Source organism: Myotis nattereri, assembly GCF_964212035.1.
Source record: "Myotis nattereri genome assembly, chromosome: 5".
Taxonomy (NCBI): Eukaryota; Metazoa; Chordata; class Mammalia; order Chiroptera; family Vespertilionidae; genus Myotis; species Myotis nattereri.
In genome coordinates this window covers 22,297,123-22,581,855 of record NC_138080.1, presented here as the reverse complement: position 1 = coordinate 22,581,855, position 284,733 = coordinate 22,297,123, and the positions used below count along the sequence as shown (strand labels likewise).

The 284,733-nt window shown below is 51.2% G+C and overlaps 4 protein-coding genes and 1 long non-coding RNA gene across 7 annotated transcripts; 2 read left to right on the top strand and 3 right to left on the bottom strand.

Moving 5' to 3' along the window:
* Positions 1-66,466: 66,466 nt before the first annotated feature.
* CACNA1A (calcium voltage-gated channel subunit alpha1 A) lies at positions 66,467-243,691 on the top strand. The gene is made up of 45 exons (XM_081091349.1): positions 66,467-66,568; positions 68,899-69,038; positions 122,205-122,296; positions 124,650-124,802; positions 126,693-126,841; positions 128,797-129,024; positions 140,138-140,241; positions 141,596-141,711; positions 156,310-156,422; positions 157,630-157,742; positions 157,881-158,012; positions 158,306-158,378; positions 160,083-160,200; positions 160,319-160,386; positions 163,979-164,085; positions 165,890-166,111; positions 166,210-167,019; positions 177,248-177,708; positions 179,849-179,984; positions 181,468-181,597; positions 184,979-185,038; positions 185,777-185,883; positions 194,083-194,182; positions 196,039-196,199; positions 198,016-198,153; positions 199,715-199,916; positions 201,243-201,407; positions 203,791-203,901; positions 208,233-208,316; positions 215,975-216,091; positions 216,237-216,302; positions 216,455-216,570; positions 217,953-218,103; positions 221,551-221,678; positions 223,824-223,920; positions 226,387-226,492; positions 236,298-236,405; positions 236,533-236,633; positions 237,602-237,702; positions 237,802-237,940; positions 238,091-238,204; positions 239,418-239,453; positions 240,495-240,705; positions 240,971-241,218; positions 241,973-243,691. Exons 1-45 carry the CDS (start codon positions 66,476-66,478, stop codon positions 243,125-243,127), a joined length of 7,680 nt encoding a protein of 2,559 aa, XP_080947475.1. The 5' UTR covers positions 66,467-66,475; the 3' UTR covers positions 243,128-243,691.
* Positions 243,692-252,142: 8,451 nt separating this feature from the next.
* LOC308518856 lies at positions 252,143-263,233 on the bottom strand. The gene is made up of 3 exons (XR_013995962.1): positions 263,126-263,233; positions 261,202-261,407; positions 252,143-252,517 (listed from the first exon to the last, which is right to left on the bottom strand). It is a non-coding gene; the product is annotated as an uncharacterized lncRNA (long non-coding RNA).
* A 4,763-nt stretch (positions 263,234-267,996) lies between these two features.
* On the bottom strand, positions 267,997-269,963 carry IER2 (immediate early response 2). Its single transcript, XM_081093023.1, has one exon. It carries the CDS (start codon positions 269,548-269,550, stop codon positions 268,870-268,872), a length of 681 nt encoding a protein of 226 aa, XP_080949149.1. The 5' UTR covers positions 269,551-269,963; the 3' UTR covers positions 267,997-268,869.
* Positions 269,964-272,443: 2,480 nt separating this feature from the next.
* Positions 272,444-276,651, top strand: STX10 (syntaxin 10). Of its 2 annotated transcripts, none has more exons than XM_081090996.1 (8): positions 272,444-272,674; positions 272,905-273,074; positions 273,233-273,327; positions 273,402-273,464; positions 275,705-275,812; positions 275,893-275,999; positions 276,081-276,175; positions 276,267-276,651. In XM_081090996.1, exons 1-8 carry the CDS (start codon positions 272,640-272,642, stop codon positions 276,341-276,343), a joined length of 750 nt encoding a protein of 249 aa, XP_080947122.1. In that variant the 5' UTR covers positions 272,444-272,639; the 3' UTR covers positions 276,344-276,651. The 2 variants fall into 2 exon arrangements, with proteins under 2 accessions (XP_080947122.1, XP_080947123.1); XM_081090997.1 differs by having other exon boundaries at positions 272,555-272,674; positions 275,893-275,995.
* A 1,880-nt stretch (positions 276,652-278,531) lies between these two features.
* On the bottom strand, positions 278,532-284,280 carry NACC1 (nucleus accumbens associated 1). Of its 2 annotated transcripts, XR_013995980.1 has the most exons (6): positions 283,110-284,280; positions 282,843-283,016; positions 282,085-282,190; positions 281,892-281,989; positions 279,333-281,295; positions 278,532-278,833 (listed from the first exon to the last, which is right to left on the bottom strand). XR_013995980.1 is itself a non-coding variant. In XM_081090995.1 (5 exons), the coding sequence occupies exons 1-5, from the start codon at positions 284,008-284,010 to the stop codon at positions 281,042-281,044; spliced, it is 1,533 nt and encodes a 510-aa protein (XP_080947121.1). In that variant the 5' UTR covers positions 284,011-284,280; the 3' UTR covers positions 278,851-281,041. The 2 variants fall into 2 exon arrangements, 1 of the variants encoding a protein (XP_080947121.1); XM_081090995.1 differs by lacking the exon at positions 278,532-278,833 and having other exon boundaries at positions 278,851-281,295.
* Between the last annotated feature and the right edge of the window lie 453 nt (positions 284,281-284,733).

The following is a 284,733-nucleotide window of genomic DNA, read 5'->3' as shown; positions in this document are numbered from 1 at the left end:
AGACCAGACATTTCTTTTTTAAAAAAATATATTTAAATATATGATATTTTTATTTTTAAAAATATTTATTGTTGAAAGTATTGCATATGTCCCCTTTTTCTCCCCATTGGCCTCTCTAGCCCACCCCCACCCTCCACCCTCCAGCCCAGGCCTTCACCACCCTATTGTCAGTGACCATGGGTTATGCATACAAGTTCTTTGGTTGATCTCTTACGGGTCAGACTTAGAAGCAGCTCACGTCACTTCTGCCTAAATGTCATTGACCAGGACGCAGTTCTAGAGCCTCCGCCCCCCCCCCCCCCCCCCCGCCCCCAATGGCAAGGACGACTGTCTCCTTTTCCTCCTTGCTGTGTGTCTAGGAGGAAAAGAAAACAGGATCTGGCAGGCATGTAGCAGCGTCTCTGCCACAAATGAGACCAGAAAGAGAGGGTGGCTGGATAATCAAACTCCGTCTCCATGATTTGCCGTGATTGGAGAAACACACACACACACAAAGGGTCAGGAACGCCATCCATGAAGACGGATCGCACTTTAACTCCGAAGCTTTCTTATTTCATTTCACCAAGGTCCCGTTCAACATCAGAACCCCCTTTAGAAACAATATCTTTTTTAAAAAAACATACCCACCTTCTGTCCTGACCCCATAGTCTTTGACTTTGGACTCTTTTTCCCCAGCAAGTGACTCCTGAGCTGATTTTTCTTTCAAATAATGTCTCCTTAAGTCCTTGGTCCCTCCTCCAGCACAATTGGTTCTTTCCGTGCCGGCCCCCAGGCAGCGAGAGGGAGACTGAGCAGTTGTGTACTAATTACTAGGCTATCACTGTTCTTATTCAGCTGTGGAAAAGAGCATTCAGAAAACCCAAATATAATTCGCCTTATTGACATCTCTCTGTCTCCGTTTCTACCTCCCCCATTCTCTCTCCTCCTCCCTCTTCTCTCTCTCTCTCTCTCTCTCTCTCTCTCTCTCTCTCTCTCTCTCCCCCTTTCTCTGCATCTTTTGTCTGTCTCTCTCACACTTTCTGCTATATATATATATATTTTTTAAATGTATTTTATTGATTTTTTACAGAGAGGAAGGGAGAGGGATAGAGAGCCAGAGACATCAATGGGAGAGAAACATCGATCAGCTGCTTCTTGCACGCCCCACACTGTGGATGTGCCCGCAACCAAGGTACATGCCCTTGACCAGAATTGAACCCGGGACCCTTGAGTCCACAGGCCGACGCTCTATCCACTGAGCCAAACCGGTTCTGGCACTGCTATATATTTTGATTGCCTCATGTGCCTTTTTATTACCCAGTTTTGCTCCTAATGTATCCCTAGCATAGACAGAGCAGGTGCTTAAAAATATTTATTAATGAATTGATGCTCAGCTGTTAGTATTTAGCATTAACATTGCTTTCTTAAACTTTTCTTATTCTTGTGACTTGTTCCTGCCAGCTGATTGGCTCTTTCCCTCACCTCCTTCAGCTCTCTATTCAGTCACCTTCCTGACCCTACTCACCTAGGTTAATTGCAACTATTCCACCACCACCAACTTTTCCTATCCCTGTTTTTCCTTTCTTTCTTTTTATTCCCTTTTCCTTTTTTATTTTTTTGGTAATTTATCAATATAAATTTATTCGTTAACCTGTTTACTTATTATAAGGAAAAATTAATACATATACAACTGTTTTGATAAATATTTGAAGTCAAAAGATATGATGCAGTTATATCAGTCCACTTCTGTATTCATTTTTATTTTTAAATTTATTTTTAAAACATGTTTTTATTGATTTTTTAGAGAGAGTGAAAGGGAGAGGGAGAGATAGAAACATCGATGAGAGAGAAACATCTATCAGATACCCCCTGCATGCCCTCTCCTGGGGATGGAGCCTACACCCTGGGCATGTGCCCTGGGACCCTTCAGTCCACAGGCTGATGCTCTAAACCAGTGGTTCTCAACCTGTGGGTCGAGACCGCTTCAGAGGTCGAATGACCCTTTCACAGGGGTCGCCTAAGACCATCGGAAAATACATATATAATTACATATTGTTTTTGTGATTAATCACTATGCTTTAATTATGTTCAATTTGTAACAATGAAAATACATCCTGCATATCAGATATTTACATGACGATTCATAACAGTAGCAAAATTACAGTTATGAAGTAGCAACGAAAATAATTTTACGGTTGGGGGTCACCATAACATGAGGAACTGTATTAAAGGATCGCGGCATTAGGAAGGTTGAGAACCACTGCTCTAAACACTGAGTCAAACTGGCCAGGGCTAACAAATACTTTTTGTTAGCCCTGGCTGGGTGGCTAAGCTGGTTGGAACATCATCTGTACACTAAAAAGTTGGGTTCGATCCTTGGACAGGGGACATTTGGGAGGCAACAGATTGATGTTTTTCTCTCTCAAATCAACCAAAAACATATCCTTGGGTGAGGATTAAAAATAAACATATATAAATATTTTTGTTAATTTAATCATCAACAAAGGAATCACATTATTTTAACTAAAGGCCCGGTGCATGAAATTTGAGCACGGGTAGGGTTCCTAGGCCTGGCCTGCGATCAGGGCCAATTGGGGCCTTCCTTTGTTCCGCACTGCCCCCTGGTGGTCAGTGCACATCATAGCGAGCGGTTGAACTCCCAGTCGAACTCCCGAGGGGACACTTTGCATATTAGCCTTTTATATATATAGATTCTGATTTGTTTGCTGGTAAGAGAGGCTAGTTTCCCATAAATATCTATTAAGCAACTTCTCCAGGCCAGGCCATGTGCTGGGTCCAGGGCACTGGTGAGTAAAGCAGCTGCGACTTTTGTGCTTTCATGGAATTTGCCACCTGGTAGGTGTGGTGTCTCTCAGGGTCCAAAGAGGAAACAGAATCCACCCTTGCCCCTCCGCCCGGTAGTCCCAGTGAAGAGGTTTTCAGGAGAAACTTCCTTGAAGAGGTGTAGCTAGAGTTAAGGGGACACACAAGGAACGGGGGACCCAGGAGCCAGCAGTAGTGGAGAGCCCTTCTCACCCGTGAGCAGAGGAAACGGCATTGCCAGGGCCACTGAGAGCTGGATCTATGGAGGAGGAGCTGCCTGGCTAGAGGTGTCGCAGGGGAGGGACCCAGCCACTGGCCAGAGATAAGGCCCCAAAGCAGAGAGGGAGCTGGGGAATAAGCACCTCGTCCTCTTCCTCCTCCTCGCCTCCTGCTGGAGGCTCCCATTGGCTGAAAGCAACAGGAACCCAGAGGACCGGGAACGGGGGCTGCTGAGAGCAGACGAGAGCAGAGAATGGGTGGGGTGGGCAAATGAACCACCTTCTCAGGAGGCGATGCTCATAAAAAGATCAGCAAATAGTTACGAAGAGCGCGATGAATGAAACCCACAGTGTGTGATGAATGAAACTAACAAGGCGTGGCAAAATAGAACAGGGGCGCGGCAGGCGTGTGGGAGGGAAGACTCGCTCCCCCAGGGCTGTCAGGGAAAAAGACTCAGAAATAAACACGTAAACTTCCAATCGGCCAGGTCCCATTCTAGACCCTTTGGCTGTGGTGACTGGCGGGGTTTTCACAAAAAGCCCCTCTGTAGATGCCGCGATTGTTCCCACGTCACAGATGGGGTTTCCAAGGCGTTAGACGTTCACTGTGGAAACCTTGTGACAGGGGCGAGGCCCCACCTGGTCCCCATTAGAGGTTTTGTCAATAAAAACCGGGCCTGCTGTTCTTTAATGGGAAAAGTAGAGCTACCCCACGCGTTAATTCATTTGACATTTCTTGAGTTACATTGCTCAATAAAACTGCTTTTTTTTTTGTACTCAAGGAGTTTTGTGCACAGAAACAGCCAGGTGAAAGGTGGCTTATTCGGACTGTCGGTGTCAGTCATGGACTTTACTGGGCTGTAGAGAAACTACGATGCTGCAGTGGCACCACAAGGTCACTGCCAAGGTCCTCTGGGTCTTTCCCAGGTAGTCGGTCATCACACGGCTGCTGCAGCTCCAGGCATCCCGTCGGCATGTCGGGCAGGAGGGAGGTCAGAGGACACAGCTCAGCCGAGACCAGTGCCCTCATGTTTCATTGATCAGCATTGCCTACCTGGCCATACCTCCCTGCAAAGGAGCCTCGGGAATACAGCTCTGTTTTTGTTGTTGTTGTTTTAAAATATATTTTTTATTGATTTCAGAGAGGAAGGGAGAGGGTGAGAGAGAGAGAAACATCAATGTTGAGAGAGAATCACTGATCGGCTGCCTCCTGCACGCCCCACACTGGGGATTGAGCCCGCAACCTGGGCATGTGCCCTGGCCGGGAATTGAATGGTGACCTCCTGGTTCATGGGTTCATGCTCAACCACTGAGCCAAGCCAGCCGAGCTGAAGTCCTGTTTTACTGCTGGAAAGAAGGCATGAATGATTAATGGGTGGTCAAGTGGCTATCTGTGAAACCCTCTCTCTCAGTGTCTAGTATAGAGCCTGGAACATAGTAGGAGCTTAATCATTATTTGTTAGATGAACAGAGAAGCAAGGTGAACACTGTCCCCGGGAAGGGACCGGGACCGCTGCGGTCTGCCCCCCACAGTCTGGAACGTGTGGGGAAGATTTCACGAGACAAGTCCAGGTGGCTTTGAGAGTACGTTTATCTGAGGACAAACAACGGAAATAGAGATGAGGACTCTAACCCAGTGCCGGCAGAGGGGAGGGGCAAAGAGTGGGGGGAGGTAATTAGGCTTAATCTTCTTCTAGAATGAGGTGTCCTCATCCAGTTTGTCCTTCAATTGCCAAGTACCCCACCCCCACAATTCTCGTGTTTCCTCCCCTCCATCCCTTCTTCAGCTCCATTATGTCTGTCTTCATGTTCAGATGATCCAGGCCTTATTGAAGGTAGATGAAGGAATGATAAGGTTAAATAGATTCTTACACGAGGAAGAGACTTCGCTTTCCCCCATATCCTCCCTGATGGCATTTTATTGGCTTTGATAGCTGTAGAAGCTTAGTTCGGGATTTTTTCTGGCAAAATTCCCAGAGAGCAGAGTTTATCTAAACTACCTAATATGCAGCTTTTGCAAATAATTATTAATAGTTGTTTGCATTTTCATTCTTTGTAAGTGCTGCTGTGGGGTGATTCTGTAATTCAAGGGGGACGTGGTGAGTGTGGATTGTCGTCCTTACTCACACACCCCCTCCTTCGGTCTTTTCCATCTCAGCTGGTGGCAGCTCTGTCCTTAAGCTGCTCATGTCAAAATCCCCTAGGCGTCCTTGACGCCTCGCCTTCGTCCATCCCCCCGGATCCAATCCACAAGAAACACCTGTCTACTTTGCCTTCAAAATATGTGCAGAAATAACGCTCTCCGGCACCCACCTGGTCATGGCCCCCATCATTTCCCATCTGGACCAGTGTGGTTGCCTCTTTCCTAGTCCCCAGCTTCTGCATTTTTCTCCCTCTGTACTTGCTCGTGGCCGGGGGGAGATGTGAACCCCTGAGTCAGGTCACATCCCTCCTCTGCTCGGAACCCCTCATGGCTTCCACCTGACTCAGCATAAAGGCCAGAGCCCTCACTGTAATCCCCAAGGCTGTGCATGGCTTATCTTCGCCTACTTATCTGTGCAGACCACACAGGTGCCCACCTCAGGGCCTTTGCACTTGCTGACCCCTTGGCCTGGAATGCGCTTCCCACAGATTTTGTATGGCTCCTTTCCTTACTTCAAGTTTCTGCTTGAACGTTACCTTACCAAGGGGGTTTCCCCGATCAGCTGATGGCAGCTCTGTCCGTAGGCTGCTCATGTCATATCCTTTCTGTTAGCCCTCACTTCAGTGTTACTCCCATGCCCTACTTCATGTTTCTATACCGTTACTGCCATATTAAGTTAGAATGCCAGCTCTGTGAGGGCAGGTATTTGACGTTGTGCTGTTCTGGGCTATGTCATGAGTGCCTGGGACAGCTCCTGGCACACAGTAGGTGGCGTCCTTTGCATTGCAAGTGCTTTTCCCAGATCACTTTCGTTGACTTCATGACATCCCGCTGTCTTTTGCAAAGATTTCCAATTTTCACATTGCCATTGATACACATGGTTTCAGATTGTATTGGTGAATTTCAAACACCCATCAACAATCAGAAATAAACTCCCCGATCTGATGGGCTCCAAAGTGATGTTTGTCCGGAACAGGTCATTGTGAAGTTGCCAGTACGTGAGTGGATATTTATTTTTAATAAATATTTTTAATTTTAACTTTTATTTTTATTGATTTCAGAGAGGAAGGGAAAGGGAGAGAGAGATAGAAACATCAATGATGAGAGAGAATCATTGATTGGCTGCCTCCTGCATGCCCCCTACTGGGGATCGAGCCCACAACTCAGGCATGTGCCCTTGACTGGAATCGAACCCAGGACCTTTCAGTCCACAGACCAACGCTCTATCCACTGTGCCAAACCGGCTAGGGCATTAGTGAATATTTTTATATCAGGATGACTTTTGCTTCCCTAAACTCATAACTGAGCGGATATCTGGATAATGAACCATATAATGAATACTTAGCTGGTAAGGAAGTGCTGCATTTAAAATATCTTTCCACTATAATTACCCCTGGAAGCAAACTAAAAACATAGGGGGAAAAACAGACAGAAATACAACAGAATACCCACACAACCAGTGTTTGTGTTGTAGTCATAGGATAGTGGCTTAGACATTTTTTTGAACATGAAAATTACTTTTGAGAATGTGTAAAAAAATAAAGAGAAATTTAAGGAAAAGTCTCAGACTTATTTGGGAAGAAGGGAATCTGTTTGGTAATTAAAAAAAATGACTCCATGCCCTGGCTGGCTTGGCTCAGTGGATAGAGCGTTAGCCTGCAGACTGAGGGGTCCCAGGTTCGATTCCGGCTAAGGGCACATGCCTGGGTTGCGGGCTCCATCCCCAGTGGGGGGTGTGCAGGGGGCAGCCAATCGATGATTCTCTCTCATCATTGATGTTTCTATCTCTCTCTCCTTCTCCCTTCCTCTCTGAAATCAATAAAGAAATATATTTTTTTTTAAAAAAAATGACTCCAGTTTGGAGTCAGTGAAAGTTCGTAACATCAACATCCAGGCTCTGCGTCGAGTATGCTATGTGGATTATCTCATTTCATTCTCACAACCATCAATTAGGGGAATACTGGAATTTCCCTGTATAAATTAATGCATTGACCCAGAAAGGTTGAGCAACTGGCCCAAAACCACACAGCTCAAACACATGTCATGCTGCCTTATAACATCTTTGAGGCCAGTTAAATCTGCCTTGCTTCTGGCCCCACGTGGTGACTGTTTTGTTTGTTTGTTTGTTTTTTCCCAATTGGGAATTCATAACACTTTGAAACGGGTTCTTAAGCAAGCATCTTAGGTATAAGAGTGAAGTGATGTCTGTGGGCATGGAATGAAAGCATTTTCTGCAACAAAAGACACAAATGATGCTATAGGAAGGCATAAAAGAGGGAGCGAAAAGAAGAGTTTAATGTTCTGTCGAGTTAACTCATTATGTTCTCTCTGTGGGATGATATGCATTCTAATGGCCTGAACATAAATGCATTCATGTTTCTCTCTGCATGTAATTCTTAGATGGAACTTTGATTCCCTTCCAATGAGTGTTGTTGGGATTTTTTTCCTCTTATCTTTCTTTGTTTGTGTCTCTGGTGGGTCCTTCCTGCTTTTGTCTTCCTTGTTTATAGAACATCAAATGCCACCTCTGAATTTAAGTTTTAAAAATATATATTTTTTATTTCAGAGAGGAAGGGAGAGGGAGAGATAGAAATATCAGTGATGAGAGAGAATCATTGATTGGCTGCCTTCTGCACGCCCCCTACTGGGGATCGAGCCTGCAACCCAGGCATGTGCCCTTGACTGGAATCGAACCCAGGACACTTCAGTCTGCAGGCCAGTGCTCTATCCATTGATCCAAACCAGCTAGGGCAAATGCCTCCTTTGGACATGAGATGCAGTTTCACCACATGCAGTAAACATCAATGCAGCCAACATCTGTTTTCTACATCAACAGCTATTATGCCTGGCCATCCCATGCGGGGTGCCATTTCTCCTTTCATGATCCCAGGGGGTGCATACTGCCCTCATCCCCATTTTCCAGATGAGGACACTGAGGCTCAAGAGATTAAATGATGGGTCAAGCTCATGCAGTAGAACATTAGCTTGGACATTAGTCTGGAGGAACGGTATTATTACTCTTTATAATTGTTGCTGTGTTGTTCCTAAGCGAGGAAGCCACCCCATGGCTATCATTTCTGGTGCATATTTTTATACTTACGTCTTGATTTGGACCAGTCATATTTCAAGTGCTCAGTGGCCACAGAAGGCTTATGGCTACATTTCAGAGAGTGCAAGAGCCAATCTTTCGACAAGTAGTTCTAGGATTTTTCTATTATGCAATGACGCTGGGGTAGGACATCTGTTGGGGGTTCTCTGATTTGTACTCGACCTCTATCCTGTAAGCCCCTTAAACAATTTTTTGAAGAAGGAAGGGAGAAAAAGGAAGAGAGGAGAAGGGAGAAAAGGAAGAGGAAGGGGAAGAAGAGGAGGAAGGGGAGGGAAAGAAGAGGGGGAGGAGGAGAAGGAGGAGGTGGAGAGGAAGAGGAAGGAAGGAAGGAAGGAAGGAAGGAAGGAAGGAAGGAAGGAAGGGAGGGAGGGAGGGAGGGAGGGAGGGAGGAAGGAAGGAAGGAAGGAAGGAAGGAAGGAAGGAAGGAAGGAATCTTTCTCTTGCCTAAGATTTTAAAATAACAGAATCTTTCCAACTCCATTGTCTTGGTTTGCCCCCCCTCCCCCCCGCCTTCCCCAAAGTAGATCTGGAAGCAAGGATTCAACTCCCTTGGGAGAGATACTGGGACACCCAGGCAGAGGAGTAGGGAAGGGAAGAACCAATAATGGATGTGCCATCAGGCAAGTTACCACTGAGCAACTGGGACTCAATACCAGTGGGGACCTCTGGGAGGCAGCAGAGAGCCCATTCCTCAGAGTGACCACACCCTAGGACCAAGGGAACCGGATATTTATCCACCAACTTCCATCAGTCACCGGCTGAAGGATGCTCCCAGGAGCATTTAGTTCCTAGATCCCAGCCTGCTGAGTGGATACTCTGGTGGCCAGTAAAAGACCCCCCCCCCGGGGGGGGGGGCTGGCATGGAAGTCAGACCTGTGTGCACTGAATAATCATGTCAAGGCCAGACAGTGACAGCCACACACGACACACCCACCTTGTCCATTCAAAAGGCTTTCCTTTCATCACAAGCCCTCCTTAGCTGTAAGCGTGTTGTTAATTCTGTGACAGTCGGGAGCCATATGGACCGTGAGTTTATTTAACTGTTGTCATCTCGGTGACAGAAAGGGCAGAACAGCTATGGAGGGACATCGCAGATGTATGCATACATTTACGTGTAACCTTGCAAACACGTGTGTGTGTGTGTGTGTTCCCAGTCATGCCACCAAGCTTAACTCTTACCACATTTTCTGTTGTGCGTGTGTTCCCTGCTCTCTTTTTTAGCCGTTGGGCAAAACAGAAGGAAATAAAAGGAGCAAGTCCACGTTTTCCAGGGAAATAAGGCTGATCTGATTCTCACCAGGATTCAGGATCAGATACCACCCCCCCCCCGCCCTCCCCCCCCCCCCCCGCATCTCTATCCCTGGGCCCAGCCCCTCACTCTCTCTATTGGGAAGTCGCTTGTACTGATATCCAGATTGTCTTTTGTTTCTTCTCAAAAACATGAGTGATCATTTTGATAAGTTCCTGCATTCTGTGTTCCTCTCACGAAGATAGTGCACGTTCGGCCCTTCTTTGCAACGTGCCTCGTCATTTTTGAGTCACTGGGTCTCTACGGGGACCTCCCTCGTTGCTGAGTTTGGAGCCGCGAACAGGATAGGCAGGACCTTGAGGTCCCGGAACTCCAAACAGTTTAAGGGCTACGCGGTCACTTTCCAAGCGACTTTCATAAGATAAAGATATCCACCATGGGTTCTGGATGCTTTGAAATCTGGCCGAGCCTGGAGGGGCTGCCCCTAACAGCGTTAGCCAATCTCTTGAGATAGTAAAGGGTTCAGGAGTGAGCACACATTTCAAATACCAACCAACCAATCCAGGGCCCCCAGCCACCGCCTCTACCAGATTCGCATTCAGGGCCGCTGTCCACCTGCCCGCATCCCTCCAGAGCAGCGGTTCTCAACCTGTGGGTCGCGACCCCTTTGGCGGTCGAACGACCCTTTCACGGGGGTCGCCTAAGACCATCCTGCATATCAGATATTTATATTCCAATTCGTAACAGTAGCAACATGACAGTTATGAAGTAGCAACGAAAATAATTTATGGTTGGGTCACAACATGAGGAACTGTACTTAAAGGGCCAGAAGGTTGAGAACCACTGCTCCAGAGCCAGGTGCCAGACAACCAGGGCAGCTGCCCCTACGCTCCCGAGCTGCTAAAATGATTAAAACAAGCCCAGCCGGTATGGCTCAGTGGTTGAGCATCGACCTATGAACCAGCAGGTCCTGGTTAGATTCCTGGTCAGGGCACATTCCCGGGTTGCAGGCTCGATCCCCAGGAGGGGGCATGCAGGAGGCAGCCGATCAGTGATCCTCTCTCATCACTGATGTTTCTATCTCTCTCTCCTTGATCCCTTCCTCTCTGAAATCAATTTAAAAAATCTATATTGTAAAAATTATTAAAACCAGCCAATCCTAAGCCTGTACCTGCCTCACCTGTTCCTTCCCGAGGAGACCATGTAAAGGCTCCGGCCCATGTCCCCCCTCACTCCCTCTGCTTCCTGACTGACCCTGGTGCTTCCCCAGGTGCCCTGTGTGGCATGGCGTGTCCCCTCCTCCTGGGATCTGTGAGTAGAACAAGCTGTCTTTTCTTTTTTTAAAATATATTTTATTGATTTTTTACAGAGAGGAAGGGAGAGGGATAGATAGTTAGAAACATCGATCAGCTGCCTCCTGCACACCTCCTACTGGGGATGTGCCCGCAACCAAGGTACATGCCCTTGACCAGAATCGAACCTGGGACCCTTGAGTCTGCAGGCCGATGCTCTATCCACTGAGCCAAACCGGTCAGGGCTCTTTTCTTTCTTTTAAATTTTATTTTTCAATTCCAGTTTGCATTCAGTATTATTTTGTATTAGTTCCAGGTGTGCTGCAGAGTGTAGTGGTTCAACAATCACATACTTTACACAGTGGTTCCCCCCAATATTTCAAGGACTCACCCGGCACCCTGCATAGTTTTGATAACATTATTGACTATATTTGCTGTGCTGGACTTCATAGCCCCATGACTATTTTGTGACTAAGAATTTTTAGTTTTTAATCCCTTCACCTTTTTCACCTGGTCCCCTAACCCTCCTCCCCTCTGGCAACCATCAGTCTTAGAACAAGCTATCATTTCAATGAAGTGGTTGTCTCCTCAACCTACATTTTCTTTTCTTTAATATATATTTTTATTGATTTCAGAGAGGAAGGGAGAGGGAGAGAGAGAGAAACATCAATAATGAGGGAGCATCGTTGATTCGCTGCCCCCTGTACATCCCAACTGGGATCGAGCCCGCAACCCAGGCATGTGCCCTGACCGGGGATCAAACTGTGACCTCCTGGTTCATAGGTCGATGCCCAACCACTGAGCCACACGGGCCAAGCTCAGCCTATATTTTAAAACAATAAAGGGCCAACATGGGATGACAGCCCCATCAATCTCATCCCCTCCCTTCCCTCATCTCCTCTCACTCTCCACTCCGGCCACAGGAGCGTCCTCGCTGAGCTCACCCGGTGCCATGCACAGAGGTCTTGCCATCCGTGTCTCCTCTGCCTATGACACCCCCCTTCTGGTGTCTGCATCTCTGCTCCTTTCTTTCCTCAGGTCTTGACTTCAACATTCCTTCTCAGAGAGGTCTTTACAAAATAACGCCCTTCCTCTTCCATCTGACCCCCTACCTGCTCCATTTTTCTCCTAAAAACAATCTCTACTGACATGATAGATCTCACCAAGTTGACTTTTTCCCCCCCTGGTTTCTCTGCCCCAACCATAAGTTTCTTATTCCATTCATGGCTGTATCAATCCCCAGTGCCTGCGGTAAGGCCTGATACGTAATAGCTGCCCAATCAACATTTGCCAAATAAAGGAGCAAATGAAGCGGATCATTTTCCCAAGCATTCGGGTGAAATGACACACTCGACTCTGTCGTCTGTGACTTTGTCTCCAGGTAAAACTTGTTATTTCCCAAACTGAGGGAACTCAGCTCAGTTCTCACTCAAGAGAAGGCAAGACGGGAGTTTCTAAAAGCAGATGTAGTTCATTTGATGAAATTCCCCTTGCTAACTTTTCAGGATACACGTGACTATGTCAGTCAGCATTTAGTCAAGCTCCTGACTTAACAGAGGGGTTAGATGCTGGGTATAGTTTTTAATTGCTGGAAAATATAGTGAGCCTGACTCCTTTTGTTTTCATAATTAAGTGTGAGGTTCCTGTGGCGATGTGAATCGAGACTGCTTTAAGTACATTATAGGAAAATAATGATGGTTTTACTTTTGGAAAAGTTCAAATATATTCAGAAGAAGAGGAAATGGAACGGTAGCCTTCAGTGTTCCTATCATCCGTCTCCAATAATTACCAACCAATGACTCTTCGTGTGTTACTGTATCCCAACCTTCCACATAACCTTACTTTGCAAATTACAGCAGACTTTTAATTTGCTGTCATAGAACCCTGGGTTCTGTTAAAGCAAATCTCAGCTATCGTATGCTTTCACCTGTAAATATTTTAATGTGTACGTTTAAAAGCGAAGGACTCTGCAGCTGCTGGGGAAAATGGTCTGGCGAGCCCTCCAAAAATTAAACATAAACTGCTCAGATGACCCAGCAACCCACTTCTGGATGTGTCGCCCAAAGAGTCGAACGCAGGGACTTGGAGAGATGATTGTGCACCCCTGTTCGTGGCAGCATTGCTCCCGATGGCCAGAAGTGGGAGCAGCCAAGGGTCCATGGATGGATGGATGAATTTTACCACACACACAAAAGCTAAGCACTCATTTTTTTTTTTTTTTAAAAAACCCGTGATTGAGTGCTCTTCTTGCATCGGTGGCAGGACCCTGGCGGTGTTTTCCGGTCCTTATCTTGTGTTGTGTTTGCCAGCATTTAACACTGGGCGGCCTGCCTCCGGGACTTCCTGTGGTTTCACCCACCGGGCTTTCCTCCTGCCTCCTGGGTGGCGTCTTCTCAGGCTCCACCAAGGGCTTCCCTCTTTCTCTGCTTTGCCCTTAAATGCGGATGCCTCTCAGGGCTCCTTCCCAAGACCTCAACCCTCTCTGGGGCCCTTGTTCAGGATAATTTCATCCATTTCGCAGGCGTTCATTAACTGTGTGTGTTCTGATAGCCCCTGTACGCGTCTCCCGGGGAAAGGCATAAAGAAAGTGACTGCAAACTAGGTAGCTTAAAGGAACAGAAATGGATTCTCAATGTTCTCGAGGTCAGAAGTCCAAAATCAAGTGTAAGCAAGGCCACGCTCCCTCTAGATCAGTGGTTCTCAACCTTCCTAAAGCCACGACCCTTCAGTACAGTTCCTCATGTTGTGGTGACCCCCAATTTCATGGTTACAAATGGAACATAATGAAAGCACAGTGATGAATCACAAAAACAATATGTAATTATATATGTGTTTTCCGATGGTCTTAGGCGACCCCTGTGAAAGGGTCGTTCGACCCCCCAAAGGGGTCGCGACCCACAGGTTGAGAACCGCTGCTCTAGATGCTCTCAGGTGAGTTCATCCCTCGCCTCTGTGGTAGCTTCTGGTGTTGCCGGCAAGCTTTGCTATTCCTTGGCTTACGTGCGCATCACGCCAATCTCTGACGCTGTGTTTGCATCGCTTGTCTGTGTCTGTGTCTGTGTCTCTTCTTCTCCTGTCTCTTATAAGGACACCTGTCACTGGATTTGGGGCCCACCTGAATACTCTGCGATGATCTAATCTCAAGATTCTTCACTTGATGGCATCCACAAAAACACCTTTTCCAAATAAGATCACAGTCACGGGTCCTGGGAAATAGGACGTGGACAGATCTTTTGGGGGCCACCATTCAACCATGACAGCCCCCTAATATTTATCATATATATCCCTGTGGCAACTTCTCTTCTGAGTCTGGAGCCAAACAGCCAACAGGCAAATTTGTATTCCCAGCTTCCAATCCTCTCCATAAGTAAGTCCCTCTCTATCTAGCCAATCTTTGTTCCCTTCTCCCCAGAGACTGGGCAGTGAGGTTAAAGAGCTCGGCTTGCCTGGGTTTGAAATCCAGCCCTGCTCACTGATTGTGAATACAGGCAAGTTACTTGAGCTCCTTATACCTCATTTATAAAATGCAGGTAATAATAGTAACTATCTCATCAGACTGTTGTGAGGATTAAATGAATTGCTATCTATAAGTCCCTTAGAACAATCGGCCAAAAATAACAATATTATTACTTTTGTAATAATATAATAAAATGTCTAATTAAGTTGCCAGTATCTTGAGAAACGACTGTACTATTCCCCACTTTGTCTTTCCAAATTTACTGAGGTTTTAAGAAGCATTATTCTCACATGACACCTCCTCCAGGAAGCCTTCCCTGACTATGCCAACCTCACTAATCTCTCTCTTCCAGCCTCTTTGTAATATAGTCCACAGTGTAGCACTTGATATGATCAGAGTATCGTACTAGTGTACATATTAAATGGAACATTCTTTAAATTTCCCCCATATACAATGAAACCCCTCCAGTAGGACTGGGCACCTATTTGTTGCTCAATTATTGGTTTGCTCTTTGGGTAATTGGGTTAAGAAATTGGCATCAGAATCACAGTTACAGTCATTTCAAGACAGATGCCAATAGAGAGATTTGCTGAAATCTGTGAGTGAATAAGATGCTACAGACTATGCTGCAGTAACAAGAAACCCCCCAAATCCCTGTGGCTTCAAAACGACAGATGCCGATCTCTCACTCATCCGGTGTGTCCTCACAGGTCAAATTTGGGCTCTGCTCACTGTGGGACCAACCTTGAAGAGCAGTCACCATCTGGACCTCTGCTGGCTCCTGGCCGCACTGTCCAATAGAACTTCCCGGATGATGGAAATGTCCTCTCTCTGTGCTGCCCCACAAGGTGGCCACTGGCCACGTGCAGCCTCTGAGAACTAGGAAATGTGGCTTGTATAACCGAGGGATAGAATTTTCCATTTTGCTTGGTTGTAATAGTCACAGGTGGCGAGTGGCTCCTGGCTTGGACACGGCGGCTCTAGATGGATTTACACTGACAACGATACGCTCCAACACTTTCTTTTCAGTGAGCGCTCACGGGCCAGAACTATCCACATGGCCTCAGCAAACACAAGGGGGCCGGGAAATGCCATCTGACCATGGGCCTGAACTTGGAGAGGGGGAATATTTGGTGAACAGCTCTAATGTCGATCTCAGGTCTTCTTAGGGATCCGGAAAGGAGAAACATTAGTCGCTTTATTTTAGGAGAAGATAAGAAATGCGGAGCCTTAATGTAATAGTTATCTCTTGATACACAACAGAGCTACCCAAACCGAGCAGCGTGACAGGGCAGTTACTATCATCTCACGGCTTCTGTGGGGCGGGAGTCGCGGTGCCGCTCATCTGGCTCCTGTGTCGAGGTCTCTCACACGCTGCGACCGAGTGTCAGTGGGGACTTCACGCTCATCCGAAGCTGAGCTGGGGGAGGGTTCCCTTCCCAGCTTCAACGTGTGGCTGTTGGCAGAATTCAGTTTCTCGTGGGCTGAAGGATTGAGGCTGCTCTTGGTTCCTTGCCATGTGGGAGTCTCCATAAGGCGGCTCACAACATGGAACCTGGCTTTCTCTGTGAGCAGGAGAGAGAGCTGGCGGGGGCATGCAATATGGAAACCCAGTCTTTGGAACCTGATCTCAGAAGGACCATTCCTTCACCCTTGCACATTTTAAAAATATATATGTTTTTATTGATTTGGGAGAGAGGGCAGGAAGAGGGAGAGAAACATTGATCGGTTGATCGGTTGTACTCTGACCAGGGACCAAACCCACAACCCGTACCCTGACTGGGGGTCAACCTAGCAAGCCATATCGCTGAGTCACTAGGCCCCGCCCACTTCAAGGGGAAGAGGATGACAGAGGGTATGCACACCAGTAGTCAGGGAACATTTGCGGCCTAGTCCGTAGCTGCCTCCCACATTTAAAGATCAGAATTGCCAAAACCGGTTTGGCTCAGTGGATAGAGCGTCGGCCTGTGGACTCAAGGGTCCCGGGTTCGATTCCGGTCAAGGGCATGTACCTGGGTTGCGGGCACATCCCCAGTAGGAGATGTGCAGGAGGCAGCTGATTGATGTTTCTAACTCTCTATCACTCTCCCTTCCTCTCTGTAAAAAATCAATAAAATATATTTAAAAAACAAACAAACAAACAAAAAAAACACATCAGAACTGAAGTGATATTTAGTTGACAAGTTTTCACTGAAGGTGGGTAGATTGACCATCTGCATTACTTTGTGGGACACGCCTCACAGATCTATTTGACTCTAATTACCAATGGCCGCACCCTCCATGACCCTACCTACTTTGTTCTTTTCCTTAGTACTTAGCCCCCTCTGATGTTCTGGGTATTTCCTTCTTTATTCCATTTATCCTGTCTCCATTCAGCCTCACACCATAGGGATTTTTACCTGTCTTGTTACGTGCTGGGAAAACCACCTGGCGCATAGCAAGTGCTCAATAAAACGGATGAAGGAACCTTGTGCGTGTGTAACTTTTTGTAGCTATTTGTTTATTTTAACTTTGTACTTTGATAAAATTTCAGGCTGACCAAAAAGTTGTCAGAACAGTACAAAAAAATTCCTGTATATTCTTCATCCAGGTGCCCCCGATGTTAATATTAACATTTTACCACTTCCACTTCATATTCTCTCTCTCTCTCTCTCTCTCTCTCTCTCTCTCTCTCTCTCTCTCTCCTCTTGCACCATTGAGAGCAATTTATAGATACAATGACCCTTTAACCCTATGTACTTCAATGTGTTCTGAAGGGCATTCTCTTACATAACACAGCACAAGGATCAAAATCAGGAAATTAGCATTTATTCCCTATTATTACCTAATCTACAGACCTCATTCAGAGGTCACCAGTTGTCCCAATACCACCCTTTATCAACAAAGAAGACCCTGGCCCACTTGTTGGATTTGGTCGTCAGGTCTCCTTTAATCTGGAGAAGCTGCTCCGTGGTTCTGTGAGCTCCCTGATATTAACACTTCCAGAGAACATGGGCAAGTTATTTTGTAGAATGTTTCTCAATTTAAACATGATGTGACTTATTCAAATAAAGCCTTTTTGGCAGGAGGTCCCCAGAAGTCATGTTGCATCCTTCTTGGCACGTCATACTGAGTCATGTGATGCCCCATTGCTGGCGTGGTCAGCTGTGACCGCTCGCTTGTCTGTCAGGGCACTCCACTATAAAGTTATGTTTTTACCATTAAAATGAGCAATCCTTTGTGGGGAGTGACTTGGATACTATGAAATCTGCTGCTCCTCAAAATTTCACCAGTAACTTTCAGTATTCCCTGATAATACTTGCACATTTTTTTGTGCTGGTTGCCAAATTGCCTGCATCTATAACTTTCACCAAAATAAAAGCTAAAAATGCAATATGGCACCCAGTCCTGAGATCATGAAATACTATTCTCCACTCGGGAACCAGGGCTCCTTGGAGAAATGGTGAATTCTAGGGCATGGCCGTTAAGAATTACCCTGGAGCCTCTTGGAGTGCCAGAAAGTAAGGAAGCTTAAAAAATATATGGGGTCCTATCAAAGCAACATAGGTGCTCCCAATGGCCAACACTGGTAATCCAAAGAATACAATAAATATGAGTCTATACTGATATCAATAAAAGATTGAATGAATGAATAAGGGAGAAGAGACAAATCTTCCTTACAAAAGAATTCTAGCCATAACCGGTTTGGCTCAGTGGACAGAGCGTCGGCCTGAGGACTGAAAGGTCCCAGGTTCGATTCCGGTCAAGGGCATGTACCTGGGTTGCGGGCACATCCCCAGTGGGAGGTGTGCAGGAGGCAGCTGATCGATGTTTCTCTCTCATCAATGTTTCTAACTCTCTATCTCTCCCTTCCTCTCTGTAAAAAATCAATAAAATATATTTTAAAAAAAAGAATTCTAAAGAATATGTAGATACTCATTCTTCCAGAAGACAGAGTTTCACCTTCTCCTCTCTCCCACTAGGTGTGATCTGAGCTTAAGGCAGTGGTTCTCAACCTTCCTGATGCCGCGGCCCTTTAACACAGTTCCTCATGTTGTGGTGACCCCCAACCATAAACTTATTTTCGTTGCTACTTCATAACTGTAATTTTGCTACTGTTATGAATCGTAATGTAAATATCTGATACGCAGGATGTATTTTCATTGTTACAAACTGAACATAATGAAAGCATAGTGATTCATCACAAAAACAATACGTAATTATATATTCAATATGTGTTTTCCAATGGTCTTAGGAGACCCCTGTGAAAGGGTCGTTCGACCCCCAAAGGGGTCGCGACCCACAGGTTGAGAACCGCTGGCTTAATGACTCCCTTCCAAAGAGTGGACTAGAGAAGGGGAAAAACAGTTAACTTGACAGTGGAGACACCTGGGAGACACCACCTGAACCCAGTGATCAAAGTCAGCATCACAGCAATAAGTCATGCAGATGTCATGGGTCCCTAACTCACTGCAGTGAAGAGGGCGTTTCACCTCTCTAGTCTTCTCCCCACACCCAACTCCATTATCCCAGTCGAATCACGAGAAAACCCATATTTCGGTTCATTCTACAAACTGACCAGAACTCCTGAAAATTATCAGGTTGTGGGAAACAAGGAAAGAAACCGTCGCAGACTAGAGGGAATTCAGGAGACAAGGTGACCCAATGGAATGTGGTGTCCTGAATGGGATCCTGAAACAGAGACGATATTAATGGGAAAAACTTGTGAAATTGGAATGCAGTGTCGGGTTTAGTTCATAGCATTGTTCCACTGTTGCTTTCTTAGTTTTAACAAATGTCCCTGGCTAACACAAGACAGTAACATTAGGGGAAGCTGTGAAGGGCATATGGTAACTCTCTTGGGCTATCTTTTCAAGCTTTCTGTAAATCTGAAGTTATTCCAAAATAAAAGTTTACTTTAAAAATGAAAAATAAGCCAATATGGAATCAGTCTTGGTGAGTGATATTCACAGACTTAGATTCCAGGTCTGGAAGATTGACTAAGGTGATGTTTAAAAAATAGATTGTATTTTTTAGAGCAGTTTTAGGTTTACAGCAAGGTTGAGCTGAAGGCACAGAAATTTCCCCTATACCCGTCTGCCCTCACAACATGTGTAGCCTTCTCCGTTATCAAAATCCCTCACCTGACTGGTGCACTTGCTGCAGTTGATGAAGCTATACTGATTTGTCATTATCACCCAAAGTCTGTAGTTTACATTGGGGGGTCACTCTTGGTGGTGCACTTCTATGGGTTTGGACCAGGGGTGGGCAAACTTTTTGACTCGAGGGCCACAATGGGTTCTTAAACTGGACCGGAGGGCCGGAACAAAAGCATGGATGGAGTGTTTGTGTGAACTAATATAAATTCAAAGTAAACATCATTACATAAAAGGGTACGGTCAATTTTTTTCAATAGTTTTATTCATTTCAAACGGGCCCGCGGGCCGTAGTTTGCCCACGGCTGGTTTGGACAAATGTATAATGACACGTATCCATCACGATCGTCCCATACAGAGTATTTTCACTTCCCTAGAACCACTAGTCTGTTCTTCTCTCCTCCGACCCTGGCCCAACGACTGATCTTTTTACTGTCTCCATAGTTTTGCATGATCCAAAATGTCATGTAACTGGAATCATACAGTAGGGAGCCTTTTTCACATGGGCTTCTTTCACTCAATAATATGCATTTAAGGTTTCACGGCTTGATAGCTCTTTTTCTTTAAGTGCTGACTAATATTCCATTGTCTGACTATGCCGTACTTGATTCACCTACTGAAGAACATCTTGATTACTTCCAAATTATGGCAATTATGAATTAAGCTGTTATAAACATCCATGTGCAAGTTTTTGTATGGGCATAAGTTTTCAAATCATTGAATAAATAACAAGGAGTGCTGTTGCTGGATTGTATGGTAAGAGTATGTTTTGTAAGAAATCGCTAAGCAGCCCAGCCAGCTTGGCTTAGTGGTTGAGCGTTGACCTATGAACCAGGAGGTCATAGTTCGATCCCGGTCAGCGCATATGCCTGGGTTGTGGGCTTGATCCCCAATAGGGGGCGTGCAGGAGGCAGCCGATCAATGATTCTCTCTCATCATTGATGTTTCCATCTCTCTCTCCCTCTCCCTTCCTCTCTGACATCAATAAAGATTTTTTTTTAGTAATCCCTAAGCAGTTTTTCCAAGTGGCTGTACTATTTTGCATCCCCACCAGCAATGAATGAAAGATCCTGTTGCTCCACCTCCTCACCAGCATTCGGTGTTGTCAGTGTTCAGGATTTTGGCCATTCTTATAGATATGTTAGTGGTATCTCATTTTAATTTGCATTTTCCTGATGACATATCAGATAGAGAATCTTTTCATATGCTCATATGTCATCTGTGTATCTTCTATGGCAAGCTGTCTGTTAATGACTCTGGCCCATTTTATTTTATTTGTATTTTATAAAACTTATTGGGGTAATTGGTCAACATGATCATATACGCTTTAGGTATGGGTTTCTATGTTATAAGATCTGTATATTGCACCATGTGCCTACCACCCAAAGTCAAATCCTCTCCTGTCACCTTATATTAGGGCCATTTTAAAGTCAGGCTTGCTTTCTTATTGTTGAGTTTTAAGAGATCTTTTTGTATTTGGGATAACAGTCCTTTATCAGATATCTCTTTTGTAAATATTTTCACTCCCAGTCTGTGGCTTGTGTTTTTATTCTCTTGACAGTATCTTTTTCAGAGCAGAGAATTTTAATTTTAATGAAGTCCAGCTTATCAATTATTTCTTTCATGGATTGGACCTTTTGTGTTATATTTAAAAAGTCATCACCAAACTCAAGGTCATCTAGATTTCTTCTACATTTTCTTTGCTCCATTGTATTTCCTTTATCAAAGATGAGTTGATTATATTTGTGTGGTCTATTTTGGGGCTCTCTATTTTGTTCCATTGATCTATTTGTCTATTATTTTGCCAATAGAACATTGTCTTGGTTATTGTAGCTTTTTAGTATGTCTTGAAGTCCATAGTATCAGTCTTCCAACTTTGCTTTTCTCCTTCAATACTTCTCCAAAAAACTTTAGAATTAGTTTGTTGATATCCATAAAATAACTTGCTTGGATTTTGATTGGGATTACATTGACGCTACAGATCCAATTGGGAAGAATTGGCATCTTGACAATATTGAGTCTTCTTATCCATGAACATGGACTATCTCTCCAGATTATAGTGATTTTTAAAAATTTGTTGTAATTTCTTGACTGTTTATTATGTGCCAGCCATTGTACTAAGTGCTTACCTGTTTGACCTTAATTACTCCTTCCAGCAACCTGTGGGGTAAAAAGTCATGTCTCCATTTTACACAAAGAAACTGAGGTTCAGAGAGCTAAGGCACTTTCCCAACAGCACACAGCTAGCAAGTGCTAGAGCTAGGATTTGAACCGAGCTCTGCATCCAGAATTAGGGTCTGCCTCATTTGTTTTTGGAAATTTACAACATTATACCTGGAGTGACAGCCACATCCCATCTCTGTATCACTCTTTTATTTTATTTTTTTATTGATTTCAGAGGGGAAGGGAGAGGGAGGGAGAGATAGAAACATCAGTGATAAGAGAGAATCATTGATTGGCTACCCCCTGCACACCCCACACTGGGGATTGAGCCCACAACCCAGGCATATGCCCTTGACCAGAATTGAACCAGAATTCAGTCCGCAAGCTGATGCTCTATCCACTGAGCCACACTAGCTAGGCTGTATCATTCTTGAATGCTTTCATCCTGACCTGCAAATGTATGGATTATCAGATTTGGTTTTTATCATTTATACCCTCCAACTCCCAAAGATCTTGGTACTCATTCCTGACCAGTAAGTATCCAGACCAGAAGGCAGAGATCAAACTGTCTTTTGGCTGATCCATTCTTGCAACTCAACATAACTGGATTAGCTGGTAATTGTTTTAGCAGCCAAATGAATGCAATCTGCAGTTATATATTTGGGTCACTTATTTCAGAGATGTTAGCCTGGTTCAATTGAATGACATTCTGAAAGCCAGGATGGTAATCTGCTGCTGATTGATAAAACTCCAGCTGGCAGATGTGTTAAAGATTAGAACCAATGGCTGAGACTGATTTCTGGAGGGGCACTGTTAAACTGCTTCTGTCTAGGATACTAATGAGATTATAAATTTTCCTATCTGATTAACATTAGTAATTTGGATGAAAGAGGGTCAGGGGCTACCTACTTTAGTCATTTGATGATCCTATGAAGATTTCTTGCTCATCATCCCCATTTGCCAGGCAATACTAAGATTTCAATATTAGAGATTCACTCTTTGGCCAAATAAATTTTTGTAATATGTAAAGTGAATCCATAATGATAATGAACCTGGAGCCATATCACACTTTAGGTGAATGAATTAAGTTCTTTCTGGAAAAGGATGATTGAGCATTTGGGGATTGGTGGACTTGGGAAGATTCTGAGGAAGGAAAGGGGAACCCCAACATGTCAAACTTCATAGGCAAGCTTTGGGAATCCTATTTGGTGAGTGAAAATATTTCTGCCATTTTAATGGTAGTTTAATTGAAAATGTGTGTGGCTATCTTTGCTTGTCACAAAACTAGGGGTGCTACTGACATTTAGTGGGCATATGCGAAGGGTGCTAAACAGTCTATAGTACACAGGACAGCCCCAAATAACAAAAACTGTTCCACCAAAAATGCCAACAATGCCACCATTGATAACACTAGAGAATGCCACAGTAAGGCTGGTAAGTTTGCCCCTTTCACAGCAGTGATGATCAAACCTGGATGTACCCCAATAAAAATCGGGGGGGGGGGTCCTGGCCAGTGTAGCTTAGTTGGTTGGGCATCATCCCATGCACTGAAAAGTTTCCTGTTCGATTCCTGGTCAGGGCACATGCCCAGGTTGTGAGTTTAACCCCTGATAGGGAACATGCAGGAGGCAGCCCATCAATGTTTCATTCTCACATCGATGTTTCTCTCTCTCTCTCTCTCTCTCTCTCTCTCTCTCTCTCTCTCTTTCTCCCTTTCTCTCTCTAAAAATCAATAATATATATATTGCCGAAACTGGTTTGGCTCAGTGGATAGAGTGTCGGCCTGCGGACTGAAAGGTCCCAGGTTCGATTCCGGTCAAGGGCATGTACCTGGGTTGCGGGCATATCCCCAGTGGGAGATGTGCAGGAGGCAGCTGATCGATGTTTCTCTCATCGATGTTTCTAACTCTCTATCTCTCTCCCTTCCTCTCTGTAAAAAATCAATAAAATATATTTAAAAAAATATAAAAAATAAAAAAAAATCAATAATATATATATAAAGAAAACCAGAGGGAGGGAGAGCCCAGGAATCAGAATTTTTACGACACCTTGCAGGGTGGCCTGATATGCAGCCAGCTTGTCTGCTTTCTAGGCATGGCTCAGGGCATCTGAAGGACTATTCTTTGTCTTCTGGTAAAAAGGAGGCCAGATTTTTTTGTAGGGACTTTGGGGTGCAATTATCACAGACCACCCTGACAAGTAGTGCTGCCAGGTCTACATTCAGAAGCGTTACAAACATGTTCTGTTGAAGTACAACCCACACAGAAAACTGCACAGCTCTTAAGTGCAGAGCTCAATGAACATGTGCAAAATGCACAAAATTTACAAAGCGAACACACCTGAGTAATTATTACCCAGAACGAGAAGTTTCCAGAAGGCCCCATAGGGCCCCAAGGGTGGTCACTACTTTGACATCGAACAGCATAGATTCGTTTTTTCCACTTTGAATTTTATATAGCAGGAACGATATACTGTGTTCTATTGCATGTTTGGCTTCTTTGGTTCAAGATCATGTTTGTGAGATTGACCTGTGCACTTGTGTGTAGCTCCAGAGAGCTCTGTGTGTGAATGTTACATGGTATATTGATCTAGTCTATTGACAGACATTTGGGAAGGTCCCAATGTTTAGCTAGTATAAGTATGCTGTTTTCACATTTTAAGGTGTGTCTTTAGTGGACAAACATCCTCCTAACTCTATACCAAGGTGTGCCCACGCTGAGTCACAGGGTATTCAAATACTCAGTGATGGTAGAAAGGGCCAAACATTTTCCCAAAGTGATTATACCAAGTTACACTCCATCCAATAGAGTACGAGAGTCAGGAGTGGTTTTAGATCCACGTCAGTGACCTGGGCACGTTTTTAAACCTCTCTCAGCCTCTGTGTTTTATTCTGTGAAGTAGAACTTCCGTGAAGACTCAGTAGAAGCTTTACTTTGGTGGTTGGTCTTTCCTGAAAAGCTCTGGAGTCTTTTAGAAATCTGTGCAGGTGATGCTCATGCAATGAAACTCAACACTCTACTCAGGAGAGTCTATCAGAACAAGTTATATGTAAGTTCACTTTGTACGGTGAAACTTTCTTATATGACTGGCTGTTTGCATCCATTCACATGGGATAACTTTTTTTTAACACTTAAAAAAAATTCTAATCTGAGTACAATTTTAGAGAGAGGAAGGGAGAGAGAAAGAAAGAAAAAGAAACACTGGATGTGAGAAACACTGATTGACCATCTTCCGTAAGTGCCCAGACCCTCGATGGGGGCCCGAACCTGCCAACCCAGTTATGCACCCAGACTAGGAATCGAACCGGCAACCTTTCGGTACACTGGACAATGCTCAACCAACTGAGCCACTGCAGCCGGGCTCATGGGATTACGTTTTGTTTCATGTTCATTGTCATGTGTTTTTGAGACAACGTCTAATACAAATGTCATTAATATTTGTTGAAACTTCTACACACCCATCTCCTTCCAACTCTGCTCGCTTTTGGTTTCTTATCATTTTGTTTATACCTAGACAAGTTAGAAAATCTTGAAGGTGCTGTAGGCAACCTGTAAAGGCTTATCCACAGACACAGAATGGGGAATTTATATAAAGATATGTCGTCTTTTTCAGAATGTCCCAAATGAATGCAAATACTGATGGGGGGGGGGGGGGCGGGCGGGTGGTGTGTGCATTAACTAGAAATCAAGTAGCTGAGGCTTGAAAAAATACTTGTCTTCTTCCTCCTCTTCCCTTCTCACCTCCCCTACCCCTGCCTTCCAGGCTATACATTGCTTTGTGAAAATTCAGTGGTTTCTTGGTCAATCTACTTTGGAAGACAGTTGGGTGACATTGTATAAACCCTGTGACCCAGAAATTCCATGCCTGGGGCTATTCTTACAGAGATGCACGCTTGTAGGCACCCGAAGGCAAGGGTGTTTAAGGGCCCCAAATGGAAACAACCCAAATGTCCACCAACAGGATAATGGGTAAACAAACTGTGGCTTGCTTTCAGTGGAATACTATACAGCAGTGAAAGCGAATCGGTTGCAACTACATGTGACAACAGTGGAATCTTAAAGACGTAATATTGAGCCAAAGAAGCCAGCCCTCACAGAATACATACTACTGGATTCCATTTAGATAAAACAAAAAAGATGCAAAGCAGAACGGTATTGTTTAGGAATGCACAATAAGGCAGTAAAGGTATAAAGAAAAGCAAGGTGCCGAAACCGGTTTGGCTCAGTGGATAGAGCGTCGTCCTGCGGACTGAAAGGTCCCAGGTTCGATTCCGGTCAAGGGCATGTACCTGGGTTGCGGGCATATCCCCAGTAGGAGATGTGCAGGAGGCAGCTGATCGATGTTTCTCTCTCATCGATGTTTCTAACTCTCTATCTCTCTCCCTTCCTCTCTGTAAAAAATCAATAAAATATATATTTAAAAAAAAAAAGAAAAGCAAGGTTGTTGACACCATCAAGTCAGGAGAGAGATTACTGCTGGCGGGGGGGGGGGGTGTTTTTATGGGGTGCTGGCAATGTTTCTAGCTCTGGATTTGAGTGTTAGTTTTATGAGTATTTATTTCACAGCAATTTCTTACCCTGTATATTTATGCTTTAGGCATTTTTCTGTGTTTATTCAACTTCACAATATAAAAGGGGGGAATGGGAGATAAACCACACTTGCTCATGCGAAGTATATCGCCCAGAGGCCCTATCCAGGCAACTAAGACCTGGTTAGTTATCTGCTCCTGGCAGTTAGGATCTGCCAACTCGGGGGTCTTTTCAAAGATGGGGTGAATCTTTTAAAAAATAATTTTTATTTTTCAATTGCAGTTGATATACAATATTAGATCAGTTTCACGTGTACAACCCGGTGATTAGTCATTCTATCATTAAGTGATCATTCCAATAAATCTCATACTCATCTGACACCACACATAGTTATTGCAATATAATTCACTGTATTCCCTATGCCAGACTTTATATCCCCATGACTATTTTGTAACTACCAATTTGTACTTCTTAATTCCTTCCCTTTTTTACCCAGCTCCTCAAATCCCCTCCCATCTGGCCACCATCAAAAGGGTCTCTGTATCTATGAGTTTGCTTCTGTTTTGTTTGCTTATTGTTTTTTGTATTCCACATATTAGTGAAATCATATGGTATCTGTCTTTCTCTGTCTGACTTATTTCACTTAGCGTAACACCCTCTAAGTCATGTGTCTCTTTTATTCCAGCGTGCCAGGCCCCTGTGATATGAAACTTGGACAGAAGTACCCAGTTTTCAAATGTTGTCTTTTGCTAAATAGGCCACAGTTTGTGTAGAGATGGACTAATCGCACCTCTAGACACCAAACCCCTTCTTTTTAAAGTTGTTTCCTCCCTCCCTTTCTCCCTCCTTCTGCCTGCAAGATGCTGGGTGCGTCCGGTTGTCTGCAACTGAAGTAGATGGAACCCGTAGGAAAACAAGGTTTCCTCCCCGGGAGGAGGAATCTTTCGTCCCCACTTCCCCCCAACCTCCCGACCATCGGCTCTCCCCGCTCCCCCTCCACAAACTCCGCGGAGCCAGGTCCCCTCGCGCCTCCGCGATTGGTCGCGGGCCATCATGTGTCGACACTCTGGGTGGGTCTTTCTCGCTTTCAACTCATCAATCGCTTCTCTTTGGGGCTCGGCTGCCCAGTGGTTCAGACCTTTGCGCCCATTTTCCTCTTTCCTTCCTCTTCACCCACCCCTTCACACCAGTCTTATTTTAGCAAAACCTAGAGGAGGAGGAGGAGGAGGAGGCTTTTGGAGGGGGAGGAGGGAACGCCAGGCATTGCAGCATCCGGGAGCAGCTATTGAGTGGCTAAGCGACGGCGCATACCTCTCTCTCTCCCTTTTTTTCCCCCTGTTGGGAATTTTCAGGATTTCATTGCTGCAATTTAACCCCAGGATGAGGCACGGTTGAGCGAAGCGCTGCGCGCACACACACTCACACTCAAGCAGAAGAGGCAGCCGCGGGTTGATTCAGGAAGAAAAAAAAAACGGCCTCAAGACTCCTTAAAAGCCCCCCTCCGCCTCCGCCCCGAGCGTTTCCCTCCCCTCCCTCCTCTCCTTACCCCGTTGATATTTTTTACTTTAATTTTATTTTTGGGCTACGGATCTTGGACTTTTCAGGTCTAGGAACTCAAGCGAAACAAAAAGGGCGATTTCTTAATTGGGGAGGGGGAGCTGCCCTCCCCCCACCAAAGACTTGGTTTTTATTTTTTTCTAATAAAATTTTTTAAAAAATGGGCCGGGCGCACTCCTTTTGCAAGATGCCAGCCTGACCCGTACCTCGGAGGAATTTGAAGCTTCCACCGCGTCCCGGGGGGCGTCCTTTGCCAACCGTTCGCATCTTAAAGGGGGTGTGCGTTGGTTGTGTGTGTGTTGTTGTTTTTTTAAGTGCCTTTTTCTTTTCTTTTCTTTTTTTTTTTTTCCCTCGGAGTGGGTGGCCTGGGGATTGCCTGGATTCCTTCCTCGGTTATTTTTGCCTCGCTTCCCTCTCCCCTCCCCCCTCCCGGCCCCCGCGCCCCGCCCCCGCCCCCTCCTCCCGCCCCTCCTTCTCCGGGGTCAGCCAGGAAGATGTCCCGAGCTGCTATCCCCGGCTGGGGCCGGCCAGCCGCCTGGTGAGCCCCCGACCCGAGGCGCCGAGCCGCCGCCGCCCGATGGGCTGGGCCGGGGAGCGTCTCCGCAGTCGCAGCTCCGGCCGCCGTCTTCGCAGCCCCGGCAGCATCAGCAGCGGCAGCGGCGGCGGCGGCGTCTTCCGCATCGTTCGCCGCAGCGTAACCCGGAGCCCTTTGCTCTTTGCAGAATGGCCCGCTTCGGAGACGAGATGCCGGCCCGCTACGGGGGAGGAGGCTCCGGGGCAGCCGCCGGGGTGGTCGTGGGCGCCGGAGGCGGGCGAGGAGCCGGGGGCAGCCGGCAGGGCGGGCAGCCCGGGGCGCAAAGGATGTACAAGCAGTCAATGGCGCAGAGAGCGCGGACCATGGCCCTCTACAACCCCATCCCCGTCCGACAGAACTGCCTCACGGTCAACCGGTCTCTGTTCCTCTTCAGCGAGGACAACGTGGTGAGAAAATACGCCAAAAAGATCACCGAATGGCCATATCCTTTGCCCGAAGCCCGGCAGCTGCGCCTCCCCCTCCTCCCTCCGCTTCCCTCTTCCAGGCTGGGAGGGAGACCCGGGGGTTGATGGGAGGTGGGGGGGTCTTCCAGGGGCTGGGAGAGGGGGCACCGGGGAGGAGTGTGCGGAGTCTCTCCACCCCGAGCGGGGTTGAGCTACGGTGCAGGCTTGGGGTGGGGGGACCCGGGGAGTGGATTTCTCCGAAGAGCCTCTTCCAGAGGAGGGCTGGGCCCTGGGGTCGAGCAGGGGCCTTGGTGGGGCCTTTAGAGCCAGTTCCAAAGGGGTCAGGGTTCTCCCTAATGAGCCGGGGCCGCGGCCTGAGCGCACTGGCCAGGGCCGGGGAGCCATGGGGGCACTGGCTGGGTATCCTTAGTCTCCCCTCACCAGCGTTTGCGGTTGCCACAGAGCCAGAGCCCCATTCCAGCTCGCTGGCCTGTCCACCGGCCTTCCCCAGGCGGGGGCCGCACTCTTGGGGGTACTTAGAGGTTTCCAGGGCCAGGAGTGAAGAGGAGAACATGTGGCCTTCACCCTGAGGGGCCAGCACTGGCCAGAGTGGGCCGCTAGCCTGGACAGGTGGAGGGCACTTCATCTCCCATGGCCTCTCGTCTTTTGGGGTGTAGCAAGCATCCCAGTGGCCCCATCTGGGGCCCTGACCTGGAAGACCCAGTATGAGCTCTCTCGGGAGGAAAGATAGGGCAGGAGAAAATGTTGGGTCCTGCCTAGAGGGCCGTGCCAGGCCCTGGGCTGGATTCAGCTTCTCCCACCACTGGGAGCCGCGAGGGGACAGCAGGAGAATCAGCACCCATGTGGACATCTCAGGCAGGTAAACGCCTTTTTCTTTTTTTTTAAACCAAAAGATCCAGAGAAAGGTGAAGACCACATTTTCCTCTGTTCAGATGCTATCAAAATGCAGATCCCCGGTGTTTCTTTAAATCTGTGCCTGCTTGAAATAAACCTTAAGGAGGGCTTAACATCTGTTGAGATGTAGGCAGGCAAGGATGGGTAATTAGTCGGGCTCTCTAGCAGTTATCTAAGCATGACCCAGATTCCAAGGTGTGTGTGGGGGGGGACACGCACCCTGCTCCCCAGGCTGGCTGGCCACCGTGTCATGCCCAAATGTGCCACTTCTTGGCAAGGTTCCAACTGGCTGCTCTCAGTGTAAAAATGAACCGGGCTGCCTGGGTCCCCAGGACTCGGCAATGAACCCCCCTCCACGTTGCCTATGGTTCTGACTTGTACTCGACAGGGCTGGGCCTTGGAGTGGTCCTGGGTTGGTTATTTGCAGAGCACAGTGGTGGCTGGATTCACTTTCAGTGGGACTCAGTATTGAGCCAGGCTTTTGGCTTCTGGGTGCTTACATTGTCACTGAGGTTTTGGAGTGTGTGAACAGTTTACTCTGAGGGTGGTGAAATTAAAGAGTTTCGGCTGAGGCCCATCTGGAGGGGTGTACCCCTAACCACAATGGGTGCCCAAAGCAGGAGCCAGGTCTCTTTGCCTGCTAAGTTCCAACCTCTCAGAGGTCTTGTGATCACTCTGCCTGCCTCCTCCCAACCCCTGGAGGACTGGTGGGAGCTTGGAGGATGGCAAGGTGTCAATGTGTGCACTGCTCAGCTAACTCCAGGGGGTGTCCAGGAGGAATTCACTGGTCTGACAGGTTTCCAAGTTGAAAATGGCTTTAGATTGCCTTCTAGATCGTGGATTTGGCATCTCCTAAGAGGAAAGGGAGGAAGTGGAAGTCTAATGTGTCCTTAGTTCACCCCGGTCCGGCCTGAATCCTGCAGAGAGGACTGTGGGGGAGGCAGGGGATCGCTCAGGGGAGGGGTGCAGGTGACTTAGGAGTGTTGGTGGTACTTGGGGTTTTTTTTGGCTTTCTGGCTCTTGGTAGCTTTATGATGAGTTTGTGCATTTTGCTCTCTGCAGACAATTTTTGTTCTCTCTTTGGCCTGAGGCAGCAAGCACTTTATACAGCCTCACTCTAGAAGGGAAGGCTCTCCATCCCCCAGTCTGTCACAGAGCAGGTCACCCAGGACTGAGCTTTTTCCGGGAGGATGAGATGGGTGAGGGCAGAGAGCTGGGGGCCTGGATCGGGGAATTCAGGCCAGTGCAAGGAGGTGGAAACGCCGAGGAGTCAGTGTGCCAGGGCAGAATGTTGACTTCTAAATCCAAATACTACTGCCATTTAAGAAAGTGTTTACATACTTATTCTGAACTTTTAGAATAAAGTCTGATGTATGTATAAGAAAGTGCACAAGCTGAGTCCAGCTTACAAGTGTTCACAAAGTGAAGGCAAGCATGCAACTGGCACCCAGGTCAAGAAAAAAGATGCGACCAGTCTCCCCCACCCTCCCCCAGCACCTTCCTCATGCCCTCTCCCAGTCATTCCCCTACAAGGGTAGCTGCTACCCGGATCTAACCGCAATTGGCTCATTTTGCTTCTTTGAACCTCCTGTAAATGGAGTCGCAGGCTGTGTTATCTGGTATCTGGCTTCTTTAGCTTAACAGGATTCATCCATGTTGCTGTGAGCAGTTCTAGGCAGTTCCTTCTCATGGCTGTGTGGTGTCTTATTGTGTGACTCTAACACAGGTACTTATTTTGAGGGCCACTGGGGTAGTGTCTAGATTGTGCGGTTGGGAACATTGCTGTACTCGTCTTTTGTTAAACTTTTCCTTTGCATTTCTCTTGGGCCTATACCTAAGGAGTGGACTTGGCCCTGCCATTCTCTGGTACGTGTGTTTTTGGAAACGGCATTAACGAAGGGTTGTCGTTGAATCTGGAAAGCAGCTTCCTCACTGTCCTTGGAGGAAGAGTGAGTGCAGGTTTCATGAACTTGGCTGTATGCGTCCTGGGCCTAAAAGTGTTACTTACAGCGTGGCACGCTGGTGGAGGGTGCAGCCTTGATCTCCCCATGCTCACAGGCACTTGGCCATTGTGACTTCTTACTCTTCTGCACACGCATACACACACACACACACACACACTCACACACCCAGCAGTGCCAGCTTGAAGCCAGCAATGAGAATTAAGCATTCTCATTAATTTTATTTCTCTCTTCCTAAGTAAGAAAACCGAAATGGAAGTTGTGGATGTTCAGATTTACACTGCTGCTGCCTTTTGCTCTTGGAGTAAAAGCCGGGCAGCAAGCCATCTTGACCACACACCTTGGTTGCATGTTTTTGTTGATTGGAAGTCTGATCTAAAGATGGCTGTGACAGGCTCTGGTGACGGCTTCTAAGGAGCACAAATCTGTCAGCTCAAGAAGTTACATCTGCCAACCTTCCGAGAGCCCCCACTTAATGCCACTCTCTCCTTCTGATGTGCCACCAAGCGCCACTGTGAATGTCATCTTCCCCCAGTCCTGCTGATGCCAGCAGTTCTCCCACGGAGCAGGGTATAGGCATTTGGGCCATTGCAAGAGCCAAGGGCCCAGGTCTGTGTGTTTGCACGCTGGGTCTCCTGAATCGCGTGTGGATTCTGGCTTTTCATTTGTGTGTTTTGGGGATCGCAACAAGAAGCCCAGAGTCCCACCACATCAGGTAGCCTGTGGACATTGGCCGACTGGCATTCCCGCAGTTTGTTTTTTGTTTTTGTTTTTTTAATGAAAGGCTCTTTAAAGACAACTGAGAAACAGAGGGAGCTCTGGGAGAAGTTGGAGCCCATCCTGAAAAGTAGAATGTGCTAGAAGATACTTCTCTAGAGGGCAGGACAGTATGATCCCTAGGTCCTTCTACTAGATCAGCATGGCCGGCATTTTCAGAAGAGCAAAATTCTGGGAAGTAAGAATTAGCATGGCTTTTTTTCCCCCCTTTTTTCTTTTTTTCTACAAAGGTGCCTTCCCTTCTCTGAAAAACCTACCTTGAACTGGCCGGAGTTTATAGTTTTAATGTACAATCTGAATGTATCCCACCCGGTGTGCGTTTTGGCGTGTTTCACTGTAGAAATGCTAGCTGGGCTTGATAATGGGGTACTGTGCCAGCCCCCCCTGGGAGTGTTATGTGTACCTTGCTGTGCTTCTCAAATGTTCCTGTGCGTGAGGATTATCTTGTTAAAGTGACGATCCTGGTCCAGAAGGTTTGGGGTGGGGCCTGGGATTCTGCTCTTCCAACACACTTCTAAGGGTTGCCCATGCTGCTGGTTTGTGGGTGACTCCTAGGGTATCTAGGTCATATCACAGATGCATCCCGTTACTTTTTTTTCCTTTTTCTTAAAAATCAGGTTTGTTGAGCTATATTAGCAAGTTCACCCCTTTTAGCATACAGCTCTGTGAGTTTTAACAAATACATGCAGTCATGTCGCCACCACCAAAATCAAAGTAGGGAACAGTCTGTCACCCCAAATTACCCCCCTAACACCCCTTTGAGCCAGCTTCCTACTGCCAAAGCCCCTTGCTAGCACTAATCTGTTCTCTGTCCTTACAGTTTTGCTTTTTCCAGAAGGTTATATCTACAGAATCCCACCATGTGTAGCCTTTGAGTGTGGCTTCTTTCATGCAGCCTTTGCAATCCATTCATGTTGTTGTGGTACCAGTCGGTCATTCCTTTTCAGTGCTGCGTAATATTCCACGAGAGGGATGGACCAGAGTCTGTTCATCCACTTCCCAGTTGAGGAACATTTGGGATGCTTTCAGGTCGGATGATTGTGAATAGAGCCACTGTAAGTGCTGGCAGATGGGTTTTAGTAGGAAGCATTGGGAGCCTACAGTTCACTTCTCTTGGGTAAATAAGCAGCCAGGGGCAGGATTGCTGGGTTGTGCAGTAAGTATATGTTTAACTGTGTAAGAGACCGCCAAACTGTTTTGCAAAGTGGTTGTGCCATTTTAACATTCCTACCCTTGTTATCCTTCTAAAAAAGCATCGAGCTCTAAATGCCAAGGCACATGTGGCCTCAAGGGTTTAGGGTAAAGAATTGTGGGTGTGTAGAAAGTGCTGGAAGTGGTAGCATTAAGTGCCAGTCAGAGGACTAGGGAGAGGGAGAATGTTATCTGTAGCCAGGTGCCTGCACTGGTTTGAAATGTAGGGAGAGAAGGGAGTGTGGCGTGGGGGCATTGGTTCTGCTGCTCAGCTGTGAAAAGTCAAGGCTGTGAGAGCCAGGCCTGCCCCCTGCAGTCCCACCGCGCCCTATAAACGTTTGTCTAGTGAGTGAAAAAGGCCTCTCTGCCTCGTTGGCCAAATCATATGGATCTGATTCGCCCTTGTGCCCATGTTTTAGGTTTTTGATGGGTTTTAGTTGTGTGTTGGGGGAGTGGAGTGCATGCGGTTATCAGACCAGAGAAGGTCTCTGAAATTTTAGTGCTTGAGAAGCTGGGGAACAGTGGCCCCTCGTGAGTGAAGTCCTTCGGTGCCTTGGGGGTGAATGACTGTTGAGTGCTTGTGGCTTGTGGCTTGTAGCCCCCCCCCCACGTCACCCCCAAGTCGCAAACACACGTGTACTTCCTCAATGATCGAAGGCACCAGCGTGAAAGTGGGCTCCGTGCAGAGATGGCCAGAGCCCCCATCGTGAATACATTTCTGCGAATGCTAACTCAGCTTCGTAGAAAGGACTGGGTGGTGCCGTGAAAGACGGCAGAGAGAGGGGAAGCGCTCCGGACTCCGGGTCAGCCTAGGTTTGAATGACTCAGTTTCCTCGTGTGCATGATGGGAATACTGCTTCTGATAGCATCTCCCTCAGACAACTCTTGGGGAGTTTAAATGGGTCACACATGGTAAACACTCAGCACAGTGTCCTGCATGGAGAAAGCCCCCAAAATACATGAGCCATAATATCAGAGACCACTTTTATCCTAATGTTCTTTTTGGGAAACTTTGGCTTTTGGGGAAATGAGGCTCTCTGGGTACAGGGGGAGCAAAGGGCCCTGTAACTGGCCAGTTTGACTTTAGTCATCTGAGTGGGGCACTCTTCGAAGTACCCCTCGGAAGCTTTTGGAGGTAAAAATTATGCCCGCTTGACCCATTTTTCTATTTCATTTGATGTAAGACAGAATTAATTGTCTTCCCCTCCCTTGATACAAGGTGAAGGAGTTTTAAAATATATACTTAGCTTTCTCCCCTTCCCCCCATGTCCCACCACAAACTTATCTCCCTTTGAGCTTGTCAAGAGTCCCGCCCAGGATGGAGACCACAGGCCTAGGACAGCTGCTGTGGCTACCCCAGGTGACCACTGAGAGTTAACAACTGAACCCTGCTTTGGGGTTAGCTTAGGTCCCCTCTCCCCTCCCCCAATTTCTCTCTTCTTTCTCTCTTGGAAGACTAGAGAAGGCAAGTAACATTCCAGAGGAGAGGATCAGGTAGTTGGCCTCAGCAACTTGGGTTTCAAAAACCACCAAGAATGAGTTCTTGTCTGGGTGACCAGATGTCCCAGTTTGCCCCGGGTTTTAGCATCTCAGGAAACCCAGCAGTTCTAGGCAAACTGGGATGTTGGTCACCCTAGTGGTGAGTTCTTACCAGTGAAGAGGAGGGGAGCAAGAGATGGTTCCGTGGCCCAGGAAAGGGGAAGATAGGTAATTTTTTCCCTCTGAGAAAGCCAAGACTTTTGATCGGAATGAAGTTGGCTTTTGGAGGCTGCCCACTTAAGGCAGCTAATTCAAACGAGATCCCGGCTCTGAAGCAAATTTCCGGAGTTAAGTCGGGATCAAGTTTTGTCATCTCTCTTGGGTCAGGCATGACTTTACTTTCTGTTCAGACTAGGAACATCCTTGGGGCTTCCCTGAAGGGGCTCAGTGCTCAGGTTGGACCTGGAATTCAGTCAGCAGCCTCTCCCCCTGCATAACCCTGCTCACGGGCCAGGGACCCCTCTCTGGAGCCATGAAAGAAACTCAACTTGGTCACCCACCTGTCAGTAAATAATAATCACACTGTGAACTTCTGTACTCATTTTAAGCCCATGTGTATGATAAACCAACTTTAAGGTATTTTATCCAAGCAGTGTTTGCGGGAGGCCTAAGTCTGGTCTCAAAAATAAACTGTCAGGTTTCTCTTAAATGACACACATTGGGGGTGACCTAGAACTTGCTCTGGGGTAGGGGTTATGTGGTTTCTGACCTCCCAGAACTTGCCATATTCTTTTATCTCCTTGACCTTTATTATTTTCTTTATTAAGAATAATGGGACTGGGGGATGGGGGGAAACCTTCATTTGCTGCGGTGCAATGTTTGTGGCACATTGTGGAGTCCTCATAGGTATGCGACTCTCTGAGCAAGGGCACCAGGAGTGGCGGAAAGGAGCAGGATATTGACTGGAGGTGCAGCATATAAGGCTTGGGGACTGGTGACTCCGCTGCAAGTCTCAGCTCCAGTTCACTGCAGTGAAGCCTCAGTCTGCTCATCTGTAAAATGGGCACAGTCCAATGTCCAGGGAATTGTGGAAAGGCTAAAAGATACTGTGCACAGAAAGCATGTGACATGTATTATCACTGTAAACAGTAGCAAGACAGATGGATTTTAGATTTCCTGATGGGAAGAGCTGGGTTTGTTGTGGTCACCTCTCTGACCCTGTGCTTGGCACCTACAGGGGCTGAATACATAATTGTGCACCTCTCTGGCCTTGTGCTTTTATGCACCTCAGGTTTACAGCTTATTGTTTTAATTCTCTTCTGGGTTTACAACACACTCTCAATATTGTCTCCTTTAGCTTATTATTTTTTCTTATTTTAATAGAGTATGGAAACGCTGGTGGACCAACCAGCTAAGTCAAAAATTAGAATGGTGGTCCTCAGAGTGGTATCCGCAGCCCCATAGGGTCGGCATCACCTGCTCTAGGGCAAACTCCTCACTCTGGGGCATGTTCAGCATCCCCTGGTGGGCTTCTAAGCAGGAGCTGGGCCTCATCTCCAGAGTTTCTGACTCAGCAGGTTTGGGATGGAGCCTGAGAATGTGCATTTCTAGCAAGTTCCCGGATGGTTCTGATACAACTGTTCTGGAGAGCACACTCTGAGAAACCCTAAGCTTAGAACATGACCAATAACTTCACCTGTAATTCCCAACCCACCTTTTCCTCATCCCCTCCCCCACTGTACTCTCTGAAAGGTATTTACTCTCCCTTGGATTGTGTGGGTTTTATTTCCTTCCTTCCTCCCTCCCTTCCTTCCTTCCTTCCTTCCTTCCTTCCTTCCTTCCTTCCTTCCTTCCTTCCTGGTTTTATCACATGTGCCTTATAAATTTAACTTGCTTGGCTTCTGAGCTTTTTAGCCTTCTGGAACTTGTACTTGCTTTTTTTCACTCAACAGTATGTTTCTAAGATTCATCTCTCTTGTTGAGTCATTTATTTTTCTTTGTATAATATTGCACTTTGTGATGATACAACAATTTATTCATTTTCCTGGATGGTGGACATTTGGGATATATCCAGATTTTTTTATTTTATTTTTTGCTATTAAGAACAGTGCTGCCGTGATGAATAAATAATTTTTCAGTGAATGAATTCAAGGTGTTAATTTTAGTCTGTGTACTTGGGACTCTAGCTTCAGTTAGAATCAGCTGAGATTCATCAGCATTTATGGAACACCCGCCATCTGACAGGCAGTGGTGAAGGCATTTCACATTCTACTCATCATGCTCTCAAAGGGCTAGGTCATCCAGACAATCCCCGTTCCTGCTTGTTTTCTGAAAGTCAACCTGTGGTTTAGACCCATTGGTTTGTGAGAAGCCACATGGCCGAGTTGAGAGCATGAACTCTGGAGCCAGGTGGCTGGGGTTCAAATCCCAGCTCTTCTAGTCACTAGCTGTGTGACCTTGGGCAAGTCTGTTTCTGTTTCCCAGTCTATCCAGTGGGGATTCTAAACGCACCTATCTTGGAATATTAAATGAGTTATTATATGCTATTCTTAGAATAGTGCTTGGAACTTAGTAAGCTCCATATGTGTTTATAGATGGATGGATAGCAAGGAGGGAGGAAAGGAAGAAGGGAGAAAGGAAGAAAAATAGATGCATAGGATGGATGGATGGATGGATGAAAGAAAGGAAGGAAGGATGGATGGATGGATAGATGCGGGGAAGGATGGATGAGTGGACTTATTATGGTGGCCATATTAGGGATTCTCTGACCTAATGCTTGACATAATGTGTGTCACACAATAGGTGCTACAAAGTATTAGTTATTCTGCCTTTTCTTTCCAAGGTTCTCAACTCCTTTGATCTCTGTTATTCGTTGGCATGTGTCTTGTTAACCCATTTTCCTGGATGATCACCTCAAACATCATTGCTCCAAGGTATCAACCAAGGGGAAAGCAATCACAGGGTGATGGTGTATAGTAGAATTCCATGATTCCAAGGCTCAGGCAGGATTTCCCCCATCTCTCAGCAATCCTTTTTTGTGCTCCTAAGCATCTTCCCTACACCACACTGACAGACTCTCTCTCTCAATACCAGATTCCCTCCAATCTCCACAAGCTCCCCCTACTCCTTAGCCTTGCTCTAAGAGTGCCATCATTGATGAAATCAATTACAGCCAGAATAGGGCAGCTTCCATGAGGGCCTTACAAGAACTCAGAGTATATGGGTCTTGCACAAATTGGGATAGCCAGAAATGTTTATGGACTTGAATTACCTTTGGAAGAGTTGTCAGAATGCAAATTTTTAGCAGTGTGGCCTATTCCTAATCACAGTGCAGTCTTAAGTTGTGGATCACGGATGGATGATTACGGGGTAGAGGGGCACACGCTGTTAGTGTTGGATGAATGGATGGATGGATGGATGAATCTATGGATGGTTGGACAGAGAGATGGATGATAGGTGGGTAGACAAATGAATGGAGGGGAGGAAGGAAGGAAGGAAGGAAGGAAGGAAGGAAGGAAGGAAGGAAGGGAGGGAAAAATAAAGAAAAATGAATGATGTTGGTTGGATGGGTGATTGAATGGGTAGGTGGATGGATTATAGGCAAGTGGATAAAGAGATTGGCAGATTACTGTATGGGTGGGTGGACAGATGTGTGGATAATGGATGGAAGAAAGGGAGGAAGGAAGGAAGAAAAAAAAGGATGAATGGATATAGGGACAGATAGTGAATAGATTGGCAGATGACTAGACTGGATTGAAGGAGAAAAAGATGGATGGGTGGGAGAATGGGTGGATGTTGGACATAAGAGTGTGTATAGAAGGTCGGATGTCCATGTTGAGTCTCTCTAATATTTGGTGTTCTTATTGGTTTTTGGAATGGCCAAGTTCCTCCACTTATATCTTAGTTGGACCTTTCCTAGAGTCAAGTGAATTTGGCATGCTTTTTGTGAAAATATGATTGTATGCTTATGTCTCACCTCTTTAATTAGAAAGCTCCTTGATAGTAGGGGCCGGTAATTTACCTTTCTCATATCTCCCAACAGTTCCTGCTCTATAGCCTGCATAAATGTTTGTTAATTGAGTAACAATGAGAAAAACAGTGTTGCTGACAAAGGTTATTAAATTTCTGGAAATACTTGGTTTAGTTTACTTTAACATGAGTCTGAAAGTGGAATCCAAGAGAAAGCGGGATTTCTTGGATTTTGCTTCATTGGTGAATAATGGGAGGGTAGAGGGATAGATGTCTCTCCTCTGAGCGGGTTGGGTATGTGCCCCAGATTCTTACCCACTGGCCAGAGACTGCAGATCAGACATACGAGGGCCCTACATGGCCCTACCTGATCTGGTCCCTGTTTTGCCTGTGGTCTCATCTCTTCCATTGTCTACCCCTTCTGTTCTGTCTCAGCCCCACTGGCCCTGTTTGCATTTGTGTCGGCTGTTTCCTCTGCCTGCATCATAGTTCCCCCGGGTCTCCCATGGCTGACTCCTCTTCATTTAGGTCTAGCCCAAAAGCCCACCCTCTTCATTAACGGAACACCTAAAGTACAACAAAGAATAGAAAATATATCTGTACTCTCCTATCCAGAGAGAATCTCTGGAGACATTTTTTTAAAAAAATATATTTTATTGATTTTTTACAGAGAGGAAGGGAGAGAGATAGAGAGTTAGAAACATCGATGAGAGAGAAACATCGATCAGCTGCCTCCTGCACATCTCCTACTGGGGATGTGCCCGCAACCCAGGTACATGCCCTTGACCGGAATCGAACCTGGGACCCTTCAGTCCGCAGGCCGACGCTCTATCCACTGAGCCAAACCGGTTTCGGCTGGAGACATTTTTAAAATATATTTCTTTATTGATTTCAGAGAGGAAGGGAGAAGGAGAGAGATAGAAACATCAATGATAAGAGAGAATCATCAATTGGCTGCCTCCTGCACACCCCACACTGGGGATGGAGCCCGCAACCCAGGCATGTGCCCTTGGCCGGAATTGAACCTGGGCCCCCTCAGTCCGCAGGCCGACGCCCTATCCACCGAGCCAAGCCTGCCAGGGCTCTGGAGACATTTTAATATATTTTATCCATACTTTTTTATGGATATAGGCTTTTTTGAACACATTTCCACGTCACTAGATATCTTTGGCAGCATCAGGGCTACCATGTATACTTGAGTGGGCTCAACACCACAAAAGGGTATCCCATCTCACATCATAGGCCTTATAGAACAATACGTTTATTATTTAAATGCCCCAGTTGATGGAAGCTTAAGTATCTTGTTCTAGAGAAATGAAGATGTGACCATTTTTGACAGATGGACCTAACAACTTGAAAAAGGGGCATCTTATTGAAATTCACGTCGTGGTGCTGTATGGGTTGGCAGCAACCCCAGAAAAAACCGTTGTTAATATCTGATGACTTTATGGCTGTATCGTACTTCGTATAGCCGTCTCTGGTTGGTTGGTTGTTTTGCTTGTAAAGAACAGTGCAGCGAACATCTTTGTGCATGCATCTCTGTCCAAGGTTCTGATTTTCAGAATAAAATTCTGGTCTTAGGTATGGGACTCAAGTCTTGAAACCGTTGCCACCACTTCCCTTGAATCTGTAAAAGACATTTTGAGACTCGAAACTCAGGAAGTTGAGGAGGAGGAGCAGGGAAAGAACAGTGGATTGGTTTGCAGTTCTTCCTGGGCCGCACGTACAGCAATGCTTTTGAACTGGGGGACTTTTGGCAACGTGTGGAGACATTTTTGGTTGTCACGAATGTGGAGGGAGAGGTGATACTGGCATGTCGTGGGTAGAAGCCAGGGATGCTACTGAGCGTCCTAAAAATGCACAGGATAACCCTCCTCCCACCCTAGGAAAGAATCATCCAGCCCCAGATGTCAGTATAGTGCCAAGATTGAGACATCCTGATGTAAAAGATGTCACGGATTTCTTGGAGGGGAGTGGGTGGATTTAGAGTTTTGGGGTGACTTAAATTTAATTTACAGTTTCTCTTCCTTGCTGGCTGTTGAAGCCAGCTTTCTGTGAACTTTAGATCCCACACGATCAGCAACAGGCTTGCTACCAACAGATTCGTTGATGTAAATATAGATGAGTATATAGAAGGAAATCTCACCCGGAGCTGGGAAAGGTTGGCATGAAAGCTGCTGTGGCCTCCGTTTCTCCTTTCTTCTCCTTCTGGTGCCCAGTGTTTCTGTCATGTCTCACTTTCTCTGGGTTCCTGGCATGGGGAGTGCTGCTGGTGTAGACTGTGGTTTTCTGCTCCCTTGGTCCCCATACGAGGGCTTGCCCTGGGCATGTACAGGATGCAGACCCCTGGAGCAGGTGAGCTTAGAGATGGCGGAGGGGATGAGTGCATTCATTCATTCAGAAATGTTTACTGAGCACCTACTATGCGAGGTGAGGGCAGGAAGGTGGCAAGGGTAGATTTGTGCAGAGATTTCTTGACCACATGGGGACTTTTACTACAAAGGAATTCGCATTTTTCCCCTGGCCCACCTACACTCTTTGTTTTCCATAACAAAAGTAGGGTCATTTTGGGTGCTGTGTTTCCACCAACACGAGCCATGCTGCAGCGACCCCACCCAGTGATGATGTTTGTGCAGATGCCTGCAACTATTTCCTTAGGACAGAGTCCTGGAAATGCCACAGCTGGGTCATGTGTCAGGCTTAGGGCCAGGTCACAAGTCTGTGCCCTCCAACGTCCCCTTTCCCTGATTAGGGAGCCAACTGGGTTGCCCTTGATTTAACATCTCGAAGACGATGAGCCTTTTCCAGATCTGTGCGAGCTCTCTGCATCTCCTTCAGGATCTTCTGGTCACACCTTTTGCTCGTTTTTCGCTGCACAGATGTCTCGCGGGGGAGGTGGGTTGCACCAGGTTCTGCAGACGCTGAGGTTCTATGGCTCTGTTTTGGGTTTCAGGCAGTCCAGGAAGGGCTACTGAAGCAGGTTCCCTGGGTTCAAATCCCCACTCTGCTTATTTCCAACTGCACATCACTTACCCTTCTAGGTCTCAGTTTCTTCATCTTTAACATGGGTATAACATTAGTGCCTGTTGTTAGATGGTACAGATCTAGAACATTCTGTCATTCCAGGGAGTTTTAGGCAGTTCTAGCATCAGCATCTCCTGGGAGGGAGTTGGAAATGCAGAGTCTCACTCCCAGCCTTCCTGGGTCCCAATCTGCATCTCAACAACACCCCCCTGTTGATTTTGGCTGCAGTTGGAATCACTTGGAAGCTTGAAAAATCCTGATGACCCCGGCCCCACCCAAGGATGCTGGTGGTGTTGCCAGATGGGGACTGGCCCAGAGCAGGTCTGCCTCAGGGTGGCCGGTGGTGTGTGGGTTCTTGACTTTGTGCAGGAAAGATTTCACAACATGAGTCCTGGTGATTTTGAGAGGACGTTTATTGAACCTGGGGACAGTGACATAAGGAAGGGCTTAAGGTAGAAGAAGCAACAGGAGAGAGCCTGGGCAGCTGCTCTGGCTCCCTAGAAACATAGTAGAGAAGTGAGCCAAGGCGGGGCTGCTGTGAGCTCATTGGCAAGTCAGAGAAGGGCGGGGGGGCCTTGAAGACAGGTTCAGGGGGTTAGCCTGGGACGAGCTATGCTGCCCACTGCTCCCCTGGTTGCAGGTCTCGTGGGGTCCCTTAGAGTTTAGGAGAAAGAGTCCAAAGTTCATGCCTGAGAGCTGGCCTGTGTGTGTCCCAGCAAGAGCCCAAGCTGGGTCCTTGTCTTACGGGTTTCTGTCTTCTGTGGCAGAAATCCTAGGGGAGGGTCTTAACAGAATGTTCCTCAGTTTCCAGCTGTGTCCTTCAATATGTCGATTCGTCAGTATGAGCTTATGGGAGAATTGGGTTTATTCTCTGGTCAGTTTCATTACTTTTATCCTGGGTCTGTCTCGCTCTAATCAGGTTTTTTATTATATGTTCCCCTGACTTTTCGTCCGTCCTTGGGTTTGGCTGGCACACATGGCGCTGACTGGGTCTTTGTCACCTGCCTCCCTGACCCGGGCGATTTAAGCCGTGCATTCTTCTCTGGTTAGGGAGGCGGGGACGAACCATTTGCTCTCAAGTGTCCTTGGTTAGGGAAGATAAAGGTCATGCCCTTCACCGGCTGTAAGTTGTAAGTTGCTCAAATTGTTCGGCCTTGTTTAATTTCCTTGTCTCGGTTTCCCCATTCCACTTGCCCAGGAATGGTCCTAGCTTCTTACTATCCTGCCTCAGTGGGATTGGCCCAGAGCTGCCCCTGGGTGTAGGGAGTTTTGAAACCACTCCAGGGGATGCTACAGCTCAGCTCGGATGGGCAGAGAGCCCACTGGGTGGTTAAGCGCACTTGGAGGCAGGGAGACTGGAATCGGAGCTGTGCCACCTTGGGTAAGCTGCTTACCCTCTCTGAGCCGCAGGTTCTCTCTCTAAAACCAGGACTTCGCTGGCGGGGCTGCAAGGAGGAAATGATGTGAAGGTTCAGAGTGCTGAGCAGAGGGCCTGGGATGTGGATAGTAAGCACTCCCAACATTAAAAAAAAAAAAAAAAAGGTTAATTTTTAAAAATGAGGCCAGCAGCCCTGACCGGTTTGGCTCAGTGGATAGAGCATCGGCCGGCGGACTCAAGGGTCCCAGGTTCGATTCCGGTCAAGGGCATGTACCTGGGTTGCGGGCACATCCCCAGTAGGGGGTGTACGGGAGGCAGCTGATTGATGTTTCTCTCTCATCGATGTTTCTAACTCTCTATCCCTCTCACTTCCTCTCTTAAAAAACCAATAAAATATATTTTAAAAAAATGAGGTCAGCAGCCTTAGAGCTGATAGTTGGGGTGGAGGACACTAATCTCTTTTTTGATGTTCTTCTTTTAATTTAAAAAAATTGAGGTAAGAGTCGCGTAACATAAAATTAACCTTTAACCATTTTAAAGTGGAAAATTCGGCGGCGTGTAGCACATTTACAGGGTTGTGCAACCACCACCTCTATCTTCTTCACCCAAAAGGAGACCCTGTTCCCATTAGCAGGCACACCCCGGCTCCTTCCTTCCCCAGCCCCTCGCAGCTGCTAGTCTGCGTTCTGTCTTCGTGGATTTGCCTGTTCTGGTTTTGGAGGTTTTGAAATACTGCCCCCCCACCCCCCAGTAGAGGACCCTTCAGCACCCAAGTAGACCAGTGAGAAAGCTCAGCTCTCTTCTTCCCTGCGGCTTCCTTCCTTGGCATGGGGCTGCCCCCACCGGCGCCCCCCTCCCCCCCTCGCACCGGGTGGCCGCGGTTAATCCCAGCAGCGCAGCAGGCCTGTGTTCTGCTCTCCTGGGGCCTCCACAAATGAGAGGTTTCATCTCAGCTGGGGTTCTCCCAGTTAAATATTTAATAAATAAGACCTACAACGTGTGATGCTGGGAGTGTTTGATAGTGAAATTAATGAGGGGAGAGAGTCGCAGGTGGCCCACAGATCCAAGCCGGAGCCTGGCCCAGGGTGTCCTGGTGGCGCAGACCTGGGTGGCGTCTGGACCGCGGTGGGCCACACCATCCGTGTCCCTTGGCGCACATGTGCCTTCCTCTTCAGCACTGAGTCTGGCACAGAGAAACCACTTGGTAAATATGTGTTACAAGAAGGAAAGAGGGGGCGGAGGGGTGAGAGAGGGAGGGAAAGAGAAAGGAAAGATAGAGGAGCAAAGGGAGGGAGAGAAGATGAGGGAAAAAGGTGGAGACAGATGGGTGGGAAGAGGGAGGGAGACGAAGGGGAGACTTGACAAACAGCTTAGAGGGAAGAGCTGGAGAGAGGGCAAGGGAGACGATGATGAAGAGGAAGAGAGAGGTGGAGGGGATTGAAAGAGGGAGAGAGAGATGGAAGAAGAGAGGGAGAGGAAGGGGAAGAGGGAAAATGCAGAAAAGAGAATCAGAGAAGGGAGACAATATTGCCTCTGGTACCTTTCCCCTCTCCATTAGCCTTACCACCCCCCCCCCCCCATTTTTTTATCTTTCATTTCTCATTTCCTTACTCTCGTCTGCTTGCCAGCTTTTCATTCCTTTTCATTTCCTGTGTCTGTTATCTTTTCATTTTCTGTCTGAATGTTTGCCCCTTTTCTCTTTCTCTTCATAAACTGTCCCTTGGTGTGTGTCATATTTTTTTTAGTCTGTCTCCAGCTGACTGCGTGTGTATGTATGTGTGGAGAGGGAGGGGGGAGGGGGGAGAGAGAGGGGCATAGATCATTTTAAAGATCAACCATGAAGTGAATATCTATTGTACCCAAGTCAAGAGCCAGACCGCCACCATCTCCCCAGAGTGCCCCATATGCCCATCCCCATCACAACCCACCTTTTCTCCTTCCTGGGTGAACCACTTTTGAGGATTTCATGGGAATCACCCGCTTGCTTTTCTTTGTGGTTTTACCACCTAGGCATGCCTCCCTAAGCAATATAGTTAAATGTTTCGTGGTTTTGAACTTTATATAAATAAAATTACATGATATGAGTTATTTTGTATTTTGTTTCATTGGCTCACAGTTATGTTAGCAAGATCCATTCTTATTGTGGTCGCTGTGGCTCCCTCATGTCATATTTGTTCACTGATGATGAATATATGAGCGGGTTCCCTTTTGGTTGCCAAAAAGAAGCAACGTTGCTAATTGTTTATGGATGAGCCTCTCCAGGGTATATGCCTCGTTGCAGAATCACTGGGTATTAAAATTAGTGCATTTTCAACTTGGCTGAACACTGCCTACCAAAGCGTTTTTGCGAAGTGTTTGTGCTCATGTACACTCCTGCCCTCAGTGGCTGAGCGTTCAAGTGGCTCCACAGCCTCATCAACACTTGGTATTATCAGACTTAACTGCAGCCTGTTCAGTGGATGTGTGGCGATTTGACTTTGTGCTACCCAATTACAAGACAGACGAATGTATTTTAATATATTTACTGGCTACTCAAGTTTCTTCTTTTGTGAAGTGCCTCTTCATGCCCTGCCCACTTTTTTTTATTGGGTTGCTTGGGTTTTGTTTTTTTGTTTTTCATATTGATCTGTAGGTGATCCTTAGGTTTCCTGATGGAAACTGGTCCTTCATCATTATATGCTGTGCAATACAGTATCTTCTCTTGGCTTGCCTTTTGATTCTTTTTTATGGTATCTTTTGATCAATAGCAGTTCTTAATTTTAATGCGATTGCATTTAGAAATATTTTTCTTCAAAGTTTGTGGGTTTTGTATCTTATTTAAGAAAACCATTTCTACCCCGAAGTCATGAAGATATTCTGTACTGTTTCTAAAAGCTTTTTTACAGTTTTGCTCACTGTATGACTTTAACCAGCTTGGAATTGATTTTTATGTATGGTGTGAGGTAGGGGGTCTGATTTCCTTTTTATTTCATAAGCGTTGTCCCAGCACTGTTTATTAAAAAATCCATCCTTGCCTCAATAATTGATAACCTCTGTGACTGTTTAACTCTTACCTCCTTTGATCTGGTACTCAGGCAGTCAAGACACAGATATTTATAGTGTTTCTGACAACATAACTAGGCACTTGGTTACAGTGATGAATATGGAAGATGCAGTCTGCCATGGAGCTTACAATCTGGCAAGGATGACGGATAAATAGTTATAGCTACTTAATTTACAATTACAGATGCTATCAGGCCTGAGGAGGGACAAGCCCAGCATGCTCTGAGAGGAGCATGTAAAACAACCTCTCCTGAAGAAGTGGTGATCAACAGTTTTTAGTGGAACTCTGCTATAGTGGAGCAGGAGTAGTGGGGAAGATGTACTGACCAGAGGGAACAGCATGTGCAAAGGCCCTGTGGTAGATGCTTAGGAATTTGGTATTTATTCTAAAGGCATGTTCTGGCCACTGACGCAGCAATACAAAGAGGTTGTCTGTGAATGGCCCCACTGGCTGCTGTGGGGAGAATGGATTGGATGGGAACAAGAATATAAACCATGAGACCAGCGAGGAAATTATTGTAGTCCTTCAAGGAAGAGGCAGTGTCTCTTGAACTTGGATGGCGGCTATGGAGATGGAAAACATTGGTCATATTGCAAGATATTTTGAGCCAGCATGATTTTCCACCCTCTCTCTTTTGGTTGAGTTTTCTGGTGAGGAAAGCAGTTTGTGATTCTGCCCAAGGTATGTGTTCTGGAGGACCCATAGTCTTTGGAATTCTAGTCAAGAGAGTCACTGGACAATCTCTGGCCCCCAAGGTTTTCCAGAATCAGTTCAACAATGGCAATTTATTAATAATGATTGCAACAGTGAGTTGATAGCCTTCCCTTCAAAACACCTTTTAGCTGTTACCTTGTCTGTCACCCCAGCCGACGCTGTGCGATGGGTGGGGGAGAGAAACAAGGATTTTTTACCTCAGTTTTACTGTAGAATGGGGTGAGGGAGGATTGACTGGAACTCTTGAGATCACGCCAAAGGTGCTGGTTTGGGGATTGGAACCCCGTTCCTTGACTTCTGGGAGTGGAATCAATCTCCTTCATGCAGGTCACACACCAGCTCCCCAAACATACTCTTTTTGCAGATCATTTCCCACTGGGAGCTCCTGAATAATTTATAAGACCTCAGTTTTCTTGCCTATAAAGTGGGAATTAAAATAAAATAGCTACCTCCGAACTTTGTGCCTGACACGCAGTGAAGACTCATTACATTTACCTGCGTGAATCCATTCGTGTCCCCGGTTACAAGGGCAGAAAACTCAAAGGGCTTGAGCAAGAAGAGAGGAGCTCCTGGCTCCTGGGAGGGACGCGTCCCGGGAGCCACTGGGCATCGGGCTTGTTCAGATCCAGAGGTCATATGACGTCATTAAGCCTCAGCTTCCAGGCTCTGCTTTTTGAAGTTGGCTCCATCGTCCATGTGGTTGTGACATGCCATTGGTCCTCCCTTCATCATATCCAGTGTGATTCTCTTTTGCAGCCACCCTCCCAGCATTCTCAGCGAATGGTTTATTGCTTCTGATTGGCTCTGGGGGTCATGTGCTCACGCTTGAGCCAGTCACTGCAGGGAAATGGGAAATGTGGAAAGGAATGTTCTGATTGTCTTAGGTTGAGCCACATGATCGGTCTTTGGTGTTGGGGTAGAAGAGCCAACTTCATGGAACGGGGAGGAGAGACCCCTTTAAAGGTGTCTTAGGGTGTGCTAACTGCTGTAACAGAAGTAGGGAACCTCACTTCCGCCAGCATTCTGTTGACCAGGATTTCATTCCCATGGTGTATCAGTGAGGGTCTCGGTAGGAAACAGAAGACACATATCAAGAGTTGAATTAAGAGATGTGGGCAGTTATTAAAACAGAGTGCGAGAGACAAAGGGAGAGAGAGAAATGGGGAAAAAATAACTGACAGGCGCTGCAGCTTGAGGAAGCAGGCAGAATAAATGCCCCGTCTTCATGCCCTCCCATCATCTCTTGCCAGGGTTCCCCATTGTTCAAACCCGGCTGGAAGCTAGAGGATAGGTTGCTCAAAGAGGCCGTCCACACAGGTCAGCTGCCCTGGGCATAACAGGGTAGAGAAGGAAGGAGAGTGGATTCTGGATCATAGATGACAGCCAGGACCCAGGGCGCGGACATTGGTCCATGTGTGCATCCAGGAGGAGGAGTTTGGTGGACGCATCACACTACCTTTTCCACAAGGCAAATCAGGTTCCCAGGTGACAAAAAAAAAGTCTACTTTGTGGTGTTACTATTATTCTTGGTGGTGATTGTTGAGTGTCTCTCCAGGCTACTAACTACCTCCTCTCTTCTCTCCCTCACTCTGCCCAGAGAGCTGGTAGTGGGAGTCTCAGCAGGCAGTCTGTGCCTCTGGAAAGGCCCTTGGTTTGCCCCGAGGCTGGGCACACTTCCTGCCTGAGGCAAGCGACCATATTGCCGAAGGTGAAACCTAGGAAAGACCCCTCAGGCTGAGCCTAGGGAGGTGGACTGGGCCCCAGGGGCGGGAAGCAACCCTCTGCATTTTCCACCTGCTCCACCCTCTTTGGAGCCAGTCTTGGCAGCAAGAAGTAGGGCGCACTGGTGAAATTGCTGCCCAGACATGCTAACAATGGCTTGTGCCCACCCCACCCCAATCTGGTGCAGCTGTGTTAGCAATGGGTCCCAGTCTCCAGCCCCCTCCCGGGTCAGCCCCTCATCTGTAACAATGACCTGTCCCCGCCCAGCCTCGCCCACTTCTTTGAACTCCTGCAAGGTACTGTGATGACAGGCCGTTACTATGGGCTTCCTCCATTCAAGCTTAAGTGGCCTCTTCTCCCCTCCAGGGAGAGCAGAAGAGCAGCCCCTCATTGCTTCTGGCAGCAGACCAGCCAGTTTCCCGCCCTCCCACCACTGCCCACTGTGAGGAGAGCGTGGACAGACCCAAGTCCCCCAGGGCCATGTGCTGGCCCCGTCTCTCATGAGCTCCAAGGTTCCTGGTTTTCATCACCCTTTTCCACATGTTGTCAGATCCCTGCTTTCAGGTTCAAATCTCAACCACAAGGACTTGACCACACGGGCAGGTGACTTCCCCGCCTTGTGCTTCAGTTTTCTCAGCTGTCAAACAAGGACACACCAGTCACAAGAGTTCTGGACAACATGGCAGGCACCTCGCTTGCATCAATTAAGTTCATCCTCTCCACTCTCTGAGGAGTGGGAGCTATCTATGGTCATCATCCCGTGTGATAGGGAAAGCCAGGGCAGAGGAGTTCAGTAGCCGGTCTGAGGTTTCACAGTCGAGCAGTGACAAAGGTGGGATTTGAACCCAGGCTCCAGAGTCTGTGTTCTTTTTTAAAAAATGTTTTTTTTTTACTGACTTCAGAGAGGAAGGGAGAGAGAGAGATAGAAACATCAATGATGAGAGAGAATCATCGATTGGCTGCCTCTTGCACGCCCCCCCCCCCAACCCCACCGAGGGCCAAGCCCGCAACCTGGGCGTGTGCCCTGACCGGGAATCGAACTGTGCCGTCCTGGTTTATAGGTCACTGAGCCACGCTGGTTGGGCCAGGGTCTGTGTTCGTAATCTGTAATAATGATATCCTAATTCAATGAGCTGTTGAACAGATTTAATGCAATAGCATAAACAAAAAGCTTAGTCCAGTGCCCAGCACATAATAAGCACTCAAGATAGGTGTTATCATAGTTATCACTTGATATGATATAGTTATATATCAATATAGAAGTACATGCTATAACTACTTAATATATTAATATGCATCAGGGGTCAGCAATCGTTCTGCAAAGGGCCAGACAGTGCAGATCTGAAGCTTTGTGAGCCATACAGTCTCTGTCAGGCCACTCGGCTCTGCTGTTGTAGCAAAGGCCCCACAGGCAGTATGTAAACAAATGCTCATAGCTGTTTTCCAATAAAACTTTATTTACAAAAACATGCCACGGGCCTGATGTAGTATGTGCTATTATATACATCAGCATTTTTTTCTGTTACTCTGTTTATATCCTTCTTTTCCCTTCATGTTTTTTTTGTTTGTTTTGTTTCTTACAAGACAGGCCTCTTTCTCCTTTGCTCCTGTCTCTCAGGAAAGCATGTCAGGCCACTGGAATTCGCAGGCCTTCCTCACACCAAGCTCGTTTGCCTAAGACATGGGAGTGGTGGTGATGGGCCTCTGAGCACAGGCCTCTCTTCTCTCTTCCCTCCCTCATTCCCCAGCTACAAGTCACCATTTTCCTTGCCCATGGCTGATTTTCTCTGCCTCAGGATGCCCACGAGCAGGTCTGGGCTCCTCTCCCTACAGTACTGGCTCCCACTCATCTGGCTCCCACCATGCTGGTCTCTTGACTCTTCTTCAGACACACCAGCCATGGTTCTACCTCAGGACCTTTGCACTGGCTGTTCCCTCTGCATGGATCCTCCTTCATGCAGGTAATCTGTGGCTCCTCCCTCACCTCCTCCAGGTCTTTATTCGAAGGTCATCTTCTCTGCATCACCCAGTTTTAAATTGCACACCCAGAATTCCCCACCCCTCTCCTGCTTCATTTTTCCCTTTGGCACTCTCTTCTCTCTCCACTTGACTGTGACCTCCACAGCGTAAGCAGGTTTATTGGTTTTGTCCACCAATGTGGACAGGAACTAGAACAGCACCTGGCTCATAGGTGGTGGTCAATAAATGTGTGTTGAATGAATGAACTTTGGTTTTATTCATTCTTATTGCTGATTAACATTCGATCATATGGAAATCCCACAGTTTGCTTATCCATTTACCTATCGATACACTCTTGGGTTTATTTTTGTTTTGGTCATCATGAATAAAGCCGCTGTGAAATTCTTGTATCTCCCCTCAACTCTTCACTTGGTGAATCTTTATCAATCCTTTGGGTTTCTCATTAAATCGTCTATCTGCAGAGAGCCTTTCCTGGCCCAGCCCCCTTTCCTGGTCTAAATTAGGCCTTTCCCCATCATCTCTCATAGCATTTATCATGTAAAATGATATGTTTATGTAGGGATGCAGGTGGCATTCTGGCCAGAATGTCTATTTCCAGAGCGAGAAATGGAAGGGGAAAAAGACACACATATTTGTAAAACAGTTCCAGGGAGATGCTCATTTCTCAGGTTTCCAAGAATGGAGAGAGGAGAATTTATGTGGAGAGGGAAAATCAGAGGGTGCTTCTTGAAGGAGGTGGCTCTTGGTGCTCTATTCATTCATGGTCTGCAAACATGGGACGGAAAACTATGACAAGGTCTCTGAGCTCACGGAACTCATGGTTGATGGTGAAGACGACAGGATTGACAAATCCTTGTTATATGTTGTCATAGAGTGTTATACATGTCATGGGATGCCATATAAATGGCAAATAATCATAAAACTGGCACAGCAAGGCTGTGGCATGGTGGCATAGATCACACAGCCAATCCATTTCTCAGGGCACCTCAAACCATGTGGCTGCTGTTGGAGCCAAATGTGAAGGTGGGTGAGAATTGGGGCAGGAGAGAGCTGAGCCGGGTAAGATGTCACCTCCATGAGAGCTGAACTCCATCTGTTTTGTTCTTTGTCATAGCCTCAGCACTTAGAATGCTGCCTGGCACATCGTAGTAGGTACCCAGTTCATCCTCGCTGCCTGGGTAATAATAAGGAGCAGTCATGTGGTTGAGAACCTGGGCTGTGAGCTCAGAATGAGTTGGGTGACTGTCCAGCCATTACTCGCTGCGTGCCTGATGGGTCTCGGTTTTCTGCCTCTGTAAAATGGACGGGCAATCGTCTCTGGCTCATAGGGCTAGACACAGGACGCAGACAAAAGTTCCTGCCCTCGTGGGTTTACGTTCTCTTTGGGAGAGACATAGGATAAACAACAAACAAAATAATAAGTTAGATGGAACTTTAGATTTTAAGGTTAATGGCGGGGGGGGGGGGGACAGCAAGGAAAAGTGGTGGGGAGGCTAGTGCTATCTATACTAATAAAAGGGTAATATGCTAATTAGACCAGACGACCTTTTGGATGTCCTTCCAGACAAAGCCATGGTGGTGGAGCCGAGGCAGAGGCAGTTTAGGGGTGATCAGGCTGGCAGGGGAGAGCAGTTAGGGGGATCAGGCCGGCAGGGGAGAGCAGTTAGGGCTATCAGGCAGGTAGGCAGGTGAGCGAGGAGCCAGTAGTCCCTAACTGTGAAAGGGATGTCCCCCTGAGGGATCCCAGATTGGAGAGGGTGCAGGCCGGGCCAAGGAACCCTCCTGCCCCCTGCACGAATTTTGTGCACCGGGCCTCTAGTATTAGATAAGGCTTCACTGAGGAGGCGGCATCGGAGCTAAGACTTGAAGGCAGCGAGGAGGACGCCATGAGGATGTCTGGGGGAAGAGGGAACACAGATGCAAAGGCCCTGAGGTCGGATAATGCTTGGCCTGTTGGAGGAACAGTGAGAAGGCCAGTGAGGCTGAAGGGAGTAAGAGGGAAAGCAGAAGGAGGTGAGAATAGGGAGATGACAGGGCAAGGCCTTGAGGTCTGTGGAGAGGACCTTGGCTTTTGCTGTGTGTGAGGTGGGAGCCGTGGCATCTTCTGAGCAGGGAGGGATATGCCTGGACTCTGATGTTCACAGGCTCCTCTGAACACTCTGCAGAAGGGGGAAGGGGCAGGCTTTGGAGGGTGAGAACTGAAGCTGGGGATGAGGGTGGAGGTGACAGTACTGGTCCAGGCACGTGGGGGTGGGACCAGAGTGTTGGCTGTGGAGGTACTGAGTGGTTGGATTCTGACAATAATTTAAATATTTTTTATTGTGGCAAAATACATATAACATAAAATTTATCATTTGGGGTGTACAATTCAGTGGCCTTTGGTACATTCAAAATGTCATGTAATCAGCACTCTATTTAGTTTCAAATGTCATCACCCCAAAAGGAAACCCTATACCCCCTGGTAGTCACTTTATTTTGCCCCCTCCCACTAGCCCCTGGAAACCACTTTTCTGGATATAATTTGAAGGTTGATCAGTAGGATTTCTGGACAGATAAGTGGTGATGGTTCAATGAATTCACACGCAGGAAGCACTTAAGTGGCACATAATAGGTGCTCAGGACTGAAATGGCAAACATGTGTTGGCAGTGATGGTAAGCGCTTTCCAGAAGCCTTGCTCTAATGCTAAACCGGCCTGCCCGTCTCTTTGGAATTCCCACCTGCCGCAGACCAGGACCTTTCACACCTGTAGCCTGGCTGGGCAGGAGCGGGAGAGGAGTAGTCAGAAGGGCTAAGCCAGCACCATTCATTCCGGAACACCATCCAACTCCAGACTTCCCAGAACCGTGCAGGAAAACATCCAGGGAGGGACAGTGCAGCTGATGGGAGTCCTGGCAAGCCCTGGCCTCAGCTTCCTGGGCTGCTGTTACACCAACTAGCATTGTGGGACCTCCTTCTGAGCCAAGATAGTGGCCTTCAGGGGAAGAGCAAGAAGCATGCAGGTTCTCTGTGGTTGTGCCCCCACTTCCTTATGTGGCTGCCTGTAAATCCCTCCCTATCCCATTTTCTGTCCCTGTTGACCTCTCTCTCAAAGGAGTGTGAAACTCCCCACCCCTTTCCTCATGTATGTGATACGTTTTGGTTTCTAAAGATGAACCCTCTATGTATGCTCTGGTGTTGACCTTCTGGTTCCTTCCATCTCTCCCCCAATGCATTATTTTCCCTTGTTCCTTCTGCCTCCCATGCCTCCATTGATATTTCTCCTTATTAACCTAAATTTTATTCTCAACTCCTGCCATGTGCAGGGCAGTAGAGCTAAAAGACCATGGACCATATAGTCTTGAATTCTGATTCCACTTCTGCCACCTTTGAAATTGTTGGACATTGAGCAAGTCTTTTGACCTTCCTGAGTGGAAATCCTTCACCTCGCTCAGCTAATATTTCTGGCCACCCAGTAGAATGTCTCACAGTAGAATGTCTCTTGAAGCCAGGCACAGCCTTGTGACTTGCTTTAACCAATGGAGCATGAGAGGAAGTAACATGTGTCACTTCTGGGCAGAAGCTTTAAGAGTCAGTGTGTGATTCACCATGTTTCCCTCTGCCTGCCTCCACCATTGTGCATTCAGAGAGATGGAGCCTCCCTCAGACTAGGTGCTGGGCAGAGGGTGGCATAGAGCAGAGTCCCATCTCACCTGCAGGGGACACATAGCATGAGCAAGAAAATTGACCTCCAGTGTTTCCAGCCGTTGCAATTGGGGGATCATTTGTTACTGCAGCAGGATGTAGAATATTGGGTTGTAACACCTCATGATCTGTGCATGGGAGCTAGTGTTCTTGTAAGAGTTTTGTAGACTCACATACATGTAAACTTCCAGCTAACAAATGACCTCCCTTCTACGTTCTTCCTGAAGGACCTCGACTTTCTCTCCCTGTTTTTTACTCTTGAAAAAAAAATATGGGAAAGAATTGTTTGACTTTTTCTTCAAGGCGATGAATGATTTCTAAAGCCCTGGGTGTTGATTCAGACACCCTCAACCTCATTCTTCTTACAACCTTTTTCTCTTCTTCCCTCATCACTCAGCATCAGCTGAGGAATGAGGGTGTCCCTGTTTTAACTCATTCAATTTTAACTCTTGCCATTGTCACCTTCTCTGGCTCCCCCCTTTGCCTGTTCTCCTCCTGCAAATCCCACCAGGGAGATTATATTCAGGTTCTAGAACCTGCCATGTTTCTCTGTTGTCTTCCGTTTCTTGCTTACTTAGCCCCACTTGGGAATCAGTCGTAGTGGCAAATTAACAAATAGCTCTGACGCGCCTCGAGCTTGAAGACATGTACTTTTGCTCGTCTAAGCAGGATCCCGGAGCAATTGCAAATATCCTTTCCCCGGCTGTAAATCTTTCTCCATCATCGTCAGAGATTTGGGCAGGGGCAGTGCAGACCCAAGCAGAGGAAGGTCTTGGCCGAGGCTCCTTGATGTTCTGGCCTCACTGGGTGTTGTCATATTGATTAAGCTCCGGGAACCGCTGCCAGCAGCCTCTAGGATTAAATCAATAGAGTTTGCAAAAGTAAAAGCTTCTTTTGGAGGCACAGAAGATGTTGGTTTATTTTTTAATGATAAAGCTTCAAGGAGAATCGTCACAAATGGCAGGGCCAGCACAGGGAAGACCAGACAGACCCAAATATTTGGGGAAGTGCATGGGAAGCAAGAGAAGGCAATTTCATTGGGGACCTGGGGATTTCTGGGAAATCTGTTTAACATGGGGTGCCCGTGCAACAGCTGGGAGATTTGGAAGAGAAGGTGGAAGATGCCAAAAGGACTGCTGCTGAGATGTAAAAAGAAAGGAAGTAGATGTGGACTCATTCTCTCCTTCAGCAAACATTTGCTGGGGTCTTGCTCTGTGCCAGGCATTAGGAATGGGTGATGAGAATGTAATGGTGAGCAAATCCTATGAAGCGATCTTAAAAGAGACAAGAAAGAAGGGGACAGGTCTTGTGAAGTAGGAGGCAGAGATTGGAGGATTGGAGTGATGTAGCCACAAGCCAAGGAATGCCTGCAGCCACTGGGAGCTGAGAGAAGTAAGGAAGGATCCTCCCGTGGAACCTTTGGAGGGAGCTCGTACCTGTTCACACCTTAATTAATGGTGGGTTTCTGGCCTGTGAGCGAAGACATTTCTGTTGTTTTAAGCCACCCTATTTGTGGCGATTCATTATGGCGGTCCTAGAAAATGAATGCAGAGGCTCCTATGAAGTGTGAGATGCTTTGGAGAAGGCACAAAAAGACACAGTCATGACCAGAACCTCAGTCTGTAGCAGAGAGAAAATGGGCAGGAGAAATACCCCAATTCCGCCTCCCTTCCTCCAATCTCCTGCTGGCGCTTCCCGTTGGCCAAACCCACCTGGATGGCAGGAGATGAGGGAGGTCGAGAGACACAGTTCATAGAGCCAGCCCCGCCTCTCCCAGGACACCAAGCAGGAAAGGGCAGCAGGAGAATGACAAAATACACCAAAATGCATGAGAACCCCTAGAACAGTGGTTCTCAACCTTCCTAATGCCGCGACCCTTTAATATAGTTCCTCATATTGTGGTGAACCCTAACCATAAAATTATTTTCGTTGCTACTTCATAACTGTAATTTTGCTACTGTTATGAATCGTAATGTAAATATCTGATATGCAGGATGTATTTTCAGGGGTCGCGACCCACAGGTTGAGAACCGCTGCATGGATATACTAGTTAAAGAAGGCAAGATTACCTAGGATTGAACCCCAGGGAAGACGAACAGTTAGTAGAAAGGGAGGAGCGGAAGAGAAACAGTGACAAGAAAGATAGGAGGAAAACTAGGAAAACACAAAAGGAGGACATGGCCAGGTCATCTAAGCAAAGAAAAGTGGCCCAGGAATTTGGTAGCCTGGAGGTCTTCGCTGATCCTCCCTAAAAGAGTTTTGGTTGAGTGATGGGGCTAGATGCCAGCCTGGAGGGGTAGAAGAATTAGAGGTGAGGAGGCGGAGGTAATGCCTATAGTTAACTCCTTTTTTATGAGAGGGAGTGAGACATGAATTGGTGGCTGGAAGATTTGGTGTTGGGTGGGCTATCTAATGATGGGGGAATATTTATTTCTCTGAATTGGTTATTCCCGGCAATGTTCCAATATTCTACTGTCTTCTCCCATCTAATATGCTGGAATTCCCAAACGCCCATTTGAGGTTTTGGGTCATGATTTTAGTATCATCGGCGCAGGTAGGAATGCCTTCCAATGATCAAATCGTGCATGGACAATGGCACCTGTAGGTCATAGAGAGGAACAGGCTTTACCAGAGTCTTACAGCTTTTCTTTTCCTGGGGGCCTCAGCATTTTGGCTGTTGGCACTGTTTTTGACTTTGGACTTCCCGCTGAGCCCAGTGGTGCTGGGAGGGACCTTCATGGACTTGTTGGGTTTGAGTCGGGGGAACTTCTGGGTTTTGCTGCCTTTCCTGGGGGCCTTTTCCTTGGCTTCACCTAATGAGAGGGCCTTCTTCACCTTATCTGGCATCTTAGGTGCCTTTCTCGCCTCACCTGGATTTGGAGTGTCCTTTGTCTCACTTGCCTTTTGGGAGGCCCTTCTCCTTGCCTTCCCTGGGTGTCCTCAAAGCCAACATAGCGAACATCTCTCTGGGCTGGATTATCCTTTTATTCTTGGGAGCTAATTTGAAGCTGCTCTGGCTCCCCTGGCCTTGGAGTTGATGGTTTTCAGAGAAGTTCCCAGGTCTGAATGTAAGCCAGCAGGTAGAGGGCATGTATAGAGAAGACGGAGAGGAAATGGAGGATTTCACTGACCGCTGCACAGGGGTGACAGTACAATAAGACAGGAGAAGGGCTTCCCCAGTAGAGTGTACATATCAGGGAACATGGTTGTAAATTGGATCAAGAAACAGACTTCACAGCATGTGGCTATCCCCAGGGAACTTCCCTGTCCTAGAAAGAAAAGAAAAAGATAGACCCCAAGAGTTTAAACCTGACCATCTTCTGCTCACAACGTGTTTTCCTTTTTCTTTTTCATCAAGGGACTTTCATTTTGCTTGTGTGTGTGCGTCTTCCATGAATCATGCTAATCCTTCCTTGTTTAAACTTTCTGATACAAAGCACTTTCTGCATTTATATTGCGGATTTAATTTCAGGAGGAGCCCACATATTCACACTCACCTCACTTTCTTAAAACTGGAAAATACAGCCCCGCCACTCCCTGGGGTTGACTCGGCAGTTTCAGTGAGAAGGTCAAGGGTGCACCCGCTCTGACCCAGCAGTTCTGCATGTTGGAATTTATCCTGCAGGAGAAAACCTTCACAAGTGCACGAGGGGGTTTGGTCAGAGTATTCATCACACTTTTGCTTGTAATAGAGACAAACTGGAAGCGTTTAGGGGAATATTAAATAAATGATGATGCATCCATTCACAAGAACACTGCGCAGGCTTCTCAAAGAGGGAGGTCCGTGTGCGGATGTGCCCTGTGTGGCGAGGGGCACCGCACACTGCAGAAACTATGTGTCATATTCCCAGTTTTGTAAAGAGAAAGGTGATTTTGGCTGTTTGTTTCCACTCACTCAATATTATTTATTGAGCACCTGCTGTGGGTTGGGCACTGTTCTAGTTGCTGGGGACACAGCTGAGGACAAATCAGACAAATCTTCATTCGAATGGGGCTGAAATTCCAGCGAGGGAGACCACTGTCAATAAGACAAATAGAATGCCTAGTTTGTTTGATGTGAGAAGCTGCTAAAAGCAAACAGGGGTGGAGATGTTGGCAGGGTTGAGATTTGAGATCTGGCAGCCAGGGAAGGTAATATTTTAGTACAACCTGAAGGAGCTGAGGGAATGAGCCCTGCTCAGACCGGGAGGTATAGTAATCCAGGAAGAGAGAGCAGGCGATGCGAAGAACGTGTGTTGGGAAAACATTGGAAGATAAACACCAACCTGTGAGTGTTGCTTATCTCTGGGAAGTGGAATGTGGTAAGGGAATGCCATTTTTAAATGTTAAAAATTAAAAAATTTCAAATGATAAAATTTTTAAAATTAAAAACAAAAGAATACACTAGCATATTTTCCTTTTATAACTAAAGTCATTTGTTCTTTTTTTAAAAGGGAATCTTGCCGAAACCGGTTTGGCTCAGTGGATAGAGCGTCGGCCTGCGGACTGAAAGGTCCCGGGTTCAATTTCGGTCAAGGGCATGTACCTGGGTTGCGAGCACATCCCCAGTGGGAGATGTGCGGGAGGCAGCTGATCGATGTTTCTCTCTCATCGATGTTTCTAGCTCTCTATCTCTCTCCCTTCCTCTCTGTAAAAAATCAATAAAATATATTTAAAAAAATAAAAGGGGATCTTAAGGGTTGTGCAGGTGGTGTGTCTCTTCATGGTGAGGGCCCAGAGGAGAGTCAGCCAGAAAAGAAAGTGAGTAAAGTCAGATGATGGGAGCTCTGAGAATTAAGAGGAAATAAGAGAAGCAAAACCAACAGGGATTTTTTTTTAATTGAGGTGAGATGAGATTTATGTAACATAATGTAACCATTGTAAAGTGAACAATTCAGTGGCATTTAATACATTCACAGTGATGTGCAACCATCTCTTCTAGTTCCAAGACATTTCCACTTCCTGCAAAGGAAGCCCCATCCCCATTAAGCATTCCTGAATCCCCCTCTTCCTCCAGCTCATGCAAGCACCAAACTGTATTCTGTTTCTGTAGATGTGCCTCTTCTAGATGGACAAAAGATTGAAACAGCCTGGAGTCCATCAGCCAATGAGCTGATAAACAAATGGGAGTCTATTCACACAGTGGAATATTATTCAGCCACGAAAAGGAATGAAGTAGTGATACACACTACAATGTGGGTGAACCCCAAATGCATTATGCTGAGTGGAAGAAGCCAGACACAACAGGTCGCCTCTCGTATGATCCCATTTATATGAAATGGCCAGTGGAGATTTTGCAACATTTATTTTGAGCCTGATATTCAGAGAGTGGGTCACACTCTTGAATTATTTCAGGTTAGAGAGAAGGTCTAGTCATCCATGGTGAGAATGGGTGTTGATGCCTCCAGTGAAGCGAAGGGACTGAGACTTAGGTGGTAAAAAGAAGAAATAGGAAAGTTAATACTAGTAGCAGCACTTGTAATAAAAACAGTAACATAAGCATTGATTGTATGGTCACCATGAGACGAACCCCATCTTATGCTTTCCTAAGCTTACTAAGTTTTCTAATCATCACAGGAGCCAGAGTAAACAATCACAGAACGCACTGCATGCAGAGCCCTGTTCTAAGTGTATTGTGTTTATCCACTCATTCCGTTCTCATACAGCCCTGTGAAATAAGTGCTACTTTCCCCATTTTATAGAGGAGGAAATTGAGGCTCAAAGAAGGAATCTCTTCTGCTCGAGGTCAAAACCATGCCTGGTCCTTAAGCCCTTGCAGCTACTCTGCTGTATGATTTCTCATGCAGACATTTCCAGTTTTCTGAGCAGAAGCATGGTCTAGCTGCCCCGGGTAGACTTCTTTTTTCAGAACCCAAGTGTTGAAGGTCCTTGGATAATATTAAAAAAACAAATGACACATCAAATCTATTTGGTGTCGGGTTTTTAATTTTCTCTTCATTTGGTTTTCCTGCTGACATAATGAATCTCTTTTGGCCTCTATTCTGTATGTGAAAGGTAGATCTTTACACATGTCTTGGAGAGTGTTAGTACCTGACGCTGCGTTTGCTTGCCCTGCCCCAAGCTTGCCTGGGATCTGGATGTGAAAGGAAAGTTGCGCCTCGTTGTCGCTGGCCATGGTGCTGAAAACATCCCGGACAGCACCAGGGTTGCCCTTGTTAGCATGTTGTCTCTGCTGGAATCTCATACGGATGGGCTGGCGGAGAGCTCTTTTCTAGGCTTGATTTTTTGGTTGTTACTGTGTGTTAGAGAGTGTGAAGCCAGGTTCTGAACACCGCAGGCCCTTTGAATTATTGGAAGTTTAAATATTTATTAATATGACTTACTGAGGATGGCCTGATGAGGATGTGGACTAGCATGCAATGGTTGATTGGTACTACATTAAATTGTGGCAGTCGGTTGGGACTCAGGTGAAGTCTAGTCAACTTGGTCTCATCCATATGATTAAGGCCCCAGGTGTATCTCAACTCCAATTTTTAAATAAAGGCAAAACCATCCACCTTTTTTTAAAAAAAAAAATCCCCACCCAAGCATATGTTTCATTGACTTGAGAGAGAGGAGAAGGGAGAGAGAGAAAAAAAAACATTGATGTGAGAGAGAAACATCAATCAGTTGGCTCCCTTATGTGCCCCTACTGGGATCAAACCCATAACCTAGGTATGCGTCCTGACATGGAATTGAACCCACAGCCTTTTGATGCACAGGACAGCCCTCCAACCAGCTGAGCCACCCAGCCAGGGCAAAAACCCATCCACCTTTTAATAAGGGTAAGCTGCCAAGTGGTCTTCCATGACCTCATTTATGACCGTAAGCAATTATTTTAACCTCTCTGAGCCTTGCTTTCCTTATCTAGAAAATGAGGCTTGCAGCAGAACCCACCTTATAAAATTGCTGCAAGGAATTAACTGAAACAATGAGTGGAAAGTGCTTCGCATGGTGTCTGCCCAACGAAGCACTCAATAAATGGCAGCTGTAATTATGGTTGTTGTGCCTGTTAATGGCCCCATAATAGTTGATCATATTGCCAAGTTAAATTGTGGCTTTGGTTTAGTGGAGCAAGGAATACGTTCTACACCCGTACATCTAGAGCCCCGGTACCCTCCTCTCTTTTCCTGGTAATTGTGACTAGTGTGGAACTAACATGAAAATAAGGTCTGTTGGGATTTTCCCCACAAGTTCAACTGCTTGGTTGACTCAATGAAGTATCTGTTTCCTCATAAAACATCCATCAGGCGGCCCCCATAGTAGAGACAAGACCTTGATCAGTTAACAAACCTGATTTGATTTTCATACTAACAACAGGAGATTGGAAGTGAGATGGGGGGCAGGGGGAGAGGGGAGGCACCACAAAGAGAAGGATAAGTTACTTGGATATTCTGCAAGGTCTTGCTAAGGGGCTGGAACCATCAGCCATACCCACTTTGCAAATTGATTTTCCTTGATGTTCTGGTTCTCAAGAGCAGCTCCTGTTAGCAGATGCAGTCCTCCCTCCCTCCCTGGGAAGAATTGCTTGGTCGTTTCCAGTGTCACACACAGCCCCTCTCCAGGGCCTCTGTGGGTCCTTATCAATTTAATTGAGGGGGGAGCTTTGTGCATCTGTACTTGCCTGCAGGGCTGTTTGCTACCCTGCCTTCCAGGAGCCATTTCAGGAGCCAGCTTTTCCTCACATCAGGGATGCTTCTCTCCTTTCATCTCCACCCCCCCCACCCTCCCTCCCCTTGGCCTCTTCGGCTGGCTGATTATTCTGGATCCCGCTGACACAGGTGCTTTTTCACCAACCAATCCGGAAGCAGGAAGGCTCAGCTCAGCTAGCAGAGGCATTGCTCGCTGCAGCTGTGAGTTAGAACCCAGGCTTTCTAAATCCGGAGGATCAGGCATAACTTGGGGTTGGGCTGAGAAAGCCTTACCTCCCCCTGCCTGGACTTCTGCCTGGGGCAAGGCATCTCTTCCCATGCCAGAACCTCAGTACCCAGTCTTCGTGTCTGTGCCCAGTCACACCATTTTCATTTTAAGGAGCTGGTTCTGTCCTTAACATGCCCATAGAGAGTTGGCATGAGATGGAGTTGGGGAAGAGGTGCAAAAAACAGGAACCCACCCACCCTTCTTTCTTGCACAGGTGTTTATTGGGCAACTACTATACTGTATAGCATACACCCTCTTTGGTGCTGAGATGAACAAAGTAGACAAAAACTCTTGCTTGCTGCCCTAACCGGTTTGGCTCAGTGAATAGAGCGTCGGCCTGCAGACTGAAGGGTCCCAGGTTTGATTCCAGTCAAGGGCATGTACCTTGGTTGCGGGCACATCCCCAGTGAGGGGTGTGCAGGAGGCAGCTGATCAATGTTTCTCTCTCATCGATGTTTCTAACTCTCTATCCCTCTCACTTCCTCTCTGTAAAAAAATCAATAAAAAAATATAAAATCATCTTCATTATAAAAAAGATTCTTGCTTGCATAGAGCTTACAGTCTAGTAGGAGAGACAAACAGGGAAAGAAGAAAAATATAGCAGATGTTTGGGGACAAAGACCAAGGGAAAGAATGAAGCAGGGGAAGGGGGATGAAGGATCTGACCTTTGAGTAAAGACCTAAAGGAAGTGAGGGAGGGAACCAAGTAAGTCTCTGGGGGAAAGAGCATTCCAGGTGTGTGCACAGCAGAGGCAAAGGCCCCGGTGTGTTTGGGGAACCTGGAGGAGGCCAGTGTGGTTGCAGCTGAGTAAATGGGGAGAATGGAGAAGATAGGGGCAGGGCGTGCAGGGCCCTGCTGGCTGCTGGGAGGACTTGAGCTTTCGTCTGGGGGAAATGAGAGCCAAGGGAAGGCAATGGCTACTTCCACGCGCATTAAGTGATACTTTTCTTTTTGCTTATTTGTCTTATTCCAGCCTTGCTCTTGTTTCATCAGATCTTGGGTTTCTTATCAGCCCCCTTGCCTGAGTGGTAGCAGAAGATGAGGAGTGCGAATTCTCCTGGGGTCAGGACATGGAGGAGAAAGCTTGGGGGAGAAAGAAAAGCCCCCACCACTTCTTTCGGGATGACTCAAAACCACAATTACCTGGGCTCCTCCTGGCCCTGAAATAGATGCAAGGCAGCTCTTGCCAAACTTCAGTGTGCACACAGATCCCCCGAAGCTCTTGCTAAAATGCAGCTACTGACTCAGCGGGTCGGCTGGGGTCTGAGGCTCTGCGTCTCAGTGGGAGCTGCCGATGCTGCTGGTCCTTGGACCAGAAGGACCTGAGGTCGATGGTGCACCGTCCCTTCTGGGGCATTGGCAGGATGCATGGGTGCATGGAGGGAGAGGGAGATGACATTTGATAGCCAGTGTGGCTGTGTCTGTCAAGAACTAAAAAAAAACAGAAACAAGGGGGGAAGAGGCAACCTTGTTCCATTTGCCGGGTGTGCTGACTAAGGCTTCATCACTGTACCCAGCAAGCTCTGGCTCTGAAATCCAAGCGACATTGTGCACCTGAAGCCCTGATAATGCAGCCCATCAAAGTGCTGCTTGCTGCCGGCCTTCTGGGACGCTTCCTGGAACCTCAGCTTGAATCTGATGCAAAGGAAGGCACATCCCAGCTGTTTGGGGGCAGGAGGCCAGGGGGCCAGAGGAGTGAGAAGGAAGCTTAATGCAGAAGTAAGCAGGGAGCTAGCTGGCAGGGAAGGGAAGCAAAATCATCAGATTCAAATCATGATTTCAGAAGCCTCGGTAAGGGGAGGCCAGGGAAGGGCTTGGCGTTGCTTCTCTGTGTACAAATATTGTCTCTTATTTTCCGGGCTGCAGGGTGAGGCAGAATGGAGTATTTGTGCAACAGAGCCCAGCTTTGTTCTCTGTGCTCCTAATGACTGTCAGCTCGGAGGCAGGAAGCCAATCAGAGACGATCGTCGGCAAGGCTGGCTTTTGTTGGCTCCCCAAATTGCCCTGAGTCTCAGATTTGCTTTTCAGAGTATGCATGGAGTGCAACTCAGCTGTTTTCGGCTGGAGGCAAAGGCTGGAGCTGGTGACAAAGAAGGCCCGGCTTTCCTGACTTATGTAGACGTTTACTCCCAGGTTTTCTGTTGCAGACTCTGTTTTCCCACCTGGAAAGTGGGTTTATGCCCCAACTCCTCCAGCCTGTAAGACCCCTTGGTTTTGTGGAGCTTCCAAAATGCTGAGCCTAAGTCTAGAGCCAAAGAGGAGACTGAAAGCAGTTAAGTTTCCAAGGGAGAAAGCTGGGAGGAGGACAGCAGCTAAGCATGGCCAAGTTCACCAGGACCCGCTCTTCGATCCTTTTGCACAATAGTGGATTTCAGTGTTCCCCGGTGACACTTGGCAGTGTCTGGAGATCACCTTTAGTTGTTGTGACTTTTAATTGTTATAACTGGGGAGGAGAGGGTGCTACCGGTAACCAGTGGGAAGCCAGGGATGCTGCTCAACATCCAGTGCCCAGGACGCCCCCACCCTAGAGAATGATCCGGCCCGGATGTCCGTAGTGTTGAGGTTGGGCAGCTCGGCTCCAGAGTAAGCAATACCTTATGCTTTCTCCCCCTAACGCCCCTTTCTCCAAACCTAAACCTTCTTCTCAGGGTCTGCCAGGTCCATGAATCAAGGCTGCTGGACCAGGGGTGCTTCTGCAGGTCCGACAGGGGGACAGGGGACCTTCTCACTCACCAACCGACCAAGCCCTAATATGAACTGAACAGGACAGACCTTCCCCAGGTAAACTCCACCCAGTGGGTCTCTCTGGGGATCTTTTTAACCACAGGAGAGTTCCCAGGATACAGGGAGGAGTTTGCCTGGAGGGAGGCTGGATGCTGCCTCTGCAAATAGCTGTTGGTTACCTTTGCACTTTCCTGATAATGCCCTGTGATGCACAAAAGCTTTAAATTTCGATAAAGTCCAATTTATCAATTTTTTTTCTTTCGTTGCTCATGCTTTTGGTGTCATATCTCAACCGTATTTTATTTATTTTTTTTATTTTCTTTGGTTAATCCTTATCTGAGGATATTTTTGTCATTTATTTTTTTTAGAGAGAAAGAATGTGTAGAAGGGAGGGAGGGAGGGAGAGAAACATCCATGTGAGAGAGACACAGGGGTTGGTTGCCTCCTGCACACACCCCCACGGGCTGGGAATCGAACCTGCAACCCAGGTATGTGTCCTTGACTGGGAATCAAACCCGAGACCTTTTGGTTCAAGGACCTATGGTCTAACCACTGAGAAACACTAGCCAGCGCTGATGATCACCGTATTTTAAATTGCAACCCAGAATGTGACCTTTCTTGCCTTTTCTTTCTGTAGCATTCACCATCTTCTAATGTACTGTGTAGTGTGGTTATTTCACTGACTTGCTTCTCCTCACTTCTCTGTCTTACTCTCCAGTGCCCATAATAGGGCCTAGCACAGTGACGGCGAACCTTTTGAGCTGGGCGTGTCAGCATTTTGAAAAACCCTAACTTAACTCTGGTGCCGTGTCACATACAGAAATTTTTTGATGTTTGCAACCATAGTAAAACAAAGATTTATATTTTTGATATTTATTTTATATATTTAAATGCCATTTAACAAAGAAAAATCAACCAAAAAAATGAGTTCGCGTGTCATAGGTTCGCCATCGCTGGCCTAGCACATAGTAGGTGCTGAATTTCATATTTGTCCAATAAATGTTAGCGGTGAGATGGAAGAAGATTATTCACATTTTCCCTAAAAAGTCATCTGCCTGTTTTTTAGGGCAGAGGAATTACTCTGTATGAGACTATAATGGTGGCTACATGTCCAAACCCATGAACTGTTCAGCACCAGCAGTGAACCCTAGCATCAACTGTGGACTTTGAGTTACTATGATATGTCAGTGTAGGTTCATTAGTTGTAACAAATGTACCACTTTGGCGGGGGGTGGGGGCGGGGGGCCGATATGATAGTAGGAGAGGCTGTGCATGTGGGGGAGCAGGGGGTTGTGGGAAATCTCTGTACCTTCTGCTCAGTTTTGCTGTGAACCTAAACAGCTGGAAAGCTTTTCCTTAATTCTCTGATACTCCCTTTGAATATATGATTTTAGCCACCATCATAGCAAACTGCATCGTCCTCGCCCTGGAGCAACACCTACCTGACGATGACAAGACCCCCATGTCTGAACGGCTGGTGAGTGATGTCTCTCCTCTGCTTCTGTGGCAACTGATGGGGTAGTGGGAGCAGAGGCCACTCTGGGTCTTGGAGCCAAGAGCTGGATTGTGGACCCCCTGCCTGGGGAAGCATAAATATCACAACACCAATAATCTGGGACGAGAGATGCCTTCACTGTCCATCGCCAACCCTTGCCCCCGACAAGACCTGGTGTCAACCAGGTGGGGTCGGGTGAGAGTGGTCACACATTGTTCATGAAAATGTCACATTCAAACCCAAATTCTTGTGAAAAATTTGGTCCATACACCAAAATACAAAGAACAGTAAAATGAACACACACACACATACACGCATACACACACACACGCACATATATACACACACACACCCCATGAACCCATCATCCAGATTCAACAGTTGTCAAGATTTTGCTTCATGTGTATTTTCTGTCCTTTTTTTTTTATTTTCATGGTTTGTCTCAACCAACATTTCTTTTCCTTTCTTTTTTTAAAATAAATTTTACTGATTTTTTACAGAGAGGAAGGGAGAGGAATAGAGAGTTAGAAACATCGATGAGAGAGAAACATCTATCAGCTGCCTCCTGCACACTCCCCACTGGGTATGTGCCCGCAACCAAGGTACATGCCCTTGACCGGAATTGAACCCGGGACCCTTGAGTCCACAGGCCGACGCTCTATCCATTGAGCCAAACCAGCTAGGGTGACCAACATTTCATAAGGCAAATCCCAAAGAACATGTCAGTTTGTGGTCGGATACCTAAGTTTGCATTGCTAAAAAGACAGGTGTTTCTTGCATCACCACAGCTTTATATTCACGCCCAACACAAGTAACAGTGGTTCCTTGGGGTCATCTAAGACCCAGTCAGTAATCACATTTCTGTGATTGTCTCAGAAATGGCATTTCACAATTGATTTGTTTGAACCAAGATCCAAGCATGGTCTAGATTTTGTTAGGTCACTTAAGACTTTTAATTTAGAGTAATACATTCTCTCCTGTCATTGCCTTATTGCAGAAACCAGTCCAGATGCCCTAAGGAGTGCCCCACATTCTGATTTTTGCCTGGTGGCTTATTTATGATGTCATTTAGCTGTTTCTCCATCCCCTGTGTTTCCTATACATGGATGTCAGCTCCGGAGGACATTCAGAGTCCCCATTCAAACTCGGCAGAGCTGAAAACTAGCATTAAGATCCTTCTTGACCCACCCCCAGCCCCCAGCTCCTTGCTCCCCTCCTGGCATCCTGACAATACAACGGAGGAGACTTCTCTCCTTTCTGTCACTTTTAGAAGCAGTTGTATTAGCTCCAGGGTAGAGAGGGGGTTGTAAGAATCCTAATGGTTCCTAATTCATACAGTATTGATGGTCTCAAGACTTTGGAATTTTAATATAAAAAAGATAGAACCAGTCTAGCAAAATTACGATTTCAAGACCTTTTTTTGATTTTGCTAAGTGAAGAGAGTCAATTGAGAGAATAGTAAGCAAACAGTAGTGCCATGGTGAACTGATATACAAAAAAATGAAGGCAGAATGCAAATGATTGAAGCTTGAGAAACGTTATCATAACAGATGGGAAAGTGTCTGTGTAGGGACTCTGATAGAGTGGAGCTTATAGCTTCATTTCATCTATAGACCATCAGCTGGAAACCAGAGCTGGCGGGAGGTCCAGAGAGAGGTTGGGGTGGAGCGGGCAGAGGCACTGGCCCTTTGCCAGTGAGCGCAGAAGTATTTTTCCAATATTTTAGCAACCTGAACATCTGTGCCGGTGCATACCAGCTGAGAGCCATCAGAAATGTCAAATTTGGGGGGTGAGGTCGGTGCACCGGGTCCAACCTCAAAGGCCTTGAGTGATGTGTGTGACAAGTCCATAGGCTAAGCCAGCGCTTTTCAGGTAGAGTTTTCTGTGGTGATGGACACGTTCTCCATCTGCACTTTCTAATATGGAAACCACTGGAACGGTAGCTAGTGTGACTGTGAAACTGAACCTTGCATTTTATTTCATTCAAATTCATTTAAATTTATTTAAATGTAAGCAGCTAATGTAACCAGTGGCTGCTGTCTTAGACAGCGCAGGTCCAAACGGTTCTCCTTGGCCAAGTGGTGTGTGAAGCTGACCAAAAGGAAAGAGGGAGGGTGCCTTCCCCTTGTGTCTGTTTCTCTTGCAACAGCCTTCGGGCCAGACAACTCTGGGAAGGATGTGGTTGGGGCCGGGAGCCTGGTGTGTTGCAAGAGATGAGGGGAGGTGGGGACAGATCTCCAGGTGGGCTGGCGCCCTGATCCGTGCCACTCTCTGCCTAGCAAAGACCTGACGTTACCCTCTCTCCCTTCCAGGATGACACAGAACCGTACTTCATTGGAATTTTTTGTTTCGAGGCTGGCATTAAAATCATCGCCCTTGGGTTTGCCTTCCACAAAGGCTCTTACTTGAGGAATGGTTGGAACGTCATGGACTTCGTGGTGGTGCTAACGGGGTAAGCGGAGCGTGCTGTGTTTCTTAGCGTTATCTTGAATTCCAGGGACTTTGGAAATGTAGCCGCTGGAGTGGTCCAGGCCAGGCTCGAGGAAGCTGAGCCGCCATGTTCTTCTGCCTTCCTTCACCCCACCTCCCAATCTCGGCTACATATCACAGCGGATGCTTTCTGTTACAATTAGAATAATAGCTTATTAGAGTCAACTGCTTCCAAAGTGCTTTATGTGCGTCCTCTCATTTAATCCTCACAACAACCCAATGAATTAGGAAATATTAATATCCCCATGTGACCACTGAGGAGTCACAGAGAGGACTTGTCTGAGGGCACCCAGCTAGGAAGGGATGGAACTGGGATTTGAAGCTGAGATTATGTGATCGCAGAAGGCATGTTGTTAACTCTTGTGCATGCGTGGTCCTTTTGCTTTGCTTGGAGATGTCTTGCCCCTAATTTAAATTGGTTAATGTTTGTCGAGGACTTTGGGGTGCAAGAGGTAGTGGTAGGACTCTGCAGAGGACCCATCTAGATAAGGTGCAGTCCCTGCCTTCGGGAAGTCTTCAGATCTGTATACAAGGAACTATAGTTGAAAGGTGGGTGCGTATACACTTTCCATCAAGGACCCTCTATAACAAAAAATCCAAAACTAGGTAATGACAAACACAACCAAAGTTTATTTCTCTATCATTTTAAGTTCAAAATAGCTGTTCCTCATTGGCGGGCTTCTCTCCTCCAAATAGTGGTTGAGGAGCCCGGGCCTCATAATGGTTCCTCATGTTAACCCACACCTTCCAAGAACTCTGCTTATCTGCATCAAACCACAGAAGAGAAATGAGCATGGAAGGTGATACTGGGGAGGTTTATGAGCTCGGCTGGGACCTGGCACATACTCTAGTCATATGCCATCACTACAAGAGAAGCTGGGAAATTTGAGACCGTGCATAGAGAGGAAGGCAGAAGGCAAATAGATTTGGTGAAAGGCCAGCCACTCTCTGTCCCAGACCTCAAAGCCCTTTATCAGATCCCAGTAAGGACATTAACATTTTGTGTTGATTCTGCCTCCTCTGCCCACCCACTCCCCTCCCTCAAGCTAAGCCTGGCTCTTCTCTTCCAAGCCCCCTCTTTGTTGGGAGGCCTTCCTTATAGTTCTCCTCTGTGGGGTCGCAGTCCTCCGTGGGTTCCTATTTCTCTTCTAGGCTCTGTTGCTGCTCTAGGTCCTGTCTCTCTTGGCAGATGCCATGGGTCTTAGCACTCATACTGTGTTGGCTAGGCTCTCGCTATTCACGTTTTGAGAACATATGTTGCTCAAAGCAATGTTGCTTCTCACAGTAGGAGCTATGTCATATGGGGCTGTTTCAGTAGAGGTGGTCAGAGGTGAGAAGTCTGTTTTGAGGACTCTGGGATAACTCTAGCAGGTGGGGTTTCCTAAGGGACCACTGTTGGCTGTACCCAAGTCCTGTGGCTTAAGACCTTAGCAGGTTCCAGGGACATGTCATGGCATTGGGCACTTTCCTCTTCACTTGCTAGAAAACTCATCTGTGAAATGGCCCCATGGCTGACTTTGTTATTGTTGTTAAAAAATGTATAATAACCGAAACCAGTTTGGCTCACTGGATAGAGTGTCGGCCTGCGGACTGAAAGGTCCCAGGTTTGATTCCGATCAAGGGCATGTACCTTGGTTGCAGGCACATCCCCAGTAGGAGATGTGCAGGAGGCAGCTGATCAATGTTTCTCTCTCATCGATGTTTCTAACTTTCTATCTCTCTCCCTTCCTCTCTGTAAAAAATCAATAAAATGTATTTTTTTAAAAAGTATAATAAAAATAATCAGACATTCAAAAAAATGTAGAAGACAATAGAACAAATATCTGTGTATGCAAATATTCATTCAGTGAATATTTAGTGTGCACCTACTATGCGCCAGGCTCTGAGACACAGCAGTGAACAAAATAGACAAATATCTCTTCTCTTGTGGAACTGATATTCTAGTGGTGAAGAAAGACAAAATGAATGAATGAATGAGATATCTAGTGTGTAGATGCTGGTGAAGGCTACAGAGATATAATAAATCAGAGAAGGAGTGGGATGTATTATGGGCAGGAGAGCTAGAAGCCATTGGGAGGGTGATATTTTAATGAAAATCTGAAGGAGGTGAGTGAATGAGCCATGAGGACAGCTGAAGGAGGAGAGGGCCAAGCAAAGAAAACAGTAGGTGCAAAGGCCCTGAGGCTGGACTGTGTTTGATGAACAGTGGAGGCCAGGGTGGCTGGAGCAGAGTGATGGAGGGAGAGTAGAGGAGGTAAGGGCAGGGAGGCGATGGAGCAACCTACCATCAAAATGAACCTTTCTAGTACAGTTTAAGTCCCTGTGCTCCTTTTTCGGGCCCCATTCCTTTCTCTTTCCCATCTAAAGGCAGTTTCCTGAATTTTGCTTATTTCCATTTATGCATTTACAGTTTTATTATATAAATATATAAGACATACATACATATGGTACTGTTTTGCATGCTCTACATTTCTCTATAAATGTTTTCTTCTACAACCTGCCTCTTGCACTTAGCATGAGATTACTCTGATTGACAAGATAAATCTTAGTATACTTAGTATTCTGCAGTATGAACATTCTACCAGGTATTTATCCATTGGGGTTGTTTCCAGCTTTGGGCTATTTTGAACCAAGCTGTCTCCTCATTCTTGCGAGTGGATTTCTCTAGGGGCATCTACCCCGGAGTGGAATTGCTGAGTCGTGTACCATACACATCCTCAGCTTCACTAGATATTGCCAAATTGCTCTGCAAAGTGGTTGTGCCAATTTATGCTCCCTGGGGGCTGGCTTTTGCTGGCAGGGGCTGACTTGACCTTGCTGGCAGGAAGGAGCCTTAAAAAACCCTGTTTTTTTGCCCTGGCCGGGTGGCTCAGTTAGTTGGCGCATCATCCTGTACACCAAAAAGGTTGTGGGTTCAATTCCCAGTCCAGGCACATACCTAGGTTGTGGATTTGATCTCTGGTTGGGGCGCACACGGGAGGCAACCGATCGATGTTTCTCTCACACATCGATGTTTTGCTTTCTCTCCCCCCCCCCCTTTAAAAATCAAGAAACTTATCCTCGGGTGATGATTTTAAAAATATACCCTGGGTTTTTTTTAATAGCATGGTTCTTGAAACACCTAGGGAAGCTCTTATACTGTTGAGCATAAAGCAAGTCTCACTAGGTGATCAGTACATTGAAAGGTGGCCATTCAATGGGGGCAGTTTGCCAGTTGGATGTTTGTATCTGCTCCTTGATTACAACAAGGTGGTCTTTTTTCTAATTTTATGACATCTGATGAGCCTCTAGAGGAGAAATTATTCATCTGAGGCAAATAGATTCTGAGGATAGAAGCTCATAGTGGTATCCATGAAGCCTTTAAAATTGCATGCAAATTTTTCTGGTTTTTAGTTTTCATTAGATTCTCCTGGGGTCCTAGTCTTAAAACCACAAACAGTTACTGTTGTAGGTTTCTATTCCTTTCTTCTTCTATTACCCTTCTTTCTTTTACCTGCATTTTTTCCTCTTGCTTTTGTTGCTTTTATTTCTTCAGTAATCAACCACCCTTCCTTATTGCCTGGTGGTTTTATCTCCTTCAAATTCAGGCACAGAGCTCACATTTCATTACTTCAAATTTCAAGGGGCTGCTTAGTCTCCTGTTGGGTCATAAGCTAGGAACAGGGAGATGAGACTCAAAGCGCTGCAAACCCGGCCTTCTGCTCAGGGTCACTGGTGGGGAAATGTAGTAAATTCTGAACTCCATGTTCCGAGTGTATTAATTTGACATTGAGACAAAGATGATTTTTATGAGCACTTTCTGATGAACTCATTGTCTTCTCACATTTCTGAGTAACCTATAGTATTAAAACACCCATTTTTTTATGGATTACCAAAGTTTTTGCCTTCTTCTTATGTAAAGTTTGGTGAGAAAGATCTTACCCATAGATTTTTTTGTTGTGTTTCTGTATAGCTCAAGGCCTCAGAGAAAGTCTAACTGTAATTTAATCAAATTCCTTTAAAGTGGACTTTCATTGTATTTGAAGGACTGAATCAAACTGAAAATGTGTAAGAGGAATATTTCAGATGCTTGGCTATACTTCTGAGATAACAGCTTTTACTGTAATGCTCAAATATATAAAACATCTGAGGGGTCAGATACAATTGTGCAAGTTAAGAAAAGAGACTGAACATTGGCAGGGTAGGGATGAAGACCGTTGTTTCCGTATTCTCGGGCTTAGCAGCATACACGCTTGGTAAAATAGATGGTTGCTAAGCTGGGAAGTGGTGATACTTCTGACCATCAGAGTGTCCTGGGGAATTCACTAAGCTGTTTAAGGAGATGGGGACCATTGCACTAATAAGAGATAGTCAAACATTCCACTGTGACAGAAAAAAATATGGGCGAAAGAGACTTCCAGAAATGGGGGAATTAACAGAGCCCAGTGGTTAAGACCTGGGCTTCAGCGTCAGAGGGCGCTCTGCCCGTGGTAAACTTGAGCATGTGAGCTAATATTTCTGAGCCTTGGTTTTCTCTCCTGGAAAAGGGGAATGATGATAGTGTCCACCTCCTTAGGCTGTGTAGGGATTAGAGGAGGCAGTATATGTGGCGAATGCCATGAGTGCTCCATACATGGAAGTTGGTGATCTGAAGGGGAAATTAAAACAAATTCCTTTGGAGGCGTACGGTTGATGCTGCAGGTACTCCATTCCACCATATTCATCCAGCTCACGCAGCTGTGGTTTGTAGTTCTCGTGCAAGCTAGCCTCTTTGCACCTCCAACGCTCTCATCTTTGTGCACTGCTGTTGGAGGGTCTTCCACAGCATGGCAGGTGCTTGTTCAGACCCCATGGCAGATGTTGAGCACCCCCAGGAACAGTCCTTCACCAAAGAGCAAGGGCGTTCGTGTATAAATACCCTGGCTTCCCCATTGCCCAGTAGAAAACTCAGAGGTGCGTTCTACGACTTCTCAAAGGGTCCTCTGCATGATAGAATCCCAGTTGCTCACAGTGAAACTCAGTCATCCATGCCCCCTTATCAACTCCCAGCTCATTCCTTATAATTCTGTGGGTCGCCTCCCTCAAGTCTTTGTCTTGCCTCTGCTCTCCGAGGTTTCCAAACGAACCCAAGGAGCAATAGGTGGAAAGCCTAGTGCGGTGGCCGGCAAACTGCGGCTCGCGAGCCACATGCGGCTCTTTGGCCCCTTGAGCGTGGCTCTTCCTAAGCCTTAGGAGTACCCTAATTAGGTTAGTAACAATGTACCTCCCTATATAGTTTAAGTTTAAAAAATTTGGCTCTCAAAAGAAATTTCAACCGTTGTACTGTTGATATTTGGCTCTGTTGACTAATGAGTTTGCCGACCACAGGTAGTGGATTTGATGTTTCAGCACCATGGACAGCACTCGGCACACTTTATTGTATGAGGGTGTCCTCCTTTCTCCCTCTGAGCTTCATCCCTCCCCCTAACTGAGGTGAGGGGGAGGGGGTACTTAGCAGGGGCCAGATGGCCAGGTGACGTTTTTGTGTGGCTGGAGAAGACCTTGCTGTTCCTCTCTCCACAGGTTGAGGGGCTGATGGAGGTGTTGTCCTCTTGAATTGCTATGACAAACTCCAGCCGGCCTCCACAGAGGCATGTGGCCACTGCCTCTACAGTTCGCAGGGTAATGACTCCCTCTTTCCTCACCAGGGCAGGGAGGTGGCTGCCTGGCAGGCAGAGGAAATCTCAGTGGAGCAGGAAGCAAGTGGGTACCTGGGGCCCAGGCAGAGGCTGCCAAGCGAGAGACACTGTGCTTTGCTTTGTGCAGGGAGGAGATACAGGCGCTGAAGATGGTGTGTGTGATAGAGCTGTCCAGGGAGGACAGGGGCCGAACCTTACTTTCAGTGAGGTTGTATCACACAGTGGTAAAGCTGAGCTTTAGGGGAGAGGGGAGTCGTAGGAAAATGGAAACCCCTCTTTTTCTTGACTTCTCTGGCTATATTGAGCTCCTTGATGATCTCATCCAACCTCAACGGTTTAAATACCTTCTAACACTAACATTTTCCAAACTTAACATTTCCAGCCTGGAGTTCTCTCCGAGTCCTCACTTAGAGAGGAATTCACTGGCATTTCACAGTCTAGATTGTCCAAAACGGAACTCCTGAGCACCTTCCTAATATTCCCTCTTCCTGTCTTCCCATGTCATTGGATGGCAGCTCCAGCCTTCAGGGGACCCTGGCCAAAAATCCTGACACCTCTTCTCTCTCACACACCCCATGACCAATATTTCTGCAGATTCTATAGGTTCTGTCTTTAACATACACTCGGGATCTCACTACACTTCCCATCTCCATCATCATCTCTCGGCTGGGTTGTTGAAGCAGCCTCTGTTCATGTGTTTCTGCCTCTGCCCTCCCCCTCCCCCCATAGCCTGTTATCATCACAAGCAGCCAGAAGGATCCTTTTAACACATAAATTAGATCAAATCACTTTCCTGCTCACATCTCTCCCGTGGTTCCCATCTCACTCAGTGCAGAAGCCGAAGTCCTCACCATGGCCCCCAAGGACCTGTGCGATCTGCCCCCATCTCCTCCCGCCCTCTTCACCCCCTACCCTCCTCCTCGCTCACTCCGAGGCTGAAGCTGCACTGGGCTTCTCCCTATACCATGAACTCCTCAGGCGAGTTTCCACCTCAGGGCCTTTGCACTTGCAGTTCCCTCTGCCTGGCATGCTCTTCTCCCAAATACCTGCTCATCTTCAAAACTTTACTCCAATGTTCCCTGGCCCCTTACCTACGATTTTAACACTCTCCAACACTTTCTGTTCTCTTCCTTCTATTTAGATTTTTTCCCATGCACTACCATCTTCTGACAAACTAGATATTTCACTTATTCATTTCTTTGCCTGTTCCTTCCACTAGGTCAGCTCCATGGGAGCAGGGATTTGGTCTCTTCTGCTCATGATTACATATATTCCCCAATGTCTGAAATAGTGCCTGGCACACTACTGTGCTCGATAAATGTTTTTGACTGAATGAATGAATTGATGGTACCTGTGGCTTACCAATATTGAGGGCAGGTTTACTATAAAATAAACTGCTTCTCAAGGCCGACAGACCCCTAGGGGCCTGAGGACCCATGGCTGTCAGTCGGTGCAGATGAGACGGTGCTGTTGGGCCTGTGACCTAACCATTGCATGTACTGTGGTTAGAATATGCCTGCCTGGGGTTGTGATGCCACCCCAGGAGTTATGGTGTGTCTTATGTCTTACAGCTCTGAATGCTAACTTTGGGAGTCAGCTGTGTTAGCTATTGGCATTAATCAGGTGGCACAGATTTGTAGATTTGTGTGGAGGAGGGAGTGTCTGGGCCGGGGGTGGGGTTGGGGGGGGGGTGTTCCCGGGCCCGCTGCGTGTGATTGTGCAGGTTGCCCATTTAACCAGGCGCTGGAGCATATTTCTAAGCCTGTGATTCAGTTATTTGTTAAACCTTCTTTGGAAACATCAGAGGCTCATGAGCTTCAAATGCGTTACTCCCGAGAGTCCCTTCAGCCCTAGGAAGCTTTGATTTTAGAAGTCAGCGTTTTGTTTGTCTTGTTTTGTGGAGGGTTTTTTGTTTGTTTTTTAGAAGGGGGTTGTACTGAAGGGGCACGGGGCATGGCGGTTTTGTTTTCACTCTTCACGGGCACGTTGGAAGGCCACCCACAGAATTTCAGGGCACAGAACTCTGGCATCAGGGATAGGAGGGAAACCTCAGCCTCTAAAGCCCTGCTCTGGCCACTAAAATGTGGTTGATGCCGTCTCGCTCGCTTCGTGTGGGTATTCCAGGAATGTTAAATGGAATAATTATAAGACTGAGTGGGCCGGAGGGATCAGACGAGGAGGTCTTTGTGAACTACACTGAGAAGTTTAGATGGACAGGACATTTTTAAAGCCAGCCCTGGAAAGTGTGCGGCAAAGATGACTTGCCATAAAATCATTGGTATGTAGTTGGTACACAGACAAAAAGAAAAGGAAGAGTGTGATAATTACAGTAGATTGTGAGGTCATTTCTACCTGCCACGCCATTTAATGAGCTTGTTTCCAAGGAAAATGCATGAGATGTGTTCCTTAAAGAACCCAGTTCAGTTAGGCGAGTTGGGAAGGCTTTTCTCTGCAAGTAACAGACGGGGCAGCTAGAAGGGGCTTTAGCATTAAGTAGAGGTTTGTGCCTTCTGACTTAGAATTCCACAAAGCAGTGGACCAGAACTAGTTGAGTAGTTTAGTGATGTCCTTCCGTCTTCCACTCCACCTTCTTTAGTGTGTTGGATTTTGACTTCATGCTTTGTCACCTCAAGTTTGCAAAATAGCTGCTACATCTCCACTTCTCACAGCCTCATCCATGACAGGAAAGTCATGATGGGGAGAGAAAGCTTGCATTGGAGGTATTTCTCTTTTGATCTAGAGAGAAAAATGTTTCCCAGAAGTTCCCAACAGACTTCCTATTGGCTATGTATGGGTCACATGAGCATTTCTAGCTTCAGGGAAGACCAGAAACATGAGTATCGGCATTTTTGCCTTTTTATGGGAGTCTGGCTCTGCCTGTAGGTAAGCTGAGAGAGGGAAATGGCTATGGGGACAATTAGCAGTTTCTGTCACATGTGGCATACTATTCTCAACCTTTTATTTTTTATTGATTTCAGAGAGGAAGGGAGAGGGAGAGAGAGATAGAAACATCAGTTTTGTAATTCAGATGAGAGAGAATCATTGATCGGCTGCCTCCTGCAAGCCCCCCACTGGGGATCCAGCCCACAACCTGGGCATGTGCCCTGACCAAGAATCTTCCCGTGCCGAAACCGGTTTGGCTCAGTGGATAGAGCGTCAGCCTGCGGACTGAAGGGTCCCAGGTTCGATTCCGGTCAAGGGCATGTACCTGGGTTGCGGGCATATCCCCAGTGGGAGGTGTGCAGGAGGCAGCTGATTGATGTTTCTCTCTCACCAATGTTTCTAACTCTCTATCTCTCTCCCTTTCTCTCTGTAAAAAATCAATAAAATATATTTAAAAAAAAAAAAAAAAAGAATCTTCCCGTGACCTCCTGGTTCATAGGTCGATGCTCAACCACTGAGCCACACCGGCTGGGCTATTCTCAAGCTTTTATATCACATACTACTGTACACATTTTATATGCTATTACTGTCCAGGCTTAAATACACAAAACAACATATACCGTGCTTTATGGATGATTTACGGGTTTTCAAGGATATCTTTGAGTTATATGCATTTTTCCCCTTGTGCACTGACTTTAAAACCAGAACGTAACTCTCTCATGTAAAACACAGCGTTACTTTGGAGATGTGTGTTCAGATCCTGACTCTGCCACTCCAAAGATGTGTGACTTGGGGGCAAATAATTTAGTCTCCGGAGTTCTTATGTTAAACTAGAGGCCCGGTGCATGACATTGATGCACTGGGGGACGGGGGTGGGAGGTCCTTCTGCCCAGCCTGCACCCTCTCGCAGTCCAGGACCCCTCGGGGGGATGACGACCGGTCGCTATAATGCACACTGACCACCAGGAGGCAGACGCTCAACACAGTCAATTTGCCTATTGGCCTTTTATTATATAGGATGAGGCTCGTGTTAATACTTACCTCATTGGGTTGAGGTGAAAATGTAGGAATGGTGACAGCTTAACTGGAGAGACAGCCAAGAGGTTGGCTAAGGTTGGAAAGAGACTGAGCCCTATAGGCTTGATGGTGGGACAGACAGGAACCCAGAGTCAAGGAACCAGCGGGTGGAAGAGGATCAGGGAAGGAAACAGGAGATGCGTGGACAGGGAGTTAGGGAGGGAGGTAAGCCTCCTCGGCTCTGTCTATTGCAATTGCGGCAGAAGAGAGAAGAAACCCCCTGGGGCTTTGAGGCTTTGTAATTCAGAAGGAAAGAGGGTTGTCCATAGGGAGTTGGGGAGGCATGAAACCTTGGTGGCGGAGGGCTAAGAAGAAAAGAACACAGTAAGCCTGACGCTCCCCCATTTGGGAAGTTTGGCAAAGAGAGGAAGGAGGAAATATTTGGTAGTTTCTACCATGTGTGATGGGTTAGGTGGTTCCATTTGGGGAACTGCTTGACTTCCCGGGTCGTTTTCCCCTCCTTGACAAAAATTGTTTTCAGAAGGGTGAGATGGCGGGCACGTTTAGAAACACAAAGAAAATGGGCATCATCTATTTTGTGCCTCTCCATACATAAAATTCTGGCTCTATCCTACGAAGACATCTGGACCTATCTTCATGAAACACAGAGAATACATTTGGGGTGGTGGTACTCTGGGAATATAGAAGAAAGTCACCTGTGGAGCTCCCCTCTCTTGCAGAGGTAGGATACGATTCACCAGGCCGGCGGACATTGAGACACGACTGAGAGCTCTCTTCTCGGGAATGACGTGTCTGGTGTATTGTGCTTCCCGATGTGGAACTTCGTTAACAGGCACTCAGGTAGAGCCTTCAAGTTGCAACATTGCTCTGCAGCCCAGGGCATGAGCTCTCTGGCTCTCTCAGCTTGCCCTGCATTTAGGCTGAGCTGCCAACCCAGTGTCGGCAGCTGTGGACGAGAGGGCAGCCAGGATACACACGTGGAGGTTAGGACCGTGGGCTTTGGAATTTGAACAGATACAAAACCCAGCTCCACCGTTTCTAAGCTCTATAACCTTGAGTAAGTGACTGTACCTCCCCGAATCTTAGTGTCTCATCTGGAAACTGGGGGTAATAACATTCCCTCTCTTGTAGAGTTGTTTTAAAGTTTAGTAAGTTAATGTTTGCCATGTGGTGGGTTAGATGAATGGATGGTATTTACCAATGCAAGGTCTTAAGAGAGAGCAAGGGATGCGGTGCTTCTTTGGGCTCAGTTTCCTCATCTCTGAAATGGGAACAATAATTCTACCTACTCAAAAGGTTGGATTCCATGAGTCAATATCTGTAAACCACTTAGAAACTGGCACAGAATAAATGCTCACTGATATTAGCTATTATAAGACTAATAACTATAATTATAATGATGATAATAATTATTACTACTTTTCCAGGCCCACTTCCAAAGACCAGTTAGTTAACTGTAGACAACATTTGCTCTTCTTAGTTGGGGACCCAACATCCAATTTGGAAAGACTCCCGCCTTTGTGTGTCATACTGCTGGATTACAGGACCCCAAATTTAATCTCAGGTTGAAGGTTGTGGGGTGAGTGTCTCCCACCCCCCACCCCTTGGCAGTTAGGGCATGTGATTGACACTCAACAGTCACATGCTTCCCCACCCAGGAATTTGGAAACAGAGTAAGTGACCCCAAGATGAAGGGATGGTTCTGGATTGCTTTGTGGCAGCCTGCTGCCGGGGGCGGGGGGAGGTGGTGGCGGGGGGCTCAGTCTGGCTGCATTGCTCCTACCCATTTTCTGAGCCACCTCCTCTGGCCTCCTATGGATTAACTGAGCTTCCTAAAAATCCCCTGTATGCTAAAACAGCCAGACAGATTCTGATGTTTGCAACCCAGAATCCAAACTGACCCTTGACAAAGATTTGAGGGCCAATAGTTTGGCGATCCCAGGAAATGTAGGCTGGTGAATAGAGGACGAATACAGGGAACAGAAGGCAGCCGGCAAAGGTCGCATTAGCTAGCAAACGAGTCAGTGCTCTGGGCAAGTAGCGCTTACTTAATCTCTCTGGTGAACGCAGAGGCTGAGTAGAGCATGCCCCTCAGAGTTAGCCCTGCTAAGGAGCAAGAGAGCTGGGGCGGGGAGTCCTCCCCGGGCACGAGCTCGCTGGCTTTCCCGGCTGGCCCTGCGTTCAGGCTGAGCACACCTCTGTGGCCAGAACGTCGGAGACGTTGGTAGTGAGCAGTGCAGGACACAGGCACAGCATGGCACAGTGCCAGCCTTGCGGTTACGCTTGCCTAAGCCTGCCGCGAGTTGTTGCTCAACTGCTTGGGTTCCTGATGAAGCCTTTTGAGAATCAGTTCATCTCTAGGCGTCAGCCATGAGAAGGAAATGAAGCTCGTCCTGTTCTCCCCAAATAGGAAATGAGAACAGCTGCTCCCTAGGGAAGGGATGAATGAGTAGCAGCTGAAAGCCACACCCTGGACCTTCGGGGAGTGTGGGCTCCGTTGATATTCCAGAGACAAAGAACTCTCCTTCCTGGCGGGGGAGGGGGGGTGTCATAGGATTTCTGTGCAGGAAATAGCTGGGATCAGAGCAAATTAAACGGCATAGAATTTCTGAAGCTAAAAAGCCAAACAAGATCTATGTGGGTCCTCGGACCTGGGGTTGGGGGTGAGTTAGCAGCGTTTGTGATCATCTGTGACTGGCGATGATGAGTAGCATTTGTTCCAGAAAGGGAGGGATGAGGAAACCAAGCTCTTCTCACTGTGAAGTGAGAATGGCATCGTCAGGGTAGCCTTCCCCTGAGTGTAGCACAGCAACCTGCCTGTGTGTTCACGCCTGAAAAAGGAAGGAGAAATGTGGTTCCTAACGTCTCACTGTGGAGTCTTGTGTGACCTGGAAATGGGGGGGATTTTGAAAGATGCATTAGGAGTGTATTCAGTGGCAAGAAACAAAATCCAACTCATGGTAGCTTAAACCAACAGTGCTTACTTATCTATCTCATGTGACAAAGCATTTTGGAGTGGATACCAGTTGGCATTGGCTGGCATCTCTTTGATTCTTTTCGCCTCTACCTCACGGTTGCAAAATAGTTGCTGGAGTTCCTAGCATCATGTCCGCATTCAAAGCAGAAAGAAGCAGGGATGAGATGGCTCCATCCAGCTCTACCAACTTTTGTATCAGGCAAAGCAAAATCCTTCCCAGAAATCATCCATCGAGCGTCTACTCACGTCTCATGGACAGAAGCATGCCCCATGGCCATCTCTAGGTCCAAGAGAGCCTGGGAAAATACTTACTTTTTCTAACCATTCTAGAGACTGTTCTAAATTTTGATTTTATATATGATTGGAGGGTGGGTTTAATGTCATAACATTTTATTTTAAAACTCTGTCTTGCCCAGCCAGTGTGGCTTAGTGGTTGAGCATCGACCTATGAACCAGGATGTCACTGTTCAATTCCCGATCAGGGCACATGCCCGGGTTGCGGGCTCAATCCCCAGTGGGGGTCGTGCAGGAGGCAGCCGATGGATGATTCTCTCTCATCATTGATGTTTCTATCTCTCCCTCTTCCTTTCTGTGATACTATAATATGTATTGTTATGAAATAGTGCCACATGACTAACAACCCAGAAACCTATTGGCTTAAAGTGAGAAGCATTTATTTAGCTCCTTCTGCAGGTTTGCGGGATAGGCGAAGCTCAGCTGGGTGCTTCATCTGGTCTCAGTTGAGCTCTTCCATGCATCTGTGGTCAGCTGTGGGATGTTGGGTGGCTCCTCTCTCTGGATGTTGGCTCCCTGTAGACTGGTTGGTCTAGGATGGTCTTGGCTGGGACCATGGTGCTCTGCTCCACGTGGTGTCTCATCCTCCAGCAGGCTACCTTATACTTGTTCACCTGGAGGAAGCAGGGTTCTAGGAGAAGGAAGTTCACAGGCCTCTGGAGGGCTAGCTTCAGGAACGGTGCGCCCTCCCTGGCCACTGTTGACCAAAGCAAGCAATGAGGCCAGTTCAGATTCAGGGATGAGACAAGAGACCCATCTCTTAGTGGGAGAAGCAATACATCACATTACAAAGGGTGTGTATCCAAGAAGTTATTCATTGTGGTCACTGAGGCCCCAATTCCTGTCCCCGGCTGCGTTCTGGCCTGGCTTCTGTTAGCCAATGGTGCGACACCCTCCCCTTCCTTTTCATTCCTGACTCTTAGCGAGAAGCAGGGATGATGACGTGTTACTATCAGCGCATCGTTCACAGTGAAAGGGGCAGAAAACGCCAGCGGAGGTTCTGCTGAGAGTCCAGGGCCTGTCACACCGCCACCTGGGAAATAGAAGTGGGGAAGATTGCACAGCCTCTTCAGATGCCTTCAGCTTTTATCAAACCCAGACTGGATATCGGAGCTCTGAGCCCTCACGGGCAGTTGGAGCAAAAGAACAGATTTCTTGCCAGCCACATTGACCCGTAGTTCGCAGCCGCGCAGCCTGACTCCGCGTTTCCACTGGGGCTTTTGATTTTGTTCTTTTTTTAAATGTCACCCGCTCCTGATCAGAGCTACATGGAAACCTTGTTTCAGTTCTATTGCCTCAGGGGAGAGAGGCCAGGCTGGTGGGTGTCTGATGGATAGCTTTTCTCCACCCTTCTCCCTCCCACCCCAACTCTCTCTTTTTGTTTCTCTTCTTCTTTAGCTACCCCTCTTCCCTCCTGCATTTCTGGGTTTGCGGAAACCCAGGCCATTGGGGGAAGTCAACCTCAGAGTAAGAAAATGAGCATTAGTTGAGCACCTGCTGTGTGCCAGGCCTGTTACGCACCGTATCACCTTCAAGCCTTCCCACGGCTCTGTTAATATTGTCACAGATGAGGAAAACTAGACTTAGAGAGAAGTTACTTGTCAAAGTCACACAGGTAGGAAATCTAGAGCCTGAATTTGGATGCAGATCTACCCCACTGCAGAGCTGGGCTTCCTTCTGCTTACTGCCTCATTTTAGAGGGAAAGATAGCGAAGGGGACCCCAGCTTCCTCTATCAGCAGCATCTGCTCATTCACCCCAGGACCTTTGCACATACTGTTGCCTGTGTCTGGAATATGCTCTCGCCTAGGTGAACGGCTAATTCTTACTCAAATGCAGTATTTAAAGTATTTAACACCCAAGGTGGCATGGGCACTGACTAATTTAAAAAGAGGCTCCCCCACGGAATAAGTGGCTTATTTTGCTTTGGAAGACCTGTTAGGTATAGAATTCATATCTTTAAATGTTAAAATTATAAGCTACATATTGAGATGCTTACATGCAGAAAGTTACATGGGAAGGATATCAGTTGGATGTTGTCTGTCTCACATTTACACAGTCATAAGTAAATTCATTGACCAGAATAACAGGAAAACTATGAATACCACTTAAATTCATTGCATGTCTCTCTTTTTGTCCCAAGGTTACATAGTTGAGTTTGTTGATGATAAATACCAGTTGGATGCGACTTCACTAAATGCACAGACCATGCATTGCTGAGCACAGTAGTCCCCCCTTTACCCATGGTTTCACTTTCCATGGTTTGAGTTACCATGGTCTGCTGCGGCCAAAAAATATTAAATGGAAAATTCCAGAAATAAACAATTCATAAGTTTTAAATTGCATGCCGTCTGAGTAACTCGATGAAGTCTCCCGCTGTCCCACTCTGGCCTGCCCCGGACGTGAATCATCCCTTTGTCCATGGCGTCCAAGCTGTAGACACTTCCTGTCCATTAGTCACTGAGCAGTTGCCTCAGTTATCAATAACTCTTACTTTTACTTAACAACGGCCCCAGAGCACAAGCGTAGTGATGCTAGCAATTTGGATATGCCAGAGAGAAGCCATAAAGTGCTTCCTTTACGTGAAAAGATAAAAGTTCTCAAGTTAATCAGAGAGACCACATTCACATAACTTTCATTGCTGCATATTATTTATATATATATATATATATATATATATATATATATATATATTTAGTTTTTACAGAGAGGAAGGGAGAGAGATAGAGAGTTAGAAACATCGATGAGAGAGAAACATCGATCAGCTGCCTCCTGCACATCTCCTACTGGGGATGTGCCCGCAACCCAAGTACATGCCCTTGACCGGAATCGAACCTGGGACCTTTCAGTCCCCAGGCCGACGCTCTATCCACTGAGCCAAACCGGTTTCGGCTGCATATTATTTTAATTGTTCTATTTTATTAGTTATTCTTGTCATGTCTTGCTGTGCCTAATTTATAAATTAAACTCTATCCTAGGTATGTGTGTATAGGAAAAAACATTGCATATATAGGGTTCAGTGCTAGCCACAGTTTCAGCATTCATTGGGGGTCTCTGGCTGTATCCCCTGTGGATAATGGGGGAACTGCTTTTTTTAATTGATTTCGGAGAGAAAGGGATAGGGAGAGAGAGATAGAAACAGCAGTAATGAAAAAGAATCATTGATTGGCTGCCTCCTGCACACCCCCTACTGGGGATCAAGCTTGCAACCTGGGCATGTGCCCTGATGGGGAATTGAACCATGATCTCCTGGTTCATAGGGTGATGCTCAACCACTAAACCACACCGGCGGGGCCTAAAATGTTTTTAATGAAAAGGGAAGCACTTTAGCTTCATAATAATTACATGAACAACTTTAAAACTTCTAGAAGTTAATTTAGGAGAATATCTTTGAGAATAAAAAGAAAAGAAGCTCCCGAGCTTTTGTGCCAGCATCACGGTGAGGTCTAGGGGTCTTAGAGGAGGACTGGGGTGCATGGGGCCACTCACAGGACCCAGGGAAGTACATTGTTTGCTGATATTATCTCTGTCCCCAGGAAGCCCTCCTGACCTCCCATCCCCGGGCTCACCATGAGGCCAGCTTAGGTCCCTCTTTATGGGCACTGGGTGGCAGCAGTGTAATCCCTCCCACCATTGTTTTCTGGGCCAATCGCTGATCTTCTTCTGGATGCAAAGACTGAACCCAGAGTCTAGTACAGACCCTGAGAATGCAGCTCAATAAACATCTCTTGAATGAATAAATGGATGGCTGGGTGGATAGATGGATAAATGAATGAATGAATTCATAGCTGGTGGTAGAGGGCACCATGCCTTGTGGTAGGTTTGCTGAGGGATAGACAGCAGGAAGAACAGGATATCCTTAACCCAGCCTTGTTGCCCTGTAGCAGGAGAGAAGCAGCAAAGAAAGCCCAGATGCAGGAGCAGCCAGAATCCCCTACCAATGCGGCCTCCCACTGGGGCTGTACCAGCCAAGGGGCATTCTGGGAAGCCTTGGGCACCAAGAGCATCGGGGCTTCGAGAACACAGGCCCTGGGCGAACAGCCCCTAATTTCCCATTCCCTAGACCTTTCTAAAGCAGCGGCGGAGACGTGCATGTTTTTAAATTGTAGGTTCAGTGGCAAAGCCCAGTGATCAAGAGCGGGACCCTGGGGTCAGACAGACAAGGGATTCCTCGGCATCCAGCTTGGGACCTGCAGCCATTACAGTTAACACTGACATTCCCTGAGAACTGATGTGCTGCTGGTGCTGTTCTCAACAATTCGGGGAAATTATCTCATTTAGTCCTCCCAGTATATCTCTCTTGATAGGTGCTGTCGTGTCCCCATTATACTGCTGGGGGGAAAGGACAGGCCAGGTTAGGGACTCGAAGAGGGTGAGTGGCAGGGCTGGGAGGTGAACCCAGCCAATTGCGTCCCGCCCTCTGACCTCCACTGCTCTGCTGACCTCTCGTGAACCTTTTGTCTCTCCGAACCTCAGTTTCTTCATCTGTAAAATGGGCTTATTATAGCTATTTTGCAGGGCGAATGAAGGTGCTGGTAGTAATGGTGATTGCAGGTGTAACGCTTACTGTGACCAGGCTCTCTGCTCCAAAGACTTCACAAGGACCTTCTCATTCAGTCCCTGCCTCCTCAGAAGGTGTGAGCTATTCTCATTCCCGTTTCACATATGAGGAAACTGAGGCTCAGAAAAGCTGGAGGATTTGCCTTAAGCCTCATAGCTTGGAAGCAGTGGACTTGGGATTTCAATGAGGAGGCCTGGCTTCGGGAACCATGCTCTTAACCAGCTGCCCTGGAGAGTTCAGCTGGATACATAGCAACCCTTCTCTTGCTAATAATAATTACTCATTTTCCACGCACTCGGCGTGTACCAGAGGCTGTCTCAACCCTTTGCACAGATCTCTCATTTGTGCCTAACAGCGATTCTAAAGTTGGGGTTGTGAGCACCCTCGTTTGCGGATGAGATCCTGAGGCCCAGGGTCTGACCTGTCCCCCTCAGCCAGATCACGGTCACCCTCAGGCCCTGACCCAGCGCCTTGGGTACAAGCCAGTCTCCACGTCTCCAGGGGTCCATCTTCAGCTACTGTTTGAGGTATTGAATCAGGTATGACTCTGACACAAGAACTCTGATCATTGTCACCCATCCTGCCTCCTTGTCCACTCATAAAAGCGGCTTCATCCTTCCAGGTGTTGGGACCCCAAAACTCAGGCTCTCTCTCCACTCCTCTTTTTCTCAGCCCCCACCTCTAATCTATTAGGAAATCTTGTTGGCTGCACCTTCAGAATCTACCCATAAATCCCCCCACTGCCCACCACCTTCGGGCCCACCCTGGGTCTGGTCCCCTGTCTGTTCTCCCTGTAACAGCCGGAGGGTGCCTGGAGCTCCTAAGTTTAGGCACAGTTCTCCTCTGCTCAGAACCTTTGTGGCTCCCACCTGACTCAGAAAAGGCCCAAGTCCTGCCCTAGCCGGTGTGGTTCACTGGATAGAGCATCAACCTGCAGACTGAAGGGTTCCAGGTTTGATTCTGGTCAAGGGCACATGCCCGGTTGTGGGCTTGATCCCCAGTAGAGGGTGTGCAGGAGACAGCCTATCAGTGATTCTCTCTCATCATTGATGTTTCTATCTCCCTCTCCCTTCCTCTCTGAAATCAATAAAAATATATTTTAAAAAAGAAAAGGCCCAAGTCCTCCCCGTGGCCCACAAGGCCAATATGCTGGGCTCTGTCTCCTGTCAGTCCTCATCCACCTAACTCCCCTCCTCACTCACTCAGCTGCAGCCACACAGGCCTCCTCCTAGTTCCTTAAACACACCAGGCGAGGTCCAGCCTCAGGGCCTTTGCATGGGCTGCTCCTTCTGCATCTGCCTGGCACATTCTTCCCCAGGACTCAGCATGACTCCACCCTTATTTCCTTTGGGTCTTTGCTCAAATGTCCTTCAAAACTGTAACTGCCACACCCCTCTCCTGACTCTCCCACGCCCTCCACATTCCCTATGAGCTAATGCCAAACCTTATTTATTTATTTATTTATTTATTTATTTATTTATTTATTTGTATCTTGGTTATCATCTATCTCCCCCACTAGGATATCAGCCCCATGAGAATAGGACTTTTGTCTGTTTTGCTCACTGCCATGTCCCAGAGCCTAGAACAGGGACTGGCACACAGTAGGTGCTCAGTAAACCACGGATGGAGTGAATGATCCCAGAAAATGCTCCAGGGGCATCCAGCCCCTGCCCTGGTGAGGTCGCAGGTGCCCACCCCGGTCCTCTCAGGCCCTGGCCCTCCTCCACCACGTGCCATGGTCTGTTTCCTCCTGACCAGCTGGCCTCACTGTTCTTCCTTCTTTAGGAAACTTTAATTGTGGTAAAATACACAAAACCTAAAATGTACCATCTTTTTTATATATATATATATATATATATATATTTTATTGATTTTTTACAGAGAGGAAGGGAGAGAGATAGAGAGTTAGAAACATCGATGAGAGAGAAACATCGATCAGCTGCCTCCTGCACATCTCCTACTGGGGATGTGCCCGCAACCCAGGTACATGCCCTTGACCGGAATCGAACCCGGGACCCTTCAGTCCGCAGGCCGACGCTCTACCCACCGAGCCAAACCGGTTTCGGCAAATGTACCATCTTGACCATATTGAAGTGTCCGGATCAGTGGCAGTAAGTGCATTCACACCGTTGTATCACCACAATCCGTCTCTAGATTTTTCTCGTCTTCCCAAACTGAAACTCTGTCTCCTATAACACTAACTCCCCACTATATGTCTCCCTCAGCCCCTGGCAACCACCATTCTGCTTTCTGCCTCTGAATCCTGCTGCCCTAGGGACTGCATGGAAGTGGGATCAGACAGTATGTGTCCTTCTGTGGCTGGCTTATTTGACTCAGCATAGCGTCCTCAACTTTATCCATGTTGTGCCATGTGTCAGAATTTCCTTCCTTTTTAAGACTGAATACTATTCCACTGTACGGATGGACTACATGTTACTTATCCATTCATCCACTGATGGGCATCTGGGTTGCTTTCATCGTTTGACATTTGCAAATAATGCTGCTATGGATACACGTATCCATTTGAGTTTCTGCTCTCAATTCTTTTGAGGGTGAACCCAGAAGTAGAATTGCTGGATCATTGTTCTTCCATTTTTGAAAAATCAAGACTAACTCCCTGGGGACTCTGGAGGTCTCATTGACTAAAGCCTTCCTCTGACATTTTGAAACTAGAAATAGGGGCTAGGGGTACAGTGGGGGGAGGCGGCTCTTGTGTCAGCTTTTTTTAAACACACCGGGAGGAACATGTGTGAAGTCCCTCCCTCCTCACCCGCTCCTGTATCTCAAAATACCGCTCGTCTTGGGCAATGGCTGTGGCATCAGGAAGGCAGCGTGTGGCATCTGAGAAACAGTATCGCAAGTGGCTAGGAGCCCAGAGAGAAACCAGGACAGGCGCGCTGGGGATGCGGGCTGGAGATGGAGCTAATTTTAGTGGCTGAAGAGGCAGCAAGGAGAGAGAGAGAGAGAGAGAGAGAGAGAGAGAGAGAGAGAGAGAGAGAGAGGAGAGAGAGGTGCCAGAGGCTTCGAGGAGAAGTTGCTGGCTAAGTCAGCCTGGGGAAAGTAAAAGTACCAGGGGAGGACGGGGACCCAGGCCGGGTGAGGTGAAGCAAGCTGAAAGGCGTGACCCCCAGGGTCAAGGGGGACGAGTGGAATAGCGATGATTGCATTTATGGACGGTTGGTCTGTATGAGGCACTGCTCACGCACCCTGACGACCATTGTATGAGAAAGACGCATTATTATCCTCCATTTATGAGCAGGGAAACTGAGACACTGAAATAAATAACTTCCCCCATAAGAAGCAGGAAATGAGCCCAGAAGGGAGGCAGTGATACAGGGTCAAAGGAGAAACAAAGAAATATAAACAAGGGAGCCCTCAGACACATACTGTCTGATCCCACTGGGAAATCCTTGAGGGGGAGCAGATTGAAGGGAAGAGTCCCGGTGGCAGAAAGTGGCCGAGCACGTGGATTTGGGAGTCAAGGTGGATGTGGTGAAAATTCTGGTTCTTTCACTCACTGGCTGTGGGGCCTCTCTGACCCTCAGTTTCCTTATCTGGTGATGCCGCCTGTCTCCCAACATTGCTGTAAGGATGGCACATGCTCAACGGGGAGCCTGATCCAGGGTAGGTTCTCAGTCAATGGTAGTCGGGGTTTCCATTATGTTTAGGGATGATATTGGCAGGTGAAGGAGAAATTCTTTATTCATTCAAAAATCACTTACTGAGTTCCTCCTCTGTGCCAGGCCCTGTGCAGTGGTCCACAGGATGGGCCTGGTTCCTGCCCTTGTGGAACCTCAGTGTAGCCACACTGCACTCAGCAGCCTAATAATTCTCTTACATTGTGGTAAAAAGAACAGCTAGCGCCCGAGCCGGTTTGGCTCAGTGGATAGAGCGTCGGCCTGCGGACTGAAGGGTCCCGGGTTCGATTCCAGTTAAGGGCACATGCCTGGGTTGCAGGCTCAATCCCCAGTTCAGGAGGCAGCCAGTCAATGATTCTGTCTCATCATTGATGTTTCTCTCTCTCCCTCTCCCTTCCTCTCTGAAATCAATTTTTAAAAAATATTAAGCAAAAAGAAAGAAACTACCTTAAAAAAAAACAACAACTAGCACTTAACTATAAGCCAGGCCCTCTTCAGAACCCTTTTCAAAATACCAGCTCATTGAATCTTCACGAAGAGCCTATACAAGAGATCTGTTATTACACACATTTTACACACGAGGAAGCTGAGGCACAGAGACCGCAGCAAGGACAGCAATGAGGACTCCGGGTTTCAAATTTGGGACGGCCTTGGACCCCACATCCCTCCTCTTCCCCGTAAACGGTGGACATAATTGGTTAAAAGAAGGTGAATGCTTTAGAGATGGAAATCGCAGTGCCTTTTTCCCTGGGCATTGTTCCCCGCATGCCAATGCAGCACAGTGTCTCTCTGTTAGGCATTTTAGACAAAGGCGATTTTCCTCAAAATATTTTGCCAAAGAAAATCGCAAGCGGGAAAGAAATTCAGACACAGGCGGGGAGAGGAAAGCATTCTCTTGGGTGTAGATAGACTGTCCGCGTGGTTAGGAGCACGGATCTTCAGTTAGAGGCCAGTTTGCGGTTTACTGCCTCCCAGCAAGCAAGATGCTGGCACGGCGTGTGCCTCGGTTTACCCATTTGTCAGATGAGGAGAGAAACTGTCCTTGCCTCTCTCTGGTTTACTGATTTCTTCTCCAGCGGTGTCTAACCTGCTGTTAGCCAAGCCCATTATGTGTTTTATTCCTAGTGTTAAATTTTTCATCTCCGTGAGTCCTGTCTGTTCCTTTTCAAACGCGCTTCTTTTGTAGTGGTTTTGTTTTTCTACAGTAGGGTTTTTCAACCTTGGCACTAATGACATCTGGGGTTAGATGAAATCTAGCGGGGTCGTCCTGTGGTCTGTGGGGTGCTGAGCAACAGCCCTGGCCTCCTCCCACCAAATGCCAGTTGCATCTCCTCCCCCAGGAGGGACAACCAAAAATGTCTTCAGATATTGCCAAATGTGCCTGAGGAGCAAAATCATCACCAGCGGAGAATTGCTCTGTCGGCATTTCAAGTGCATCTCATTTCCTTAAGCGTAATATTCAAAGAATTCGCTTATAATCAGTATCTGATAACTTACGTATCTACATTCTTTATGGCTTTTTTCCCTGCTGTCTCTTCTCTCCTTGAGTGTCTTATTATTTCTGATTGGGAGAAACCCATATTCCTCGGACAGTGCTGGGGGGAGTTCTTTGAGGCTGAGATGAAGGTGATCTCCCGAAAGATCTGCATTTACTTATTCCAGGTGCTGGGGCACCCCCATTCCAGGGCCACCGTGAACTTTTGGACCCCCAACATGTTGAGAATTTAGGGCCCTAGCGTTTGCAAAGGCCAGCTTATAGTTCTTATTTTTCCAAGACTTTTATTTCTCTCCTCTGTTAAGTGCCAAAGTAATTTTCTTCAAAATCTCTGGGGATGGAGAGGATGGAGTAAATTTACTCCAGTTTTCTCACTCCAAAGCAGTAATTTGGGGGTCCCTCCTAATTCCGGGGGTCTCCCTTTATTTTTGTTAATAATACACCCTAGGACATGCATTGATGAGAGAGAGAGAGAGAGAGAGAGAGAGAGAGAGAGAGAGAGAGAGAGAAATATCAATCGTACACACCCGACTGGGGATCAAACCTGCAGCATAGGTATATGCTCTGACTGGGTATTGAACCTTTCCGCGTCCGGACGATGCTCCAACTATCTGAGCCACATCGGCCAGGGCTCAGGGGATCCCCTTTTAGACTCTTTGTCTTAGGTGAGCCCTGAGCTTTGCCTTCCACCCCTGCTCCCAAGGAGGCCGTGAAAAGTGAAGTAGTATTTTTCTGGGTTAGGGACATCCCCTCAGCGAAAGTGGCTTTAATGGTCTGCCCGCCTCCCGGTGGTTCCCGATTTCAGTTAAATTGGGGGCGGGTGATGATCTACGAAATTGCCAGGCCTTCGGTGCTTCAGCAAGAGGGTCTTAGAATTTTATGCAGGATTTGTGATTATTTTCAACAAGAGAGTCCGTGTGATTAGCCGGCCTGATGCGCTGCCAGAAGTGGAGGTCTGTGTGTGGATTTTATAAGATGGCAGAGCACCGAGCGCCCCACTGCTTGCTGGGCCTGTGTTTGTTGGCTATTGTGATTGTTACTAAGGATGGTGTGAAAGGGGAGAACAGTGAATTCCTGGTTAGGGGCCTTCCCTGGGGGGCAGAATGGGGTGGAGAAGTCGGAGGGCGTGGTGCACATTTCCTCGGACAGGGTTGCAGATTTTAGCCAACGTTGGCAAGGAGCCTCATTTATTTTGTGGAGTAGCGACGGGTGCCCGAAATGTCGCATTGCTCCAGGCGGAGTTTCTGAAAGAAAATTTTCTCTGAGATTCAACTGTGGTCCATGCAGCACTGGCTGCTCCATTTTACCTCCTTCTCCCCTGAGATGCACCACTCTCTCTCTCTCTCTCTCTCTCTCTCTCTCTCTCTCTCTCTCTCACCACCCCATTAACTTAATCTACGAGCTGGATACTGGGAATTGTCCCCATCCCCAACTAGGAGGTAAAGAAGAAACTAGTCCGCTAGCCCCATATCACACTTTGTGCCATTGAAATACTCAGCGTACGGATTTGATCTCCTTTCTGTTTTGCCCTCCATCCTCTGAGCTACTTGGAGGCAGGCAGCAGTTTTGTCTAGTTCTGAGTTCACTGAAGTCCTGTGCCTGGCGAGCACATGTGTTGGGGGAGCTGCTCTCTCCTGACATGCACCTGGAACAGGAATTTCGTTGGGCTGAGGCAGGTTTAAGGTCATAAGACTATGTGTCAGGTGTCCCCAAGACCACCTTCAGGTTTAATGACTTGCTAGCAGGGCTCATGGGGCCCAGTCATGCTGTGATAGTGTTTCTCACAGCGAAAGAATGCAGATGAAACTCTGCAAAGTACAAGGCGCTCAGGCCAGAATCTAGGGGAGATGAGGCGCAAGCTTCTAGGTGTCTCCTCCCAGCGGAGTTGTGTGGCCAGTGTTCCGTTCTCCCGGCAACCATGTGTGACAGCACGCATGGAGTACTGCTGACCACGGAGGCTCACGCAAGCCTTGGTCCAGGTTTTTATTGGGGCTCAGTCACACAGGCATGGAGCACCCATGCGATTAGCTTTCACTGCTTGGTCACCACCCTCAGAGATCAGACACACACAGCATGGCCCGGGGCCGCGGGTGAGCACACGCAGGGGTCCGCCCTCCGTCACCTTGTCGGCGCAAGACCCCAAGTGCAGGAAGACACCTTTGTCGGGCAGGATATTCCAAAGGCCTCGAGGTTCTCTCCCAAGAGCAAGTCGAAGGCCACTATTTTCTTTGGAATATGCAGGGTTTGAGCACTCCAGCCCCGCTCAGTTAACCCTTCGCTGCTCAGAATGTAAATCTAACCAAGTTCTTCCCTTGTGAAGTCCTCCCGAGGCGATGTGTCTCTTAGCCAGGCCCTGGAGACCCTGGGGCATCTGCCCACCTCGCCTTGTCATCTCTCCTCTCTGACTACGCTGAGTTCTGTACATCCTCCAGCATCCAGTACGTTCTCTCACTGGGAAGCCTCTTCTTCCGGTTCTGGAGGCTGGACGCCTGAAATCAAGATATCGGCAGGGCCGTGCTCCCTAAGAAGCTCTGGGGGAGGACCCATTCCTTGCTTTTTCCAGCTTCTGATGGCTTCAGGCGTTCCTTAGCCTGTGGCCACATCACTCCATTCTCTGCCTCTGTGGTCACATGACCTCATCCTCTTCTTTCTCAAAGCTCTGCTCCCCTCTTACAAGGCTCCATGTGACTACATTTAGGGCCCACGTGGATAATCCAAGAATAAGCTCCTTCTCTCAAATTCTGAATCACACTTGCAGAGATCCTTTTTAAGGTCACATGCAGAGGTTCCGGGGATTAGGACATAGACTTATTGCAGGGTGGTGGGGTGGTGTCACCATTTTAGCCCACTACACCCAGAATGCACTTTGGAATTGAACTGCTGACCTCTGGGGGCTCACCTTGTATTTAAGGCCTGGAGCGCACTGCCCCCAGCATTTGCTGTGTGACCTGGGAAAGCTGACTTCCCATGGGCTTCCTTCCACTTGCAATGTACCAATCACTGTCGTACAGACTTTACCCACATTCACCAAAGTCATTGTCTCCGTGGATAAAACCACAGAGAAATCAAGACAGGGGGGTTAAGCAAGTCACCCAAGCACACACAGTAAGCAGCAGGGCTAGGACTGGAACCTGTGTGATCCAACTCTAAATACGTGTTCTAACCACCTCACACGTGTTGTCCAAAATACTTTTTTGAGCTTCCACTGTGTGCTAAGCGCCAGGAAGGAAAAGAACATGAGACCGAGAGAGCAGGTGACAGCTGGGGGTGGGGGTCTGCCAGCCCAAGCCAGCTCACCCCTCACACATCAGGCACTTGCAGACAGAGTTGAACGAGAGCAGAGATTCTGCCACTGGTTGGGTGGAGCCTGCCTTGCTGCCTCCAGAATGGGCTCTTGGTGGACGGGTCCGTTTGGGGAGCCAGGTACCCCCACTCTCAGCTGTTGGCCGCTCTCTCCTGCCGTCGTCGAGCGCGCGTGACAGCTTTCCTTTCCTCGCCCTGCCCAGTGGAGCGGAAGCCCCTCAGGACCCGACACCGAGCGCGTGCGGCGCCGCTCCCCCAGCCTCCCGGCACAAGCTGGCAGATTGGTGGCTGGCTCCCGGCCAAGGCCCTGCAAGCCCTTGGCAGTTGCTCTTTGACTTGGACCAGTGGCTGCCACCTCCTGCAGCACCCGTCATCCGATGAACTCTTTTCATTTCGCAAAACGGAAACACTGTCCCCTTTAAACACTAACGGCCCATTTCTCTTTCCCCCAGACCCTGGCACCCACCATTTTACTCTCTGTCTCTGAGTCTGACTCCGGTAGGGACCTCATGTCAGTGGAATCATACAAAGCTTGTCATTTTGTGACTGGTTTGTTTCACTGAGCATAATGTCCTCAACGTCACATGTGTCAGAATTCCCTTCCTTTTTAAGACTGAATAATACTCCATTGTATGGATAGACTGCAGTTTCTCTATCCATTCATCTGGCATTGGGCACATGGGTGGCCTTTGCCTTTTCAGTGTTGGGGATGCTGCTGCTATGAACACGGACGTACAACTATCTCAAGTCCCTGCTCTGAATTCTTTGGGGTCCATACCCAGAAGTGGGGTTGCTGGATCATATGGTAATGTCATGTTTAATTTTTACATCCTGCATTTTTAATTAAGTAAAATGTAAAATTCTGTTTGTCACTTGTACTGGCCACACTTCAAGTGCTCAGTAGCCACACGGGGTCCGTGGCTACCGTGTGGGCCAGCACAGGTGAAGAACGTATCGTCATCAGGACGTTCATCACACGGCTCCACTCCTGAGTCCTGTGAGGAGCAGCGCCAGGCAGTAGAAAGACACGGACCGGATTCTTATAACTCAATAGCAAAAATCCTAATAAGCTAAGTTTAAAATGGGCTAAGGACTTGAGTAGACATTTTTCCAGGGAAGACATACAGAGGGCCAGCAGGTCTGAGAAAAACATTCATCGTCACTAATCATCAGGGAAATGCAATCGAAACCACAATGAGATACCACCTCGCACCTGTCAGGATGGCTGTTCTCACAAAAACAAAGGACAGCAAGCATGGAGGAGAATGTGGAGGAACTGGAACCCTTGCACGTGGTCGGCGGGACTGCAAAAGGGTGCATCCACTGTGGTAAACAGTGTGGAGGTTCCTTAAAAAATTAAAAATAGAACTGCCGTGTGATCCAGCAATGCCAATGCTGGGTCTTTATCCAAAACCATTGAAATCAGGATTTTGAAGAGAGATTAGCACTCCCATGTTCATGGCAGCACTATTCACAATGGCCAAGATGTGGAAACAACCTAAATGGCCGTTGACAGATGAACAGATAAAGGAAATGTGATATATATGCCAGTGGAATAGTGTTCAGCCTTAAAAAAAGACGATCCTACAGTGTGCCACAACAACATGGATGGATCTTGAAGACATTATGCTAAGTGCAATAAGCCAGTTGCAGAAGGACAAATACTGCCCAATTCCACTTTTATGAGTTATCCAAAATAGTCAAGTTCATAGAATTGTAGAGTAGAACGATGTTTTCCAAGGGATGGGAAGGGGAGGTTGGGGAGTTATTAACTAACAGGCATAAAGTTTTAGTTAAGCAAGGTGAGTAACCTCTAGAGCAGTGGTTCTCAACCTTCCTAATGCCGCGACCCTTTAATACAGTTCCTCATGTTGCAGTGACCCCCAACCATAAAATTATTTTCGTTGCTACTTCATAACTGTAATTTTGCTACTGTTATGAATCGTCATGTAAATATCTGATATGCAGGATGTATTTTCATTACAAATTGAACATAATTAAAGCATAGTGATTAATCACAAAAACAATATGTAATTATATATGTGTTTTCCGATGGTCTTAGGCCACCCCTGTGAAAGGGTCGTTCGACCCCCTAAGGGGGCGCGACCCCCAGGTTGAGAATCAATGCTCTAGAGCCTGCTGTACAACGTGGTAATTGTCAGTACTGTACTGTACACTTAAAGTTTTGTTAAGAGGGTAGAACTCATGTTGAATGTTCTTCCCACCGTAGAATCAAATTTAAAAAGGAAAAAGTTATTGGTGCAAAAGAGAAAGAAGACAGGAGCACTATTTGAGGAGTTACTGGGAGGATGGATTTGCCATCAGCTAAGCTGGGATGGGGCGGGGGAAGGTTAGGGGCTCTGCCTGACTCGCTGATTTGCTGCCTGCTGGTGAACAGAGCTACTGGATTGGCCGTTGAATATTTGGAGTCTGAAGTTCAGGAGGAGAAGACAGGGCTGGAGGTGGAAATGCGGGAGTCATCAGCCTGTGGAGGTTATTTATAGCTATGAAACTGGATAAGGAAGTGGACGTAAAAGGGCACGAAGGACTGAGCCTGGGCTGGCTCTCTCCATCATGAAAGCAGTTGGGGAGATGGGAGAAAATAGCAAAGGAGACTGAGATGGAGCAAATGAGGGGCCTGTGGGGCCCGGAGGCCGTGTGAGCCAAGCGTTAAGACCTTTCAATTCAGAGGGAGCGACCAGTAGCGTCAACTGATGCCAATGGGCTGACTCGCGTGAGGGATGAGAATCGACCGTCAGGTTTAGCCGCGTGGAGGTCTTCGGCAATCCCCCCCGAGCTGCTCTGAGGAGGACTGGAGGGGCAGGGCTGTTGGAGGGCTTACCAGCAGTTCTTTTTGAAGAGTTTTGCTGTGAAAGGTGGAGGGGAAGAGATGGGGTGTTCGCTGGCGGGGAAAGTGGAGTTCAGGGGTTTGTTTTCTTTTTGGAAGGTAGGAGACTAACAGCAGCTTTTATGCTGATGGGAATAACCCAGTGGGGAGGAAAAACATGATGATGCCACAAAGAAAGGAGAGGGTTGGCAAGAGGACACCTCCCGGTGGACAGGAAGGAATGGCATTTGTACAAGTGGAAGGTTTCGCCTTAGGTAGAAGCCTACACAGTCATCTATAGGAACATGAGGGGAGGCCCTAGCTGGGCACAAATGCTGGGGGGTGGGCAGTAAATACAGTGGCAGGTGCTTCTGAGAGTTCCATTCTGATGCCTCTGGGTGTGTGTTTTTACAATTTATGAAGGTCAGGTTCATGAGCAACAAACTCTAGTAATTCAGTAATTATTTGTAGGATAATTTTACTCTATTACACACTGTGCTGGGTACAGCTGCCAACAAAGACATATCTGAGCACCTGCTATACTTGCACTTCGGTTTCAGTAGAAGACACCACACATACACATGGGATTGTTTAAAGCCCAACCATCTCAGATGGCAAAATCAGGAATGATGTTCGTCTAGTCTTGTCCCCTACCTTCCACCACCTCCTCTTCCTCTTGCTATATTTTAAGTCCTTAGACTCCCCCAACTCATCCAGGAACCCCCTGCAACCCACTTCCTTACCATGATCCCATTCTTACCCCAAGGCCAACACTTCATCATTCGAAAAAGCAAAGTTCTAAAGAATCAAGATTGTATCAATGGGCCTGTCTCCATGGCAACAGTCATGAATGAGCCAAGCAAGGTAACCCTGGAGATGGCGTGAATGAGAAGTGGTCCGTTGCCATGGAGATGTGCTGAATGGATAGGCCCCACAAGCAAGGCTACGTCATGAGATGGAACAGTCAGAATGAAGTTGTGTCTATTTTCAACTCAGTTACAAAAATACATTTTAATAAAGCTCATGATCCACCTCGTTCCTCCTCTCTGCCTCCCACCCCTTCTTCACTTCCTCCTACAACTCGGCCCAGGTTCAGCAGGTCTCCTTCATCCTTCAAGGACACTCTGGGGGCTGTTCTTTCACCACACGCCTCCTTCCCTGGGCCAAGTTGGTACTCCTTTGACCAACTATTATTTTCATTTTGGGATGAACAATATTTTCAAAAACCATGAGCTGATGGGAATGATGCTAACTATATTCTTTGGGGCAAGAAGAGTTGATAAACTGGACCAACTCAGCTTACATCTGTGGGGTTATCTCACTGGGCAGACCACTTCTCCATGAAGGGACTGACATCATACCCCATGCACAGTGACATAATCTGATCACACCGGTGGTATGGAACATACATCCCAGTTTTACATGGAAACAATTTGTAAAAGCCCAGGACTTAATGCCTAACAAGATATCTGGACAACTTGGAATCCTGAAATTTACCCAAGTTCTCTCTATTCTGCTCAAAGAGCATTTCTTCATTCATTGATTCTTTTGTTTGTTCAGCCATATTTATTAAGCATTGTTGTAGCAAAGGGCTAGAAATAACTCATGTGCATCATGGGAAACTATTCAATAAACTAGGGTACATCCATCCATGGGATGCTATGGAAGCATTTAAAAAAGGAAGAAGCAGAACTCTGGGTACCCATACGAGCTAGCACGTAGAGAGCACCTATATGAAAGGCACCATTCTAAACACTGTTCCCAAACGAGTATGAACTCATTTAACCCGATAACAAGTTGTAAGGTGGATTCTGTCGTATTCCCAGTTTACAGATGGGAAAATAGACATCTCTATATCCGAGATATGTTGTCAGGCGAAAAGGGCACGTTTCGTAATGGTACATATCGCAGCTACCATTTGCTTGTAAATGCGTAGAATATTTCCACAAGATTCCACAAGAAACTAACCATTGTATTTGCCTCTATGGAGGGACACTGAGAGACGTGTAAATAAGTGTACAGAAAGAAACTTGCTTTCCATGATAAATGATGCATGTTTCTCTGAATTGCACACCATGTAAGTGTATTATCTTCCACAAAACCAATGGAAAATGGTCATTGTCTTCATCCGTTCGTGCTGCTGTCACAGAATACCACAGACTGGGTAGCTTATAAACAGCAGAAATTTATTTCTCACAGTTCTGGCAGATGAAGTGTCTGGTTAGAGCCCACCTCCTGTATCACAGTCATCTTCTCGCTGCGCTCTCACATGCCAAAAGGGGTGGGGGGAGCTCTCTGGGGTCCCTCATGTAAGGGCACTAATCCTATTTATGAGGGTTCCACCCTCATGACCTAGTCACTTCCAAAAGGTCCCATTTCCAATTACCAGCACATTGGGAGTTAGGATTTAGAAAAATATGGGTGAGCAAAATATCTTACTGATGAGAAAAACGAGGGACAGAGAAGTTCAGTGACTTGCCCAAGTGGCAGAACTGGATTCAGAATCAGGCAGCCTGGATGCAGGATCTACACAGGAAAAACAGTGCGACTGGAACTATGTGTGTACGTGTGTACATGCAATGTGTACATGCATTTGTTCATATGTGCACATGTGTGTTGTGTGCCCGTTGTGTACATGTGTGTGTGCATGAACTTGTGTACTGGGAGAGGAAAGTGGCAAGAGAAGACTCTGCAGAAGGTCAGCAGGGATCAGGCCATGTTTTCAGGGGTTGAGACTTTATTCTGAAGACATGAGAGCCATGGAAGGATTTAGAGAAGGGGTGGATGTCATCGGATTTTTACTCAGAAGGATCACTGTGGCTGAGCGCAGTGACCAGAATACAAGTGTATGTGAAGCACTCGCCCTGCCTGTGTGCAGGATGCCCACCCACCCTCTCCGTCCAGCACATTATCGAGGGTCAGGCTGAACGTCATCAAGCTGAGCAGCTCCCGCCCCCCAAGGTCAGGCAGTGAGTACCAAGTCTATCAGCCTTCTGTACTGCTCAGACGCTGAACTGAAGCTGTCCCCACTGAAGCTGGGGTCAGGTTCCCTGCTTTGAAAAGCTGGCTTGGGGAAAGAATGCCTACCCATTGGTGCCGACGTGGGCTGTGAGAGAGGAAGGCAGCGTGGATGAATCCTGATTCCACCACCTCCCTCTGTGCCTCAATTTTCTTATCTGTAAAATGGGGCCGGTTGCCCAGCCAGCATGACTTAGTGGTTGAATGTCGACCTATAAACCAACAGGTCACAGTTCGATTCCCAGGTGATGCCCTGGTAGCAGGCTCGATCCCCGGTAGGGGGTGTGTGTGCAGGAGGCAGCAAATTGATAGTTCTCTCTCATCATTGATGTTTTATCTTTCTCTCCCTCTCCCTTTCTCTCTGAAATCAGTAAAAAAACCATTTTTTTAAATTAAAATAGGGCCGGTAATACCTCACCTTGGGGAGATGCAAATATTGTAAAATACACAGAACATCACGTGACGCACTCGCCCTGCCTGTGTTTGAGGATGAGGGTAATGAGGATGCTATGTTACCAGACCACTGGCCCGAACCAGCTCCCCCTCCTGCAAGCTGTGTGACTTGGGGAAGGTCTGGAACATCTCTGGGCCTCATTGTTTCATCTGTTCAGTGAGAATACTCCGACTTCCTAGAGTTATGGAGAGAATTACTTGAAACAATCCACAGAAAGCTCTTAGAACAGTACCAGGTACCTTGTAAGCACTCAATAAGTATTAGGGACTATTGAAAGGTGATGATAATGATAAGAGTAATAATAATGTCTTTCATCATCATCATCATCACTGTTGCTAAGAGCCTCTCATTCCCTGCCCTACAATTTCCCAGTTTTCGTGGAATGGAATTAACACTTCCCCTCTGGGTGACCACAGTCCGTGGCAATGACCCGTCCCTGGGGTTTCGTTAGCTCGATTTAAGAAAGCGCTTTGGAGCTGCGTGTGCTTTGCAGGCTCCGGACATCACCGGGCTTTTATGATACAGTTGACCCTTGAGCAACATGATTTTGAAGTGCACGGCTTCACTTATGCATGAATTTTTTTCCATAAATACTATAAATGTATTTCCTCTTCCTATGATTTTCTTCACGTTTTCTTTTTCTCTACTTACTTTACTGTAAGAATACAGTATTTAATACTCAAACATGCAAAATGTGTTCATCAACGGTTATAATAAGACTTCCAGTCAACGGTAGGCTGTTGGTAGTTAAGTTTCTGGGTATTCAGAAATGACACCTGGATTTTTAACTGCGCAGGGGGTCAACACCCTGACCCTCCCATTGTTCAAGGGTCGGCTGTATATAAGCCAACGCTACGTCCTCTGGCCTGGCAGACTGAGAACAAAGAGGGCACACTTATGCTTTCTCTCCCCGCCCACCGCTGCTGTGCTCCAGGCCATGTTCTGTCCCAGTTGGGGCAGCCTGAGCCACTTGACACCCAGCTTTCTGGGCAGCCCACGCCTTCCCAAGGCAGCAGGCCTGTAAGCACATCCCTGTGCTGTTACTTAAAAACCAACCATTTGGCTCAAGCATCGGCACTGAGAAGCTTGCTCTGAAAATTAGCAGGAATCATTGGCAGGCCACTGTGAGCTCTTCTGACTCACAGTGTGACAGCACACCTTTCCCCAGGTGGCGTGCGACCGAGTGCAGTTCGGGAATCGGCTCCGCTCTCAGGTGCCGGCCCCGCACTCCCGAGCTTCCGGCAGGCACTGTGATCATTATGCCTTTAATGGACACTTTTTAGCATTTGCCGTGAACCTTGCTGTGTTTGTGTGCACATATATGCCACATACGTGTGTGCATGTGCCTATGAACCTGTTTAAGCACTTGACAAATAATAACAAAATAGAGTATTTCATCCTCCCAACAACCCGTTGTATAGGTCAGCAATAGTCAACTTTTTTCATCTCATGGCACACATAAGCTAATTACCAAATTTCTGCAGCACCCCCAAAAGAATATGCTATATTTTTTGCCAATCTGATAAAAAAAATAAGTATAATTTTGATTCATTCACACGGGTGGCTGTTGCCATATTTTAATCCTCATCTGAGGATATGTTTTTATTGACTTTGAGAGAGAGAGAGAGAGAGAGAGAGAGAGAGAGAGAGAGAGAGACATCGATGTGAGAGAGAAACATCGTTAGGTTGCCTCTTGTACATGCCCCAATTCGGATGAAACCCGCAACTTAAGTCATGTGCCCTGACCGAGAATCGAACCCACAACCTTTTGGTGCATGGGATGATGCTCCAGCAAACCGAGCCACCCAGCCAGAGCTGTTGTCATTTTTTTACTTGGCAATCTAAAGGAAAAGAGGTCAGTGCCCTTGACTAAATAGTCAGGTATTGCATGTTTTAAAAATGCTTGTGGCACACCAGTGTGCCATGGCACACCGGTTGAAAATCACTGGTGTAGATGGTAAGACTGGGTTGTAGAGAAGTTAAGTTACTGCCTCCAAATCACACAGCTGGTGAATGGAGGGGACAGGATTGATCACACCTCTCCATTCTTTTAACAGTCGCCGAGCACAATTTTGTGGGTCTGGCCATGCCCAAACACCATATGCAACATGACGTATATCTTTCAAACTAATAAACAGCTCTGCTTTTCCTTCTTGTCCAGAGTTAGTCAACTCTATAACGTGTGCGCAAACAGAACACATTCTAGACCCTGGGATTGGGTGGTCTGGGTTCAGATCTTGGCTCTCCCACTTCCTGGCTGAGTGCCTTTCTTACTGAAGAAAATGAGAGAGTTAGAAACATCAATGAGAGAGAAACATTGATCAGCTGCCTCCTGCACACCCCCACCGGGGACGCGCCCGCAACCGAGGCACATGCCCTTGACCGGAATCGAACCTGGGACCCCTGAGTCCGCAGGCCAACTCTCCATCCACTGAGCCAAACCGGTCAGGGCATGAACCCCCTTTTATTTCCATCTGTCTAATGGGAATAATCGTGGTCTCCACTTTGTTGAACTGTTGTGAGCATGAAAATGAGTTCATGTGTATAAATCTCTTAGAATGTTCCAGGCACAGAGCAAGCACTCAATTCAAATCAGCATCTATTCATTCATTCATTGATTCATTTAGCACCTTATGTGTGCCTGGCACGGTTCTAGGTGATGGGAGACCTGTGGCCCTGGATATTTAACAGGAGAGGGAGGGACCATAAGCAGTAACAGTGCTGTGCCGGAAGATGGGATGCATGGGTAAAGCAGTAAAGTCGGGTAAAGGCAGCTGGGAGTGTTGGGTTGGGGTGCGGGATACAGTTTTCAGTGGGGGGTGGTCCAGTAGGCTTCATTGGGAAGGTAACCTTTGAGCAGACCGTTGCAGTGTGGGCACGTATTACTACTATTGGTGGCACTGATATAACTTGAATTTCACCTGGACAGGTCTCTCTCGCCCCATTAATTAGGTGAGATCCAAAACTTGGCAGAGGAACCAGGACTCTTGTGTTCCTCCTAGTTCAGTGGTCGGCAAACTGCGGCTCGCGAGCCACAAGCGGCTCTTTGGCCCCTTGAGTGTGGCCACGAAGTTTCAATCGCACTGTACGTGCACACCCGCACATGGTATTTCGTGGAAGAGCCACACTCAAGGGGCTGCAGTTTGCCAACCACTGTCCTAGTTCATATATCAGAGATCTTTTTTTTTTAATCCTCACCCGAGGATTTGTTTTTATTGATTGTTAGAGAAAGAAGGGCGAGGGAGAGAGAGACATCAATCACTTGCCTGCCGTATGTGCCTAGATGGGGATCAAACACACAACCTAGGCATGTGCCCTGACCGGGAATCCAATCTGCAACCTTTTTGGTGTAAGGGACGATGCTCCAACCAACTGAGCCACCCAGCCAAGGTGAGATCTTCATGAAGGTCCTAGCCTGGGGAATGAATTCACCCACCTTCTTTCCCCCTTCTGGGAGAAGGGGCTTTCTCCCAGCTTCTCTGCCAGATCGTTGGGAAGGTATGAAGGAAAGGAATCAGAGTCATCTTGAAGCTGGTCAGATGGTGAGGAGATGATGATATTTGCTGCTGAGGGAAGAAGAGACAATAACAGATTAAACCAAACATCCCTCGCTTAAGTGTATACCTGAGTAGGAAATTAACTTCTGAAGTCCAAGCGGTAAGGGGTGGGATGGGGTGGAAGAAGTGTGGGTGTTACAAGTATGGCTCCTCAAGCTCTGCAATCTGGGCTGATGGAGGTGTCACCTGCTCCAGCATGTGGCTTCCAGAGTTACCCTACGAGTTTGTATCCAGCAAGTAGGCTGAGGGATGGAGAAGTGGAGAGGTATTTATGAGCGAGGCCGGAAAGTGAGAACTTACTTTTGCCCACATTCCATTGGCCAGAAGTAGTTACATGACACCCCCTAGCTGCAAGGGAGGTTGGGAAATGTAGTTTCTGACTAGGCATCCATATCTCAGCCACGCTATGGAACGAGAATGTGAATCTTTATTGAGAAGATTGGCATCATGTTTGTACGAGGGGTTCAGTCCAATTCCCACACCACCACCACACCTCACTATGTACCAGGCACGTTCTGAGTGCTTTACACATATCAGCCTGTTCATTGGGCACTATTATTAGTCAAACTTAACAGCTGCTAAAACTGAAGCCTAGAGTCACACAGCTAGGAAGTGGCAGAGTTGAAACTAAAATCCAGGAAATGTTGCCACAGAGCCCCAGGCTTAGCATAAATTTATTGTAGTGAGAAGGAGGCAGAGGGGCCCAAAAGTTGATGTAATCTACTTTTTGGCCACTAAGGAACTGACCACTTGTAAAAATAAGTTCAAACTCAAAGAGCTCAATCAACCAGGGCAACTATGGCCCATTGGGCCCACATCCTGGTTAATCAGGTTCTAGATCAGAGTTTCTTGGCCACAGCATTGCAGGATGTTCAGCAGCAACGATGGCCACCATCCACTGGATCCCAGTTGCACCCCACCCCCAGTCATGACAATGAAAAATGTCTCCATATATTTCCAAATCGCCCCTGGTTAGAACCACTGTTCTAGATTGTTAAATATTATTCTACTAGAGGCCTGGTGCACGAAATTTGTGCATGGGTAGGGTCCCTAGGCCTGGCTGGCAATCAGGGCCTCTTCGTTCCGCACCGCCCCCTGGTGGTCAGAGCACATCATAGTAAGCGATAGAACTCCCAGTGAGACTCCCGCGGGGACATTTGCGTATTAGCCTTTTATATATAAAGATAATATAGTACAAATCCAAGCTAGAATGACTTTGAAATTGCCAACCTTGCAAAAAAAAAAAAAAAATTTCAGGATTTCGTAAAGTCTGTGAGCAGAACTATGGCAAACTGCTGAAATCACACCCTGAAACATGCCCAGACAGTGTTCGTCTATTTAAATTTTGACAAGGACAACAGCACCACACATTATTTAAAAGAGAATGGTTTGAATATCAAAGTATCAAAACCTGGGTCATAGGTAAAAACCCCTGTGAATTTTAAAATAAAAATGTTACTCCTGAAAAATCATGATGTGGAAGTCAAAAGTGAAGTTGGGATGTTATGTGCTAGTGGGCAGTATTTTCAGGGGAAATTGCACACACCACACACACACACACACACACACACACACACACATACCAGCTTGACTATGTGTGCCAGGCACTGTGCATCCTCTCTGCTCACTGAGGGCCATTTCCCCAACCAATGTGATCATTTTCCCATAGGGTGACCTTAGGGGTGAGGCATGAATTCTTGGATTATTTTTTTCTAATGAATATTATCATTGCTGACTTCTAATGGTTGCTGTTCTTCATCTTTACACACTGTGAGTAGTTTCTTTTACTGCACCCATTTCACAGATAAGGAAACTGAGGCTCAGAAAGACATTAACTGTCCCAGGCTACATAGAGCCAGGATTCAGAGCAGCCTGGCTCCAGGTGCAATGTTTTTAACCAGTAGGCTCCATGGATGCCCCAATTCTGAGGGACCCCCCTTCTGGAACCTTCTACTCTCACTCCTCGTAGCCCTCTCCCATGGACCAGAGGCAACACGGCTCCCATCCTTCCATTAGCTGTGAAATAAGATGTGTGAATTCAAAGCTTGGGGCTTTGTGGGGAAAATGAGGCAGAAGGATGGAGATTTGAGGCTATTTTTGGCTTGGTGAGGAACCTGCTGTTACTTGAAGGAATCAAGAGATTGTTGAAGCTTCTATAGAACTTGGGGTGTCCATGGATCTGTGTAAAAAACAAGAAATAGAGAGGGGTGCTCGCTAGAGGGGTTTGGATCATTGGCCTTGGGTCGGGAATTTGGGGACTTTTTCTGCTAAGACAGAGGATAAAGTGCCTCAAGTTCGCTTTGCTGCTGCTCTCACAAGCCCTGCAACTCTTCTGCTTTTTTTTCCCCCTTCTCATTTTTGGATCCGGACTTCTGCTGACTCATCTCTCTGAGCAAAGAAGGAGGGAGGAAGTCAGAGTTGTTTCATTGACCATTTTCTTTCTTCAGTGACTCAGCTGTGATTCACATTTTAATTAATGGAGGAGAAAGACCTGATTGGTCCTCAGGCATGTGTCCAAGCACCCATACCTCCAGGCTGATGATAATAATAAACCCCCCAAACATGGGTTGCCCCAAATTAAACTATGGCTATTTCCTCTGTTAGGCCTGAGGACTCCACCAGGCTGTCTGAGTGCTGGGTTTCCAGTGGGACCCTGACCCAGAGGCAGCTGGTCTGAGGTCAAGGCAAGAAACAGAGTCTCAAGTCTCAAGCTGTTGCAGAAGGATCTTGGGAATGTCATAGCGTTTTCTGAGTTGGTCTTTGGCTGTAATCCCAGGATCAAGCTTTGCTTCCCCCTCACCGCCCCCCCAACCCCCGACCCTCAACCTCCCATATCTTGGGCCCGAGATTTGTCAGAGCCGATTGCAGGGGCCACTCCTGAGCCTTCGGTTTACCCCGAGAATAAGAAAAGTTCAGATCATCATGGCTGCTATTTCCTGAGAGCTTACTATGCATCAGACAGTGTGCTCAGCACTTTTCATGAATGGTCACATTTAATCCTCCCACTGTCCACTAAAAGAAAAAGCTTTTCTGTAATTCTCCATCCTCCCTGTGAGGCAACTGAGTTGGGAGTTTGCCCAATATAGACAATTAGTGGATATTTTTGCAGGATAGAAGCCTAGCCCCTTCCCACCTGAGAGCCGGAGTTCACATCTGCTACACTTTTCTGCATTCACCCAGCTGGAAAGAAACATTGAAGCTGACAGCTCATTCACCAGGTGCTTACTTCCTGAAACCTACCATGCACTGTGTCCTGCCCTAGGCAGTGAGGGTCCGTCCGTGAACAAGAGACGGACCCATGGCCTCATGGAGCTGAAGTTTTAATGCGCAAGTGTATTGGTCACTGTGTATTAAATAAGCTAAGTTACTAGTAAGTATATGAAATACTGCTTGCTGCTGTAACAAAGAACCCCCAACATATATAAGGGCTCAAACACAATAGAGGTTTAATTCTGGCCTGCAGAAAGCCCCAAATGAGTATTCCTTTCTTTTAAAAAAATTTTTTTCTTGATTTTTGAGAGAGAGGAAGGGAGAAGGTGTGTGTGTGTGTGTGAGAGAGAGAGAGAGAGAGAGAGATATCAATGTAAGAGAAATATTGATCGACTGCTTCCCATATGCGCCCCGACCAGGGGTCAAACCCGTGACCCTTAAATTCATGGGACAATCCGCCAACCAACTGAGCCACACTGGCCAGGGCCAGAGGGATATTCGTGAGTAGTGGACAGCTCTCCTCCAAGCAGGGAGTGGGGGCCCCAGCTCCTTCTGGATCGTGGTTCCTTCTCTTCGGCCTGTAGCTTTCAAGGTCTCCGTGCTCCATGGCATGAAGCCGTAGAAGGGGAGACTATGGAGGAGAACACCTGGGAAACGTTTCTGGGCCCGCCTAGAAGTAGCCCACATCACCTCCACGCACCTTCCACTGGCCAGAACTTAGCCATGTGGCCACGCCTACCTGCGAGAAGGGGGAATATCGTCTAGCGAGTGCCCAGGAAGAAGAGACAGAAAGCAGTGTTGCCATAGGTCCTCACTGAGAATCCAGCTCCACATCTTGATCTGTGTCACCCCCTTACAAGCCCCATTTTAAGACAATTTTAAGAGACACCCTGGTCTTTTTCCACTCACTTCCTCTTGGGTTCCCTGCTCTAAGGAGTTAGTTACTCTTGCGTTGCAAGGGGTCAAGGCAAGAACCTAGCAGAATATCTTTCACCCAATTTGAAGTCTTATTGGGAAAAGACAGCAGAGTATCCCTGCCATTTGAAGAAAGGGATCTTATACTCAAATCCCACTAAACGGGAGGGTTTAGGAACCCTCAGATGGGCAGCCTTCATGGACCATCCATTCCTCCTACCTTATATCAGTCAAGGTCCCAACAGGAAATAAGATGTACCCACCAGATGGTTTCAAATGAAGAGCAGATAATGAAGAAATTACTTAAAGAGTTGGGGCAAGTCAAGAAAGCAGGTAAGGTCTGGCCAGTGTGTCTCAGTGGTTGAGCATCAACCTATGAACCAGAGGTCATGGTTTGATTCCCTGTCTGGACACATGCCCGGGTTGCAGGCTCAATCCCCAGTGTGGGGCGTGCAGGAGGCAGCCCATCAATGATTCTCTCTCATCATTGATGTTTCTATCTCTCTCTCTCTCCCTCTGCCTTCCTCTCTGGTATCAATTTAAAAAATACAGTAGGTAAGGGATGCTGAGATCCCCAAAGGGAAGCCATTGCTATCCCTACACTCCTGGAACCCAGCAGAGACAGAACCATGCAGTAAAGACCGGGTTAGAACCAGAGAAGAAGCATAGAAGCAAGACTCCAATCTCTCTCCCTCATCTGCCACTGCCTCCCATTGGTCAAACCCAACCAGGAACCAGAGCAGAGCATTCTGGGAGATGTAGTCCACGGGGATTGATCTGTCTGGGCACAGGGAAGCTGAAGAATAGACCTGGGGAGCAAAGCAGGAGTACTCAGCACTCAGTAGTATGTGACCAGCTGCACGCCTCGATTGTGTAATCCACTCCACAATGCAACTTCAGAGTCGCACAATACAGCACAGTAGCCACTAGCCACATGTGGCTATTTAAATATACGTGTGAATCCATTAACATTCAATCACATGAAAAATTGAATCGCTCAGCCACATTTTAAGTGCTCACTAGCCACGTGGCTGTTGGCTGCCATATTGTACAACTCGAATAAAATGTTCCCACCATGGCAGGAAGGTCTCTGGGCTGGCGCAGAAGCCATGTTGAAGGCAGAGCTGTGGATGGTGGGGAAGGGGTTCTCTGGATAAAGAAGCAGAGGGAACCCGGCTGGTGCGGCTCTGTGGTTGCGTGTTGACCTATGAACCAGGAGGTCACTGATCAATTCCTTTGTCAGGGCACATGCCCGAGTTGTGGGCTCGATCCCCAGTTGGGGGCGTTCAGGAGGCAGCCGATCAATGATTCTCTTTCATCATTGATGTTTCTATCTCTCCCTCTCCCTTCCTCTCTGAAATCAATAAAAATCTATTTTTTTAAAAAAAAAACACAAGCTGAAACCGGTTTGGCTCAGTGGATAGAGCGTCGGCCTGCGGACTGAAAGGTCCCAGGTTCGATTCTGGTCAAGGGCATGTGCCTGGGTTGCGGGCATATCCCCAGTGGGAGATGTGCAGGAGGCAGCTGATCGATGTTCCTCTCTCATCGATGTTTCTAACTCTCTATCTCTCTCCCTTCCTCTCTGTAAAAAATCAATAAAATATATTTTTTAAAAACACACACACACACACAAAACCTAAGTCCCCCCCCCAGCCTCCCTCCATCCCAATAAAAGCGGAAGCCCTGGCCTGCATGTTCCCCCTCTTTCCCCTCAACTTCGCTGTGTGGCCCCAGGTGTATTGTATAATTTGCAGGTCCTATGAGTAATAATCCTTTATTTTTTTCAAAATTCCTTGATGATGATTGTTGAAGGGGGTCTTGCAGTCATAATAGAAGCCACAAGGACTGGTCCGGCCACAACATTGGTTACTGATAGGCTGATACCAGCACAAAACCCGTTTCCTCATCTTCAGTCAGTGCCTTTATTAGGTTCAACCCACATCTGCTTCCAGCCTGCTCTGATTCCTTGGGATCGTGCCAACTTTTTCTTAAGACAGCGGTCACTTTTAAATGCCTTTTCCTTTCAATTTCCTCAGGATCATCATCTGCTTTTTTTCTCCCTTTTCCTCCTCTGTCTCAGAGAAATCCGTGAACCTTCACTTTTTGCAGAGTAGTTAGAAATGAACGGGACATGAGAGCAAAACCCAGCTCGGCTGTGTACCAGCTGTGTGAGCTTGGAGCATGAATGACAGGCCCTCCCTCATAGAATCGCCATGTTGGATTTAGGGAAGTAATCTGCACTGCCTGGCCCACAGCAGGCACTCAATACACGTCAGCTTCTTTCTAAATCTGTTTAACTTTATACTGATGCGTAACGTTACATACGGAAAAGCACGCGTATGTGGGTACAGTTTGAGAAATTTTCAAAAACTGAATACACCCAGGTCACCAGCACCCAAGTCAAGAAACAAGACTATCCCCGACCTCCAGAAACCCCCTCATGGCCTGAGGCCAGCACAAATCCGTTTCCTCACCAATCACCAGTAACCCCATCCTGACGTGGGACAGTGCAGATTAGTGGAGTTCACGCGAGACCCTACTGTGTGCTCTGCCTGGCTTCTTTCCTTGGATGTATGTGAGCTCCATCCTTGTTGCTGCTGTAGCCGTAGGTCATGCATCCTCATGGCTGTGTGTGCTGCACCGCCTCTTACCCACGGCACTGGTGGCGGGCACCTGCGTGCTTTCCCCTGGGAGCTATCACAGAGAAAGCTGCTGTCTCCACTCTTCTCCTTATCTTTTGGTGACTGCTGCTCACATTTCTCTGGGAGGTTTTCTAGGAATGGAATTGCTGGGTCAAAGGGAACAATCTGTGTCGCTTTGGTGGAAATTGCCTAACCATTTCCCCAAGTGATTGGACCAGTCCAACTCCCATCTACTGTGGGCGAGAGTTTAGTTGTATTTTGGTGTAGGAGTGCTTCTCCTTCCTGTCGGAAGGGCCCACTCAGTGTCTGGGAATTTAATTGGAAGCATAGTTGTCCGTTTCTTAGAGAATTTCACTCCATCAGATATCTGGAGTGGACTGCGGGCTCTCCTTCTCCACTGACGCTGAGCTCTTTGCTTGCAAATGTGGGTGAATCTACTCTGCTGGGAAGACCGTGTCCCAGCCCGCTCAGATCACCACGTAACCTTCCTCCCTCTTCTCATCCTACTCTCGGGAGGAAGTTCCCCTTCCACTGTCTCCTTCAGCCTGTTACCAGCGAGGCGGTGCAACCTCGGGAGGCCCTATCCCTGCTAATCTCCAAATCTGCAAGTCCCCTCTCAAATGCCGTCCCCTTCTTGTCCCTGACATAGTCAGCCCATCTTTTCTAGACTCTCTTACCTGGCACTTTCTGGGGGTTTTGCATCTGCTCCCATTCCTTCTCATTGAAGAAAACACTACACTTTGAGACAGCTTCGGGAATCACAAAATAGGAATGTGCCCTTCTGTGTGGTCCTCTACTTTACAGGACAAATGAGAGGAAGAACTTGGGGCAAAGGTCAAGGCACTTGAGAGGACCTGACTGCGGGGTAAGAACCTCCCATTAAGGGAGGAGAATGTCCCAGGGAGGACGAGGGTTTCTTCAATAGAACTTGAAAAGCACAAAATCTAAAGCAAAAAAATACGTGATTACATGATAATTAAAATGTTCTGTTCCAATAAAGACATAATTCAGGGGAGAAGGGGAACCAAACTGCCTGGATCCAGATCCTGGTCTGACCATTTCCTATGAATCCTTGGGCAAATTATCACCTCTTTGTGCCTCAGTTTCCTCGTCAGTAACATGGAGAGACTAGCATCTGCTTATGGGTCGTTAGGGGTTTTAAATGAGTTTATATTTATTTTTTTACTCTTTATTTTTAAATGAGTTTATATTTATAAATCCTTTAGAATAGCACCTGGTACCTGGTAAGAACTAAAGTAGTGTTTGTAAATAGTGCATGGAATGGTAGAAGGAAAACTAACCAGGGATTAATAATGAACTGCTGTCCATTATTGTAGCCCTTAGCCACATGTGATTATGTTAAATATAAATAAATTAAAAGTAAATACTATTTAAAACTCAGTCCCTCCCTCATAGTAGCCACATTTCAAGTACTCAATAACCACATGTGGCCAGTGGCTACCATAAAGGCAGTGCCGATCAAGACTATATGAGGGGTCCAGCTGGTGTGGCTCAATGGTGGAGCATCGACCCATGCTGGTTTGATTCCCAGTCAGGGCACATACCCGGTTGCAGGCTCGATCCCCAGTAGGGGGCGTGCAGGAGGCAGCTGGCCAATGTTTCTCTCTCCCTCCTTTCTTCTCTCTGAAATCAATAAAAAAAAAAAAATTTTTTTTAAAAAGACTATATGAGGGAATGTCTGCAAATCAACAAGAATAATGCAGCAATCCCAATAGGAAAACAAAAGAATGTGACCGGGCAGATTAGGGAAGAGACCTCTGAAGAGCTAATCAGTATGACCTCGTTCTCAACATCATTTGTAATTAGAAAGATGAAAATTAAAACAGTGAGTATCTTTGGATGCCTCTTAGAGTGGAAAAAGTTAGAAAGGTGGATAAGACACTTTAATTAGGGGGGAATGTGGGACGGACGAAGCTCCTGCCTCACTCGGGGGTGTGGCCTGGGTTGTCAGGAGGACCATCAGCAGGACTGAGTCCAGTGAAGTCCAGACCCACCAGCAGTTATGCTCCCACGCCCCATCCTGGGTCGCTAAGGGAAGGGCACAGAGATGTCGGCTCCCCTACCATCTGTGGAGAAGGAGCTGGGGGCCACCTGGTGCCCATTTCTGGGGCACAGGAGGTGGGATGTGACAGATGCATCTGTGGACCCCCAGGCCCAGGGACAGCCTCAGACTGCACGTCCAACAGACCATCCTGGATGGGGCATCAAAACATGGTTCTAAGATGAAAACACAAAACAACAGAATATGCCTAACTTTGTGCCATTTGTGTAAATTAAAAATATTTATGTAAATTAAAAATATACATACTCAAAATGAAGCATGTCTTTTGCCAGAATGTATTCTAATAAAACCAGGTTAAACATTGTGGTGGGGGAAGAATGAAAGCAGAATCTGAGGATAAAAGGGAATGAATGAGTGAATGAATGAATGAACGAACAAACGATCAAGAGAGGGGCATTGCACAGACCAAAGGTGAAAATATGCCACGAAGTGAGGAAAATGTGTAACTTGACCCTCTGTATTTGAGGGTTTCAAAAAAATTAGGAGTCATTTTCCCAAGAGGAGCTACAAGTCAGGTGATATCAAAATGAACTTGAAGAAGATTGCCCCAGTCTCCTGAGTGGCAAGAATACAGGCTGCAGGGGAAGCAGTGACACTCCTAAGTACTCCTCTCGGAAAGATCCGACCCGAATCTGCAAGGGGCAGGTGCTTCTCCTCAGGTCAGGGCATCCACAACAGCCCCCATCCTCTCCCTGCTTTCCAACCATGCTCACACCTACACCTCACTCTCCTGCCCTCTGCCCCTCCTTCTCACCTGTAACCTCACTCTTCACCATGAGGTCTCTCCTGCCCCAGGGCCTTTGCACACGTTCCCCTCCTCACCCCCCTGGCACATAGAAGTTGTTACTCTGCAAATACATACTAACGTCCTGACAGCAGAGAACATAGAACTCCTTCCGCACTCAGGTTAGTGGAGGCGTGAGATTGGCTGAGGTCCCAGGAGAGGGTACGTGGGGTGATGGCGTTAACCAAGGGGCAGCACAATAGAGGTGGCAAAGGCAGACTCAGGACGCAGGCACCACATGTTAGCTGTGTGATTGTGGGCAGGTAGCCAGCCCTTCTGGGGCTTGGTTTTCCTGTCAGTGAAATGGGAGAACACTCACCTGGTAAAGATACCCGGGCATAAAATGGGATCTCTGTATGCTGAGCAAAAAGTGTACAGCCTGACAGCCAACTCAGTGATGCTGCCTGTTTCGGTCGGTTCTGATATAACTTAGCTGCAAGTAACAAAACAGAATGAAAATGGCGACGAGAGCAAGCGTTTGCGTAGGAGTTAATAAATTCCAAGCACAAGGGTACGCATTCACATAAATTCCCACACCTATAAGAGAAGTACTACTGTCATCTCCACTCTACAGCTCAGGAAACTGAGTCACTTGTTGAGTCACTGGTCCAAGGCCACAGTTAGTGACTAGAGGACCTGGGATTTGAACCCAAGCTGTCTGGCTCTCAACCTCTAGGGAGGATGTTTGTTGCACAGATTACAGGAAGCCTGGAGACTGGGCGGTTGGTTCTGCAGCTCAGCAATGTCTCCAAGGAATCTTTTCCATCTTTCCACTCTGCCATCTGTAGTGTAAAGACTCTCTGGTGTCCCACTCAGGGTGCCCAGATGGCCACCTCGCTCCACGATGCCTGCCCAGCCATCCCAGGTGGACACACAGGAAGAGGAAGGCTGGCTCCGGTCCTGTGACTCCTCAAGAGAAGGAGCCTTTCGCAGAAGCCCCCAGCAGACTTTCACTTAGGATCTGTTAGACACATGACTCAGTCATGTGACCAGTGCTCCCACGACAAGGAATCCTGGGTAGTAGAAACTATTGAGCATTTTCTGCCTCTTTCATGGAAGATGGGCTCCATCTAGCAAGGGAAGGAGTGGGGATGGCTATTGGGTATTCTTTTCCTGGTTTGATAGAAGTCTTGCCTTCCAGCCACCCATCCATCTCTTCTAGAATATACTCTATTAATGGTTATCCCTATGCTTTCCTACATTTCACTTCTTCACTATATCTTCATTCATTTATTCAACAAGCATTTATTGAGCACCTACTGTATGCCAGGCAGAATTTTAGGTACTGGAGATAAAGCTGTGAACAAAACAGATGAAAACTCCTGACCTGGCAAAGTGGAGACGCTAGAGCAGTGGTTCTCAACCTTCCTAATGCTGCGACCCTTTAATACAGTTCCTCATGTTGTGGTGACCCCCAACCATAAAATTATTTTCGTTGCTACTTCATAACTGTAATTTTGCTACTGTTAGGAATCATAATGTAGCTATCTGATATGCAGGATGTATTTTCATTGTTACAAATTGAACATAATTAAAGCATAGTGATTAATCACAAAACCAATATGTAATTATATATGTGTTTTCCAGTGGTCTTAGGCGACCCCTGTGAAAGGGTCGTTCGACCCCCAAAGGGGTCGCGACCCACAGGTTGAGAACCGCTGCGCTAGAGCAGCACCACCCAGTGGAACTTTCTGCAGTGATGGAAATGTTCTGTGTACGCAATCGTCCACGTGCGGCTGTGGAGCACTTGAAATGAGACTAATGCTACTAAGGAATTGAATGTCTCATTTAATTTAAATTAAATTAAGTATTTATTTAAATAGCTATGTGTAAGTGCAACTGAAGAACTGACTGTCTACTTTAAGTTAAATTAAGTGTATATATTAAATAGCCTTGTATGGCTAGGGGTTACCATATTGGGCAGTACAGCTCTAAACACCAAAAGATACATCACTGACTTCTCTCTCAACATATAAACCTATTCACTTCTCCCCGGCCCTGAGAAGCCCTCTCTTCTCATACCCAGGCTCTTGTTTTCATGTTCTCTTGATCTCTCCTGGCAGAGTGTCATCCCTGGGGATCAAGTTCAAACGTGTTTTGAGATAGGCAAGGTCACTGGTCTCCCCCGTGATCTGATGCCGCGAGTAATGGATGTTCTTCATTCTATTGCCTCTTACTCCTCTCCTGCTGCCCCAGAGACCAGCGACTCCGCCTTTCTCAAAACACTTTTGCCCTTGGTCCCCAGGGATGACGCTCTCTGCCAGGTCCTGTCCCACCTCTGTGACTTCTCCCTCTTTGCCATCATCTCCTGCCTCTTCTTGTCTTTCACCATGTTGCTTTTCCTCAACATTCCATTGTGGCCCTTGGCTTTTTTTTTTTCTTTATCTATCTACTCTGGGATCTCTAGTCTACCATAATCCTATGCTGCTCCTTACTCACTCACCAGATATTTAGTTGGTTCCTGGTAGGGCAGGCCGTGGAAAGTGCTTCAGGTGCTACACGAATCAAAAGGTCTCTCTCCTCGTGGAGCTGACGTTCTAGAAGAGGACGTGAATACTAAGCACAACTTAATAAACAACGCAATTTGAGAGCGTGAAGGGCCTCTTTAGCCAGAGGTGCCTGGAAAATGCTCTCTGAGGAGGCAAAATTTAGGCTACCACCTGAAGGATTTGAAGAGGCCAGCTAAGACAGGAGGGAGAGAGTTGAGGGGATGGGCCAGCATTTGAAGAAAAAGAAATGGCCAGTATGTCATGCCCATGGTAGGAAAGGCAGAGCAGAAAGTCAGCGTGACTGGAGTGGGAGGGATGGCCTGCAGGGGTCAAGGCACGGAAGGTCTTGTGGTCATGGCAGAGCTTAGATTTTATTCTAAGCTTAATGGGATCCAGTGGAAAGTTTTGACAAGAGAGTCACAGAGAACTGGCACCTCAAACTCAACGGGTCCACAACCAGCTTTTGATCTTCCTTCGAACCTACCCCTTCCTCCGTCTTCCCATCTCAATCACAGCAACTCCTTCCTCCCGATAGCCCAGGTCAGAACCCTACAGTTGCCCTGATTCCTCTCTCTCCCACCGCACGCTCCATCCTCCCACTGCAAGCCCGGGTGGCTGCTGTACTGTTTCCGTAGTGCTTCCCATCATTTGACCTACTGTGTGTTTTACCATTGTCACTCTGTTCATGGCGGCATCCTCAGGCCCTACCTGAGCACGCAGCCCATAGTAGGTGCTAATAAACCTTGTTGGATAAACAAACGCCCATCTCTCGGTGGTTCATTCAGACTAGGAAGCCGTTCTTCCCTTCCTTTTCATCCCCACCGTTGCCCTAGCCCAGTGGTCGGCAAACTCATTGGTCAACAGAGCCAAATATCAACAGTACAGCGATTGGAATTTCTTTTGAGAGCCAAATTTTTTAAACTTAAACTATATAGGTAGGTACATTGTTATTAACTTAATTAGGGTACTCCTAAGGCTTAGGAAGAGCCACACTCAAGGGGCCAAAGAGCCTCATGTGGCTCGCGAGCCGCAGTTTGTCTACCACGGCCCTAGCCCCATCCAGGGAGCCCTGTGACGGGGAGAACTGGGGTTCTGGAGTGCTGGTGTTCGGGGTCCAAGGTCTTACTCGGTGATGTGGATCTCCATGCATCAGTAACACCTCTGGGCTTTAGTGTCCTGCTCTGTAAAATGGGGCTCACTCATCCTGCTAAATGCTGGGATGCAGGAAGGAATGGATGAGCCCAGGCAAGCTCCCTGGTGCACAGCAATCAATGGCAGCTAAATATAAATCGGGGCCTCCTTTGTACTCCCACTGCCTTTGTCCTACTTCCAGCCCTCATTACGCCGGCCTGCTCTGCGGCTCCCTCCTAGCTCCTGCCCCCATCACCACCAATCTGTCCTTTCAGCTGTCAGGCTTGTCTTCCTGACGCCAACCCCAATCACATCCCTCCCCTGCTCCAAAACCTTACATGACTCCCACTGTCCGCACGACAAGACCCGCCTCCTCAGCCTCCCGTTCACAGCCTCCACTGTGCAGCCCACCGATGGCGTATGCACCACACACCCTGCGCAAAGCCTCCGCCTCTGCGGCTGCTCTTGGCCAGAGAGGCCTTCCTTCGCCTCCCCTTCGCCTTCTCCTTCCTTCTCACCTTTCCAGGGAGGAGACCAGGAGGCAGGCCATCTTGGGTGCTGGCTAGGATGGCCCTGGGCAGGAGGGAAGTTCTGCCTTTCTGAGGCTCAGACAAGTCCCGGCAAAGGCCACACAAGGAGAAAACACAGGGCTGGGGTTTAGCCCCAGGTCTGAGATTTTGCGAGCTTGGTGCTGTGCTGCCTCCTCAGACTCGGGCTCCGCAATGATGATGATGATGATGGTCATCATCATCATCATCCCAGCCCTCCTGTCTGTATTCACTTCCTCCTCATTCCTGCCTCCTACAGCTCTGGGACCAGAGGACTGGAATCTCATCCACTTACTTGTGTGGTCGTCTCTAAGGCAGGGTTGAGTTCACCTCATTGTTCCATTACGTCCAGCACAACCTGACCTAGACCCATGAGCGCTTCCCTGGGACGATGCAGCTGCTTCCTCCCCAGGTCTTTCAGCTTTTGGACTTATCCCAGGGGGGTCTTATTCTCTATGTCAGATCATGTCTCTCCTTTGCTCAGAACCCTCCATAGCTCCCACCTCACTCAGAGCAAAAGCCAGAATCCTCCCGTGGCCTGCAAGGTCTCATCACCTCCCTGCCCTCGCATCCTCCTCCTGTCACTCTGGCTCCCTTGGCTCCAGCCACACCGGCCTCTGCACTGTTCCTCAAATGCCTCAGGACCTTTGCACTGGCTATCCCTCTGCCTCGAGTTACCCCCTGACTTATTCATGAGGCTCACTCCTATCTTTCTTCATATCTATACTTCAGTGTCTCTTTCCCTGGGCCGGCACTGTCCAGGACTTTTACCACTAGCCATATGCAGCCATTAAGCACCACAACTAAAATGTGCCCTAAGTGAAGAATATGCAACAGATTTCAAAGGCTTCCTCCAAAGAAAATAATGTATAAATCGTATTATTAATAAATATTTCATGTTGATTGCCTGTTGAAATGATAATGCTTTGGATAGACTGGGTTAAAGAAACCATGTTATTAAAATTAATTTCACATGCTTTTTAAATTTTTTTACTCTCATAATGTGGCTGCTAGAAAATTACAAATTTCACACGCAGCTCTTAGTGAAGTTCTCCTGGGCATTCTTATCACTGAGTTATTTCCTTGCCAGATGGTAAAGAACCATTGCTCTCCCCAGCTGACGTTCATGTCATTACCCCCCTCATCCTGCCCCGTGTCGCTGATGTTCCCCTCCCCCCTCCCTGCATTGCTTTTCTCCCTCGTGCTCATCACCCTGACACCCAGCATATTTGTTGGGTTTATTCTTGGTGCCCCCCCCCCCCCCAGAATCTCTGTCTCCAGGACAGGACAGGGCCCAGCATGTTGTAGGTACTCAGGTAATGTTTGTGAATTCAATGAAGACTCGAATGATGCCTGTCATTTGCTCTGCACACTCTAACCAACTATCTGTCAAGAGGGGGAGAAAGTGAGATGTCGAAATAGAATGGTGTTTGAGGAACTCAAAGGAATATGACAACATTGGTAGAGGAAGAGAAAAATAGAGTAAATTGAATTGGAAGTTATTTGGGGTTGTATGGCATGGCTCCCTCCTATGCTCCAGCTTCATGGCACCATCTCGTTCCTTGAATTTACCGAGCTTCTTCCCACCCATGTTCTCTGTCTCAGCCATTCCCTTACTCTAGAAAGTTCTTCCCCTACTGACCAGATTCCTCATCATCATCCATGAGGCTTCAGCTTGAGACGGATCCTCCCTGGGTCCCAGACTAGTTACTATGACCTGCTGTGTGCTGTCAGAGCCGTTGCCTTCTGGCTCTCTCTAAGAATGCATCATACCAGTGGTGGGTTCATTCATTGTGTCCATTTTCTTGTTAAACATTTTTCTTCTGTATCAGCTCCATGGGGCAGGGAGAGTCTTGTGTGTTGCACTGCCTGGCACATAGGACATACCAGATGCACATTTGTTGATGGTGGAAAAATAGGTCCGTCCAATCTAAAATGCCATCTCTGCTCCAGGAGTAGTCTTGAAAGAGTTGGGAACAACCCCTGTCTTAGTTTGGGGTGCCTCAGAATAGATCCTGAAACAAGGATTTAGGTGCGAGTAGTTCATCTGGGAGGTGACCCCAGGAAGTGTTGATGGGCAGGTGATTCTGGTGGGCAGCTGGGATCAATCCCTCTTGGGAACACATCTTAGGGCCTTTTGGAATAAGAGGTGAGGAAGTCTGGGAATTGATCCACCTACTCCCAGCAGTCTCTGGTTGCAGGCTGCTCCCACAGGGGCCAGTCTCAGTTTTGGAAAAAGCTCTCAGTCAAAGAGATGCAGGTACTGGTTGTTACAGGCCCAAGTGGTAAGGTCCAGACCCCTGGCAAAGACTGATGACACCTTCAAATTATTTGCTTAGCCACCCTCCTCCACTGGTTTCCAGCATCTCTTGTCCATCATCTGAAGTGATGGTGACACTTTTCTGCTGAGTGGCTCCGTGGTAGCTCATTCTACATCACTTACCTTGGAAATGGACTCGTTCAGGAAACAGGTCAGGGAGGTTCCCCAAGGAGCCTTAGGAGGACCTGCTGTGGGACCCCTTTTCTCAGCAGTAACACTTTTACAAATGAGGTCTTAGTAGGTGGGGGTCTTTCCAGGTGGGGCAGGGGCCTACAGAAGGCTTGTCTTACCTGTATTTGCAAGAGTGACGCATTTTGACCTGAGACTAGAGGTCTGTGGCTGCTTTCTAGAGCCAGTGCCAGCTGGTCCGCGCCATCAGGGCCACACCTCTTCTTGGTTTGTTCATTCTTCCATTTATTTACCAGTAGCTTCCTGTGTCCCGGGCACTGTGCCAACCACTTTGCAACTATCAATTCGTTTCATCCTCACAACCCTTTGCGGTGTACTGTTGTTTGAAGTGTAGTGTTGAGTACTGTACTCTCAGGTACTGCCATCGCATTATACGAAGGGGGAAACTGAGGCAGGGAGCAGGGAAGTGACTTGCCCAACGTCACCCAGCTGGGAAGTGGCAGAACTAGGATTTGAACCCATGTAGTCCGGGCTATTTTTTAAAAATATATTTTATTGATTTTTACAGAGAGGAAGGGAAAGGGATAGAGAGTTAGAAACATCGATGAGAGAGAAACATCGATCAGCTGCCTCCCGCACACTCCCTACTGGGGATGTGCCCGCAACCAAGGTACATGCCCTTGACCAGAATCGAACCTGGGACCCTTGTGTCCGCAGGCTGACGCTCTATCCACTGAGCAAACCGGTTAGGGCTAGTCTGGGCTATTAATACTGAACTGCTTTCCTGCCAGTTGGTAAAGAGCCCCAATTCCCTAAAGGCTCTGCCACTCTCCCGTCTCTCCCCCAGTGCCCCCAGGCTCCCCCCAATCCATTCTAATGGTGGCTGTGAAATGTATTGATCATCACCCCACCACATTCCATTCCTCCTACTCCAGCATTTATTGTCATCAACCACCCACCTGTTTGGGGTCAAAAATCACGTGTTATCCCGTGAAGCCGGCAACATTAACACTGTTTTTACAGGTGACAGAACTGAGGCCCCGCAATGGTAACGTCACCTGCCTGTGGTCACCCAGCCAGTAACTGACAGCATCACACCCCGAGCACCCCGCCCACCTGTCTGACCCTGACCCTGAAACCCACCCTCTGTTCTCCACTCTGGTCTCTTTCTTCCAGCATCTTGGCGACAGTTGGGACAGAGTTTGACCTACGGACGCTGAGGGCAGTTCGAGTGCTGCGACCGCTCAAGCTGGTGTCTGGAATCCCAAGTGCGTGAGTTTCCGATCCTGGCAAGGGGTCTGCTCAGGGCCCTGGAGTCGTCGGTTTCCCCGCTGCATCTCAGGAGGGGCCCCCGGGTGCTGCCCTACCCTGTGTCGGGGCAGCCTCCGCTTTGGGGAAGCTCCCCAGGGAACCCTCAGGAACCTGGCTTCGGGTCTGGGTGAGCTCCTGAAAGCAGGCCAGGAGCCTCATCCATAACCACAGCCCCCATTTGTGGCGTGTCTGCCGTCTCCCAGGAGCCACGCTAAGTGCCACACGTCATCTCATTCAGCACTCGCAGCCCTACGAAGCTGCTAGTCCTGAAATCTCCATGTTACAGATGGGGGAGCAGGCCCAGGGCGGCTGAATGCTTTGATCAGGGTGCCGTGGCTGCTAAGTGGCAGAACCAGGAGTTGGCAAGCGCGGCCCCACGCCTGGGCAGTAACCCTGGTGGCAGTAACTGTACCCGTTTCTTGAATGCCTGTGTGGTGTACCAGGCACTGCCCAAAGAGCTTTAAATGCATTATTTTAGTTCATGATTGTAATCACCCCATAAACCCGTTTTACAGATGCAAAGGCTGAGACGCAGAAAGGTTAAACTCACCTGAGTTCCTGCAGCTTTTTGGTGGCCAGCCCCGAAGTCCATTCTCGTTCCGCCCTGCTTTCTCATTCTTCTCCTCCAGCCTCTGGCGGTGGCTGCAATATTCAGGGTCAGGATTATGTTCAGCTGCAAAAACCAAACAAGCACTGAGCTGGCCTTTTTCTGTCCTACGGCCTCAGTTACTATGTGCCAGGCACTGTTCTAAGTATTTGCCATTTTTAAACTCATTTATCCTCATAGCAAGCCTGTGATGTGGGTTCTCTTGCTGTCACCATGGTCATTGGTGTCCTTCTTCAGGTTCATTGCCATCCAGATTTAAAGCGTAGGATTTCCCAGAAGACCACCAGCAGGGTCTCCTTGTAGAACGGAGGCACTTCTAGCCAGGTGGCTGCAGGGTCCCAGCAGGTGCCTGCATCATTTTAAATTAAGAGCCATCCCCAAGCTAACACTAACAGGAGTCTGACATGTCAGGGGCTTTGCTAGGTATGAACTCCCTCATTTAACTGTGGGAGGGAGGCACGGTTGTCATGCCCATTTGGGCTACTTGACTTGTTCAAGGTCACATTGCTAGCAAGTAGATGACTAGGGCTGTCTGGCCCGCTCAGAGCAGACTTAGGTGTTCAGGTGCCCCTTCTTTATGGGGGGAGGGGGCTGTCAGGAGGGAGGGGATGAGGGAATGGAGTGTGAATAGCACCAGGGTTGTCCTCCATTGTGAGGCAAGGAGGCTGGCCTTTTGTACTCTCTGGTCAATTGTTGGGGGTGGGAGGTGGGGCAGCAACAGTCTCCCAGGTAAGGCATCTCTTTATAACCAAGGGCAACCCTGTGAAGAGGAGGGGAGCTGGAAGCCCTTAGCAGCCAATCCTCGCAGCAGCTGGAAGGTGGATGTCCCCACAGCAGAGGGGTTCTGGCTTGGCCCACGGTGCCACGCTGCCTCCATTAGCATCGCCTTCCATTTTGGACCCCTTGGGGGTAGCATAGTTCCCTTGGATCATCTCGACAGTGTCCCTCTCGTGCTAGGGTCTCCACCTGTCAGGAGGTGCTGATCTGGGCCATGCAAAGTTCTCTCATCAAGAAGCAAGTCCCAGGTTATATGCTGGAACCCTATTTTTAACCACAGACTTTCCTAATAGATAGCCCAGTGGTCACAAACATGGGCTCTGACACCACTCAGACCTGGGTTTGAATCCCGGCTCTGTTGTTTCTCACGCCCTTGGGTGAATCACAACAACTCTCTGTGCCTCGCTTCCACCTCTGCAGACGGGGATCATTTTACACGTGTGCCCACCGCATGGCGGGCTTATGCTAGAAGCCAGGGAAATTATGTCTGGTTTCTCTGGATTGGAACTGGGAGGCCGACTGCTTGCCCGTGCAGAGTTGCTACTTGTCTACATGGAGCCTTGGCACAAATGAGGAAAAGAGGCCCTTGTTGGTGGGGAAAAAAATGAGTAAAAGGCGCCCCGCTCTGAGAGAGCCACCCAGCACCTGGGCCATGGCTCAGAAAGCAATGGATTTCCACTCCTTTTAGCCCACAGGTTCATCAAATGACACAGCCTTAGCAAATACTTTTTTAAAATAAGTGCTTTTAAGAATTAAGGGGAATTGTTCCTATTATAATAATGAGGAGCCTCTGTGTGTCCTTTCTTCACCAGCAACCATCCCCAGCCTCCCGTGGGCTCTGGGTTCCCTCGGAAGCATGGGGTGGGGGTTGGGGGGGCTCCTGGGTGACTGCTCACGGCCATGGGCATCTCTCCTTGTCTCCCCAGGTTTACAAGTCGTCCTGAAGTCCATCATGAAGGCGATGATCCCCTTGCTGCAGATCGGCCTTCTCCTATTTTTTGCAATCCTTATTTTTGCAATCATAGGGTTAGAATTTTATATGGGAAAATTTCATACCACCTGCTTTGAAGAGGGGACAGGTAGGTCTGAACCTCATAATGTGTTTTTTCCCAACCTGCTCCCGTGTATTTTCCTCCCCCGGGGGACAAGCTCCTAGAAGGGCTCTGCAGGGTTCGCTTCTCCGGGAAGCTTCCAGATGCACTGCAGGCAAGACGGGGGGGCATAGCAGCACCCCAGATCTTGTTGTTGCCAGGGCCTTGCTTTGGGGTCCCCCAGAAGCTGTCCCAGGCGTCAGTGGTTTATTTGGGACGTGGTCCCAGAAAGTGCCATCGGGGGCGTGTGGAAGTCGGGGAAGGGAAGACATCTCGTAAAGGGCTGTTACCAAGCAGATTCCCACTGTGGGCAACCGGGGCTCGGTCCCATTGGGCACCTTGGGGGGACAGCAGAGGACACACAGCTCAGCGCCGTGCCCCTGAGGAGCGAGGGAGCTGGGCACTTGTTCACTGACTTCTGGCCATCACTGGTGAGGACGGCTCCCGGGTGGGCCTGAAGGTGTTTTCGGGTGGGAGCAGGCAGGGCAGGTGGCAACAGGATACGGACAGGGTGCCGGCCGCCCCTGCCAAATTCCCTGGCAGTGCCCACAGCCCACGCTGAGTCCCAAAGCAGGAAGAGGAAGGGCCCCCGGGCCGGGGTCTGGTTGCTTTCTGGGTGGTGACCTGCAGAAGGAGAACAGGGGTGACTTCCGCATGTGCCTCAAACACTCCAGCTGGGAGTCCTGGCACTGACCCGTCAGAACCAGGTCCTGGGCCCTCTCCGTCCACGCTGTGTCAGTGTCAGCCCCTCAGTGGCTGGGGCAAGAAGAATGGGTGTGGGGGCGGCAGGAGGAAAGCCAGGAGGGCCCCCCCCACACCCCGGGACTCAGCTCTGAGTCAGCAATGTGGCAGGGCAGTGTCCCCACTATCCACACACTCGGAGACCCAATAGCTTCCAGATATATTTTCCGTTAAATCCCCTGCTACCAAGAACCACCTGGAATCGGATACGGAGGGAAGCCTGTGTGTCAGGATTTGGACCACTGGCTGTCCCAGCGCAAACGGGCTGGATGGCAACGCTAGTCCTGGGTCCGGGGCTCCATGAACTGAAGGAATGGACAGAGCGACGGTGGAGCCGAAAGAGACCCCGCGTAGGAAGGAGAGAGGTTGTAGGCAGGTCTTGCTGGGAGAAGGTTCTGCCCTGGAGAGCCTTCCCACCCACCTGCTCTGCCGTGACCCCCACGCGGCTCAGCCCCCTCCCCAGGGGAAAGGAAACCCCAGGAGGAAAGGTTTATTTGAGATGCTTTTTTTTCCTTTTTTTTTTTTCTTCTTGCTCCTCCTGTCTCCTTCTCTCCTGAGCTTGTGAAGTTTGCTCAATATGGGATGTCCTAATTATTTCTTTCCCCGATGAAGAAGGTGTTAATTGAGGCAGAGCTATTTCTGCGCCTGGCCTCGTCACCAGGCGGGAATTCGAGGAGAGATGCAGGGCAGGGCCCCCCGGAAAAAGCAGCCAGGAGCAGAGAAACCAGGACATCTGGGTCCTAGATTTGGTCACTTCGTTGGCTTTTTTTTTTCCTTTCCAGCCAAGATGACACGTGACTTGGGCTTGGGTCTGAGTGGGGTTGTGAGGGGACAGGCGTGGGAGGGGCCCCCAGAGGTGGGGAGCCTCCGTTTAGGAAGATGACTGAGGAGCTCACGATGAAAATTAGAAGGCGTGTGAGTAAGAGACAGATATATACAGACACCCAGGCAGCAGGTTAATTTTAAAATATATTTATAACCAAACTCCTCAGACTCTGGACGGTTGGTTTTCCAGAAGCAGCGCTCCGGGTGTTTTATGAAGGGAGGCAGGAAGTTGAGGGGGATCGGGATCAAGAACGCCACTGGGCAGAGCCGCTAAAGATAGACACGTTTTCCGTTGCATTTCTTTGTCGTCAGGAGCCCAGTTCCCATGCGTCCAGCACCGTGCTAAATGCTCACAGAAACACAAAGAGAGCCTATCCGACTTGGCTCAGCGGATAGAGCGTCGGCCTGCGGACTCAAGGGTCCCAGGTTCGATTCCGGTCAAGGACATGTACCTTGGTTGCAGGCACCTCCCCAGTGGGGAGTGTGCAGGAGGCAGCTGATCGATGTTTCTAACTCTCTATCCCTCTCCCTTCCTCTCTGTAAAAAAACAATAAAGTATATTTTTTTAAAAAAGAAACAAGTCCTAATTTTTTTAAAAAAAGAAAAGAAACAGAAAGATAAAGTGGAATTCTACCCGCTTTCCAACAGCTTCCAAAATAGTTTAAGGAGACAAGAGCCCTCCTTTGCAACCAATTCATAGTAACGAAAACGAATGCAAGATGTTATCCCCGTGCTATGAACATGCGAGAGCTACAGCAGCCCTGAGGACGAGGAGGGACCAGTGGTCAGTGGGGTAACACGGGTAGGAACGGAGCCAGACTTGGGCACAGGGTGAAGGCAGAAGGTGCCCAGCAGAGGCAACCTTCCCAACAAACTGGTTCTCATTTCCTATAGGAGCCCATGATTTTTTTTTCGCCCTGCCCTGAGCCTTATGTTTAAACCATAGCCCCTCCACCAGGTCCAGGGTGAATGGGAAGGCGTTCCCAGCCCCTTAAACTAGTGACACTTCTGAGAGTTGTGGGCGTTAGTCTGCAGAACTTCGAGTTTCTGTTTAACTCAGCTTCAAAGGCCAATGAGATGCCTGCGTTCCCTGCTGGTGTATGTCCCTGTGCTGCGTGGAGGCTGGGGCCTGGTGCGCACAGCCGGGAGCACATGCACTGAGCTGGGTTTTCATGTAGTGGGAAGCTTGAGTTTGCACACTCAGCTGTCTGTTTTCTTGGTGGAGAATGTCACTCCCTGAAAACCTTCAGAAACGTCACTCCCTGAATAGGGTCCTCTCCCGTCTGCCGCTCTGGTCCGCTGGGGACACGCCCAGGACGTGTGCTCCACTGGCTCCAGGTGCTCACACAGGCGTCTCTCCCTCCCGATCAGCCCCTCGGAATTTAGACCCGACTGTCAGCCCCAACCCCACTTAGCCGAGAGCTGTCTTTGGTTTCTAGCAAAAGGCTCATCCTTTCGCACGTGTCTCTCTACTGGTGGCATTTTCACAATCTGCCTCCTGCTTTGTGGGGAGAAAGCTTGGGTCCTGTGCCTGAGCGTAAGTACTGTGTGTCCTGGCCTTCATCGCCCCCAGAACAGCTCCCTGAGCCCAGCACATCTCAAGAAAAAAAAAATCAGGCTACAGAAGGATAACACCGTGTGATGGACCACTTTGCCCTAATGGAATCTGGAGAACACCGCACCCAACTACCTCACAATGCACACAGCACATTTACCAAAGTTGACTGTATTCGGGACCATCGAGCACATCTTGACAGATTTCAAAAGACTGAATAATACAGAGCATAGCCACTAGCCACAATGCAATTAAGCTGGAAATCGGTAACAAGAAAGACCATTCTAAATGTGTCTGGAAATTAGGAGACATGGTTATTTGTGGGTGAAATAACAGGATGTCTGAGATTTTCTATAAAAATATTCTAGTGGCAAGGCAAAGTGTGGGAAGGGGATATAGATGAAACAAGAGTGGCCCTGAGTTGATAAATGTTGAAATTGGTGGAAGATACATGGGAGTTCGTTATACTACTCTATTTTACCTATCACTGACAAGTTGGGTTTTTTTTTTTTAAAGAGAAATACTTCTTGGTTATCCCTGGGTCAAAGAAGAAATAATAGTGGAAACTGCCAAATATTTCACCTGAACAATGATGACACATGACAGAATTTACGAGGTGCAGCTAAAGCCACACTTACAGAGCAGTTTATAGCTTTAAAGGAAGTTAATTCATCTGAAAAAATGTAGGGAAAGCAATAAAGCTTAGAGAAGAAATTCATGAAATAGAAAACAATGAATAGATCAACGAAGGCAAGTGCTGGGTTTGCTTTTAACATAATTGATAAGTTCATCCTAATAACCCTTTTTTTTTCCAACAGCATTGCATCTTCCTGGGCCCCTGTTCTCGGAGCTTTTCCCCAGGCTTCTCCTGACTCTTCTCCCTTCCCTTTCACAGACGACATTCAGAGTGAGTCCCCAGCTCCATGTGGGACAGAGGAACCCGCCCGCACCTGCCCCAATGGGACCAGATGCCAGCCCTACTGGGAAGGGCCCAACAACGGGATCACTCAGTTCGACAACATCCTGTTTGCAGTGCTGACTGTTTTCCAGTGCATCACCATGGAAGGGTGGACTGACCTCCTCTACAACGTGAGTGGTGAGGGCTGGAGGGAGGTGGCCCCCCCGGGACCAGCCAACTCCTGAGGCTGCAGTGGGGGGGACCCTGAGCCAGGGAGGCAGCCCAGGGACAACTCAACATGTTTGCAGAAGAGCAGGCCTTTGAGAATGGGCGGGGGCGGGGAGTGGGGATTGGTCATCCTCAGAGCTCTGAAGTAGGGAAGGCCCCTCGGGACATGGGAATCCAGAGGGCACACCGATGTTGAATACTTTTTCACTGTGCAGGTGTTTCAATATAATTTTAGATGTTTTAATACAGGCACTTCACCTTGCTTTATTGCACTTTGTCCATTGGGCTTCGCAGATATATTTCTTTTTCTTTCTTTTCTTTTTATTCTTTCTTGCTTTCTTTTTTTTTTATTTTTTACTATTGGAAGGTTTATGGCAACTTGCTTTGAGCAAATCTGTTGGTTTAACTTGTAAATAAGTCATTTCTTTAAACTCTCACTAAAGTCTGGGACAGAAAAGAGAGAAGATTGGGAGCAGAAGAGCCCACCTCAGGTTTTGGGTTTTGTTTTCAGTTTTACTGAGGTCTCATTGACATCTGACACTAGCGTGTGAGGTGTGCAGCATAATGACTGGACTTACATCTTTTGTAAACTGATGACCACAGTAAGTTTGGTTAACACCCATCACCTCATATAGTTACCCAGAAAATGGTTATTTTTCCTGCGATGAGTACTGTTAGGATCCGCTCTCTTAGCAACTTCCTGGTGTCCCAGACAGGAGTGATGACTGGAGTCACCGCATCTAGAGTTGTACATTACATCTTGTCTGGAGGTTTGTATCTTGGACCAGCTTCACCCAGCTCCCTCTCTCCTGCCTCTTGGTAACCACAAATCTGATCTCTTTTTCTAAGAGTTTGGTTTCTTTTGACTCCAGTGTAGGTGAGATCATACAGGATTAGTCTTTCTCTGGTTTATTTCACTCAGTGTAATGCCCGCAAGCTTCATCCACATTGTTACAACTTGCAGGATTTCCTTTTCTTATGGCTGAATAGTATTCCACGGCGTGTGTGTGACATTTTCTTTACCCATCTATTCATTGGTGGGTACTTAGGTTGCCTCCATGTCTTGACTATTTTGAATAATGCTGCAATGAACATGGGGGTGTAGATATCTCTTCAATGTAGTGTTTTCATTTCCTTTGAATAAATATCCAGAACTGTAATTACTGGATCATATGGTAGTTCTATTTTTAATTTTTGAGGAACTACTGTTTTCCATAGTTGCTGAATCAACTTACAGCCCAGCCCCACCAACAGTGCACGAGGGTTCCTTTTCTCCACATCCTCGCCATCACTTGTCTCGTGTTTTTGACGATGGTCATTCTGAAAGGCACGGGGTGGTGCCCGATTGTTCTGCCTCGGAGAGCCTTACCTTGTTGAGCCACAGACCACTTCATCATCTGATGATTTTAAAGGCATAAATTAAAAGAGATGGGATGGCAAAGGAAGCCGAATGCATTGAAATTGTTACCAAAATATTTTTTAAAACAGATCTGTGAGTTTGGCTCAGTGGATAGAGTGTCGGCCTGGGGACTGAAGGGTCCCGGGTTTGATTCCAGTCAAGGGCACATGCCCGGGTTTCAAAATCGATCCCCAGTAGGGGGCGTGCAGGAGGCAGCCAAGCAGTGATTCTCTCTCATCACTGATGTTTCTGTCTCTCTCCTCCTCTCCCTTTCTCTCTGAAATCAATAAAAATATAAATAAATAAATACAGATCTGTGATGCAGTTTTAGACTTTATAACCCATTGCCAGTGGATCTGGTGATGGTTCAGAGAAATCCCATCGTTTCTTGAGAGAATTAAGCTCAAAAGAAGTTGTGCAATATCTGTAAACTGTATGCGATTTCTGGTGGTGACAAGCGTCGTGGTTCTGTCCAGAACGCTGCTTCCCTTCATAGTGGAAGAAAATGCCCATCTCCTATGGAAATTTGGAAAGTGAAGGATTAACTTTGTTCTCTTCACATTCACAGGCTCCTTGAATTCTATCCTCAGGAGTCCCCAGGGTTCCCCCCCCCCCCCCACCAACAACAACAGTTGAGACTAAGGGACTCTCACAGGTGACTTCTTCAGTCCCTGGGCCTAGAAACCCTCAGAGGAGGTGACAGTTTAGGTGATAGGTGGGTCCTCGCAGTGGGATTAGTGCCTTTATAAGAAGAGACACCAAGCCCTAGCCGGTTTGGCTCAGTGGATAGAGCATCGGCCTGCGGACTGAAGGGTCCTGGCTTTGATTCCGGTCAAAGCCTCATGCCCAGGCTGTGGGCTCAATCCTCAATTGGGGACGTGCAGGAAGCAGCCTATCAGTGATGCTCTCTCATCATTGATGTTTCTATCTCTTTCTCCATCTCCCTTCCTCTCTGAAGTCAATAAAAATATTTTTTTAAAAAAATAGAAGAGACACCGAGAACGTAATGTGTGTGTCCATCTCGCTGTCCCTCTCTCTCTCCTCCTCCTCCTCCTCCTCCTTCACCTTCTCCTCTTTCTCACCTCTCTGTGATTTCCTATGTTTCTCTCACTGTTTATTTCTCCATTAATGTTAATTAAGAAGGCAGCAAAACGGTGTTGTAGTTGGTGATTATAAACACACTAGAGGTACTGTGCATGAAATTCATGCACTTGGGGGGTGGTCCCTCAGCCTGGCCTGCACCCTCTCACAGTCCTTGAGCCCTCAGGGGATGTCTGACTGACAGCTTAGGCCCGCTCCCCGCGTGAACCAGGCTTCTGGCTGAGCGGTGTTCCCCCTGTGGGAGCGCACTGACCTCCAGGGGGCAGCTCCTGCGTTGAGTGTCTGCCCCCTGATGATCAGTGCACATCATAGCGACCAGTCATTGTGCCGTTCAGTCAATTTGCATATTAGCCTTTTACTATATAGGATGCCCCTTGACAAATGATTGCTAATGGTTGAAGCTGATCTTGCCCTAAGCCCTTTTTCATTTGTAGATGTTCATTTTGGCCAATAGCAAAGCATCAGATTTGGGGGGACTGTAGATGACATTTTCATTCAACAAGCCTTCGTTGAGTGCATCCTGTGTGCAGGCACTCCTCCAGGCACCCAGTATATGCAGAGAACAGAGGAGGCAGAATCCCTATTTGAGAGAAGTTGACATTTTAGTGGGGGAAGCAGGCAGTCAATAAGATAATCAAGAGATACATATTTTTATATATTTGTTTTTATTTAAAAAGGGCAGATAATACCTTAAATAGTTCAGGCTCCGTGGGCCATGCAATCTCTGTTGCAACTACTCAACCTTCTGTCTAAGCATAATATCAGCCACAGAGAAAATACATCATGAATGGGCTTGGGTGTGTGACAACAAAAACCTTAATTTACAAAACAGGTGGCTGTAGTTTGCCAACTCCTGTGTCAGAAAATGATTAAAGTTCAGGAGAAAAATAAAACAGTAGAGGGGTTGTGGATCGTCAAGGTGCGAGGTTGCAGTTCTAACAAGACCTGAAGGAGATGAGGAGGAGCTATGCATGTACATAAGAGTAGAGAGACTGAGGCCAACAGAACCGCCAGTGCAAAGGTCCTGAGGCAGGAGTGAGCTTGGCATTTGTAAGGAGCCCCAAGATGGCCCATGTGGCTGGAAGGGAGTGAGTGAGGGCAAAAGGGAGCTGGTGAGTCCAAAGATGGTGACAGGTATCGCACAGGCAGAGACACTATAATGTATCGTTCAAACCGGGACAGTTTTGAAAATAAATGGGGAAAGGAGGACTCAAATATATTTAACAGTCATTACATGACCTATAATGGGTATAAACCGTGACATGCAGCCTTCCTCGTGGCCACTGTGGGCCTTTATCTCTTTCCCCATCAAATCCACCCCATTTTTATTCCATGTGCTGTGGTATTGGGTGTTCTCCTGAGCTGAGTTTTTGGTGGGTTTTTTTTACATCCTTTATATTTTTCCTGAATGAACCATGCTTTAAAAAAATCAGAGGGAAATAAACCATAAAACAGAAGGCACTTAAGGATTTTACTGGGACTCGGCCATTAATTTGTTTGACGAGTATTTATCGAGCGCTTGCTAAGCACCAGGCGCCACGCTAGGCACTGGCAGTGCTGGAATGAATCAGTACCTCCCCTCTCCTTTAAGGCTCTCATGGGCCAATTGTTATAAACATAAAGTACTATGTAAGCACAGCCAAGGGGTGAGATAGGAAAAAAGTCATTTATAGGCCAGAATAACAGGTCTAGCCCCAGCCGTGCCATCTACACTCCTTGTGAACCAGGCAAATACACTGCCTCTCTCATCCTCAGTTTCCCCATCCACTAAGTGTGGCAGTCGTAGGAATCAAGGGGTGTTTCGTCAGCTCAAAGGGTTCTATGAAAGCGACCGTGGCTGTCCCACCTGCCTCTCAATTCCCGGGAATACAGCCTGATTGTTGGAAGGAGAGATAAATACATTTCCCAGTCATTAGTATTATTTAAACAATCCACCCTCAGGCACCTAAGGTTGACATGCATTCCCCATGCAACCAACAGTGAGCAACTACTGTGTGCCACGTCCTGGTCTGGGCACTGGGGAGCTGGTGTTTTAGGGAGCAAAGAATCTGTAAACAAGTAAATGCATAAATCGACGACTGATTCAGTGTGGGAAACATGCCGGGAAGAGAATGAGATGTTTGGTTATGCTGAATAGAGGGGAAAACCTTTTGCCTGGGAGGTCTGGGAAGGTTTCTCTGAGTGGGGTTCCTTGGAGTTTAAGGTTGAGTGATGAGGAGGAATCAACCAAGCCAAGATATAGGGGAAATTGGGCTCCAGGCAGAGGCTCAGTGAACAGAAATAACTAGCTCATTGTAACCGTATATATATATATATATTTTTAAATTGATTTCACAGAGGAAGGGAGGGGGGGAGAGAGAGAGAGAAACATCAATGATGAGATAGAATCATTGATCGGCTGCCTCCTGCACTTCCCACACTGGGGATCAAGCCAGCCACCAGGGCACATGCCCTGACTGGGAAACGAGCCGTGACCTCCTGAATCGTAGGTCAATGCTCAACCACTGAGCCATGCTGGCCAGACTGTAATCTTGAACTTTACCTTTTTGGGTACCAATTTCTCCATCAGATGTACAGGAGATATCTTTTTTTCCCCACCAGCCATTTGAGATCCATATAAGGGTCAGTGAGAAAGTGATATTGGAGAAATACCTGAAGCAAACTAAGGAGATGCCAGGGTGTATAAGTCAGGGAAGCTAGGTTATGCTGCAGAAACAAACATCCCCCAGAGTTGCCAGTGAAGGAGAAGGGGGCTTTGCTTACCATGGCCACTTGGGACCTCCCTAATGATTGGAGCAGCCACCACATAGGACATTTCCACTTGCTGCCCTAAAAGCAAAGCGAGTCCCAGAGGGTCCCACACGGGCAGGTCAGTGTTCTGGTCCAGAAGTGATACAGGTATTTCCACTCACTCCTCATTGGCCACCACTTACCATGCGGCCCTCAGCTGTCCACAGGAAGACCAGGAAGGACCATCCAGCCACATCCGCGGAAAGGTGTGGTGACGGTACTAATGGGAAAAGGCGTTCCAAGCAGTGGCCCTCTTTAAAGCTTTTGGAATAAAGACAAGACGGTCTTGAGAGCACGTCCTTCTCGATACTATGAATGGTTTTGACAAGTGAGCAGGTTTCCCAGCCTTTTCCTCCTCACCGCACCCAGGCTCACGCACAGCCCACCCTGAGCTGCCCCAGTAGAGGAGACACAGGAGGGGCAGCTGTATCCCCCACATTCTCGGCTGTCACAGAACGGCCGTTTGGGAAATGTATTTCCCACTTTGCTCCTGAGCAAACCCAGGGAAAGCCCACCTCCCACGTTAAAAACCCTGCCAACTTCTTCCTCAGTGATTGCACCCAGAGCATGGACGTGAATCATTAGAGCTGGAATTGGAAGAGAACGAGTGTCTCTAAAATCAGGCAGCAGAACCCCAGCCCTCCGGGAGAGAAAAGCAGACGGTGGAGGAGGAGGGACCATGTCTTGGGATTGAGGATTTGGGCTGTGTAGGGGGCTTCGACTCACCTCTCGTTCGGTTATTCATCAGGCATTTATTGAACACTGCCTGCCTGCCTGGCATTAGGGAATGCAGCAGGGACAAAAGTCCCTGGCCCTTGTGAACTGATGTTCCCACTGGGGAAACGGAAGCATGCAGGAGAAATAAATAAGGAGATGCACTAAAGGAGGGGGAGGAGGGAGAGGGGGGATAGAGCAGGCGATGGGATTAGACATGAAGGGTGCAAGTATAAAGGGCCATCAGGGAAGGCCTTCCTGAGAAGGGGACATTTAAGCAGAGACCTGAAGGAAGTGAGGGAGGCGTCAGGCAGGAATCTGGGGGAAGGACACTCCTACACCGTCTTACCCTCCCATCGGCAGCACAGGAGGGTCCCAGGTCTGCCCTAGACTCACCTGACAGTAAAAGACCGATGACGCTTTACATTACTGATCATGCTGTTCTCTGATGAATGATCAGCAGTGCTTTCAAGAAAAAAATCGTAATCAAAGATCTTAATTACTGTAAACAGTCATGTAAATGGAGCCACTTGAAAGTGGAACCAGAGCTGCCATGCCAGGGGAACTGCCTTGCCGGTCTTATACCTCAGATCTTGGAATGTTAAAACCAGGCAAGCCCTAACCGGTTTGGCTCAGTGGATAGAGCGTCAGCCTGCGGACTAAAAGGTCCCAGGTTCGATTCCTGTTAAGGGCATGTACCTTGGTTGCAGGCACATCCCTAGTAGGGAGTGTGCAGGAGGCAGCTGATGGATGTTTCTTTCTCATCGATGTTTCTAATTCTCTATCCCTCTCCCTTCCTCTCTGTAAAAAATCAATAAAATATAGTTTCTTAAAAAAATTTTTAAAAAATAAAACCAGGCAAAATGAACTTTGGGCTGGGCCTAAGCAACCTTGTTTTCCCAAATAACTGTTTGCCAAGGTGACGAGAACACAGATACTGTGACTACTGGGCTGATGTCTTCAAGGGAACTTCATGGCACCTCTTCTCCTACATAAGACAAAGTATCATCTCTCATCCCCCGAAATCTGTGGTAACTGTACTACATGGCAAACCCGTGAACACTTCTATCCCTCAAGATTTAGGGACTTACAATGAAAAGGGGGCATTTGTAGCTGAGCCCCTTGTGATTTTAATGTCCCTGATATTTTTGGCAGCTAGAATTCAGTAATGAAATTCTTAGTTAGAACATAGGTACAGGCTTTAACTAAATGTTTCAGTTGCTTCGGTTGCCACATAGCTTATAGTCAAAGATTAAGAGCGCATGTTAGTCCCTAGCTGGTTTGGCTCAGTGGATAGAGTGTCCATTCTGGTCAAGGGCGCGTACTAGGGCCTTGTGCAGGAGGCAACCATTCGATGTGTTTTTCTCACATAGATATTTCTCTGTGTCTTCCCCTCTCTCTTCCATTCTTTCAAAAATCAATGGAAAAATATCCTTGTGTGAGGATTAACAAAAGATTAAAAATAAAAAAAAGAAAGCATGGCCGAAACCAGTTTGGCTCAGTGGATAGAGCGTCGGCCTGCGGACTGAAAGGTCCCAGGTTCGATTCCGGTCAAGGGCATGTACCTGGGTTGCGGGCATATCCCCTGTGGGAGATGTGCAGGAGGCAGCTGATCGATGTTTCTCTCTCATCGATGTTTCTAACTATTTCTCTCCCTTTCTCTCTGTAAAAAATCAATAAAATATATTAAAAAAAAAAAAGAAAGAAAGCATGTTAGTCATGTTCTGAGAGCTGCCTGCAACAAGGGTTCCGGGAGAAATGCATAAAAGTACATTTTGCCTGAGAAAATAGGAAACTATAACTAGTTAAGCACAAAACAATGAGAGCTTAAACCAGTGGTTCTCAACCTTCTGGCCCTTTAAATACAGTTCCTCATGTTGTGACCCAACCATAAAATTATTTTCGTTGCTACTTCGTAACTGTAATGTTGCTACTGTTATGAATCGTAATGTAAATACCTGATATGCAGGATGGTCTTAGGCGACCCCTGTGAAAGGGTCGTTTGACCGCCAAAGGGGCCACGACCCTCAGGTGGAGAACCGCTGGGCAGTGGCCATAGCCACATGTCTAGTCTCTGCTTTAAAGACAACGTCATGGCGCACAATCCTGAGATATTTTGCAGAACCTCAGTTCTTCGATGTAGCATCCCTTGTTCTCACAGTATAATTTTGTGTTTCTGATGCACTAATTTTTGTCAAGCAGGAGATAACTCCAGGGCCACAGGAGAATTTATAAGTTTGTTTTGCAGAAGGAGTTAAGAAAGTTGCGACCAGCTGCTGACGCTTAGGAGTCTGATACACAAAAGCCTTATCAATGACTAGAGAAACAGATTCTCTCTCAGCTCCCTGGAACTCCCCCTCGCCTACTCCCCAGCTGCATGAACACTGCCTACTTTTGCTTTGGGCGGCGGGGGGGGGGGGGGGGGGTGAATTTGAGAGATCTTGCTCTCCTGTCCTCTCGCTTTGGCTAAATAGAATAAACTTTTCTCTATTGCCAAGCACCAGTATTTACGTTTTGGCCTCCTAGCACATCAGGCACATGAACCTGAATTTTGGGAAGTGATTTGGTAACAACATGGCAATGTCAGTCTTTCAATTTTTTTTTTTTAATTTGAGTAAATTTAATATACATCGAGTTAGTTACAGGGGAATGTGCTGTTGGGCTGGCAGAGTGACTATGCTCAGGTGCATCTCTGCATAAGCACAAATTCCCCAATCAACAATCCCCCAGACTGAACCCATGACAGATGGGGGACCCTATAGAAATGTTGCCCCTTCTATAAGCTTGCTCCCTTTACACAGCAGCTCTTTAAAATAGGATTCCATATATAAAGTGCCTGTTGACACTTCTGCAGAAAGACAGTCACTCCAAAAGAGAGGGAGCGGGCATTCTCTCCCCGTGAAAAGTTCTTCCCTGGTGTATCAGTGGTTCTCACTCTCAGCCCTGGCAGCACATCAGAATACTTAAGGAGATTAGAGAGAGAGGGAGATGCATGGTAGCCACAAAACAGAAACGACCAGTGTCCACCAGGAGCGGAATGGATACACAGGTTGCAGCACATCCATGCATTGACAAAGTAACAAGCTACTGCTACACACTTCAAGGCATTGTGCTGAGTGAAAGAAGCCAGCACTGGGATATGTACAGTATGATGTCATTCAGATGAAACTCTAGAGCAGTGATGGCGAACCTTTTTGAGCTTGGCGTGTCAGCATTTTGAAAAACCCTATCTTAACTCTGGTGCTGTGTCACAGACAGAAATTTTTTTATATTTGCAACCATAGTAAAACAAAGACTTATATTTTTGATATTTATTTTATATATTTAAATGCCATTTAACAAAGAAAAATCAAACAAAAAAATGAGTTCTCGTGTCACCTCTGACACGCGTGTCATAGGTTCGCCATCACTGCTCTAGAGGGAGCAAAACTAATCTATACAGAGTTACTCGGTGTCTAGGTGTGGAGGTGAAGACTGATCGCAGAGGGGCCTGAGGGATGCTTTGTGGTGTGGATTTGTGGCTACATGTAAACGTGTCATAATGCACTGGAGTGTACACTTAAAATGGGTGCCTTTTGCCTGGCTAGTGTAGCTCAATGGTTGAGCATTGACCCAGAAACCAAGAGGCTGCTGTTCAATTCCTAGTCAGGGCACACGCCCAGGATGCAGGCTTAATCCTCTGTAGGGGGTGTGGAGGAGGCAGCCAATTCATGATGTTGCTCTTTCTTTGATGTTTCTATCTCTCTGTCCCCCTCCCTTCCTCTCTCTCTAAAAAAAATCAATTAAAAAGTGTTTTAAAAAAACAGCAATCCATGGGAATATGAGTACTTAATAAAAAACTTAAAAGTGTCTAAAAAATAAATAAAATGGGTGCCTTTTACTGTATATAAATTATACCTCAATAAAATTGATTTTTTTTGAAATATAGATATTCAGGATCTACCAGAGACCTGTTATCAAATTCTCTGGGCAGGCACCTGGCCATCTGTATTACTTGGACGTTCTCCAGGTGGTAATTATTTGTAGCCAGGAACGTGAACTGCTTAGTCTTTCTCATGTTAGCCTTTCTGCTGGGCAACAGCAGCACTGAATGTGCTTTTAAAGATGAGCTTTTAAAGCCACGTGTGGGAGCCCCACATTCTGCAAATGCCCCAGAGCTGGTTACCCATCAGCTCCCCCTCCTCTGGCTGCTGCAGCTGAGGCTTCCTCAGCTCAGAGGTTAAGCCCACGGGTTCTGGGGCCTGGTCGCCTGGTTCAAATCCCTCATCCACTGTCTAGCTCTGTGACCTTGGGCTGGCAGTTTTGTCTTTCCAGCTTCAGTTTCCTCACTTGTAAAATGGGCATGATGATAAGATTAAAGGTATCATGAAGATTAAATGATTAAATGAGCTAATGTAAATAATGTGCTTGGAAGACTCCCTACTACCCAGCAAGGACTCTGTAAATGCTGGGTCTCTCTCGCTCTCCTTGATTTTCCTCCCTCGCTCTCACTTTCTTCTTGCCACAGTGTTCTCTTCTCCATATCAGAGGAGAATGTTCTATCTGTGGACTTCTCCCACGTTGAAAGTTGAGCTGGGTGTTTCCAGGAATGTTTTTGTGGCTGACAGTGAGGAAGCAGAAAATAGAGGAGAGAAACACTCGAGGAAAAGGCTCACAGCACTGCCGTCTGGCTTGGTGATGTAAACTGGCCGTCAGACCCCGCCATCGCGCACCTCCGCTAATGGGAGAGGGACTGTGTCAGGGGAGAAGGAAGGAACCAGGGGTTCATTCGACAGGCTTTGTCTTTCCCTTCGCCTGGAGTCTTCTGGGTGTCGTGCTGGTTTGTAGGTCCTATGAGTTCTACATGGTTAGGAGGGGACTTGGTCCTTCCAGTGGTACCTCTGGGTTCCCCCGAATGGTCCGTCCTGTGCTCCATTTACCTCTCTGGGCTGCCAGAGCTCCAGAACTCCACGGGTTAAAGACATTTGGGAAATTCAGCCCCAGGAGAACCAGGAGTCCCCCTACCCGAACCGGTCCAGTCAGACCTGAGTCCAACTCGGTGTTCACCTGCCTTCCCTCCTCACCTCCCACAGAGCAACGATGCCTCAGGGAACACTTGGAACTGGTTGTACTTCATCCCCCTCATCATCATTGGCTCCTTTTTTATGCTGAACCTCGTGCTGGGTGTGCTGTCGGGGTAAGTCTTTGCTGCTCCCCCATCCTGCTCTCCTTGGCATCTTCTTCCCAGGGAGGGGCCATCAAAGCTTTGCTTTCATTCCTTCCAGGCAGGGACCACTCTTCCCTTGCTTTGGGTTAGCCAGACAGTGATTCGCAAGCCATGCATAGGTGTGTGGGTTGTGCAGAGCTGGGGGGACCCCGTGAAGGGACTCGTGGGGGGCTGAAATCCAGCCCAGACTTGACTCACCACATTTGTCCCCGGCATTGAGCTACCTCTTCCAGGGAAAGGGGAGCTTCTTCCAATGCAGACCTCTCATTCAGAAGGTTTACCCAAATGTTTCAGACCTACAACACCAGAAAATTCTATAGAATTTTACTTTCTATAATTTACATTTTTTAAAAAAAAACAATAGGTTGGGTTTCCCCCTTTCTCTGTTTTCCAAATATAAAATTGTAGCCTATAGTATGCATTTTTATGACACCAGGCCCAGTGTATGGATTCAGCCTGGCCTGGCCTGTGCCATCTCACAATCTGGGACCCCTCGGGGGATGTTGGAGAGCCGGTTTCAGCCCAATCCCTGCAGGCCAGGCCGAGGGACCCCACCAGTGCATGATCGGGGCCGGAGAGGGACCACAGGAGGGACCGTGGGAGGACTCCAGAGCGTGTCCAGCCCATCTCACCCAGTCCCGATCAGCCGGATCCCCCTGGTGGTCAGTGTGCATCATAGCGACTGGTCGAACAGTCGAACGAACGATCGGACACTTAGCATCTTAGGCTTTTATTATATAGGATTGTTCCATATCCCCAGGATTGATTTCTTTGGTTTAATCATAAATGAGTTTCAGTTTTCTTACCAACAAGAAGTCTGGGACTGGTTTGGTGACTCCTTGGTGCCATCAGGGACCTCAGTTCCTTCTAGATTTCTACTCTGACATCCTTACCGGAGTCTTTCAGTTTCATTCACAAGATGGTCATCCTACTTCCAAACAGGAAGAGGAAAGAGGAAACAGAATGGGGTGGGGCCTTACCTGGGAAGTGAGGCTGCTGGTGAAATCATCAGCTCGTTGTCTCATGAGCATACCCCGAAGCCAAGAGCATGGAGAAGGAGGGTACAGTATGCAGCCAGCAGTGATTGGCATAGCTGATTTATGGTTTGCTTTTTCCTCCGGCTCAGTGCAGTTGCTGGGAAGCCGGCAGATACCCATTCCTAGAATATTCCGAGTTTTCTCCTGGAAGACCCCACTCCACTTGTTAAAATCCTCTGCCCTCCAGAAACTTACACTCCCTAAAATTTCTGAAACAGCCAACTCTGGCTTTGTGTGTGTGTGTGTGTGTGTGTGTGTGTGTGTGCTCGCATTTTGTGCTCCTACAGGGAGTTTGCCAAAGAAAGGGAGCGGGTAGAAAACCGGCGGGCTTTTCTGAAGCTGAGGCGGCAGCAACAGATCGAACGAGAGCTCAATGGGTACATGGAGTGGATCTCGAAAGCAGGTGAGGCCCTTTCATCTTGGGGCCCAGGCACCGACATCCCGGGCCAGGGGGTACTCTGCCGTGCATGCAGTTTGGAGATGGATGAGGGAAGGGTCGTGATGGGAGGAGGAAGAGGGCTGGACTGGTAGTTCCAATTTTTAGCAACAACAATCCAGAATAAGATAGTAAAACTTCTGGGATAAAGCCAGGATAGGACTTCGCGTGTGATAGCAAGCTCTCAAACCAGACTTTGGTTTGCATCCCAGCTCTCCCACCTCCTAGCAACGCACCCTGCTTCCCCAGACCTCCGTTTCCTTGGCTGTTGAACAAAGATGGTGATGGTACCTAGCTCATCGGGCTGTTGGGGGATTCAATGAGGTAATCCAAGCCAAGTCACCTAGGAAGAGCAGCGCCTGGCACACAGTGAGCACGTTTATTTGCTCATCCATTCAAAAAACACTTAAGCGGCACCCACTGTGTGCCAGGCGCTATTCTAGGCACTAAAGATGCTGCAGTGAACAACACAGACCCAATCCTGCCCCCAGGGCTCTTATGTTCTAGGGAAAGAGACAGAAAATAGACCAAGACACGTAATGTTGGCTGCTGCCAAATGCTAGGAAGAAAAGTAAAGCGGGGCAGGAGGCAGAAAACGGTCAGAGGAAGCAAGTGATCAGAGAGGGTCTCCCCGAGGAGGTGACATCGGAGCAGAGACCTGAAGGGAATGAAGAAGGAAGCATGTGGCCGTCTAAAGAGGGTGTTCCAGGCAGAGGGAACAGCAAGTGCAAAGGCCCTGAGTGAGGAGCAGAGTGGAGTCAGAGCAAGGAAGCCAGTGTGGCTGGAGCCAAGCGAAGGGGAGAGTGGGAGGAGGGGAAGACAGGGAGGTTACGGCCTGGATCAGGCAAAGCCTTACGAGCTGTGGTTTTGTCTGGAGGGAGGTGGGGATAATTGGGCGATTGCTACTTTCGCTGAAGTGAGGCTGGGAGTCAGCAATAACTGAGAGCACATTCCCGGCTGATGGCGCTGTCGCCATCGGCCAGGGGAAGTGGTCGGGCAGACCCTTCTCCTCTCTGTCCGAGGGGCCCCATCCCCGAAGAGTCCTCCGGACACTGGAGCTTAACTGTGTGCTCTTCCTCCTCAGAAGAGGTGATCCTCGCCGAGGATGAAACTGACGGGGAGCAGAGGCATCCCTTTGATGGTAACTCTTGTGAACCTGGCTCGGGGTGGGTCTCAGGGGAGATGGGGGAACAGGCCACGTGGTCCTAGGGGCCTCCAGGGGATGGATGTTCAGGGTCCAGGTGATGCCAAGAACGAACATGAGATTGGGCCAGGGTCAGGGTCAGGGTCAGGAAGATACAGGGAATGGCAGAGATCTGCTTCCTTGGGGATTTCAGGACCACGGCAGAGTCCGCACCTTCTGGCCTCCCCTTTCTGCCTTAACCATGTGCCCAGCCTCTTCCGCTTTGTGCCGCCTTTTTTCTCATCTACACAATGGGCATGACCATAATAACACCTACTGCACTGGGTGGTTGATAAGGGTCACATCGATTCTTCCAACTAGAAGACCTGGAGCAGTGCCCGGCTCAGGGCCAGCGCCCTTTGTGTTTGCTAAATTAAAAAAAACTTAATAATAATTTCACCAAGAATCCAGCTTACTATAAGTTAAGGACGGTTGTCTCCTGCGTTAGTTCAGCAGATGGAACAGGTTTTTATTGGAAATACCAGGAGTAAGAAGGAAGTAAAGGAGCTGGGATTCCATCCCATAAGTTACAAACTGGATTTTACTATTTGGGGGGGGAAGGGAAGCGATTACCCATGGGGTTGACTAAGTCACTTTATTAGAAATTGATGCCTCAACTCATTGTCCCCTGGAGAGCTCTGGGGCAGTGAAGACTAAATACTGAGGGAGGGCAGGGCGTCCACAGTCCCAACCTGCCTACCAGGTATTATAAAGTCAAGGGGTAGACTGTCCTCATAGGAGTCCCTGTATATCCCAGAGCCCCCAGAGGGGATCCCGTGGCTGAGATCCCAGACTTAGACTGAACAAGACTTGATTTCTCACCTATACCCTTGAGCACCCATGCGACCTCCCTGAGTCCCAGTCTGCACATCTGTAAAATGGGCATCCTGTTACTTCCCACCGAACTGGATTGCCATGAGGGTGAGCTCCAGTGCCACCTAGAATGTCCCTGGCAGAGAGCCTGGCCACGAGGAAACACTCGGTGGATGTCGTTGCTGTCGCAAAAAGGGTCACGTCTTTTTCTCTTGCCATGTTTCCATTGTTGGAGCTCTGCGGAGAGCCACCATAAAGAAGAGCAAGACAGACCTGCTCAACCCCGAGGAGGCGGAGGATCAGCTCGCCGACATCGCCTCTGTGGGTGAGTCCCTCCTGTTTATCGCTGACTGCCCGGGAGGTGGGAGGTGGGAGCTGAAGGCTTGGGCACCAGGTTGCTCGGGGTTTGGGTCCTTCGTACCTGTGTGTCCTGGGCAGATATGATGATGGGAGTAACAGCAGTGCCTGTCTTCTAATATTGTTGGGAGGATTAGACTAAATGATCCACAGTAAGCATTTAGAACAGCACCAGGCAAAAAAATAAGCTCCCAATAATGTTGCCTGACATTATTCATTCATTTTCATGATAATATTATTATTTATTCATTATTCATTATGATAATATTATTCGTTACTACTCATTAAGTGGCTGCTCTTATTAGGTGCTCAGTTGTGAACAAGACAGACCACACCCCTCCCACGTGGAGCTTGCCATTTAGTGCAAGAAATAGATATTAAACAATCATTATACAAATAAGCCTGCCATGATCATAGCACTGCAGAGATGCCCTGGGCTTGGCCTGCCGTGGGAGAGTAGGTGTGATCAGGGGAGCCTTCTTGGAGGAGGTGACATTGAATTGAGAACTGAAGACTGGATAGGGCTTCACCATGGCAGCGAAAGCAGAGAGAAGCATGCAGAAGGCTGTGCTTGTCCTTGGTCATCTCAAAGGGCAGAGTTGGGAGTGGGAGGGGACACCTACCCTTTTCCTGCTTACCCCTCTTGATCGAGACTCTGTTGCTTTTGACCTTCGCCAAGGAGAATATGTTAGTGTTTGAAATGGGTTTTTAAAATTCCAAGGATGAACAAGATGCGGGGAGAGCACTGAGGCAGCGGAGCTAACACCAGACGCAAAAGGAAGAAAGCATCGAGGCTGATGGGGGAACTGTGGCTGGAACAGAGGGGAAGAAAGGATGGGAGAAGGAGGGAGTGAAGAAGGAAAGGAGAGAATTTATTATACACACGTTTCTAATCCACTGGCACCGACTATTTTATACGCTGCTTTTTTCACTCAGCCCTGGTTTATCCCCGTACTGTTGAGTTTTGACGGAATTTCCGTGGCGGCCTCATGCTCCATGAGGGTGGTTGCACCAGAGTTGCTGAGCCATGGCTCTATTGTATGGTATTTGAGCTGTTTCCAGTGTTTGCCCTTACGAGGAGCACTGCTGTGAACATTTATGTACAATTACTCCCCCCACCCTTTGGGCGTGTTTCCTTGGGGATAATTATAGGATCAAAGATATTAACAGCCTTTCAACTCATTATTCACAGAGCGCTTCTGAGTTTCAAAAACACACTGAACCCGTTTATAAACCTGCCGAGCACCCCCTTCACGGATTCCCCACCCCAGCCCTTGCGTATTCCCCATTTCACTTCCTTCCCCGGTGAAGTCAGTTTATAATGATACCTTCAAGCTTGTTTTCATCTGCATTTGTAATCTCTCGCCACAACACCCTTCCCCTTAATGGTGAACTAGTTCTCTTCACTCGTGGATACATCTGTCTCTCCTTCCAGCGAGTTCCAGGACTAGAGCTCCGTCGGTGCTCATTGCATTTGATTGGTTATGTCGGTCCTCTGTGTTTTCCCAATTAGGTTGCCTCCATTTTTTTAAATCTGATTTTTTTTAAAAAAAATAGGTAATCTTTTTTGTTCATACCACATTTATTAAATGCCAAGCACTGAAAAAAAAAATGGAGTCTCCAAGTCAGGATCTCCTCTATGAACCAGATTAGCTACCTGGGCTTAAGTAACAGGGAGATGTTATTTTTCATCAGTCATTTGAAAAAAGATGAAAAATGGTACTAGCTGATGTCAGCAAGGATGTGAGGAGGTGGACATTGTCTTACGCCATTGGCAGGAGTATAATTTGCAGTATACGGTTTGGAATTATTTAATCCTAGATGTTTATGTCCTTTGACCTAGCATTTCCACTTCAAAGCATATCTTCATGTATGCAAAAGATCTGTGGACAGGCCTGGCTGGTGTGGCTCAGTGGTTGAGCACCGACCTATGAACCAGGAGGTCACGGTTCAATTCCCAGTCAGGCCATATACCCATGTCGTGGGCTCGATCCCCAGTAGGAGGCATGCAGGAGGCAGCCGATCAATGATTCTCTCTCATCATTGATGTTTCCATCTCTCACTCCCTCTCCCTTCCTCTCTGAAATCAATAAAAATATGTTTAAAAATTTAAAAATGTTTAAAAAATATCTATGCACAGTTTCTTCTCAGCAAAATTGTTTCTGGTGTTCAAAAAGTAAAAACCAGAAGCAGCACATGAGCCCAAAAAATGGGAAGATAGTTAATGATATAATGTTTACATGCAGTGGAATACAGTACAGCCAAGAAAAAGAATGCGGTTGCTGCTGGCATGGAAAGATTTTGAAATACATTTATCAGTGTAAAAAGCAGGTTACACAACATTATGTAAAATGTATGATCCCATTTTAAAGACAATAGTAAGGAGTGTATTCATCTAAGAAACGCCCAAAGTCGTAGAGAATTTTTATGAGTTTAGCTGAGACAAATTGATGACATTGCCAGGAAGCAAGCCCTCCAATGCTCTGAAGAATGCCAGCTTACAGCTTCTTTTATATATTTGAGATTAAGGAGGGAAAGTAGGGAAGATTACATGAAGGTGAGAGAAAGCAAGGCGGGGCCCAGCCAGTGACACTCAGTGTTTGAGTGTCAGCCCATGAACCAGGAGATCACGGTTCGATTCCCAGTCAGGGCACCTGCCCAAGTCATGGGCTCGATCCCCAGTGTGAGGTGTGCAGGAGGCAGCTGATCAGTGATTCTCTCTTATCATTAATGTTTCTCTCTCTCTCTCTCTCCCTCTCCCTTCCTCTCTCTCCCTCTCCCTTCCTCTCTCTGAAATCAATTTTAAGAAAACTTAAAAAAAAAAAATTAAAAAAAAAAGAAAAGAAATCAAGGCAGGCATTTGGATTACAGGATAGTTAACAAGATCATGTGGTCCTTTAGAGGTGGTTGTGCTTCTGAGGGGTCTGAAAAAGATGTATTTCAAAGATCTGTTAACCTAGAGCAGCGGTTCTCAACCTGTGGGTCGCGACCTCTTTGGGAGTCAAACGACCCTTTCACAGGGGTCACCTAAGACCATCGGAAAACACATATATAATTACATATTGTTTTTGTGATTAATCACTATGCTTTAATTATGTTCAATTTGTAACAATGAAATTGGGGGTCACCACAACATGAGGAACTGTATTAAAGGGTCGCGGCATTAGGAAGGTTGAGAACCACTGACCTAGAGGCACAGGAACAAGGGGCAGGGCTTGCTTAAGGCACATAAACCTTTACCTAAAGCTAAAGGCCTGGGGTATGATCTCTCCAGGTAGGAGTTTATGGTCGGACCACCCTGTGAGGTGGCTTTGGTTAGAATCATTCCAGCACCCTTTCTCATCCACAAGAGGAAGGTGTTAAAATTGGAGGACTAGGCGGGATTTTCATCATTTATGTGATGCTTTTCTGGAATGTACGAATTAGTGACATGCATTGCTTTTGAAATCAGAAGAGTAATTAGGTAAGCTTCAAGTTACGTAAAAGCAATGAAGACTACTTACAAGGGATCTCATGGCTAAACAGGACAGAGAGGAATTTGGTGGAAAAGCAAAGAAAGTTTCATGAAGGAGGCATTTCTAAACTGGGCTTTATGTGGAGCCGGAGAGTTCATTGGTTCTCTAGGGCCGTCATCATACACTAGCACGGGCCGGGCGGTTTAAGCAGCAGGTACTTACTGCCTCACAGTGTTGGAGGCTGGAGGGTTGAGACGAAGGCATCAGCAGGATTGGTTTCTTCTGAGGCCGCTCTCCTGGGCTTGAAGACGGTCCTTTTCTCCCTGTGTCTTTGCATCATCTTCCCTCTGTGTGTGTGTCCTAATCTCCTCTGCTTATAAGAGCACCAGTCATACTGGATTAGGGCCCAGCCTAATGACTTCATTTTAATATAATTACCTCTTTACCGGCCTTGTCTCCAAGTACAGTCCCATGGTGAGGTCCTGGGGGTTAGGACTTCCACGTGGGGATTTGGTGGGAGGACACAGTTCAGCTCGTAGAAGGGGGCGATGCAGGAAACCATGGGAGATACTCACAGAGGGCTTGTCTGTGGGAGACCCTGCTCTTGAATGTGTGGCTGACATTAGGAAAACTCGCTGCTTGGAGAACCCAGAGTCAGGCTGGCATTTGGTTAACATGCGCTAAAGGGACGGCGAGACACCGAAGTAGGAGCTGTCAGACTGAATGAGACCTGACGGTGTCCTGCGGCACCTATTAAGAAAGCAGGGGACGCTCAGCTTTCTGAACAGATTCACAACGCAGGCCAGTGACTTGGTCTCCTGGGACCAAGCTTTCGACCAGCAAACCCACCAAAATCCAGTTTCTTTGCCTGGGAGCTCACACACCATTCTAGCCAGTGGTCTCCTACACCACCCGGAAAGAGACCTCGCGAATTCCAGGCTTCTGACAAGGAGATCTCTTCACCTTTATTTATTTCTGTAAAAAATAAAATGATAATAATAATAGCGGTTCTAATGAAATGTCCGATGCCCTGGCTGGTTTGGTTCAGTGGTTGGAGCGTTGGCCTGCAGATGGAAGGGTCTCAGGTTCGATTCCCAGACAAGGGCACGTACCTCAGTTGTGGGTTTGACCCCCAGCCCTGGTCAGGGTATGTGCAGGAGGCAGCCAGTAGATGTCTTTCTCTCTCTCTCTCTCTCTCTCTCTCTCTCTCTCCCCCGCCCCCCCCCCCCAGGCCTCATTTATAGTTGATGAACTTGTAGAACTTGAGTCATCTGTAGGAAAAGTTGAGCCATGAAGGGAAGCTGCCATCACAGCACCATCTCTTTAGAAAAAGCCAACTTCAATGATATAAGGTCCACGTGGGCTGAGTTCGTTTCTTGGGGCTGCCAGCACAAAGCACCATAAACCGGGCAGCTTAGAACAAAGCAATTTATTCCCCCAGGTTCTGGAGGCCGGAGTTTAAACTGAAACCCAGGTGTTGTTGGGGCTGTGCTGGCTCTGAAGGCTCCCGGGGGGGAATCTGGCCCGTGCTTTTCTCTTAGCTTCTCAGGTTGTCAGCACTTCTTGGCAACCTTTGGTTTGTCCGTGCAGCACTCCAGTCTCGGCCTCTCTTGCCACGTGGTCTCCTCCTGTGAGTCCCTGTGTCTCTTCTCCTCTTATGAGGACACTGGTCCTTGGCTTTAGGGCCCACGCTAATCAAGTCTGACCTCACCTTAACATGATGGCATCTGCAAAACCCTACTTCCAACCGGATAAGGTCACCTTCACAGGTGCCAGGGGTGAGGGATTCAGCACCTCTCGTTGAGGGACAGTTCAACCCATGACTTGGGCAGCACTGTTTCAGCTGACAGAACTTTCAGGGCATCGAAATGGCCCAAAATCCCCAGATCAAGCCTTGATGGTGACATGCTGCTGTCCTCGCCACGGAACTTTCCAGGCCGGTACTGGCCTCCCTGGCTCTTGACTTGTCTGAATTGAGATGTGTTTCATAATAACATACCAGATGTTGGAAAACTTAACACCCAAAAGAAAGAGTGTAAAGTCTCTCTTGAATACATTTCTATATTGATTCCATATAGAAATGATATTTTGGAAATAATTTGGTTTCATAAAATAACTTGTTAAAATTATTTTTTAAACCTAAGGCTTGCCTACAATTATAATTCCAGACCACAGAGAAAAAGTAGAGACAAGTATGTATAGAAAAACAGAGCGTGGGTCAAAGTGAGTATGAAATGGAATAAATACAGGTGACAGAACACAGCTAGTCTGGGGCCTGGCACGTAGTAGGTGTTCAGTTAATATTCACTTCCCGCTCCCTTCCTGATGACTGTTCTGCCTGTTGTGGGAGATGTCTGCAGGCCTGGGCATCAGGAAAGACTTCCTCAATGAATTGGCATGTGGGCTGTCTTGGTTTCAGCTCTTGCAGGTCAAGAGGAGATTTTAGGCCTAGTAATCATTGTATGCCAGCATCACACTAAGGTGTATGAACCCATTGATTACACCAGTGGCCCTGTGAGGTGGGAAATGTGGCTGTGCCCAATGTGCAGATGGAGGCACTAGAGTCCCAAGATGTAGGGTGACTTGACTTGCCCAAGGTCACTCACCTTGGTGATGGAGCCAGGTTTTCAGTGTGGCTCCAACAGGAATGGAAGTCAGAAGGCTCCTGCCCGCTTTGAGAGAGCACTCTCTCTCGTTCTCTCTCCCCCACTCCTCCCACACACACACATGAATATCCCTCCGTGACCCCTGAGACTTTCAAGAACCTCATTTCCCTTTGCCATGCCTGTGGATGCCTGTGAGTCTGAGCCCATCTTTGGGAGCAGCAGGGACCAGAAATACCCCAACTGGGCAGGGCCATATGGAGCTTCCCTGGGCTCTCAAGTCCTGTGGAGTGAGGCAGGTGAGGGGCCGGAGGGGAGAGCAGCCCCGGGTCTGGCCAGTGGCTGCCAGGTGGGAAGGCGGCCCCACCCTGTGGTCATATGTCCTAGGAGCGAGTGCAGCGCCGTCGCCGAGAACACGGGCTCTGAGCCAACCCAATACTTCTTAACAGTCGGCAGACCCCTCTCGGCCGCCGTTTCCTTGGCTGTGAAGTGGGTTAATGATAGTCCCTACTTCCTGTGGTTGCACTGAGGAGCGAGCAGGCTCATGTAAAATGGGTCCCGCCTGCCTGGTGCCTACTGAATGTACAGTAAAGGTCAGCTCTCATCTCCTTTCATGAGAAGCTGATTTTCTAAATGTGGACCAATAATTTCACCTTTCACAAACTCAGGATAAACCAGTATGGCCCCCGGGGGTGCCAACTAGCAACCTCTGTTTAGAATTTTGCTAATAGGAGGCGGCACCCCACAAGATGCCTGGTTGGTGGGATGGGGTTGATGAACACGCTGGGTGGATGGACAGGTGAATGGACAAGTGAAGGAATGCATGGGTGAACAAATAATAATGGGTGGCTAGATGAGGGAATGAATGAATGCACAAACGAACAGATGGGTGAATGAATGAGCAGAGGTGCCCACTAATGAATGAATAAGTAAATGCACTGATAAATGAACTAAGGAATGAATAAATGAACAAATAAGTGCACTAATGAATGAGTAAAATGAATAAATGAAAGAATGAATAAACCAATGAAGCACAAATAAACAAGTGAATGCAAATTGAAGGTTTTCAAGAAGAGGCATTTTAGAAGAGAAAACCAGCATCCAAAACTGAGCTCCCCCCCACCCCCTGGCAAACCTGCCTCTCGCAGTGGATGGTAGTTCTTCCTCTAGGTGCTCAAGCCAAAAACCTGGCTCCTCCCTCTCTCTCACACCCACACCGATCCACAATCCGTTGAGATCTACCTTAAATAATATACCACAAATCTACCTGCTCTTCATTCTTCTCAGTCATGACAGAGTCCAACCCCCATCATCATTTGCTTGGACTAGTGCAGTAGCCTCCTCCCTGGTCCTACCCATGCTCTCCACAGTCTGTTCCTCCCACAGCCGCCAGAGGGCGCCCGTGAGCACCTGTGTCAGGGCACGTCCCTCCTCTGCTCAGAACCCTCCATGGCTATGGCTCTCACCTCAGAGCAAAAGCCAAAGTCCTCCCACAGCACCCAAGGCCCTCCCATGGCCCTGCCTTGTCATCTACCTGCCCTCGCCTCCTTCTTTCCTCCACTCCAGCCATTCTGGCCTCCTTATGCTGTTTCCTAAACATGACAGGCATGTACATTCCTGCCTCAGGACCTTTGCACATGCTGTTAACTCAGCCTAAAATACTAAAATGCTATAGGTCAATACTTTCACCTTGACCACTTGATTTAATACTGCAACCTGCCCTGTGGGCCCTCCTGGGGCTCCCAATCCCCTTATTCTACTCTACTATTTACTTTTCCAAAAAGACTTTTCACCTTCCATTACACTATTAACTATTTTATTATGTTATCTTCGCTGTATATCTCCCCACTGGAGCGTCAGTCCCAGGAAGGTAAGACTCTGTCTGTTGACTAGAGTATTCAGAGCGCCTGGAACAGAGCCTGGCACACAGTAGGCACTTCATAAATGCTTAAGAGCAAAACCATGTGCAGGCAGAGGCACAGCTGGTTCATTATTCAGTGATCATTTCTAAAATGAAATGTCCATGGAAAACCAGGGTCCTATTCACGCCTCCTCCTGGAGGCTTTCCAAGCATGCTCCCTGCGGCTCCACTTTCTACCCCTGCACTGGCGGATCCTGAGCCGTGGCTCCTGCCTCATCCTGCCTCAGGGCACGGCACCCAGAGTCATCAGTCCTCACCAAGATGGAGAGACACCGAGGGTTAACTCTGGCAGCAAGAGCCGTCAGCCTCCTCATTGATACCCTGAGTCCTCATTGGTCATTTCCAGTACCATGACTTTCAGGGACAGCTCCTCGTCAGCTCCATCTCTGGAAAGCTCGGCCCTTGGGTCACGACGTCCAAGGCCAGAGTGCTTGCTGGGGAGGCTAATGGATCCCCTGGCCACAATCGGTGCCTGAGTCACACAGTTGCTTTCCTCCACAGGAACGCCCTGACATTCTCCATCCTTTCCCTGGCAGGGTCTCCCTTTGCCCGAGCCAGCATTAAAAGTGCCAAGCTGGAGAACTCGACTTTTTTTCACAAAAAGGAGAGGAGGGTGCGTTTCTACATCCGCCGCATGGTCAAAACTCAGGCCTTCTACTGGACTGTGCTCAGTCTGGTAGCCCTCAACACGCTGTGTGTTGCTATCGTTCACTACAACCAGCCCGAGTGGCTCTCCGACTTCCTCTGTGAGTACCGCCTGGCCCCGCCCCTGCCCGCGCCCTGACCCCTGCCTCACGCCTTTTCTTCCCAGCTCTCTTTCTCTAGCACTATGTGTTCCCTCTTTGGTCCTTGGCGAACCTGCCACGTCTGCAACTGGGATTGACGCCGATGTTGCTGCTGCCACAGTGACGGGCCCCAACTTCTTTGGGCCTGAGAGCTGGAAGCTCGAATTCAGGCCACCACCCCTTTCTAAGAGAGAGACATGGGAGTGCTAGTGCAGAAGGTATTGGAAGGGAGACAGAGAGGCAGAGACTGCAAGAAAGGCAGATAGAGATAGAAACACACATGCATCTCTGGGAATGTTAAAATAAATAATTTGTGGTTGAGAGATGGGGGTGCCTTAGGGCCAAAAAGTGGTCCGGTTTTATCTGCTTATATCTGACTTCTGCTTCCCCCCTCTTCTATCACACCTTCTGCTTCTTCCCCCTTTCCTCTCCTGCTCTGTTTGACTTCCTTGTATTTGGGATTCATCCCTAGAAGATCCCCTCCAGCAAACGTAAGAGCATCTTGCTCCCTCAGTGGGTACCAGGACCCCCAAGGCTTTGCCCTTCTGGGCTTATTCCCATATTCTAGGAATTAGCAGAAATAATAACAAAGTTGATGGCCAGGTAGAGTTGAGGAGAAGCAGTGAAAGGTAGACCTCTGACCAAGATTTAAAAAGTAAAGAGCCCAGCCAGTGTGGCTCAGTGGTTGAGCATCGACCTATGAAGCAAGAGGTTATGGTTTGATTCCCGGTCAGGGCACATGCCCAGGTTGTGCTCAATCCCATGTAGGGGATGTGCAGGAGGCAGCTGATCAATGATTCTCTCCCATCATTGATGTTTCTATCTCTCCCTCTCCCTTTGTCTCTGAAATCAATTAAAATAAATAAAATAAAGAGCTTTGAGGAATCAACAAGAGCAGTGGCTGGGCAGTGAGGAAGGCAAGTGGATGCCCTGGATCTGGCTGTGGCCCCTGAGTGAGGACTTAACCAAAATCATGTTGCCTTCTGACTGTCTTCCTCCTGCATTTACTGGCTTGTCTGACTTAGGTCTGTGGATTCTCTGCCCTTCTGACTTTGTTCAGAATTGACCCAGACAGCCACTGGAGACAGTTGGATCTTCAGCCTAAAGAGGCCTGGGAACCTGGTCCAGGTCACTGTCTCCTTGTAACCCTCATTGTTTCCAGTCACATTGGCTGACCCCCCCAGGACACCCCCCCAGGGGCCAGGTCTCCTTCCAAGAGCCCTGACCTAGTTCCAACCTTAGTAATTGCATTTGGTCCCCCTGGAGTCGCTTACAAATGAGGACTCTCTACTTCTAGTCTTAACCTCCTCTGATAGTCTATTTTTAATCTCCCAAATTCTCCCCACTAATCACCCTGCTCTGCCTGTCCTGGTTCAGGAAGAGCAGGTTCTGCCCTGGGCCTCTGTGTCTGTCAAGGTCCTTTAATTATCCCCAGTTGCGAAAAGTGAGACACAGAGAAGTTAAGTAATTTTCTTAAGGTCACACAGCTAGTTCATGATGAAGTCGAGATTTGAACTCAGACTCCAAGCTGTGTCTGATAACAGATCCCTGTCCTGGCCACCAGGTGGCCGTGGCCCTCAATGCCTGCCCCTACTTTGCCCTGTGACCTGAACGAGGCATTAACATATCCATTAATTGCAGGCGTCTTCCATTAGAAGGCACTCTCAGTTTATGTGCCACTAAAAAAGAAAACAAAACTGCCGTTTAAACTACGCCATGCCGATTTTCATATACACTCCAATTCCAGAAATGTCAGAATGTGACCAAAAAATGTATGTCTTAGAATCAGTGAAGTCTATGAGTTTCTCTGAGTCTCAAATTCCTCGTCTGTACTTGGTGGAAGAGGTTTCTTCCAGACCCACCAATGCCATGGACAATTCTCTCAGGTTCTGTGCATCACTGGATTCCCTGTTTCCATGGTAACTGGGGAACAAGCTTCTTGGAAACTCTGGTGGTTCTTGGAATGCACCAGATGTTATAGACAGATTTCCCTCCCTGACATTTCGGTCCTGGAGGTGCTGGAGACCCTAAAATTCCCCTCCGACACTGGGAGCTCTCTGGAGTCCTAGAAACGAAGGGAATGTTTTGATAGGAATGAGTGGGCAGGACCTTGACAGTCAGTTCAGGCCATCTCTTCAAAGGATAATATAACAAGCATCCTTGACTTTCAAACAACATTAGCTTTGTGACCCAAATTGAAATTCTTGGAAGTATGAGTCCTCTATCTTCCCTTTCTGTATGCTTTGTTCCCCTCAGAAGTCCTCCTTATCTCTCTCTCCCATCCATTAGTGAGTACCTGTGCCCTCCCTGCCCCCCTAACAAGCCCTCTCAGAAAAAGACCTCATGTTAGACAATTCTTTGCAAAAAAAATTGTGTTGTCTCTCCCAGAGGCATTTGCACTGTTATGCTTTCTCATGCAAGAACAAAAGGCTTTCAACAAAATTCTTGCTCAAGACTTTTAGACGTCAGCAAGACCGGACTTCCAGGGGGCATCAGAGAGGTTTTCCAAGTTGGAAGAAAAACTGTGCCTTAGATTGGTTCCCTGTGATGCTCCAACTCCATCCCTGACACAAGGGACTTGCAAATAGGACACCGTTATGATTTCTGTTTCTATTTTTCCTTTGGAGCTCAGGCATATAAAAGTGGGTGCATCAGCCCTGGGTGGTGTTCTCAGTGGTTAGAGCATCGGTCCGAGCACCAAAGGGCACTGGCTTGATTCCCAGTCAAGGGCGCGTACCTGGGTTAAACGTTCCATCCCTGGCCCTGGTTGGGGCATGTGTGGGAGGCAACCGATGGGCGTGTCTCTCTCACATTGATGTTTCTCTCTTTCTCTCTCTCCCTTCCCCCTCCGTCCTGCACTCCCTTACACTCTCTCTAAAAATCAATGGAAAAAAATATCCTTCCACGAGCATTAACAAAGGGGGGGAAAAAGTGGATTAATCACAATTTTTAGATTAGGACACACTGGCATCATAGGACTGGCCATTGTTATTTTGTTAGTTAGCCAGTTAGTTCTTAGTTAGCCAGTTAGTTAGTTCATTCACTGATTTGTTTGTTAGTTTTTAAAATGTAGTAAGCTCCCAGGAACCCACCACTCAACACAAAACCTAAGGTTTTGGCAGTAATCTACATCCAGCCCTTCTCATCGAACCAAAGTAACAACTGAAAGATGATGACCCCTTGAAGTTTATCTTGCTCCTCTTAAGATTGGCCTTGGGTTGGTTGGGGGCGGGGAATAATTGTCACTCCTCCCCATTAGCAGAGGGGAAACTGAGTTTCGTGGGAAGGAAGCCTCGAATAACCTTTAGCCAAGGCCACTAAAGACCATCCTCTCTCTCCCTTTCTGCCAGGCCAGGCAAGGGACAGGATTGGGATTAACAGGAAAGTCAGACGTGGTAACCCCCTCAACAGCACTAACCTTCTCTCTGTTTCCCCCTCGCCCTTGTAGACTATGCAGAATTCATTTTCTTAGGACTCTTTATGTCCGAAATGTTTATAAAAATGTACGGGCTTGGAACACGGCCTTATTTCCACTCTTCCTTCAACTGCTTTGACTGTGGGGTAAGTGCCCTGGTTTCCATGGAGTTTATTTCTGCGACTCTTACCCAGCATGAAGCTGATGGTTGGGGATACCAGAAAGGGGGAGCAGGGTCCCCCTGGGTAGGAGAGGCTCAGCTGAATGCAATAGGAATGCGAGGACCAGCTCAAACATTGGATGCAGGCACCCAGCGCTGTCAGCCACTGCCTGTGGGAGAGCCAATATGTGGACCCTCTTTGGAAAGTGGGGGTGACCTGGCCAGGGCTAGGGATTCACCCTCGAGAAACTCGTGCCCGGGAGACACATACAAGAATGATCTGAGCGGCCTTGCTTACGGTAGTCCCGAACCAAATGACCCAAATATCTCTTTGCAGTAGAATAGATAGGTGGCGGCGTATCCATGTAATGGAATTCTCTGCAGCAATGAAAGGCCGCCCACCACACCTGCACCCATCGGCTTGACGATACTGCACAAAAGGAGGCAGACAGTGACAAACGCAGACCATACCGCGTGTGCTGTTCTGCTCATCAGAGTTCAGGTGGACAAAACTAAGCTGTATTGGTTAACGGTGATACTCGAATACTTTAAAAAGGCAAGACCTCAGAAACATTATGATGAGCGGAATAACGATAAGCTGGACACAGAAGATCGCGTACGGCATCATGCCATCTACACGGAATGTGCAGAAGCAGCAAATCCACAGACAGGAAGCAGATCCGTGGCTGCCAGGGGCTGGGGGAGGGGATGGAGAGTGACTGCACGTAGGGACATGGTCTGCTTTGAGGGTGACAGAAATATTCTGGAACTAGATAGAGATGATGATCATACAACATTGCAAATGAATGTTGCCACTGAATTGTGCCCTTAAAATGGTTAATTTTATGTGCTGCGAATTTCACCTCAACCTTTTTTAAATCTAGGAAATAGTTGTTACAGAATTCAGGACAGTGGTTAAGTCTGAGGGGTCCCCAGAGGCTCCCAGGGTGCTGACATGTCCTGTTTCTTACATGGGTGGTAGCTACACAGGCACTCTCTCTGTAATTAGGTGTTTCTGGAATTCTGTGCTCACACCAGCTCTTAATAAATAAAAACAGAGAAGGGACGAGAGGGGTCTGAGCGCGGCACCCTGCTGGCGTTTGAAGGTGGGAGTTGGGTTGGGTTCCTGCAACGTTCGGGCCCAGGCTGTGTTTGCAAAGACTCTGGGCACCAGAGCCGATCCTGTGTCCTAGGTTATCATCGGGAGCATCTTTGAGGTCATCTGGGCCGTCATAAAACCTGGTACATCCTTTGGAATCAGCGTGTTACGAGCCCTCAGGTTATTGCGTATTTTCAAAGTCACAAAGTAAGTCTTTGGCGGGGGGGGGATGGTTATTGGGGCCAGGAGGGACGGGGCACCTCCAGCATGTTGGGAAGGTGGGCTCAGCGGCCGCCACCCAGGCCCAGCCTAACGCCCACCCCCACCCCCGGCCTCTGTTGGCAGGTACTGGGCGTCTCTCAGGAATCTGGTCGTGTCTCTTCTCAACTCCATGAAATCCATCATCAGCCTGTTGTTCCTCCTTTTCCTGTTTATCGTCGTCTTTGCCCTTTTAGGAATGCAGCTCTTTGGCGGCCAGTAAGTGCTCAGCAACTTCTCCGACTTCTGCTTCTCTGGGGTCTGACCCAGGGACCCCTTCAGCCCCCACACGCCAAACTCAGTGCCTCCAGAGACCGTCCTCACGCCGACTGCCCTTCTCGTGGCCCGGACGCCCTGTGCACGCACCCAGACAGGCAGGGCCCTGGGTCCCACTCAGATGTCCTTCTGGGGGACGGAGACGTGAAGATGTTGCCCTGGAAACAAGATGCTAAACTACGCCCTCACAACACCTGGGGCAGGGCCAACGGGAAATGTCTGCGTTTCCCCCACAGGTTTAATTTCGATGAAGGGACTCCTCCTACCAACTTCGACACTTTTCCAGCAGCAATAATGACGGTGTTTCAGGTACAACCCTAACCCAGCCCCGCGCCATGCAGGGCCACAGGAGAGCACCAGAACCCAGAGCAGAGGGAGGAGGAACGTGGGCAGGAGCCTTTATTGGGGTTTCCCCAGGAGGAGTCGGGGAGGATGAGCCGGTTGAGGATTGGCTCGTTTGTATAATTTCTGCGGGCTCTGGGGCGTAGATGCTGACCAGTGGTCTGGTACCTGGCCCTGGAGTGATTCGGACAGAGAATGCTGGCCTGGGGGGTGAGAGCCTGATGGGGGAGGTGGTGGAAGTGTGGGCCCTGGTTTGTATTTGAAAAGTATGTTTGGGGGCCAGTCGTTCACTATCCCTAGGAGTTAGCCAGCCTGACTCTCTCCAGGGTAGGCAAGGCCCAGATGTCAGAGCATCAGAATACAGAAAAGACATACCCGCCCTCTCCCAGAACTGCAAGACACCCCTCCCCTGTTCCAGAGCAGAGACACTGACCCTGGGCGGTCTCCCCCAACCGGCGTCTGTGCCCATGTGGGCGCATGATCTGAGGACTGGGGCGGCCCCGCTGGGACCTCCGGAGCCTTTCCAGTGGGTTCTGTCTCTTTGGAGGACAGACGGTTATGGAAAGTGGGACTTCGCTCCCCCCTTCTGGGAGAGTGGCTTCTAAATAAGACCCCGAGATGGGGGTTGGAAAGAGGACCCCATGTTGCAGAGTTCTGACCCCTCACATTAATGATTCAATCGTAGTCACCACCACCCACAGGTCCTCGGCACAGGGTCCTGGCCCAGGAGCAGCTCTGGCCCCCGTGCCACTCGGAAGTATCTGGAAACAGTTTGGGTTGTAACCCCAAATGGGGGAGTGGGTGTCACTGGCACCTGGTGGGAGGAGGCCAGGGCTGCTGCTCAACACCCACAGCACAGGGTGCCCCAGCACAGAGAACGACCCGGTCCCGAAGGCCAGCAGTGCCGAGGCCGAGAAGCCCTGCGTGGTGAACAGCTTAGCGTGTCTGGAGTTCTTTCACATTTACTTGATCCTCATGGAAATATCAGGAAGGGGGCGAGTGGCATTGTTTTACCAAGGACGTGGGCACCACCTACCTTCCTCTCAGTCACTCCATAAGCATCAGCCCAGTTTCTGCTGCCAGCACCTGCTGGCAAAGCCTGCTCTGGCCACCAGCACCCGCCTGCCCAGGCACAGCCGCCAGAGGACCAGTGAAGATGTTACTTAACAGAAACTGATTTCTCACACTTCTGGAGGCTAAAAGTCATGGTCAGGGTGTCCGCAGGGGTGGTTCCCGGTGAGGACTCTTTTCCTGGCCAGCAGGCGGGTCTTCTCGATGTGTCCTCACATGTGGGGAGAGAGCGAGCGAGACGCAGAGGATGCCCAAGCTCTGCGGTATCTCTTCTTACAAAGGCACTAACCTCATCATGAGGGCCCCACCCTCATGGCCTCATTAACCTTAATGACCTACCTTTTCCAAATACCATCTCATGAAGGCTTAGAGCTTCAACGTATTATTTTAGGGGACACGGCTCGGTCCCTCTCAAACCCCCTTATTACCTCAGGGAAGACAGTTACAGAGGTTGGTGACTTCCCCAGGGTCCCCTCCTCCTAGAAGCTGGGCTGAGAGCCCTTCACTGCGGGGCCAGGCAGGTTTGGGCCCCACAGCTGCGTCTCCGAGGGGCCCGTGGCTGAGAGGGGGGTTGGCTGTGTGCTCCTCCCTCCCTTTCAGATCCTGACAGGCGAGGACTGGAACGAAGTCATGTACGATGGCATCAAATCTCAGGGCGGCGTGCAAGGCGGCATGGTGTTCTCCATCTACTTCATCGTGCTGACACTCTTCGGGAACTGTATCCTCCGCGGGGGCGCGGGGGCACACGCCTGGATGGGGGCGCGCGGGAGGGGACCGGGAGACCCCGATGCCCAGGGTCCCAGCGGCGTTGCTTTCCCTGACTCTGGCGTCCGCAGACACCCTCCTGAATGTGTTCTTGGCCATCGCGGTGGATAATTTGGCCAACGCCCAGGAGCTCACCAAGGTGCCGTGGGTGGGAGAATGTTTCTCTGGCAAAGTTGCCACCCGTTCGTGACAGATAGGGGCCGTGCTGGGCATGTGGGGACGGGGACAGGGTCAGAGCTTTTGCCCTGGCGGCACCGTGCCAGGGAGAAGGCACCTCCTCCCCCTCAAGCAGACTGTCCCTAGTTAAGTGGATTCTACAGCAAAGGAGGTGGGAGGGGGTGAGGCACTGGGTTACAGGAAACAGATGGCAAACTCCACCGCGTACCCGTGGACAGGCAGCGGGCAGTGTCAGAGGACCTCCAAGAGATGATGCAGCCCCAGGCTCGAGGGCACTCACTCTAGACCTGAAAGGACAGGCCAGGTGGAGAATAACCCACACGGGGTCTTGGGGCTTGATGTCCATCCCCGTGAGCTTGGGAGCTGGCCGGACCTCACCGCTGACTGGTAGCAATAAAGGATTCTGGCCCTGGATGATGTGGCTCAGTTGGTTGGGCATTGTCCCAGGCCCTCACAGGTTACTGGTTCGATTCCTGGTCCAGGCACATGCCCAGGTTGCAGGCTTAATCCCCAGTAGGGGGCATGCAGGAGGCAGCCAATCGCAGTTTTTCTCTCTGATAGTCATGGTGCCAGGCATTGCTGTTATTGCCTTTTTGCAGAAAGAGAAATTGAGGCTCAGAAAAACAAAGTCACCAGCCCCAGCTGGCAAGAAAAGAGCTCCTACTGTTCATGGCACCACCCTGTGCGTGTCAGGTGCTTGGCACAGTTCTTGGTACAATCAAGTGCTCCATATAGGAGCCTCTGGCAGTCACTGGGCAGGAGCCAGGCCCTGGGCCTCGAGCTCTCATTTTATAGACCCAGTAAGGGAAGGCTGGGATTTGAACCCGGACCCGGCAAGCTCCAGAACCCACGTTCTTGATTCACATACCCTGCTCCTTTCATTTGAGTCCAGCTGGGCAGGTAATGATAAAAGTAATAACCACAGAAAGGTCTAATGGCCCTTTAATGCTGGGCACCAACCAACGTAACAGATGGGGAGTGACTGTTCTCCCCATTTCACAGATGAGGAAAGTGAGACCCAGAAAGGCTAAGGGGCATTGCCACATCGTGAGGAACTGAACAAGTAGAGAAGTGACCCCTCAAAGAGCAGAAGACAGGAGGTCAAAAGAGAATTTGGGAGGTTGGGGTGAGAGCCTTCCAGGTGAGGAGAAGCCCGGTTTTATTCGTGGTCAGCGATAATGAATCATCTGGGCAGCCCCGGGTGCCGGATGCCCCCTTTGGGGCCCGCCTCACACAGGCCAGAGGAAGCAACGCTGCTCTCAGTGACACCGCTCACACCCCTGGGAATGCCCACAGCAGGGCCTCGGGGCTGGCTGTGCACTGCACGAGGCAAGCTGAGTACCTTCTGGCAGTTTGAGAGGGGGCGAGCCAGGAACAAAGGCTTTTAGGAGCTACAGCGTCTGCCCTAACTCCTCACCAGCAGCCCCGTCATATGGAGAGAACGTGTGCAGAGTCTTCCTCCCAGCCCAGGAGGGCCAGGCCTGGGCGTCCCACGGCTTTGTGGCCCCAGAGCCTCGAGGTGTTCAGGATGTGTTCATGGAACGGAACCAAACTGAGCAGACGTTGCCAACCCTCCATCTGCCGAGCCTGGCAGGAGGGAGAGAGAGTTTCCCAGGCCCAGCTCCGACTGGGGGGGGGCGGGGGGGGTCGGAAGTCTCCACCCCCCGAAACACACGGCCATGGGCCTGGCCACCGTGGAGCCGGCTGGCATGGCTGCTCTGGGGACCGATCCAGCCGTGAGCTCATCCAAGTCATTGCGGAGAGGGGACGCCAGGAGCGGGGGCAGAGGGGAGGGAGAAAGGCAAGCTCCTCGCCTGTGAGGTGCGGACATTCTCCTCCAGACCCACATTCTTCATTTATTCCATAAGCATATCTTAGCATTTAACATGTGGCAGGCACCCCACAAGCCCCTGATATGTTTTTAGCTCATTTAATCTGCACAGAAACCCCGGGAGGTACCTTCTCACATCCCCGCTTTACGGCTTTTGTCACTCATTCAGAAGCATTTATTGAGGACCTGCTGTGAGCAAGGCCTGGTCCAGGAACCAGGGACACAGCCATACACAAAATACACAGAAGTCCCTGCCCTCGCGGCGCTGATATTTGAGTGAGAGAGACAGACAAGGGATAAAATTGTCAGATGGCGCTAAGTGCCAAGGAAGAAAGTGAAGTAGAGAAAGAGAGAGCTGAAATTTCGAATGAGGATGATGAGGCGTGGAGAGGGTCAGTGACCTGCCCAAGGTCACGCAGCAGTAAGTAGTAGAACCGAGATGTGAGTCCAAGTAGGTCTAGAATGTGTGCTCATGGCCGCACGCACTGGTGCTTAAACATGAGCGTGTCTCATACTCACCTGGGAGCTTGTTGAGGATGCAGGTAGACCCAGCCCAGGTGCTTGCGGGGCCTGGGAAACTGTATTTGCAGTGTTTCTGAGGTAGGTGGTCCGCGGTCCTGGCTCTGAGAAACGCTGGGTGTGGTGCCAGGAGGCAGGAGGCCTTGTGAGAGCCGGGGGTCCGGCTGGGTCCCTCCTCTGTGTTGTCACTGACACAGTGCCCTGACCTGACCATTTCTGAGGTGGTAAGATTGCTTCTTGCCCCAGGGATCACATGACTTTTCCTATTGGGTTCATCTCTGGCCATTTCTTTCCTGTTGCTTTTTCTTTGTTGGCTTTTCGGTTTTACGAGTGAGGCCCTGCATGAAGGCTGAAGAAGGATTTAAGGCCCCCAAACATCTTTTTCTTACGTATTTTTAAAACATCTTCCCCCAGCCCTAGCGGGTTTGGCTCAGTGGATAGAGCGTCAGCCTGCAGACTGAAGGGTCCCAGGTTCGATTCTGGTCCAGGGCATGTACTTGGTGGCAGGATCCTCCCCAGCCCAGGCCCTGGTCGGGGCATGTACAAGGAGCACCCAATCAATGTGTTTCTCTCACATCGATATTTCTCTGTCTTTCCCTCTCTCTTTCATTCTCTAAAAATCAATGGAAAATAGTCTTGGGTGAAGATTTAAAAAAAATGAAAACATTCTTCCCCATTCTCCTCCTTTTTGAACCTGACCGGCTGAGCATATAAGCTGCTCCCCTGATTTCCCTCCGGAGGCTGTTGGCAGTGTATGCGATGGGCCCTGGGATGCCAGATTTTTCTGCACGTGGGGACTAGTCAGTGTTGTTATGTGTGTTTCCAGTCTCGGTTCAGGAAGCTTAAGTGGCCTGGAAATTAGAGTGAGAGGAAAATCTTTGCATTAATTTCCGGCTCCTTGAGACGGTGCAGAAAAATCTCCACTGTGAAAGGGGAGGGAATCTTTTTCTTTCCTTCTGGCTGTGTGCTAACATAGGGTTAATAATGGCTAGGTATCTGACGTGTACCTATAGGGGACAGCAGTACACTTAACCGGCACTAGGCATCTGTTCCTGTTGTCAGACCTTGGCTCTGATTGGTGGAAACCAAGGCCAAACCTGTTTGTAAATATTTCCAAAGTCGTCCGTGATTAGCAATAGGGTCGGAGAGGAGGCCCCGAGGCCCCGTTCGTGTTTTGTAAACAGGGATCCCCTGTGCCTTTTAGGATGAACAAGAAGAAGAAGAGGCAGCCAACCAGAAACTCGCCCTCCAGAAAGCCAAGGAGGTGGCAGAAGTGAGTCCTCTGTCCGCGGCCAACTTGTCCATAGCTATGTAAGTGCCCCCAGCTCTGGCTGGCATGCTCTCCAGGCTCCTCGGCCTCTGCACCCTCCCAGTCAAGGGTTTGGGGGCAAGAATCGGTCCTTGACAGGGTGGAGCTTTAGGAAGAGGTATTTCTGCCCTCCCACCCATTTTTGCACAATATATATTAATTAGAGGCCTGGTGCATGAAATTCAGGCATTGGAGGAGGGGGGGTCCCTCAGCCCAGATGTGAGAGGGCGCAGGCCAGGTGAGGGACCCCACTGGTGCATGATCAGGGCTGGAGAGGGACACGGGAGGTTGGCCAGCTGGGGAGGGGCCGCGGGAGGGATCCAGGGCGTGTCCAACCCAACTCGCTCAGTCCCAATCAGCGGGACCCCAGCAGCAAGCTAACCTACCGATCCAAGCGTCTGCCCCTGGTGGTCAGTGCACATCATAGCGAGCGGTTGAGTGGCCTTAGCATATCATTAGCATATTGCGCTTTGATTGGTTGAACAGACGACTGGACACTTAGCATATTAGGCTTTTGTTATATACGATAAGCACCTACTTACTATGTGCCAGGAACTGTTCTAGCTGCCGGAGATAGAGCATTAACAAGGCATTAACTGTATAGCGAGTGCTAGGAGTGGAGAGAGTTGGGATTTTTATTTTATTTTAATTTTTATCTCTTACCGCCCCCCCCCCTTCCTGCCCCCCCTACCCTCCCCAGCCTTCCCACTGTCGGGATTTTTAAATATAGTTGTCAGGAAAGGCTTCACAGAGAAGGTAACAAGGGCCAAAGGAGGGAGGAGTCATGGGGGATCAGGGGCAGATCATCAGGACCTCGTGAACCTTGGGGAGGACTTTGTTGGGAGTTACGAGGGAGCCATGGAAGGTTCTTGAGCAGAAGGACAGGATCTGACTCAGGAGCTCACAGGCGCCATCTGGCGGCTGTCAGGGGAACAGACGGGGTGAAGGCTGGAACCAGGAAACCAGGTTGGAGATGACTGCACTGGTCCATGCAGGAGGTAGTGGTGGCTGAGGAGGCGATGGATACAGCTGAGTTCTAGACAGATCGTGACAGTAGAGAGAGTGGGCAGAGTTTGCTGGTGGGTCACAGGTGGTGAGAACGAAGGTGTCTTGATGGAAGGGAGATTTGTTGACACCAATATTCTTAATTGTGCCTTTGTGGGGTGTCCTGGGGATTCTGCACACTGTGGGGCAATGCATCATGGGACAATGGGAAGGAAGCTTTCTTTCCCCAAGTAGAAGGAATGGGCAGCCCGGAAGATTCATGCTCAGGCAGCCATGGAAGGCCAGGGTCTGTAGAAAGCTCTCCTGCAGGCTGCTTTGCCCCAGTGCGTAAATAGGCACCTGCCATTGGCTTCTAAGGGCCCCCTCTGGCTCTCCTGGGACTCCTAGACCAGTGGTCGGCAAACTGCGGCTCGCGAGCCACATGCAGCCCTTTGGCCCCTTGAGTGTGGCTCTTCCACAAAATACCGACTTCTGCGCATGGGCCATGAAGTTTCAATCGCACTGTACCTGCGCGCCCGCACGTGGTATTTTGTGGAAGAGCCACACTCAAGGGGCCAAAGAGCCGCATGTGGCTCGCGAGCCGCAGTTTGCCGACCACTGTCCTAGACCTCCTATGACCCGAACTGCAGGGTGGCCGGCAGCGCGGGGCCTCCAGATCTGCTCCAGGCCAGTGTCCATTATGATTGGCTGTGTCAGAAGTTAAAATATGTGGAATATCCAGACTGCCTCCAGGGAGTCATGTGCTCTAACATAAAGAGGACAATGGGGGCACCCCCCTGGGCTGAGACCCCCATCAACCAGAATGCCCAGCCGGGTGGAGATTTCCATTGTGTACCTGGGCCGAGATGCCCACCTGGGCCGAGATGCCCACCTGGGCCGAGATGCCCACCTGGGCCGAGATGCCCACCTGGGCCAAGGTACCTGTAAAGCCAAGATGTCCAGCCAGGTTGCATTTTCCACAGTTGAGACACCTACCCGGGCCGAGATGCCCACCTGGGCCGAGATGCCCACCTGGGCCGAGATGCCCACCTGAGACAAGAGACCCGTGTTGGTCAAGTCTGCCGTAAGTTCAGTGCTCCATGCAGGCACGGTGGTCTAATCCTCGCACCCTCCCCTTGCAGGAAAGAGCAGCAGAAGAACCAGAAGCCGGTCAAGTCCGTGTGGGAGCAGCGGACCAGCGAGATGCGCAAACAGAACCTGCTGGCCAGCCGGGAGGCCCTGTACAACGAGATGGACCCCGACGAGCGCTGGAAAGCCACCTTCGCCCGGCACCTGCGGCCCGAGATGAAGACCCACCTGGACCGGCCGCTGGTGGTGGACCCCCAGGAGAACCGCAACAACAACACCAACAAGAGCCGGGCCGCCGAGCCCACGGTCGACCAGCGCCTGGGCCAGCAGCGGGCCGAGGACTTCCTCCGGAAACAGGCGCGCTACCATGACCGGGCCCGGGACCCCAGCGGCTCCGTGGGCCTGGACGCCCGGCGGCCCTGGGCTGGCAGCCAGGAGGCCGAGCTGAGCCGGGAGGGTCCTTATGGCAGAGAGTCGGACCCCCACACCCGGGAGGGCGGGCTGGAGCCGCCGGGGTTCTGGGAGGGGGAGGCTGAGCGGGCCAAGGCCGGGGACCCCCACCGGAGGCACACGCACCGGCCGGGGGCCAGCCGAGAGAGCCGCAGCGGGTCCCCACGCACCGGAGCTGACGGGGAGCCCCGCAGGCACCGGGCCCATCGCCGGCCCGGCGAGGAGGCCCCAGAGGACAAGGCTGAGCGGAGATCCCGGCACCGTGAGGGCAGCCGGCCCGCCCGGGGCGGTGAGGGCGAGGGCGAGGCTGCTGATGGCGGCGAGCGGAGGCGGCGGCACCGGCATGGCCCTCCAGCCACGTATGACATGGACACGCGGAGGGAGGACAAAGAGCGCAGGCACCGGAGGAGGAAGTAAGTAGAAGCCACCTGAGAAATGGTCAGTGACCACAGTCGTAATAATAACAGTCACTGTGTGCCTGGCACTCCTCTGAGCAGCTCAGTCTTCTCAGCCACCCCCTGAGATCGATCCCACTGTCAGCACCCCGATTCCCAGAGGGGGACGCAGAGGCGGAGCAACCTGCCCAAGGTCACACATCTAGTAAGCGCCCTTGAACCCAGGCCATCTCATGCCAGAGGCTGCAGGCAGATCCTCATGGCCTCAGGCATCTCAAGGAAACCACAGCAACGCTCCCTGAGCTACAGGGCTCTTTCTTGTGCTTGCTGTGCGACCTTGGATAAGTGACTTCTCTAGTCGGCCTCAGTTTCCTCAATCTGTAAAATGGCACAGTGAGACCTACAGTGGCATAGTGGGTCATCGCTGGGATTAAATGAGGTGATACATGCACAGGGCTGAACGTGCCACTGACACCGTGCTTGGTCCACGTTAGCTGTTACTGAGACAGCCGTCTTTGTACCTGGCGCTATTCCTGGGGGGATTTGAAAAGCCACTCTGGGCCCTCATCACTGAAGGGGGTAAGGGGGGCGGGGGGCAGGGCTCAAGGCTTTTGAAAGCATCTCCCAGGCCAGCACTTGACCCAGTCAGAAACAGCCACCTCTTTTTCATGACAGTGTTTTGTAACGCTCCTTAGAAGGTCTATAGGGATTCTACACCTGGCAGCCCAACAACGTACATGGTGAAACAGACATTGTTCTCTTATTAATTAATGTCCTGTAAGTCTTCTTTGATATCACCATTACGGCGTCATATTGATTTTTTAAAGTTGCGTTGAAGCAGGTCTGTTATAAGACATACACAGCAGGCCAACACTTTTCCAAATCGGGTGTGTGCACGGCTCCCCAAGGATCTGGCTAAAACACAGGTCCTCATACAGCAGGTTTCAAGTGCAACCTGAAAGTCTGCATTTCAGGAGCTCCCGGGCCCGGGGACCACACTTTAAGTAAGGAAGTCTAGAGCAGCGGTTGCCAGCCTTTCGGACCTCGCGGACCACCAGTGTCCACGGCCCGCTGGTTGGCGCCCGCTGGTCTAGAGGACAGCGTGACGTGACTCTGAGGCAGGCAACTGTGTCCAAAGTCACCAGGAAGGTAACAGGCACCAATGCCGGCTGACTGGGTTGTGCGGACACCTTACATAACAGAGCACTGCCATCGGTGTGGGGATGTTCCAGACGGAGGGCCTCCGGGCCGGTGTCTGCTACGATTCGCAGCTCAGTGTGAAGCTCCTCAGAGTCTAGCCTTCCCTAATGTGCCCAGTAGTTGCATTCAGGGAAAATGCGACGTATAAAACATGCAGAAATACGTTATGCTCATAGAGAAACACAGTCAGACTAAAACTGAAGGCACCGGTCATTGCAAGCAGAGTTTCACCTGTGTGAGGGACATATGAACGTTGTGAAGGAGGCGGCCTAATTCTTCCCCAGGTGGGACTGCCCTGCACATCGTAAGATTTTTTTTTAATATATTTCTTTATTGATTTCAGAGAGGAAGGGAGAGGGAGAGCGAGGTAGAAACATCAGTGATGAGAGAATCATTGATCGGCTGCCTCCCTCAGGCCCCCTACTGGGGATCGAGCCTGCAACCCCGGCATGTGCCCTTGGCCCGAATTGAACCTGGGAACCTTCAGTCCACAGGCCAACGCTCTATCCACTGAGCCAAACCGGCTAGGGCTACATAGTAAGATATTAGTGTACCTGCTTCCCACTTCCTAAATGTCCACAGCCCCCCCCCCACCCCCATCAGTATATCATTAGGTCTCCACCTATCTCCACCACACCCCCCTGAGATCATTGTTCCAAGTCATTCCTGCTAACTGTCGGGCTTTCTCTTATGCGGTCATTCATTCTTCCTTCAGTGTTTACTAAGTGCCGACTGTAGACCAAGCTGGGGCTGTGGGTTCAGTCGGGTCACTGCAGGGAACGGGCATGCAGGAGAAGGAAGGAAAGTGTCCCAAACCAAAGCACCAGGAGGCCAGTTTGCCAGTTTGCCGTTTGGAGGGTGAGGAGAGACAACAGATTTGAAGGGACAGTGGTGGGTGGGTCAGCAGGACCTTGAGTCCCCTCGAGGCAATGTAATTTTAGGCGGAATAAAGTATTTAGCACAGGACTGCGTAATTAAGGACCAAGGCATCGCTGTTTCTGTTGTTATTATTATTGCTACCAATATTACTGTAAATATCCTTAGTATTATGCCTGCTCCCATTCTTGAAGGAGGCGGAATGACAGGGGCAAAATGGGAGCACAGCCTGATGGCAAAAAGGGCCAGGACTCAGGAGCCGGAGGTCACTCCCTGCCCCATCACTTCCTGGCTGAGTGGCGTGCAGTATATCACCCCCGCGCTCTGGGCCTGTATTTCCCCATCTGCAAAGGGGGATAAGTACAGTACCTACCTCCTAGACATAAGGTTCAAATGAGTTAGTACATGTACCAGGTAAAATGCTTTAAATACTGCCTGGCTTATAATAAGTGTCCAGTAAATGTTAACTGTTATTAGTAAGAATATTGTAAGCACTCAATAGATGTTAACTTTGTTGTTGTTAATCTTTACCCACGGATATTTTTTTCCATTGATTTTTAGAAAGAGTAGAAGAGAGAGAGGGAGGAGAAAAAGCAAGGAGGGAAGGAGGAAGGGAAGGAGAAAAGGGGGAGAGAGAGAGAGAGAGAAAGAAGCATCAATGCAAGAGAGAGACACATCGATTGGTTGTCTGCTACACGCACCCTGATGGGGCCGGAGACTGAACCTGCAACCCAGGCTCACAACCTTGACTGGGAATCAAACCTTTGGTGCTCCAGCCGGCACTCCAACCACTGAGCCACACCGGCCAGGGCTAGATGTTAACTATTTTTATTAGTAGTAGCCAATACTCAATAAGTTTTCGCTATTACTATTATTTTTAAGACTCACAGACATTAAAAAACAACTTCAGCCCTCGCTGGTTTGGCTCAGTCAGGCCATGGACCGAAGGGTCTTGGGTTTGATTCCGGTCAAGGGCACATACCTCAGTTTGAGGCTCAATCCCCGGTCCCAGTCCAGGCTCGTGTGGGAGGCAACCAATCCATGTGTCTCTCTTATACAGATGTTTCTCTCTCTCTCCCTCTCTCCCCCTCCTTTCAACTCTCTCTAAAAAAAAAATAATTGGAAAAATATCCTCGGGTAATGATTAACAAACAAAAACACTTTAGATCCGTAGTCTTTAGATTGTTCACTCAGACCCTTTGTACAGATGCGGAAGCTGAGGCCTGGAGAGAGAAGGGGGCTTCCCTAAGGGCAGCCAGCCAGCAGGGGAAGTATGACAGCCCGGGCTCCTTGAATTCCACCGCCGGCCCCATCCCCTCCTCACTCCCACACACAAATGCTCAGCTGGCCGGCTCATCTCCCCAACCAGGAGGGCTGCTGGCTGCCTGATCAGCAGAGGTGTCCAACGGCCTGGCCACGAGAGGCGTCACTTGTTCGGCTTGTACAACGGTTCTAATGCTCGTTGGAAATACAACGGTATGAAGATCCGGGCACTTTGAGAGAGGTTGAGCCATTCATCTGCTTTAAGAAAAATAAGAATGACAAAGCACTTTATTCAAGAATAGAATACAGTCAGAAGATGTTTGGGTTCTATATCCCAGCGAAGCCAGTGGCCCTACCTAAGAGGTCTGCCTCCTGCATTTTTCCTCTTGTTTCTTGGGCCTTTTCCCAGACAGTGTGTTTTTCATTCTCCAGAATACTGATCCTATATATGATTGTTTTCTTTCTGTTCCGTCTGCTTCCCCCACCCCATTTCTACTTCACTTCCTCTCCAGTTTCCCCAGTTTTAAATGCCCCCCCTCCCCCCCAAAGCTCTCACTGGCTCGCCCCAGTGAAAAGTGTGTGGAAGCACATCCTACCTCACATCATCCAATAGTTTCCGGCCGCAGGTCCCCCACACCGGGCAGCCAAGCCCAGTGGCACCCAGGTGACCAAAGTGAGGATGGAGCTTACCCTGACTCCAGTAAAAACCTGGATCACGGAGCGTCCAATAGTACCCCCCGGCCCAGTAGTGAGGAGATTCTGCTAGATCTGACTGAGCACAGGGGACTCTGCCAAGACCTGCGCCCTCACCCCACCCCACCCCGAATTAACATCTCAGCTCTTTGCCTCTTAGTTCCACCTGCTCTCATCACTGTGATATCCCACTGCCCAAAAGGAGCAAGAAGTGAGATACTGGACTTCTGAGCCTCACAGCTTATCCTGCATAGGGAAGTACCCTGATTCTTACAGCACCCTCGCCGGGCCTTAGCCATTCCCTTCAGCAACCCCATTCCATGCACCCCAAGTTATCTAGTGCCCCCATTTTCTTCATTGAGTAGCACTGTACCTTAAAATCTCTAGGAGTAGAGTCCAGCTCAGCCCTTTCCCAGCTGGATGACACTGGGCAAATACCTTTGCCTCTCTAGGCCTCGGTTTCCTCATCTCTAAAATGGGCCTGATCCTGATACCTCCTCCAGTGCTGGTGGTTGTGAGGATTAAATAAGTTAATACACATGGGTCCTTAGGAGAGTGGGGCACAAGGAAGCAGGGCCATCCTCTGGGTCTGGGGCCTGAGCATGCCCCGGGCACGGCGTCCACAGCCCTCAGCGGAGGGAGGCTGCAGTGATTCGCTGGCAAAGGGACGCGGTGCAGGACAGGCATTATGCAACCAGCTGCCTATTCAGGGCAGATGATGGCAAATCCCCAGGAGGGGACGGGGAAGGGGCCTGACTTCAGAGTTTTCTGCCCCTTTTAGGTTCTCCTTGGAGACATTCAGAAATGAAGGCTCTTGGAGACTGATACTAGGCCGCTGCCAGCTGAGCTTGTTAAAACTCTGCGACACACAGAGCCAGCAGAGGCAGCAAGAACAAGACAGCAAGGCCTGCCAGTCCCCTTTCCATCCGAACAGGGCTCGTGGTCCCGTGCATGAGGCTGTCCCTCTACCTGCTGTGTTACTTAGACAGCTTCACTGGGTAGTGGCCAGAGCTTCTCTTTGAAAGGATACTTTAGCTCAGCCCTCTTTTTCATAGGGATATCTATCTTAACATATCTATATATATAACCTATATATATAAAAGGCTAATACGCTAAGTGTCCATCCAGGTAGTGACGTCACGTAGCAACGCCCGGCTTCCTCTCCCTAGCGACGAGCCTCCTTGCAGTTTCTTCAGCCCAGGAACACAACTTGCTTTATAGCCAGGTGGAAACATTTTACACTGCAACCAAATGTCCGTGAAGCGTTTTCCCATGCCTCATCTCATTTGATCCTCACAGAAGTCTGGGAGTAGGTAGAATCCTATTTTCTTTTCATTAGCCGGAAAACAGAGATTTAGAAACCTTAGGAACTTGACCCAACTGAAAAGAAGTAAGAAATGGTGGGCCTTGAAAACGACGTCAGGTGTTCTCACTGCGCAGAACATAATCAAACACTGCTGCAGTTAAATATTTCACCCTTTGTTCTCCCTGCGTGATCTACAATAATAATCTGCTTTGTGTTGATATTTACTGCTGTGTTGCTGACAGTTACCTGAAAGAGAAGTTGGGGTGCTTCACTGGGCTGGAAAAAGTTTAGCTACATCAGAAAGCAGGTCTAATTAAGCAAGTTTGTTCTATATCTATAGAAAGCTAAGTTGACTCACACATGCACAATATATATGAAGCTCTCGCTGGCGCCAATAACACGCATGGGTTTCAATCTGTCATTGTTGATCATGATTTTGGTTGACACTTATATGATAGAGAAAGGGCCAATAGCAGTATTAAAATATTTGTCCTAATTAATTTCCTTCCAATGTGCACGAATTCATGCACCAGGCCACTATATATATAAATGAGGGAATATTCCCAGCCAGGTTTTCATGGACAACTTCTACAAAAGCACCAGCAGTGGGTTGGAATTAGGAACCCATTTGTGGGCTGTGCAAGTCGTTGGAGGAATATTGGTTCCGAATTTCTTTCACTTAACCCGCACATGACAGCTGACGCCCACCATCCGGGCTCAGGGTTCGTGTCCCAGGGCTGCTGGCAGTCCTGGATCCCGCGTCCCTTGGCTGTAGATACCTCCCTCTGATCCCTGCCCTATCTTCACAGGGCCTTCTCTGCATGCCTTCTCCCCTTCTCCTCTAAGAACACTTGTCATTGGATTTAGGGCCCACCCTAATCCAGGACAATCTCATCTTCGTGATCCTAATTTAATTACATCTGCAAAGACCTTTTTTCCAATTAAGGTCACATTCTCAGGTTCCAGGTGGACATAAAGTTGTTGTTTTTTTCATCATATTTTATCATTGACAGTATTACAGATGTCTTCCGTTTTCTCCCTTTTTGTTCCCCTCCACCCAACCACCCACCCCACCCCAGGCCTTCACCATCCTATTGTCTGTGTCCATGGTTATGCATCTATGCATATATGTTCTTTGGTCACTCCCTTCCCCATTCAGCCACTGTAGTCCAGCCTCTAACTCCACCCCAAAATTCACCCCAATCCCATGTGCAAAATACATTCTCCCCATCCCAGTATCCCCAAAAGTCTTAAGCTATTACAGCATCAGCTCCAAAGTCCCGGATCTCATCACCTAAGCCGGGAATGAGTGAGGCTCTGAATATGACCCATTTGGAGCAAAATTCCCCTCCACCTGTGAACCTGGAAACTAGAAACAAGTTGTCTGCTTCCAAAATATGTTAAGACAGGCACGGGGTAGACATTCTTGGTCCAAAGGGGAGAAATACACAGGAATAAAGGGTCGCTAGTCCCAAGCAAGTTCTAAACCCTCCAGGGCAAATTCCACTGGACGTCAAGGCCCTACAGGGAGGAATCCTGTAGCCCTCAGCTCACTCACATTTGTTCCTCACAGTAACTCGGTGAGTTTCCCAAGCCCCTATTATGGGTGAGAAACAGGCTACCTCACCCGTGGTTACAGCGCAAATCAGCACCAAGATCTTGACTTTCATCTCCAAGTTATAGGGAAGGTCCTTCTACCACGACTCCCAGTTCAGAGATGAGGGGCCTGAGGCCGGGAGGGGCTAATCAAACTGGAGGGTCACGTAGCTGGTCAGTGGCATCGCTCAGACTCAAACCAGGTCAGTCTGTCTTCTAAGGTGTCGATTCGTGACCTACTCACGCGCCGGAGAAGTGAGAAATTCTCCGGGGCCTGCCTTCTTCCTGTGTGCCCTCAGAAAGACAAATCTAAAAATAAAACACCCTGTCTCTCCTCTGCCCACGAAACACCACCAAGGCCTTTTGCAGGTAAAAATACCAAAACAAAGTGAGGAAGATGGTGCCGGCACCTTAGCCAGTGGGAGGCCCCCCAGGGAAGCCAGCTTCTTTGATTGTTAAATGTTGGGTAGATGCGGGCTTCTGGCTTGGGCCTGGGGAGCCAGGCCTGTGCTGTCGGGGGGCGGGGGGCGGGGGGGGTGTGGACTTGTGTTCCTGCATCTGCATCTTATCTGGTGTTGAATGAACAGGGCAACCTGAATGCTGTCTTTTGCCCCCTCTGGTCTCTTGAGTGAGCGTATGTGAGGGCGACAGCCCGACAGAACCATTTTCTAGTACGACAGCTTCCCCAGGCCTCTATTTTCCCATCTGTATAATGGGAGCAGCCATGATCCCAGCCTGACAAGACTGTTCAAGGAGTGAACGAGCTGAGATAGAACAGAGGTTGGCCCACACTCTAGGCCAGGGATGGCGAACCTATGACACGCGTGTCACCTCTGACTCATTTTTCTGGTTGATTTTTCTTTGTTAGATGGCATTTAAATATATAAAATAAATATCAAAAATATAAGTCTTTGTTTTACTGCGGTTGCAAATATCAAAAAATTTCTATGTGTGACACGGCACCAGAGGTAAGTGAGGGTTTTTCAAAATGCTGACACGCCGAGCTCAAAAGGTTCGCCATCACTGCTCTAGGCCATGACAGTGAGCGCAAGGACTCCCACACCCACCCGCTGTGGGCTAAGCCTCGGGGAGACCTCAGACTGCTTTGTAAGAGAGGTACAGTGTCCGGTGGGGCAGGAGTATGGACGTGGGAGCCATGTTGTCTGGGCTCCAAGCTGCTCTGCCACCAGCTGGCTGTGGTGTGGCCTTGGGCAAGGCCCTTCTGTCGCTGTCCTGGGTTTCCTCATCTGCAAGATAGAAGTAACAACACTGCCCACTCCCCATGGCTCTTCTAAGGATTAGATGAGCTGATGATGCATAAAATCTGGCACACAGCAAGGACTCAGTAAGTGCGAGCTGCTGTGACATGTGGAAGGCACAGGTTGCAGAATCAAGGGTTGCCTTTAAGAAGAGCCAGAGAAGTCAGTGTGGCTCAGTTGGTTGGAGCATCGAACCATAGACCAGAGGGTGGCAGGTTTGATTCCCGGTCAGGGCACATGCCTGGGTTGCAGGTTCGATCCCCATTCGGGACGTGTGTGAGAGCAACTGATCCATGTTTCTCTCTCATGTCAATGTTTCTCTCCCTTCCTCTCTCTGGAATCAATAAAATATCTATATATATAAAAGCCTAAGCATCCGTTAGCACTGAACGACTGGTCAGCCAGTTGCTATGAGAAGGGGTGGGGGGAACCACGTGGTGACGGGCGCTGACGCAGCATCGGCATCGGCATTCGTTCCTTCCGCGCCCGACCTGGCAACTGTCGCCTCCTCTCCCGACCCCGCTGGGGCCTTTGGGCCCCGGGCTGGGACGGGGAAATGGATGGGTGGTGGCAGACGCAGCCCCTTTCCCAGGGGGGCCAAGGGCCAGCTCCCTCCTCGGGGACCAGCAGCCAACCTCCAGCACCCTGTCCCTCGCACCCTCCCGTTCCTCCCCCCAGCTGGCAGGCCCCGATCAGCCTGGCCCCAATCAGCCCTGATCACTGGGCAGGCCTAGGGACCCCCACCCAGTGCACGAATTCGTGCACTGGGCCTCTCCTCTAGTTTAAAATAAAATCAAAAGAGCCAGAGAGAGAAGTCTTGGACTGCAGAGGCCTCTGGAGAGAGGCGTCACTGAGATGATAAGCGACAGAGGCCCTTTGTTTCCGGGGAAACCGACTTGGCCAGGGCCAGGGCCCAGGGACTGGGGGACGATGAGGCCCCTTATCTGCGGATCGAGGGTTCCGAGGAGGTGTGTGAAGGCAAGCGGATCACGCTCAGGAGCCAAGCCTCGGGGAGGTGGCTGGGAGCCAGGTCCACCTGAACCCATGGGCCGGCGAGCAGAGCAGGGGCCAGCGACGATAGACACGCAGTGAGAGGGTCTGGGCCCGGAGGCACCAGAGGGGCCCCTGAGCCGCCCTCACCGGGGCCTTTGCCCAGGTGGGGGCGAGTGTGCCGACGGGAGGACACGGGGACTGAAGGAGGGGTTCAACCTGGAGGACTTCTGGGCCTCAATGTCCTCATTTGAGAAATGGGGACACTCATTCATCATTCGACAGGAAGTCACCAAACATTTGCCTGGTGCTCGTCTCATCCCCCCACCCCCCACCGCCCCTACACCAGCCTCCTGACACTCACCAAGCGTGTCCCCACTGCACTGGCTGTCCCCTCTGCCTGGATGCTGTGCCCACCACCCTTGTTTCCATGTGAGAAGTCATCCCATCCATTTCCCAGCTCTGTTGCCTTGGGCAAGAAACTTAACCTCCCTGATCTTCCATTCTCTGTCTGTAAAATAGTGCTAGTAATTGTCCCTCTGAGGGCTGAGCATGCGGGGTTATTACACGTCTGTTACTGAAGTGTCTGCTGTTACTATTTCTGTTGTTATTTTGTAATATGTTTGCGTGCGCATACTGCCTGCTCCTCCCAAGTGGAATATTGGGAGGGGACATACGTACTACAGGCATTTAAGGCCATGAGGCAACCCCACCCCGAAAGAGGTGGTGTCCCCAGTCCTGCCTGGGAGCTAATGGGGCACGAAGGCAGGTCTGGAAGTTTCGGGGTGGGTGGTACAAGCTCCGGCAGAAAGTTCTTTTTCCCTCTGACTTCGCACCCCCAGGGAACCGTTCTGGCGGGGGAAGCAGCGCGCTGGAAGGTGGGCAGTTAGCTACACTTACACGGGGACCAAACCTCCGTGCCAGGCGCTGGGGAGCTTGGGCAGCGCCTCTCGCTGTCCGAGTCGTACCCTTGAATGATGGCATCTCAGGCAGCATCCAGAAATGTGCTCTCTGTTATTCTAACTCAGTTCCGGGCTCTTTCTCGTTGGCCTGCCTCCCACAGAGACACCCAGGGCTCCGGGGTCCCCGTGTCGGGCCCCAACCTGTCGACCACCCGGCCGATCCAGCAGGACCTGGGCCGCCAAGACCCGCCGCTGGCCGAGGACATCGACAACATGAAGAACAACAAGCTGGCCACGGCAGAGGCGGCCGGTCCCCACGACAGCCTCGGCCACGCCGGCCTGCCCCAGAGCCCAGCCAGGATGGAGAACAGCACCAACCCGGGCCCCGCCATGGCCCCGTCCGCCATGGCCACCCATCCTCAGAACGCCGCCAGTCGCCAGATGCCCAGCAACCCGGGGAACCCGTCCAACCCCGGCCCCCCCAAGACCCCCGAGAACAGCCTTATTGTCACCAACCCCAGCAGCACCCAGACCAACTCAGCTAAGACTGCCAGGAAACCCGACCACACCGCGGTGGACATCCCCCCGGCCTGCCCGCCCCTCAACCACACCGTCGTCCAAGGTGAGGCGCCACCCTCCACTGTCACTGGTGGGGACCGGTGTCCCTGGGCTCAGTCCCCGGAGGCTCAGCTGTGTAACCCTGGAGCTGGGACCAGCACGTTTCCATGTAGGCTCCGGAGGGACTGGAGTTCTTACCCCTCGCTCCATCCCCCATTTAAGGTTGGGACTTGAGAAGCACTAGGAATTTGGAGATGACCCAGTGAGCTTATTATTTTCTACGATGATAATAGTAGCCCAATTCTTCTAGTGTCAGTTCTGTGCAAGAGAGTCCATGAGTTTGTCCTGTAAATGCTCAGCACAGTCCTGCACAGGGGTCCTCAAACTGCGGCCCGCCGAAAACATTTATCCGGCCCGCCGGGTGTTTCTGCCGCCGCTGTGTGCATAGGAATTTGTTCATAGTTTTTTTTAAAACTATAGTCCGGCCCTCCAACGGTCTGAGGGACAGTGAACTGGCCCCCTGTTTAAAACGTTTGAGGACCCCTGCGGCCTAGACAATGATCCCACCTCTGGCCTCAGTTTCTTCCTCTGGAAAATGGGTATCTATGTAGTTTCTGCTCCGCAGGGCTACTGAGAGCATTAAATGAGATACTATGCACAGAGTGGCTGGCCTGCACATGCTCAGTAGGGAAGCCCCACCGTATTTGAGGAGCAATGGATTCTTCTGCTGGAAATTTGGGAAAGTCAGACAATTCTCTAAGCCAGCGCTTTCCAGAAGGAATGTGACACAGACCACCTATGTAGCTGTATTTTTTTTAATATGTCTTTATTGATTTCCACAAGGAAGAGGGATGGAGAGAGAGATACAAACATCAATGATGAGAAAGAATCATTGATCGACTGCCTCCTGCTCGCCCCCTACTGTGGGTGGAGCCCGTAACCCCTGCATGTGCCCTTGACCGGGAATCGAACCGCGATCTCCTGGTTCCTGGGTCAGTGCTCAACCACTGAGCCACACCAGCCAGGCCACATATAATTTTAAACTTTCTGGTAGCCACATTAAAAGACAAGAAGGAGGAAGGGAGGGAAAGAGGAGGGACAGAGGGAGGGAGGGAAGGAAAGAAGGAAGGAAGGAAATGAATGAAAAATATAGAGGAAATACAAGTAGGTAAAATAAACTAACAAGTTATATTTAACCCAAAATGTTAATTATGTCCAAAATGTTACCATTTCAACATAAAATCAATATTTTAAAAATTGTTAACAAGCTACTTGGCATTCTCTTTCTCACATTCAGACTTCGACGTCTGTGTGTCTTGTGCTCACAGCACTTCACCATTGGGACCAGCACGTTTCCATGTTGGACAGGGCAGGTCTAGGCTCTGGAGGGACTGGAGTTCTTACCCCTCGCTCCATCCCCCATTTAAGGTTGGGACTTGAGAAGCACTAGGAATTTGGAGATGACCCAGTGAGCTTATTCTTTTCCAAGATGATAACAGTAGCCCAATTCTTCTAGGGTCAGTTCTGTGCAAGAGAGTCCATGAGTTTGTCCTGTAAATGCTCAGCACAGTCCTACACGGTGGGTCTTGTCATTGTGTCCATTTTACAGATGGAAAAACTGAGGCTCAGAGAGGCTCAGCCTGCCCATGGACATAGAGTGAGGTGAAGCCACAGAATCAGTGTTGGGAGGGTGGTAGCACCTGGCCCTGGTCAAGAGGGGTGTTTAATGGAGAGAAACCCTGCATTTTGGTGGTGGGTGAGCTCAGTATCCTCACCTGTAAAGTGGGGATATTTGGACCTACCCTGCCTGCCTTCAAGTGACAGTATGAAGGTCATCATGAGATGGGGACAAGTCTGTGTTACTATCCTGTGAAGGGTCCCAGCAGACTCAAGGCTGTAGAGTCGTTGAGAGCGGACGCTCTGGGGCCAGGCTGCCCAGGTCAAATCCCAGCTCTGCCAAGTCCCAGCTGTGTGACCTTAGGCAAGTCACTTCACCTCTCTGTGCCTCAAGTTTTCTCCTCGGTGAAGTGGGGATCATAAAGTACCAGCCTCATAGGGTTATGTGAGGACCAAACGACATAATAGGGTGCCTGGCCCATAGTATCCGTGTCAGCAGCTTACCGCCCACGCTGGGGCGTGAACAGGAGCCCAGAGGCTTGTGGGAAGTTGTGGCGGGAGCCCTGTGTTGGATCTTGTCCCAACAGTGAACAAAAACGCCAACCCAGACCCACTGCCAAAAAAGGAGGAAGAGAAGAAGGAGGAGGAGGAAGACCCCGGGGAAGACGGCCCCAAGCCCATGCCCCCCTACAGCTCCATGTTTATCCTCTCCACGACCAACCCGTGAGTGTGACCTGCAGCTGGGGCCACGAGCAGACCAGACGGGGCGATGGGGGAGAGGGACCTCCAAGACCGAACGGGACCATTGAGCACATTTTTCAGTGACACCCTTTTCTTGAGTCACATAAGACAGTTTGTCAGTGTGTCATAAAGCACCGATTTCGCTGGGAAAGACCCACTCCTGCCATCGGCGGGAAATCATGGTCGTGAGCATCCGCATCTACCCTGTCTATAAAAAGGGTGCCTCTCAGACACAGCCCTGTGCCACGCACCCCTGACCCCGGCTCCTCGCGGGTTGGCATTGTGGGCGGGTGTTCTCTGCCCGGGCCCCCTGGCCCTCATCTCGGGCATCCTCAGGGAGGATGGGTTACCCAGGAGAGACGTCCGTCGCACGCCTGTCATGGGGTTCAGCGTCACGTTAGGATTATGTGTTTCCAAAGGGTATTTCTTGAAACTCTGGTCCCTCCACATGCTCTGGACAAAGCAAACTCGTGTCCCGTAAGCTGGGGTGGGGCTGGGGGGGAGGCTGCTTTCTGTGACCTGCCTCTTTGGGATTCACCCTGTCCATTTACTTTCTCATTTAGTTGGCATCACCTGTTTTACTGGAGAAATACTTACGTGACCCTGACTTTGTGCCTGGCATGGTTCTGAGTGCTTTACAATTTTATTTTATTTTTAATTCTCCTAATAACCCTGTGGGATTGGTCTTGCACTTAGTCCTATTGAACAAATGAAGAAACTGGGGCCCAGGGAAGGGACGTCACCTGCCCGAAGTCAGATAGGAAGCAGCGGGGCGAGCCCAGACAAGGCTGACTCCAGCACCCTGGTCTTAACCACTCGTTCCCGCTGCTGTGCACACAGCCCGTGTTTATTATTTTTAGCTCCACTTAAAAAGTTTAGTTCTTAAGTATTATTCCATTAGCATATTAAAGGCTCTAATAAGGCTTGGGATTCATAATTTAAGTAATTTTTTGGAGCCCCTACCTCTAACTCTTTGATCCCCACCTTCTTGGGAGTTAGGCCCAATTGTATGGCCACTTCGCAGAGGGGAGCTCAGACGGCCGGAGTAACTTGCTATGGTCACTCAACTCTTTTTTTTTTTTTTTTTTTTTTAAGAAATCTACTTAACCCAGAGTTCCCCAGTTTTATTTAACCACAGGACATTTTCTGCATGAAAAACCTTGTCATCTCCTACAAAACCAAGGGCAACGCTGCAGCCTGGGAGTCAGTTGTTCCAAGAGGGTTGTTTGGAAGTAATAAACACAAATAGGGCATGTGAAGACCCTCCCTAGCTGAGGGCCCCCGGCCTTCTTGGGGCTTCAGGATCCTTGTACACCCCCAGATGTAGGAGCCGGATAGTTTGTTGGCTGTGGGACTTGGGGAGTGAGAGATCTCGGGTAGCGTTCGGTGGCAGAGGAGATGGTGGAGGGAAGGGCCGCGAGCCCACGGTCTGAGTGGACCTCTGCCCGCCCCTCGGCCCCCACAGCCTTCGCCGCCTGTGCCATTACATCCTGAACCTGCGCTACTTTGAGATGTGCATCCTCATGGTCATCGCCATGAGCAGCATCGCCCTGGCGGCCGAGGATCCCGTGCAGCCCAACGCGCCGCGTAACAACGTGAGTCCTACCCGCACCCCCTTCCCAGCCCAGCTCCTGTCCCACGGCTCCCCCTGCCCAGCACAGAGGCACATTTCCCACTGGGAGTGCGGCCCTGCCACCCTCACTAAGTAGGTGAGGAGCCTGGCGAGGCCGGAAGGCCCCATAAATCAAGGCCTCCTGTTGGCAGCTTACCTTGCACTTTCCCTTCCTTTGCAGGCGGGGCAGGCCTCCTGGGGACCCTACTGCAGGGCCGGGGTTGGGGAGCAAAATGGGAGGAAATAATTAGAACACGGCTCCCGGAGGAAACCAGCTCCAGCAGCAGGGCTGAGGCCACAGTCAGTTATCTGCCCAGCTCCCCCGGGGCCTCAGGGGCCCAGGCCACAGGAGGGGCCGCCAGAGGGCTCAGCAAAGGCGTGCCTACTCCAGGAGACCAGAGAAAGGGAAGGGGCCTGGAGGGGGCCGCAGCTCCCAGCACTGTGGGAACCCAGGCAGGGCTCCAACCAGCCCCCAAGGGGTTGCAAAGGGTCTGTTCCCCACTCCATCTCACAGTTGAAACTTCTCCCCTCAAAGCCCTCCTCCCCTCGTCAAGAGCACGGTGCCATCTGATGCCCAGCGACCCCTCCCAGGGTTCTTCCGATCAGCCCAACCAGAACAGGCCTCAGAAAAGTGCGTAGAGCATGTGGGATCCATTTAGCAAGGACTTCAAAGTGCACGATGCCCATGTAACCACCACCGGGGCAGGAAGTAGAACGGAACCGCCCCTAACCTCAGGCGCCAACTCGATCACCCCTCTTCTTCCCTCTGGAGGGGCATTCAAATCAGGGACACCATGCGGAGACATGTTTGATTCTCATGACTAGGGGCGCGTTGGGGGTGCTACTGACATCTAGAAGTGGAGGCCTGGGGCGCTGCTCATTGCCCTACAGTGCCCAGGGCAGCTCCCTAGGGCCTAGGCCAGTGATGGCGAACCTTTTGAGCTCGGCGTGTCAGCATTTTGAAAAACCCTAACTTAACTCTGGTGCCATGTCACATATAGAAATGTTTTGATCTTTGCAACCATAGTAAAACAAAGACTTATATTTTTGATATTTATTTTATATATTTAAATGCCATTTAACAAAGAAAAATCAACCAGAAAAATGAGTTCACGTGTCACCTCTGACACGCATGTCACAGGTTCGCCATCACTGGCCTAGGCGAATGCTCCCAGCCCAGATGTCGGCCGTGTCGACCCTGGAAAGCCCTGCCCTGGAGGTCACCATGGCCCCGCCTCTGGAAGGCGCGTTTCTTAGCTTCTCTGATTTTCCCACCCGCACATGTGTCCTTAGACGCTAGAATTCCTTTTTGCCCGTTTCTAACGCTAAACAGGCGGAGTCGTGCTATGCCTTGCTCCTGTCACCCAGCGCGGCGTCTGCTGTGAGATGGTAGCGGCAGCCGTGCTTTTTCATGGCTGTTTAATATTCCACCGTGTGGAGTGACTCGCTTGCTCATCTTCCTGTGGATGAGCGTTTGGAGTGTCTCCACTTCAGAATCCCCAACTCCCCACACCTGGGCATGACCTTCCCCGGGGTGTGAAGCCAGGGTTTGGATCAGAGAATTTGCACTGGTTGGGCTCGCCAGATGTGACCAGATGTTTACTGGATGACGCTGTGATGGTTGTACTGGCAGCGTATGGGGTCCTCCTGCTCCCTGGTCTTGTCAACACTTGGTGCTGGCGGCTCTCTCATTTGGCCGACCTGCTGGGCGTGGAATGGAATCCCACGGGGACTTCGCTTTACGTTACTCCTGCGATAAATGAAACTGAGAACCTTTTTGGATGAGATTGAGCCATAGGAAGTTGTCATTTATGTAGGTCAAAAGGATCTAAATATTAGATATGGTTGAATCTGACTTACGGGACTGTTGATTTCTTCTTATCCAACTTCCTCAGCTCTCCAGAATTGATTCACCTGACCATCTGGCCTGCTCTTCCCCCAGTCCTTTCCTGCTTTCCTCCCTTCCTTCCATTCATTGCTTCACTTAGTTGTCATTTAATGAGCAACTATTATGTGCCAGGCACAGATCAAGGCTTGACAGTACGAGATGGTCTCTGCCTTCCCAGAGCTCACAGAGCACCAGGCCTGTGGCCGTGCTGTGCCCTCTGCTTGGCGAGACTGAAATGCTCTCCCGCCACCATCCCCTCTGCCTGCCCAGATCCTTCCAGCCCCTTGTGCCTGCCGCCCACTCCAGGAAGTCAGTGCCTGGCCACACTGGTCCCTGATGGCCCCTCAAAAGCCACACGTAATGAGAATGGGAAGTGTGACCACACAGGTCACAGAGGCCCAGAGCTCCCGCAGGACCCAGTGCGGCTGCAGCCATTCACGCCTTCATTCAGCAAACACTTCTTGAGGACCTACTGTATGCCTGGCCCTGTATTGGGGGTTGGAAATGCCACAAGGACAAACATGCCTGTCCTCAAGGGGCTAACATTGTTGTGGGGAACCTGGACAGTGAGATTATCAATAACTGAAACAAGGGGTTTGTCAAGTGGTGATAAGTGTATGTGTGTGTTGGGGGGGGGGGGGGGAGGCGGGTGGAGGAGAGACTAGGTAAGGACCATCACAAGTACCAGGAAGGGGCATTTTAAACAGACGGTCAGAAAGGGCACCGAGAAAGTGATACATGAACCAGGCCACAACAGAGAAGAGAGAGGGATCAGGTGGGACATGGGGAAGAGCGTTTCAGACAGAGGGAACAGCCTGTGCAAAGGCCCTGAGGTGAGGACACCCAAGGTGGCAGGATCCACACAAGTGAGGGGGAGAGTGAGAGAAGGTGAGGGCAGGGGGGTGACTAGGCAGATCGTGCAGGGGTTTGGGGACTATGGGGTGGACTTCAGTTTCTGCCTGGAGTGAGGTGGGAGCCACAGAGGATTCTGAGTGGAGAAGGTCCTGACCTGACTCCGGTGCTCGCAGTCGCCCTCTGGTGGCGGTCCTCTGTAATTATCAGCCCTTCAACAAGAATCAGACAAGTTCCCCCTGCGCTTAACTGTGCCTACACCGTCGCCATCCTCACAACAGCGTCACATCAGAGACGTGCTGACATGTGGCCTGAAGGGGACCCAGGCTATAGGACATTATTCGTCCAGGCAGACCCCACCTGGCCTGAGCAGATTAAAAAGGTGCCCTTCCCATTGGCCAGCAAACCAGCCTAGCAGTGATTTTGTTAGGACTTTGCTGCCATCTGCTGGACCGTTTCTTCCACAACATACAAATCTACACTGTGAGGCGAGGTGGGAGGGGCCCTCGTGCAATGCACGCCCTGCCCAGCTGCACCGGGCACCTGGGTTGCTTCCTCTGGGTGGACACTCTCCTCCTTGGGGACAAGCCATGACCCACTGCCCCTTGCGTTCATCCCCTGCAGGTGCTGCGATATTTTGACTACGTTTTCACAGGCGTCTTTACCTTTGAGATGGTGATCAAGGTGAGTGCCAGGGGATTCTGCTCCCTCAAGAATAGCCCCCTGGCACAGGCGGGGGTTAGAAACGCCTGTGTGTTTGAGGAGCAGCAAGGCCGGTGTGATTGGAAAGACTGAACGAGTGGAGGAGAGAAAACCAGGGCAGGGAGATGACAGGGACAGGTCGTGCAGGGGTTTGGTGGCCACAGGGAGGCCTTTGGCGTTTACCCCAAGTGAGTGGGAGCCCTAGAGGGTTCAGAGCAGAGGGTCGTGACTGGACTGGGGTGCTCACAGGCGCCCTCTGCTGTCTGTGGGAAGGACAGGCTTGGAGGGATCGATCATACAGGGTGGATGGGAGCCATAGAGGGTTCAGAGCAGAGGAGGGAGGGTGGGTGGGAGCCAAGAGAACTAGGAACAGATGATGGTGCCGGCCCAGACAGTGATGATGGGGGCCAGGTAAGGGTGGAAGCAGATAAGGTGACAAGACATGGGCAGATTTTTGGGACCCAATGTGGGGTGTAAAACAAAGAGGAGTCCAGGGGAACCCCGAGGTTTGGGCCTAAGGACCAGCAAGTGAACGCTACCTTTCATGAGGGGCCAGCTCCCATGGGTGGGGGCTTCTCACTCCTCCCCGAGGTCCTCTGGCCTCTGCCCCATCCGTCCAGGAGGAAGTGATCCCACTGGCGGCCATGCCTCTGGAAGGGTGGGGGCCGCTCCCCACGGTGGGGGTGAGCGGCCTGAGCCCTGTCTCTTCTGCCCCCGTAGATGATTGACCTGGGGCTCGTCCTGCACCAGGGTGCCTACTTCCGCGACCTCTGGAACATTCTTGACTTCATAGTGGTCAGTGGGGCCCTGGTGGCCTTTGCCTTCACGTAAGTCTCTTCTCGGGGCCTCCACCTGCCTCTTGGGTCCCCTCCCCCGGCCTGGGGCCACCCGTTGGGTCAGAGGACGTGGTCTCATGGTGTAGAGATGGGGAGCGTGGGCCCTGGGTCGTGGGAGGCATCGCATGCCACTGGGAAGAGCTGCGGTTGGCTTTTGCATGACGCCCACCGTGGAGGAAGGAGAAGGGACCCCCTGCACACCTTCTGCCTCCTCAGTCGTGGCCTCGCTCTGCTGCTTCCCGTAGACTAGCCCTGCCCGGACATCTCATCTTCCTTCTGCTCCATGTCATGTGGGGGGCCCCTAAACGACAACCAGGAAACAGATGTGCATGAGCGTTCGGGCCCCACCCTGTGGGAAGGCCCCGTAGCCGTAGACTTGGTGACTCCCCTTGTGTGTCTTTCGCTTCTCCTGGTGGCCCTGGGGCGCGTGGCCTAGTTAAAGGGCCATGCTTCCTCGGGCAGCTCCAAGACAGCACCCCGGGCTGAGCCGCCACCAGCTCCTAGGGCAGTGACGGCGAACCTTTGGAGCTCGGGGTGTCAGCATTTTGAAAAACCCTAACTTAACTCTGGTGCCGTGTCACATATAGACTTTTGATATTTGCAGCCACAGTAAAACAAAGACTTATATTTTTGATATTTATTTTATATATGTAAATGCCATTTAACAAAGAAAAATCAACCAAAAATAATGAGTTCGCGTGTCACAGGTTCGCCATCACCGGCCTAGGCCCCTGGCGGCAGTCTTAGCAGCGCATTCCTCAGGTTGTAGGCGTACGGGTCGGGGTGGAAAGGCCTGACCAGCCCCTCATCCAGAAGCGGATCTTCTTGGGGTCCCTGTCTGTGCCCCTCACAGTGGATCTTCAGGGACCTGCCTCCCCCACAGGGACCAATCGGGGGCTGCCTCTGCGCCCCGCCTTCCGGCTCCCTGCCCAGCAGATCTGCAGGGGGGTCTCGAATGGCGCCCTGAACAGACTGAGGTCGTGGTTTGTCGTGAGGGCCCATGGCCGATCTAAGGACTGCAGTGCCCGCTCCCGGGTCTCCCCGGGGAATGAGGACGGTCAGGCGGTGTCTGAGGCCCCTGAGCTGCGGTGGGTGTACCCTGAGGGCCAGGAGGCGGATTACGCTTCTGACTCAGCCAGGCCTCCCATCCCCTTTTTTCTCTGTCTTCTACTTTCTCATCTTCCTATCTCTGCTCTTTATTTCCACCCTTGTTCCTTTCTTTCCTCTTTTTTTCTCTCCCTCCTCACCTCCCTCCTTCTCTTCTTCCCTCTTTTATAAGTAATTCTTTGAGTATTAGAGCAGTGGAGGAGATTATTTTAAAAATCAAGACGTGTGGCCACCCTATTAAGATGTTCTGTAGGTAATGATAATAATGGTGGTGATGATAACGATGATGAAAAAGTAAAATGCACGGCAAATGGGAGAATTAGCACAAATAAGACACGTCGATGGCCTTAATATACAAAAAGCAATTGCAAATCAATAAGAAACACTGGCCCTTGATAGATAAATGGGCAAAGGATTCAAACGGAAATTAATACAAATCAGATACAATTTGTTTCCCATCAAGTTAGTACCAGTTTCTTGACAGGGGGAGGGGGGGATTTTTAAAGATAAGACACAGGCTATATGAGAGTGTGATGAAATACACCCTCCCTCCCTCCATCAGCTCCTATGAGGGTCAGGCAGGCACCTTGGTGGGCCCTGAAAACGTTTAAATTCTGAAGAGCCAAACATTTGACTGCCCTCAACCTGGAGTGAATCCTTCTCAAACCCCCTTCCCGCCCTTGCTCCTGTTTCTCTCTTTCTTCTTTCTCCTCCCCCTTTTTCTCTCTCTGGCTCCCTCTCTTGCTTCCTCTTCTTGCTTCCTCTCTCCTCTCTGTTTCTTTCCCTCCCTCCCTCTCTCTCTCTCTCTCTCTCTCTCTCTCTCTCTCTCTCTCTCTCTCTTCTTTGTACTCCTTTCCTTCCATCTTCCTCCATTCCTTCCATTTTCTCTGTTCATTACTCTCTCAATCTCTCTCTCCCCCCTCCTCCCTCCATCCCTCCTCCCTCTCCTTCTCCCCCCACCCCATCTCTCTTCCTCTGTCTCTTCCTCTCTTTCCCTCCCCCACCCTGGCCCATATCTTTTGGGGATGGGAGCCAACCCCCTGCCTAGCCTGCGTGTGGCCTGGAGACGGCAGACTCTCCACCATGTGCTCCGGCCTCAGGAGACCCCGACCCTCCTTGTCCTGACGGGGAAGTGGTCTTCATGACAGGGCCGGCCGCTCCTCAAGCCCTCCAGCATGTCCTCTGCCCAGCAGCTCCAGGGTCCATTTGGTGGCAGAAAGGGGGGGGGGGGTGCCTATCAGTCACACCCATCTGTTCACACACAGCCCTGGGTTGCCAGCTGTGCCCTGGGTGTTGGGTTTTGCCCTCCGTGGCCACCTCTGGGTGTGGCATAGCAGAAGTGATGTCTGTTCAACTGACCCTGGCACTTCCTCCCTGACCGCTGGTGAAGCTGATGTGTCCAACTCTGTCCCTGAACTTGACCCTCACAGTTTGGGGAAGGGGAGGCCTTCAAAAGGCTCAGAAACAAACCTTTCGGCCACAGAGCTTGTGCCATGACGGACTGTAGTTTGCAATATGCTGTTTCTGGGCTCCCTGGGCCCAGAAAGAGGCTCCCCTCTAAGCCAACCTCATCTGCAGAAACCAAGTTATTTTTCCACCAAAAATCAATCAGCGGATGATTCTTTGTGCTGCAAAGGAATCTGCCACAGGGAGCGGGGGTTTTCTTATTGTTTGCATTTTCTTTCCCAATGTAGCCATACGAAGGCATTCTAAATGAGGCTGCAGATATGGACAACATATTTGTAGAGTCAACCTGCTAGCTTATGACCTTGAAAATACCCATTCAATTTTTTTTTAATCCCTCTGCAAGGAAAGGGTCCGGACAGAGACCTGAGGCCATCCTGTGAGCCTTGGTGGACTAGTCGCTATCACAAGAACTGGGGGGTGCAAGATTTTGCCAGGGGAATCCTGACAAATGCCAGGGACTCTCATGGGGTATTGGGAGGGCTGACAGTTACGGAAGCGCCTGTTCGCGACGGGCGTAGGGACGGGAGAGCTAGACCCTGAGACCCCGACCCAGACACGCCCTCCCACCTCACGGCCCGGAATCCATCTGGTGCTGCACATCCTCCACATCAGGGCTGCAGGCCCAGCACAGCTGTCCAGGCACCTTGATCAAGGCACTCCTGCATGCCCACGGGGCCAGGTTGCCCGAAAGCTAGCGAAGGAGCCCTCAAGCTGCTCCTTTTCACCCCAGAAAAGCTTTAGAATCCTCCCACTGGCTGCAGGTTTCTGGCATTTCTTGCCCAAGAAGGTCTCTTGCTCTACGAGGACTTAGTTTACTGTCTTTCTTCTTACCAGATAGATGTCCTTTTGGCGGGAATAGCGTCTGCTCTGAGGCCCTCAGCCCGAGAACCCAGCCCCAGAGCCCTTTGCTGCTTTTCTTTCTGGTCCTTTAACTTGCTTTCTTAGTCCCGTGTGCCTCTCCCCTCAGAGACAAGGCTGAGACCCGCCCTCCCCCCTCACCTCCACCCCCTGCAAATATTAGATTAACCTTATTGTTTTAGAAAAAGGTTCCTGCAAACGTCTGATTTCTCTCCAGATGTTCAAGTCCATTAGCCTCTTTGTGCCTCAGTTCCCCCATAAAATCAAGAAACTCGACTTGGTAATAACGATACTAAACAGCCTCCATGTATGTCACCTTCATAACCACCCCCTGTGGGAAGCTCTTCGTGCTCCCATTTCGTAGATGAGGAAACTGAGACCCGGAAGGAAATGAATCTTGCAAGATCATGAATCGAATTTCATGGTCAGACTCAGGGCTGCTGCCCGGCTCCCAACCCCAATCGCGAGGGCTTTCGGAAGTTGGCACGTTCCGTTGGTAGCCCAGCAGCCTGGGTTCCCGGAGGCCCCGACAGGCCCCAGAAATCCAGGGGAAGAGGCATAAGGCTGTTCCCTTCCTTGTGGAAAGGAATCTTGCTGTTCTGGCCTTTCGGGGTGGAAGCAAGGATTCTGCTGCGGGGCTGTGACTGTGGCCCCGTCGCGATATGAAAACGATCCCTGTGGTCCCCCAAGAGATGTGTCGAAGCTCTCCTGACAGGCTCCACCCTCCTGCACCTTGCCCAAATGTCTGTGTGTGCACCCTGCTCCATCCACTGACCGTGTGCCATGTCCATGTGACCACATTAACGCACCATCTCATGAGCCATCACGCCTAATATCATGCTCCGTGCCCATGCATCGAGGCGGGCAACTGACATTTCTCAGCAGCTGGCAGATCACGATCCTGCCCTCACTGCCAAGAGTCCATCTGGTGCTGCCACTCCTCCCTCAGGGCAGCCCAGCACAACTGGTGAAGCACCTTGATCAAGCCGCTCCTGCATGCCGAGGGGCTGAACTGCCAGGAAACCAAAGAAGGAGCCCTCAGGCTGCCACTTTTTTAATCCCCATTCTCAAAACAGGCCCCCTCCCCGTTGAAGGCGTTATTTTTTTCTTGCGTGTGATGAAACAGAAAGATTAGAGTGCAAGACGAACACACCTGGGTTTAAATCTCAGTCTGCTGCTCCCCACCTAGATGGCCTGGGGCAAGTCACTCTCCCTCCCTGGGCCTCGGCCTCCTCCTCTGGAAAACGGGCATACAGGTATCATCTTCCTGCAGGGAGATGCAGAGACATTTAGACGAGTCACATGTTGCACGCACAGAGCATGTTTAGTAAAAATCACTGCCAACGATTGACTCCTTCCTAATCTATAAAGGAGAGTCTACACACTTCTGTGTGCGCAGCAATTCCTAGATACTTTGAGGTTGGAGAGCCACTGAGCTCATGGGACAGGGTGGGGGGAGAAGAAACCCAATGGGAGCATTTGTAGGCATTTAAGCCTTTTTTTTTTTTTTTTAATAGCACTTCCTAAGGGATTATGGGTGGCACATTCTCTAGAGCACTGGTTCTCAACCTTCCTAATGCCGTGACCCTTTAATACAGTTCCTCATGTTGTGGTGACCCCCAGCCATACAGTTATTTTCGTTGCTACTTCATAACTGTAACGTTGCTACTGTTATGAATCATCATGTAAATATCTGATATGCAGGATGCATTTTCATTGTTCGCGACCCAAAGGTTGAGAACCGCTGCTCTAGAGGATCTGCTTGGCGGTGGGGTGTTCCCCCCATTCTGCTGGCGGCCGAGTTTTTCTCAGCCGGCTCTGCAGTCCTGGAGGGAGGGCTGCTGGAGGCCAGGGGCTCAACTCCAGGCCCGCGTTTTCTCAGAGGACTCGGAGTTGCCCTTCGTGTCACCCCGTGACGTAGGGGATAAAGCCGTGAGCGTAGCTCCTGCCCGCTGAGCACCAGGGTCCCCGATGCCTGTTTTACAGACGAGGATGCTAATGAGAGCAGAGCTGGGATCTAAACCCAGGACCCCCAGCTCCAAGGCGCGGGACCTCCACGGCGTTCCGAGGCCTCCCGGCGCCAGCACCTCTGGAGAAGGGCTGTTTCTCCAGCTCTTGGCAGTGACCTTCGGTGGCAGGCTCGCCTCTGGTCCTCGGTGACCCCCTGGCTGCCCTGCTACTTGGAAATTTGGCTTCTTGGTGTCCTTGGGCAGTGCCAGGGGCCTGCCGAGCGCAGGGGGCCGCGCGGGGGGCTCCCTGATGGAAGGATGGACATCAGCCGGAGCCGCGGGCCTGAGGCTGCCCTCTGGTGTCGGGCGGGACAGGGGTTCTCAGGTGTGTGTGCCTGTATGTGCGTGTTCTGTGTTCTCTCTTCTGAGGCCGCTTACGATCTGTCTCTCCCTCCGACGCCACCTCACCAGGAGCAGTACACGGTAAAGTCTCTCTCTCTCTCTCTCTCTCTCTCTCTCTCTCTCTCTCTCTCTCTCTCTCTCTCGTCTGCCTCTCGTTCTCCATGCTCTGGTGCAGCCGTGTTGGTTCTGGGCCTGTTCCCACGGCCTGTGTCCGTGCTGCTGTCCTGTCGCTTGTAGTGACCAGAGACCCCCTCAGCCTGCTCCCCGGAGAGGAGGAGCCCTGAGGGGTCTTGGCCGCTGCCTCCCACCATGACCACCGTTAGCTCAGTTCTGGGTGGAGAACAGGAGGTGGGGGGGAACCTCCGGGGTCTGGTTGCCATACAGCCTTTGGCCTGGGTGGTAGTTACCCGAGGACTGAGAGTGTCCACCTCCCCGGTGAGAAGGGGGAGCAGGCCAAAGCCCCTCCCCCCAGGTGTGTCCACACGCCCAACAAAGTGGTTCCAAAACCGCGTCGTTCTCTGGAAGAACGCCTTGATCAGCCTGCCCCGGAGCCCAGCTGCTAGGGACACGCCACTCGGCACCTGAGTCACAGGACGGCTTCTCAGCCTCACCCGGGGGCGGGGTGTCTCCTGGAAGAGGGGCCCCCACAAGGGCCATGGAGTTGCTTTCAGATGAGCAGATGCACTCCAGGAAGCGTGTCCCCCATGTCAACCATTCACATACTATAGGGGCACAGCCTTGAGGCAATAATGGTGACTTTGGTTTAAGAGAGAAAACACGTGGTCCGGCCGATGTGGCTCAGTGGTTGGGTGTGGACCCATGAACCAGGAGGCCACTGGTTTGATTCCATCAAGGGCACATGCCCAGGTGACGGGCGCGATCCCCAGTAGGGGGCGTGCAGGAGGCAGCCGATCAGTGACTCTCATCATTGATGTTTCTGTCTCTCTCTCCCTCTCCCTTCTCTGTAAAATCAATTTAAAAAAACATTTTAAAAAGAGAGAGAGAGAGAGAGAGAGAAACACATGTTCAGGCTGCTGAATCCTGGGCCATAAGAGATGTCCAGTTCTCTTTATTCCCTGAAAAAGGAGAGAGGGAGCTCTAAAAACGCAAATGGTGTGAGGAATGACGCTCTTGCACCTGGATACTCAGACACACCGTGGCGGGGTCTGTGGGAAGGCTCTGTGATAGGAAGATGGTTGCTAGGAGACTGACACCCCGTCCCAAAGAACTCTGATCTGAATCCACATGTGTCCCGAAACCACAGGCCAGATGTATGCTGGGCGCTGAGACAAAAAAACAAGGCTACAGGGGAAATGAGCACAGAGAAGAATAAATCGCAGCTTAAGCCTTTGAGAAATGTTCGTCTAAAGCCAAAAGCAAAGACAGAAGGATGGTTCTGGAACAGCACTGGGGTCTGGCAAACCCAGAGGCAGCTGGGAGCGGGGGTGGGGGGGGGGGCCTAACCCTGACCTTCAGGGCTTCGTGGTCCGGTGGCTGGAGAAGTGCAGGGAGGGCATTCCCAGCAGCGGGAACAGCATGTGCAAAAGCTGGCAGAGGCAGGCGTGTGGCAGGGGGTGGGATGTGCAGCATTGGGAATGCAAAGGTTACGGTAAGTTGGACGGGATTTCAAAGAGCCTTGAACGCCACACTTCTCGGAATTCAGATGCTCCAGGGGGATTCTGAGCAGGAGAGGGAGGTGGTCATTGGCTTTGACCACTGAGTGCAGAAGGGGTGGCAGAAGAGAGAGACCGGGGGGGGGGGGGCTGGGTAATGGGGGTCCAACCTAAGCCGGTGGCCGGGGGCAGATGGTGGAGATGTGGAGGAGGGCGGCCCACTGGGGGTGGGGATGGAGGACAGGAAGTTGGACGTGACTCGCAGGTTACTGGGTGGGTGGTGTGTGCCATTCCCAAGCCTCTGGTGGCCGCACCCGGTGTCCTCCTTGGGCGCCCGAGTCCTGGTTGGCTAAGGGTGTCATGGCGTCCCCAGAGCCTGCGCTGCTAAGGCTCACACCCAGTGGACCAAACCCCGGACTCAGGGAATATTCGGGGTAGGGGTGTTGGTTTGAGGGCCGCCTTAAGCATTTCCTAAATCCTGTTGGAAGGGTGAAAAAAAATCTTATTTTCTGAGAGCTTGCCAAGGCCACCTCCAAAGAGAACCCGGGGCAGCCGGCTCCCCTGGACGGGGCCTGAGGCCACCGCAGGCAGCTGCTGGGGGCCGGGCAGATGGTGAGGGGACTTCAACAAGCCTGACCCAGAACCACAAAAGGCCATCTGCTCACGGGCTCTCCAGCCCCGCCCAGCAGGGGTAGGGCTCCAGGGCGGGCTCGTGCGGAGCTGTGGGCCACCCACCACCCAGCCTGACCTCCGCCCCGTCTCTTCCCTCCTCCCCACCCTCACTCCCTCCACAGCGGCAACAGCAAAGGAAAGGACATCAACACAATCAAATCCCTCCGCGTCCTCCGGGTGCTACGACCTCTTAAAACCATCAAGCGGTTGCCAAAGCTCAAGGTGAGGCTGGGCGTGCGGGAGGCCTGGCAGGGGTGCCTGTGCAGGTGGGCGGGGTGCACACTGCCCAAGGATGCGACATTGAAGGGGGTGCTGAGAACAGGGCCATTATATACGGATATTTGTATTACCACCACTTTCCAGCAGGTGGCAGTAAACTGGTTGATCTAACACAACCCATGAACAGTATCATGACAATTTTCCATTAGATGAAACATCTCCCTGTGGGAGGGTCGGAATCCTTTTTCTTATTTTCTTTTTTAAAAAATATATTTTTATTGACTTCAGAGAGGAAGGGAGAGGGAAAGAGAGAGAGAAACATCAATGATGAGAGAAATCATTGATCGGCTGCCTTCTGCATGCCCCCTACTGGGGATCAAGCCCGCAACCCGGGCATGTGCCCTTGGCCGGAATCGAACCAGGGACCCTTCAGTCCAAAGGCCGACGCTCTCCCCACTAAGCCAAACCGGCCGGGGCTCCCTTTTTCTAATTCACGTGAAGGCGTCCTGTGGATAAAACGGGGTATGACCCATACACTGGGTGTCTGGTCGCTCATAACCTTTGACTTATCGCCGACCTGTCCTGGGCTCCAGTATCTCTTGTTCCAAAATCTCGTGACCCAGCTTTCCCCGAAAGCTTATCATCCAAAATGAAGAAAAGAAATGAAACCTCGTCACTCGAGCACATCTTTGAAATGTAGGCTCTGCCTGAGGGAGGGCATGGTCTCTTCGCGTGGAAGTCCAGTCACTTTGTCTTTTACTCACGTGGATTTATCTTACAAGGACGTGCTATGTCCAGTTTCTCACAGTGGAAAACCAGAACCCACTGTTAACCGAAGGTAACACTAAGTACCTGTTCAACCAGCTTCAGATGCTGCTCTGAAAATCCAGCCGAACACTGTTGTCTGACAAAGGCTTTGAACGCGGATGCTGCCCTTTCTTGGCTAAAAGGAAAAGCAGCAACGTTAGGGGCTAACGTAGCAGCAACTAAGGAAGACTCTCCTTCCCCCACCCCTCCCCCCCGCCCCCCCCCCCCCGCAAGGATTGAAGGAATTGGAGCGGGAGTAACTGTTACCACGCAGTTCAGTGGTACTTAGTGCTGGGCTCTTTGGGGATGTCTGATATCTCCAGGGGGTGCCCCTCATCGATGCTGATACGCACGCCGCTATGTTGAGGAATGTTACCAGAGATGACACGTGGCTGCCCTTGGAATGTGAACGTGCGCTTGCACTGAGATGCGGGGGATCCCAGCAGCATTCGGTTCGCCGGTTCTCTGCCGTTTTCTGAGTCACAGCCCCCGTGAAAGCCATGCACGGACTCCCCCGGGGGAGAGCTGGCCACACCAGCCTGTCATTCCAGCCGGTCCGGTCATCCGTGGTGCCCACTCACCGTTAGGACCCAATGTGATAGGAAGCAGAGCGGTGGGGGGCACCTCAGACCAGGACCCCCACCTTCTCTGGGGGTTGATGGAGGGTTCCATCGTGCTCAGGGCAGAGCCTCTGGGGCACAGCAAGTCCTCTCTTGGACCCAGAACTGCAGCTGATGAGGACAGGGAGGGGTGTGAGGCAGGAACACAAAAGTGACAGGAAATGATCTCTCCATTGAGGACCTAGCCCCTTGCCCTGAAGGCTGAGCATGTAACTCGGAGGGGCTCAGAGGAGCGGTTCCAGGAGTTGAGGTGGGGCCTTGTAGGTGCATAGAAACGGAATTGGGTCCTTCTCAGAACGGCGTGGCCTTCGCTTGGCTCGCGTCCTGGTCTGTAAAATGGGAGGAATGGCAATGCTCTGGGGTCGTGGGCCGCTGGAGGGGAGGCGAGGCCGGCCCCAGCCCCTCACACCCTCTCTCCACCCCGCCCCTTAGGCCGTGTTCGACTGCGTGGTGAATTCTCTCAAGAACGTCTTCAACATCCTCATCGTCTACATGCTGTTCATGTTCATCTTTGCCGTGGTGGCCGTGCAGCTGTTCAAGGGCAAGTTCTTCCACTGCACCGATGAGTCCAAGGAGTTTGAGAAAGACTGTCGGTGGGTCTCCGCTCTCCAAGGCGTCCCCTTGGGGGCTGGGGGGGGGAGGGGGCGGGCAGCAGAGGCAGCGCTCTCAGTCTGGGGCCTGGAAGCTGCCGTGCTGGGCGTGGGGAGGGACCGCCGGGGTCTGGGTAGGGAAAAACAGTTCTGGAATTTAAGTCTCTGTCTGTCCCTCTGGGATGCACCATAAACCAGCTGCTTAACTTTTTAGCCACCGGCTTTGTCAAGTGGGAACAGTAATACACGTCTGCATTCCCTTATTCGAAGCCTTGACAGGCAGATGCGCTTCAGATCAGAATGTTTTGATTGGAGGTTTCAGAAGGGTTGCCTAGTGCATGTCCGCACAGGCCTAGCACCCTCCGCTGGGCCAGAGCAGCCCTGTTCTCAAACAGTGTTTCTGTCCGGAGACGTGTACCTATGTGCACCAATTGGGATAAGTAACAAGTATCCAGAGCCTCGCATCCGGTTGGGTCAGAGAGTGAGATCGGGGCGGGGCGCCCTTGTCAAGGGCCGGGCAGGAGAGGCGGTTGGGGTCCCGGCCTCCGTCCGGAGGGCTGGGTGCAGCCAGAAGCAGCGACAGCAGGGAAACGAATGGACATTTTCTGGGAAAACTTTATCTCTGGAAACTAACATTCGAATTTTTTTTTAGTAATTTTCTCTTTTTTTAAAATACATTTTATTGATTTTTTTACAAAGAGGAAGGGGAGGGATAGAGTTAGAAACATCGATGAGAGAGAAACATCGATCAGCTGCCTCCTGCATACTCCCCGCTGGGGATGTGCCCGCAACCAAGGTACATGCCCTTGACCGGAATCGAACCTGGGACCCTTGAGTCCGCAGGCTGACGCTCTATCCACTGAGCCAAACCGGTTAGGGCAATAATTTTCTTATTTATTTTTATTGATTCAGAGAGAAAGGGAGAGGGAGAGAGAAATAGAAACACCAATGATGAGAGAGATCATGGATCAGCTGCCTCCTGCGTGCCCCCCACTGGGGATCAAGCCGACTATCTGGGCAGGTGCCCTTGTCCAGATTGAACCCGGGACCCTTCCGTCTGCAGGCCAGCGCGCTATCCACTGAGCTAAACCGGCTGGGGCACTAAAATTTGAATTTTGTATAATTTTTACGTGTCAGGAATGATTTGTTTTCAACCATTTAAAAAGGTAAAAAACAAAAAAATGCAATTCTTCGCTTGTGGGCCGTACAGAAACTGGTCCAGATTTGGTCCAGGGGCCGTAACGTGCCCACCCCTGAGTTAGGAGCAGGGCTTTGGTTTCCAGAACTTCCTGGCTGTGGGGATTGTGGGCCTCACGGTGGGAAGGGAGCTCAGGAAAGCGGCGCCTCATTAACAAGCACCCTGAGTGCTGCCGCTGCCGCTGGCCCGGCAGATGCTGTTGTTTTGGTGGCTGTTTCCCGGAGCTGGAAGGATCCCGGGCATTTGGCTAGGAGTCTGGAGCTCAGCCCTGACTCTGGCCCCAAAAAGGAGCAGCCACCACCCCCGCTGGCCTGATGGGCCCAGAACTGTGCCTGTCTCTCTCCCTGCTCTGAACCCCCCCAAATCTGAGACGAGAGTTTCCGAGCTGGAAGAGAGCGCTAGACTCAGTCGGCTCTCCCGCAGTTCGCGGGGTCACGGCATCATCGCGGGCTGGTCTCCAAGGGCACCCCCCCCCAGGGAGCCAGAGGGGGTGTCGCTGCCTCCGGGCTGAGGGAGGGGCAATGTGGGCAGGGGGCCCCTCTTCCCCCTCCTCCTGTCTCCAGGAGCCAAAGACAAGTGTCCCGGCCCCCTCCCTCCCGCTAACGGCCGTTTCTGTGTCAGGGGCAAGTACCTGCTGTACGAGAAGAACGAGGTGAAGGCCCGGGACCGAGAGTGGAAGAAGTATGAGTTCCACTACGACAACGTGCTGTGGGCCCTGCTGACTCTCTTCACCGTGTCCACGGGGGAAGGCTGGCCACAGTAAGCGCCTGGCCTGGGAGCCCGCAGGCGCAGCTCAGGCCCGGGGGGGGGGGGGGGGGGGCGCAGGGGAGGAGAGGGGCTGAGAGCCCAGGGCTGAGAAAGATCTGGGAGGGGCGGTTTGCTCCTGACTCCCCAAGATGGGGAGCCTGCTAGATGCCCGGGGGAGGGGTGGGGGGGCGGGGGAGGGGGCTGTCACCAGCACATGGACCTCCATGTGTGGTTGGGCTTCTAGGGGCAGAAGTCCAGCCCTCACTTAGCGTAGGGGCTGCAGTCACGCCCTCGCCACCCTCTCTGTGCTGGTGAACGCAAAGCTCCCAGACGGGCTGAGGACCGGGCACGGTCCCAGCCCGACCGCGGGGCCCTTCCCTCCGAGGGGCCGGGCCTGGTGAGATGGCGAGGCCGAACCGCACGTGCGGGCCAGAGCCTGTCTTCATGTACAATCTGGGTGTTGTTCCTCGTGGGCTCGGGAGCGTTCGTTCGGACGTATTAAAATATCGGAGTGAAATACCACTTATCTTGGTTATGGAGGATGTTGGCGCTCCCTTATTTGTGCCCACGGCAAGCGCCTCGCTGTCCTCGCCCTCGTCCCGCTTCCCCGCCCCCCACCCCAGATCTCGGAAGCTCCAGGTGGAGGCCGGAGATGCCAGCGTGTGCCCTCAGCACCCTCACCTGCCTCCTCTCAGCAGCCATGCCAACCCGCACGTCTCTGCTCCCCCACGCACACACTCGGCACCCACACACGTGGGCCAGTGCTAGCCCAGGAGGCACCTTTGGGTGAAATATTTAAAGATGCCCCTTCCTCCACAGACTGCACTCCCATCTGTCAGAAAACCATTTGCAGTGTATTTAGTGACTTTGCTCCAAGAAGGCCCTTCATGGCTACCTGCCCAAGAGCTGTCATCGCGAATGCACAGATCTGTCACGTCTGCAGTGCGAACGGCACCGCTTGATACAGAGCCCTGAGCTGTGCCCAGCCTCTGCACCGTGCAGAGCAGCTGTGCACACCCTCGCCCGTGCATCCCCATTGCACCTCCACCGCTCCTCGCCTCCTGTGCTCACACACACACACACACTCACACACACACACACACTCACACACACTCACACACACACGCTCACACACACACACACACTCACACACACACACACGCACCTGCCTCCATGCCCCCTACTCACTCCTGGTTTCAAATCCCAACTCGGCCACGTCAGAGTGGGTGATCTTCGCCAGGTCACTTTAAATTGCCGGCCCTTCGTTTCCTTGTGTGCAAAATGGAGCCAGGGAGACCCTCCCTAAGAGGGTTGCTGGGAAAATAAATACACCGTTGAACATCGCTTCTGGCACCTCACAGGCTCGACATGCATGGTGGCAAAAGTAACCGGCATGGTTGTTAACACTCCCCACAGACGGAGGAGGTGGGAAGCCAATGGCTTCATAAAGTAACCATGGTAACTGGAGTCAGAAAACAGTGATTGCTTTTCTTTCTTGTCCACTTTCTCTTAATATTTCTCTCCGTTCCTGTTCCCTTGTCCCACTCGCCCCCTCCCCCTCTCCCCCCGCAAGGGTTCTCAAGCACTCCGTGGATGCCACCTTCGAGAACCAAGGTCCCAGCCCCGGGTACCGCATGGAGATGTCCATCTTCTACGTCGTCTACTTTGTCGTGTTCCCCTTCTTCTTCGTCAATATCTTCGTGGCCTTGATCATCATCACCTTTCAGGAGCAGGGAGACAAGATGATGGAGGAATACAGCCTGGAGAAAAATGAGGTGCCGCTTTCCAGTTGCATCCCCCATTTAAAAGTGGACACTCCCCACCCTCCCCTCCCCACATACACACATAGACACAGAAACCAGCTTCTGCGGGCAGGTGGGGCGGGACCCGCAGCATTCTTCCAGCAGAACCCCGTCTGCAGGGCAGCCCTTCCTGGGGTTTCAGAGGAAAATACATCAGACAGAAGGTGTATGTGTCAGTCAGTTCAGTAACAAGCATCCCTGAGATCTCAGTGCCAGATAGCCATAACGGGGGTGATTTCTTTTTTTTTTTTTAAATATATTTTATTGATTTTTCACAGAGAGGAAGGGAGAGAGATAGAGAGTTAGAAACATCGATGAGACAGAAACATCGATCAGCTGCCTCCTGCACATCTCCCACTGGGGATGTGCCCGCAACCCAGGTACATGCCCTTGACCAGAATCGAACCTGGGACCCCTCAGTCCGCAGGCCGACGCTCTACCAACTGAGCCAAACCGGTTTCGGCAACGGGGGTGATTTCTTGCTTACTTTGCATGCCCACATGGCTCTGCTCCATGTCACCATTATCCACGTTCCCTCCAAGATGCCTCAGATAAAAAAGAGAGTATGTATAGCAAACCACCGTCCAACTCTTGAGGCTTGGGACTAAAAGTGGCACAAGTCACCTCTGCTCACGTTTCATTAGCCCGAGTGAGTCACTCATCCACGTGTGATGTCAGAGGGGCGGGGAAGTATAATGTCCCCCAGGGAGAGGCGGTGAATAGTTATGAATGAAGGCCCAGCACACCAGAGTGGGTAGACATGGTCCTTTGTCCTCCTCGCATCATCCAGGCGAGGCGGAGGATTTAGAGTGTGTCCTTCCTCTCTCTGTTGACACCTAAGACGTCATGACCATGACTCCTCTCTCTACACCTGCCTCCGAGAGGAAGAGAAGCAGAGTGTTCAGGAGGAAAGAACGGTTGAGCTTCAAAGTGAAACTTTAGCTTAAATTTGGGTTTGGTTCAGTCTACAGCTGTGCCACCTCAGGCAAGTGGCTTAACCTCTCTGAGCCTCTATTTTCCTCGTCTGCAAAGTGGAGCGATTAATGGTACCCGCTTCCCGTGTCTGCTAAGCGGAGTCCATGAGATTACAGGGGACGTGTCAGTGCCAGTTCCAGCAGATGGCAGCTTCTCAGGGAGCCATGGCTGGTGGGAGAGGAGAGCCATCGTGGGAGCTGACAGGAGTCCAGGGGTGCTGGCCGGGGGCAGGTGTACCCGAGAGCCGTGCCGAGTTACGGGGAGGGTGTGCAGTGTCCGGCGCTGTGCTCTGCCTGCTCTCACGCCTCCGGCCTCTCCCCGCAGAGGGCCTGCATCGACTTCGCCATCAGCGCCAAGCCGCTCACCCGGCACATGCCCCAGAACAAGCAGAGCTTCCAGTACCGCATGTGGCAGTTCGTGGTGTCCCCGCCTTTCGAGTACACCATCATGGCCATGATCGCCCTCAACACCATCGTGCTCATGATGAAGGTGAGCCCCCTGGCGCGGTTCAACAGGCGGCATCCCTGCCCCTCAGACCTGCCCTCCTCCAGCAAAATGGAACCCTCCGCTGTGGGTCCCCCAGGCAGGCCGCACTGTTACCACCCAGCCTGTGCCCCAGCTGTTCCCTCCACCCAACGCACACTTCCCACCATCCGTCTGGTCAGCTCCTTCCGGGGACACCTGCATAGCCCTTCCTCCAGGAAGCCCTCCCTGATCTCCCAAGGCTGCACCAGGTGCCCATCTTTGCCAGCATCCTACAGTTACCTCCCATGCCCTAACATCAGTGTGGGTTGCCCGACAATCTCCCTCCCCAGCTCCGAGAGGCCAGACAAGTCCTGGTCACCCCTGAATTCCTAGGGTTCAGTGAGGTCTGGCTCAGAGGGAACAAGAGGCCCTTGCTAAATGTTTGATGAGTGGCATGAGGAAGGAGAGACAGGTAAGGACCTTGCCACTCTCAGGGCCATGGAGCCTCTTTGGGGTGAAAAGTCAGAATCTATTTGTGCTTTGGAGACCAAAGGCCTGGATTGGAGTCCAGGGCTGCCATTTAACTCATTGTTTAACCTTGCACAGTGACCCATGACACTTCAGGGCCTCAGTTTCCCTGTCAATACAATGGGGGTGTTAATACTAGCGCCTTCCTCCCTCCCTCCCCCCTGGGAGAGGAGGAGTGAATGAGAAAGTTCAGGCAAAGACGTTAGCACATTTCTCGACACTTCAAAAACACTCAATAAATTGAGCTGCAAATTATTGAACTGGTGAAAAATCTGTGCCTGCTTTCACTCAAAAGCCCTCTCAATAAGCAGCTTCTTTTATTTTTTCATTGTTATGACGATGAACAGTTTTAAACAAACAGAAGAGGGGTGGGTAGTAGAGCACAGCGTTTCTCAGATTGCAATGTGCTCACGGATCACTGGGGACCTGGTTAACAGCAGATGCTGGTTCGGCAGGCCTGTGGTGGGCCCGGGCTCTGCATTTCCACCCGCACCCCTGGGCCACGCCCTGAGGGTCCAGGCCTCAGGGACACCCAGTGTCCATCACCCATAGTTCCCCACCTGAAACACTTTACTATGTCACCTTCATCTATTTTTTTGCAATTTTTTTGATTGAGGTGATATACACATAACATAATATTCACCATTTCAAAGTGTACAATCCAGTGACATTTAGTATATTCACCCTGTTGTTCAGCCGCTACCTCCATCAACTCCCAAACATTTCCATCCCCCTAAAGAAAACCCATCCCCATTGGTAGTCACTCCCCATGCCCCGCCCCCAGCGCCTGGCAACCACCAGTCTGCTTTCTGTCTCTATGGATTTGCCTGTTCTGGACAATTCATCTATGTTTTTTAAGTAATTTACATTATAAACACCACATCAGCTGGCATTGCTCAGTGGTTGAGCAGCCACCTATGAACCAGGAGGTCACAGTTCGGTTCCCAGTCAGGGCACATGCTTGAGTTTTGGACTACCGATCAATGATTCTGTTTCTCACTTTTTCTCCCTTCCTCTCTGAAATCAATAAAAAGAAAATTTTTAATTATAAACACCACACTGTTTCACCCTTAAGTTCTTCAATATGCATTTCTTAAAAAGAAGATTTTCCGACATGTTCTTTCGCTTGAGAAGATGAGTGATAATTCTCTAAGAGCCATTTTAAATTGTCCCCAAATGTCTTTTACGGTAAGTTGTTTTTTGAACCAAGATCTAAATGACCACACATATCCTCCAGTTTTTGTCTTTTAAACTTCTGTGCTCCCCATCCATACCCTTTTCTCCCCGACACTCTTGATTTTTTTGGAGAAATGAGCCAAATGAAAAGAGTTCCAGCTCTGGATACACTGGTTTCCTTGGGGGAGGGGGGTGCGGGGAGGGGTCCAGGCTGTAACTTCTCCCTCCATCTGCCGTGTGTCCTGTAACTTGATAGTTAGGTCTAAAGGTGATAGATTCAAGTCTGATTAAATAGTTGGTCAAGAATATTTCCCAAGGAGTCAGAAGAGCGGTTACCTCTGGGGCTATGACCGACTGGGAAGGGATGCAAGGAAACTCTTTGGGGCTGGAAATGCTGTAAAACTTGGTGGAGGAGTGTCTCCTGGGAGCAGGCAGGTGGGAATTAAAAGGAGATTTGGGAAAACAAAGATTCCTGCAGAGAGCCTGCTTTAGACATCCTCTAACCCCACCCACCAGGCTGTCCCAGGATCTACGACAGGAGTCTTTGTTTTGAGGTGAAGAGCTTGCCTGGAGTTGGCTCCACAGGGGCCAACAGGGACCCCAAGTGTGAGTCCTGTCTGGCCCTAGTTAGGACAGCCACAGAGCCGCCTCCCCAGACCCTGCCGCCCACTGACCCCAACGCCCTTCCCTCTTCCTGCTCTAGTTCTACGGGGCCTCGTCTGCTTATGAAAATGCTCTGAGGGTTTTCAACATCGTCTTCACCTCCCTCTTTTCTCTGGAGTGTCTGCTCAAAGTCATGGCTTTTGGGATTCTGGTAAGTACAGCTTTAGGGCTAGAGTTGTGTGTTGGGGGGAAGCCGCAAGGGGCACTGGGCTGGGTGGTGGCACACCCACCTGGCACCAAGACCCACACCCCAGTGGTGGCTTGAGCATCCTTCCAATGCCCACAGACTCTACCTAAACGTTCTTGCACTTGCCAAGTAACACCCGTGACGCCCGGCACATGTTGACTTACTATGTGCAAGGCGTGCACTTACTCAGCCATTCCTGGAAATGACCCGTTTTAGAAGTAAGGCAACTGATCTCCAGACGGGCCAAGTCCATGGCGTTCAAACCGTTGACGCTGCGACCCACAGTGAGAAATGCATTTGGCAGTGGAGCCCAGCGCTCAGACGTGCATATGGACACCGAAACGAAATGAGTGTCGGCCCCTGTCACATGCCCTGTCCTTCTGCTGCACTCCATTTCCTTCCCCCCCCCCCAATGCAGTTTAGAGCCCACTCACTGGACTTCATCTCCCAGTAATGCAGGTGATTGCCTCTTTACCCTTTGCCAGCTACTGAGTGGACTTGAGCATTTCCTTCCATCTGGCAAGCAGACAACCAACCCCGGCAGCATTAGCAACACAAATCAAATACTTGCCTCGCGCATGGTAGAGGTGGCAGGGACCTCACAGTTCAGTCTGCACTCATCGTCGCTTCAAAATCTCGATGGTTATTAAACCTTCAACTAAACTGTGTTTACTATGTTAATGAAGAAGTGCATTCATCATTAGATCACCATTTAAAAAATATTTTGATCACCATATTTCAATATAATGGGTGTTCCTGCAATCCTGGGTATTTTATCTTATGCATTTATAAGCTTCCTCTGAGAAGGTCTTCCCAGTTGGCCAAGGAGGGTCGCAGCACAAAAAATGCTGAAGAAGGCCCGAGCTGATGGGTTGTCACTCGAAGTGACTTCAAGAAGGTCCCCATGAGTGACCAAGCTCAGATTAAAACACACGTCTTCCCTCCTGATCGCCCCGTGAGCCTGTCTCTCTGCAGAGAATGAGCTGCAGCACATGGTGTCAGCCTGGGTCTCGCCTGGGCTTCTCGAAGGGGCACAGGGCAGCGGTCGCCAACCGGTGGTCCGCAGACCACTGGTGGTCCTTGAGGTCCGAAAGGTTGGCTACCGCTGGTCTAGGGCATCAGCTTTAGCACCAGAGAGACCTCCATTCAAATGGCCTCCAGACTCTGTCACCTCACCTCTCCTCCATCACTGCCTCTCTCTCAGAAGAACTCTGCAAACCATAAACACATAATGTGTGTCCGGAGACTGAGAGTGAAGCCTGGCGGTGAAGGGTTACAATCGAGCTCACTGGCCCACCTCTCGCCTCCAACGCCGTGGCTGCCAGCTCTGCTCCCTCTCAGAAGTACTTGGGGAGGTTTTTCTAAAAATGGGATCCTGCCTTAACTGGCTTGGCTCAGTGGATAGAGCGTCGGCCTGCGGACTGAAGGGTCACAGGTTTGATTCCGGTCAAGGGCATGTGCCTTGGTTGCCTGCACATCCCCAGGCAGCTGATCGATGTTTCTGACTCTCTATCCCTCTCCCTTCCTCTCTGTAAAAAGTCATTAAAATATATTTTAAGAAATAATAATAAAAATAAATAGATAAATAAATAAATAAAAATGGGATCCTGCCCCCAGACCCATCCCCAAAGATTCTGATCCACTTGCTCAGGTAGGGACCCCAAATCTGTATTATTTTTTTTATTTTTTTTATTTTTTAAATATATATATTTATTTCAGAGGGGAAGGGAAAGGGAGAGAGAGATAGGAACATCAATGAGAGAGAATCATCAATCAGCTGCCTCCTGCATGCCCCACATGGGATCAAGCCCACAACCTGCACATGTGCCCCGACTGGGAATTGAACCCTGACCTCCTAGTTCATAGGTCAGCCACAGTCAACCACTGAGCCATGCCAACTGGGCAAATTTGTAATTTTTTAAGATTTAATTTTATTTATTTTTATTGATTTATTTTTATTTGGGGGGGGGGGGTGCGGGTAGAGAGGGGAAGGGAGGGAGGGAGAGAAACAGTGCACAGGGCAATGCTCCAACCAGCTGAGCCAAACCAGCCAGGGCCTGGATCTGTGTTTTCAGTGAATCCCCTGGGGTGTCCAGGGTGCTGCCCAGGCTGTCAGACCCCGAGCTGAGCACCAGGCAGGGGAAGCCCCTGCAGCCAGGGCAGTGGCACCAGCTCAGCATTCTCGTCCTGGGAATGCCACCAGGACAAGTCACAGCCTGTGTATGGGGACGGGCGGGGCCCTGGGTGCGAATCCTGCCTCGGCTCCTCTCTAGCTGTGTGGCCACAAGGAGGCCACTGGCCTCTTGGCTCCTGTGTCCACACCTACAAAATGAGTCCTGTGGGCCCCGCCCAGTGCCGCTGCCAGGCGATTCTTCACTCCTAATCAGTCTCCTGGTGATGATTTCCTCCCAGGGCTGGGGCTCGGTCTCCCTGCACACGCCCTCTCCCTACAGTGTGGATGAAGCCCCACTACCCCAGGTGAAATTTGCGCCAAAGAGGAGAGAGAGCCTTGTAGTCCAGGGGCTGGAGGCCTGTCACTGCGCACCCGGGCAGTTCTCTTCCTTTGGGCTCCCCGAGAAGCAGAACCTGAGACAAGGATTGAGTGAAAGGAATTTATCAGAGAGGCGACCCCCAGAAGCACATGGTCGGGGAAACAGACGGGGAGTGAAGGGCAGGGGTAGCCAGCGCAGGTTGCAGTCCGGCCGAGGCCCTCCGGGGGGCGGCAGAGAGGCATCAGCATCATTCCATTGACGTGGAAAGGAACGGGGGTATTTATCCTCTGGTGCCCATCACCGTCGTGAAGGGCTGCTCCCAGGGGACCTGTTCATTCCCCAGCAAACACGCAGCCTGAGAGAGGCCCGGGGAGGGTGACGAAGGTGCGCAGTCATGTGATATGAAGGAAGACGAGCAGGGCCCAGCAGCACCTGCTAAAATACTCTAAGTGCCATCAGAGCCCGCATTGCTTTTAGGTAACTGTAAAACAACAACGTCCGTCTATTGAGCACCTACTGTATACCAAATCCCACTCAGACTCCATTACATGATTGTTGTTACACCCTGTCATCCAGAAGAGGGCGCCAAGACCCACAGGGTCCACCTCGGGACATTTAACTCAACCTTGCTGAAAGAGTTGGCCCTGGGAAGCACAGCTCTAATGCCTGGGCCCTTCTCCAGGAGGGTCAGACACTCCGGAGAGGGGCTGAGCACTTAGAACGCCCTGGCCTCTGCTTTGTGAGGATGCTGGGGAGGCCTGTGTTTGGCACGACTCTCAACGAGCCTTGGGTGGAGGGTGGGGGGAGGCAGGCAACATCTCAGCCAGACCTGTGGATCCAGGCAGGGGTACTGCTTGGTGTGGGCCCAGATCACATGGAGTATTTCAGTATTTTAACAACAATGCGCTGTACCCGTGTGTCCCAATTGAGCCAGCACCCAGCCCAGGGATGTACCAACCAGGACCTATCGAGTCAGCTACAGTAACAAGCAGCCCTCACCTCTCAGTTGCTTAAATCAACAAAGGTTTTGTTGACACTCAGCGGGGGAGGCGGGTGGGGGGCTCTCTTTGCCTGTAGTTACTCAGGGGCCCAGGTTCCCGGAGCAGCCCCATCTGGAACGTCACAGGTTGCCAGGGTTAAGAGCGTCCTGACAGTCCTGACTGGCCAGGAAGTGGCTCGCCTGACCTCTGCTCACAGCCCATCTGCTAGGACTAGACACACGGCCCCATCTAACGACTAAGGAGCCAGGACAAGCAGCCTGGCGGGTGCCCAGAAGGCCTCTGTGCCTTTGTCACTGTTCCCCTCCCCCAGATCAGGAAGTGGAGGCCCAGAGAGGTTACGTCACGAGCCCACAGCCACACAGCTGGGAGGTGAGCCCAGTGGCCACGCTCTTTGGGAGCGTGCTATGAACACAGTCCTGATTCGGTAGGATCCTCAACACAGACTCCAGACTCAGATCCTGGCCCTTCACTTCCATGCTGCTCACCTACCAGCCCGGTGAACGACTCCACGCTCTGAGCTTGTCACCTCGTGTAAACTGAGCGATCGTCCTTGTTGTGAGGTCTTCTCCCCAGCAGAGCTGACAAGGGCCGTGGAGGCCCCCTCTGGGGTCAGGCAAGCCAATGGCAGGCCTGGTTCTGTGGGAGGGCGACTCAGAGGAGCCCGCTCAGGAGCATTTTGCTACTCAAAGGGCCAAGACTGTCCCAGGCGCTTGGGCTGATCGGAGCTGTGCCCCCGGCTGGCCTTGGGGGACCCAGCATGAGCCCTGAGCTGGCATCTCTGTCTTGTGGGTCCCCATTCTAGAATTATTTCCGCGATGCCTGGAACATCTTCGATTTTGTGACTGTTCTGGGCAGCATCACCGACATCCTCGTGACTGAGTTTGGGGTAAGTTTCCCGCCGGCTTCTTTCTGGGCAACTCCTGGCTGGGGGGGGGGGGGTGGGGGGACGGGGAAGAGGTCATCCAGAAGCAGCAGGTCCCAGCAGCCACCGCTGGCTCTTGCCAGCACTCGGCCGTGAGCAGAGAGGGAGAAGCAGGGCCCCCAGAGGCAGGGTGCCCCCCACCCCCCGCCCCAAGGAGGGCAACTCAAGAAGACAGGAGCTCCCAGAGCCACAGCCATGGGCCAGTGCTGCAGCGCAGACTCCCCTGCCCCGTTGACGTATGAATAAACGTGGACTCAGTGCTCTGAGAGAACCGAGACCCTTAAAGGATCCAAGGCTGAGCCCCACCCCGAACTCCACACAGTGTTGGGCGCCCAGAGGGAACCAGCTTCAAGTCCATTCTGCCTGAACTAACAGCTCCTGGTTCATGGGCAGGAGGGAGCCGTCGCCCTTGGGCCAACAAAGGGACAGCCCTCCCAGAACCTTGGGAGGGTCCCAGGGCATCCACCCTTCTCTACCCCCAGGCCTGGGGCATTCCCACGCAGGGGGTCTCTGGACTGGCCCCACGTTGTCCCTCTACCTTGTCTAGAAGACTTGGGGCCCCAGATCTTCTGTTCAAGATCCCTCCTTGGCCATTGGCCAGTGAGCCCAGGCTTGAGGGCCCTCAGGAGGTGGGGGGGGGGAGCAGGATCCTCAAAGCGGGGGAGGGGCAAAAGCAGAATGCGTCAGAGCCAAGGGCCGGGTGGTATCCACCTCATAGTAACAGCAATAAAAACAATGGTGGCCGACAAGAATGGGGCATTTGTGTGCCAGGTACTGTGCCGAGCATTTTACATGGATTCGCTCATGGTGTAGGTGTAGGGCTCAGCATGTAAGTAAGTCCCCTTGGACAGTTAAACTAAGAAGTGGGAAGCAGAGACCGTTCAGGGAGGAGGAGGGAAGGCATCCAAAACCCAGCCACTGTGAGGAGCTGTTACCTGCCCAGGTGCTGAAGTGGGGAGGGAACCTGGCCCGGATGGGTGAGGAGCAGAACCCCTAACAGAGACTAAGGGCCAAAGCAGGAAGGAAGCATCTGGCGAGAAACACCCAGCCTTTCTCTCCTCGTGCCGACTCCTGCCAGCACCTCCCATGGGCCAAGCCCGGCCAGAAGGGAGCGAGAAGAGCCAGGAGCCAGGGCGATGCCCACAATAGGCAGAGAAGAGCAGAGGGTGGATCTGAGTGGGGTGCTGCCCGAGAAAGAGGGTGTTGTACCATTTCACAGACGGCAAAGCTGAGTCTCGGTGCTCAGGGAAGAGAGGCACCTGCCTAAGTGGGCGCAGCCGGGCCTGGTGACTCCTGAGGGGACATTGGTGCTCCCTGGGGTGTCCCCACAGGAGCCCCCAGCAAAAGCAGATCGATTGGCCCACTCTCCATCCCAGAAGACTGGCAGGGCTGGGGAGCGACACAGAAGAGGGGCTGTTCATCTCCCAGCACTCTCACCCAGTGGTATCTTGGCCACAACTCTTTGCCTTCAGCTCACGTGATCCAGAAGTTCCCCTTCCCCGCATCCCACCCCCGATACTTTCCTCCAGAGAGGTCGTGCCCCCCTGGGGTCTGTCCCTATCGGGTTGCCCCCACCTGGCCGCTGTCCCCTAGTAGACAGCCAGAGCCTAGACCTCATCTTTGTCCTAACTTTCTAAGAAGTCTGAACTCCAGCTGGCTTCTTGCCACCCGGCTGAGCTCTAGACAGCCTTGACCCAATGTCCCTCTGGGTCAGGAGGTTGGAAAGTGTGGCCTACCACCCCAGTGAGGCAGGTGGAGAAAGCTGGTCATCACCTCCAGTTGCCAGTAAGAGATCCATAGGGCTGCCGAAACCGGTTTGGCTCAGTAGATAGAGCGTCGGCCTGTGGACTGAAAGGTCCCAGGTTCGATTCTGGTCAGGGGCATGTACCTGGGTTGCGGGCACATCCCCAGTAGGAGGTGTGCAGGAGGCAGCTGATCGATGTTTCTCTCTCATCAATGTTTCTAGCTCTCTATCTCTCTCCCTTCCTCTCTGTAAAAAATCAATAAAATATATTTTTAAAAAAAGAGAGATCCATAGGGCTGAACCCCAACAGTTCGTCCTCCTGGCTGCAAGACATGGGGGTGGGGGCAGGAGGATGGGGCACAGGATCCAATTCAAGGGCACCAAGACCATCACAGTAGTCAAACAGCCCTCCCTATGAGCTGTTTGACGCTGAGCAATGGTGTTACTTCTTCTCAACCTGTATGGAGGGATCATCATAACTCAGCCCATCAGATCTTCCATTTATTCATGCACTCGGTAAGCAGGCATTGAGCGCCTGCTGTGTGCCAGGCATTGTTATAGGTGCTGGAGACAGAGCAGTGAACAAATCAAAATATACAAGAATGCTGCCTCGCCCTGGCTGGTTTGGCTCAATGGGTAGAGCATCCGCCTGCAGACTGAAGGGTCCTGGGTTTGATTATCATCAAGGACACATGCCTGAGTTGCTGGCTCGATCCCCAATAGGGGCCATGCAGGAGGCAGCCGATCAATGATTCTTTTTTTTTTTTTTTTCGATCAGTGATTCTTATTGTTGATGTTTCTATCTCTCTCCCCCTCCCTTTCTCTCTGAAATCCATCAATCATCAATCAATATAAAAAGAGAATGCTGCCCGCATAGAGCTGACATTCATAGGAGAAAGATGGCAACTTTTAATAAGTCAGAGCCATCAATGTGAAGTGCTTGGCACAGAACCTACCAGAAAACATAGCTCACAAATGGTGGCTTTATTATTGCCATTATTACCGTGGATGTACTGGAGTTTTAGTTTGTTCGCCGGCCCCTGGCTCTGAGTTAGAATCATTTGGAGGGAAAGCTAGAGGGTGGGTGTTTGGACCCTTTAAGAACGATAAACTCCCAACCTGGACGGGGGGAGGCCTGCCCTGCCAGGCAAGGAGCCACAGTCCCCCCCTTCCTGCCCCCCAGGTAAGCCCGCTAGGTCTGAGGCAGGAGGAACCAGACCCTCGGAGGGCAGGTCCCAGGGTTGGGGGGAGAGGGCGTGAGACCCAGTGGGCCTCAGCTGCTGCCCCTAAGTGGCCAGGGTGACGTGGGTTTGCTCTGCGTGCGATGGATAATGACTGTGTTTCTTGTCTTGTCTCTTTTCATGCCTGCTCTTTAAACTGTATATTGGCACAACGCCGTCTGAAAAACTCATCCAATCAAAATGCACTATGAAATTCATTTGTTCATCCATGACGTGGTCTGTGTATTCATACACCAATGACTATCTCCCAACCCACCACCACCCCACTCCCCGCCCGGGAACCGAAACCCATTGGTTTTTTGGCACAAATCAACCTAAAAAACGCTGAACACGCCTCCCCAACTGTCCCCGCCCGCCCGCTCCCCCTCCATCTTCAACATCTGCATCTAGAATCCGGTTGGTGTTACTTCTTTCTGAAGTCTAAATGCCTTACATTAACTGTGAACGCATCTTCTCGCATCAGCGTTGCATGCCATGCCCTGGGCTTTCTGACTGGGAATGCCTGACACCCCCCTTATTCCCCGTCCCCCTCCCCACGCCCGTCTGTCTGTCCCTCTTCCCCCCCATCTGTCTGTCCCTCTCTCCGACCCCCCAGCCCCTCCCTCTCCATTCCTACAGAGCCTCTCTCTCTCTCTCTCTCTCTCTCTCTCTCTCTCTCTCTCTCTCTCCTTTTCACTGGGTTCTGAATTGGGGTTTTTGTTTGGCTTGATTTGCATCTTTTGCAGAGAAAAGGATGGGTTTGCCAGGACAAGTCGCTGGCTGGGTCTCCAACCCCATCGCTTACACGCATCTGACACTCCGAACCCTCAGCCCCCTCAAGTCACTCCACTTCCCTGTTCAGCTCCATGGAGCCTGGGCCCCAGGAAAGGGCCTCCCATCCCTGACCCCATTCTCAGCCCTTGATCACCAGAGACCAATCTCCAAGCCTGATGGGGGGGGGGGGCGGCTGAGGGGGGCCGCATGCAGGCAAAGACTCTCAGGCGAGGGAGACAGAACTTCTAAGGCTAGGGTCTAGCTGCTTCCAGGTGGGCCGGCCAGCCAAGGCCGTGTGCCCCCCCCCCACACACACACACACACAGTCACTGCACACACCTGCCCTCTCCTCTCTCTGTCTCTGACACGCCCCCCACTGTCTCTCTCCCCGCCGACATACACAGATGCACACCCTATGCCTCTCCTCCCTTACATCCATCCAGCCAGCACGCCCACACCCCACCCCAGCATACACTGCCTCTCTCCCCACTCATTCAGCTCCTTACACACCTGCACACCCCTCACTCTGTTACATCTGACCTGCCTCTTCCCCGCCCAGCCCTGGGCCCCTATGAAGGACCCCCAGTGGCATCTTTCCACCAGGATTCCTCCCCTCGCGGTACATGTGTGCTCATTCACCAAATGTTTAGTAAGCCCAATTCCGTGCCACAGATGGGGGGGGGGGGGCAAAAGCGGACACCACCCTGCCCCCCTCACCTGGTCAAGTGGGGGAGGCAGGCATTGGTCAAACCACTCCGCAAACCCACGTGACATTGTAACTGCTGCAAGCTGAAGGGTGAGCAATGCTAAGCAGGTGGAGGGGACGAATGGGGCATACGAGGTCTAGACAGCATGTGCAAAGGCCCGGTGGCAGGACAGCACGCGGGGGGTCAGGCTCTGCAAGTGAGGGGTGTGGCTGGAGCAAAGAGCAGCGGGCGGTTGGCCCATAGGATGTGACGAGCACAGAAGGGGAAGGCCCTTGGGACCTTGTTGTGGGAGCTCGGGTGGATGTGGAGCAGGGGAGGCACCACCAGGCGTGTGATTAGACAAGGTCACTGTGGCTGCAGAGCCGAGCGGCTTGGTCGGGCCTGGGCTGGACGAGGCCAGCAGAGGACGAGCTGTCTGAGCCAGGCCCCCCCTCCCCAGAACCCGGGGATGGGTCCCCTGGGCTGTGGGTGAGAGGGGGACCTGGAGGGGCGTGAGTGGCTTGAACCGGAGGAGTTAGGGAACGCCAGGAGGCCGGGCTGGGGAGAGCGTGAGTGTGTGAGGCGCCGTGGAGGATACCCTGGAAGAGTCGGTAGGCAGGTGGTTATGGGGCTGGAGCTCAGAGGCGGCTTCTGGGCCGGAGCGGGCAGGATTTCTCTGGAGCCATCGCGCAGGTAGCTCCCCTGTCCTGAGCGCTCGAGCCCCTGAGCACGCCAGCGTTCGGGCCTGCACCCTGCCCGGGCACCCTAGAACCTGGATGCACAGGGCAGGGTTGGAGGAGTGAACAGCTGCTCCTTGTGGCCTGTGGATGGGAAGATGGAAGCTAGAAAAAGGGAAGTTGCCGGAAGTTTCTGTGAGCACTTTAAGGACTGGATACAGACATGGGAAGAGGGGGAGGGGTGGGGGAGGGCAGCCTAGCACCTTCCCTGCCCCATCACCTGGGCCTCTCTCATCTCCACCCTCCCTCCCACGTGTCTCCCTCCCCCTCGGTTCCGCATGTCTTGGCCGCATCTCCCCGCGAGGCCCCTGGCTTCTCCCGCATGGTGGCAGGCCCCCCGCGCACCCCGAGCCCGAGGCTGCTTCCAGGGCCCGCCTGCCTCTGCATGCTGAGCGAGTCCACCTGCGTGCCCCGCCCCACGAAGGGATGGCTTGTCCTCTGGGGATGGAGGGGAGAAGGCTGGGACAGCTGGTGGAGCTGGGCGGCCAGGCCAGGCGGGAGTCAGGGCAGAGGGCACGGTGTGGTTCTCTCAGCCCAGCTGGGGCGGGGCTCATTCCAGGATTCCGGACGTGGTCACAGTGCCTAGGCCCGTTGGGTTCAGAGCAGGATCTCCCGGGCCCCAGGCCCATCCTAGAGACAGAGGGGCCAAGGGTGTGTCCCAGAGGCGTCTTGTCTGCCCCAGAAATTCCTTGAGCCCCATCCCCGCCTCGCCCCCGGGCCAGAGCGAGCGGGTGCAGATTTGGGACTGGGACGCCCTGGGGAACCCAGCACGGAAGATGCCCAGTTAGTTCATCATCCAAGCTTGTGAGACCGAAAGGGGTGCTGTGACTGGCAGGGCAACCTGTGTGGTCACCCCTGTGCCACCTGGGGGTGAGGGGCGGGCCGTTTACACCTTGTTCCACGGGGTCTCCGAGTCCCGGTTACGGCTGCTCCATCGCAGCCCACCGGCTGAGCGCAGACAGGGCTCTCAAACTCGAAGTGCTTCTGGTGGCCAACACGCGCCATGAGCCGGAAAGCAGGTGCCACTTCTAGAACAGGAGCCTTGGGCAAACCGGAGGACTCTGGCCTGCTTCGAGGTGGGCAGCCGCTCCGGAGCCCCGGTTAACGGCTGTCAGGACAGAAGCAGGTCCAGGGTTGCCAGAAAGCCAGATTGGGGGGGGGGGGGATCTGAAGTTTAAACAGTGCCAACTACTTTTCATTACAAAACTGCTCAGGTCCAACAAAATAACTTTGTCAACCAGGTGATTAGATTTGGTCCATTTGTGACTTCTAGCGCCTTGTTCCTCACCAGTGCCCCCTGAGGCCCCAGAGGGCAAGTCCCAGGACAGTTCCATAATGACCAGGGCCCCAACCCACCCAGCTGGCTGGCTGCCGCCCACCTCCCCGTCCCCCTGTTGTCTGGCTGGGGTGGGAGGAGGTAGAGGCAGTAACTAGGTAGGGGTCTTTGCGCAGAGGCAGGGGCCACCCAGGGAGGTCCTGGGGGCAGGGACGGCCCACCTCCCCGCCCCCAGCACCGCCCCTGGTGGGCCTGGGCCGATGGCCAGCTCACCCACCCACGGGCGCTGCGTACTTCCTGCTTCCCGCAGGCCTGGTCCCGTGCACCTCCACCCAGCCCCAGAAGCTGAGAAGCCATCCCTGAGAGGGGGGAAAAGGGCCCCAAATGCATCTTCTCCGACTCAGCGGGCAGCGAGGACTCGCCCTGCAGCCGAACAGCCCCAGCTCCCTCCCGTCCTCCCCATGCCCGCTCGCCAAGGGGGTAAGAAAAGATGCTCTTCCACTTCTCCAATTGGCTCGAGTCCTCTTGGCCGTGGGGTGAGGTGAGGGCGGGCAGGAGCGGGTGGGCAGCTCGGCAGGGCAGGGCAGGGTGCCCGGTGAGTCCCACGACAGATGCATTTCTGGCCTAGAGCGTAACATGCCCTGGACCCCGCCCCCGTCCACCAGGCCTGAGCGCGCTGGCCCCCCACCCTGCCCGGTGTTTGTGCATCGTATGTGTGATGGATTTGGCAACTTGACCCGCTTGTGTCCTATCGTCTCAGTGCATTTGGTTGTTGGGAGAAACAAAAACCATCTCGATTTTTTTCCTGATTGGATGATTCGGATATATTTTCTTTTCCTTGTTCTTTTGTTATTTCTTCCCCACCCCACCCCCGACCCCTTTCCTCTCTCTCCTTTTTTTCCTTTCCTTCCCCCTTTGCGGATGGGGCTGGCAGGGAGGGCGTATGCTTTCTGAGTTGATGCCTTCTCCTCCTTCCCCCCACCCCCCCACCCCACTTGGTCCCTTTTTCAAGTTTTTTCCTCTGCACCATTGCATTAATAGCGCTTTCTCTCCTCTCCCTCCTTATTTGGGGTCTGGCTTGCTTTCTCCTGTTGGTTGGCTTCATGTAGGGTCCTCTGTGAGTGGTGATGGCTCTAAGCCCCTGGGGGTGGGTGGATGGTCACCCCTCTTTCTCCATTTCCCCAGAATAACTTCATCAACCTGAGCTTCCTCCGCCTCTTCCGAGCAGCCCGGCTCATCAAACTCCTCCGGCAGGGTTACACCATCCGCATTCTTCTCTGGACCTTCGTGCAGTCGTTCAAGGTGAGCCCCTGCTCAGGGCTGAGAGGGAAAGCAGCCCCCGCCCCCCACCGCTGTAGCTGAATCTAGAGTGGAGGTTGGCGATGCTCGCACGGTGCGTCTTGCTGAGAACGTGGTCTGCAGGGCTGTCTCACTTCCTTCCCACCAGGCCCTGCCTTATGTCTGTCTGCTGATTGCCATGCTTTTCTTCATCTATGCCATCATCGGGATGCAGGTGCGTGCGGGTCCCCCCCCCCCCCCGATGTTCCCAGAGCCACCCAAGGAGGGCCACTGCCCTTAGGCAGAGGGGGGTCGGGAGCCCAGTTCTGAGAGGCAGATGTGGGCATTGGGTGGGGTTTCCCTGGTCATCGCCCTCCGATCCCCCAGGTGTTTGGCAACATTGGCATCGACGTGGAGGAAGAGGACAGCGATGAGGACGACTTCCAGATCACGGAGCACAACAACTTCCGGACCTTCTTCCAGGCCCTCATGCTTCTCTTCCGGTGAGAGGCGGGCCCTTTCATTCTTCACTTCCAGTGGGGGTGTCCTTCTCCTTCTCCTTCTCCTCCCGTGGGGGAGGGGGTGCCCTCAGTCTGCTGTGCCCGTGAGGCCTGGGATCGGCATGGGGGACCCAGGAACCCTGGTGGGCTAGTAGCTAACGGCTCTGGGACTCAAACATGAAAGGCGTTTTCAAGCATCATCTCATTGACTCCTGACCATCCTGTGGGGGAGGGGGGGGGGGTTCTTGGCAGCCCCATGTGACAGACGAGGAAACTAAGGCTTATAGGCTCTGAGGCCTGGTTCTCAACCCTGGCTGCATGTTAGAGTTCCTTCTTTCACCCATGAGAGCTTTATTAAGCACCTGCTGTGTGCCAGGCCCTGGTGTAAGTACTGGGAACGAGCAGAAAGGGACAACATTCTCTGCCTTCTGGAAACTTATATTCCTGTGGGGGAGACCATCAGTAGCAAACTGCAGAGGATGCGAGAAGGAGATAAAATTTGAGATTAAGAGGGAAATGAAGGTACAGAAGAACAAATAATGCGTGATTGTACTTAAATGGGCAACTCAGAGAGAGAGAGAAAAAAAAAGTGGCGTAGAGATTGCCAGGGACTGGGAGAGAGGAGAATGGGGAGTTATTATTTAATGAGCACACATTTTCCGTTTGGGAAGATGAACAGGTCTTGGGGGTGGATCGTGGTGATGGTTACACGGCACTGTGAATGTGCTGAATGCCACTGAATGATACATTTTTAAATGCTTAAAATGGTCAGTTTTATGTGATGTACATTTGGGCACAGTAAAAATAATTGTTTTTCTCATTTAACAACAACCAAAAAGGAACGGAGGGCCGGTATGTCATGCCTCCCTGAGCGGGGTGATATTTGAGAGAAATAGGCAAGGAAGGGAGCGGATGGGTATCCCAGGAAGGGCAGGCCAGGCGAGGGTAGGGCAAGCGAGAAGGTCCTGAGGCGGAGCATGGCTGGCATGGAGGGGAGCCTGGAGGAGCCCCGTGTGCCTGGAGCAGTTACCGAGGGAGGAAGCAGTAAAAGATGACAACCACCTGGACGGAGGGAAGTCTTTTAAACGCACCTATGTCCTCAGGCCCCAGCGAGACCAGCTGAACCCAAGTCTGTGATAGTGAGGCATTGGCATCCGCGTTTTTACGCCCTCCCCTCCCCGCCCCTGCCCGCCATGGGCTTCACTGCACAACCAAGAATGTGAGTCCCCTCCCTGAGCTCCCGGAGGAAAGAGGTGCTTCCCGGGGCCCAAGCCCGGCTGGTCCAGCTCCAGAGCCCAAGTGTTCCGCCACGGCGCCCGCCTCCCTGGGAGGCCCTGGTGTCCGGGCCGGGTGCCCAGGTCCCTGACGCCCCTCTCTGTCCTCAGGAGTGCCACCGGGGAGGCTTGGCACAACATCATGCTCTCCTGCCTCAGCGGGAAGCCGTGTGATAAAAACTCCGGCATCCTGACTCCCGAGTGTGGCAATGAATTTGCTTATTTTTACTTCGTTTCCTTCATCTTCCTCTGCTCCTTTCTGGTGAGTCTGTGGACGTGTGGGGGTGGGCTCCTCAGAACTGGCTCCTTCCTACCTAGGGGTGCGGACCTCTCTAGGGTGTGGCTGTGTTGCAGACTTGCTCCCTCCACGGCTTCTGAGCCAGCCTGGGGTCAGGTCAGCCAGGGTGTCTCACCCTTAGCGCGTTGGCAGGGGCGCTGGGTCACTCTCCGTGGAGGGAGCCGTTCTGTGCACAGCAGGTGGTTTAACAGCATCCCTGGGCGCGGCCCACTAGATGCCAGAAGCACCTGCCCCCTGCCCTTCCAGCTGTGGCAACCAACAATGTCTCCGGACATTGTCACGTGTCCCCTGGGGAAGGGAGGCAGAATCGCCCCTTTTGCAGCCCACTGGGTGTCCTGCGGGAAAGCCTAGTGGTGCTGAGAGCGTCCCAGGACCCTTTGATTGAGGTGTAGGAGTCTTCCCCCTTCTCTCTGAGGGCCGGTGCCTTCCTGTGTGCGATCAGGAGGCAAGGAAGTCAGCCGCTTAAACGTTCTCTGGGGGCTCGGGGCTTTGCAAAGGATTGAATGGGTTCTCACTAGTAAAAGATGAATTTGCTGGAAGGAGGAATCTCATAGGCCCCAAGGATAAGGAACACTGCAAGAGACTGAGCCCAAGAACCAGTAAAGAAAATAAAATGGATGGATAGATAGATGAAAAAGGATAGATAGATAGATAGATAGATAGATAGATAGATCAGGAACCACAGCAGCTGCCTGCTCCATCCTGATTTCTCTTTCTCACTCTCTCTGGGGCCTCATCACTGTACCCCCTTTTGTTCTCTGCTCTCCCTAGAGGAGTCACGGCACAGTCAGAGCAGGCAGGGTTGGAAGATGGGACATACAGCGTGGAAAGCACCAGGGATTACTGCCTGCAGGAATGCCAGGGATGGAGTATTAAACGGGAAAGAGCCCTGGCTGGCTTGGCGCAGTGGATAGAGCGTCGGCCTATGGACTGAAGGACCCCAGGTTCGATTCCAGTCACGGGCACATGCCCGGGTTGCAGGCTCGATCCCCAGGAGGGGGCGTGCAGGAGGCAGCCGATCAGCGATTCTCTCTCATCATTGACGTTTCTAACTCTCTCTCCCTCTCCCTTCCTCGCTGAAATGAATAAAAAGATATAAAAGAAAAATTTTAAAAAGGAAGAAAGGGTGTTACCGACCAACCCAGCTGCCCCTGGCACCCTCCAGGGAGTGCTGACACCTGGCTGTCCGCTGCCCCTGCACAACTGCAGATGGTACTTGTTTCAAAGTATCACGAACTTGGTGGCTTATCACAACAGGAATTTATCCTCCCGCAGTTCTGGGAGCCACAAGTCCAATCAGGGTGTTGTCAGGGCTGTGCTCCCTCCAAGCTTCTAGGAGGGATCCTTCCTGGTCTCCTCCAGCTTCTGGTGGCCCCAGGCATCCCTCGGCTTGTGGCAGCATCTGTCCCGTCTCTGCCTTCATCCTCACACGGCCTCCTCCGTGTGTGCTGGTGTCCAGATGTCCCTCTAACAAGGACAGGAGTCATGCTGGATTTAGGGCCCTCCCTAATTTAATATGACTTCATCTTAACTTGGTGACGTGTGCAAAGATCCTTTTTCCAAATAAGGCCATATTCACAGGGACCAAGTTTTGGGATTTGAACATGTCTTTTGGGGGAGACACAGTTCAACCCACAACTCAGACCCTTGCAGGAAGGAGGAGTCTCCTCTTCCCTTCCCCTCCTCCCAAGTCTGGTTTCCCGAATGTGGGAGATGTTGTTTGCAGACCTCGGCCCGAGCACCAGCATCTGTCAGCAAAAGCCCAACACACCCACCCTCTTTCGGACTAGTAACCTCAACGGGGAGACCTGCCCCCTCAGTTTCACAGCTGCTGACCCAGGCGGGTCCATGGCCCAGATTCCCAGAAGAGAGAGTCTGCATGGGCCAGCGCAGCCCCTGGCCAGAGGCCCCCAGTGTCCAGCCGCTGTGTGTGCGTAAAGGGACGAGATCTTATAACGCAGCCCATCTGGGAAGGGCAGGGACCTAGAAAATATCTGCAACACTTGACCACCCGCCCCTGAGGGCAGGAGTTTTGTTCACTGCTGTGTAACCAGTACCTAGGATAGTGACTGGCACACAGCAGGTGCTCAATCAGTATCATGAAATGATTCATTAAAAATAGAGTCATTAAAAAAAATAGAGTCATTAAAGTTAGGGGCATCTAGAATTACATGTCATTTATTAAACACCTATTATGTTTCCATCTAAACATTTGTGTAGTGCCTACTATGTGCCAGACCTTATGCTAGGCACTGGGGGTAATAGGAGAGAACACAGGGGGGTGATGGGCAGACAAGTCAGCACAGATAGCAGCACAGTCCATCTGTGCTTTGATGAGGGAAATTCGGACTGAAGGAAGATTTCAAAGAGTGGCCCACAAGGTTGGTGAGCAGGAGTTAGACTACATATTCATCAAAGTGGTTGCAAGTAACATAAACTGACTTAAGTAAAATATGCAGTTCACTAACTTGTGTAACTAAAAAGTCCAGATGAGGCTAGATCCAGGCAAGTGGACCCCATCATCTTTGCTGTTCTCATACTTTCTCCTTGTAGAGGCAAGATGGCTGCCAGAGTGCCAGCAAAAATCCCAGGGAAGGCTCTCATTGGCCACCTTGGGTCATGTGCCCTTCCCTAACCAATGGTGCCTAAGGAGCCATGAGATGGGGTGAGCCACACCCAACTACAGCATTTAAGTATAAAGGGGAAGTTACCCAGGTTGCCACTAAAGAAGCAACTTTTGCAAAGGCCTGGGACAAAATTGTTGCAAGCTCCCCATGTGTTAAGGGCCAGAAGAACACCTGAAAAGGAGCTACCAGATGCAGATGAAGGCAGGAAAACTCATCCATCCATCCATCCATCCATCCTAGAAACTCAGGGTGGGATAAAAGCAGGAGTACAGTTGTTTGTATGGAAAAGCATACAGTCATTAATAAATAATTACTAATAAATAATAAAACCCACAAATAATCTGTTTCGTATATTCACAACTGTAAGTACTTTTGCCCCCGCCCATATTTGCTGAGTCCTTACTTTGTGCTGGGGCTGGGAACACAAGGTTCTTGCCCACGTGGGGCCTTCACTCTGGCCTTGTTGGCGGCCAGGTATGGGAGGGCTTAGGGTGATGGCAGTTCCCTTGCTTTTGGCCATCATTTCACACAGCCTCTCTCACCTCTCTCTCCAACTCCCTGTCTCCATCTTCCCCTGTCTCCCTCCCACATCTCCGTTTCTCCATCTCCCTGTCTGGGCTCCGTGTGTGAGCATGTGCCTTTCCTCCCTATCCCTTCCCTGCTTCTCTTTCTCTGTCTGTCTCCCTTTCTCCATCTCATCTCCCTCCCTCTGGACCTCTGTGTAAATGTGTTTGGATGGGTCTCGCTCTCCCCCACTCCCTCTTGGCCCCTGGGGTTCCCACAGATGCTGAACCTCTTTGTTGCTGTCATCATGGACAACTTTGAGTACCTCACTCGAGATTCCTCCATCCTGGGTCCTCACCACCTGGATGAGTACGTGCGTGTCTGGGCTGAGTACGACCCCGCAGCGTGGTAAGGAGTCACCCCGAATCCTGCAGCCACACTGCCCACCTTTCTCAGGCACTGGAGCACAGGTTAGGGCAGGCTCCAGTTCTGGGGGCGTTGAGTCCCTGAGGAGCCATCAGGAATCTCAGGGGAATCAGTCTAGCAGAAGGAAATGAGAATTAGCACCCTCACAGACCCCGGGTTCAAAGCTTTGGGCACCACCCCTGCCCAAGCCCCAGACTTTCTGGGAGATGAGGGAGGGAGTCAGCCATGAGGAGCTAGTCTCCTATGAGTCTCTCCTCCCCTCACTGTGAGGCCTCCAGATGGTGAGGACAAGTTTGCCAGGCCCCAGGGGGGAAGCCAGAGGCCTCTCAGACTCAATTCTCCTGGGAGTGTGGGGGTGGGACCTGGCCTAGCTCCCTTGGCACATAAGATTGGCTGCAAGGTCAGAGTGGCAGAACCCAGCATCTGCTGGGATCACAGGACCCTGGAGAAGGTGGTCACACAGCCAGGGGAGAGGACACACAGCCTCAGGGCCCTTTGCATCTTCCCGGTCACAAAGGGAGTGAGCTCTCCCATCTCCGTGGGCACCAGAGGGCCTCTCCCTGGCTGCCAGGCAGTGGTTTCAGAGGGTGAGCTCCATCCTGTGCGCAGGTACTGAGCACCTGCTCAACACCAAGCACTGCAGGACACTCAGGGGCACCATCCTAACGCTCAGAGCCCATTAGCCACCGACTGGAGATCCTAGTTCAGGCTGAGTGTGGGGCCTGAGTGCTGGAGGGAGGCCTTACAGGGAAGGTGGGAGGAGCCATCCTTGCCATCCCTGCAGCCCCGCAAGTCCTCCGTGACCGTGACCGAGAGGCTGGGTGAGCCGCGGGTCTGAGACTGGATTTTCAGCTGGTTCCTAACTCTTCCTGTTTTGATTTTAGGTCACAGCAGTTGGATGCTGTCCCCCTGTCCTCTATTCCACGAGTCCCCTCCTCCCAGTGTAGCCCATGTAGAGCGTGGAGGAGGGAGGCTCAGAGAGAGCCCTAGAGAAGGTGCCCTGAGCCCGGAGCTCTGGGCTCACCCCAACTGAAACCCTCTGCCCCCTGGGGCCTGTGAGTGACTGATCCCAAGCCTCCCCCGACCCCTTCAAGCCAGGGGTCCCCAAGTCCCTGACAGTGTGACCTCCCTGTGTGCACAGGAAGGCAGCGTGAAGGCAGCTTGACCCCTGTGCCTCCACTAATCCCCTCTCTTCTCCTTTCAGCGGTCGGATTCATTATAAGGATATGTACAGTTTATTGCGCGTAATATCTCCCCCTCTCGGCTTAGGCAAGAAATGTCCTCATAGGGTTGCTTGCAAGGTTTGATTTCCACTAAAACCTGCTAGCATCCATGGAATGAGTGTGGCTTGGGGTTCTTCAATATATATATTTCACATATATATATATATCTCTCTCCAAAAAACAGAGCCATCTCTCTTTCTCTTGCATTAAACTAGAAAACTCTCTTAGCCAAGAGAATGCAGTCACTAGACTTGATGAAGCATGGAACATACCTCTCTGTTCCCTTCAGCCATTCTGCTTGCTCTTAGCTGAAGCTGCCCATCCTAGGGTCTCAACGGCACCCCAAATCAGACATCCAGGGGGGTCGTAACTTGGCTCTCCTCCCCCCACCATTACCTCCACTCTCTCCCCCTCCACCCTTTGCCTCCCGGAGCCCCCAGCCCTCCCACCACTCCTCCTCCCCATCTAGGCCCCCTCAGAGACCAGCCTCAGCCAAACCAGAGAACTTGACCCAGTTTTTAAAACAACATCCAACGAAAGGATTGTGTCAGGCCCTCCAAAATGAGGGACCCCCCCTCCCCCCCATTCCCTCCGTTTTCCACCAGAACCATAGCTCAGAGTCAAAGCTGAATCTGACCTTTCTCTTTTCTCTCTCTCTCTCTCCCTGCTTGGAAGCAGTGAAATAATATTTTTTTAATTACCTTTTCTTCCATTTTTTTTCTCCTCTTTTCCATTTATTTGAAACACCTATTTTATCGTTCTCTGCATCTTTCTGTATTTTTTCGGCTCCTGTGGTTTTGGTTTTGGTTTTTTGTTTTTTTTTTCTTCCGTTTCCTCCCCTCCCTCCCCTCTGCCCTCCTTTGGTTCTCCGTTCCGCCCCCGTTTGTGTTTTCGGTGCTGCCAGGGGCCGCATGCCTTACCCGGACATGTATCAGATGCTGAGACACATGTCTCCGCCCCTGGGTCTGGGGAAGAAGTGTCCGGCCAGAGTGGCCTACAAGGTAGATTACCTTTGCTGACCACCACCGTCCGGGCGCCGGGGACTGTTCCGTGCTGGCCAGGAACACCGGCCGAGTCTCTTTTTCCAGCGTTCCTCTTCTTTCTTTCTTTTTTTTCTTTTTTCTTTCCTTTCCTCCTCGAGTAAACGGGCCATGACCATTCCTTGATCGCAGGAGCACACCGTGTCCGTCCTTCTGATGAGTGTGTTTTGGTGTTTTGAGACTCCATTATGGCCGACATGCGGGGGGGAGGGGGGAGCCCCCAGTCCCCTCGTATTTGGTCTCCTGGGAACCAAATTGGACACAGACACACTTCAGGGGGGATCCCCACTGTGCCTCCTTTCTGCCCACCCCGAGCGGCCCCCACTCCCAGGCCGGGGCAGGAACCTTTTGGCAGGGGTCTTTGGCCCCGAAAAAGGCATGACCCTGGCCCCATCTTTTATATCTTGAATCCCAGATCCCGCAGTGCCCCTGCCCCCACACACACCTGAAGCTGATCTCTGACCTAGGGCCTTGGGGGATACAAGACCTCCCAAGGAACACCCACAGCCTCTCCTCCCTGCTCCCCCCCCCTCACCCCCGGAGTTGTTTCCCCAGCTCCTGTCCCTATGCCACCTGCTGCCCCCCAAGACCACCCAACATGCCTCTCCATTGTTCCAGAGTGGGCAGGCAGGCCGCAGCCGGACCCCTGGACCGTGGCACCCTGACGCAGGCCATGCACGCTGCCTTGGCGGGAGCCTGGGGCGGGCAGGCACCTTGGCCGAGGGGGCTGGGGTGGGGGTGGTGCATGCTGGCTGAAGGAGCGAGGGCCCTGCCGCCAGGCGGCTGGGCCAGCCACCCTCCAGGACCCCGTCCCAGAATCTACCTTGGCACCCAAGGACCGACGATCTGTTTCCTCCAGCTCATCCACCAAAAGTTCAGGGAGGACCTTTAAAGTCCCCCCAAAAATATGAGTACCCATCATCCCATTCTCCCACCCACCTTGGTCGGCCCTGTGTCTGCGAGAGTCCTCCCTCCATTCTGCCAACACATTCCCTCCTGCCTCCTGTGGCTGCCTCTCCACAGCCTCCCTCCTCCTCCCCCCTCTACGCACCCCTCCTTCCCAGCCACGGCCTGGAAGAGGCTCCCCACCCGCATTTCAAAGACCCCTGCACCCCTGCACCTGTGCCCCTCTCTGTAGTCGTCCACTCAGGCTTTCTCTTGGTCTCTGCTTGTCTAAGTGTGTGTGTGTGTGTGTGTGTGTGCGCGCTCGCGCACTCACACACGTGTCCTCGCAAGAGAGAGGGAGGGAGAGCCTTCCCTCTGGCCTCTGTGCAGCCCCCGTGGGTCCTAGGACACCTTTGTGCAAAATTGAAAAGAGCACCCTTTCCACCGAACGCTGTCTGCTGGGAAATTGTAACCCAGAGACGTGGTGAGAGCCAGACCCTTTGCTGCTGGCAGCTGGGAAGCTGTCATCTAAATGCACGGATCCACGGTTTCTGAGGCAGGAACCCCGTGCGGGGCGCAGCCTGCACAGCTGTGCTCCGCGGCCCGTCTGTGTGCCTCTCCATCTGCTGCCTTCCTCCCCACTCAGCCCCCACCCATTTCTTGTGTCTACTCTGGGTTTGTCACCCCTTCCCCCTCGTCCAACTCTGTGTTTCCTGCTGACATGTGTCTGAAGCCCCACGTGAACCCCAAACTCACCCTCAACCCCCACCTCCGTGCCACCTCAGCCTGGGCCGGTGCACACCAGCCCAGCATTCTCTCCCACATCACCAAGCAAGGGCCCAGCGCCCCTGCCTGGGACACGGGGAGTCTTCTCTTCCCTGGGCCACGGGAACGCCCCTCAGCCCTCCCCCACCATCACACAGCCGAGATCCAGACTTGCCCTGAGATACACTTCCCACGGAGCTATGAATGAGTCTCGAGATTCCGTCTGCATGTGCCCGTCTGCCGTTCTGTGTGTGATGGCCTGGCCTCGCTGCATGTCTGCGAGGGGCCCACCCCATCGGCGGGGGGCCGCCCGCCTGCTGCTTCTCAGAGAAACGATGTGGCCTGTGCCCATCTGGTCTGGTCTGGGCCGAGCAGGGGATGGGGACGGAGCCAGCGGCCCCCAGGCGGTGTGGCCATGGACCCCTCTGCCTGGCTGTTGCATGTCTGCTCTGATCAGCTTGTGCGCTTCTTCTTTGGGGGGAGACTGGACGGAGCTGCCGGGAGAACTCTGGGGCAGGGCGAGGGTCCGGGCCACCTGGGAAAGCCAGCTCTAGGGCCCAGCCTGCGGGAGAGGAAGGGGCAGGTCCCCCAGTGCCCTCCCTCAGGCCACTAAGGGGAATCGGGGAATGCAGTGCTGGGACAGGTAACCTGAGGGTGGGGGGCACCTCGCCGCTGCCTTCAGAGTTCTTCCTGGGGCTCCCGGGAGGGCGGGTCTGGCTCGCGGGAGACCAAGAACAGAGCTTGGGAATGACTGTCTTGGCCTCTGCTTTTCTGCAGCGGCTCCTGCGAATGGATCTGCCTGTCGCCGATGACAACACCGTCCACTTCAATTCTACCCTCATGGCTCTGATCCGTACAGCCCTGGACATCAAGATTGCCAAGGGTAAGGGAGGCGGGGGGAGGGGTGGGAGCTGAGGGGTAGGACAGGGGGAGGGGAGTGCAGCGGGCAGCTGAGGACTCCCCCTTCCGGCCTGAAACTGAAGGAGCCACTGCCCCACCCTGATCTTCCTTGGCTCGCCCACTCACTCGCTCAGCAAACATCTGGTCGTGCCTCCCAGGCACCAGCCATGGCTTACATATGGGGACACGGCAGCTTCCGCTTCCTGCAGGGGAGGGCCCGCCCCAGGAGGCTCTGAAGGAAGAAAAGTGATGGATGAGTCACATGGACACCTGGGTGGACAGTGCCCCAGGCAGCAGGACCATCAGGTGCAAAGGTCCTGGGGTAGGAGGCCACCTGGGGCCGTGTTGAACTAACTTGCCCTCTGAGTCGGAGGGTGGGGGGGGGTTGTCACGAAGCTTTTGGAGAAGAGGAGGGATCTGACCCTACTCATATTTGAACCGCCCCCTCGTGGGGAGAGTGGACGGGAAAAGGCCAGAGTGGAGGCCACTGGCCTAACCCAGGTGAACCTAGGAGGGTGGCTCCGACTGAGAGGCTGTGGAGGTTCAGATTCTGGATATTAACGGAGTCGAGCCAACCAGAGAACCACGGGATTGAATATGGGGAGAGAGAGAGAGAGAGAGAGAGAGAAAGAGAGAGAGAGAGAAGCAAGGCCACCCTCGGGGGTCGGGGCCGTTGCCTGAGACAGGAAAGAGGTAGGAGGGCCAGGTCCGGGCAAAGGGCGGGCAGGGGGAGGCGTTGGCGGAGACGTGTGGAGACACAGAGTAAGTGGGGGAGGGGGGAAGGGGCTCCTCTGCTTCCACTTCTCGGGGTGGTGAGGGGGTGCCTTCTGTGGGTGCTGAAGGCGGGAGGTGAAGAGTCTTCAAGCTGGTGATGAAGGCAGGAGGCATCAGATGCTGACAGATTTGCAGCCGGGAGACTGAGCGGGCTCTCCACGGGGACTGAGGGACCCCAACGACCAACCTCGGGGCCACTGCAGCGTTAGAGGGCCAGGGAGGAGGGGACAGTGTGTCAGCGGCCGCCTGCAGCCCGGGAAGGACTGAGGGTGACCGTGGGTTCCTCTGACGGGGGTTCTGGTGGAGGTCGGGGTCCCCCGCCTGCAGTGCGACTCGGAAGCCTGGCAGAGCCTGGATGTGACTTAGCAGCAGACGAGGCCGCAGGGCAGAGCGCACACGCGAGCAGCAGAGAGAAGGACGTGGGAAGGGCGCCTGCAGAGGACGGGGTGCGTCCTCCAGCAGAGTTGGACATTGGGGGGCTGAAGAGAGAGGTCAAGGCTCCACCCAGCTGAAGCCCCTGGGATATCAGGAGGAAAGCAGGTCGAACTTCAGGGACACCGGGTCCTGAGGGGAGGAGTGGGGCCAGGAGCCGAGGCCAGAAGTTGCTGGGGGGCGGGAGGGTTGTGGAGGGAGATCAGCAGCTTCCAGTGAGACAGGAGGGGGCAGGTTGAGGGCTGATGGTTAGACATTCAGGTGAAGGGAGAGAGAGCAGGATGAGGCTCGGGACAGCAGAAGCCGGTGGGGACAGCAGCTGGGCACACGTCGTGGGTCGGGCCCAGGTTCTGTGCACACGCACGGGGCTCTGCTGCCCAGGCTGCTCCTGCAGCAGCACAGTTGCAGCTGGAGCAGGTCCCAGCCCAGGGAGGGAGGAAGCAGCTTCCTTGTGATCAGGTGGGTTCTGTGGTTCTGTGGGCTCATCTCGCCCATCTGCCCTGCCTCCCTGTAACCTTGGCAGACAACACCCTCTCCAAGCTTCAGTTCACGTATCAGCTAGTCATGCCACGTAACAAGTGGCCACAAGTTTAGCAGCACAAAGCACACCTATGTATCAGCTCACAGTTCTGTAGGTTGGAAGTCCCGGTGGGCTCAACTGGGCTCTCACAAGGTCGAAATCAAGGCATCGGCCAAGCCGGGACCTTCTCCAGGAGCTCTGGGAGCACCAGACGTCGCAGCACCTGCCTGGCATTCCCGGTGCCCACCCCCGGCCCTGGCATGCTGCTGGTTGCAGGGGGATTTCAACTTTGGAAAACAGGAATGCCTTTTGCCATTGTCTTAGGGCCAGACCCAGCCAAACCCCTCCCAGGGCCAATCCAGAGTCTCATTCAGGCTCCACGTGGCCCTGAGCAACCAAAGGGCACAGTCTCACCCTTTAATCCCCCAAACACAAGGCTCTGTCTGAAGGTGGAGTCTGCAGGGGCCCGGAAGGTTCTGGGAGGGGCATCGTGGGAGCTGAAGGGCTTTGACCTGCCTGAACCAGAGAGGGGTGTTCTGGCACCTTGTTGTCTCCCTGAAGCTGTCTCCTCAGGGAGCTGCAGGGACACAGGCGACAAACAATAAGACCAGAAATCATACTGTGGAAAAAGAGATAGCAGGATCGGGGCTTGGGGAGTGAGGTCAGAGGTTAGACCTGAGCAGGATCGGGGTTTGGGGAGTGAGGTCAGGGGTCAGGCCTTAAGTCAGCATTGCTCAACTAGTGGCCATTCTGCCCCCACGGACACTGGGTAATGTCTGGGGCATTTTTGATGGTCACACTGGGAGGGGCTGGTGCTAGTGGCATCTGGTGTGTAGAGGCCAGGATGCTGATGCTGCTGAATGTCCCGGAGTGTGCAGGACAGACCCTGTGATGGCGGCTCTTCACCAAACGGTCTGCAGAACCCTAGCTGGTCTGGCTCAGTGGATAGAGCATTGGCCTGCAGACTGAAGGGTTCAATTCCAGTCAAGGGCACATGCCCGGGTTGCAGGCTTGATCCCCATTGGGTGTGTACAGGAGGCAGCCAATCGGTGATTCTCATCATTGATGTTTCTATCTCTCCCTTTCCCTTCCTCTCTGAAATCAATAAAAATATATATTTTTTTTTTTTTAAAAAAAGGTCTGCAGGGAGGACCATTGGCCTATAAACTCTGGGACACCACAAGTTCATGGGCGACTGCTGCCTGTGCACTAAGAGTCCTGGTGCTAATAATTCTGTAACTGGAGGAGGCCTAAACCTGGGGTTCAGCCTTGAGGGAACCCCATGACCCTAGGGGAGGGCCACCTGGAAACCCTCTAAGGATTTTCCCTTTATTTTTTTAATTTTTTTCCTGATCAATTCAGTGTATTTTTTAAATCTTTATTGGTGATATAGTATTATAGGTGTCCCCCTATCTCCCCCCATTGCCCCCCTCCACCAAGTGCCCACCCCACCCCAGGCCTTTGCCACCATATTGTTCGTGTCCATAGGTAATGCATATATGCATATAATTTTTTGGTTATTCTCTTCCCATCCACCCCCTTCCCTCTGAGATTCCTCAGTCTGTTCCATGTTTCCCAGCCTCTGGTTCTGTTTTATTCACCAGTTTATTTTGTTCATTAGACTCCTTGTTGGTTTATTTTCATTTTTAGATTCAATTATTGATAGATATGTATTTATTACTATTTTATTGTTCCTATTTTTAATATATTTTTATTGATTTCAGGGAGAAAGGGAGAGGAAGATATAGAAACATCAATGATGAGAGAGAATCATTGATTGGCTGCCTCCTGCATTTCCCCTACTGGGGATTAAGCCTGCAACCTGGGCATGTGCCCTTGACCAGAATCAAACCCAGGACCCTTTAGTTCCCAGGCAGATGCTGTATCCACTGAGCCAAACCAGCTAGGGCTTCATATTTTTTATATTTTTTTATCTTCTTCTCCTCCTCCTTCTTCTTCTCCTTCTTCTTCTTTCTCCTCCTCTTCCTCCTCCTCCTCCTCTTCTTAAAGATACCCTTGAACATTTCATGTAATACTGGTTTGGTGGTGATGAACTCCTTTAGCTTTTTCTTGTCTGAGAAGCTCTTTATCTGACCTTCAATTCTAAATGATGACATTGCTGGGTAGAGTAATCTTGGTTGTAGGTCCTTGCTATTCATCACTTTGAATATTTCTTGCCACTCCCTTCCGCCTTGCAAAGTTTCTGTTGAGAAATCAGCTGACAGTCGTATTGGTGCTCCCTTGTAGGTAACTAACTGCTTTTCTCTTGCTGCTTCTAAGATTCTGTCTATGTCTTTAACCCTTGATATTTGAATTATGATGTGTCTTGGTATAGGCCTCTTTGGATTCCTCTTGTTTGGGACTCTCTGAGCTTCCTGGACTTGTAAGTCTATTTCTTTTACCAGGTAGGGGAAATTTTCTGTCATTATTTCTTCGAATAAGTTTTCAATGTCTTGCTCTCTCTCTTCTCCTTCTGGCACCCCCATAATGATTGTTGGTGCACTTGAAGTTGTTCCAGAGGCTCTTTATACTACCTTCATATTTTTGGATTATTTTTTCTTTTTGCTCTTGTGCTTGGGTGTTTTTTACTTCCTCATATTCCAAATTGTTGATTTGATTCTCAGAATCCTCTACTTTACTGTTGAATCCCTGAAATTATTCTTTATTTCGTTAGTGTATGCTTAATTTCTGACTTCCTTTTTCATGTCTTTGATGTTCTCACTAAGATTCTTGAAAGTCTCACTAAGTCCCTTGAAGCTCTCATTAAAACCCTTGAGCAACTTAGGAACATTGTTTTGAACCCTGTTTGCTTGCTTTTATTTCATTTAGGTTTTTTTCTGGAGATTTCTTCAGTTTTTCATTTGTGACATGTTTCTTTGTCTCAGCATTTTGGCTGCTTCCCCGTGTTTGTTTCTATGTATTAGGCAGATCTCTTATGTCTCCTGGAATTGGTAGAATGGCCTTGTGTAGTAGGTGTCCTATAGGGCCCAGTGGCTCAGCCTCTCCAGTCACCAGAGCTGGGCACTGTAGGTATGTCCCTGTGTGGGCTGTGTGCACCATCTTGTTATAGTTGAGTCTGGATTGCTGTTGGCGTCACTGGGAGGAATTAACCTCGAGGCCAAGTGGCTGTGAGGACCACCTGTGTCTACAGTGGAGGAGCTGCTATGCAGGCGACACCCCTGTGGAGCAGGACTTGCTTCAGTGGGGCTTTGGTGCTCATTGAGTCTGCCCCTGGAGTGTGTCGCTTGCGGATGTGTAGAGCTGTAACCTGGTATGGCCTGAAGCTGTGCACCGGCTCTGGGGCCTCCTGGGAGGTGCAAAGTCAGCCACTGCCTGGGGCCACCCCTTAGGAGCTACAGAGGGATCTGCAGATGCCGCTACTTGAATTGGGCTTGGAAGTGCCCAAGTGAGGCCCAGCTGCGAAGCAAGGCGGGCTGGGCCTCTTCTTGATAGGTTTGGGGCACACTGACACCAGCTGCAGCTTGTTTGAGAGGTTTTAAGAAAGTCTGAAGCCTGAGCCAGGACAGGCCATTCATATGGAAAATTGGATGGGGTGGGGTCTCCAGGGCAGAGGGAACAGTGTGGGCCATGCTGATGGAAACTCAGATATGGCTGCCAGTCAGTTCTGTGTGGGGGAGGTCTCAGCACAGGAACAATGACCCCTGTGAGCACCCCCCTGTCTGGGAGAAAGCCACCCCCCGAGTTTCTGCTCCGATGCCAGACAATTTCGTTCCTCCCCCTTTGTCCCTGGATTCAGAGGGATTGAGTCCGAGTAAGTCCGTATGCCAGCCCTTTAAGAGATATTGCTGGGAATCCAGCAGCCTCCGTGTCACTCAGCCACAGTCCCTGCTAGTTTTTTTTTTTTTTTTTTTAAATATATTTTTATTGACTTTTCACAGAGAGGAAGGGAGAGAGATAGAGAGTTAGAAACATCGATGAGAGAGAATCATCGATCAGCTGCCTCCTGCACATCTCCCACTGGGGATGTGCCCGCAACCCAGGTACATGCCCTTGACCGGAATCGAACCTGGGACCTTTCAGTCCACAGGCCGACGCTCTATCCACTGAGCCAAACCGGTTTTGGCCCCTGCTAGTTTTTATAGCCCGAAGTTATGGGGACTTCTCTTCCCAGCTCTGGAACCCTGGGCTGGGGGTCTGGTGTGGGGCTGGGACCCCTTGCCCCTCACGGGAGGCCTCTGCAGCCTAGATATCCCTCCCGATATAAAAAACACCACATGCGAGTGTCGGACCAGCCCATTCCGCGCCTCCACCCCTCCTACCAGTCTCGATGTGCTTTCTTCTTTACTTCCCTAGTTGTAGGACTTCCGTTCAGCCTGGTTTCAGGCGGTTCTGAATGATGGTGGTTCTGTATTTTAGCTGTAATTTTGATGTCGTTGTGGGAGGCGGCGAGGACCAGCGTTTACCTACACCACCATCTTGGCTCTTATCGGGATTTTCCCTTCATTTAAATGTGAATGACAATCCTGGAGGCCAAGCTTCCCAGCAAATCGAAGCAGAATTCACTGGTTCTCAACCGGGTGATCTTGCCCCCCCGGGGACAACTTGGCAATGTCTGGGGACACATTTGGTAGTCAGGACTTGGGAAAGGAGGTGCTACTGGCATCTAGTGGGTGCTGCTCATCATCCCACAATGCACAGGACCGCCCCACAGTCACTGACCCCACAATCACACGTGGGGGTGGGCAGTGCTGACTGAGGCCCAGGAACCCTGCCCTGACTCCCTTGTGTCTTAGTCAGCACAAGTGGCTATCCTCCTATATAATAAAGAGGCGATATGCAAATTGATCCTCACGCCATAACACCGTCACAAGATGGCGGCACGCACAGCGGCCGCTCCTCGCGGCTTCCACCAGAGTTTCCACAGCCCCGCGTGCACGCTGCGGGGGCAGGGCCTGGTGGCCACTCCGCACGGCCTAGAGGTGGGGCATTAGGGCGGCTCTCCAGGACTTGGGGCCGTCCCGCGGCGCGCCGGCCACACAGGGCGGGGCTCCGGGACTCAGGGTGATCCCATGGCGCAAGGTGGGGGGTGGGAGTGGGGGGGGGTCCCGGGTCTCCTGCGACTTCGCACGACAGGTCACTAGCAACAAAATAACAGCGACTGGGGGGCTTAAACAGCAGGAATTTATTTTCTCACATTTCTGGAGCCTGAAGGTCCAGGTGCAGCCAGGGCAGTTTCTCCTGAGGCCTCTCTCCTCGGCGTGCAGATGGCCAGCCGCCTGCGTGCTGTGCCCCTGCGTGGCCTTTCCTCGGTGTGTGCACACCCCCAGGGTCTCTCCCTCTTACAGGACACCAGTCCTCTTGGGACCTCATGTAACTTTACGTCCTTAAAGGCCCCGTCTCCAAACACATTCACACAGGGGCTGAGGGCTTCAGCATGGATGTTGGAGGGGCAATTCCATCCCATAGCAGGCGCCTTCTCTCTCTCCTCTAGAAGCAGGAGCTCGCTACACTGTCAGGAGGGGGTGACTTCGAACAGGAAATGGCACCTTCTCTTCTTTACCTTCCCATGTGTCTGCGAAGGAGCCATCGAGACCCCGGACACCTCACTTAGCTAGAGACGGGAGACACAGCCACGAATTCCAGCTGTTTCCCAGGAGGGAAGAAACATGTCGTAGGGTGTTGGTGCGGAGGCTCTTGAGAGTCCAGCCACACAGGGGATTGCCCCACGTTTCCCCCACAATAGTCCTGACGTCCCAACTGCTGTAGGGACACATATTAGCTTCACACCACTCCCTGCTGCCCCACCCCAGGGACCACAGCCCCCTCCCTGCAGCACCCGTGGTAAAGAAAGACCAGACCGTGGAGCAGGCCCTCTAGTGGGTGAGAGATGACACAACAACTTGACACAATAAATACAGAGAAGAGGAAGCAGGAAAAAGACAGAGAAGGTGATGGGGGCATGTCTTACTTAAGTAGGGGGGTGGCTAGAAAGCTTCTCCGGTAAAGGGTTTGAGCAGGGGCCGGAAGGAAGACGGGGACCATGTAGAAAGGACAGTCCTGGCAGAAGACACAGCCCGAGCAGAGGCCCTGAAGGAGACTGCTCCTGGCATGTTGGAGGGATAGTGAGAAGGTCCATGTGGTGGAAACAGTGAGCGAAGGCGGGTTGTGTAGGACCCTGTGAACTTGGACCATCACCCTGACTGAGGTGGAGCGGAGGAGGGCTCTGAGCAGCGGAGCCATCTGCTGACTCAGGTGCTCACAGGTGCCGTCCGGCAGCTATAGGAGGGAGAGGAAGACCTGGGCAGAGGCGACGGCACTGGTCCAGGCAGCTCCTCTTCCCATCACCTCCAGAGTCACGTGGGCGAAGATGAGTGACAGTTCCGGAGGATGCCTGGCAGATGTCTGTGCTCGGACCCACACCTGCTGAGAGGGAGAAGCCGGGCCAGGTGTCAGAGGCAGTGCTAGGAAAAGGAGGCGTGGGGAAGGCTGGGAGAGGGGAGGCCAACAGGGGTGCAGGCAAAGCGGAATGTGAGCTCTGCCCGCACAGGGCAGCTGTTCAGCCTGCATGCCCAGTGGATGGTTGTTAAAACACTGAAGTGCTTTCCTGATGGCTGGGAGCCGGCCGCTGCCCTTCCCCCAGATCGCCTACACCTCCTCCCACAGTCCAGCAACTACAAAGTTAAAGTTTGGCCAGGACAGAGCAGGAGGGAAGGAGGAGGCACAGGAGAACTGGTGTATAAAGGGGCCCCGTCCACAGTGAGCAGGGGCCTTGGGACCCATGCTCTAGCTCTGTTATCAATGTCCCTTTCATGCCTGCCAGTAAGTGTATGGAACACGCCCCTGTGACCTCTTGTTGATGAGTGCCCTCTGGTGGCCGTGGGGAGTAAGGGCTGGAGCGGGGAGAGCTGAGAGGAGGACACTGCCCTGGTTAAGGTGGGAGATTGTGGGGCCCAGGGTTGAAGGCTCTGAAAGGGAAGTAGGAGCAGAGGCCAAGCTGGTGTGTTATTCAGGATGGACAAGAATGTGCTGCCATGACAAACAGCCCCACAGTCTCACACCGACACAGGTTTGCTTCCCATTCCCGTTCATGGGTCTTTCCTGGCTTGGCAAAGGGACTCTGTTCATCAGTCACTTAGGGGCCAGGCCGGAGAAAGCCACTGTCCCTAATGTCACCAGCCATCGTGACAGGACAAAAGAGAACCCAGAAGGGTCATTCACTGGCCACTAAATGCCCAAAGTGACACCTCACTCGGCTCACACCTCATTGGCAAGAACTCATCACAGGACCCCAGCCAATCACGGGGTCCAGTACGGGCCACACTACCATATACTCAGGCAGGAATCGCTGGGAGCAGGGATCGCTGACAGAGCCTTAATGACCACCTGGCGGGGGAGAGGAGGCTTGGATGAGGGAGAAACCTCTATCAGAACTGCTCTGTGGCTTCGCAGCTTCCCAGGCCTCGCCACAGACCGATGCTGCTGTGGTAACAGTCCTATGGCCCACACTGTCCTAAGGCTGCAAGCATATTAACTACTTTAATCATCAGACAACTCAGTGAGGCCCTGGCCACTGTGCCTCAGCTGGTGGGCATTGTCCCAGGCACCAAAAGGTTGCCGGTTCGGTTCGATTCAAGGGTAGGGCACATGCCTGGGTTATAGGCTCAACCTCCCATGGGGGGCGGGGTTGCAAGAGGCAGCCAATCGGTGTTACTCCCTCACATTAATGTCTCACTCTCGCTCTTTCTCGCTCTCTAAAAATCAACGATAATATTTTTTTAAAACTCTGAGGCAGGAACAATTGCTATCATCCCCATTTCGCAAATGGGGAGAATGAGGCACAGAGCAGTGGACTAACACCTAATGCAGTTGGAGTCAGGTTTTGACCGGGGCCACCCAGCCCCTGTCGATGCTGAACTATCCCCCCACGCAGCTTCTCCACAGCCCTGTCCCTGCCAAGGACCGGAGCCCCCTGGTCATGTCTCCCTGGGCCAGCTGCACTGGGCACTGGGACCCTTGGGAGCTGCTGGCTCGGCGACTGGCCTAGAGGCCAGCAGGTGCTCAGGCAGGCAGGCAACCAGGCCGCTCTGTGCCCGCATTGCAGGAGGGGCTGACAAACAGCAGATGGACGCCGAGCTACGGAAAGAGATGATGGCCATCTGGCCCAACCTGTCCCAGAAAACACTGGACCTGCTGGTTACGCCTCATAAGTGTAAGAGCCCAGACCGGCCTGGCCCCGGGCCCAACCCAACAGGACAGAGGGGGAGGGAAGGAGGAGGCACTGGAGGACGGGTGCATGCAGGGGCCCCGTCCACAGGGAGCGTGCTCTGTGCCCCCAGCCACGGACCTGACAGTGGGGAAGATCTACGCGGCCATGATGATCATGGAGTACTACCGGCAGAGCAAAGCCAAGAAGCTGCAAGCCATGCGTGAGGAGCAGGTATGGCTCAGGCCCTGACAGCTCTCCCCACGGACATTCCTCCCTCTAGGGCCACCCAGGCTGGGAGACTGCACCTTCCTTGTCACCATGAGGACCATCCAGAACAGTGGGGTGTAGCCAAGCCCCAGGGCAGGTCATTGGAAAGTAAGGCATAACCTGGGTTAATTCATCTGCTCCACCAACACTTACTGGGCACCTCCTGTTGTCAGGCACTGTTCTCAGCCCTAAGGGTGCAGCTGTGAGCAAAACAGACCAGAAGCCCTGTTGTGGAAATGCCAATAATGACAAAATGACTAAATGAGATAGCGCAGCAGAACATAAGCACTGTGGGAAAGAGTGCCTGGGGGAGGGGGTACAACTTGACATGGGTAGTCAGGGGAGGCCTCCCTGAGGAGGTGACTTCTGAGCAAAGACTTCAAGGAAGAGAAAAGAGAGTGAGCCACACAGACACCTGGGGGAAGAACATTCTGGGCGGAGGGAACAGCCACTGCAAAGACCCTGAGGCAGGACTGTGAGTCTGAGTTTTGGAAACAGCAAGGTCTTAAGGCGCAATAGAGCAAGCAAGAGGGGCAGCGGGAGGAGACGAGGTGATAATTATGCAGGACCTTGGGGGCCCTGCGGACAACTTTGACTTCTGCTCTGAGTAAGGGGGCTCCTAGCAGGAATGACCTCTTACAGGGGTTGATGCGTGCCCTCTGGTGGCCGTGGGGAGTAAGGGCTGGAGCGGGGAGAGCTGAGAGCAGGATACTGCACTGGTTAAGGTGGGAGAGTATGGGGCTGGACCTGGGTGGTGGCCGTGGAGATGTAAGAAATGACCCCATTCTGGATGGATTTGGAAGAAAGAGGCTAGAAGGCTACTGATGAATCAGACCCTCCACAGCCTCCCTCACCCCCCCACCTATCCCTAACACGCACACGCACACGCACACGCACACACACTCTGCACACGCTGCTCTCTGCCTCCCCAGAACCGGACACCTCTCATGTTCCAGCGCATGGAGCCCCCGTCACCAACGCAGGAGGGGCAGAACGCCCTCCCCTCCACCCAGCTGGACCCCGGAGGAGGCCTGTGAGTGTCACTGGCTAGGAAGAGGGATGGAAGGGCAGGGAGTGCCCGTCCCAGGTACAGAAGCTCCCGGAGTGCCCACTGCCTGTGTCTCCCGTGCAGGATGGCTCATGAAAGTGGCATCAAGGAGAGCCCTTCCTGGGTGACCCAGCGAGCCCAGGAGATGTTCCAGAAGACGGGCACCTGGAGCCCGGAGCGAGGGCCCCCTACCGACATGCCCAACAGCCAGCCCAACTCTCAGGTGCCTCTGTCCTCTCGCTGCCCCACTGCTCACGGCCTGGGCAGTCCAGGAGGGTGGGGCCCGGACCTGCAGCTCCACATACACCGGGCTGCCCCTGGGGCACGTGTGCCCAGCCCCGGGGCTCACCCAGCCTTGCCATCTGCCCTGCAGTCTGTGGAGATGCGAGAGATGGGCCGAGATGGCTACTCAGACAGTGAGCGCTACCTCCCCACGGAAGGCCAGGCCCGGGCGGCCTCCATGCCCCGCCTCCCAGCAGAGAACCAGGTGAGCGCTTTCACCCACCCCCTTGAGGGGGGCCTGGGCCCCAGAGGCCCTGTCTCCTGAAGCCCAGGGCACCTCCTTCCTCCTCCGGGACGCAGGCCCCGTCCTCTGAGCTCCTCCTAATGGAGGCCAGAGAGAAAGGGGCTCCCCTGGGCAGGGTGCAGTAGCCACTGCCAAGTGGTTTGTCTCTGCCCTGTTTGGGGGTGCTGAGGCGGGAGGATGTGGAGAACACGTGGGGGTGAGGGAGGTGATGTGTGAGACTGCAATCAAGCATGCACACACATGCACACAGGCATGCCCACACATGCACACATACACATACACATGTGTGTGTTTTCATACACATGCACTCGCTTGCACACGTAGGTCTGCTTTCAGAAACCTGGCAGGTCCTAGGACGTGGTGACAGAGTCTGGGGAAGGCCCGGGACAGCTTGGGTTTGTCCTGTCTGGTCTCCGTGGGGGCTGCTGGGGAGGGGCAGGGCCGTGTGCCTGATGTGTGTCTGTGTGGCTGCTTACCAGCTGCAGGGCCCTGGGAAGGAGGAGGGTATGCGGGTCCCAATGCCCCGGGCCCATGGGAACTGAAGCCAGAAGCATGGCTGGCTGTCCACCTGGCCCAGGAGGTGGGGCAGCATGTCTGACTGCAGGGCTGCCGCGTGCTGTGCCGGCTCATCTGCACGGGGTGGAAGGCTGCGCTGTGCCTGGCTGGGCCGGGGTCTCCGAGGGGCCCGGCCCCTGGCTGTGGGAAGCACCCAGACTGCATGTGGCTGCCCAGCCCTATCCTGCCAGCCTCTGACCCCCAGGACTTAGCTGCTGGGCCCTGGGAGAGGGTTGAGACAAACCCAGCTGATGGCCACCTCCCCAAACCATCCCCCACCCCCAGCTTTGAGTGTCAGCCGGAGCCAGGGCTGGAGGCATTGCATGAGGCAGAGCCGGGGGCCAGGGGCCTGTGGCTACACCATCCCATCTGTCCATCTCTTGCCTCTGCCATCTGTCTGTCTGTGGTGTCTCCTGTCTGTCTCCTCTGTGCCCCTGGGGGGACTGCTGGCTGGGCCAGGGTTATCGGTTCCCAGGGACGTTAACCCCTCTCTCCCTCCCTCCATTCTCCCTCTCACTCCTCAGGTCTATGCACCACCTCTCGCTCCCCCTCTTGGCTTTTATATTTATTTTCTTCTTTCTGTTTTTTCTGTGTGCACCATCCCGTGGGGCTGTGACAGAGGAGAAGGGGCCGGCCACGTGGGAATAACCTCAGTGTATGTACCGCCCGCCCGTCTGCCACCAGCTGGGCTCTGGCCCCCTCTTCCCGCCACCCCCCCGCGGGGGAGTCCTGTCTTTTCGGACTCCATCCTTTCTTTGCAGACAACACCTCCCCCCTCCCTGTGGAGACCTGTCCCCCTGTGTTCTGTTCTCTGTGTGCCCCCCATGTGCCCTGTGGGGTGGCCCTTCTTCACCCCTCTTCCCCTTCCCCTCCTCCACCCCTTTCTCTTCAGAGCCCCGCATTCCAGGAATCCTGAACGATGCCCCCACAGCTGGCCCACTCTTTTTCATTTCCCTGCCCACCCCTGACCCTCTGGTCTTGCAGCCCTGTGTCCCTTAAAACCCCTGCCTCGGGCATGCCCCCGGCCACTCAGCTGTGCTGGACTCTAGGGGATGTCCCCCGGCTCCTCTTCCTCTCCTCTCCCAGCTGCAGAGAACCAGTGGGGGGGGGCGGGGAGGGGGGGCAGAGAGGGGGATTTAGCCCCGGGGGTGGTGCAGCACGCACAGGTTCCCAGCTGCAGGCGGAGGATGAGAAGGCAGGTCTCCCAGGACCTGAGTGTCAGGGCAGCCCCTCCAGTGGGCAGGAAAGCCCAGGCCCCACTGGCCAAAGGGGTCAGTGATTGAGGTGCTGGGTGCCTGGCCCTGAACCTGTAGGCCTCACAGCCTCCAAGAGAGCAGGCAGGGGTGAGCAGGGCAGGCTGCCCAGTACCCAGTTCCCAGGTTTGCACTCAGGGTGAGCACAGCTCTTCTCTTCTGCCAGGCTGCATGTCCGTGGCCGGATGCCCAGGGCGTAGAGGTGCCCCTGGGAGTGGTCCTTGAGAGGCAGCTGGGATGGATCAGAGGCTCTTGGCCAGAAACCCGGATGGGCCTGGGAGGGGACAGAGGCACCCCGGGGCCCTAGGTGATCGGGCCCCACCACCCACCACCCACCCCCACCCAGGCCTCGGCCTGAATGGTCACAGCCCATCACTGATGGCTGATCGGGCAGGACAGGTGGGGCCAGCCTCTGACTCCAGCCGCTGACCTGTCTTCCCCAGACCATCTCAGACTCCAGCCCCATGAAGCGCTCGGCCTCCGTGCTGGGCCCCAAGGCCCGGCGCCTGGACGACTACTCCCTGGAGAGGGTGCCGCCAGAAGAAAACCAGCGGCACCACCAGCGGCGCCGCGACCGGGACCGCGACCGGGACCGCGACCGCGGCCACCGGGCCTCCGAGCGCTCCTTGGGCCGCTACACGGATGTGGACACAGGTGGGCCACCCCGCAGGGCCCAGGAACCGAAGGCTATGCCAGGGGACGCGAGGGGAGAGGGGAAGAGAAAGCAGAGGTGGGGAGACACAGAGAAGAGAGCTGGGTGGCACCCGCTGGGCTGAGGGAGCCTGGGGACTGGACCCCCAAAGCCCCCGGGGCCAGAGGAAAGCATGCTTTTAGGACCCACAGGCCGTCTTGGTGGCCTCCTGTGTGCATGTCCCGCCCACCTCACGGCCTTCTGTCTGTCTGACCCTGCCCGGCCCAGGCTTGGGGACAGACCTGAGCATGACCACCCAGTCGGGGGACCTGCCGTCAAAGGAGCGGGACCAGGAGCGGGGCAGGCCCAAGGACCGGAAGCACCGGCAGCACCATCACCACCACCACCACCACCACCCCCCGCCCCCCGACAAGGAGCGCTATGCCCAGGAGCGGCCTGACCACCGGGCCCGAGCCCGGGACCAGCGCTGGTCCCGCTCACCTAGTGAGGGCCCCGAGCACATGGCACACCGGCAGGTGGGTGTGGCAGGAGTTGCCCCCAGACCGAGCCAGGGGGGACCAGGAGAGGAGGGTGGCCCCCCCACGCCCCACGGCCACTCTGGGCAGGGTCCTCACGCCCCACTGTGACCTCTGACCCTGCCCCACCACTGGGCTCCTTCCCAAGCCAAGGGGGGCCTGGGTGAGGGTGGACCTGGCCTCCCGCCACTGTGGCCCCCACTCTGCCCCAGCCCCTGCCGCCTGCCCCCCCCTGCCTGCAGCTGCTTCCTCCTTGGTTGTGGATCACGTTTGCGTTCTGGCCAGCCCAGTCCTGCGCTGGCTGCCGCTGCCTTGCGCTTTCCTTTAACCCGGCTTCCGTTTTTGTTCCGATTATGATTTCTGTCCTCTGGACGCCTGTGAGTAATTTTTGAAACTTCTGCTATTTTAACCCCGAAACTTACAAAACTCCATTTCTCATTTCTCTTTTCACTTTGTTGTGTTGGTTTTTGACTTCCCCCGCCCTCCTGTCTCTCTCCCTTCTCCCCCTCCGCCCCCACCCCTCCCCCTTCTCCCTCTCCTCCCCCTCCTCCCGGTGGCTGTTGCTTTTTTCCTTTTTTTTCCATTCAAACGTCCTGTCCTCCACTCCCCCCCCCCCCCTCCCGCCCCGGCCCCTCTCCCGCCTCCTCCGGTTCCCCTCGGACCCTCCCCGTGTCTCCTCCTGTCTCCTCCTGGTTGATTTTGTTGTATCTTTTGTTTTGATTTCCTTTGTTTCAATTTTCGTGTAGGGCAGTAGTTCCGTAAGTGGAAGCCCAGCCCCCTCAACGTCTGGCACCAGCACTCCGCGGCGGGGCCGCCGCCAGCTCCCCCAGACCCCCTCCACGCCCCGGCCGCACGTGTCCTACTCCCCCGTGGTCCGCAAGGCCGGCGGCGCGGGGCCCCCGCAGCAGCAGCAGCTGGTGGCGCGGCCGGGCCGGGCGGCCCCCGGCGGCCCGCGGAGGTACCCGGGCCCCGCCGCCGAGCCGCTGGCGGGGGAGCGGCCGCCGGGCGGACACCGCTCGCCGGCACCGGAGCGGCGGGGCGCGGCGCCGAGCGAGTCCCCCCGGGCGTGTCGCCACGGCGGGGCGCGGTGGCCGGCGTCCGCCGCGCACCCCTCCGAGTGGTCCCCGGGCCCCCGGCACCACGGCTACTACCGGGGCTCCGACTACGACGAGGCGGACGGCCCGGGCGGCGGCGGGGACGACGCGCCCTACGATGCGCCCTACGATGCGCCCTACGACGCGCCGCCCCCCGCGCGGCACACGTGCTCGCCCAGGACTCCCCGGGCCGCGGGCCTGGCGGGCGCGTCGCCCTCTCGGCACGGCCGGCGGCTCCCCAACGGCTACTACCCGGCCCACGGACTGGCCAGGCCCCGGGGGCCGGGCTCCCGGAAAGGCCTGCACGACGCCTACAGCGAGACAGACGACGACGACTGGTGCTAAGCCCGGGCGAGGTGGCACCCGCGCCCGCCCGGCCCCCCCCACGCACCCCGCGCACACCCCCCACGGGGAGGAGCCGCCCGGCCGCGAGGCCACCTCGCTGCCACCGGCCCGGCGCCCGGGGGAGGCCGGGGAGAGGACCTGCCGGGCGCCCTCGGACTCTGGAGGGAGTCCCCAGGGCCGGGGCGCACCCGAGTGCCCCACCGAGACCCTCGGCGCCCCCTACCCAGCCCCGACCCCCCGCGACGGGGACCCTCGGGGGGACAGACCAACCACACAGCCAAGGGATTCGAATTAACTCAGCCATTTTTGGAGAACCTTGGGGAACATGGAAATTTCAAAAAAAAAAAAAAACATTTTTAAAAAGAAAAACGGGGAGAAAAAAAAAATCGCTTCTATTGATGAGTTTTATCATCTCAATTGAACCTTTCCTTCCCCTGGTGAACGCGAGCTGGTGGCCCGTGTGTGGCTGAGACACCGAAACCCAGCGTCCCACACAGACCTCGCCAGACAGCTCAGACCCCACACACGTGCTCAGACACACACAGGAGTGCTTGCTGGTTATACCAAACCCTACTATTACTGCCTGCAGAAACCGATTTAAAAAAAAATAAACAATTTTAAAAAGGACAAAAAAATTAATGATTGAGAAAAGAAGCATTTTTTCTGACATTTGGTCCTGCTTGAAATAACAAAAGAAAAAAAAAAAGACCACCACCACCGATTTCCTTTGCTTCTTTCTGCCTTTTTCCTACCTTGTTTGAAAACTGTGGGCTTGGGACTGTGAATTATTGCATGACATTCAAAAAGAAAAAAAAAAATAAAAAGTTGAATCAAAGGGCTTATGGACTGAGTGGTCTTTAACCCTCTGCAAAGTGTCCCCGGGGTTTGGGGGGGAAACCGTGGAAGGAGGCACTTTGAAAGTAGGTAAGAAGGTGAGCCGAGCTCTTCAGCATCCAGGTGTGGTTCCAGAGAGCTCGGCACACAAGCACCACCTGGGTTCCCAGCTCGGTGGCCTGAGCGCCAGTGATTCCAGCTGCCTCCTAACCAGGCCCAGGAAAGCCTAGGCCAGTGGTTCTCAACCTGGGCTGCACATGAGAATCACCTGGGAATCTTTTTAAAATCCTGATTCCTGGGCCTCGTCCTCCGGAAATTCTGTTTCTTTGTTATGGGGTGAGGCCACAACATTAGTAACAAAGACACAGAATTTCCGGAGGACGAGGCCCAGGAATCAGGATTTTAAAAAGATTCCCAGGTGATTCTCATGTGCAGCCAAGGTTGAGAACCACTGGCTAGGCCAAAGATGCTAAGCAGGTCCTTGCCAGCTGCCCAATAAGACACTGGAGAGGTGGGGGTGTTTGTTTATTTGTTTTCCTTTTTCAATTACCATTTACATTCAAGAGAGGGTTTTAGCCCTAGCCAGTTTGGCTCAGTGGATAGAGCATCAGCCTAGGGACTGAAGGGCCCCGGCTTTGATTCTGATCAAGGGCACATGCCTGGGTTGTGGGCTCGATCCCCAGTAGGGGGTGTGCAGGAGGCAGCCGATCAATCTCTTATCATTGATGTTCCTATCTCTCTCTCCCTCTCCCTTCCTCTCTAACATCAATAAAAATACATTTTTTTAAAAAGCGAGAGAGACGGTTTTAACTTCCTACCCAGACAACTTGACCGATCGTAACCCCCACAGGCTGCCAGACCAGCTGTCGGCGAAGGCCAACACTGATCCCTGTCAGAGGTCCCCTCTAGGTGCAGGGGTAGGGTGGGGGGATGCATGCAATTCTATCCAGAGCCAGGAAGCTACGGCCATCTGTTTGCCAGAGAATGAGGCCCACTTTTAGAGTCCCCCCACCCCGAGACCCAGAGGCCAAACTTGGAGCTGAGTGCCAAGAGTCTGGACGCCAGGCCTCCACAGCCCACACCTTCAGCGGGAGTGAGTGTAAGTTGCCCAGTAGACACAGGTGGAGGGAGGAGGGATCAGGGAATGAAGAGGCAGAGGAGGACTCGCCTCACGCCCCGGTCTCACATCTCAGTACCTGGCCTGAGCCACCTCGCCTGGAAACCTGAAGAAGGGACAAGGAAACAGGCTCTGAGGGCCAGGGGTGCTGTGCCAATGCCCTGGGCAGCTCCCTTTCTGGGGCACAAACAGCCAAGAGATCCAGGCTCCATTTCAGACAGGTCCTTCAGGCTGGAAGGAATTCTACCCCCTCCCTGCAACCCACCGCCTCCAATTGCTACTCCTCGGACTCAACATCCTATCTGTGAAATGGGACCCTCTGCTGTGTCAAGGAGGCAACGTTTTCCATCTACCCTCTTAGGTTCCGTGACGGAGGCCCGCGAATTAAACTAACAAACGGCAGATTACCAGGAGAAAAGGCACACAGTTTTTAGTAATACTTACAGAAAAGGGAAGTCACAGAAAAGAAGTGGAATTCAAAGAAGCATTTTGACTCAGGGACTTCCTATATCATTTGAAACATAGGAAAGGGGATTTGAGCTTCAGTGGACCATACATTGTGGGGAATGACAAGGAAATAAGGGGGGGGGGGGACTAGAGATATGTAAAGGCCATTATAGTAGGGTTGTTGATGCAGACTCAGCTCAGTGCTGGCTCTCCATTCCCAGTGATGCCAGCTCCTCTCCTCTTCCTAGCACAGATGGCAGAGACACCCACCACCAAGGGAAATTCATGTCACCTTCTCAGAGGGAAAAGTATGCCCTGCTTGTAGGCAGAGGAGGGGAGGGCAGAGAACTCCCTGCATCTGTTGATTGTCAATTGCCTTCAGCTCAGAACGATCCTACACCAAAGTGACGTATTTGGGGGAGCATACCCGGACTCCCGCCAGCTGCCAAAGGGCTTAGGGGTCACGGTTGGGTGAGACAGATCTGTGCTGGTCACCAAATAGTGCTCCCCAACTGCCAGAAGCGCAGGCGGCACTGGGGGGGAAGTCCTGATTTTAGAGAAACAACCAGAAGGGGGCGTATGAGGACAGGACACTCAGCAGGTGGCATTGGTCACTGTCGGTTGCAAAAGCCTCACCAGCACAGCAAAGCCAGCGTCTTACCGTGGCCATGCTTAGAGTGACCAAACATTTAAGTTTAATAAAAATAAAACTTTTACAGAATTAATGGAATATCCTTAGCCAGTGTGGCTCAGTGGATAGAGCGTCGCCCTGCAGACTGAAGGGTCGCAGGTTCAATTCTGGTCAAAGGCATGTACCCCGGGTGCAGGCTCAATCCCAGGCCCCCGTGGGGGTGCAGCCAAATTGATGTGCCTCTCTCCCATAGATGTTTCTCTCTCTGTGTCTCTCCCCCCTCTCTTCCACTCTCTCTAACAATCAATGGGAAAATGTCCTCGGGTGAGGATTAACAAAATTAATGAAATAGTAGTACTGTTGGTCTAGGACTGCCTTAAGAAAATGACCACAGGCTTGGTGGCTTAAAACAACAGAAATGTATTCTCTCGCAATTCAGGAGGCAAGAAGTCTGACATCAAGGTGTCAGCAGGGTTTCAAAGCCACACGGAGGGCTCTGACAGAGGACGTACCCACCCACCACCACCTTCCCGTTTCTGGTGGCGCTGCCTTTCCTCGGCTTGTGGCGGCCTCGCTTCAGTCTCCGCCTCCATCTTCACTCGGCCTCGTTTCCGGCGTCTCTGTTTGTCCTTTTCTGTCTTTTCTGAAGACACATTCACCGGATTTAGGACCCCCTTCATCTAGTCTGAACTCATTTCCATCCTTACCTTAATTACATCGGCAAAGACTATTTCCAAACAAGGTCCCTGTAGTTTAATAACTTGGTCTGTGTCCCCAGTTCCTGGCACGGAGCTCCTAAAACCCTTGGTATTTCCTGAGTCATAGGAGTATCTTTTGTTATTCACAGGGAACCCCTGTAGAGTACACCTGTGTTTATGCTCATGAGGTAACAGGGCGGGGTTGCTTTAGGATGGGGGCTGGGCTCCAGAAAGACCACGTGGTTGGAGGGTGGGAACTTTCTGGCCACCTCCAACCTCTGGGATAGAGATAGGGTTCGAGAAACAAAGAGGTAAGGAGAGCTTCCAAGTTGGCAAACACATCTAGGGTGGGACACCCCAACTTCACGGGGACAGGAGCTCCTGCTCTCAGGACCCCTTCCTCCGGCAGTTCATTCTGAATTCTTTATAACAAACCAGTAACATCAAAAGCGCCTTTCTGTCCGGCTGGTGTGGCTCAGTGCTTGAGCATCGACCTATAAACCAGGAGGTTACGGTTCGATTCCTGGTCAGGGCACATCCTTGGGTTGTGGGCTGGATCCCGGGGCAGGAGGGGAGGGGAGGGGGGCGTGCAGGAAACAGCCAATCAATGATTCTCTGTCATCATTGATGTTTCCATCTCCCTCTCCCTTCCTCTCTAAGTCAATAAAAAAATGTAAAAGAATGAGTTTACTAGGCCATTGCTAGTACACGCACAATAAATGACTGGTCGTGGGGCAGAGAGTCTCACCTGCCAGCGCATGGTGGGTAGGAGTTCTGCAAGCATTTTTATACATGAAGTTGGGGGAAGAAAATGGAAGCTGCTCTGAAAGGACTTACATTGGCTATAGACAAAGAGGGTGGGAGAAGCTGAAGCCAGGCCCGCTCTGGGATAGGCCAGCAGAATCCGCAAAGCTCATGTGTAAACATGAACTTGAGGCTCCTGGGCTCCCACCTGGCTATTCTTTCTCCCTTCTTTTTTTTTGCTATTCTCTCTTTATTTTTTTTTAAATATATATTTTATTGATTTTTTACAGAGAGGAAGGGAGAGAGATAGTTAGAAACATCGATGAGAGAGAAACATCGATTAGCTGCCTCCTGCACATCTCCTACTGGGGATGTGCCCACAACCCAGGCACATGCCCTTGACCGGAATCGAACCTGGGACCTTTCAGTCCGCAGGCCGACGCTCTATCCACTGAGCCAAACCGGTTTCGGCTATTCTCTCTTTAGATAATCTCAGAAATAGCCACCTGGGAGTTGTTTTCTTTTTTTAATGTGTGTGTGTGTTTTATTGATTATTATTATTTATTTATTTATTTTTTAGAGATGAAAGGAGAGGGAGAGGGAAACATTGATGCGAGAGAGAAACATAAATCCACCTCCCCCCCACCCCCCACCCCCCCCCCCCCACACACACTCGACTGGGGATCGATCGAGCCCGCAACCCAGGCATGTACCCTGACCAGGAATCCAACCAGCGACCCCCCAGTGCACAGGACAACACCCAACCAACTGATCCATACTGGCCATGGCTGGAAGTTCATGTGTTAATTCCAACATACACTAAAGGAGTGTGAGCAGTTTGTTGCTAGTTTTGCTGCCATTGTTAACTGATTAACCGCTTTTTGTCTCTCCTCCCCCCCGCCCCCCGCCCCCAACCCCTGGCCTGCTGTAATGGAATGTAGGACACCTCAGAATTTTCTCCTTGTCAGAGTTCCCTTGTCCTCTGTGCCTTGTGAGGACACAGCAAGAAGACGCCATTGTGAGCCAGGAAGAGAGCCCTCACCAGACACGGAATTTTTGGACCTTGATCTTGGGCTTTTAGCCTCCAGGACAGCAAGAAATCAATGTCTGTTGTGTATAAATTTCACGCAAAAATATTCTCCTATAGCAGCCCGAACGGACTAAGGCAGCTGAATACCTGCTGAAGGCCAGCTGGGGAAGCTGCAGAGGATGAGCAAAGGGGGCTGCTGGCCGGGGTAGAGTCCGCAAAGGGGATGGACATGGAGCCACTGTCATTCTGAGAGGCCATAAGGATGAGTGGAATCAGGGAGCTGAGACAGACGGCTGAGCAAACTGGCCGAGCTATAGCAGAATACCTCTGCATGAGGCTGATACACAACAGCAGATAAAGAAGGCCATCTCCCTAGAGGTCACATCGAGGCCTCAGTTGTATTTCCAGCTCCAGGCCCAGATAATCAGCAAAACCAGGTGAGCAACGCCAGGACTGGCTGCAGTGATTTAAAGACCCTGGCACTGGCCAATCAGTAGAGACCAGGACCCAGAAAATGCGCACCTGGAAAGATGATGAAGATTCTGCCGAAATCCTCCCCGGAGACCTCTCCTAATTCCCACCTGCAGGAGAGAGATAAAGCCCTCAAAACAGGCTGCACCGTGATCTCCTGCTGGGGCACACACCCCTGCCACTCCCCCCTCTTCCCTTCCATCTTCATCCCCCACAGGCATGCATCTCCTAAACACTAAGGGACCCCACAAGACTTGCAGCCAGGGGAGCAGTGGGCAGCAGCAGCTTGCCCCAGGCTCACCCCCTGACCCTGTCTCCAAGGCCCCCTTTTCTCTGACTTCCCAGCGAGCTAAGGCAGCCCAGCCTGCTCTCCTGTTGCTTCCTTTACGCTAAGCCCTTCCCTGTTTCACTGTCCCCAGCTTTTTTTTTTAAATCCTCACCCAAGGATATGTGTGGGGTTTTGTTTTTTTAATTGATTTTATAGAGAGAGGAAGGGGAAGAGAAAGAGAGAGAGAGAGAGAGAGAGAGAGAGAGATGAATGTGAGATTGGTTGCCTCCCCTACACGTCCTGACTGGGATCAAACCCATAGCCTAGGTATATGCCCTGACTGCTATACAGGACAATGCTCCAACCCACTGAGCCACCCAACCAGGGCACTGTCCTCAGCTTTAATAAATGTACCCTCTTGTCACCTGCACTGGTGTGAAATCTTTCCTACAGGAAGTCGAGAACCTACACACTATCAGCCGGCCCTCGGCAGGTCCACTCAGGGCCAGGTCCCCTGTCCTGTAACAATCCACCCTGCCCTGGATCTGCTGTGACAGCCCCCTCTGATGAGTGTGACACCCACGCGCCATCTAGCCTCCTGTCCTGGCCCAGAACAGCGCACCATGCCCCTCTGTGGTCCCCCTGCCACAGCCACCACCTCAGGCCCTGCCAGCTATGGCGCTTCGGCCCATTCCCAGCTCCCTACACCGTTCTGTCCAGGCCCAGCTCTCCCCCACCACCTTCTCCCTCGCCCACCCTGCTGCAGTCTTAAATGTGAGAAAGGCCTGGCCATCTGAGCTCTACTGAAAATGATCTGAAAGGAGAATACATCACCCCTGCGGGCGGCAGTTACATCCAGAGAGGGCTGGGAAGGCACTGTTAGGTCTCCAAAACACACCATGGCTTTTATAATTTGTGCCCACAACCAAGGTACATGCCCTTGACCAGAACTGAACCTGGGACCCCTCAATCTGCAGTCCGACGCTCTATCCACTGAGCCAAACCAGCCAGGGCTGTGTTTTTATTTTTAAAGATTTTTATTGATTTCGGAAAGGAATGGAGAGTATAGAGAGATAGAAACACCAATGATGAGAGAGAATCATTGATTGGCTGCCTCTTGTACACTCCTACACTGGGGATCGAGCCTGCAACCCAGGCATGTGCCCTGACTGGGAATGGAACCGTGACCTCCTAGTTCATAGGTCGATGCTCAACCACTGAGTCACACTGGCCGGGCAGCTTTTGTAATTTGGAAACAGTTTTTAAAGGTGTACAGACAGGTCCTGGCTGGGTAGCTAAGTTGATTATAGCATCGCCCCAACACTAACATGCCAAGGTTTCGGGTTTGATCCCTCCACACCAATCAGGACACATACAAGAGTCAACCAATGAAGGCTTAAATAAGTGGAACAACAACTCTCTCTCTTTCTCAAAATCAGTAAACAAACAAAAAAAAATAAAGCAGTTCCTGAGCCCCAGATCGTCCTGGCCTATCAAAGATCACATTATAATAATCGATCAATTGGACAACTAAATTTGACTCGAAGCCCTCCCCCAAAACCAAGGGCCGGGCCTCCTTCAAGGTTGTGTCCCCAGCTCCTGGCCCCAAGGAGTACCCAGAAGTACAGCTGGTTGAACTGAGGTTGCACAGGCAGGACAGGCAAGGTGCACCGGACGGGCAGCGCCACCTAGAGGCCAGACGGTGAATAGCCAAAGGCATGATCACTAACTAACGGGTCAGGGACCAACCAGCGCAGCGCTGCGAGGGGAGGAGAGAGGCAGTGGGGGGCGTGAGAGCACCCTTACTTGCTGCTCCAGGGACAGAGCAGGATCAGCCTGGACATCACGGGTGTAAACGTCCTGCCTATCGAAATAGCTTTTTAACGACGACTCTAAAGTAGATGACTCAGGAGGACCCTGGGAGCCTCTGCATCTCTGCCTCCGCCTTTTCTCAGGAAGGGCCCAGAGGGGAGAGCAGGCCAGCAGAGGAGTTCTGGGAGCACGATGAGAGGGGGGGCTGCTAGGACTGCACGCCCCCTACCTGGGATCACGGGAATCAAACTCGCAACTTTTCCGTGCATGGGACAACACCCAACCAACTGAGCCACACTGGCCAGGGCGAGGGAGACACTCGGATCAGAAAACGAAGGGCCAGAAAGTTTCCATCATTTGCCCAAGGTCTTGCCCCAGGTCTACGGGGGTAAAGGACCTTGAATCAGCAGCCCACTGGTTTAGTCAGCCCTGCTGCCTCCGGGAAGGTGAGGGCATGCCCCTCAGGTCTTTGAACTTCAGGTGGTGAAAAGTTCAAGGTGGTTCAAGGTATTGCACAAGTCTCCCTCCTCCACCCCCCTCTCTCTGGTCAGGGAGAGTGAGGTCCTGTTGCCCCATGACCTGAAAAATGAATCAAAAGCCCCCTGGAGGGCAGGGGTGGATAATTGGACCTCTTCTCCCCACCTTAGCCCTGCTCTGGGTCAGCTGGTTCTGCGGGTTTACACCTGCTGGGCAGAGAACGCTGGCGTGATCTGATTCCCCTGGAGACACAGTGGTCTATTCCAGCCACATTTAACAGCCGTTTAAAGTGAGTTGAGCCCGAGCCGGTTTGGCTCGGTGGCTATAGTGTCGGCCTGCGGACTCAAGGGTCCCAGAATACGTACCTTGGTTGCAGGCTCCTCCCCAGCTGGGCCCTGGTCGGGGCACATGCAGGAGGCAACCACTTGATGATTTTCTCACACTGACTTTTCTCTCTGTCTTTCTCTCTCTCTCTTTCCCTCTCCCTAAAAATCAATGGAAAAATATCCTCAGGTGAGGATTAACAACAACAAAACATAAATAAATAAAAATAAAGTGAGTCAAGTCGTGTTTAAATATTCTGGGCACCACAATAAGGAAAGTAAAAAGGAACAGTTTGTTTTCGGTATTTTTGTTATAATGTAGCTGAAATGCACATAGAATCAACCGCTTAAGTTGTATAATTCCACAGCATTTAGTGCATTCACAATGTTGTGCAACCAGCACCCTCCTAGTTTCAAAATATTCCCATCACCCCAAGATAAACCCCACTCCCAGTCACTCCCCACCCCCTCTCAGCCTCTGGTGGCAACCACCCGTCTACTTCTGGTCTCTGTAGATTTGCTTGTTCTGGACAGTTCACACACATGGCATCATACAGTAAATGACCCTCTAGCCCAGCTTCTTTCATTCAGCAGAATGGTTTCTTATTTTCAGTTTTCACACTTTATTGGGGGCCACAGGGGAGGGGACCTCCTCCCTGTCCGTGGAGGGGTTCACAGTTTCTTCAGCCACTCCAGGCTTCGGCCCTGGGAGCCCCGGGGGTGGCTGGCCACACCGGGCATGTTCCCGTCATCTCAGGCGGGCACTGGTAGTTGTAGGTGTGACCTCATGGATCATGATGGCGGACTTGGTGCGGGGGCTGAAGCAGAGAGGCTCCCAATGGTGGGGGACGCAACCAGCAGCGGCTCCTTGGCCCAGGCATCCTTGATGAAGACGGCGATTCTCGCGGCCATCTTGGTCTCGGCAGCACAGCATAACGGCTTCTTTCTTTCTTTCTTCTTCCTTTCTTTCTTTCTTTTTTTCTTTTCCTTCCTTCCTTCCTTCCTCACCTGAGCATATTTTTCCCATTGATTTTTAGAGAGGGTAGGAGGAAAGAAGGGAGGGAGGGAGAGAGAGAGAGAAGAGAGAGAAACATCAATTGGTTACACATCTTGACCGGGATGGGAATGGAAGCCTAGACCATTCGGTGGGAGGGCCAACGCTCTAACCACTGGCCAGGGCCAGCATAATGGTTTTTGTTTTTTTTTTAAATATTTTTATTGATTTCAGAGAGGAAGGGAGAGGGAGAGATAGAAACATCAATGATGAGAGAGAATCATTGATCGGCTGCCTCCTGCACGCCCCCTACTGGGGATCGAACCAGCAACCCGGGCATGTGCCCTTGACTAGAATCGAACCTGGGACCGTTCAGTCCGCAGGCCGCAATGCTCTATCCACTGAGCCAAACTGGCTAGGGCCAGCATAATGTTTCCATGGTTCATCCACACTGTAACAGGTAGCAGGACTTCCTTCCTTTTTACAGGGAATAATATTCCACCGAGTGGATGGACCGCACTCTGCCTATTCATTCATCTGGGCTGTTTCCACCTCTTGGTGACTGCGAATAGCGCTGCTGTGTATATGCCTCTCCATGCTCCTGTTTGCACACCTGTTTTCAATTCTTTTGGGGTCGAGGCCTAGAGGTGGGATTGCCGGGTTCTACGATAACTCGATGTTTAGCTTTTGAGGAAGATAAAATTACGTTGAATAATACATTTGTTTCACACAACATAGCCCACATACAATCATGTCAACATGTAACCAATATGAACATTATTGCAACCCTTTACGTTCTTTTTTCCTTACTAAAGTCTTTGAAACCCAATGTGTATTTTTCACTCAGAGCACATCTCAGTTTGGACCAGCTGCACTTCGAGCGCTTGTGGCTCATGGTGACCATCCTGGGCCGCGAAGGTCCAGACCAGCCATGGGCAAACTACGGCCCGCGGGCCGCATCCGGCCCGCTTGAAATGAATAAAACTAAAAAAAATAAAGACCATACCCTTTTATGTAATGATGTTTACTTTGAATTTATATTAGTTCACACAAACACTCCATCCATGCTTTTGTTCCGGCCCTCCGGTCCAGTTTAAGAACCCATTGTGGCCCTCGAGTCAAAAAGTTTGCCCACCCCTGTCCTAGACTCTAGCCTCACACCTCACTCTCCAGTTCTGTTGTACCTACAGACACATACATCCTGTTATGGACTGAATGTCTGCCTCCCCTCCCCCATCATATCTTAACACCCAACCCCCAATGTGATGGTATTTGGGAGGTGATTAGGTCCTAAGGGTGGAGCCCTCATGAATGGGATTAGTGCCCTGATAAGAGACCCAGCCCGCAAGCGTGTTCAGTGGTTGAGCATCGACCTATGAACCAGGAGGTCACAGTTTGATTCCCGGTCAGGGTGTATGCTCGGGCTGTGGGCTTGATCCTATGTGGGTTGTGCAGGAGGCAGCCAATCAATGATTCTCTCTCATCATTGATGTTTGTATCTCTCTGTCCCTCTCCCTTCCTCTCTGAAATCAATAAAAATATATATATTTAAAAAAAGAGACCCAGCCCTGGCCTGTGTTTCTCAGTGGTTAGAGCATCAGCTAAGCACCGAAGGGTTGTGCGTTCAATTTCCAGTCAAGGGCATGTGCCTGGGTGCAGGAGGCAACCAATTAATGTGTCTCACTCACATAGATGTTTCTCTCTCCCTCCCTCCTTCCTTCCCACTCTCTCTAAAAATCAATGTAGAAAAGATCCTCATGTGAAGATTAACAGAAAAAAAAAAAGCGAAAGACCCAGAGAGCTCCCTCATCCCTTCCACCATGCGAGGACACAGAAAGATGGTCTCACCAGACGCCAGACCTGCCAACTGCTTCATATTGGACTTCCAGCCTCCAGAACTGTTCGGAATAAATGTCTGTTGTTTACCAGCCACCCAGTCTGTGTTATTCTGTGATAGCAACCCGAATGAACGAATACTTGTCTTGACCAGGGACCTCAGGCTCCTAATCAATAAGCTTGGAGTCAGATAGGGAGAACGTGTGTACGTGGACCCCTGGGGCTATCTGGCACTGGGTGTGTGCACGGCCCAACCACAGCAGCTCCTGATGCTATAAAAGCAGAGAACGTGACCTGACCTTTGCCTCCAGGAGGAGGTGGCTGCTGCAGAGGCCAGCATGCATGCCCAGGAGCCACCGCTGGCTCTCAGCTGCCTGTGGGCACCCTGGGTCACGGGTCACCCCCTAGGCTGGTACAGAGCCCTGGATCGGGGTAGGGGACGGTGGCTTAGGTCAACAGGGACTCAGATGGAGCTTCCACAGGATTGCTTTTTTGGGGGAATGTTTCCAGCTCCTTGGGGCAGACTGAGCCAGGCCTTGGGGCCACACCAGGCAGCCCTCTGATTCACTCTCCATGCGAGGACCCCAGAGTGGAGGCGGAGAGAGCGCCTTTAAATAGAGCACACCACCATCTGAGGCTGCAGGGCTGCTGGAAGGGAGCCAGCCGCCGCCCCTGACCTGGCCAGCCTCCCTCCAGATGGGGTTCACACACCACCCCCTCCCGCCTCTCTGCTTTCCCCTTCCGTTGCAGCCTCAAGCCGCCTGCCCTGCCAGGCCCAGGCTCAGATGTGCCGGCTTTCTGTAAATGTGAGATATAAAAAGAAGCGGGGAGCAGGCGCAGGGGTGGGCAATGGCCGCTGGCTCGCTGAGAGATGCCGCCCCCACACTGCCCAGCACGGCAAACACTCCCCCGCGGAGAGGAGCGGGCGTGCGCTTGCACGCAGACACTGTGACAAGCCGGCATTTCAAATCAGACATAAGGAGGCCAGCCAGCTGGGGGGAAGCCAAGTCTGACTTTGTAAAGGCCTCTCTCCTTGGCCGGAGCTAGGCCCTGGAAATTGCAGATTGCGTGGGATGCCCTCAGCTGAGGCGCGTCAAGCCTGCCCCGGGCTGTGACCCTCATGGAGGACACCGGGGCTCCGGCTGGCTGGCCTTCCCGGGCTCCGAGTGCCGGTGCAGGAAGGTGACAGATGCAGTAACATCAGGCACCTGTCCTTTAGCTGCCCCTCACCTGCCTCCAGTTCCACGCCCCCTGCTCCTCCATCAGCCGAACTGCGGCTCCCACTCAGCCAGCCCCGGCTGCCCGCTCAGGCGCCCACCTCCTGCCTCCGTCCACCCACTCTCCCCCGCACTCCTTTCACCCTCCAGCGCCAGCACTTTCTGCTGCTCCTTCAAGTGTACACTGAGCAGCTGTTCCAGGCCCAGGTCCAGGAGCTGGGGATGCCCGGCGCCGGCACCGTTCTCATCCTCATGGGCTCGGTCAGATGGAGGAGACAGAGCACGGCAACAGCGACATCAACAAACCAAAAAGAAAACGCAGGCAAAGGACGGATGACAGCTGGACCTGTGCTGTGCAGGAGCAGCTCGGAGCACCCAGGGAGGCCGACCTTGGAGGGATCTTCCAGGCCTGAGGATGAGGGGGCAGGTAGGAGAAGGGGGAGGGGTCCAGTTTGCCTCTTGCTTTCTGCAGGTCTCGTGTCCGCCTGACCCAGGCTAAGCCACGCACGTAGCACTGCGTGAATGAATGAATGAATGAATGTACCCGGCTCTGCAGCCAGCCGGGCCAGAAAGCGAACCCTGGCGCCCCCGCTCCTCTCCCCAGCAACCTCCGCTCGGCCTCTCTGGGCCTCAGGTTTCCGGCTGTAAATGATCCTCGTCGTAAAAACATAAATGCATCTGGCACTGTGCAGGGCAGGCCTTCCCTTCTAGCGCTTTCCCGGTTCTTCCCCCTCTGTCTCCAGCTCCCTGGGCCCCTGGGGAAGTGGAGCGCTCTGTCTTTAAGAGGGAGAAGGTAGGAGCCTCCCCACGCTGGCTCAGGGCCTCACTCCTCGGGCGGCCAAGCCAGTGCTGGGGCCGCTCCTCGGAACCACTCACACACTCTTGGCTTGGCCTAAATATATTGCAACCTCCGAGTCATCCCAGGGCCTAGACTTCCTGCCCGAGTGGGTGCCAAGGAAAACAAAAGCCACTGGAGGGAGAGGGTCGGCGACAGGAGGAGGAGGGAGAACCCATGGGGCAGGTCTGAGAGGTGCCTCGAGGGTCCTGGTGCTGATGGGGATGCTGGGAAAGCTGAGGATGCGGCGGGGGGGGTCTCCCCCACACTGCACCCTGTTTCTCTCCTCAGCTCAGCAGCTCTGAGTCACCATTCTGGCAGCTGCTGGCCCAGAGCCAGGCTGGGTGGGACCTGAGGGCAGGAGGTGGGTGGGGAGACCTACTTTAGCCTCTGGTTTCTCCTCCCAGCCCACAGGGGCCTTGGGTCTCAGAGCTCACACCCTGATCCACACCCAGTTAATCCCGGAATCCCCACGCCCTCTGGCTCCCAGGGCCCCTGCTGCTGCCCCTGCCCACCCCTGGGAACCAGGAAGGAAGAAGAGGACTGCCCATCTCCACCCGCTAGGGCTCTGCTGATGCTACTGCCCAGCAGGCCCCCCACCGGGGCCTGAGGAGCCACCACCCCTCCCTCCGGGCAGACAGTACTCTTCGGCCGGGGCTGTGGTCCTGCTGACCCCACTGACCCCTCCCCAAGATGCTGGAACCTGCCAGTTACCACTACCACCAGGACTCAAGGCAAATTTGGGAAAACACATCAACATACACAATATTATTTTGTAGCGAAAGGTGTGTAGAGGCAGGACAGTCAAGGCAGGTGAGGCGTCTGACATCACACACACACACACACACACACACACACCACACCCAGCAGCCACATCTGGAAACATTTTGCGTTGCCATGACAGTGGAAGGAGGCCCTACTGACACTGTTTCCAGCGAGACGAGGAAACTTTGGTCCTTGCCTTCTTTTCTTTTTTAAAATATTTTTATTGATTTCAGAGATCATGGGAGAGGGAGAGAGAGAAGCACTGATCAGCTGCCTCCTGCACACCTCCCACTGGGGATGGAGCCCGAAACCCAGGCATGTGCCCTTGACAGGAATCGAACCTGGGACCCTTCAGTCCACAGGCCGACGCTCTAGCCACTGTCAAACCAGCCAGGGCGGTCCTTGTCTTTTTGAGGGAAAAAGTTCACTCAAGAGACAAAGTGTAGAAAAGCGAGAATTTATTGACCACAGCAAAAATATAGCTGGCTGGGCTGCTCTGGCCCACTGAGGAGTCAGAGGAAAGGGGCCTTGGAGACGGGGCCAGGGGGTTAGACCAGGATGAGCTGCTGCTGCCCACTGCTCCCCTGGGTGCAAGTCTCATGGGGTCCCTTAGAGGTTGGGGGATATGTGCCTGTGGGGGAAGGAGAGGAGCAGGAGGAAGGGCATTCCTTGCTCCCTGGAGGGAGAGTGCACTGGGACCTTCATTTTCGGGGGTTTTGAAGTCTGGGTGTTTAGGGGAGGTCTTAGGGATGCATCAATAGAATATTCATCAGCTTTATGCTGATGTACCAACATGAGCTTTGTTCTCTTAATGTGTCTGTCCTTGGGTGTTGTTGACAAATGGTGCTTCATTGGATTTCTGTTAACTGTCTCCCTGAGATGATTTACTAGTAAACAGGCTAACTGCAAGGAGGGGAAGCCACCATGCACCAGGAGCAGGGGCCAGGTGCGCTAGGGCAGTGGTCGGCAAACCGCGGCTCTCGAGCCACATGTGGCTCTTTGGCCTCTTGAGTGTGGCTCTTCCACAAAATACCACGTGCGGGCGCGCACGTACAGTGCGATTGAAACTTCGTGGCCCATGCGCAGAAGTCGGTTTTCGGAAAGGAGATAGACGAAAAGCGTGTACAAGACGAGTGTGGATGGGAGAGTTGGGAGGGGTCGACCTCAGCGAATGTACCTCAATCAGATGGAGGACGTTTTTAGCAAAGGCCAGTTTAGGAGTACCCTAATTAAGTTAATAACAATGTACCTACCTATATAGTTTAAGTTTAAAAAATTTGGCTCTCAAAAGAAATTTCAATCGTTGTATTGTTGATATTTGGCTCTGTTGACTAATGAGTTTGCCGACCACTGTGCTAGGGTAATAATCCAGGACAATCCGAGCGTGTGTGCGTGTGTGCCTGGCTGTGTGTGACCCTCTGGGCCTAGATTCAGTTTAGTGTGTTGAGGTCAAGCCCACTCGCCACCTGTCGGGTCTCACCAGAAGCCGAGTCCATGGGTGGGAACCGTGGCCCTGGGGCTGGACCCTGGCTCCAGCTTTCAGGAACAGGGCTGGCTTTCATTGCAGGGGGACCACTGCGAGGGTAGAGAATGTGTAGACCCCTTCCTCCCACGGACGTCCGAGAGAGTCATGAGAAAGAGGGACAAGCTTGAGGCGTAAGGAAGGAGGCAAGGGAATTGGGAACACCCAGATGGTCCTGGGAGACACAAGAGGTGCTGCTGACTGTCAGGTCCCCAAGGGCCCCCCTCGCACACTCCCCCCTCCGTTGCCTCATCTCCAGGAGGGAGAGGGAAGCGCCCCCACTCGGTGGAAAGGAAAGCTTTGGTGGTCCCAGGGCACGCCCCTTCTCCAAGCCTCCGTGTCTGACCAGCTTCACACCCACCCCTCTGGGGAGGGAATGCCTTATCCCAAACAACATGACGGCACTTTGCAGATGCCAGTGCCTGTTTATAAGACAGCATCTGTGGGCAGTCGGAGGGGAGCTGGGGAATACGTGGAACTCAGTGCTGCAGACTTGAGCCCAAGGGGGAGAGGGTCCCAGGAGCCCGTCCCCACCCACACTGAGTGAATGCGATGCCTCCAGGGAGGCAGCAGTGAGTAATTGCAGGCTTGGCCTTCCCCCGGGCAAGAAGCCAAAACAAGGTTAATTCCGGAAGGGTGGGTCAAAACAGAGGCGAGAGGGAGGGCGGGGGCCTCAGGTGGAGGCCGGTTGGCAGTGGGCCGGCCTGCAGTCCAGGTCCAGGCCCCTCCTGGCCTCAAAAAGGACCCTGATTGGGCGGGTGGTGTCCGATGGGCCCTCCCTGACTGCCCTGGGGTCTAAAGGGCAAAGCACTGAGCTACTTCCTGTTCCAGACACCGGCCAGGGGGCCAGGCAGCAGCCTTCCCAGTCCAGCAATTTGATTTTGCTCAATAAATAATGATCACACACACACACACACACACTGACACACACACACTGACACACACACACACACACTGACACAACCACACACTGACACACACACAGAGACACACACACACTGACACACACACTGACACACACACACACTGACACACACACACACTGACACACACACACTGACACACACACTGACACACACACGCACACTGACACACACACACACTGACACACACACACTGACACACACTGACACACACACACTGACACACACACACACTGACACACACACACTGACACACACACACTGACACACACACACACTGACACACACACTGACACACACACACACTGACACACACACACTGACACACACACACTGACACACACACTGACACACACACACTGACACACACTGACACACACACACACTGACACACACACTGACACACACACACTGACACACACACTGACACACACACACTGACACACACACACACTGACACACACACACTGACACACACACACTGACACACACTGACACACACACACTGACACACACACACTGACACACACACACACACTGACACACACACACTGACACACACACACACACACACACACACACCACCTTTGTCCTTTTCACCTTTTCAGCCCCCTGGGGGAGCGTGCACAAATCGGCCCCTGGGGATGTTTTCATCTTTGAAAGGAGAGAAAAGATGTCAGAGTCACCTAGCAAGTGGGCAAACATGGTGGGTGCTCAGCTGTGGGCTCAAGGAAGGAACGAGAGAGAGAGAGAGAGAGAGAGAGAGAGAGAGAGAGAGAGAGAGAGAGAGAGAGGAGGGGGAGGGGGGGGAGAGAGAGAGAGAGAGAGAGAGAGAGAGAGAGCGAGAGCGCGCGAGCTGCCCGTTGGTGGCAGGGGCAGGGAGACTAGGTGCTCTCTCCTTATTTGTGAACAGGGGGTTGGTTGCTGGGTTTATAGAAGCAAAGATCCCTACCCACCCCTTTCTCCCACCCAAATCCAGGAGAGAAAAACACACCGACGGACTTTGTCTGATTAGATGTACCTTTGCCCGGTGCCTCAAGTCCTTCAGCGATAAAAGGGGGCTAGTGAAAGTGCCTGCTTTAGCTCTGACCCAGGCCTGCAGGAGGGTTGACTAAGTGAATACAAGCCGCACACAGCACCCAGCTGGCAGCCAGCATCAATACAAGTCTCTTCTTAGCACAGGGTGTGTCATCTGGTCTGCAGCTAACCGGAAGCCCCCGGGGCCGGATGCTGCCGCTCCAGCGGCCCTTGGAACACTCCCAGAGTCTTCTGAGGGTGCTTCTCGGGCTGGCTCGGTCAACAGAAGGGACTTGGCACGAAGCCTCAGTTAACACAGCTAATCCCCCAACTTGTCTTCCCAGGGCTCCACGAGGGAGCAGAGGTTTCCAAGATTCCAACTCAGCTCCCTCCAGCCCCTGAGGACGGCCCTGTGCCCCTGTCAGGCCCTTGGGAGAACTTCCCAGACTGTAGGGAACTGAGGCCCAGACCAGTGAGGTAGCTCAGGAGGGGGTGTGTGTGGGGGGGAGGGGGCGATTACCCCTGGGCAACAGGGCAGGGCAGCTAGGACGGTGTTGGCAGGCATAGCGGTGCCTGCATTTACCTGGGACACGTGGGTCCCCCGGCCCAGCCCCAGAGACCCTGGGGTTTCTCAGCGCTCAGAGTTGAAGGCGTCCGGGTGAGCCTCGCCGGGTCCCCTGGCTGCACACTCCGCGGCCTTGGAGGGGAAAGATCCTGGCCCTGGGCGGCCATGAGGAGGGCAAGGTCTGCATCCACATCACCATTTCCCATCACCTCTGCAAACAGCGCCTGGGACAGAAAAGGCTCTGTGTATTGGCCTGCTTTGTCCGTCCCCTCACCCCCCCCCCCCCCATCAGGCCTCAGAGGTGCTGCTCACAGCTGCCCCTCCAGGAAAGGGTTAACAGGAAGCGCCTGGCGCCCTGCAGCCAGAGAAGCCCATTGTTCTCCAGCAGCCGCCTCCCCCGCCCTCATCCAGGAAGACCCTGTGGGGAGCCCCTTCAAAAGGTCCAGGCCGGTGTCTCGCGGTGTCTCCGGGCTGCAGGCCAGCCTTTCGGGAGGCCGGGGAGTGTGGGCTCTGGAAAAGGAAACTCCTCGCAAGAGGGCCAGGGCGCAGCTGTCACCACCGAGTCTCAGGGGCTTTCCGAGTGAGGGGGGCTGAGCCCGGCCGCCCCAGGAGAAGCCCTCCCCCACAGCGCCCATCTGGAAGCCAGCGGCTTTGATCGTGAGCCTTTAGTAGACGAAGGCTCCTGTCTCCCCCCCCCCCGCCCCCCTTCCCCTCTTTCTATCCCCCAGCAGCGTCTCTGGGCCGGAAAGTTTCACACCCCTCCCCTCCTCCATCCGACTTCAGATCTCCTCTCCGCCCCGTCCTGTCAGCTTCTGATCAGCCCACGCTGCTGGAGGGGGCTGTGTGCTCTGGCGGGGCGGCCTATATTTGGGGGGCACAGGAAGGAGGGGGGCTGTGAGCAATTCCCTGGGAGACCCCGGGGCGGGGGGTGGGGGGGTGGGCAGGGCGAAGCCGAGCAGCTGGCAACCAGATGTGGGTGGAGAGGCTGAGGAGGAAATTAATTGGTGCCAGTCGGGTGGCAGGCGGGGAAGACAGGAACCTAGGGGGCCCAAGAGCGGTCTAGGGGCGGGCGGGAGGGGGGACGGTGAATGCTGAGATGATTTCGTAACTGACAGTTAACCATGTGCTGGTGGGGGGCGGTGTGATCTGGGGAGGATGGGCCAGGAGGCTGGGATGTCTGCTGAGAGGGGCGCCATCCAAAGCGGTCAGAGCAGGCCGGGAGCTGAGCCTGGGGCGGCCTCAGGCCTGAGTGTGCAGGCGGAGGGCCTTAGCCCCTGGCCTCAGCTTTCCGGAACACAAATTTGGGGAGACCTAAAGTCATTTTAGCACAGAATGGGTGGAATAACCCCTGAGGCCGAACTTCAGAAAGCAGATATAAAGTGTCCCCCTAAGAGCAACCCTGGACACAGGAGGGGGCGGTCTGGGCTCCCCTGAGCAAGGTGTGGGGCGCTGGGTTCCCCTGGACTCCGATGTGGGGTTCTGGGCTCCCCTGGACACGTGGAGGGTTTCAGCATCCTCCATGGCTAGGGCAAGTAGCATGAGTCTCAAACTCCAGCAACCCCCATTTTCCTTCCGCTTTTTTCGCCTTTATCCTGATTCTCAGCCCACCCCCAGCCGCGGGGCTCCCAGCGTGGTCTCTGGCTCCCCGCGTGGCCCCTGAGCTCCGCCCTCGTATTTGTAAAGGTGGGGGCGCTGCCAACCTCTGAAGGTCTGGGCAGAATCCGGAAGGGACCGGTTTGCGGGTGAGGAGCGTGGCCGGGCCCACCCACTGCACTGGGAATTCTTGCAAAGGGCTCCGCGCGGTGCACGGGGGGGGGGGGGGGGGGGGGGGCGGGGCCGGAGGGGGGCGGAGAGCGCGAGGCGGGGAAATGTGCATGTCCCGCCCTCCTGTAATGGACACCCAGGTCGCTCCAGCCCGAGTCCCGGCCAGTGACTCACTCACCCGAGCTCCCGGCCTGAGACTTAAATTTCCTGGTGGAGATCAAGTTCCCGCCCCGCTGGGCGGACAGCTAGGCCAACGCCGGTCTTCCCCCTCCCGCGGGCACCTCGCCCAGGCTCCTGGAACCGGGTAAACCGGTCTGGGTGCTGCTTCTGGGGTGGTCCGACCCGTGGCCCCGCCCTTTCCCAGGGCTGAACTGGGACGCTGTCTCTCCCCCTCCCCCTCCCCCACTCCGGCACAGAGAAGGGGGAGGGGAATCTCAGGATGGGGAACACACTAGAGCTGTCTCCTATTTGCTCTCCTTCAGGGCCTTCCTCTCTGGGCCTGAGTTTTCAGATCTATAAAAAAAATGGACGGCCCTAGCCGGTTTGGCTCAGTGGATAGAGCGTCGGCCTCCGGACTGAAGGGTTCTGGGTTCGATTCGGGTCAAGGGCATATGCCTAGGTTGCGGGCCGGCTCTCCAGGAGGGAGTGTGCAGGAGGCAACCAAACAATGATTCTCTCTCATCATTGATGTTTTTATCTCTTTCCCTCTCCCAGCCTCTCTGAAATCAATAATATATATATGTATATATATATTTTTTAAATGGACTTTAGAAGGACCAGGACCGACCTCAAAGGAAAGTTTCAAAGGCCCCATTCATTCACAAGAACTAAGTAGTAAGCATCTGCTAGATTTGCCTCTGCCCTCTTGGAGTCTACAAGCTAGAAGAGACAAACCCAGAAACAAATGTAAAACCAGTTGTGATAAATACTACAACGAGAAAAGTAACTCTGGATCTAAGTGTCAAAAATTATAGGGATCTTGGATCAAAATGGGGGGCAGACAGCAAACACTCCCCTAGGTGAACAGGGAAGGGAAAAGCACTCCAGGAGAGAGCATATGCAAAGTCCCAGTGGCTGGGAAGGCTGTGCAAGTGTGAGGCACAGAAAGAGGTCAGGATAGCTGGAGGGTGACGCAAGATGAGGCCGGAGATGCACTGGGCCCAGGTCCAGCAGGACAGTCATAGGGTTGTTGTCCCTCTTCCAGAAGCAGAGTTTTCCTGACTCTGGGACAGTGGACAAAGTGATTCATTGTTATTTAAATAACAGAATACATCTCTCAGCTTCTCCTTTTCAGCTTTTAGTCCCAGCTGGTTCTCTGACTTAAGGATAGTCTTCCTCCTTTGGCCACAATGTGACTTTAACTTTGCTAATCTTCCTTTGTAACTAAGAAAGCTATCTGGAACCTCACACTGGCTACTGTTTCAGCAGGATCTTATGACAGTATTTCGTTTTCATTGTAACTTTTATGAACTGTTACCCTCTAAGTATGCTGAGTGATTAGTTCACCGTTAAGTTTTTAAAATTAGATAAATAATACTTATACAGTTGTTACACAGAGCTGATAAAAATCCTGTCAACTGTCTGAAGTTAGGGAAATTCTAAGAGCCATCGGAAGCCATTGATAAAATGAGATAATAAATTTTAAGCTCTTAGCATCTGCTTACCCCAGACAACATCCTTCACTCATTTTGGCCTGGGGTGAGCATTCATTCATAAAACATTTGAATGGGGGTGCAGATGCTAGATAAAACAAATTTATCTTCTCAAATGGTGAGTAGTACTCTAAGGAAGACTGAGTGGAGTGGGGTGGCTATTTTAGTCAGGAGGCCAAAGAAGGCCTCCCCCAAGGAGGTGACATTTCAGCAAAAACCTGAAGAAAATGAAGATGGCTGTGTGGGTATCTGGGAGAAAGGCATTGCAGGCAGAAGGAACAGCAAGTGCAAAGGCCCTGGGCTAGACCATGCGTGGCCTGTTCTGCAAGCAGAAAGGAGGCTAGTGTGTTAGAAGCAGGGGAGGGCCGGGAGAGGGAAAAGATCCAGTTTGTGTTTTATAAAATCAGTGCAGCTCCTGAGTAAAATAGATTGTGGGGGCCAAGGGCGAGGAGGAAGGCACTGCCCTAATCCAGGTGAGAGGTGATGGAGCCAGGAAGATGGGAAAGGCTTAGAGTGTGAGGGAAGGAGAAAAAGTGATTCTGCCCAGCCAGAGTGGCTCAGGGGTTGATTGTTGACCTATGAACCAGGAGGTCATGGTTCAATTACAGGTCAGGGCACATGCCCGGGTTGCGGGCTCTATCCCCAGTGTGGGGTGTGCAGGAGGCAGCCAATCAATGATGCTCTTTCATTATTGATGTTTCTATCTCTCCCTCCCTCTCCCTTCCTCTCTGAAATCAATAAAAATATATTTAGAAAAGAAAAAGCGCCCTGACCGGTTTGGCTCAGTGGATAGAGCATCGCCCTGCGGACTCAAGGGTCCCGGGTTCGATTCCAGTCAGGGGCATGTACCTTGGTTGCGGGCACATCACCAGTGGGGGGTGTGCAGGAGGCAGCTGATCGATGTTTCTCTCTCATCGATGTTTCTAGCTCTCTATCCCTCTCCCTTCCTGTCTGTAAAAAATCAATAAAATATATTAATAAATAAATAAATAAATAAATAAATAAATAAATAAATAAAAAGTGATTCAAGGAGGAGCCCTCAATTGGAAGACTGGTAGGGAACAGCAAGAATTCTCTTTGGCTCCTGTTCTATTTGAAATACCTTAGACCCCCGCAAGGAGACTGGGATGGATAGCTAAATTTAGGAGCCTGCATAGAGATGGCATTTAGAGCCCTAAAACTGAATGAGGCTACCAGGGGTGAGTGTAGACAGAGGTCCAAGGCCTGATGCAGGGATCACTGGTAACGTAGGAAGAGCATGGAACCTGCAGGAGAAAAAACAACAACAACAAAAAACCCAACCCAGAATCACTAGGTATGGCCAAACCCAGGAGCTGAGAGGGGACACAGATTCTTGTTCATATTGAGCTACTGGAGGAGGAGGGAACTATTTTTCAAACTCTCTGGGTTTAACACAGCATCTACACACACTTTTCCATACATATATATTTGTACTGTTTGTCATCCTGGCCTCTTAACAATAAAAAAATAACAACACTGTGTGCCTGGCATTTTACTAAGCACTTTCTGTGTGCTGTCTGGATCGATCTTTACAATGAATCTAAGAGGTAGGGACTATTCCAAAATGTACAGCCAGGGAAACAGGCCCAGAGAGGTGAAGCAACTTACTCAAAGTTGCACAGGAAGCAAGCGGAACTGGCTGTCTGGGCTCAGAAATCTGTGCTCCTTACCCCACAACGTCTGCAGCTGGCGCTTGTCACCCAGCAGCATGGTTGCCTGAGTGGTAGATCTGTCAGGCTCAGCCTTTTACCTTTGGGGTGGGGAGCAAGCGGTGGATAGTTCACATTCAACCAGACCAGTCCAGTCAGATGGGCACGTAGATTGTCTCAAACCCGTGCCCCTTTCAGACAGCACTGTGGTGAACACCCTCCTGGAAACTCCTTGGGGAATCAGTGGGTCAAGGGGATGGGGCATTTGTCGGTTTCGCAGCCATTGTCCAATCAGCTCCTCCCCGGAGGGCCTGTCCCAATGACCTCGCGCCAAGTCACGGACTGACAGCCCCAGGCCCCATAGATGTCGGTTATTGTGACAAGTTTTCGATGTTGCCTGTTCTGGCGGGTGACCTGAGTGTGCGGTGCCGCTCTGTCTCCCACCGTGTCCCCTCCCCGGGGCCGGCTCGGAAATGCCCGAGGCCGGGGCAGCAGTCGCCCCACCGCTTCCCGCGGAAGGAAGGGCCGGCGGTTCCTGCGACAGGATGCGCGGCGCGGCGAGGCCCCCTCCCACAGCGCCGGGGACTTCCTGGGGCCCGGCCAGCTCTCCGGGGAGGTGCGCCTACGCGGACACATTGAGCTACATTGGAGGTGCGGGGCTCCAGCCCCCCCACGTCCCACTGGGGAGTTCTGGGTGGCGCCGTCTCCCACCTTCCGCATAGAGGAATCAGGGGGGCCGGGGAGGATAGCTGGGGGTGGGGTGGGGGGCGGAGGGAGACAGGGAGGGGCGTGGGAGGAAGGTGTGGTGGGGGCTGCTCCCCTGCCTCCTCCTCCTCCCACCCTCCCACCTCGGGGTCAGACCCGGGGGTCACGGAAGCCCACTCTGGGGACCTCGCCTTCCCGAGGTGGGGCGGGTGCTCCCCGCGCCTCTCCCCACACCTGCGGCTCCTTTGTCCTCCCAACGGCCCTCGCGGGGCCAGCGCTGGGGGGAATGATGAGGACTTTCTCCCCTGGGGCGGAGCCAAGCCAACGACAAAGGCTCCCAGGAGCACTTCCAAACCTGCCGCTCCTCCGGGGGACCTGTTCCCAGGCGGACCCCAAACAGGAGGAAACTGAGGCTGGGCGCTCACCCCCGTCCGAGCCAGACAGATCCACAGCCAGAGACTGGACATGGTGTCACCAGGGGCCCCAAGCTTACCTGCTCAGCTCCCTGCCCCCACCCCCGTGGGGCCCCCGCCAGAACGGCACCTGTGGGTCAGGTGCAGCCGGGTGGGGAGAACCTGCATGTTCCCCAACTGCGCGTGGCACGGTCCCCAGCAGTGTCCCCCCAAACCTACGTGAGCTGTGAGAGCCCTCGCTCTCCCAGACTTGCAGGGGGAACTTATTTCTTAATTTCATTCACCGATTTTACAGAGACACATGGACCTGCTGGGACACCCATTCACGGGTAGCTTCTTGTCGGAGTCCTGACCTGGGATGCACCCCAAAACTTAGGCGTATAGTGATGACACTCTACCCAACCGAGCCAGGGCTGTAGGGGAATTTCGAAGGAGTCAGAGCGCCAGGGCGCCCAGACGGAAGTGGACTGGCTGGGAAGAGGGGGCCCAGTCCCTCCCGCCCACGTGGGAGCCGGTCGGGCCGGTTTCTGCGGCCCCAGGAAGCCGCCCCCAGCGCCCGACCCTCCCCCCCGCCCCTCCCCCACCAGGGAAGAACACCAGACAGTCGACTTTGCAGTTAAATGGTCTTTATTTTCGTATCTGGTCTCTCTAGCAAAAGGCCAGACAGACAGAGTTAAACAGAACCCACCAGAGTAAATAGGCCCTCGAACGCACTGGCTAGAATCTCCCTCCCCAAGCGGGCCCGGTCTCCGCAGCACCTGGGCCCAGCTCGGCCTCACAGAACTGCGGGCACCCCTTCCCCCATTCGTGTGACTCAGACCAAGGTCTTCTGGGTTGATGGTCTGTGCCCGAGGGTCACGCTTCAGACCGTGCGCATATCCCCACCTCGAATGCACCGAACGAGAAAAAAATTTAGCCTGAAATGAGATCCGTTCCCCCTGCCCAGAAGGCGCAGGGGTGCGGGCAGAAGCGCGGGGGCGGTGCCCCAGGCGGTCCCGCTCCCAGGCCCCACACCCACGCGAGGCGACAGGAAGCGCCCCACGCCTGCCCGTGACGCAACGATGACCGCTTGCATAAGCATGTCCCCCGAGGGAAAGAGGGCGCCTGGGCGCCGCTGGGAACCAGGACACCGACTACCGCAACACCTCGAAAGGGCAGCACAGCCCCCGGTGAAAATAAAGTCCGACCCCGAGGAGTGTCAGGAACCAGACCCCGTCCCCCAGTCCCGGGGGACGGGAAGGCCACGTCCCCGTCGGTTAAGCCGGCACCTGTGGGCGCGGCCGGGCTCGGAGGAAGGCGTCCCCGCCCCGGCTCAGGTTCCTTGGCGCCGCCACTGCACACGGTGGCGACAGCTTCCCGGGCCGCGGCTCCTCTCCACCGTTTCCGCGGGCCTGCCCCGCGGGGGCGGCCTGGCTTCGGGTCTGTGTACTCGGGCCGACGCTTGGCCCGCGCTCTGGACTCCGGCAGCGGCGCTCGGGGGCCTCAGAAGGCCACCACGGCCCGGACGAGCACGTTCAGCACGCTGTCCGCCGAGCGGCAGGCCGGCTTCGCCTCGCAGGCCGGCGGCGGAGGCGCTGTCGGGGGCGCGGAGGGGCTGCAGTTCAGGAGACCGGAGAAGCGCCTCTGCAGGACGCGCGCCAGATTGGGGAAGGCACCTTCCGCTTGCGCGGGAGGGGCCTGCAGGCGCTCGGGGACCCCCGCAGACTCCCCTTCCTCCGCGCCCTCCTCTTCTAGACGGGCTTTCTTGCTCGGGACCAGTCCGGCATCCCCGCCGTCGCTGAGGCTGCTGCTGCGCCGCTTGCGGCTGACTTTGGCGGGTCTCGGGGCACAGCGGGCAGGGGTCTCCTCGGCTTTCGGCGCCTCCTGAGTGTCCATGGGCTCCGGGCAGGGCTGCTCACCGTCGGTGGACGCTGCTTCCGCTGCGGCTTGTGCTTCCCGCGGTGGGTGTAGGCGAGGGTCGGGGGAGCGGGCGACTGGCGAGGGCACCTCGGGCGGCTCGTGGGCTTCCACCTTGGCCGAGAGGTAAAGCTCCCGGGCATTACGCATGACCAGAGACAGCTGCAGGCTCCGGTGCAGCCGCAGCCCTCCGCGCTGCATGCGCGAATGGTACATTTTCCACACCGACAGGGTCATAATGCGTTGCGCCTCCTTCTGCACCTCCATGGCGACTCGACGGTGGGGACTTCCCTGCTGAGCAGACGCACTTCGGACTGTGCGCTGGCTCACGCTTTCTCTGCTCACGCCGACGGGCGCCGAAACACCCCTAGGACGCTCTGCCCCGGCGCCCGCCACCGGGGCCCATTTGTACCCGGAGCTACGTCACCATGACGCCCCGCCCAATCAGAGAGCTGCTTCGGGCTTTCCACCGCGTTGGGGCCAGAGACTTCAGCCTTAAAGCGACAGGGTGGAATTTACCGGACAGACAAAAGGGACACTAGCCCGGACGCGGGGGAGCCTTCCCCAGTACCCTGAGCACTTGGGGTGGTCTCATTTCTCAGCCCTCGCCGCCTCAGTGCGCCCGCGCGCAGGCCCCGGGGAGCGGGGCCGAGGGTGAGGCTCAGGGCCCACCCACGTGCTAGAGTTCGCTGGCCCCCGCAGGTCGTAGGCGGCTGGTTTTCCTTCGCGCCGGGGAATACCCGGGTTTGAGCCCGTACATCCCCCGTGGGCACAGTTCCAGGCGTCTCATTAGTGTTTCTTGAACCAATAACAATGCTAACACTAACTAATTGATTAACACACAACTAACTGATTAATACGTGCCAGACTATGTTAAAGGCTTTCCTTTCATAAAGATCTCCTTGATCCCCCACGGACGGTACTGCTGTTGTACTTGATTTCTTCACGTGGGGAAACCGAGGCTGACGGACTAGTCCAATATTTGCTAAACGAATAAATGGGCCAACTGCAGCGAAAGGAGGCCTGGGCCTCTATAGCATCTAACCCACGCCAGCCCTCCTCACTCCCCCTGCCCGTAAGCAGAACAGGGTAAGCTGGCTGGTTCGGGGCTAAGTTGCCAGCTGCACTGGCGGCGGGAGCCTGCAGATATGAGCGCATCCCAGGCTGCCATCTCTGCTCTCCGCACTGAACATCCTCCCGGTTTCCTTCGGCACAAGCTCCACGCAAGGTGGAAGGCCCGGCCACACGACATCCGGTTGAACTCATGCTGCGGCCCCTAAACCACCGGTCCGCGCTCTGCCTCTGCACCCGGAGGCGCGGTTGGGGTAGGAGTTGAAGCCCGAGCAACGCAGAGAGAGGGCAGATAGAGAACATCGACCCTACCCTCCGGCACGCGCTGCCGCTCCTGGAAAACCTACTCCCAGTTCCTCCCCTCCAAAAAGCTGCAACATTGTTTGAATGGCTCCATTCATTTGTGGTTCGGGCACTTTAAGGGGAGGCTCCGCCCGCTCGACTGGAGCGCAGAGCCTTCCCGCCACAGGGTCAGCGCAACATCCAGACTAAATTTGGAAGGAATGACGTAGGGCAGGTGGCCGAGCCACTTCCGGCTGCCCATATAAGGACAGGGGCCGGGTTCTCGGTACTGGGCCATAGCCGGCTTTTTCCGGCCGGGTGTGGGCGGGGCCTGGCCTCCAGACACGCCCTCTTCCTTTCCCCTCTCGGGGCTGGGGCTGTCGGGAGCCCCCGGCTTCCGGACCCGCGTCCAGTGGGGCCGAAGGGGAAGGTTTCGCTTCCTTCCCGGGAGGCCAGGAAGGCGTGACGCCCCTTCGGGAATGCCCCTTGGGCGGGTTGGGGTGATCTCAGGGCGCCCACTGACGCCATCTCCCACAAAGACCTTGCCTGCACTAGGGGCGGCCCGGCGAGGGCCCCTTTATCCCCGTCTTCCCAGTTATTTCTCCCCACAGGCCCCCTCCCAGGTATTACTGCCCCCCCCAATTAATGATCTCATGCACCCTCGGAGGACACTCAGGTCCCGCCCCCTGCACCTCGGGGCTCAACAATCCCTAAAAGACCCCGAACAGCAACCATCCCCATTCAGCGGCCTTTCCTGCCACACGCTGACCCGCTGAGAATGTCCCCACACGCCGGCACCTCAGAGACTCCACAATGACATCCCCAACCCAGGTACTAACGCTAAAACCCCCACACTGGGACTCGGACATAGGGGCGACCTTCCGAGGACTTCTTCAGGGATTCCGCCCACCGCCCAGAGGGAGATCAGGACGTCATTCAGGCGATGGCTTCCCCGCACCCCCCAAAAAGTGCTTTCATGGCCCCACAAGGAACGCCCCTGCGTGACAGAGACTTTGAAAATTCCTCCCCAAACATTCCTGGTCTCTCCCCAGACGGAGACCCCGCACGCAGAGAACCGCTCTGCTCCGGAAACCATCCTCAGAGCCACCCCCGCACCCTCCCGCGACTCCCAGGAGGAAAAAAAGAGGAGAGTGAGTAGAACTACCCACAGAACGCCCACACATCAGCCCGCGCGCAGGAAGGCGGGGACGACCGCCTTTCCCCCAGCCCTCCCCAAACCTGCCACTCCCGACCCCGGGCTGGGACATCTCCCTGCACAGGATGCGGGTGCAGGCTCCAGGAGCCCGTTAAAAGGGTCTACGAATCGAGCGAGCCCCTACCCCAGCCACAATCTCGTCTGATTTCTGGGAGCTTATTATTTTTTATTTTTTTAAAAAATATATTTTTATTGATTTCAGAGAGGAAGAGAGAGGGAGAGATTAGAAACATCAACGATAAGAGAGAATCATGGGTCAGCTGCCTCCTGCATGGCCCCCGCTGGGGATCAAGCCCGCAACCCAGGCATGTGCCCCTGATGAAATTCGAACCTGGGACCCTGCAGTCCGCAGGCCGGCGCTCTATCCACTGAGCCAAACCAGCTAGGGCTGAGAGCTTATTATTATTTATGTTGCCGGGAAGGGAAACTGAGGTTGCGCAGCAACAATTCAAGGGGCTGGGTCTCGAACCCGAGATGCCGGGTTCAGACTCCAGCCTGGTCAGGCGGAACTACGGAAAGGCTGGGAGCGGCGGGAGCGGAGGATGCGAAAGGCGGGGGCACGCGCACGGAAAGCCGCCTCTGCCCACAGCCAAGATGGCGGCGGCGGCGGGAGCTCTGCACTTCCGGCTTCTGGGGCCTCTCTCTCTCTCCTCGTGGCCCGGCTCTCTATGGTGGCCTGGGTCACGTGACGGGGGCGGGGGTGGTGGCGCGTTCTCCCCCGCCGCGAGGAAACCAGCTCTCCAGGCACGGAGGGGAGGGAGCTCGGTCTCCCACGGGGGGCGGTGACATGTCTCTTGAAGACCCGTTTTTTGTAGTCCGAGGGTGAGTGACAGCGACGGGGGCGGGCAGAGGGTGCTCGGGCCCCTGCCAGCCAGTGCCCGGATGCGGGCCGCAGGGTGCCAAGCGGTCTGGAGGTGCGCGGGTCGGGATCACCCGGTGGCCGAGTGGGAGGGGTACGCCAGATGATGTAGGGGTCCTCTGAGCTCCCCCACTCATTTGGGGGCGCAGCGGCGGGCGGCCCCCAGACGCGCCCGTTGTGCCCCTGCCCGCAGCGAGGTGCAGAAGGCGGTGAACACAGCCCGCGGGCTGTACCAGCGCTGGTGTGAGCTCCTGCAGGAGGGCGCCGCGGTCGGCCGCGAGGAGCTGGACTGGACGACCAATGAACTGCGGAATGGCCTGCGCAGCATCGAGTGGGACCTCGAAGACCTGGAGGAGACCATCGATATCCTGGCGGGTCGGAGGGTTGGAGGGAGGCCTGGGAGAGCCCGTTGCGGTGGCAGGGGGACCTGGGAGGCTGGACACCGGGGAGGAGTTGAAGGCTTTGAGGCCGATGAGCGGGTTGTGTCTAGCTGTGGCCTTGACTCTTGACCCGGGGGCTACGCATAGTGGAAGCCAACCCAGGCAAGTTCAAGCTCGCAGCTGGGGACCTGCAGGAGAGAAAGGTCTTCGTGGAGCGGATGCGCGAAGCGGTCCAGGTGAGAGGAGGTTATGATGGGGTAAGGGTGGAGGTTGGGGCGTCTTTACTCTCTGATGCTGTCCTCACCCCCAGGAAATGAAGGACCATATGGTCAGCCCAGCAGCCGTAGCCTTCATGGAGAGAAATAATAGAGAGGTAAGGCATCTTGACCTGACCCGAATCATTTTTCAGGGTGAGCCTCGCAGTGGGTGTTTGCTTGTTCTCTGGGAAAGTGTACGTCTGTCCCTATATGTCAGTGCCCATCCTCTTTGTGTGCAGTCCTCTTGGCTGTCTACCTGCCTGCTTTCTGTGTGTGCATACCTGAGCCCTCACTGATTGTATAATACTCCCTCTGCCTTGTCCTGGAGGTCTATACTGGTTTCCCGGGGTGGGGGTGGGGGTGGGGGGGTGAGTGGTGTCTGTATACCTATCCCCTTTCTTTGTGTTTACTGTTTCCAGCATAATGCCTATGTTTTTTTCTCTGTGTATGCTCTTGACCTATCTGAGTGTGTAAACTTGGCCTCTGAGTGTATCTTATCTGCCTTGTGCATGCACACCTTCCCCCCCACCCCCATGGGTGTGCTTGCTTTGTGTGTGTGCCTGCACATGCCTTTTGTTTGAATGCTTCCTGCTGCCTGTCTGTACACTTTTCCCCTCTGTGTTGTATGCCCATTCTTTGTATGTTGTGACACCACCAGCCTCTCCCCCATCCCATCATAAGCCCACATGGGATCTGGGAGGATGGGGGAGCTGAGGCCCACACCAGCTTGGAGTCCTGTAGCAGTGCCTATGTGCTTTCCTGATATGCTGCCTTGGGGATTAAAGTCCAAATTCTTACATACATTTGTTTATATGGTAACTAGTGGCCCGGTGCACAAATTCGTGCACATTGAAAGGAAGAAGAAATATTTATTTTTTAATATATTTTATTGATTTTTTACAGAGAGGAAGGGAGAGAGAGATAGAGAGTTAGAAACATCGATGGGAGAGAAACATCAATCAGCCGCCTCCTGCACATCTCCTACTGGGGATGTGGCCGCAACCGAGGTACATGCCCTTGACCGGAATCGAACCTGGGACCTTTCAGTCTGCAGGCCGACCCTCTATCCACTGAGCCAAACCGGTTTCGGCAAGAAGAAATATTTTAATGTTGCTATTCGCCCTTTCTCTATAATAGAAGTGTCAACCAAATTCACGATTGACAATGACAGATTGAAACACACACGTGCGATTGGCCCCAGTGAGAGTTTTATATGTATCGCGTATATGCGAGTCAACTTAGCCTTTTATATATATAGAATAAACTTGCTTAATTAGACCTGCTTTCTGATTTAGCTAAACTTTTCCCAGCCCAGTGAAGCACCCCAATTTCTCTTTCAGGTAATTGTCAGCAACACAGCAGTAAATATCAACATGAAGCAGATTATTACTGTAGATCATGCAGGGAGAACAAAGGGTGAAATATTTAACTGCAGCAATGTTTGACTATATTCTGCGCAGTGAGAAAACCTTAAGTCATTTTCAAGGTTCATCATTTCTTCTTTTCAGTCGGGTCAAGTTTCTAAGCTTTCTAAATCTTCGTTTTCCGGCTAATGAAAAGAAAATAGGATTCCACTGAGTCTCCTCTCTACCTACTCCAGGACTTCTGTGAGGATCAAATGAGATGAGGCACAGGAAAACGCTTCACAGACATTTGGTTACAGTGTAAAATGTTTCCACCTGGCTATAAAGCAAGTTGTGTTCCTGGGCTGAAGAAACTCCAAGGAGGCTAATTGCTAGGGCGAGGGAGCTGGGTGTTGTTATGTGACATCATTACCTGGTGCCCACAGCCACCGTTTCAGGGCTGGGCTGGGCTGTGGGCCACATTTTGCTCCATGGGGTCTCGGCAGCGTCGGCTGTGATTTGGTGGGGTGTCACTCCAGGATGGTGGTGGGGCCTGTGTCCCGCTTGGGAGAAGCTGAGTGTTGCTTTGTGGGCACCAGGTCGAGGTGCCGTTTCTCCGTAAATGGCCAGCGCGCATCACTGTAGCTCTTGCATTGAGCTTCTGCCCCCTGGTGGTCAGTGTGCATCATAGGTACCGGTCAGATGGGTACTTAGCATATTAGCCTTTTATATTTATAGATAGATAAGTGTTCTCCGTGGATTAATTTCTCATTCCAACCTCAGCAAACAGGGATTGTAGTTCTCCCCATTTTACAGATGAGGAAACTGATACACAGGGAGGTCAAGTGGTGTGGCCTTGGGGTCTGTCACCTTGGTGTTAAGTGGGTCTGAGGCACCCAGGCCATTGCACTTCAAACACTGCCTTCCTGACTAACCACCATCTAAATTTGCCTGTGTCTGGCTCTCTGGTGAGTGGGTGTCCTTCCCTGAGCTTGTGTTCTGTGCCCCACCAGATGCTAATGGGCAAGCCAACTGCCCAGAAGCCATCCAGTGACCTGCTGGATGCCAGCGTGGTGTCTGTCACCTCTCGCTACATTGAGGAGCAGCAGGCCACACAGCAGGTTTGTGTGGCTGGTCAGTCATGGGCTGGAGGAGCTCAGGCCTCCCTGATGACGGCAGTTCTCACCTCTCCATTCTGCAGCTGATCATGGACCAACAGGATCAACAGCTGGAAATGGTGTCTGGGAGCATCCGGGTTCTGAAACACATGTCCAGCCGCGTTGGGGAGGAGCTGGATGAGCAGGGCATGTGAGGCCAGGACCCCCAGGGTGGGCCGGGAGCCTGAGGCCGGCTGCCCTTCGAGGGCTTACACCATCTTGGTCTTGGCAGCATGCTGGATACCTTTGCTCATGAGATGGACCACACCCAATCCCGGATGGATGGGGTCCTCAGGAAGATGGCCAAAGTGTCCCATATGACAAGTGGTGAGTTCTCTGGGGGGAGGCAATGGGGGGGGGGTGTGGAGGCATGGGGTGGTGCTGCCTCCCTCATGACATCTGACCCTCTCACCCCTAGACCGCCGACAGTGGTGTGCGATTGTGGTGCTGCTGGGGGTGCTTCTCCTGGTTCTCATCCTGCTCTTCTCTCTCTGATCCTGGCTCTCCCAGGGGGCTGATCCCTCAAGCTGGGGGAGCTGGTAGGGCCCTGCCCCCTGGGAGGAGGGTGTCATGTCTGGGGAGTTGTCCCAAGGCTCTCAAGAGCCAGTGGGACCTTCAGGGCCCTTGGTTGGAGCCCCCGCCACTGGTCCTTTCTCAAGTGCACTTAGGGGGTGGTGGAGGTAGGAGGACCTCAGATACACCCTGCCCCGTTTCTATTTCCAGTGTCCCAAAGCCATTTATTCACCCCTATGCCTTCTACATGTGCCAACTTGGAAATAAAATCCCAGCCTTTTTTATACGTATTTAGATCATATGGTATGTTGACTCTAAACTAGTGGCTGCTTCCTGAGTGGGAACTCTAAACCTCGTTTCCACGCACAGGTGTGTGCGTGTGTGTACGCATGTGTGGGTGCAAGGGATTTCAGTGGCCAGTAAGTATTAGGTGCAGAAAAAACTATTCTGGTTAATTTCTTGGTTTTCATGATGGATAATTTTATTGCCACTGAAAATTTTAAACCATGAATGTTTCTTGAGCGTTTGAAGTTCAACCTAAACATCTTTTGCCTGTTCTGTACCCAACGTAGGTAAATGGCTTAGCCATGGAGCTGAGTGGTCACTTCTGAGGTGCCTCCAAGTAATGCTGGGCTCCACTGCACAGCTGGTTTCTAGTTCCCTCTGTGATGCATCACTCTAACAGGGCAGCGTTTGTAAATTTAAGGGCTTTGCCATAGAGCCTTCCTGAGTATGAAGTGATTCCTGTATAAGCTGGGTAAGCTTGTAAGCACTGTGAACCTTAGATTATCATCAGACCTTTCCATCCCCCACATTAATCAGGTGTGGGAACCACGAATCTCACTCACTCATGTACACGCTCTGGAGTGCTGTATGTTACGAGGATGCTATTCTATCAGGCCAGTTAGTCAAAAAAGAACCAAGTCTGTACAGACTCCTTTTTTATGTGATGGTTTGGGTTCTCTTGGCCCATTCCATACTCAGTTCTGAGTCTTTCTGGGGTTAAAAGATGTGCTTCTGGGAGTCAGGTGGCACATCACTCTGAATTTCTGGGGCAGCATCACCTCTGAATTTCTGTTGGCAATGTTGTTGGTCCTCAAAACCCCTTTGACAGCTGATGCTGGACTTCAGGACCCCAAATGGGCTGGTCTTACTGAGACATACCCAGTTCATCCTGTGAATTGTAGTATAGTTGACCTCTGAACAACACAGGTTTAAACTGTGCAGTCCATTTATATGTTGATTTTAAAAATAAACACTACTAAATGTATATTCTTTATAACTTTAACCTTTTTTTGTCTATTGTAATACATTATGTGGTACCTATACAAAATAGGTGCTCATTGACTATATTATCAGTAAGGCGGCTTCTTGTCAACACTAGGCTTAGTAAAATTTTGGGGGTTTCAAACGTTCTACATGGATTTTTGACTGCAAGGGTCAGTCTGAAGCATATTAGTCATCGTTCCCATGGACATCATTCCCTTGTATCGTGGGTGGAAGGAGCTGGCCTGGGCGGAGATGTAGCTTCCTTGTCCACCTCCCGGCAGATTTTTTGTTGACCAATGGGATCCCCGATAGGTAACTACCCTTCCCAGGCTGTTTGAAATGACTGAATAAATGGGATCCTAAGGCACTTACATGTCTTTATTTGGCTCCATAGAACCTTTTGTCATTTCATATCCTCGGGATATATAGCTAGCTTTTGCCATCTCAATTTTTGTGTTGACTCAGAATGGAGTGTGGGGTGTGTCTGGGATGGGGGGTGTCAGACCACAGGGCAGCTAGTGGGTCAGTAGCCCATTCAAGGGAGCCTCTACCCTCCTAGCTTTGGAGGAACTCCCATGCAGGGGCCATGTGTGCAGGAACAGCCGTGGGCAGTGTTGAGTCTACACGAGGTAGCCTGAAGGGTGTTGTAAGTGGAACCCATTGGTGGTCTGGGTCTGTACCTGCTAGCATTGGAAAGGAACATGCTGCCCCGCCCCCCTCACATGATGGATGTTCTGTCATGTGACATTTGGCATGGCCACTCCCGAGTGCACCCTGCTGCATGTCAATGTGAGTCCTGAGCAGTGGGGGTGTTGCTCTGCAGAATGAGAACCCAGTGTGCAGCATCTCTTCCAGCTACTACAACCCCTCTGCCCCCCAGTGAGTAGCATGCTGCAGGGCTGTTACAAAGGCGTTTAGTTTATTCTCATCAGTGTTACTGATGTTCTCATGTTCACATTTCCCAGTGCGCTCCTCTCCTTACAGTAGTTAATGTGCAATCTCACTTACAGGCTGGGGTGGGGGTGGGGGGCTCAGCCCGGAGAAGGGCAGGTGTTGGCACTCCACGTGGACACAGCAGCTGGCCTGTCCTACGGGAACAGGGGTGGCCAGAGGCCTCCAGTCTTTTTTGCGTTGGTGATTCTCCATTCATGCTCCTTCCTGGCTGTCCAGGTGGGGGTGGGAACCATGCAGCTCAGAGCAGGGCTGGGGGAGGGGGGGGGGCGGTCAGGAGGGGAGGAAAAGCAGCAGGCCACCTGAAAGGGCAGGGTGGATGGGCACAGGGGTGGCTCCTGGGGTAAGGCACAACCCTGTCTTTGGCTCTCCTGGTGAGGAATTCCACCCCCTGCCCCTCAACCCCCCCTCCCCCACCACCCACACACAGTACCCTGGAGCCAGGGGCACCTCCTGGGGTCCCTGAAACAAGGGGTTCTGCCACCCAACCCAGTGCTGCAAGGGTACGGAGGAAGGACAGGGGCAAGCCCTGCCTGAAGACAAGACAGGGAGGGGACTAGGCAGGGATCTGCCCAGAAAAAGGGTGGGGAGGGAGAGGACACCAGTCCCAGGAGCTGGCCCCCAGCTAAGGCCTGGAAGGGGGAGTACCCGGGGACTCCTGCTTCCTTTGGGGGCTGGCTGGAACCCCAGCCCACCCCTCTGTGGCCCCAGGAGCCCACCAAGTGACCGGGATATTGTGCTTTGGGATGACGCTGGGGTAGAGTGTCAAGGCCAGGATGAGGGGCAGGGGAGGTGCGACTAAGGTGCTTGTGCTTTAGCTGGGGGTGTCAACTCCCCCCTCATACACTTGCCTCCACCCCCCACACACACACTTGGGCCAGAAAGAGGAGTGCCAGGATCACAGCCAGACCGGACACCTCCAACTCCACAAACAGATGCTGGAGGGACCCCCTTCCCACAGGCTGGTAGGGGCTACAGGGTGGGGGATGGGGCCTCCAAGTCAGATTCCAAGGGTCCATTGGGATAGCCCCACCCACCTCTAGCAAGCTCCTGCCTCTGGAAGCCATGGGCTGTCAGACTTGGGAGGAGACCAGAAGTGAGAAGAGAGGTGAGGCGAAAGGTGAGAAAAAGGCTAGACAAAAAATGTCAAATGACACCCAGCAGCACAGGGGGATGGGGAGCAAAAAAGAAAAAGAAAAAAGAACCCTCTGGTTCACATGTAAAACTCAAAAAAAAAAAAAAAATCACTCACACTGGATGAGGCTACAAAGAGAGGAATGGTTAGAGACAATTCAGCAAACAACTGCTAACAAATGCAGTGGGTCCTGCCCTGTCCCCAGGAGCTGGGCTCTGCCAACAGGCCAAGACCAGGGATATCCTTCAAATGTAGCCCAGGCGATGGCTGGGTCTGGGGTCCCACCTTGGAAACGTGCACCCATACTCTACATGCACGCACACATTCAGCCTACTCCTGCACCCCTCACCCCATCCTACTTTCCATGGCCCCCAGGGACCAAAGGGGACATCAGACACAGTCCCATTGGTTTGAAAAATAAAAGGAATCTTATACTTCAATATTTCATTAGCTAAAAAAATGTTTTAAAAAGTATGTACAGGGGATGGGAGCTGGGAGCCCTGCCGTGGGATGGGGTGGGGAGGGAGGGAAGGGCAGCAGCCCGCCAGCATGCTCCCCTGGTTCCACTGCCTTTCTCATCTTCATTTTAAAGCAAAACTTCTCCACATTCACACGCACACGCACCTGTGGGCCTCCAAAACCTCTCCTCCTATCCTCAGAAACTCTGGGTCTGTGCCCCTCACTCAGGTCTGAGGGGCCTGATGGAGCGAGAGAGGCTGAGTACAGGGTGGGGGAGAGAGAAGGGTACTGGGTGCACCACCGCCTGCCACCTTAGGTCGGTTTAGGTCAGTCGTGTAATTTCTGAGCCTCAGGTTTCCTCCGCCGTCACAAGAGCAGTCCCCACAGCCTCGCCTACCCCAGCCCCAGATGCAGGGACAGACGAAGGAGACAGGAAGGCGCTTTTGGAAACATGGAAGCACTGGGAGGTGGTGGCAGGAGGGGTCCTGAGCACCCCGGGGCCCCTGCAAGTCCCATGGGGCTGCAGTGAAGGGTGGAGCAGAGGACTGCCCCTAGACTGCCCCTCCCCTGCCCGGCCTGGTTGAGTGGAATGGGAAAACAATTGCTAGGGGTTAGGAGAGGGGGGAGCGAGTACTCCCTGACTGTGTGCGAGAGAGAAGGCCACGCAGAGCTCGCACCACGGCCACCCTCTCCCAGCCCACTCGGATTGGGGTCAGGGGTGGGACGGGAGGCCGAGGGGCTGGAGCATGCAGCACACCCTGCGGGTCCTGGGGAGGGACAGACAGTAGCTCGTGACCAAGGTGGTGGGTGGGTGGGTGGGTGACAGGAGGGGGAGTGTGACGGCCTCATGGAGGGCTTGGTGGGGGTTACTGGAGGGCCTCGGCTGAGGGGCCAGCCTCGCCGTCATGGCTGGCTGTTTCAAAGCTGTGCTCCACGCCCATCATGTCCGGCTCCAGCTTGCCCGTGTCACTGATGAAGGTGGTGTAGGTATCACCCTCAGGCGGCTTCCCCTTGGGAATCCAGCTCTTCCGCACGACGCGGCGGGCATTGGTGCACATGTCGGCCGCAATGGCATTCATTTCGCTCTCTTTGAAGTTCGGAGCAAAGTTCTGGCAGTAGTCTGTGCGGGGAGAGTGGACAGCTCAGGCCTAGGTGGCCCTGCCTCCCACACTGCCAAAAGGCCCTTGGCCATGCCTGTCCCGACTCCCCCACCCCCACCCCCAGGACACGGTGGAACCCCTCTTGGAGGTGAGAGAACAGAGGTATTGCAGAGAACATGCAAGATCACATTAGCTGGCTCCATGCTTCACTAAACTCTGCCACATGTAGGACATGTGGGTTTGACAAGGTGGCCCAGTGGTCTTGAAAAATGTGGATTATTTGCAGAATTTAGGAATTAGGAGACTCCTTCCACCTGCAAACTTAGAGTTCTCTCCCGACAACTGGCTGGGGCTTGGCTGCTTCATAACTACCTTGAGTTTGAAGATCCTCCCTACCCTCCCATCGGACACAGGCTTCCCTTCAGTGCCCTGTCACCCCCGCCCCGTCCCCCCCCGAAGAAATCTCTAAGCAGCAGAGCCCTCCTCCCAACAAGCCTCAATCGAACCTCAGATCCTTCACAAACCATACCCAGCTATCAAGGCCAACACCAGAGAAAAGGACCCTCTGCTCACCCAGGGCCCACCCCAGCCCGCCTCCAGAAAGCCAGACACTCACACTTGACGGCGTGGAGGACGCGGCTGTCCAGCGGTTTGCGTCTGGGGTCGTTGGTGGAAGAGCGGATGCCAGTGCCACAGCTGTTAGCCAGTGTGTTCCTGGGGGGGAGGTCATGGGGGAGGAGTCAGATCCCCTGTGGTGGTGGGGGGCATGGGGCAGCTCCCTACTCCCTGGGCTTTGGAAAGGGCCTCACCGGTCAAAGAAGGAGGCCAGGAGGCGCCGCAGCAGGACCTTGTGCCGTGTGCCTGCGCTGACATGGCAGTTCATGAGCTGTGCCCTTGTGATATACACATTGGTGCCTAGGAGGAGGAGACGGAGGGTGGTCAGGCCCTAAACTGCCACATTCCCCATGTGGCCAGGCCCACTTCTCGGAGCTCCAGAGACCCTCTCCGACAACTCACCCCAGGGCAGCCTCATCAGCGCTCAGAAAAGGAGAGATTGTGGTACCGCTGCCCACGGGGCACCTACAATGTGCCAGGCCCACCTAGTACATGTGTAGCTTTTGCCAGCACAACCAGCTACGAGTTAGAAAGGGCAGGCAGCAGAGGCTTGCACCCAGGCACACTGATTCTGTGCCAAATTCTTTTTTTTTTCTTTTTCTTTTTTTTTTTATTATGAGTTAAGGTATTACAAATGTGTCCTCATCCCCCCCATTAACCCCCAACCTCCCCCTCCCCACCCTGTGCCAAATTCTTAACCATTCAGTAGTTAACCCTCAGATCACCCTAAGAAGCCACTCATCCACTGCCTATGGCCATGATGTCCCCTAATGCTTACATCTGCCTCCAGGGCAAAACCCTAGAGGCCAATCTTTGATGTGTATCAACACAGAGGGGTGTCAGCTACCCTAGGACAAAGCGAGGGGCTATGCTACAGGCCAGCAGCCCAGAGGGCATTGAGGCCAAGGGTGGGGGAAGAGGGGGATTTGGGGAGCAAGTAAGGCCAGCCTACCTGTCACCAGCTCTAGCTTCTCAGAGGGGTCGCCCTCATCATAGAGCTTGGGGTGGCAGCGGTTACCGATCTGGTTGATGAGCTCGGCTGGGAGAGACGCCAAGTCTTGCCGCACCCGGATGCGATTCCGGGATTCAGGGGTCACCTGCTCAGGGAGAGCCTCCACCTTCTCAGCTGTGGGGGGAGAGAGTGGTATGTGTTGGGAATGGGGGTCATGGGTAGGGGGGGTGATGGGGGGGTGGGGGAGGGGAGGAGTGGGCGCCTCACCACTTTGGCCAACATTCATCATGCTGTACATGGTGTACATGTTGCAGATCTGCCGGTATTGCTCGTCTGTGCCCTCTTCACCCGCATCCTCCTCCTCGTCCTCCTCATTGTGATAGGAGCCTGGGCTGTCACTAGTATAGGCGCTCGAGGTACCAGGGCTGGTCCGCTCGGACATGCTGGGCCCGCTCACCACGCCCCCTGCTGCCGCCGCCGCCGCTGCAGCAGCCAAGGCCTGCTGAGGTGGCCGGTTGGCGGCCAGGTCCAGTGTGGAGAACCTGGCCATTTTTCGGCTACCATTGCCACCACTGCTGCCGCCAACCCCGGCCTCCTTCTGGCTGCTGTCCCACAGCCTCTTGGCCACAGGCGTGCACTGCACAGAGTCCGACTCCTGCTGCTCTGTCTTGACACGGGACACCAGGGGCAACGGGGTGCTGCAGGCCGTCCAGCTCGATGTCTGAGCCACAGGGCTCTGGGGCTCGGAAGATGGAGCCTCCTCGGCATGTAGGCCCTGGGAGTCGCAGCTGGGAGAGCTCACCTTGAGGAAGAACTCAGTGCCCTTCTCCATGATCTCCTGGATCTGCAGGAAGCCAGCCGTGTACATGAGCAAGAACTGGTCCCCCATATTCATGCTCAGCCGGCCCGTGTAGCAGAAGCTGAGGATTTGTTGGAAGGACTGGGGCTGCACAGCCGCCGGCAGCTCTACCACAGCGCTCCGGCTGCTGTTGAACAGGTCCCGGAAGTAGGAGCTGCTAGCAGCCAGTACGGCCCGGTGGGCCTTGAAGGCATGGCCTTTGACCACCACTGACACATCACAGTACAGGCCCTGAAGCCGCTGCTCATTCAGGCACTCCAGAATGCTGTTGCCGAAGTTCGGGATCTCCATCTGCAGGGTCTGGGCCATGGTGGCAGCTGTGCAGGGGACAGGGGAAGACAGAGAGATGGGTCAGGTGGCATGCTCAGGCCTGTTCTCAGCGGCATCCAGACGGTGGGTTTGCTGGGGCCTTAAGAACTGCAGTTGCCTGGCTGGTGTGGCTCAGGGGTTGTGCATTAACCTATGAACCAGGAGGTCACATGCCAGGTTCCAGGCTCAATCCTCATTAGGGGGCATGCAGGAGACAGCCAATCAATGATTTTTCTCTCATCATTGATGTTTCTATCCCACTCCCTCGCTGAAATCAATAAACAATATATTAAATAAATAAATAAAAGAATCACAGGATCCACTCCTTCCATTCCTTTAGGACAGACTGTCAAATCAGCCATATCGGCTACAGGACAGGGTGGCCACATGGTGTTTCTTGCAGAGAAGGGGGAAAGGCAAACTTACACACAGGTGCTTAAATAGAAAATGAGTTAATACAGTGAGCATAAGGCATCCATGCATAGGGTAACTCAGAAGGGCACTGGCAAGGAAACTCCCAGAGGGTAGAGTCACCCCATTTTCCCCAGTGCTGAGCACATGACACTCAACCACTATTTGTTGAATGACTAAATGACAAGAACCCCTGAAACTGCGGAAGAATACCACTAGTCATCAGGGAAATTCAAATCCAAACCACAACAAGACACTATTTCATACCCACTAGGTCGGGTAGAAGTAAAAAGACATGTGCTGTCAAGGATG

Excerpts from the sequence above, each read along its gene's own strand:
- CACNA1A (XM_081091349.1), top strand. The coding sequence starts at position 66,476 with ATGATTTTAGCCACCATCATAGCAAACTGCATCGTCCTCGCCCTGGAG. Across the intron at positions 216,092-216,236 it reads CCTTCGTGCAGTCGTTCAAG|GCCCTGCCTTATGTCTGTCT; the intron begins GTGAGCCCCTGC and ends CCTTCCCACCAG. Across the intron at positions 223,921-226,386 it reads CGGCCAGAGTGGCCTACAAG|CGGCTCCTGCGAATGGATCT; the intron begins GTAGATTACCTT and ends GCTTTTCTGCAG.
- IER2 (XM_081093023.1), bottom strand. The coding sequence starts at position 269,550 with ATGGAGGTGCAGAAGGAGGCGCAACGCATTATGACCCTGTCGGTGTGG.
- STX10 (XM_081090996.1), top strand. The coding sequence starts at position 272,640 with ATGTCTCTTGAAGACCCGTTTTTTGTAGTCCGAGG. Across the intron at positions 275,813-275,892 it reads AGCAGCAGGCCACACAGCAG|CTGATCATGGACCAACAGGA; the intron begins GTTTGTGTGGCT and ends TCCATTCTGCAG. Across the intron at positions 276,000-276,080 it reads GAGCTGGATGAGCAGGGCAT|CATGCTGGATACCTTTGCTC; the intron begins GTGAGGCCAGGA and ends TGGTCTTGGCAG.
- NACC1 (XM_081090995.1), bottom strand. The coding sequence starts at position 284,010 with ATGGCCCAGACCCTGCAGATGGAGATCCCGAACTTCGGCAACAGCATT. Across the intron at positions 282,191-282,842 it reads GAAGCTAGAGCTGGTGACAG|GCACCAATGTGTATATCACA; the intron begins GTAGGCTGGCCT and ends TCCTCCTCCTAG. Across the intron at positions 281,296-281,891 it reads CGTCCTCCACGCCGTCAAGT|ACTACTGCCAGAACTTTGCT; the intron begins GTGAGTGTCTGG and ends CTCCCCGCACAG.